Below are 219,763 nucleotides of genomic sequence, written 5' to 3'. Positions count from 1 at the left end.
GCAGCTTAATGATCAAAATCAATTCAGAAATTGTTCACTGGACATAAAATCATCCTTCCATGATGATTTCAGTCATCAAACATAAATCTTTGAAGACCAGGGTTAAAATTTATTAAACAGCGCCACCCAGTAACTATGAAGGGTGCTGGATAGAAAGAAAATATGCAAATTATGAAACTACTGCAATAAATAAACTAGTGCTAGTGTCTTTCTGTTTTGATTTATAGATCACAAATAATGAGTTATTGATCCACACGAATATTCATTTTAATAATTTGATTTAAAAAAAGTTGCCTCAGGTGGTAATTTGGCAATGAAGCAACTCTGCTGTAGTTTCTTGATAACTTTGTTTTCTTATCACCTAATAAAACGTTGTTTGCTGCAATAAACAAATGTTACTAAATAAATTACTGGCATAGAGTCTGAATCCATTGTACTTTGGTAAATAAGATTTTTTTTACCATTCTTGGCAATATGCATACTTTGCATGCTGATTTTGTAATGACCATAAATCTTCAATATATTTTTTTAACACTGTTAGCCTATGCGGTGTAGATATTATTGTGCTTAAAGCAGCACATTTCTAGGATCTTTACCACTCATTTGATTATTTTTTTGACTCCTCTGTCAGAAATCATGTTATTGGCATCCGTTCGAAGCCATTTAATGCTGAAGTTATCGTTTTTCTTCTTTTGGTTTGTAGTCCCAGTGCGGCTAACTTTAACAGTAAGAGGTTTAAAAATACATCTGTAGCGAATTGGTCTAAAAAAAACCACACTACTACTTCTAGTTTCACTTTTATGTGGTTTTTCTGCTACTGAAAAAACTTTTTGCTAGTTCTTTTCTCTAACCATCATTTAATACTAAACCAGTTTATATCAATTTGCACTGATTGGTTTGACTTTCTGTCAAAAATCTGATTCTTTTTTTTTTTTAGCTATTTTGCTTCTTTTTTCCCTGTGTCATCCCACTGTTTTTACACTCAACTGTATTTATGGCAAATTTTGTTTGTATTTCCTTTCATGTGTGGATTACTTGAGTCCAGTGTGGATTTCATGTCAACAGTCCGATTAGAAATCTATTTCCTGAGGAAAAACATTAATAGAAGTCATTCACGTTGCTCATCATTGAGAAATATTTTGTGTGGCGACTGTTTTGTTGCAGGACTGGATAGACTTGGACATGTGACTCTCATCTTGGATTCTTGGAACCACCAGCATGTTTTGAGAAAAAAATTAATGACTTAAGTACGTAACTTTAAACTTGATTACCATCTGGCTTTTCAGGAAGATGAAAATCCCGAGTAAATGTCAGAGAGTTCAAATGAAAAGGAGCAAAGGACTAGCAAACTGGAGAACCTGAATCTGACAATGAAGAACATTAATAAGCAGGATGTGTTTGGAAACAAGAATCATCACAATGGAATCCGAAAGGTAGGCTTTGGTTACAGGTTTATTTGTGCAATATTTAATATTTGAAAGGTCAGCATCAAACTTAAGACCAAATGTGATTGTTTACTAGCCAATAAGTCACTCGAGAAGTAGTTTTAAATAATTTCCTCCTATGTTCTGAATGAAAATCTACATATTTTAAACTTTTTTTTATTTTATGTATCTTTTAGACATTTTTTATTGACTTTAATTGTCTTTTGAATGTCTTTGATTTGTGCAACCCTTTTGATGCGTGAAGCAGATATTCTGGCCAGCAAATGCGATTTTGATCTCAATGAGATTTTAACTTGATTAAATAGAGGACGTCAAATAAACTGAATCAGATTAACGTTTATGTAAAACATTTTATATTCTGAGGAAGTATTTTTATTAGCAAAAATACAATTTCTGAAAAATTAAATATTGTGATTTGCTGTTTCTGGAAACATTTCCATCAATAATAGATTGAATGGCAAGTTTTTCTGTTGCTTTCTTTTTGTGGTTTTAATCACCTTAATATTAATCAACAGCGGTCCCCCCACTCTATTTATAAAGCAATAACAGACAGCAGTTTTCCTCAAGGGAGGAGTAGCTCATCTTGTCATCATGGAAACAATGACATCTTATTTTCAAAGTCATTAATAAAAAAAAAAAATCAAACGGCATCAGTTTTTAGAAACACCTACCGGATAAGTGCACATGAGATCCACAAAAGAGCTTGGTTTCCAATTAATGGCCAATAGACGGACCTATTGGTCAAACCACGCGGAGCCTGTGAGGGGCTATGCGGACACGGCTATGGAATTTCCCAGTGAGTTATGGGCATGTCTTAATCATTTATTTCCCTCTGTAGCAACACTGGCTTTGGTTGTTGGTCTTTTTTCTTGCTTTACGCACTGAGGGGGCTGCATTATGGGTTGATGTTTAATCTCTGTGTGTGGTACGTAAAAAAAAAGAAAAAGGCGCGTGCTCGCGTTATCACCGTCTCGTCTCCTCAGGGGAGGTAAATAAAAAGGTTTTCCCAAAGCTCCCCAGTGATGAAGTCTGCTAGGGGAATGCTCTGTGCAGCAGGACGGAGCTGCGTGACGCGGCTGCTCGCGTCTTGGACCTTTTGGACATTTGACCGGTGCCTCAGACGCTGCCTCCGGTGCACACGTCCAATGATCTCACAATGTGTTTGAAAGATGCCGCTGCTTGTCGCGAATGTTGCGGAAAACTTGTAGAGGTAAGAGCGAACGCGTCCAGCCGCGCAGATGGCCATGTGGGCATGACCGGTCTGCACCGCAGCTCTGCAAGTTCAGGCTATTTGATCGTACTTTAGTAGTCGGTGACGCATGAATGAAATGTGTGGATAGTAGTAACTAATTCTACTAACGACGTCGTTTCTAGATTTTCGTGTAATTTTTCATTCATATTTTCTCGGATAACTTTATATAGTTGAATGAAAAACCTATTTTTCTGAAAAGTTTATTTAAATATTGTTTGATAAACTTGGTGCTTAATGGGACCAAATGTCTCCGCAATAAACTTTTTTGTATTATACCTTTTTTTCTAAAAATGTTTTAGTCTGAGGGAATCAGAAAACACTAAGTTGACTAATTAGAGGGACTCGGTATTGTTTTAGTTGACTCATAAGTCTTGTCATGGTGTCTTCTGTTGTAACATAGAGGGAAATCTTGCTTTGTATGAAAAAAGCTTATAACTTGTGAGATATGTTGGTAAAATGTGAGAATGACAATGCAAAGTGAGCAGAGAGCTTTCTGTGATGGTAAAGATTCTGGTGTTCAATATTGCTGAATAATCCTTTGTCATTTCTGAAGAAGCATTGCTTGTAGTGTTAATGATGTGCAGTGGCATGAAGTTAAGTATTTCTAAATATTCTATATTTGACAGGAATTATGTATATGCATTGTGTGATTTGGCTTAATCATCTTTATATAAGACGTTTGACTGCTAATTAGAAAACTACATCCTTTTGGGTATGTGACCATTGCAGTACAGTATAATGCAATCAATAAATGACTCAGACAGTGTCTGTGCATCTTGGCACAGACACTGTCAAAATAATCTCATTCTGTAGTGTAGTCCTAGAATGAAATTAAATATTTGACAACAGGATCACATGATTCACAATGTGGTTTTAATCTTTGGCCACCGTATTTGCGACATCTGAACACGCTGCTCGTTGAATGGTGCACAGATAAACTGCAGAGGTTGGTTTTGGGGCTCTTGGAAAGAACTTCCTAAACAAAGTAAGTTCCTGATCAGTTGCACTGAGGTATGGCATCATCTTGGGATTAAAATAGGATTTTTATCATTTTTTTGAGAGATGAACTGTTGCATTTCCAAAATGGAAAGTCAAGGGAATGGATTATTCTGACCACTGGTATTGCTTCAATACTGCTATCAGAAAGAAACTTTGCATACAGTGCATGAAAGTGACTTTGTCTTCATGTGCTTTGTGTGATGAAACCTCCCCTTCTTGATCCAAGCAGTAAGGTTGGTTATCTGACTGATGCATTGATAAATGCTCATTGACCCCTTGTTTGTAGCTCAATGAGACATCAGAAAGATATCTCTTTACACCAAAGCTACAGGCAAGGGGATGGAAGGAAGATGCAAAAGGATTATTATAAAGATAATAGATAACATCATCATTATGTTAAGTAAAAGGAATGAGAATGAGAGACAAGAGCTGGGCAACATGAGGAGAGATTGACCACCCACTCGGATCTTCTTCATCTACGACTTGCAAGGATGCTGTGAAAACTTTGGTCATACTTCCATGCTTTAATCCTCCCAACACTAATTGCATCAAGATGATTCATCTTAAGAAAAATCTATTTGAAGACACTGATGTAAGCATTGTTGAAGCTCTGGACGAAATCGTTGCGACGTGCAAGTTTTAATTCCGACTTCAGCTGAAGATGTTTTATTTTCAGCTGCTTGAAGTTCCCGCGGATAGCCCTGCCTCCTGTAGAGACGTTGAGTATTGATGACCACTGTGTTAATCAGTTTCATTCCCGAGGGAAGTCACCTTAAAAGTCTGCTTCTCAAGCATGACCCAGCAGACGGAGAAAGAGGGCCACTCAATGCTAAAGCTGATTGTGCAGGTTTCAGCACATACTTCTGTCAGCAGTCGGGGCAAGAGGTTATCAGAAGCCGACTGTCGTAAAGGATTCCAGCAGAGCAGGAAATTCTAAACCCTATCATGTTAAAGACCTTCTATTCCACAAAAGACATGTATTGTAGTTATTCGCTTATGTGCCCTTTGCCTCTCTTAACTGCTTCTCCACCCGTCCTTTAAGCTGGATCGCGCTTAACAGGCATAAGTTAAAATAGCACATATCGGAAATGTAGTTGCACGTGTCCACATCCGTCTTTTCCAACACATGTGCAACATACCGTCAGGGAAGCTTTTCACCATCCAAAGTGCTACTACTTGAAGACTCATTGTGCTTATCTGAAAAAGGAACACTGTTTTCAGGCAGCTGATTTTGGCACTCTAAGCTGCTGGCTTGTAGTCTGGCCACCGTCCTGCAAATTCCACCACCTTGGCGAGAAAGTCTCGACAAAGTGTATGTGTGAATGCATCGATGCATTTGCACGTAGGCAGTGGTGTTGGTGGAAAGGTCACCGATAACCCTCGAGCTGAGTCACGCAACTTAGCACAGTCAGGACACGTGGAAAAGAGGCCATTCATTAGCCTGCAAAGACAATGCTTTGCACGTAGAAGTAGCAATAATTTCATTCTTGGATATTTAGTTAGCAAGAGAAGTAAAGATTGTTTTTATTACAATATAAAGAATACCGCTATTTTTTGGTTGCATGGTTGGTCAAAATTAAAAGCAGGACTGGTATGGAAAACTGTCAGTTGACAAATCTTTGGAACATTTAGCAAGTTTGTTTTTTATGTGATTGTTTTTTTCATACTTAGGTTGACGTTTAACAAACCACTTTGGTTAAAATAATGTAGCTACATGACACTGACAGGTCACCGAAATCTGCTTTATTCTGTAGCTTTGAAGTGATTCACTATCTCCAGACACACCTTCTAAAAAGATTCACTTTTATCTCGACAGTCCACAGAATATTTTTACAAACGGCCTGGGGATCAATACAGTGTTTTGGGATGTTTTTGTCAAATGTGGTTTTCACCTGGGAACCCTTCCATGTAGGCTATTTGTTCCTAATCACCTTCTAGTTGTTTAATTTTGGTGCTTTAAATGTTGTGAACTTTTTGTAACATCTTTTTTGAATCGCTGAAGCTCTCTTGCAGTAATTTTGGTCAACCAGCCACTACTGCGAATCTTCACTGCTGATATATTTTCTCTCACTGTGACGTGATTGCCTCAGAAACGGTTTTGTAATCCTTTCCAGACTGATAGATGTCAATGACTTTGTTTTTCATCTGTTTGGGAATTTCTTTAGATTGTTGCTTTATTTGTTCTTTTAGACTAATTCATAATTTCAGACAAGCTCTCTTCTTAGTGATTCTACAAAGCTGGCAGTAACCAGGATGTGGTGAATCACAGTTAATTCATAATTTGACAAGAAGACGATTACCTTTCCACATAAAGTCAGGTTAGTTTAGGGCAATGAAAACCTAATTTGAAAACTGCATTGTCAGGTTAAAATATTAAAATGTTCTTGATGGTGTGATTGGAAATGATGATTTGATTATCTGAAACACTTAGGTGCAACAAAAAAAAAGCAAAAACAGGAGAAATCTGAGTAGGTAAGCAGTTTTTCATAGCCCAATGTGTAACACAAATCTAACTTTAAAGTTCAGTTTTTTCCTGTCAGATGCTCAGCAGTCTGGGAACTTTTTTTTTTTTACTTGTTACGGCTTGGGAAAATAATCAGTTCTTTTTATCATGCTTTTTGCGTCACTAGTCCTTGCTCCTGTGACTGGGTTCATTCAGGATGTGGCACGGGGGACCAAGGCTGTGAGCCCACAGGACAGACTAAAATCTTTATCATAAATTCATCAAAATGTGGTCAGACATGAGTGGATGTTGCAATTTACTTTTATCTTTCGTTAGTTTGAAGGAGCATGTCAGTCTGACTAATGAGTCTGGAGGGAAATGAGACTCTTCCTCCAGTGTTTTTGTATTTATGTTTCTGTTCATAATCTAAGGCATCACATGTTTTCTTGAAAAAGAATTGCCATATCATGCTGAGTCATTCCTTCATGCTGACTTTACAGGTTGCCGCCTTAGAAATTCCCTTCTGGTATGCAGTATTTTCATTTCTGGGGGAAATTCTGACACCTACAAAATTCCTTTTGCTTCTGTTTGCGAAAGCCTGCTCCTTCAGCAGCTCTACCAGTATTGGTAAAAATATATATATTACTTTAAATAAGTCTAAGTGATATGTGTAGTAGTTCATGTATAGTCAATTCCTTCTTTGAGCACTCAGCAGTCACAGTGATCTCTGTTTTGGGGGATTCTCATTGGGGAGTCAAGCTAATAAAAGTAGGGTAACAGCATAAAATAATTTATTTGAACTAGATTATACAAGGGCAGGAAATATTGTCAAGAGAGGTGGACATCTTGATGCAGGGCAATGCAAACAGCTTTGCAGGACAAGTGATCAATTAAAGTAGTGACATCTGCAAGTATCTCTTGCAAAAGTTACAAGTCATAAACAAAGACTCATGGAAAACTTAATGGGTCAACTTTGTCATACTTTGGTACATAAAGATTCCAGCTATTAGTTTACAAGTTACATAATTTGTAAAGTACGGGCACCAGAGGCTAAACATGTTAGCCTCATGAGCTAGCGTCTGTGCCAGCTATAGCTATAGCTGGCACAGATTTTATGGTATTCTTTAATGGCTATCAGTTACCGTAACTAATAACATAATCAATTCGTCACTTTCCCTTTCTGCTTGGTCAGTTTCACTTTCAAGCTCAGGTCTTTGCAGCTTGACAGCTTCAGACAATATCTTAGCTGTTCCTTGGACTGTCTTCTGATGGACCAAAGTCTTGAAAACTTTCCTCAAATACTTTATTTCATTTGAGTCCTTGGCATTTTTAAAGTTTCCTGGGGTCCGTCTTTTTGATGTTATCATCTCTTGTCTACATCTTCTGCCTTCTTGTCGATTTGTTGACTCTGTCAATTGCAATGACGTTCTGTTGCTTTGTCACTTTGGATGCAGAAGTCTTACATGATCATAGGTCATAGATCTTTGTCTCTCAGACTAGATAGGCCTCCAACTTATGTTGTGGGACTTCACTGTAAAGTTTTGTGGACTTTGCACTTTGAGTTGACTTGCTGGATTGTCACTTGGTCATCTTTCCACACCCTACATCCTGGGTCTTTCCTGATGTGAACTGGACTTTTATGAGTCTGTACTTGTGCTGCCTTAATTAGTACCTATATAGCAACAATCTCGGCTGCACAGTGGCGCAGTTGGTAGAGCTGTTGCCTTGCAGCAAGAAGGTTCTGGGTTCGACTCCCGGCCCCAGTCTTTCTGCATGGAGTTTGCATGTTCTCCCTGTGCATGGTGGGTTTTCTCCAGGTACTCCGGTTTCCTCCCACAGTCCAAAAACATGACTGTCAGGTTAATTGGCCTCTCCAAATTACCCCTAGTTGTGAGTGTGTGTGTGCATGGTTGTGTGTCCTGTGTGTCTTTGTGTTGCCCTGCGACAGACTGGCGACCTGTCCAGGGTGACCCCGCCTCTTGCCCAGCACCCCTCCCGACCCCACTGAGGGACAAGGATGTAAGAAGATGGATGGATAGCAACAATCTCAAACTGCATTCCTAGAGGACTAGAATCCTACAACTATTAGATGTATTTGCTTGATGTATTCTGCCCTATAGCGCCTATTGGTCCAAATCTTTCTTGCTTTGTGTGATTTCTTGATGTGAGCCATCTTTTCCACTTCAACAATGATTTTCTGCTGTTCCTTTTCTTACTTAGGGTTTCTGATGCATGGGGCATTCTCTTTCGCCCAGTTGGCCATTGAACTTTAGTGTGCAGGACATGGAGCAGAGAGAAAATGTTTTATGAATGTGTCTCTTTCACATCACATGCTATGTTGGACGTATGTCTTATGTCGTTCAGAGGGGACCTAAATCATCTTTGATGTTTGCATGAGATGGTTAGTTTTGAAAGCTTCATGGCTGCTTGCCTGTTTGTATGCAGGACTGTTCGCCTTGCTGCTATTAGTGTTGGAGTGGACCCGTCCAGGCCTACCGTCCCCACTAAGGCCAATCTGTGACCTGAGGGTCCTGAACCATTTCATTCAGGAAGCACGAGACGCAGAAGTTGCTATGGTGAGAGAAAAATGTATGAATGCAGTAAGACGCAAATTCTATGAAAGAGAACTGGTGCACAGCTACTGTGTTCATGGCATAAGCTCAGTTTGGACACAGTTAAGTAAGATGGCTCTAAAAGAGATGTTTATTTTCTCTTTTTTTAGAAATCATGCAGAGAAGAATGCGGTCTAACAGAGGCTGCCTCTGTTCCCCAAACTACTGTCAACTTTGAGGACTGGGAAAAGAAAAATGTAAGTAACCATTGAGATTAGATAAAGAAAAATCTGTCATAAAAGACTGCAGTAGTGTTTATTATACATACAGTAATTCTTCCTAGAGGTCATTTTATTGCTTGAGTGTCTTTTTTCCTATCGGTTGGGAAGACCCGCGACTCCAGTTAATTACTTACGGCAGAGCTGATTACTTCCTACATCCTACGATCTTTATCGCCTCCGATAGACAACTCTAACTCCTTGGCTCTGTTTGTTTTTCGGGAAGGCAATGGAGCAAGCTCAGGAAGTGCAGACCGGATTGTGGCTTTTACAACAGGCCCTCAGCTTACTACAGACATCGATGACGAACTCAGAACTCAACAGCCACATAGACAACGTCATCAGAAACCTACAGAGCATCACCGCTGTACTACGAAGCCTCAACTTTCAAGTGAGTCATTAAGCGGTTGAAACTTTTAACAGAAATGTATACTACATTTCTTTAAATCTTTTTTTAAACTGACAGAATAAAAATATGGGCTGCAGAGTGGTGCAGTTGGTACCTTCGCTTCACAGCCCAACTACGGTCTTTCTTTTGAGGAGTTTGCATCTTTAACGGATAAAGCCATGGATGCATAGCTGTTTGTCCTCTCGGATTTGAACTTCCAAATTGTAAAAACCTTTCCAGTTGGTAAACACATCAATAGATTAATAATTCATAGAGTTATCAATGTTCTTTTCATATTACATCCAAAGGGCTATCCTTAAATTAAAAAAATAGTGACCTTAACCATCTTTACCATGTATTCAGAATGAGTCTGCAGTGGCCCTTGCTGGGCTGACATAATAATTATCAGTGGAAAGACATTAAAAAGCAAAACCGCCTCAATTCCCCTGCAACTGTCTCATAAAATAACACCTTTTGAAAGAAAATAAACAGATAAAGTCCCTATTTAAGAACTGAGATACTCTTGCTTACTTTTTGCTTGAAGGGGAGTTGAGATAGAAAGGAAATATTTTTATTAAAGAAAACAGACCAAGATTCAGTAGTAAGGTGGATCTTTGTCACTCAAGATTTAATGAGTTAGAAAATGCACAGGTCCCAGCAAAGCACTTCTGTCGATTTGAGAATTTGAACTTTGACTGGACCATTGCAACACCTTGATTCTTTTCATTTTTAGCCATTCTGTTGTAGATTTGCTGCCGTGTTTGAGATCATTGTCCTGTTGACACAGTTTGGTCCAAACTGGCTATCGGACAGATGGGCTCATATTTGATGTTAAAATACTTTAGTACATGATCGAGCTGTTTGTTGACTCACTGCCTGCAAGGTGTGCAAGTCATGTAGCTGGAAAGTGAGTCACAGTCATCCACCTCCAGTAACATGCACTGTTTGGTTTTCACCAAATCTGATGCCATACATCATGTCCAAACATTTGTACTTTGTTGTCATTTTTCCAAATGAAGGTGAACAGAGTAGAAGTCTGCTACTAGCTGACAGAGAGTGGTATAGCTCTTATATAGGCTTCAGTATATCACGCCTTATGGTTCTTAACATTGATCATGAGAAAACGTCAAAACATCAGCAGTCTGTGAGACTGTGCACCTCACATTTATGTCCTTGACAGTTATATGGGATGCCAGTTCCTTTCAGAGACAAACGTAGAGTTTCTGTATTTTATACAGGGGAACAAAAGTTAGGCTAAACCGTTGGGGAAGTTGTTAGTGCTGTTGCCTTTCATCAAAAAGGTCTTGGGTTTGAATCTCTGCATGGAGATTGCATGTTCTTCCCGCGCATGCATGGGTTTTCTCCACTACCATAGTTTCAAAGTGTGTGTTAGGTAAACTGGTCTTTCTGTGTTGTGGTTAAGGGTGTGTGTGCATGGTGGTTTGTCCTGACTGTCTCTGTGCCACAGTTTTTTCTTTTTCTTGTAGAACACAGTATGCATGCTCTACCATGACCTATTATTTTCATTTATATAATTAGTACATTTTTGTCAAAAGCCAAATAATCTAACTGATAACTTGAAGGATGTCATGAGACAACATTTTAAACTGTGCGCCTTTTAAAAAGATGACGTATTAAGCTCTGGCAGCAAGTTTTTAGATTGCTGCAGAAACAATACTGCCTTTGACTAATGCCTGAGCTGACTGTATTTGGGTCGCATCATGTTTCCTTGTATTTGTATTCCAGGATTATACCCCACCTGCCAGTACCGTGGGACTGGAGGGAACATGGCGGGTTTCCACAGCAGCAGAACTGCTTCAGGTTCACCTCAACTTCCTGCGAGGCAAAGTACGCCTTCTTCTTGTGGATGCACAGGCTTGTCAGCAAGAGGCCAGCTGATCAGGAGACAGGCTCACTCCACTACAAAAGTACTTTGTGCTTCCAAAGGCAAGTGGAGGAACTTGACTGTTACCCTGCGCGATGGCAGCTGGATGCAGCATGGGACGGGTCCTCAACTATAAGGAGGAAAAGCTGGAGGGAAAGGACTGTCCCAGCAAGGCTTTGGACGGACTGGAGACGACTGCGCCATGGAATGTAAATGTGTCTCGTGGACGTGTTGAAGCAAACCTTTACCAAAAAGACGCCTTTGGGAAGCACTGCTCCAATCGCTGTTCTACAGGCACGCTCTTGCACTTTTTTAGTGGATGTTAATGACGGAGACTTTTCGGTATGTTTGTCTGTTCATACTGGAAAAATAGAGTGAAACACCCTGGAAATATTGATAGGACTGTTAGGTTGCAAAGAAGCGACACTGGGACTTCACCAACATGCCTTCAACTGTTATTTAACTATGCCTCAGAGATATATTAGTCTTGTCTGTTGGAACTGGTCAGTAAATATTTTTATTGTGTAGAAACTATTTATACAGATTTTCTATTTTTAGGCTACTGTCTTTATGTAACAGGTCCTTACAGGTTTAAACAAGCGCGTTGTCATGCTCACTTTTTGTACACTGGAAATTTTGCACACATGCAAAGACTTACTTTTGATTTGCCAATTAAGCTGCTCTTCCTTTTTTTTTTAAGTTTGTATCTGAACGTCTGTGTTACACTGCAGGTTTTTCTCGCACAGGCCTGTTGGAGGTATGCAAAGCTGATAGTTGCAGCGTGAGAGCCAGAGGTCACTGCGGTGGGTTACATGGGAACTGTGGACCGTTATCTGTGTTTCAGTTTCTGTCTACCCCCAACACTCATCCTGGCTCCATGTGCTGATAGCCAGACTGCCTGGAAAATTTTACAATTAACATCCTGTAGAGCCGTATTTGCAAACATTTTTCCAGAAACTGACGCTAACACTTGTTTTTTCCCCCTTTCTCTGTCGTATGTCCTCAAACATGCAATCTTTTTACCCTGGGAATTGTAGGTTTCTCTCTTACAGGGACGCTCAGCTGTTTCACAATAATTAAGTATTCTTCCTTGTTTATTTTCCTGTATTTTTATATGTTGCTGCGCAAATGGAAGATGTTTTTGAGGATGCATGTCTATTTCCTTTCCTGTTTTTTTGTATTGTTTTGTCCCATCGCTGCAAAATCCACTATTTAAATGCAAAATATTGTTCTTGGATAAAGAGAGGGCAGATGAAAATACGACAACAGGAAGTCTGTTCATTTATCTGTTAGTAGGAGGCCTGCTGTTAAAATCTAAACACCTTACACCTAACACACCGACTTAATGACGCTTCTGCACTGAATCGGTCATGTTACATATATCCTGTGTTTTTTTTTTTCTGCCAATGATGTAGAAACAGAATTTGAAGAAGTTTCAAGCAACTTTTATTTTATTAAACCAAATACAGAATCTTAAGTGGATCACGGAAACAACAGGCATCTGTTTTAATGGACTTTTATTTTATTAAACCAAATACAGAATCTTAAGTGGATCAGTTTTGATCACGGAAACAACAGGCATCTGTTTTAATGGAGAAGCAACAAATAAATTCAGTTCAAGTCTCGCTGACCCTTCGCTGAACTCTAATGTAAACAATGATCATTTTGCCAATTAGATTCATTGAAGTTTAGCTGCTGAAGGACTCACTGGAGCTGAACACTGACATCTAGTGGACATTAACAGTAACAGCACTCTAACAACTGGAAGATTAATTTTCAGAAATACACCAGTAGTTGTACATGTTTACATGCGTTTCCTCTGCTTCTCATCGGGCAAATATAATACATTAAACAAGTAAAAAAAAAAAAAAAGGATTTTAATATGATTCACTTGTAAACACACACATGCTCTCCTGCTCTTCAAACCATGAGTCCAAACAAAAAAATGTCCAACAAGACCACAAGAGAAATACAACAGGTAGTACCTTCAGGTCACTGGGGATCAGGGTAGAAAACTTTGATATGAATGGCTGAGTTATTGCGTGTACGTGTCATGGGCTCCCCCGCCTCGTCGGGATCTTCGGGCTCCAGGTCGTCGATGAGCTCCACTGTGGAGGTGTTGGCCGCCAGCTGCAGAGCGCCCTGACTGCTGGCCTGCAGCTGCAGGGCGATGTTGATGGCTCTGTTGATGGCGAGGCCCAACCCGTGGACGCAGATCTCCCTGTGACCGCCACCGTCCAGCAGCTTCTGACAGCGCGCCAGCTGGGCCCGGAAGTCGGTCTTCATGTTAACGTAGACGTCGTTCCGCCTCTTGGGAAGTTTCCGGGGCAGACGCTTCCTCAGGGTGTACTCCACTGGATCCATCTCTACGGCTTGGGAGCTGGACTCCGTGTGGGACGGGTTGCTCTGGGGGACGGAGGACATCCCGGGGTTGCGTGGTTCAGTCATGTTTCTGAACGAACAGTGACGATCCAGAAGAAGGCTAATGGAAAGAACATGTGGCAAACTTATTAAAACATTAACCAATTATAGGTGAACAAGTAATTGTACAATACATTTCATTTATTTCATCTCAGGAGTTAAAGAAATTAGATAAAAAACTTCTTTGACGAGTGGGTATCATTTAAAATAGAAAAATAAACCTTGAGTAAGAAAGAAACTAGTAAGAATTGCAAAACTATAGTAGCTGCTACACTTTCACATCTGTTGTAAGGACACAAAACTGTGGTTAGTATTTAAAATTTTGCAGTAAGACTACTTATCGATAAAATTTGGAGGCAACTATTTTAAGATAAAGTATAAAATTAAAGCAACTGAAAGACCAGCAAGCTTGCTATTGTCCTTTCATTGTCCTTACACATAAAAATGTAACAGAAAATACTGAAAAATGCCAGGCCAGGAGATGATGATCAAACTCTTTCCTGACAGGAAAATGTATCGCTTTTAATCTAACATGATAGGAGGGAAGTCTAATCTTTCCATAACTATTGATGACAAAAAAGTGAATACTGAATATAAAACACAAAAACGTCATTAATCAAATTTAAATGATCCGATTTTCCTGCAGATCAGGATGTCAAATACTAAAAAGAAAAATCTGTTTTTGTTTTCCAACTTTTTATTAAATGTATAAACTATGAAAGGGGAACAGATGAGAGGAATAAACACAGTTACATATCAGCTGGGAGATTCATTTGTTCCCATGTTATGGAGGGGGAACATATTGTCTCAAGCGGCTGAAATATTTGGTTCCCTCCACCTAACTTTGGCAAATAAAAAGCAAATGTTTCCAAATCTACAGAATATGTTGTCCTTGATGAGAAGCATAAACACAGTTAAAGACTTGCTGGTAACTTAATTTGTTCCCGTGTTATGAAGGTGGAACAGATTATTTCAAACAGCTAGAATAATTTGACCGGATGGAAATAGTGCGTACCCACTTTACCGGTGCGAGAAGTGAAGCATCAAAAAAGCGTGCTGCGTTTCGCTTGTTTTTCACCCGTCTGATAGTTGCATGTTCAATTAATGGAGGTCTTATATGATGTCGTTAACTGTATAATTTCTGTTCAGAAAGAAACCAGCGTCCAACTGAAAATACAAAACGTCTCAATCGAGATGAAGTAACGGCTCAAATTAAATTAAACCACATTGACGCACTACCTAAGCGTTTTAGTTTCTTGTTTCATTCCGATAAATACTCAATAGTAAGAGCATAATTACCTTCAGAGAACAGAATCAAGATAAAACGTTGCTTTACGTGGCCGCCATCATATTTTTCCTGTACACAACAGGAAGTGTTCCGTCCTAACCCGGAAGTTAAACTGTTTGGACCGGTGAGTGGATTTTTTTCCCTTCTCTTTCGACCATATTTTCTTTTACATTGGACTCAGAGACAAAATAAATGGCGTCTGACGAAAATATAGACTGGGGTGCCTGTGGAAAAGAGATTTGTCAGAAGGTCGAGACTTTATTAAAGAATGTACACACTGGGCTCCCTGATCCACAAACGGACCCTGCGAAATGCTCCCTGGTTAAAGGAGACTATCTGTACTACCATTATGGCTGTGATGGACAGGATGACAGAGGCTGGGGCTGTGGATACCGAACCACTCAAACCATGGCTTCGTGGATTCACCTGAACAGGTCCACAGTTCAAAACCAGACCAGAATTGCTCCAAGCCTCCCACAGATCCAGCAAGCCTTGGTGACAATGGGGGACAAGCCAGGCTCCTTCTCAGGCTCCAGGGAGTGGATAGGGACATTTGAAGCCTCACTGGTGCTGGACTACTTCTGTGATGTTCCCTGTAAGGTGGTGCATGTTAGAGGTGGAGGAGCAGAGCTGGAGCAGGTTGCAGTGGAGGAGCTCCATCAACATTTTGAAAAGCAGGGTTCTCCTGTCATGATGGGAGGAGACAGGGACAATTCCTCTAAGGGTATATTAGGAGTTTGTACTGGGGACAAAGGGAGCTATTTGCTTGTTGTTGATCCTCACTACTATGGGAGACAACTGGAGAAGACAGAGCTGCAGGAGAGAGGGTGGGTGGCTTGGAAACGAGTCTCATCTCTGGATCAGTCCTCGTTTTATAACCTCTGTTTGCCTCAGACTGCTAAGAAAGGAAAATAAGACCTCAAGTGCAAAGAAAGGACTGGTAGAAATAAACTGATATTGTTTCAATCAGCAGAATGTTGTAACATGAGTGCCATCTACTGGTTGAAGTCTGAAAGTGTCAGATAAGTGTGTACCAATAAATTCCTGTCACACACCCACTTCAGACAAATATTTAAGAAGTTAATTTCTTTCTTCAAGATCAAAACCGTCTGTATCATGTGAATTAATTTACATTATACATTGTAATCATAGGCCAAATAATAATCTCCAACATTTTGGGTAGACATCGGATCTTTATTATAATTGAAATAAATATTGTTGAATTAAAAGTATGACAATTACTTGTTTTTATGCTGTTCATATTCAAAGACTTGTCTTTGACCATGTTGTACTTTTACATATTTCTATCATTTATTTAATCAAAGAATTGGAATAAACAGAATGTATATTACTAAATAAAACAACAGGGCAAAACATCAAATTAAAATGGGGGAGAGTTTCTCAAACCATTAAATCAATCTCTGACTTATTCTTAAAATTAACTCCTAAATTAATAACACACTTAAAAGCTACTATTACATCAATTAGTTATCTGGCACACAGTCGTTATAGAATATCTGGAAGTTCTTGTCCACATCCATCCTCCCTTTGAGGAACTTCTCCAGGTTCTTCAGAGGAACCTCCACCATCTGGTTGTTGACGCGGTCGTTCAGCCCGTATGCCGCAAACACGGGGAACTTGTAGCGCACAAAGTACGGCGCATTCTGGTCGAACTCCGTGCAGCAGTAGGCCGACCACATGTACTCCGGCACGGCCACCCGGTCCATGTTGTTGCGGCGGATCGTGTGTCCGGACGTGGTGACCCCGGTGATGACATAGGCCTTTCCTCTGCAGTAGTTATTGAGTCGTTTGCGGACGATGTCCTGGTGTTCGGCCCATGGGCCCAGGTTGAACTCCCTTATCTGAGGAACCACGTTTGTCAAGCTGTAGGTAGAGGCTTTATCCAGAGGGTCTGCTTGGTGCTCGTCGGGGTTTAGTTGACCGCGTTCGTACTGAACGACGTCGGCGTAATCTTCGAGGACGGCCTGGGTGTCCTCGAAGTTCATGTGCATGCTTGTCGACTGGGGGAAAGGCTCCATGTTGCTGCTGCTCTTCTCTGATGCCAACTGTTGATACAAGAAAAATGAAACCACAAACTCAGAAAGATAGATTTGTATATGTGGCATTTGTGACACTATCTCGTTTGGACTTATCCTGTACTCAGCAAGGTAGCTTATCTCAAGTTGACCTAAGTAATAGTTCTTCATGTCCATTAAGTGTCTACAAAATGCAAACAATACCCAGCTAAAGGATCTACATCGACATTTAAACTAAAAGCTATCTCAAATGTAAGTACCAAAACAGCATTTTGTTGTAGAATGAACTGAAACTCACCTGAGGCTCAAACATCCAGGGGAAGTCCACCTTCTTCTCCCCGTCTGACTTCTTGAACGTGTACGCAGAGAAGATGGGGATGTGTCTGCGGGGGTCATACACTGTGGCGTAGCGAGGTTTATCCTCGTACCTCTGGCAGATCTTCTTAAAGGCGTTGCTGAGATAACCTCTCGGTGGGGTTCCCATATAAAGGGAGTCCTTGCAGCGCTCTGCATGGTTGAAGTCACTTACTACTCCTGCTTGGACTCCCTGCAGTGCCACAGAGGTCAGCACCATCACAACAGCTGTCAGGGAAACGGCACGGTTTGCAGATGTCGCTCTCATCTCCGCAGCTTGTTTTTCTCTGCTCCTGTAGATCTTTGTGATTCTCCTTGTGAATAAGGCTGCGAGTCGTCTACGTCTAAAAGGCACAGCCTCGGTTTCAGCTCTATCAAACTCAACATTTCCCTTCCTGGCTCATCTGTGTGTCCAACTGATCTCCCATTGTGAGGTCTTTCCATATATTCAAATTGCCACAAGTGTAGCTGTATTAGTTTAAAGGCAGTGAATGTTATCAGACACTGAGAGCATTTTATCGTGCCTCTTTTCCACATTGCTGACATGACATAGTAGCATTCACAGAGGTGTACTAATAATGGCTTCAGTCCTGCAATTTGCATTTGAGTTAAATTTCACTAGAAACCTAAATGGAATTAAAGTGTGATCGATCTTCACGTGAGCAATGGAAAAACATCCTCAGAGAAAATTAATACAAACTGAAAAAGAAATGCAATCTGTGCACAAAAATATGTATCCCTTTTGAATAGTTTTTATAGATGAAGACCTGTTTAAAAGAAGAAAGGCTGTAAAACTACTGCTCAAAATTGATCTTTCTTGTTATACCACATGATTAGCAAGACTTCACCTAAATGGACAGACTTCTTCTCTCATTTTATGCTGGAAATGAACAGCTGGAAATTCTGATAATGCTTTTGCAAATTATAGGTTTAATATACTTCTGACTTCACTCTACAGCAACTTGATGACTTTCACTCTCTGATCTGTATTAACTCATTTTAAAGACCTTTACTCAAATTCTTCCACTCAATAAAAAGGTTAAGCTAAAATCAATAGTCAGATAAAAACAGCAACAAAACTAAGTAACAATGTTGATCAAAGGATACCTGTGTTTAGAGTAGATATCTTTTTTAAGTTTAAGTGTATTGAATTTCCAACATTTCAGAGGTTTAATCTCATGTCTATAGTTGTAATCTTTTTGATAAGACCTTATTACGCGATATTTCTAGTCTTACAACATGAACATTGTGATGTGTAGAAGATTAATTATTCTGTATTGATGATGAATTGATGATCTAAATGGCATAACAGGAACTTTATTTAGAAACATATTCACATTTGTAAATAAAATTAAAATTTTTCAAAATTCTGAAAAAAAACATGTTTATACCTAGGTCTGAGTTTAATTTAACTTTAAAATAATGGTTGAAAAACTTTAACATTCATGAGAGATTTAATTAGCACTGAGAAAACAAAATGTTTCTCAGCTTCTAGCTGTTTTTCTATTTAATTAGTTTATTTGGTTTATTGTTTATATGCCTCATTGTAGAGCTGGATACTGCTCTGAGTTCAATGGAGCGACTTTGAACAATGTTTGTCTGCAGCTGAAAACATTATTTGCTGATCCAATATTTCAGTATTTCCAATATTTCAGCATGAAAAAGATCAATAAATCAGAACTCCTTGAGCTTTCACAGCCAAACTGGTGACTTTTGCTCTTGAAAGGTAGAAAAGGTTTATTGGCTTTTATCAAACTGGTTTTCAAAAGCAGTTGTGCTTTTGAAAACCTTCTGTTGTAATGGAAAAGTGTTTTTCCAATACAAGCCACGGACATCTATTCACACAAATGTTAGCACATCAGTTCTCTTAATGGGAACATGGTGTTCAGGGTCCAATCTGAAATTACTTCTTCATCCAGTAGAGATAGCTGACAGTGTTTTATTAACTTCACGTTTGAAAAGAAAGCCTCCAAAGACAGTTTGATTGAATTGTTTATTAATATATAACGTACCGATGCAGTTACAGAGCGGTTGTTAATCAGATAAAATCACACTAAAACTCTGTTCAGAGTTCTGAACATGTCAAGAAATAACCTTTGAAAACAGGTAGACATTTAAACAGGTGAAACAGATGCATTAGGAACGTTTTCTTTGTAGGTCAGAGAGGTTTGCTCTTCTTTTATGACGCTTGCTTAAATATCTCCTTCTACTATCCTTCTCTGGTTGTTGTCCTTTTGCTGACTAATGAGCTGTGGATGTGCAAAAGTAGAAAAGCAAACCTCATACTTCACTTTTATGCTCTGTTTTTATTAAGTGAGAATGTTGGGGAACTTTATTTGTGAGTGGTGGTTTGATCTAGTCCATGAACGTAACTCCTAACGTGTCTTGTCAGTCATTTTCTTCCTTGATTTTTCTTGAGGAACTTTAATTAGGAAAAGAAAGTTCTGCAACCACTTTCACATATTATGCCAACATTTAATATGCGTGTGTAGAACAAACACAAATAAGCTATATATATAGTTCATGATTCAATTCTGTTTATTTGCATATATTTTAGTGTAGTAAGCTGTACACTATGTGTTTTGGATATAGTGGAACTTTATTTATTCTTCAAATTTACAATCTAGCTACCTCATTTCAAAATACTTTTCCTAATCACTTTTCATGGAGGATTGGGGATTGCAGTCTCCTACAAAAATCTGAAAGTTCTGGTTCACAAACGTCTTTTTGAGAAACTCCCTGAGCTTCGGGACGGAGGTCTCTACCACCTCGTTGTTCTCGTCCCCGTTGAGGGCGTAGTGAGCAAAAGACGGGAACTTGTATCGCTCCGTGTAAGGCGTGTTGTGGTCATAGTCCACGCAGCAGTAAGCCGACCACAGGTAGTCGGGGACTGCGATGCGGTTCATGTTTTCTCTGCGGATCATCGTCCCTGACTTGGTGATCCCGGTCACTACGTAGGCCGTCCCGCGGCAGTAGTTGTTAAGCCGTTTGCGGACGATGTGCTCCTGTTTGTTCCAGATCCTGTCGTTGAAGTCGGGCACCATGGGGACGACGTTGGTGAGGGTGTAAGTGGAGGCCTTGTCGTCAGGTTCGTTCTGATGCTCGTCCGGGTTCAGCGTCCCTCGCTCGTAGTGTATGGCGTTGGTGTAGTCGTCCAGAATCGCTTGGGCGTCTTCAAAGTTCATGTGCATGTAACCGCGTGGAAACGGCTGCATCTCGCCCGTGTCAAAAGAAGTGGACAACTGTGCAAAAAAAGTAAGCAAACAAGACAGACAGTAAGCTTAAAATTCATACATGTCAACTGGTATGGTGCTTCTTGATTCAGGGTTTTAGTTTTCCTTACCTGTGGCTCATACATCCAGGGAACATCCACACACTTCTCCCCGTCCGAGCGCTTGAAGGTGTAGGCGGAGTAGATCGGAACGTGATCCTCGGTGCTGTACAGAGTCACGTAGCGCGGCTTCTTGTTGTAAAACTGACAGATGTACTTGACGGAGGGAAGCTCCAGGCCTTTCGGTGGGGTTCCCATGTAGAGGAATTCCCTGCACTCTGGAGACAGCTCTTTCTCCACTCGCCCTCTCACCGCTGAAGATGTGAGGCTGGCGATCAGGAAACCCATCTGTAGCCAAAACGCCATCATCCAAATGTGATCTGAAGTCTCTAATCCAAGTCCACAAGCCGCTGAATGTTCAGTGTTTCAGTCAATAACTGAATGTGTGTCAGTGTGTCCGGTGGTGTTCAATGGAAAAGCTAACGCAGGGTTTCACACCTGTCTTCTGTGTAATCTGGAGACAGTATGCAAAGCAATGCTGTTCTTGCAGTGCTGCAGTTCCACCCACTAGAGTCAAACATTCAACAGCCAGTGGGAAAAGGTTCATGAACAGGTTTATCTCCTACTGGTGGGAAAAGACGATGGAAAGACCCTCAGTCTATCTAGAGATGCAGTAAAGCTTTCTTTTAAAGAAACAAACCTAATCAGCAGCTTGAAATTTTAAGCAATAGGCTGCAGTTATACGCAATCTGCTAACATATAAAATAATAGGATGTTTTGGGAGAAAACATGGGTAGAAAATAATTGTCAAATTGCTAAAATCCTAGCCCACCTTAACTCACCAAAGAATAGAGAAGTAGGATATAATCTTCCATTTTAATGCACAGAAGTGTCCTAATGTCAGTTGTATGTTGCATCAGCTAAACAGAAATTAACAGTAATGTTGCATCTAAAGCATTGGAATCAGGCAGTAATTATATCATAGGACCTGGTGAATTCTGTGTGAAAAGTGGAAAAACAATTGTTACTTTAAGCTTTGTTAAACTGCAGGGAATGACAATAAAAGTTGCAGAATCCATCATTTTAACATTGATTTTATTGTTTATTCTTTTCCAACTTGTTTGTTTTGTAAAGGGTAATTACATACAAAACTCAAGACATCAACAGGCAGTACTTTATACAGACACAATCTAAATATAGCCTCTAAAGTTGGGAGATAATTTATTTTTTAAACAGTCTTCTTTTTCAAACATTGATAAAAACATCATTTTAATCAAAGTTCGTTCGCCTTATATTTCAACACTGTTCTGGTTCAAGTATATGTGAAACATTCCCAGTTATTCGGGTTGCAGGTCAACCCTCTGCAGGTCTCTTCGCTTCTTTTCCATGGTGTTTTCTGACGCACAGCTCTTGTAGAAAATACTCAGGTCTTTTTCAAAGTCTGTTTGGCTCTTCAGGAAAGTCTCCAGTTTCTTCAGTGGCACCTCCACCACACTGTTGCCCGCCTGTTCATTCAGGGCGTAGCCGCCGTAACTAGGGAACATGAACCTCACCTCATACGGTGAGTTACGGTCAAACTTTGGGCAGCAGTATCCCATCCACACGTGTTTTGGTATTGAAAGACGGTCCCTGTTGTCGCGCTTGACGGTGGCCCCTGAAAAAGTTACTCCAGTCACGATGTAAGATTTACCATGGCAGAAGTTGTTCAGGCGTCGGCGGACCGTGTCCAGGTAAGAACTCCAGGAGGTTTCCAGGAAGTCAGTGACCAGAGGAACGACGTTGGTGAGGGTGTAGGTGGAGGATTTGTCGTCTGGGTCTGCTTGGTGCTGGTCGGGGTTCAGCGTGCCTCGTCTGTACTCTACAGCGTCTATGTAGTCCTCCAAAACGGTCTGGCTCTCCTCGATGAGAGGAGAAACGTCTTCCGTCAGAGGGAGCACCTTCATGTTGCTGCTCTCCGATTCAGACACCAGCTGCAAGTTAGAGAGAGAAAACATCATTAAAACATAACATTTTTCTCAATTTTAATGCGGTTTATTATTTTTGGAGTGCATAAATACTATGCTGCTGTTTCTTAATGCAACATAAACACCATACTTGTCGATTTTCAGTCACAATCAGGGTCTTTTCCCCAACTTTAGAAAGCTCTGATTTAGACAATTTTATCTAAAATAATTTATTACCTCTTATTTTCAAGAATCAGATTCAATTTTGATCAACTAGTTACTGTCATTGGTCAAATAAGTAATCATTCAGGTACAGGAATTGTGTAGGTCAAGGTTACATGTGTCATCATTGCTACTATTTTATTCGTTTGATCTTATGCAATAAAAACTTTGAATAATCTTTACAACAATTTACACCAATAACAAAAACACGATGGTGGGAGTAGTCATTTTTCTGACTTAAGAGATTTCATGAAATTTTTCAAATGAATCCCACATTGTTCTGCTTTCTCTACCTGAGGCTCGTACATCCACGGCGTGTCTGCCCTCCTCTTCCCATCAGACTTCTTAAAAATGTAAGCTGAGTACAGAGGGAGACGCCGGCTGCTGTCGTACAATGTGGCGTAGCGCAGTTTGTCGGCGAACTTCTGGCAGATCTTCTTCTGGCTGCTTGTCCCTTGGATCCCTGCTGGAGGCGTTTGCATGTAGAAAAAATGGCTGCAGTCCCTGAAGCTGTTGGACACGGCAGAGCTCACCACCGAAACAGAGCAGGACAGGATGTAGGCACAAAACAAACGCATCCTCACAGAAACTGAAGCAAACTGGGCTTGGATTGTCTTCCATTAATAAATTCCAGCATGACCGCCGCTCAGTTTAATGCTTTTTCCTGCGTTTAGTGCTGCTCTCAGTCTACAGGAATGTAATGGAAGTTGGATGCAGACAAAGTATGCAAATCACCAGTTTTAGAGCGGCTTTATTGGCTGGTTGGAACTTATCTGGTCCAACAATTACAGTGGAGCCAAGCATCACTGAGCTCACTGTAAGGAGATAAAACTCATCCTTTATGCAACTTTATATTTTAAACTTAGCTTTCACTGTAGAAGTATTTTTTGGTGTTTTTTTGTGATTAACAATTCAGTTCAACCACCTGCCTTCAGAAGTCTCCTCTGAGCAGAAACTGCTAATAAACATTTGCAATTATTGTATTTCTTAATTTTTTTTTTTTTTACAGGGCTGTTTAACTTATTTTTAGGTCCTTCTGATTTTGTTATTTGCATCATGTGACGGCTGTTTTGTTGGCAGCACTTTGGTCTTGTGGGTGTTCATGAATGAATCTGCTGTGCTTTGACAAGAAGTTGAACAAAAACCCGAGCTGATCACACCTTCAGCATGCACTATTTAAAATCTAACCAGGCAGTTTCTGTGTGATTCCTGAGCTCCATAATGTTCTCCCCCCTGGCTTTCTTCCGACAGGCAAACTGAGATCAAACGTCTGCGCTGCTGAATGCTTTCTCTCTGTTCTCGTCCAGTCAGACACTAAAAGACTTCCTCTTCCTCTTTATCAGGCTGAGAAATTGTTTGCTGTGATAAGGAGTTGTGCAAAAGCCTGAGCTGATCACACCTTCAGCATGAACCGATTAAAACCTAACCAGACAGTTCCTGTGTTGTGATGCCTGAGCTCCGTAATGTTCTCCTCATTTGGTTTCTTCTTACAGAGAAACTGATAACAGAGTTCCTCTGCTGAAGATGCTGGTTTGTGTCAAACCAGATACTGAAAAACTTACTGTTTGAGCAAAACACGTGGTGTGTATATAGTTGGCACGTGAGGGAAAGATAAAAAAAACAGAAATAATACCATATTAGGAGAATATTATAATTTCTCTGTCCTCTTTGATGCCCATCAGAGGGACTTTATGTGCAGATATAAACACTTGTCTTCCAGTCGACTCATAACGAAGCTCAGAGTAAAGACAGTCATGTCAGGGTAAGCTACTGAATCAAACAAATTCTGCAAAAACAAATGTTTTTAATTCAATTTTTACAACTCATGTTGTGAACATTTATATATTTTTATACCAGTACTTGGTTGATCTTGCTGTAACTTGATTTATTTTGCTTTTGAAATATTAAATCGTTTTTTTTGTTTGTTTGTTTGTTTCTCAAAAACTACATGTTTGTATTAAGCCAAAGTTACATGTGGGATTATTGTCACTGACTGTAATGTAAATCTTGACAAAAAAGACAGAAAAAACTGATTATGTAATAAAATTAACGTAAATAAGCAATTTAAAATTAATTAGGCCTGACTGGTGAAAGGTGAATCATCACATTTTTTCTATGTGAAAGAAAACCATACAGCTGTAATTGTCTTTCTTCCAGCAACAGTTAAATTCTTTTTTTTTTTTTTTTGCACGTATGATCTTTTTTTGTAGCAAATTGTTCACATATTTTGGCGTCCTTCTGTTTTACCAAAGCAACTTCTTTTAACAAGGTAAATTCTTCTTTGGACATGCAATACGTTTTGATTTTCTGCTTTGCTATGTTAAAATATTGCATTTCAAATTTATTGTCAACCAGCTAAAAAAAAGAAAACAAAGTGTGACCTTCAGGACTTTTGACCTGCTGGATTTGACCCGTGGCTCAAAACATTTGGACATCACTGGCATACCAGAGAGTTCAATGTCAAAAATGTCTAACATTTGGTAAATTTTCACAAAAACAAAATGTACACATTTTTTTGCCGATGAAAAATGACCAAAATGAGCACCAAAAGTGGCATAAGATTCAACTAAAAATAAATAAAAAACAATAATAATGATGCAATACTGAATCCTATCTTTGAATCAACTTGATAAATCTGCATAATTTTCGCATTAGTTCTAATATTTAATCTAATCTCTGCTTCGTTTATCTCCAGCCTCTCAGTCTCAGCTGTTTCCCTCCTGCCTCCCACTCAGCTGATCTCCCCAGTCCAAGCTGACCAGTGCAAAGCTGCACAAACAGCCCCTGTGACCATGCTAGCAGGACATGACTTCGATGTGGTCTCCCTGCAGAGAAAGATGGCGTATGTCATCGACGTGAACACCTGGCAGAGGCCAAACAGCTCCTGCACTCTGTGCAAAATCACCCTCATGAGGGGGAGTCTGCAGAGGCTGCCAGCAGCTGTGGAAAACTGGAGTTGTCACGTTATCTGCAAGCCTCCATGAATCCAGCAGCGCCTTCATCCTGGAAGACCTTACTGATGTGGCGCCCAGCTGGAAGCAGGGCTCAGACCTGAACGACACCAGGCTGAGAACGGGAGGGACGCAGCCTGAAGCTGCCATCAGAGGTCAGTCCAACCAGGATACGTTCAGCTTTATTAAGCAAGAACTGCGGCGATCCTGGTGAGAAACAAAAACTCAGTAAATATGATACGCTTTAGAACTGAGTAGTAACTGAAATGTCTTATCCAACTTTGACACTATATATATTGTTACCTTGGTTGGTGAAAAATAAAGACAAACTAGATTAAATCAATTGTGTAACTTACTCAACTGGTGATCTTACCTGAATTACATTTCCTTTGAGTTTTAAATCTGTTTTTCATCCAATTAATTGTTTCCGGTCTACATCTGTTTGATATTTTCTGTTGGAAACCCTTTTGACCTAAAGATACTCCAAACAACAACAGGCTAAAGTTTTTTAAATGACTCATTCAAAACATTGTTGCATGGCTTGTTCAGTGTCCAACTGCAAAAAAAAAAATCACTAGTTTTGGGTGTTGAGTTTTGTCAGGGACCCGAGGCGGGTTGGAACCAAAGTAAACTGCTGTGAAAAACAAGCAGCAGATTTGAAAATTGTTTGAAATTTCTTTTAATGTAAGTTTAAAGTATATATAAATGCCTTTTCAACTTTAAGTTGTACTGCAACAGGGTTAAACTTAATATTAAGGGTAAAAATAATCCAAAACTAAATGTTCTATCTTGAGTTATTTTTTTTTATTCTAAGAAAGTTTTGCACAATAAATCTTAAATTTACATGCTTTAAGAAAAATTTAAAATTTATTCACAGTGTAAAACTAGCCAATATCTTAACATAACATACATTGTACATAATAGCACATTTAATGATTTATCTAATAAACTGTTTTCTTTCCACTTCAGTTTCAATGTGAGAAAAAACCCTCCACTCAACCCAAAGTCTGTCTGGTCCGTTATGAGCCTAACAACACAGTTCAACTGTGAGCTGAGCTACATGAGGTTTCTGGCTTCATCTGCACTACATGCACAAAGTTGTTCTGGGAGGCAAAGTGGCAAGCATCACTTCTGTGCAAACCTACAAAGCAACATTAGAGGGTTTTACTGAAATGGAGGAGAGAAACTGTCTGAATGTCGAGGCGGCTGCAGCAGTAGCTGTCAACAGCTACTTTTTCTGGAAAACCAGACGTCCCAGACCTCAGTCGTCTCCAACGACGACAGCCCACAGTGGAACGACGAGGAGTTCCAGTCGGGAACAGTGGAGCTGCTGCAGCGGTTTGGTACGAAGACGATCACTGGTCGGACCGACAGAATGACCTCCTGGGGTCCTGCGGCACCACAGTCCAGGCGGGGTCCATGTGCGAGATGAATCATGGCAACTTTTACTTTGCAGCTGAGTGCGCCCCAGGGTCGAGAGGAACACCATGTTCCAAGCACAGTCGCTTGTAAGGAATGAATGGAAGTGATTCTTCATGAATCAGAGAGGAAGGGAGATCCAGTCAACAAGTCAATTAAAATACGGCACAAAGACGTAAAAGTGTTTTTAACTGGAAATAAAACTCTGTGTCTAAAGGGGTAGTTGAACATTTTAGACGTGTGTTTATGCTAGAAGGTTAAACCTTGGTGACCTTATTTAGCAGTAGTCAAGATTAGCTGGGCAAAGAGGATAAAAATAATGTAATATTTTAAAGCGATGTTAAAAACCTCATGGCGGTTGAGGCAAACTCTATTTCAGGTCGTCAGCCAGTTTGTACTGAGTGGTCACCCAGAAGTCAATAGTAGTTTGCACAGAAAAAGGAGATTAGTAGCCATGTGCCACCAGTGATCTTAACATGTGAGAGATGTACTACAAAGCAAGAACATCAAAGTGTTTCTGATCAGAGTTACAGCCTAGATGAAGAGTAAAACTGTGCAGAAATCAGTAAATTATAACTTTTACCATTTTATTGAGATATTTAATTTTCATGTAGACATTTCCAGCAGATGGGAGAAACAACATGCGAGACCAAAATGGCTGAATGACTTTAGACCCAAACTGATCTGTTGAAACATTTATGACATTTTGTTTCTCTTTTTCTCTTTGCATTGACCACGAAAATGAGTATCATGTTGTAAGCGATTTAAACAACATAGGGCTGAAAGAAGTTTAGCGAGAAACCTCTTCAAGATTAAAATGTTTCAATTTAGCACGCAATGTTTTAAGGAATGAATGACATGATTAGCTATTTTTTTCTTTATAAAGTTCACCTTTTAAGTTGTTATGCATGCATCAACCTGTTATTCTGTTCAGCTTCATTTAAATAAATTGCTCTAATAAAACTGTCAGAGGAGTTTTGTGAGTTTGTCTCGGTAAACAGTTTTAAGATTGTTCCTGTATCTCTGATTCATACTCAATCATAGACAAACATGTTCTGTACCATTTTAAACCATTTCTGGATGTATTTTTTCTTGTATTTAGGTAAATTTAGAATGGAATAGACGTAACCTCAAGTTGAAGCATGTAGATTTACACATTATTAAAAATATTAAAAACTGAAGAAAAAAAAATTCAGTAAAGATGAATTTACAATACAAGAAAAATAATGGGGAGTTATCCAAAGAAATTACAAAATGTCCATGTGTCGACCTGAATTTTTTTATTTATTTTTTGCAAACAACAGGGATCCGCAAATGCACATTTCTGAAGAAGGCCTCACGACAGTAGACTTGCATACTTATCACCTCAAGTGGGGTCCCGACCACAACTTTGGGAATTACTTGAGTAATTCATTGGGATGCACCTGTATGTCGATGGTTTACGATCTATTTATGTTCCTCTTAAATGTTTAATGGCGCCCTCTAGTGTTCAGTCTACACACATGCAGTCACTCTAACTTACAATAGTACTAATAGCCAAAATATTCCTACAAGTATCCCTGTAAGTAATTATTATGACATGATAATTTAGCCTTTTCTTTAAGGGAACATCTTTGTTTTCCTCTCGTGCTGAAACACATTTCTACCTCGCGAACCGGACGTTCATCGCCTCGTTTTCATGTGCAACCCGCATAAACTGGACTCTCTGCAAGCTTTTCTGGCTAATTAATCAAATCCCGTTAGAAAATAAAAAAAAAGAAAGCCGTTTAGAGACGTCCACACCAGTTAGTGGCCAGGCTGGTAAACAGGGGTGTGTTTGCGCTGCGCCGACATTGGCTCTCCGCTTGTCAATGTGCAGTCACGTGGTGTCACACGGACGGCCATGTTTTCTGAAACACAAACAACAAGAGAAAAGCAGCAGCAGCAGCAGCAGCAGCGACTCGGAGCCAGCAGACACACACACTGAGCGACCGTTGGAGGAGAGGGAAAGGAAAAAACCCAACAACAGATTAATAAAATAAAAACACGGAGCACGATTTTTTTTTTCTCAGAGTACTATTCTATCGAATGAATACGTTTACAGTGTTTAAAAAGACCAATGCATACGATATATTGGCTATAGAAGCGCCGTGCAGAGCAGCAGTCTGAAGGTAAGCAGCCGCTTGTTCGTTCCTCTTTGCAGCTAACAGGAGCTAACCCCCCCCTCTCTGCTCGGTGCCTCTGCCATGAGGCCTGCATTTTCACTACGCCGTTTTTACAGCTTTAAACTTGTAGCATTGCTTATTTTTTGGTTCGCAATGCATTACTGCAAAAAATTAACAGCGACGTGCCAGCGGAAGGTGGTGTTTCGGCAGCTCGGCGGAGCAGGCCTGGGAGTCAGATTCCCAACAGTCCGCCCCCTCCGCCATCATATCTGGTGTCATTTGAACCGACACGCCAAGGCCTTTACGATCCACCGCATACCTTAGCTAGTTTAGGTAGCCAGTTGAATCTTGTGTGCAGCCGAAATTGGATATTTTCTGACATTTATTGCTCGAAACCATTAATTTTACTGTCGCTGTGTTTGAATCCACCGTAATTGGCTTACTATAGGTTGAATGTAAACGTTAACTTAGCTCGGTAGCTAATGTCAACATGAGTTATTTCAACGCTAGCCGTCGTTGGGACGCGTTTTATGGCACTGTTTTGTTTTTAAGCCGTCTTCATTGAGTCATATTTGTTACTAAGATTTATACAGTCAGTTATCAGAGTATATAGTGGACATTCAAATCATATTCTACCAGTAACGCCTCTGGCTCAGTGACCTTGCTTTAGCTTTATTATTAAAAAAAAACTTTTATCGCTGTAGATACGAGCTAACCTCACTGTAGTCACAAATATAATTGTTTTATACTTTTTTTTGCTTAGTTTTATATAGTAATAAAAGAAGTGACATTGTTTAAAAATAGTGTTGCTTGGGCTTCATGTGATAATGAAGTTATTCAACATTTAAATAAACGGTACCACTTAAAAGAGCAATGATGCCTGCTTCATTTAAATGGCACAAAAACAAAGTTATGCAGGATTTAGCACACTTTTTTATATCAATGCAAACTGTTCAATTTGTGAACAATTTTTGGAACTGTTTTTGATTGGCAGTGGCTTTTTTGTACATAAAATTAAGTTTTGTGAGTTTCTAATTGAAAACACAACAAGAATGTCCCTCGGGTCAGAGATCTCCAATGCCCCGTTTCCAAGCGGTGAGGTTCACCATGTTATTTTATCATCCAGTGTATTCAGGAGAGACCGCCAGATGGACTGTCAATGGGCAGGTGGGATTAAACCCACCTAATGTTGTGTCATGCTAGTGTGACAACAAATGTGATGCTCTTGTGTGTGTCGCAGGCAGTGGACTGTAGTGTGGCACCAGTATCTCCAGCCTAACCCTACCATTGTCCTATGAAGGAATGGTGCGGTATGGCTCAGTTATGTGGGCCATATTTATAGCGAAAACTGAAAAAATAGTGTTTTGAATTGCACTGACCCATATTGTTCCGCCTGGTGGAAACTGCTACACATGTTAAACGCTGTGAGAGTTGGTGGTATATAGCATAAATATACATTATGAGCAAAATTCCAAGTGTTTACTATATTAAGTTTTCTTGCATTTTCCTAAATTCTCCTGTTTTGTTTCGTAATGTTTTGCTCTGCTGCTTTTTATTGGCTGCTGCAGTATTTTCAAGGAAACTCTGAATGAAAAGACCTGTCTGTGATTTACTGATGGTGTTGTTCATTCACACAAACTTTGTCAAGTTGCAGTGCAGTCACAAGCGCATGCTGGAACACGTTTTGAGCTATCGTATGTGAAACGTAAACGCACTCGCCACACATTATTCTTTGTTCACAAAGATAGATACACAAACCTCTGAAAGTGTCTGTAACTCGGGTTTGTAGTTGTGCTTTTAGAGGTTTGCGTTGATCGCCGGTGAGCCGAGCAAGCGGTGAGACTATGGAACTGCTCTTAACCCATCTTTGCTGTCCCCATTACTGGTGCATCATAAACCTATTTAAAGTAAATAAATAATGCTTAACCTTGCAGGGGGGACAGGTGAAGCCTGGCGAGCTGCTGTGTTTATAATACTCTGGAGGGGAAACCCTGGTAGTTAGCACTGCAACAACAAGCAAATCCCACCGGTTTTTCAACCTGCAACTTGGACCCAGCATAAATCCCACCCCTTACCTCTGAGTTTTGAGTCAACTATTACACACAGTTTCAAATTTCCATACATTTAGTGAAAGGTGATTTTGTGCTTTTACGTTTCTTTTGTTTAGCGTCTGACTTCCTCGGGTCCGGAACGTTTTGTTCCAATGTTGACGAGTTACTTTTTCTGCAGCTTATCTTTATTGTGCTGTTATGGAATTCGGTTATGTCTTAAAGTTGCTCAACTATATTTAAAATTTGAAGAGTGGTGATGATAGTCCATCATATTTGTATTGAGCCAACTAGTACAACTGGGGATTTAAATGCTACGGTCAAAGGTGAGGTTTTACCATTTTTATGATCATTTTTGTCCCAAATTCATCCAAAAATACCTACTAGCAGTGGAGAGCAACAACATTAACAAAAAACAGTTGATAGTTTCATACATTCTTTTTAAATATATAATGGGGACAAATGAAAGCAGAGATTGTTTGAATTGGAAAGGAGTAAACTGATCCAGAGCTAAGAGGCTTTTTAATCAGACACTTGGGAATAAAGTTATGTGATTCTTTCAGCCAGCTAAGATATCCTTATATTGATACAGTTCAGGCTGTTGAATTGCAAAAGAAATATAAAAAAAAAAATCATTGCCAACCTTACATCATTTCTGAATCTTTTCTTTCGGATCAGGTCAACAATGCGACTGAAGTCAGGTAGTCTAAAATCCAGCACAATGTGGTCAGGGAAATGGAATTATTTGGAATGAGACGTAAGTAAAACATCGAGGGAATTCTCCACAAAATCAATGTCTGGTGGTTTTACCTTCCGAGGTTCATATTGGCTTCCAAACATGCTGCCAGATTTTAGAAGTCGCTTTCTTCTAGCAGTGGGACAGGAAGAAGTCTGGATTTTTCAATAAAACAATGATTTTTATCCACGACGACGCTCCGTCACACACATCAAAGTAATATTTCACTTTAAAAATGGGAAACTTAAAACATGTCCCTCTTCCATGCCTGATCTGAACTCAAGTGAAAACTTGTGGGCAGTTTTTTTTTTTTTTTTTTTTTTTAGATGGGGAAAGTGTGTTTTTAATTTAGTTGCGCAATACTTTTTCACATTAATAGTTGCTCAATAATTGTGCATATTTTCCTTAGACACACAGCCTCACTTTTACTTTCCAAAACTTTCATGCCTGAGGTTTACTAATATGTTGGATTAACCGAGAGCACTGTAGTTGGAGATTAATAACAATAATTCTCAAAAGTAAGACTTGTCTAATAATTGTGCACACAGTGAGTGATGGATATGCACAGATTAGAATTATACCAGTTAATGGCCTATTTCATGTCTTTGTGGTCTGAGCCGCCGATTTAGGTTTGGACTGATTTCCATCTTCATTTTAAGGTTTATATCGCATGCAAACCCACATGTTTTAGACTTTGAGATGTAGTAAACATTCACTAGAAAATAAAACAAACTGCACTGCAGCTTTGAATCACAAGATTCCCTAATTTGTGCCAAATCAAATGTGAGAATCTGATATTTGTCGTCTGTATTTGACCTGCTGATGATCAGTCAGTTGCCCTGCGACAGACTGGCGACCTGTCCAGGGTGACCCCGCCTCTCGCCCGGAACGTTAGCTGGAGATGGGCACCAGCAACCCTCCTGACCCCACTGAGGGACAAGGGTGTAAAGAAAATGGATGGATGGATGATCAGTCAGAGCAGATCAAGGGAATATTGATCTGTTTTGATCACTGACAGTTTTATTGATGTATTAAAGTACCTGCTTGGTTCGCTTCTCAAGGGAAAAAAGTGCATTTTGCTGCCCAGTGGTTTGATTTTGAAGGTTGGTTTTCACCGTCTTTAAGCTCCAGCCTGTTTTTAATGAAGCCGTACATCTTGCCCATTGGTGACTTTACTAGTCACAGTAGAAACATGCATTTTCTCTGGCACTTATTGATCCAGTCTTTGTTTATAGTTATTGCTTTAGGCAAAACTTTTATTTACTCTCTGGAAACTTCTACTTGTACTTTTCTTGGGTGTATGTGGCACAAACACACTCATCCCATAATTTCCCCTTTCAGCCACTTTCCAAGTTAATGTTTTTTTGAGTTCAGACATCTGCTGAAATGTAATCTGAGGCCGTCCGTATCAACATTTTCCACCAAACACAGACTCAGATGTGTTTAGGTTCACCAAATTAGTTCTTTATGACTTACAAGGTTTGCTTAACCCACTTCTGCAATCATATTTTTCTGAACTTCCTGAAATAAGTGTTAGCCAACTATTCCTACAAGGCGCCTCAACATTGCACAAGACAGAAACAGCAGTAGATGGGGGTGGGGAGAGAAAAGGCACAAAATACTACCAGCATTAGTCACAGCAGCTTTTTACCTGATTCTTCTGTTTTTGCTTTATTTTACATCTCTTCAGAAGGGAAAACTTTAAATGTTTCTGGCTTTATGTAAGTTGACGCCACGTTATTGTTTAGGTGTGAGCAGCGTTAATAGTTTTAAAACATTTTTTATTGATTATTGATGGAATGATGGTGCTGTTTTCTCAGGGTTGCAGAAGGTCAGCTTTTAGTTATTAACCCAGATACCACATGTGGGTTGTTAATATATTTTTTCAGTGTTGCTTAAATATGGGTTGCTGTGCACTACAGTCCAAACCCCAAACTGCTGTCACAAGGTGGGTATTTTGTATCTAAAACACTAGAGTTTGGATTTAAAGATGGCGATCCACCAATCAGGGGTGAAGAAGCTGCTTCTGTTTCCTTCATGAGCTGAACTGTTGAGCAGCAGGTTAAATTTTCAGTGAAAAAAACACCATGAAATGAATCAAAACTGATGCAAAGCCTCGGTATTCTCACTTTGTGTTTGATGCATAAATGGGGAAAATCTTGGAATCTCTTATCTATTTGGTACAAAACCACCATCTCTATCAAGAAACGTGTTACCCAATTTATTACATTTTATTGTTATAGTTGTATGTTGGTTATGTTTTATTGAATCAACAATGTTTTTTAAACCAATGAGTTGAGATGTCGCAGCTTTTAGAAAAAGTCTGAATCACAAAAAAAACCCAGACCTTAAAGAAAAACTGTAAATTAGAAAAATCTCAATCAGTACTTTTTTTTTCTCCTAAAATTTTCTGACTGTTTTTCTCATTTTGTCTCAACCAACCTCTATTTCATATCACTAAACACCTGCATTCTAATTTAGATCATTTTAAAAGTGTTTAACTCTGACATACAAGTAAGCTTCATATTAGTTTTGTAATCACAGCTTGGCCCTGTCGATACTTGACATATGGATGATTCATAGTTGAAATAACCAAAATTGCGACAGAATGAAATGCAGAAGAGGCAAAATCACAAACTATTCATTAGCTGTTGCAGACCTGGAGAGCTCCTGCTGCATCCTCGCTGCAGAAAGGAGCGTCGGCACAGATCCTTCCTTCACTGCTCCCAACTAACTCTCAAGTGTTCACATTGTTGCTAGTATTTGCAGTCTTTAAGTTTCTGTTGCTGCTTTCTATGCACCAATATGTATATCTTAAAACAAAATCTAAAATTAAGTTTCACAAACTACCTTTGAAGAGTTGCATATTTTTTGAACTTGGTTGTGTAATTTGGTCTTCATTGATCGTCAGATATTATTTTCTGGTATTAAAGGCGGCAGACGCGCCAATTCAAGTGAATCCAAAAAAGTTATTTTTGTTGTTTTTCATAAGTTTAATGTTTTCTCTACTTCCATCGTCTCTTTGTACCACAAGAGTTGCTGACCACTCCTTCAGGAAAAGGCTCACATTTTTCTGAGCTTTGTAAGCAAAGAGAGGTTATCCAGAATCTCTGTTATTGAATTGTAGATCAGATGGCACATTTTTAAAGTGACACCATCAAATAAGGAAGTGTGTTGGTGTGTGTGATGCAGTAAATATACTGTCATCCTGACCACAATCACTGGGTTTTAGTGTTTCAAATTAAAAACAAAACAAAAGGTGTTAATAAAGTTCTACCTACGTTGGAAAGTTGGGCGCTGAAGCGTTAAAAAGCCGCAGCGCTGGCATCGCACCTGGCAACAGAAAATACCCAGACGCGTCCGCGTTTTCTTTCTTACAAGCCAGTAAAATTGGGGTACTAAAAAGTCAACCTGGAGTCCAGCTGAAAGTCCAAATATGTGTTTTGTTTGTTTCTCTGCTAAGTTGCCGCCGTTATCCTGAGCGTAAACTGGATTCGAGATGAAGGAAAGTAGAAGAAACCGAATGGCTTAAACAAGAGGATGTGATGCTCAGACCCAGTGGCCTGACTTATTGAAAATAAGTTGCCTAGATGTTGTTTTTGTTTCCATGACATTTCTCAGGAATTATCCCCCCGGCCAGCTGCCTGGCTTAAGCAGCAGCTGGCTCACGGCGCTACTGAAATAGGCCCTTCTGCATTTCGGGATGGAAAATCTCCCTTTGAACGTGGAAAAACGCAGCGCTGCGACCGAGCGGTTGACAAATGCGGTTTTTAATTTGTTCCATGGAAAAATGCCACGGTGCCTTCCTCTCTGCTCCGCTCGCCGTCGCTGATGGATCGCGCTACGTCGGCGCTTCCGAGCGTCCTGGCCGCGCCAGTAATGATAGCATATCGAGGCCTTTTTGTCTTGGAAGAAAATAAAAATAGCAGTTTTCGTCTCATCTGGTGTAAATACATCCAAGTGTGCGTTTTTATATCCTGGGATTTCTTTTTAAATTTCTCCGATCCCGTCTCTGAATCTCTGCTTTTTTCTTTTTTCTTTCCAGGCGTGCAAAGGGAGGGGGACAGGAAATTAAGGAGCTACCTCGAAGGTCTCCGCCAATCCACATTTCAGCTGGAGCGAGAGGAGAGAAGGCGCAGAGGAGGAGAGAAGGCCGACGAGGAGCGCGAGTCGTGCCTGCTTTTGGCAGCTGTTCCAGCAGCCGCTTGTGTTGTTTTTCGGCTGTTTGTTTTTTTTTTCCTCTCTCTCTCTCTTTTTTTTTTTTTCCTCCACCTTGCATTTCCTTCGTTTTTTTTGATGAACCGGTTCATATTTTTAACTTCAATGTGAGATGCAACTGCTGTAAAAACGAAAGAACGGAAACATTATTATATCTTCAAGAGTTTTATTTTTGTTCCACTGTCGATTTCCAAGGTTCTTTTTGTTTTTTTTATTTTGTTTTTTTATTTTAATTTTTTTAGGTTTTACAACTGTTTTCAGCTGTGAGTAGCAGGAGCTTCCATTCTCCAAACGATCATCAAAAGCCCTTCCTTCCTTAGTTAGGACCTGATAACCTGGTATTCCTCAAGCACCTGAAACTGGCAGCTATTCTCTTGGTCTTTGTGTGTTTGGGGAGTTGTTCTGTGACCACAGCTTAAGCACCACTCAGCCTTCTAGTCACCTAAGCCTAACTAAATCCAGCCAGCTCTAGCCTGGTCCAGCCCAGTCCAGCCTGCTCCGATTATTTGGACAGGGTAAGGAAACTGAAACGACCCATCATTTTCCTGTTTTTATTTGTCCTAGATGCGTTAGAATGTATATTTTTTTCCTCATCAGATACTCAGTTCTGTGTGGACGTGAGGAATATGACTGCTGAGACTCTAAACTTCGGCCCAGAATGGTAACTACTGGTTTTTACACAAACATGCTCCAGTTCTGTTGATAGGCGTCCATGTTCTCGCATCGTTACTGTATGTTTCTCCTCTTTTTCTTTATTTTAAGCTTTTGAAGTGAAATATTTTTGCTCGACACAAACAGAACATTCAGAGAGCGAGTTTACTTCAGGACTTGATTTTTAAAATGTTTTTACTCAATTTATTAACATTTCAAAGCACAACAGCTTAAACATCTTGACTGAAAAGGTTGAGGCAGAAGCAATTAGGTTTATATTCATGATAATTCTACACATGAAAGTGCACTAAACTTCCCCTCATAATCATTTAAACATATAAAAATAGCATTTTGTTATATAAACCACTAAGCCAAAACATTGAAAAAGGAAAAACATTTAAAAACACAAAAGACACAATAACAATTTAGTTATTTACAGAATGTAAAGTAATGTAAAAAGCTTCCTTCATTTTCTTCTTCTTTTGTCTTTCCTGGCTTCATCTTTTTATTCTGCATCCCTCTCTCTGGTCCTCCTTTCCTCATCCTGTGTCCTTTCTTGCATTCTCCTTCCCATCCTCCCTTCTTTCCTCCTTCCACCCTTTCATCATTTCTTTCTTTCCTCCCCTCTTACTACTACTCCTTTCTTGTTTTTTTTCCTGACTCCATATTTACATAATTTTTATCCCTCTTTAATGAGTGAAAAACCCATACTGGTCCCTGAATTAACTTGAAACTAAGAAAAATTTTACTCAAAATGAATCGTTGAAAATCAGACATTGGTTTTGAAACGTAGTTCAACAGAATTATTTTAAACGACAAACTAAAGTGTGTAGAAACCTTTCTCTGCAGCAGTAAACGGGTCAGTTTTTAGTTAAAGTCTTGCATATTTAAGTTAAAACAGAGGTAGGTCTTTGTGCCGCTGCTCTTTCCCCCTCTGGCTGTGTGTGCAGCCGTTCTGAGCGGGTCGGTGGGGGTTTGGGTGGGGGTTATCCCTCCGTCTCTGTCGCTCTGGGACGTCTGTGTGCGTTCCTGACTCTCCGCCAGCCTCGCAGGATATTCCCCTCCTCGCACATCTGCAGCAGCTCTCCTCGTTTTAATCCGGCGTCGGAGCCGGATCAGCGCGCGGCGCTCGCCGCTAACAGCTGCCCGACCCGAATGTTTACAAGGCTTTTTATCGTCTGAGGCTGTGCTGCCTGGCAGCGGGTCGGGCGACATGTCGGTCACTGCGGCTGAACTCAAAGTGAAAACGATCCGCCTGCCAGGATTTAAGGTTTGCCGGAACAACTATTACGCAGAAGATGATGTTTAGATTAAAATGTGTGGGAAGCGTTCCAGTCGTTTCCCTTTCATTAGAGTAAACGCAAGTGGAGAGCCTGAAGTCACCTGGAAGGGTTTGGAACCGCTCCAGGATTCCCATGCAGCCTGGAAAAGTCTGGAATTTAGTTTACTTCCAAACAGAAGAGTAGAGAAAGATATTGGTACCTTCTGGCTTTTCTTTTCCTTTCTTCTTTCCTTCCATCTCCTTCTGTCTTCTTTCCATCCTTTTTTTCTTCTTTCATTTTTATTTTCTCTTCTTTCTTTCCTTCTTCCTTTCACTTCTTTCTTCCTCCTTTGTTCCTTTCTTTAATGTTTTCCCTTTCTAGAATTCCTTTCTTTCATTTCCTTCCTTCCTTCCATCTTGTCTGTCTTCATTCCACCTTTTTGTGTCAGTCCTTCATTTTGTCCTTTCTCCTTGTGCCCTTCGTCCTTCCTTTTCTTCCTCCTCTTGTTGCGTCCTTCCCTCTTTCCTCGTAATAAACCTGAACAGCTGCAGATAAATCTGGATTTTCCCAATAATGTGTAGGAATGCTGCCTCTCCCCTCATGATGCCGGTCGCCTCCGTCCAGCCTCTCCTGAAGCTCTCTTTACCTTTTCCATTCCTCTCCACCTCTGAGCCGCATCTGGTTCTGATATGAGTCCAGCTAATCAATGCCAGCCTCTGTGCCGGCTGTGAATGGAGCCATTGTTGAGCCCTTGGAAAGCGGCCCACTTGTAATGGCTTATTAAAATGAAATCTTTGGCTCGGAAAGCCGCTATGTCATCGGAGCTGAGCCGAGTGCGTCGCTAGAACCCGACAAATTAGCGCTGGATGGACGGGAAAATAAAGGCTAAAATAAACGACAAGAGGAATACAACTTGTTTTATATTTCTCATATTTTTATGAGAAAAATGATAGCGTGTGTGTTTTTCTTTCTCCAGGCTTCGTGCACTGTCCAGTGGGGGGAGTGTGACGTCTCCCCCTCCTTCCCCCGCCATGCCAAAGTACAAGCTGGCCGAGTATCGCTACGGCCGAGAGGAGATGTTAGCACTTTATATCAAAGACAACAAGGTCAGGACGTTGCACATCAGCTCTGCGTTTCCTTTGAAAAACTGTACAAGAAACCCAGAGACCTACAAACTGCTCCGCAGTGTAGAACTGCCGTTTCTATTTTTGTTTTTGTGTCTTTGTAGGTCCCAGAGGACATGCAGGATAAGGAGTTTGCTGCTATTTTGCAAGATGAGCCCATGCAGCCCCTGGCACTGGTGCCTCTCACCGAGGAGGAGCAGGTCTGCCTCCTCACACACACACACTCACTCTCTCTCACTGATAATATAATGTTGGCACGTTCCAAACCTTGTTTTATCCACTAGAGCTGCTAATCTAAAGAGAGAGCTCACATTTCTGACATTCTTTTGCCTTCCTACTTCCGCTCTGTCTGCAGAGGAACTTCTCCATGTCCGTGAACAGCGCGGCGGTGCTGAGGCTCATGGGAAAGGGAGTGGGAGGGCCGGCACCCGCGGGAGTCGTCCGTGGACGAGGGGCCGCTCGAGGTGGGCGAGGTGAGGTCAAACCTAAAGCCCTGCGAGGCCCAAAACTGAGACGTTTTGGGCCTCGCAGCTTTTCGTACTTTACCCAAACTGGGTCTGAACTTACTGAAGTCCAGACGTTTTCCAGGTTTTGTCCCATTGAAAGGGGCTGAGCTTTGGGTTGGGGTTATCCCCACTGGCAGTTTTCATAATGGACCAACATGAAAAGTAGGAGTAGAAAATGTTTTCCAGTTCAACAAATCATGTTTAGAAGTGACCTAATTAGTTAAACTGATTCGCTGCAAGTGAAATTTAATCTCTGCATAAATGCAGCTGTTCGGTGAAGGCCGTAGAGGCTTGTTAGAGGACAGTAGTGGACAGATGAAGGAACTCGGAGAAACTCATGGTGGGAAGCTGGTCAGAATTCATAAGAAAATTGATTCAACTAAATAAATGTGGAAGAAAACCTGCATCCATCTTTTATGAAAAAGCTTTTTTTTCTGTATTTTAAAATCTAAAAGCAGATTCTTTAAAAATAGTAAATTTTCTGAAGTAGAACTTTATATAAAAAAACATTTTTTATTTTTTAACAAAAAGATCTAACATTTGTGGCGTTAAACAAGTTTTATCTATGGCTCTTGTGACTGTAAAGGTTCTGTCGCATCTCAATAAAATATGTTTGTAGTTGGAAGAAAACGGAAAAAAGGAAGGGCTGTTTGATTTTTATATTTGTCAATTTTTTGCTTAAATCTTCTAAAACTTCTTTTCTCACAATGATCCAGTTTTGGCTGAAAGTGTTTTTTTTTTTTTATTTCTGCCGTGTTTCATTGTCTACATCTAAATCCAGTGTACATGAAACCTGATGTGTAATATTATTAAGCTTTCTGCATCCAGTATAAAGATACTAATCACGTGCAAGAGTTGATAAATATCCACACAGTAAGTTAGATATATTTATAAAATTGTTAGATTATCTTATTAAAGGTATTGTTTTGTAGTACATGTTGGTTTTAAGTATAAATAATTGTCTTAAATTAGTTTTAACGTTGCCGCGCTGAAACGCTCAGAAGCCCTGAACCAGATTAGGAATACAAACGAAGCAGCTTCGCTCCAGAGCACTCAGGATAAATCAGTCAAATCTTCCAACATCAACAGTGTGAAGCGCCTGGCTGAAACTACAATAGCCATTATTTAAGGCAGCTCCTCAAGTGTGCGTTTCCTCTTTCATCCGCCATCTTGAAGCTGCACGTTTCCTCTCTGCGTGTGTAAATAAACGTCCTTTGGTCCCGCCACACCTGCGTGAAACCTCTGACCTCCAGGAACTCACCTTCTCCACGCAGCGTAAACACTCGGCCTCCGCTCCGGCGGCGTGCGAGACGAGCTGCCGGTTAAACCGCTAACGGCCTTCTCAAAGCCAAAACTAATGTCAAATGTTTGGTTTGGCTCAGTTTGAGAGTTTATTTCATGCCAAAAGGCTTAAAATCTGTTGAGGGGGGAAAGAGCAACGATTGTTGGTAACTGCTTTCTCAGAGCGCCAATTATTTACGCTAACCAGACGAACCGAACTAAGTTTGTTTTATCCGATCCGAGGATTTGAAATAACAAAGTTTCTCTGTTTATATAAGGAAATATTTGTGGCTTTGCAGCGACAGACAAAGCTAAGTTCATTCTTAAAGGCTAAACGGTTCTGAGGAACTGGGAGGGAGAAATTCCATGTCATCTTCATTTTTGGGCAGAAAAATATCAAATAAACTCCCACATGTACTTAAGATGAGTTTTAAGTACAGAGATGAGTCATCTGTATGCGTTTTCTTTTTTTTTCTGTCAGCCTGAGAAATTCAAAAAAAAAGGAAAACCAAGCTATTTAAGATAAAAAAAAAAATAGATGCATAGTTTGTCAGATTAAAATGTCTTAAGTTGATTTACAAAATGTAAATTGCATTTAAATACTTTACTCAGATGTCTTAAATTTTATTGTGGCAGGATTGTTTAATCTCTTATGTAGTTTTTTTTTTTCTCATGGAAATTTTCCATCAGGTAAACTCTTGAGTCGCCTGCAAACAAAATCATTGTTCTGAGATTTGAGGTGGTTGTAGCTACTGCTAACTAGCTGCTGTTATACCCGCTATAGCTGGCTGGATTTTCCATTCAGTTTTAAATTATCTTTGGCTGGCTGACATTACTGCTGTGTAAAATATGCAGTTACCTTTTGTACATTTCTGTTGCTCTACAGGTCACAAACTTTCCTTGTTGATGGTCTTAAAAGATCTTAAAATGTCTTAAATTTGTGTTGTTGCAACCTGCAGAAACCCTCTGTGGTATTTCAATGTTGTCACAAGGAGCTGAACCACATTTTCATCCTTCTTGTGAGGAAGGCATCGTTTGCTTCCACAGCGAAATGCACGGCGCTCTGAATATCAAGCTATCAGCTTTTGATCCAAACAGCTTGTTTGCAGCCAGAGCTCTAATCTGAGCCAGAGTCACTTTGTTTTGTTCCAACGCCGGCTGTTTTTCATGGGTTCTGTTGTTTTTCTGTCCGGCCGTTAACAGTTCTGCTTGTTTGTCACAAAACGCAGGCCGAGGCCGTGGCGAAGGGGGATTCTACCAAAGAAGTATTGAGGACACCGAGGTGGGATTTGGTCGCAACGTCCGAGAGATTCACCGCAGCCAGAGCTGGGATGACCGGTAAGAGGAAAGCTAAACGGGAAACGGTTCAAATAAGGCTTTTTTTTTTTTTTGTCCTGTGTTGTTATCTCATATTCTCAGGGATAATTTCCCATCTACCTTTACTGAAATGATACATTTTCTCCGTTCACGAGTACAAAAGAATCAGGTTGCTGCTTTGATCCAAATTTTCTCCTCCGGCACGAAAAGCGAACGATGCTGTGGCCTTTGTCTCCTGTTTGTTCCGTAACCGGTGCAATTTCCCCCCCATTTCCCTCCTTTCTTCAGGGGCGAGCGGCGGTTCGAGAAGCCGCTGCGGCGGGAGGTGGGGCGGCCCAGTTTCGAAGAAAGCAGCGGTCCCGTGGGTCCCGCGAGGAAGGAGTACACAAGGGCTGACAGCGACAACTGGCGCACCCTCCGCGAGGAGCAGGAGGAGGATGAGGGCGAGCCGGGAACCAACTGGAGGCTGTGTGGACCCCGCAGGGACGGTGGGGAGACATTCAGTGAAACCTCAGCGCTTTATTAGGAGGGGGAAAAAACATTTAAATGGCAGTTTTTGCTTTCAGATACAAATGAAACGAGCTTTATTGACCAAAAACTTTAGATTATTGTGTTGCCACAGTAACTGATTTCACCTACAGTTAATTGATACAAAAACCTAGAAAGTGTAACCACTCATTTATTTATTTTAATGCATATATTTATTAGAATCGTCACATAATGCATAAATATTAGTAAATTCTTTAATGAGAACCGATGAGAGCAGGCTGATTAAACATGCTTTCACTTATTTACTGATAAGTGAACTTGATGTGCCTACAGTGAATATGTTTTGTTTGCTTTGCTGCGTGGCAGTCCTGCACATTAAGGAGTCTATACTGACACCTAGAGGTCGTCAAGAGATTTTCACAGGACGAGTTGAAAACCGTTACATTTCCTGCAAGTCTGGAAATTAAAATCAGTGTTTTCCAGGTCTGAATGAGCATCCAAAACAGTTTGGTACCAGGATGAAAAAATATGGATATACTGTTTTTTTTAAAAAGTATTTCCCAGATCTAGTTTTGTCAAGTATTGCCAACATGTAAGATTCTGTTCAGTTATTTTTAAAGATGTATATAAAAAAAGAAATTTTGCAAAAGTTGGGAGTTTTAAGCAGGAAATTGCTTGTCCAGCCACAGACAGTCATAGACATTTACTTGCATCATGTAGAGAGTTGCCATAGCGTCAGCTTTTTCTGCAGCTAACGTGTGAAGTGCTAAATTGAGCATTTTCAGGAAGTGGCACTTCTTTAGAACTGACACCTGCAGACGTTTCTAGGTTAAATTCATCTCAGAGACTCGTCTCAGATTTAAATTCTGAACTGAACTACCGTTTCTTATTACCGCATCAGATGGTGGTCCGCGCTCAGCGGGCTGGCGGGACCACAGCGGTCCAGGTGAAGGTCGGCGAAGGAAGTTTGATTTCGACTTCCGGGACTCGGAGGGTCACGGCGCTGGCCGCCGTCGCGCAGGAAGCGAGGGATTGGAGGATGACCGGGACGGCCTGCCGGAGTGGTGCACGGATGAGGAGGACGGAGAGATGGGGACGTTCGACTCCTCCGGAGCGTTCATGCCCTTAAAGGTACATGTGTGGGGAGGGAAAAAAAAAAGACTTTCTTGATCCAAATATTAAAATTTTTCAAACCTGGAAGTTTTTGTTCAGTGATGTTGAATCAATGCTTTGCTGGCCTTTACAAGGTGATTTGTAAAGGCCAGCAGTGCTGCTTTTAATGCCGCCCACTCGGGATGAAATTATGAAATGAGAATGAAAAACTCCTTGTGACATTTCATGGTCATTCAGAGAGTATCCTACTGGGACAGACCTTCAGATAGAAGTGTCTCTTCATTTAAAACAAACCTACTTCAGATCTGTAATAATACAGATCCTCTCCTAAAGTACTTTTGGGAGAAGGAGGTTTTGATTGATGTTGCTGTGCAAATGTTCCCCTAGTGAATCATGCGACTAGTTTCTGAAGACGGTTTAAAAAAAAATCACAGTCTGTTTTTATTTCCCTTGCAAAGCTACTATATTCTGTGCACATTTTTTTTTATTAATCTGGGTTTTCTCCTACACAATTTGTACTTTTTACAACGCTGATCTTCTGCCCGTATCACATGAAGTGTGCTGTGCCCAGACAGAGAGCAGCCAAAACACGAGTTGTTAAATTTTACGACGTTCAAATTATGGACCACCAATAATTACATCCTGGCCTGTCGATTCCGATTTTGGTTGATACCATTTTTTATTTTATTTTATTTTTGTCTGAAAGTTACCGAATTAGCAACAGAGGAGTGACCACTGTTAACTGTCGGAAAAACACAGCACAGCAGAGCAAAAGAGGACAGTAACTGATTTTGACTTTTGCAGAGGCGTATAAGATTGGCTTCACATTTAGTTATCAGTTGATCACTGATTTCCCAAAATTAAGAAAATCTGTGCCAATTTATTGTCGCACCCTGAGTTAAATTGAACCTTTTGAATTTTTGAAACAACTTTTTCTATAAGTTCTGTTTTCACAGACTGCAAATATGTAAGTATGAACAAGTTGTATCAACATGGAGAGTAAACATGCCAGCCTTAACCAGTCATAAAGGCAGCAGAACCAAGACACGAGTTTATTGGTGCTGTCCAGAAAACTGTAACATTTAAAAAGCTGTTTATATGAGTTCAGTGATTTTAATGCACTTTAACGCAGTTATACTGTTATTTTTACTGTACTGAAGTTGGAATATTTTGCAAAGTGTTTTTTCTTAAAGACCCTGATTGGGCCGTTGCCAATATTTAGATCTGTGAGCCTGAGGTTTCTTGTTGAAGTTTGTGACCTACTTGGTTTTTCTCTCTCTTTTGTTCCGTTAGAAGGGTGGTAAGGAGACAATCCTGGAGGAAGATTTGGACTTTAAGGGCATCGAGGAGGAGGACGAGGACGACGGCTTCCCTGATGCAGAGAGGAACAATGGAGACGTAGATAAAGACAAGGGTGAGCAAAACTAAAACGGAATGCCTCGTAACCCAGAGAGAAATAAGAGAAAACCCAGCGATCTTCATTCAAACTCTCTTTTCTGCTCGTTTAGAGAGTAAAGACTCCCTTCCTGCTGCAGGGGAAGAAAAGATGAAGCCAGCACCACCTTCCTCTTCCTCCTTCTCCTCCTCCCCCCCAACCCACTGTGCCCCGCCATCACTGGAGCTCCAACCAGGAAGTGCTGGTCAGGTGATGGAGAACTCTCAGATGAACAACAGCCACTCTGTCAAGGCTGGCAGCGCCTCTGCTGATGGTGGGTTTCTAAAGACAGAAGCTTCTGGATGTGTTTTTTTTTTTTTTTACATTATTCTTAGTTTGTTTAATCTGAAGTAACTTCTACTTTGATTTCATCTGAAAACAGGTGTTTTTATTTAGTTTCCAAACGAGGGACGGGTTCTGATTTGTGGCTCCTTTTTTGTCGTTGAGGATTCAGTTTGGTTTTGATTCGGTATATTTTTATCTCCGGTCATCTAACACTCTGTTTACTGTGTGTGCTGAACGGGCCCCAGAGCCGGCAGGCGGCTCTGCTGCTCCTCATCAGATGAGCTAAAAATAGCCACCATTGTTGAACTGCTTGTTTTTGTTTTTCCCTGTGTCAGACCTGGCCTCGGTGGGGGGCTCCAAGGCCCAACTCGGCCCCAGCGTCGCCGCCGGCAACGCCTCCACCTCCTCCTCCTCCTCCAGCCTACCTCCCCCACCCTGCTCCTCTGCTGCTCCGCTCCTCCCTCCTTCTTTAGGAGACCCCGAGGACGATGAAGGCCTGAAACACTTGCAACAGGTTTGGATACCAAAATAAATAGTTTGAGTATTTCCAGCGTTGACGTCGCAGCCAGCTAGACAGGTGCGTGCAGTTTGGCTGCGGGCGCCCAGAGCCGGGTTGTTTGTGTAAACAGGAGTCTCCGTGTTGCTGCTTCCAGCTTCAGGAGGAACACACAGTCCCAAACACATCGGCAGCGTCAGGAACGCAATTAAAACGAGTGAAATGAAAAACAACACGGCTCCATTCCCAGACCGTTTGGAAGCTGTTTTGGTTTAAGACCCCGGTCGTCTCACAGCTTCTAGAAATATGTAGTTCATCTGTTTAAAGTGAAAAGTAAAGAAAAGGCAAATAAGAAGATGGAAGATTGTTTGTCTGACTTCCTCTGTCATATACTTCCTCCAGTCATTCCTTTTTTTTTTGTCCTTTTCTATCCTGGGTTTGTTTTTCTTCAATTTTTTGTCCTTTTCTTCCTTTGTTCTTGTGTCCTTTCATGTCTTTTTTGTCTACCCTGTATTTGTATCCTTTCTTTTTTCCTCTTCCTTGTCTTATATTCCATTCTTCCTTGCATCTTTGCCATTTGTCCGTCTTTCCTTATTTCCTTTCTCTTTGCCCTTGTGTCCTTTTATTTATTTATTTTTTTGTTTACTCAAGCTTTGTCTTTACTACCTTGAGTAGTTAAGCCCTCCTTATGTCCTTCCACCTTTACACCCCACAGTAATGTTGTCATATTCAGGCCTGGCAGGTTGGTTTTCGGGTTGCGTGTTGGAAGCGAATGCTAAGTACTGACCCTGCTCTGACCTTTGCGCAGGAGGCAGAGAAGATGGTGGCATCGCTGCAGGACACGTCCATGGAGGAGGAATGCTTCACGCATTCTCTGCAGCAGCAGCAGGAGAGCCGGAACACGGCGGCCGCTCTGCCGCTGTCTCACGAAGCCGCCATGAAGTGGTTCTACAAAGACCCGCAGGGAGAGATCCAGGGTACGGTTTCATCACTGCGACCTGTGACCGTGGCTAACCTGACCTGCAGCCTAACCTGCGGGTCTCCTCTGCTCTGCAGGGCCGTTCACCACGGTGGAGATGTGCGAGTGGTTCCAGGCCGGCTACTTCACCATGACGCTGCTGGTGAAGCGGGGCTGCGACGAGGGCTTCCAGCCCCTGGGGGACGTCATCAAGATGTGGGGACGCGTGCCCTTTGCCCCCGGGCCCTCGCCGCCGCCGCTGCTGGTTAGGCAGCTCCCGCCGACGCAGCGCTCGCAGACCAGCCGGGGGTCCGCTGGGACGGTGGGTTCCACCCCAGACTGAGGGGTTTCTTTCCTCTTCAGCTCAGAAACAGAGCAGGATGTTTTTCTCACCAGCATCGTGTTTAACTGCAGTCGTCATCCTGATGCACGGCTGGGCTGTAAAAATGATTTTTACCCATTGAAATTTTGGTTTTTGAAGATTAAAGTTTTGGAAAATGTATATTTTTTCCCCCACCAATGCACTGTTTAGGTTTCCAAAGTTCAGAGTGATTACAGCACAATCAGGGCGGCCATCTTGTTTAACAAACTCGTTTTACAGCTTCCATTTATTTGGACTTTGAATTCAGGTCAACTCTACTGCAGAATACAAGCAACACGTTTTCTTATTTACTCATCAGGATGATGTTGTAGTTTTACCAGAATTAAGTTTCACTTTTACAAAAACTTCAACACAAAAAATGTACAAAACATAAAAATGAGAAATGTAAAGCATCTATACTGACGTATTAAAGCTAAGTATTTGTATTCAGTATTATCAGGAGCAGTAATTTGAACTGATTGTAAATGAGTGTCATGAAAAAAAAATACTTTAGCAAGAGTCTGGTGAGGAGAAAGAAGAAATTTATTAAAACGTTGCAAGGTGAGAGCAGAAATACAAAGTCCAGGGGTCTGTCAGTCTGCTCTGGCCAACAGTGGCTCTGACTTCCTTTTATAGGTTCTGGTCAGAGAAGAGAGACTTGATTGGACAATAGGTGTGAATCCCTGATTGTTATGTACCAACGGTTCTGTGGAGCCCAACACAGATAGTCTGGCCGTTTGTCTATTGTTAAGGAAAGGAGGTTGTTCTCTGATGCTAAAGAGGGCAGATCATTTCCACGATGGGGGGGTAAAACTTAGTCTCCGGGATCAAGGAGCTCCTGCTGTTATACGGCACTGTAGACGTCTATATGAGAGCAGCTTGACCAATCTCATGATCAGATCATGCAGAGGGGTGAGGGGCACATTATAAATGAGTCTGTTTTGAAGAAAGATCTACACAAACTGAGCTGGAAATGTCAGATGATGAGTAAATGTAGAAGGATTTTTCTCATCGCAATAACCATTCTTATAATTTCAAGATTTTTTTTTTTTCAAATTGCATCTTTTTTCTGCTAATATTGTGACTATTTTGGTAATTAAACAAAAATTCTCATGGTTGGGCCCTAAAACGCTGCCATCCAACTCCCAGAAGGGATGATTTGAATAAAAGCCACGTTTTGAAAATATTACATTTCTTGTTTTTAGAAAAGAAAGTCAAGAAAAAAAAAATCTCCCAGCCCTGCTATGGTGTTAAACTGAAGGATATTTTATGGTGATATTTGTTTCATTTTTTTTTTGTGTGATGAAGCTGAAGATGCGTCGTCATGACAGCAGAGTTTCCATGTTGCCTCTTTTAGGGGAACCTGGACCAGGAGCGGCTAAAGAAGCAGCAGGAGCTGGCGACGGCAGCTCTCTATCAGCAGCTCCAGCAGCAGCAGCTATTCCAGCTCATTAACAGGTTTCCTCTCGGTTTCCTTTTGGAATAAATCAAGTTTTATTGACTGAATTGAATGTTTAGTGACTTAGCTGCCTTCTCCTGAGCCATGTGGACCTGTATGTGTGTTGCAGGTGCAGTGAGCAGGGTATGATGCCTTCGATGAACCGGTCGATGTCAGTGCCAGATACAGGGCCCTTGTGGGACATGCATACCTCAGCTTCACAGTCGTCAGGTACAGTCAGGACCATTCACTTTACGGTGCAAACAAAACGTCTGATAAAATGGAAGCTAAATCGTTTTTATTCCCTCTCAGGCAGTGAAGCCAGTCTTTGGGACTTAACAATGAATCCTAATACTCAGGGTCCAACTCTTGAACAGCTTCAGAAGGTCAGTTCCACTCAAACTGTGCTGTGACTGTGTCGGTGTTGACATACAGAGAGTGGCCGTCGTCGTGTCGCCCAGCCGTAGTTTATGTTCAGACATGTTAAAACGTTTCCCCTTATTTCGACATCTTGCCCGTCAGCTCCAGGAGAGGCGAGACGCTGAACTCAGGGCGAAGCGCGAGGAGGAGGAGCAGCGCAAGAGGAGGGAGGAGAAGAGGAGGCAGCAGCAGGAGGAGCAGAAACGGAGGGAGGAGGAGGAGCTCTACAGGCGCAAGCAGGTGAGAAGGAGCAGCTTTAACGATCAGTTAGAAATCACAAAAGTGGCGAAATACTATATATATATATATATATATAGGAATGGGAATTTTAAATCCAAAACTTGAAATGGTTTTTTCTTGTTAAATGAAAGGCAGCCAGTTTGCTTGTTATTCCAGAAAACTGGAAAAAATATTTTGCAATTTATTAGCAATAAAAGCAGGATCTAGGTCAGTCTCCATTTGGAAACACTTGTTGTTTAGACAGCAATTAAAAATCTGCTTGAAAGCAGATGTGGGCGCACCAGGGTGCTCTTTAGAGTACAAATCAATGACTAGTTGCCATGACAACAGAAGGAAAACAGAAAGCTTGGAAAAGGATGATCACTTTGTGTTGCATCTAAAATTTTTGTTGGTAAATTTTAATTTAAAACTTGTAGTTTTGTCCTAATTTATTAAATTTTTGTAGTCAGTGCAGTCAGTGCAGATTTTGTAGTCACAAAATCAATCATGTGGTTTCAAATGGGACCCAATTCCTACTTTAATTAATTTAATTCCTTTAACATTGAGGCATTCCTCAGTTGTAATTCTTTATTAAAAATCCCACAGATTAACTTGCTAGAGCTTATCATTTATGTAGGTTATACATTTAGTTAATCTTTAAAAATCTTGAATGTATCTTGCAGTAACACTGATTAAATTAAACTGTATTTCTCAGTTTAAAAACATAATAAATGATCAGTTCTGCTGTTTTTAAACAGTAAATCATGATGTTTTGTGTGTTTGATGCCGGCAGCAGCGTCAGCAGCAGGAACTGCTCATGAAGCTGCTGCAGCAGCAGTCGCCCCAGCAGCAGGTACCTGCAGTGGGAGGCTCAGGGTGGAGCAGTTCACCCTCTTCTGGCCTCTCTAAGGCGGGGAAGTCTCTGACCATGCTGGAGATGCAGGAGGCCGAGCGCATCTTAAAGCAGCAGCAGCAGCGAGCGCAGCAGCAGAGAGTGAGTTCCTGTTTTTTTGGCACAAATGTGGGACGTTGTTGGAAACGGAACACACACCGACGCATCTTGTTTAATATTCGCCTCGCAGCATCCTGGGCTGTCCATGGGGAGCTCCTCCATGGGCGGGCAGTGGGCCGACGGTGTGGGCATGTGGGGCGGTCTGGAGGGGAAGGGAGGAAGCGGCAGCTCCTCCAGCAGCATGGGGATGTGGGACGAGGCGGTGAAGAACCAGGCCGGCCTGCGGGGGAACTCCAACAACAACCTGGGCCTGAAGAACAGCCGCAGCAGCCCCTCTCTGACGTACGCCACGCTAGACAGTCCACTCGGCACCAAATGAAACCCACTCACCCACTTCTTCATCACAGATCCTTTTGTTTCCTCTCGCAGCGATCAGTACATGATGCGCCGTAAGAGAACGGAGGATGAGGAGAAGCTGCTGAAGCTGCTGCAGGGCATGAAGCCTCAGGACGGCTTCACCACCTGGTGTGAACAGATGCTGCACGCTCTCAACACCTCTGCCAACAACTCCTCTTCCTCTCTGGATGGTAGGAGCGCCACCATTTTACCCATTAAGCTTTGCCAAGAGGCGGGGAGAGTTCAACCTAAATTTAGTTCAGCGCATTGAAGACTTGTCGCTATCATCTACCCCGTTGCTGCTGTTGATTGCAGCCCTGCAATCTCGCATTTCGGGTTATTTTCTTAGCCCGGCTCTGACATTTTGTGGCTGTAGAGTGGTCTGCGGAACATGAATGATGTCAACGTTTAAAAGTTTGAAAGAAACTGAGCTGAAGACAGAGAAAAGGGAAACTTTACATATGTATAGGGCTGCAACTAACGACTATTTTAGTAATCGATTAATTCCTCGATTATTCTGACAATCAGAAATGCATTAAAAGATGCAAATAAACATGTAGTCCAATTTATGTTTTTGAAACCATCACTGTCATTTTTGGCTAAAACAGATGAAGGTTTTTATCTTGGGGGCAAAATGTATGCAGTTTTTGTACAATTTTGCTTAATTACTGCTCTGAATATGTTGTTTTTTTTATCAACAAATGGGCTTTTTAAAAATCTGTAAACTCCACTTAACAATTAATAGATTACTAAATTAGTTGACAATCATTTCAGTAATTGATTTACCACAATACATAACTGAGACATTAGTGGACAACAGACCACCTGTAGGAAAGTCGTGATGGCAAAGTGTCAAACTCAGATTTCTTTCGTAAACAGGAGATTTATCTGGTGGTTTGTTCAGGTAGGAGGAAATCAAGACGCCTCCAGTCTGTAGCTTGGAGGCGTAACAGTCCGACACTCCACGCTGATTTATACCGTCAGAGCTGATGGCTATGAATGTCTAAAACGAAAACAGTTTGCAGTTGACTTTACAGTGGTCCTGCTGCCTCTGGTAACCATGGTAACCTTGTGTGTCCGTTCAGTCGCCACCATCGTGGCGTACCTGAAGGAGGTGGAGTCTCCCTATGCAGTGCTGGATTTCATCCGGTCCTACCTTGGGGACACAGTGGAAGCCAAAGAGTTCGCCAAACAGTTTCTGGAGCGACGTGCCAAACAGAAAGCCAACCAACAGAGACAGCAGCAACAGGTACGCCTCGCCTCGCCTCGGCCACGAACGATGCATTAGAAACGATGCGTTTCAGAAATATGACTCACAATAAGCTTGTTGAAGCTTATTGTGAGTAAGCTTCAATAAGTAAGCTTGTCCAACTACTTTATTTCTAGTAGCTGGACAGAGTACCACATATTTTCCTAATATCATCCAGTCTTGCAACAAAAATATGTTGTTGATTTACCTTAAGCATTCATTTTGATAATTGAATATTTTCACAAAGGTGTGAAGTCTCGATAGATGAAAGGATAAAATCTAGGTTAAAAAAAAATCTATTCTAATGATTCACTTGCATAAAGTCATTTATCATGTTGTATTGAATCTATTAAAGCTTGTAATTAAATGTTCAGAAACGCTTTATGTCCTTTTTGGTTGTTTTTCCAGCTATCAAAAGAAGTGGGTGGGTTGAACATGAACTTCCCTCTGCAGGTAAATTCACTTAAACCAGCTTTCTTTATTTCTACATGCTCACAGTAATGGACATTAATGACTCAGTGGTTTGGTTGGATCTTTTATGGCTGATTTTTCACAAGGCTCCTGCATATTTTAACTGATATCACTCATCAGCAAACAAAAACACAAAGGTCACATCAGATTCTTTAGATTTTAAAGCAACATCAGTAAACGAAGGCTTTTAGAAAGACAAAAATTTTATTTTAGAAATGTGTGTGTGTGTGTGTGTGTGTTTATATATATATATATATATATATATATATATATATATATATATATATATTCTATTTGATACAAATGAGTTCTAACTGATAGAAGTGAGGTCATGTGGGTAACTTCTGTTATTTTTGTTTGTTTCACTTTAAGGACTCAATGCGAGGTATGAATCCAAGCACTCTGCAGTCCATGTTTCAGGCCAACCACATGGGCAAAGCTGGTCTCTATGACAACCAGGGAGGAAAGATGAAGAAGAAACCACCCATGATGCTGCACTCTGATCCCAGCATCTTAGGTAAGCGACACCAGCCACTTTAATTTGATTCGCACTGAATTGGGCATGGGCTGTATTTTAACTGGACGAGAAATTTAAACAAAATGCGTCTCTGTTTCATTGTACTGCAGTGACAGTTTGAGATAAATTCAAACATTCTGTTTGCTTTCCATAAATGTAAAGTTAGAAAAAAGAATTATCGCTTTAATAAGAAATTACATAATGGTATGTTGATTTCAAAGCTGGTTCTTGCTCAAAAGGCTGCGCACAAGTGGGTTGCCTGGATTGTTTATTTTACACACCCACACACACTTGTGTTTTCTCTCCCTGCAACACCGGGAGGATTAACACAAAGACCAGCAGCAGCCTGTTACAAAACCCAAGCATATTTTTCTAACACATGTAAACAGAGGCTTGAAAATGTTGCACAAAGGGCAGCAATTTTTTTCTATTAATACTCGCTTCTCCCTTCTCTGTGCAGCAGGGCTGGAAGGTACATTTTAACTAATATATGTAATATTTCCATCTGCCTAGAGAGGTTTGTGGTTCTTTATGATGACCGCAGGAAATCCAGTTGATTTTTGCTGCCTTTAAAGATTAAAACAGAGAATTAAACAACAGATAAAAAGAGGATTACTCCAAGAAACGGTTATACATGTTGTTTTTGTTAATACATAAGCATATTAGCCTCATGAAGTCAAAAGATTTTTTTCCATTTCATTTTATGCTCTTTTTGCTGGATGGATGGCATCACTATAACATCACCGTTAAAACCTAATGAATTCAGTCTGTTTTTTGGATTTCTTACTACAATGGTTCCCTATCAGCCCATTTGTGTTTCAGTATTTGCAGATTTTTATGTAAAGCAACATCAGAGCTTGAAACATGTAGGCACGCTGCTTCTTGACACGCTATTGAGAAACAGCCAATCCAGGGGCACCATGTGTTTTCCTTGGCTGTGATTGGCTAAACCTGACTGGCGATGAGGAAGACTGTAGATGTTAGCTTCTGCTGTAAAAACACTGTCTATGCATTTTAGTGTATATTTGGTGTTAAACTAATAAAATAGGCAGTTATAAGCATTTTTAGAGGTCTGAAGTTTTTACAGAATTTAGTTAATAGCCAAATAAATACTGAAATAATTAGAAACTGAACATACAGTAACTTAAAGTTCTTCTTTAATGAAATTTGCACCTAATAAATTAACATCTGTTTAGAATTGTGCATATACAGTCTTGTTTTCATTGTGCACAAATATCATTATTTACTCATTACATTGTGACATTTTTGTCGGTTAAAGTCAGCAGGGAAGCTTGAACTTTAACTTCCTGGTTATGATGAGTAGAAAATGTCTGCAGTGCGTAATAAAATCAGTAAATGCCCAAATTCAATACAAAGAAGTGTAAAAATTAAGCAATATAGAACGACATGTGTCAGGTGTGCGTTCCTCTTGTAGACACTGTGATCTAAGCGTTGCGTTGTGTGTGTCCCCTGCAGGGTACTCATTCCACAACACGGGCGAATGTCTGAGCATGAATGAGCTGGAGATGGTGGAGGATTACTGATGTGACGCAGCGCAGCAGCAATAGCTACCTGAGGCCTTTTCTGTCTTTTAATCAGACAAACCTGATGACGAATGTGCACTGCTGGGGAACCGGGGGTTAGGGGATTGGGGGGGGAATCGGTTTGGGTCGGGTTCTGGAAGGGAAGGGAGCAAAGCATGAGAGACGGTGAAGGGTTAATCCCTTTATCTCCCTCTGGTTATTTAAAAAAAGAAAAAACAGGGCTCCCTGCTGCACCAGTTGATCACTAGAGCACGGGAGAGGGGGGCGGGTGAGCCGGGGGGAGGCGAGGAGGGGGTTTCCTCTGGCACTCAAAAGTTTTAAGCACCTTATTCTGAACTAATGCACTTTATTGAGATGGGATTTGACTAGTTGTTTAATTTTATGTGTACATTTGTGTTTTGAATCGATGCGCGCCCGACGACGCGTTTTTCACACACGTCGCCGGCGAGCGTCTGAACTGGAAGCGGGCGGGGGTAGGGGGGAAAGGAGGAGTCGGGAGTCGACGGGACGAAGTTAGGTTTAGAAAAGTCAGGGGGACCTTTTTTTTTTTTAGTTTGAACCGTATCAGAAAGCAAATCCTTTCTCAAAAGACAAACACTGTTGATATTTCTCTTGTTGAGCATTTTTTTTTACATTTATATGAAAAGTAAAGCTATTGAAAAAAATGGAGTATAAAAAACTTGAAGATTTGCACTTGCCTAAAAAAAGAAATGACAAAAAAAAACAACAAAAAAAATCCAACAAATGGGGTTAGTTTATAGCAGTGAATATTTTTGTGAATGTGTGCGAGCGAGTGTGATCCAGTCTGCACAATGTTCTTTTATTTTCCTGTTGCTTACCGAGATGTATGAAACATAAAAGAGGCCATTTTTTTTGTCTTATTTTGTTCAGTAATTTCTCCTCATGTTCAGAGTGTGAATGTGTGCACCCCCTTCTTTTTTCTTTTTTTTTTGTTGTTTTTTCCAAACGGGGGATTTTCATCTGTTTGTTCCGAGAGTGTGACTGAACCAGAGAGAGAGGGCAAACTGCACAAACATCCTTTCTCTCACCAGCTCTTCATCTTCAGATAGATTTAAAAACAAAAAAAAAAAAGAAAAGAAAAAAAGATGCATACATTTTGTAAATGTTAGCTTTGTTCTCATGACATGATGGCTCACCGCTGGTTTATTTCCCTCTGCCTCTCTGCGGCCCTTAAAGGGCCGGCGAACGCGGCGGATCATGAGGGGGGGAGTTGGCGCGTGTGTGCATCCGAGTGAGATTTTCTAAGTATGAACGAGAGCGTGTGTGTGTTTTCAGAGGATGTGTTCATTTACTGTTCATAGAAGTGAGTTAAGACTACAGGTACTCATTTTGTATGTGCTTTTTGTTTTCTACGTGTATGAATGCACATTTGTGCCTAAGAACTTTGATATAGGGTGCATGGCCATTGAGACATTAACTCTTTTCGAGAGCGGATGTGACGTGTGTCGGTGCTCAGCACATTGTATGTAAAGTTTGTAAGTTTATATCGTAAATATTTCTAGTTGTCTTTGGGGGGTGGGGTTGGGGTGTTTGGGTTTTTTTGGGGGGTGGTGATCCATCAGAAAGGTTAGTCCAGTTCGTTTTTTTTTGTTCTTTTTTTTTTTCCTGGGGTGTGATCACGTTGCCTTTTGTCAGCTCTCGATCTTGTGAATGAAAGGTGTCGAGTTTCTGACTCTGGAAAAAAAAAAAAATACAGCATCTTTTAATGTGCGACTGCACAGAAACGGTGCGAGAAATGTTAGCATATTGTGTTACTTACTCGTTGTTGCAATTTGATAATGACGAGTTGTTTTTTTTAAATAAAAATATATATGGAATATATACATTATATACAAAGTTTAAAAAGTATTTGGACTAAGATAATGAGCACTTGGGGCTGCTATTTTTGTTGTGTGTTAATTTTTTTTATTTCGTTTCCCTAATTTTTTTGTTTCCTCGCCATGTGAAGTGTGTATTATTTTTATTTTTTTTTCTTAAAACATTGAATGTATTCCAAAAAAAAAAATTACAAACCCGTGCTGATTTTGTTTTTCCTCAGAAGATTTCAAAAAAATGGAAACAAAACAGAAAAAAGAGCTTCTAAGAGGTTTTCATTTACACAGTGGAGAAGAAGAAGAAATGGAAAATAAAAACTCTGGACGGATACAGTTGAACACACTGCCTCTAACAATCCTGGTCGTAGTGACTCAGAATTAAAAAGAAAGGACTTATTTTCTATTCCATACTGGAGCTTTGGTTGTTTACAAGCCACATGGATAACTGTGGGTGCAGTTTTGTTTAATTTTTTAAAGTTTTTTGTTGTCTTAGTTTTTGTTCCCACATGAGACGGGTGGGGTTTGCAAGTGCGCTTCTGCCATATGGACAATGAGTGGTGTTGGGGGTTTTTTTCTTTGTTTTTTTTTTTATATTTTTTTTTTTTTTTTGCTTGAGGACGAGTGGCAGGAATCTGAACAGCATGGACAAACTCCTCTAAGTCGGCCTTGTTTATATATACATACATATATAAAAAAAGAAACCTCGAGGATGGACTTTGTTTTCTGGATTGCAGGGCTGAAAGAGCCTTGAGGGAACTGAGAGGCCAAAAAATGAGTAAAAGAGGAGGACGCCTGATTTGTGCGCTCGTCTTCACCTCAACCCTCCCACGCACTCGCACCCTGCCCTCACCGACTCACCTATGCACTTTTGTTCATTCAAGCTGTGAGGTACAATTCTGGGGATGGGAGCACAATTTACAACAGGAGGATTGCTACGACTTTTGATTTAAGAAAAAGAAAAGAAAAAAAAAGTCAGCGAAAACGATATTCCCAAAACTAAAAACGAGAGACTTCGAGAAGCCCCGTCTTCTCCCACCTCCTGTATATAAGCATATTTTTGTATTACCTTTCAAAGTAGAACGAGAGAGAGAGAAAAAAAATTGCAAATGGATGAAGGAAAAAAAAATTCATGAGACGTTGGACTGAATGTTCCTCATGGAAAAGAAACCAATAGTTTTCAATAGTTTTAATTGGACTCGCTGCGAGTTTCCCTTTATATGCCACTAACCTTGAAATAATTGGGGGATGGAAGGGAAACGAGCGCGGACTGAGGCGTTGGATATGCCTCCTGGTGGCAGCTTGTCAAAGCGGAGATTGGAGCGGCCACAAGAGTTTGATCAACTCTCACAGTCGAGAGCCGGACGCCGTTCTGAAGAGCCGTCGCCAAGGACGCTTCCACTTGGTTTCCCCAACCTGACGACTGCCTTCAGAGCGGTGGAGCTCCTGCAGGAGGAGAGCTGCGTGGTGAGTTCTTTTAAAATATCTCACTTCATCACGAAGCCAGTGTTTTATCTGTTGTTTTCAATTCATTGTCTACAAACGAAAGCAACAAGTTTTACCCAAAATCTTTAACTTTTTTTGACGTGTATCCTGTAGAGTTTGACTTCCAAACTGTTTGCTTTTGGCTCCTCTTCTGGTTTTTATTGTTCTCGACCTTTAGAGACGTCTTTTATCGTTACGTAGCGGGTGGTATTCAGTTGTACACCTCGGTTCATCCAAAATCTCTGAATTCGACTAGTGGATGGCAGTTCAGTTTACATCAATCAAGACAAACTCAAAAAATTTTCTTTACACCAAAAAAGCATGTCTAAGAAAAAGCAAACACTTTGGCATAACCTTTGACCCCAGTTTGACTTTGAATGCACGTGTCAAGTCTCTGGTTTGTTCCTGTATTCATCATCTGAGAAAATGCTGCTGTTTTACGTGCTGAACAGGAAATAATTATTTATGCTTTTGTTTCATCGACCAGTTCGCTGTATGTAAAACCTCCTCAGAACTTGAAACCGTTCAAAACCTGGGATCCAGGGTTTTTATATGCGAGTCCAATCGTAGCGGAACTACACTCGGTCTGATTTATTTTAGGGTGCAAGTTAAAATGTTCCTAAACATCCAAGCTAGTTTCCTTTCATTAGAGGGTGACCGTTGAGTTGTTCTCCCAAACTTTGCCAATTGGTGGCACGTCTGGTTAACATGAAAAAAATAAAAGAAGACCCAAGAGACATTCCCATTGTTCTTAGACTTTACCTGAGATTTTTAGGCTTTTCAGTTGTTCTGAGTATTTGTCCAATGAGAAATGTGCCACAGTCTAAAGTCAGTGGAGAAAAAAATCAACCCCCACCCTTCTAAAGTAAGAACCGAGAAGTACGGCCAGCCTTGGTCCAGTTTGTGACTTTAAGTTGTTTTCTCTTTTTCTGTGTTTCCTCTTCTCAGGTGATTGGCTTTGCTTTATTTGCTGCCCTCTGTGACGAGGATTTAATCTGCGGCCGACCCATGAATCAGCTCGCCTAAACCTGCTCCTTCGAACTTTTACCCCAAGACACTTGTCTCGTCCTTGGACTGGGCAGGCCATCGGCATTATCAGTCGGACAGTTCATCACCCATCGCGTTTGGCTCGGGGGTTTGATCAGACGCTCTCAGACAAGGATAAGGGCAAAAAAAAAAAAAAAAAAAGGGGAGGAGTGACGATGGTCTCAACCCACCTCAACCTGAGACCTTGGAGAAATGGTTCGTTGAATAACCGGCCCCATCCTGTCTTAAGAGGTCTCGGACAAGAAAACGCAGAAAGATGGCGGCTGTTTGAAATCCCTGCTGCCGTGGAACTGGATAGACTTGTACAAAACAACAGCAACAAAAAAAGACTCTAAAACACGACTAAACACACAAACACGTCGCAGAAAATTCTCAAGTCCAAAGGAGCGGCAAACATATACACTACATGCACATTTCCAGCGGAAGTTACACATAATAGGGATCCATAAATATCAACTCTCAGAGACACAAACACATCAGCGCTCATCAATTCAAATGGTGTGCTTTGTAAATAATGTAAAATTTGGTTTGAATGACTTTTTTTTTTTTGTTTGTTTCTCATAGTGGGGTTTTGCTTTATTTCTTTGTTCAACATGCCTTAAATTGTATAGCTGAGTCTTGGATGACTAACTGAAAATGTTCTCGATGATAAAACTTAGTTGGAAACCATCTTGTTAACTGTATTCAGGTTGAACAAAGTTTTCAACAGCGCTTTTTGTTCTGTTGGCTAACAGAATTGTTGTGTATAGACCTCCTTACGTATACATCCAATCACCTTTAAAAGTTACTAGCTAACTACAGAGTAGAGCGACGAGTCTTTAATATTCTATTTTTTTTTCTTTTCTAAATTTGCTGGTGGTTGGATTTTTGTTGCTCTTTTGTTTTCATGAAAACGCAGAGTGAATTTGTTCGGAGTTGATTCGTTTTGTTATTTTCTAAAGGTCTGTACTCTGGGGAGCTGAGCTGACCGGGTTGCGTTTCAATAACCGACCCCTCGCCGTGCTGCGTCAGAATGCAGTTTGGGTAAATTTAGTCATCCTTAAATTTCAGATACGAGTTAGTGCATTTGGACTCTTTTTACACTCCAGGAGAATTGTACGATTTTTAGAAGAAAAAAAAAAAATATATATATATATATATACTGTTGTGCAGATGTGAGAGAATCTCGGGCTTATTTACTCTTAAAGGAAGCTTTATAATTGGACATCCGTTGATCAAGGTTTTCATGACCAATTCTGATACCTGTGTTTTTAAGATCTGGAATCCTGATTCTGTCATCTTCTATTTTTTGTTTAATAAGTTTTATAGTAAAGAAAAAAAAAATCAAAGCAGATTACTTTATAGATATAATAATTTTGAACGGATGTGACAGAATTATAAGATGGTCGCCATTTATGAGTCAAAGCCAGTGGCAGTTCCCACATTTAACCAAATACAAATACTATTTTGGAAGCAAAACTCGGTAACACTTTTTATAACTTCTCAATAAGATCTAAAGTATTTATCGGTTTAATACCAATCTTAGGCTTCGCTGTTTGTCTTTTCATCCCAATCTCTGCCTGTAAGAATTTTGGATTTTAAAGTAGTAATCAAATGTCTGATTGTTTAAAAAAATACACTGCTCAAAAAAATAAAGGGAACACTTTAACATTTAAGTGAACACTGAAGTGTTCCCTTTATTTTTTTGAGCAGTATATATATATATATATAGCCCAATAATTTCATATTGAACTTGCAGCTGCAGATCAGAGACCAACTGTAGCATCGGTGATGAGATGCAGCGAGTTACTTTTTCTTTTTTTACAGTGGGAAACTCCAGGGGGCGCTACTCCTCATTGACTGAACATGCAATTACGCTATAAAAAGTTCCTTTAGATGCAACGATGCAGCTTTTTTTTTTTAAGCGCTGAGGTTACCTCCCAGTGCTCTCAGATGTAAAGAAATACCACTGATCAAAACATCTGAGTTTCAAACATTTCTCTGATTTTCATTAAACTACCGAAGTATGTGTTAGTTGATGTCGAAAATGGTGCGAGTTGTTATTTTTGCTGCACTTAGTGTGCAGGAATGGAAAGTATCCCTGATCTACCAATCAGAGCCGCTCAAAGGAAAAACTGGCCCGATTCTTTAGATGATTGATTTTGCGCGTCTTTGTTTCTATTTGAAGGTGAAGCTTCTTCGGTCCGGGGTGATCAACTCTGGTGCTCCAGATCTACCATCCTGCAACTTTTAGAAACTTTCCTTCTCCAACACGCCTGCATTTTCTCATAAACATGTCATTTAGCTCGATAGAGGCCTGGTCGGAAGCTATTTGTGTTGAAAAGAGATTCACCTAAAAGTTGCAGGATTGTAGTTTTCAAGGACTGGACTTGGCCACCCTCGATCTAAAAAGATTTGAAGCGTCGAGTGTTTTTAATCAGTTCATTTTTGTACCTTTGCTAACTACAGAATGTCATTTTTAATCCAAGCAGCTGATTATTATCGCCAACTACTGTTTAATTATCTTCCTTAGCTATCACTGAGAAGTTGCAGAAGACTCCATTAGGCTAGAATAGTTAAATTGCGACCAAATGTTTGAATTTAACGAGATATGCATTTGCGAAAAAAATTAAAAATTAAAAATCTACTTTAAGCAACTTTTGCAATTAATTTTTAAGATGACATTTGGTAGTTTTAGTGCACTCAAAAGGCTTTTAATATTATATAAACTTCAGAAATTTTGTCCAAAAGGAAAAAGGATGATTGGTTGCACACTTATTAAATTGATCATGTGATTCTGTTGCAGCAAATTTAAATCGGATTGTGATTTCACAGTAATTGTACCCCAGTCAGCTCAGCTCCCCTTTGGTTTGAGTCTTTCGAACGTTGTTAAAATGACAGCAAACTGTACATTTAATGAAACCGTTTCGGAAAAAGAACAAGTGAAAAAATGTGTAAATAGTTTGGCTCCTGTTTGAAGAACAAAAATAAATACTAAATAAATGGCATTTAGCTGTTCCTACTGTGTTTCTTTTATAAACTCATCTGAAAATACAATACAGTTGCATTTAATTTTGTTCAGTAATTTAAAACATAAATTTATTACAGTGCTACATTTTAGCATATATTTCTGTGAATTTTGATGACTGGTTACTGCATAACAAAAAAAACATACAATTTATTATTTATTTGAAAAGAGACTGGACCATTGAAGAGCAGTAAAATCTTTTTTTTTCTTAGTCCAGATAAGACACAATTATGGTTACTTTTAGTTTAGAATGGGCTTTACTTTACACCCTGTGAAAGTGTCAATCCATGATGTTTGTTTTTCCTTCCACTAAGTTTTTCTAAGATGTGATTGGATACTGGGCTGCTGTCAAATCAGCAGTCTAATTAATTTTGAGTAACTTAATGTTAGGTTTCCATTTAATGACGAGTAACTGAAATCCAACTAAATACATAAAATAACTGACATTTTTCTTTTCCCGAGATCCATCTGTATATATTCTATTCTAAACAAAATCCTTGAGCTCAGAGGAAACCTGACGCGGAAGTGGAGGGGAGCAAATCTCAAATCCGTTTAAACGAACTCTCGCGATAGTTCCAAACACATGGCTGCCTACTTGTGTTTACAACTTCTCGAGGAGCTGTAAGCGGCACAGAAGTTCCCTGCAAAGAAGACGTCGACTTGTATTTGGGGGCTTGTCTTCTTCGCTTGTGTGAAAACTTTTGAAGCCGCAAAGAGGGAAAAGGACACGAAGCTCAGCGTCAACGGTCAGAAGAGCTACAGCAGGTGCGTAGCTGCGTATTGTTGGCACAAGCTAGTGCTAACTGAAGCTAAACAGAGCTTGGTGGCTATTTCTTTGTTCCAGACACATAAAATTTGCTTTCTCCATCGTCATTATTAATGTGGAGTACAAAAAAGCAGCAGGGCTGGAGGGAAATTTATCTGTGGATATTTTATGTGGTTAATTTAAAATGACGACCCACCGTTTTGAAGTATCTGACCTGTCACGACTCGCCACAGGTGTTTGGAGGAGCATTTTGCAGCTTGCTAAAGCGCACAAATATAAACCTTGTCATAACACGAACGCTAAATGTTTCCGATTCAATTGTCGTTGTCAACTATTTCTTAAATCTACCCAGTATGTTGAAATTGTGCCTTTACTGCACAGTATTTTTATTCTGTTTTTATATTATGCGTATTTCTATCTTTGTGTAAATATATCTGTGACTTTCTATTCTAATTACTTGTCCAAAGGAACCTTTCAGTTCAGCGGTTCCACTTTAAATTTAATAAACGACCCTTGGCAGTAACGTTACATTAGATGGACATGCATACAGACAGGGACTCATTGTCATGATACAGATGTTTAAAAAAACTGAAATTGTATGCAATTCGGTAGCTTAGTTTTACTCTGGAAAAAATTATGGAAGGTCTACCTTTTGTTTTGATTTATTCAGCGGGATTAGTAAGTATTTATCAAAATTTTAGTTCCCTTGTTGGCTCTTGTCTGCTTATAGGACAACACCTAGTTTTCTTTTAGAACATTTGATAAGGTTGAAGAAGACAGAGGGATATTTGACTATTTCTTTTGGCACATATGATGATCAGTAGTGACAAACTATCAGACGGCATGAAGTTAATACTCCAGGTCAAGAATCATCATCATTATTATTATTATAAATGTCTGCTGTATGTGTTTGTTTTTGTTTTTTTTATTCACACAGACACTGCTGACTAAATCAAATTTGAAAATGCTAAGTAGTATTTTTGTTTCTTAAACTGTCCTCTCAAGAAATGACTGCAGAACAGTCATTTCTTGTTTTTCCATTTCTACGCAGTGCCAAAAGCAATAAAAATGAATTATGTATTTGTATGAGTGAAGGAGAGGTTTAGAAAGACATCAGCTTCACAACGAGGGAAAAAAAACTCTTTAATGCTTCCTGTTTTCTGTAGTTGGGTGATGTCCTCAAACCCCGACAGACTCAGCCGTCCACACTGCAGGAGGAAGCACTATCCCAGTAGCACTTACCTCACCCACGTCTGACAGCCACCCGCCGGACTGCAGGCCTCAAAACGCCGGGAGGAGGACCGATAAAGCCATGTCCGATTCAGCCGAAGGTGGAGAGAGCGGAGGCGTGGCGGCCGGTGGGCAGGACTCTGAAGCAGACGGCGAGCCCCCTCAACAGGTCCCGCCTCTACTCTGTCAGTCTGAGCTGGTGGAGCAGGAGACCCCAGAGGACGAGGTTCCACCATCAGCCAAGCGTTCCAGGATGAGAGAGGAGGAGCAGGAAGATGGAACACCAACAGAGTCTGGATCTGCACAGGAAGACACATCCACACAAAGTAAAACACTCGTCCTGATAATCGAGTGTGTTTAAAAACTGGAAGTGTGGCAGAAATACTGTACTCACAGATTTTTATTTAATTTTTTTTATAGCAACACATGAGTTACAGCAACCTGAGGGGGAAGATCAGAGAAACGAAGATGTAGCAGAATGCCACCAGAACGGAGATGGAGGACCAGATGCTGCAGAAGGAGAGGAGACGAGACGAGAGGAGGAGTGCGATGGCGACGGAGCAGCAGGACAGCAGTAAGTTAAAGAACTTTTGTTCAAGTTTTTGTTTTGCATTCTGACTTTAATTTAACACGTCTCACAGAAAAGACAGCAGACAGAAAATACAAAGCAAGAAGGTTTTTCACACAGTGGAGCTTCAAACTATTTTGATTGCTTCCAGGAAAGATATTAATCTCAGTTTGGTGGTTTTTAATTCGGTGTTACGATCTCCATGTGATTGTTGAGGCACACACTTCTTTTTTTTCTTGTTTAATCTTAAATTAAAGGACTCATGTGTTTTGTATACAGTTGTAGCGCCCCCATCAGGCCAAACACAAGATCTTCATTCTTTTGGCTTGTTTTTTCCAGTAAAAACTTAAAAAAATCTATCTATATGTTCAATTAACAATAGGTATTATAAATGGCTATTGCTATATATATATATATATAGAAAAATCTATATATAGATTTTTAATAATATATATAGGTATTATAAAAAATCCTCTAAGGACTTTGTGGTTATATTTGAGATTGCCTGCTGTGCCTGTTTGACCATTTTAATGAACTTCTTATCACCTTGAGATGCTAAAACTCAGGCAGAGATGGAGAAATGACTACAAAGAAAGAATGGAGAGAAAATGTGGGTCTCCATTAGTTATAATGACAGAAAGTTTAGGACAAAAACAGAAGAAATAACTTATTGAGTGGAATTTTATTTAATAAAGTAATTATTTATAGTAAAAGTTAAAAAAAATATGAATGTTTGTTGATTTTTAAGCGTTGTTATAATTCAGATATACAACATTTAAAAATATTTCATTTGAAAAATTGAATCTCTACAGTTGTTTTTTTCTTTTCCACAATCTTTCTTTATTTTCTGACCAACATGAACTTCAGTTGTTATGGGTGTGTGTCTCATGTGTCTCTTTCTTCCAGCCTCGACCTGGATTTTACCCAGAATCCCTCAATGCTGACCGGTTCCTGGACGGAGTACTCCAGCTTTCCAGAGAATTACCTGAAGGGCTGCAAATGGTAATCCTGATTTACAACAAACATGAACAAAACACACTGGAACAGGTGGTTTTCTGAGCCACTTGTGTATTTATCTATCTTTGGCCTCACCACTCATAAGTCATTTTGAGTTTAGTAAATGTCTTCCTTCCATTAAAATAAAAGGTGAAGGAAAATTTTCACTATATCAATCTAGGTATTGTGCAAATTATCTTTTATCAGAGACGATATTACTAATGACTTATTCCACATGAAACAAGTTGAGTTAATATTAAGCGAACTGTCTCCTCCACTTAGGGCCCCCGATGGTTCCTGCATCCTGACTAACAGCGCCGACAACGTCCTCCGCGTTTACAACCTCCCTCCAGAGATTTACAGCTACAGCTGGGACTCCATCCCTGAGATGGTGAGTTAGAAATCGGCAAATGTTTTTTTCTGTTTCGAAAATAACAGTTGGAAGCAACACTTTTGCGTATTTAAATATTTATTTGCAGCACCTGTTTGTGAATTTATTTTTACTTTCATGAAACTGTTGGGCCTTCTGAATTAGATGTAGGTATGGGTAATATGGATTTAGAATTTTATCATGAAACTGTTGCGATGATGATAAAAAAAGTTTGTACTATTCCTTTTTTAGGTAACCGTATGGCTGTGACTCCATGGCACAGCATTCATAGCGCCACAAACAGAAATATTCTTGAAAAACATTTCTATTTGAAATAAAGGTGTGATTTATATCACAACTGCACACAGTAACTACATTTAATAATATTTCAAAATTTCTTGATATTTATTGATGCTCTTGTGGAGAAAATAGTTAAAATAAGATTTTCAATAATAATTGCAGGTGTCTATTGACTTTGTTTTGTTTTTATCTTTTCCTAATTATTATACAGACTACTATTTTTTTGAATATTTGTGTCTATGCCGCCTTTTGAGGTTAAGAGAGTATAAATGTCTGTCACCAAACACATCCTTCTGCTCACTCAGCCAAACCCTGAGCCATTCATTCACCCAACTTTTTACCCAAACTAATCGTCCAAATATACCTGCCTGCTCACCCGTTCATACGTCCTCTCCGCCTGTCCAGCCGACCGGCTCCCTCTTCCTCAGGCGCACCAATCCATCCACCCACACTTTGAGTCGCACAAAATGTATTTCTGAGGATTTAACGGGTAGAGGAAAATGGCCGTCGTGTCTTTTTAAGATTTGAGAAAATATCGAGCGCGGAGCCAATCTTTCTTTTTCTATTATGGGGCTGGCAGATCGGGATCACTGAACAAAAATAATTGAAATGTAATCCATTTTCCTCCACAAAGATCTCCCAGCCTTTTTTCACGAGACGAGAAAATTGAGCTTGATTTCTTCATTTCTCAAAGGCAGCCGTCGGCCTTTGAATTTTACTGCGAGTTATAGCCTGTTTTATTGCCTCTGATCCCATACAGTGATACTTGCAAATTTATGAACGATTGAGATTTATTTATTTATCTTTTTTTTTACTTTTTAACAATTTTATTGTCTTGCAAAGAGGTGATGTAAAAGCATCAGATTTTCCAGCCCAACAAATGAGACAAAAACATCTCAGCTTGTGATTATATGAGCAGAAGCTGCAAGGCTCATTACTTCATAAAACCCACTTTAAAGCTCTGGAATGCTCTTAGCGTTTCCCATAAGCTCTGCACATCATTTCCATTATTATAAAAACTCAAATTTAGCTGTTTTTAAGCTTTAACTGTATTGGTGGAGCCATGAAGTGGTTTAATGCATTTCATATTTGAAATCACTTTTACATGAATTGGTTTTTGGAGCAACTTTTGTCTGTGGATGAAGGAATTTTTTAGTTGTTTTTTTTCCCCTCTAAATATTTACGAGTTGTGGCTTGATCAGAGAAACGTCACATAAAACCATCTTCACCGTTATTTTAAAGGGAGGTTTCTGGGAATTGTATTACTTGACTCAGCATTTCCTCTTGTAAAGCTGTTCTTAAACTTTCTTTCTCAAAGAGAAAAGGAGAAACCCACTTCATTGTTTACTGCACGTCCTCTTCCAGTTACTCCATGTTCTGGTAAATGTTCATCTGACGCTTTGTCCTCTTGTGTTCCCCGGTTCCTGCGGCTTACAGACAGTCCTCTCTTTGCAGGCCATTAAGCAGCCTTTTAAACTCAGAAGAGAAATTTATTGTAGCTCTTTTACTGAAGTCCTTGGAAATCTCATTTCATGCCTTGATACACTTTACTGGGAAGGAGCAGAATCTGATATGTTGCTGTTCGTCTCACACCTGACTGTCATTAATTTAACACTCCTGACTCTACATTTAACTTCAAATTAACCTTCTTTAATACAAGAGCATGTGCTATGTTAATCATGTCTTAGTTTGGATACTTTTCCGTAACTTAAAATACCAAAGTTTAAAGTTTGTAATGTTTTTTTAGATTGTTTGCTGAAATAGACGTCGTATATAAACGTTGAACCCAGATGTGCAGCATGGAGTGGCGTGCAGTCTGCTACACATGGATTCATCCTTACTTGTGTCCCGTTCTTCCTGATCCAGAGTCCTGTGCTCAGGATGGCTGAAGGAGACACCATCTACGACTACTGCTGGTTCCCGAAGATGAACTCGTTGGAGCCAGACACGTGTTTGTGAGTTGAAGCCGATATTTTCCTGCCTAACTTGAACTAGACCCTCCCAGCAGCTGGATGTAAAAGAAAAATGAACACATATTTAACATATTGACCACCTCCTTGTCACCTCTGTCCCTTGGTGTTCCTCAAGGTTGTGTGTTTGGTCCTCTATATTCTCCCTATCAGCCTCTATACCTTCTACCTGTCGACCAAATCCATAACGCCAATTTTTCTCCAACTTAACCAAAATAAAAGTGGCATATTAATGACTAACATGCCAGATTAAGGATCTAGAATAACATAAAAAGCAGTTAAGGTGGTTCAACAATGTAAAAAAGAGACTGGTTTGAAATGGCATCAATAATCAGCTCCATTGGCAAAATCACTGCTAATCTGAAAAAACTCAAAGTCCTGATACATGTCTGTCAAATATAATCAAAGTGGGGCTTAAGTCTGATTAAGATGCTGTGGCCTGATCTTGATCAGACCAGTGTAGCTGGATTGGAACATTTAATGAAATGTTGGATTAAAACAACTCATTCGTGGTTATCACAATGAGCTGCTGCCACCAGGCCAAGTTGATTTGGAGTATATAATCTTTTAAAACAGATTTTTGTGCTTACTCAAGTTATCTCTGACATTAAAATAGTTTTGTCGGAAACATTTAATAGTGAAAGAATCAAAAGGGAGAAACAGAAGCTGGCGTCTTGCAAATTGGGATTAACGTCGAGTGTGTTTCAGCGGTCTGCAGTTAAGCTAAACGACGGTTCGTTTTCTGAAAGATCCTCTTTGATCTTCGGGATGTTTGCGCTCGTTACGGGAGCCGCTTGTGATGTCGGGGAAATAAAAGCTGCGAAAGCGTTCTGCTGTCGCTCATTACCAGTAAAGTGTCGGCCCTCTTCCTGCCTCCTTTGAGGCCGGCGACGAGTTTTTTTAAACGCGGCTCGGCTGGTGAGGAAGCACTCCAGAGCCTGCACGACACCTTATGGCGAGATGAGGATCCCGCTTTTCATCTTCCTCTTCTCGTAATTGTGACATCACCCTGTGTAGGGTTCAGCGCCGGCAGCAACGCCTAGGCTTCCGCCTCGGAAACGGCGGCGGGACCTTCGGGGGCCCGAGCTAACGAGCCGGGGTCAAGCTCCTGGCAGCATTCCCCCTTGTCCCTCAGCTCAGCATCGCCTCCCAGTAACAAACCTCCACCCTGCGGCAGCTCCCTCTGATCACACCCGAGCTCTGACGCCGCTCCATGATGGCCGCCCTCACAGACAGAGGGGGAGACGCAGAGATGAGAAACGAGCAAACGGGAGGATGATGAACAAACTTCTCATGCGAGGCAGGGGAACCGCCAGAGAGCTTAGTGTGTTTCTGCCAGGACGGCGCAGGAAGCAGATCACCTCCACCTTCGCTTCAGATGAAATATTATTAAAGGAAAAACAAATGCAGTCGCTCCTTGAACCGAGCGCTGCGTGTTTCAGATCCCCCCCCCCCCTCCCCATCCTGCGTAGAGGGACCAAGGGTCGTCGTTACGGCGCTCGCTTCCAGGCATCGCTCCAAGCTAGCAGCGGTCTAGCATTATAATTGGGCATTTCCCAGCTCACGGGGGCCGTAACGGAGCAACGCAGCAGAGGCTGGGGCTAATTTCCTTTTGTCTGACCGAGCCGCTGCCACGACGTTTCAGCATTTGTTCAGGGCTCGATAATTAAACTTAAAAAGGCCGGGCTCGCACCGACTCCGGCCTGATTTGAATCGCCGCGACTCGTCTCCGTAATGAGGCTCGGCGCGGGCGCTGAGTGTTTGTTTCCAGGCACTGATTCGCTCAGGCAGGTGTGCAGCAGCTGATGTTGAGAACGACGGCAGGAATCAGTCAGAAAATCCTGTTTTGCAAACACGAAAAAGATTTCAAAGCACGCAGACATTCTGTTTGGTTTAATATTTTTACACATTAAGCATTTTTTTCCCCAAGAATGAAGGGATTCTTTTTTTCTCTCTCTGCTTGTTGGTATCGTTCCAGAAAAATGCCTCGAGCTGCAGTTAAGATTTATTATTAGGAGTCCTTGGTGTTTTAAATAATCTGTTTCTAATAAACTCTCTTCCTTTTATCTCAGTGCGGACACGGCCTACGGTTTTGGAAGTGACACAAATGTTGTGATTTATGGCTTCATTTTTATATCCCAAAGAAAAACGTTTTTGGAGTTTCAAGGGTTTTGTTAAATCAGAAAAATAGATCAGATTAATGCCGAGAGAATATTTCCAGTGTTGATCATTCTTCTTTCTAACTTCTCCACTTCTGTTTATACGCTGGATGTGAGTTTCTAGGACAAAATCCGGTTTGAGTTGATCTGTTGGATGTTAACTCGTAACTAAAACCAGAATCTTTAGTGAAATTTAAGGATATTTTATGTGGCAGACCAACACAAAGTAGCTCATTTTAAGGAGGTGGAAGGAAAACGGTGCATGGTTTTGGGAATAAAAATGTGGAGTGTGCAACGCATTAGCAATTAATTGCATTATACATTAAAATGAGCTTGATAATTTCCATTTCGATGATTATTAATTTTTTAAAGAGTAATTTTGTTTACAGATGTTTTATATTCAATGTTATTTGTGGTTTGTTTTTTATTTTATTTTTTAAGTAATTTGTTTTTGGTTGTTTTATTATTTATTTTTATTTGGGTATTTAAAATATTTAAATAAATACTTAAAATATCTTCCTGTGCCAATGAAAAGTGTTCTTTACAGAATGAAAGTTTATTGAACTTATGTCATTCTGCTGTTATTAATATATTGAAAATGTTAACTCACAACCGCTTATCGGAATAATTACAGGGACGATTTATCAAATAATTTGTCATTGTTATAGGCAGAGCCGACCATATTACACCTACTTTTGCCCATTTTTTGTGATAAAACAGCTCAAATTCGGTCGGCTCATATTTTTGTTTTGCATGTTTTCCCCCCCCCCCGACCTTGAATATCACCGTTTTGTTTCAGTCTGGCCAGCAGCAGCCGCGACAACCCGGTGCACGTTTGGGACGCGTTTTACGGCAAGGTGCGGGCCAGCTTCCGGCCCTACAACCACCTGGACGAGCTGACGGCGGCGCACTCGCTCTGCTTCTCGCCCGACGGAGAGCAGCTGTACTGCGGCTTCGAGAAGATGGTCCGAGTCTTCTGCACAGAGCGACCGGGCCGAGACTGCGAGGAGCGCCCCACTGTGGGTCAGTCTACTTCTCTTTCCACCTAAAACCAAACTAAATGTTATTTCACTTTTCACTGAGAATTTCTTGTAAATTCAACTGTTATTTATGTTTAAGCATTTCCCATAAGTTTCTTCTTATTATAATCATTGTATAGACAGATTGAAATGTCTTTAAAGAAAAATCGGCTGAAATCACACGGTAGCATTCATACCATTATTCCTAGACAATAAAATCCTTACAGAAGCTATAAGTGTTAGGATCTGGTCTGAAGTCGGTTGTCTGCTGTTTTCAATAAGTTTGACAGCTCACTGTCTGTCTGACTGAAGTCTCCTTGAACGGACCGACAAGCAGCTGTTATTATGTTCAAACAACGAAAGCGAGTGAGATGTTTACTGTGATGAATTCCTCATTTCTGTCGCTCCCTTCAAGCAGCATCTGTCCGTTGAAGGAGGTTTAGATGTGCTGACATTAACAACAGCCGGTGTCTGTGGACGGAGGCGTTTCTTTGTACTTCATGAAATGAAGGATCTGGACCAAAACAGCCACTTCTGAAAATGTCACAAAGGTTGCTTTTATTTCTCCCCTCAACTCGTTTCTTATCGTTTCTCACGTGAAGCGCCAGAATATACAGGAGGACGGGTGACTTTTATGTTTTAGCGGAAAGGAGATCGTGACACAATTTGTCAACTAGAGCCTGAGAAAATGCACCGTCCTTCAGTTTCAAGGTTTTAACTTATCAGGACTTAAAATCTTTACCTGATTCTAAAATGAGTTCAGTTTAATCTCAATACTTTCAGTTAAATAAAGAAGAAACAATTTTAAGTCCGTTATTTGTAAGTGGAGAAGGTTTAAGGCCAATGCGCGATATATCGGTATCGGCCGATATTAGTCATTTTTAATATCAGTATCGGTTCGATAAGTGAAACAGAGTTGATATTGATTTCCATCTTTTTGACATTTGTGTTTCTGGAGGGAAAAGAGACGGAGTTGGTCAGTTTCCTCTGCATTTCTCTACATAAGAAATGCAGAGAAAATGTCTAAATTTCACAGAATTTTGAAGAAATTATGAATCAGTTAAGCTCCTTCTCCTGCTGCCCACAACGTTTCGTAAAGTTCTCCCTGTCATTGCATTTGATTTGACTTGAAATGGTGAGCTCATCACTCTCATCTGCTTTTTTTGAACAGTCTACATCTCACCAGTTGAATAGCATCTTAACAGACAGCAGGAGGTTGACGCAGTCTGGGTCACCAGCAGAACTGTGATCCTAAACGCAGCAGCAGATTTAGAGCAGAAAGACTGAAAACATGGAAGAACCAAGGTGTCAGAGTGGCCTAGTCAAAATTCAGACTTAAACCTGAGTGAAATGCAGTGGTGGGAACTTAACTAGCTGTGCAGAAAGACTGATAAAGTGATGGCGTTATTGCTGCTTGGGCTCAGCTGTGTTTACCAAATAACGGTGAGGAATACTCCTGTGTATTTTTGTACAGTTCAGGTTGAATCCAAATGGTCACATTACTGTAAAACCTTAGAATTGAAGGTTTAACTCTCTCTCTCTCCAGCCTGACTCTGACGTGTCCCAGTTGAATGCATGTGAGCAGAACTCCTGTCGTAACGTGTGAGAGGTTAATCGCTCCGCTAAACGTCTCTCCCTCTCTCTCAGTGAAGAAACGAGGCCAGAGCGGCATCATCTCGTGCTTCGCCTTCAGCCCGTGTCAGTCGGTCTACGCCTGCGGCTCGTACTCCCGCTGCGCCGGCCTCTACTCCTGTCAGGACGGAGCCCTGCTGGCGCTGCTGCCCACCCGCCACCACGGAGGCCTCACCCATCTGCTCTTCTCCCCCGACGGCAACTACCTGTACACCGGCGGCCGCAAGGTCGGCGCGCGCACACACACCGACGTGTCGAAAAGAGGCAGTCGTGTTGTTTTTCGTAGAGCGTGATGATCCCAATTAGCAATTAGGCCATCGCTTTTGCTTCGCAGAGTGTCACGAAACCTTAAAGCTGCATAATGAATCTCTCGTTTCGGTTTTTGTTTTTGCTCTCGTTTTCGTCATCTTTGGGCCGAAAGCGGATAATTATTTCTCCAGATATGATAACTTGTCCTGGGTGTCTTGGATTCTGGCAGCTTTATCCACGCAGAAACCAAAATAACTGCATTCTCTGACAATGAGGTCACAATTAAAGTCCTTACACAAACATTTTGTTCAGAGGGGGGGAGAAAAAAAAAATCTGACTGGTGTGTGTTATGACATATTAGTAAACACCAAGATGGAGTCGGACAGTTAAGTGGGAAATTATGGCGAGTTTGTGCAAACATCTTGCAGTTTGTGGCATGTAGTGGAGGCTGAGGGGTTTTTAGTTGTTCTTTAACTTAGCGACGGGTTGTCAGGCGTCTTTTGAAAACTAAACGGTAAACAGAAAATAAAAACCAGCTGCTTTGTCACAATACAACCATAATAAACTTGTAATTTTACATGACAAAACGTCCATGTTTCTGAGTGTATTTGACACAATTTGGGCTCTAATTTGAGAAATATAAAGATGAGGTCAAAGTGTGGTTTAGGCTCTGGTCGTTATAGTAACCTCCAGTAAGTTGAAAACATTCAGTAAGGTTTCTTTAGATATAAACTGCTTGATAACTGAGACCAAATTGAAATATTTCTGTAAAGTTCCTTCAGACAACATTTATTGTGAATCGGCTCTGCGTGAATGAGCTGAATCGAGTTAAAAACATTCAGTAGATGTGCCTCCGTCATTCTAGGACCCAGAGATCTTGTGCTGGGACCTGAGGGACCCGGGGAAAGTCGTGTTTTCCCTGAAGAGGAACGTCGCCACTAACCAGCGCATCTACTTCGACCTGGACCAGTAAGTTGATCGGAACGCCGCAGAGCCGCGTGTCTTCGCTCACGACCCTGATGATTTATCCTTCCTCTGCGTCCAGATCAGGCAGACACCTGCTGAGCGGAGACACGGAGGGAGCCTTGTCCGTCTGGGACACTCAGACGGCGCCCCCCGATGGAAACGAAGAGCCGCTGCAGCCACAGATCCGCTTCCAGGCCCACTGGGACTGCACCAACGGCATCAGGTAAGAAACCTTTTGCAAAACTTCTGATTCAGACCGAGCCGACGGAACAGCCCACTTCCTCCCACAACTTTCTCTCGACCGCGATTCATTTAGTTTGTCCTAGTTACCGCAGAAAGAAAGATGAGCTTCAAATTTAAAATAAATAATTTAGGAGCTCAGATTTAAGCTTTTTGGTTTTAAAGCATGAAAGATTGAAACGCACTTCCACAAATTAACAGAACAAAAGCAATGATGATTAGAGGGAATAAAGGAATCTGTCAAACTTGGATAATTTACGTTCCTGTAGTGACTCTCTTGCTGCTCTAATGGCTGATTGTCCTGCTGTGTTTTACTGTTTGGCGCTCCCAATTATCTTTCACCAAAACAAAAGACAGAACGGGATCTAACAGTGAGATCAGCGTCTAATTTCACTGCAGGTTGCTGCTTAAGCATCACAGCCGCCCAGAAATATCGCTGTCGCTAGGCAGAAATTCATCCTCTAAGAGAGGAAGCTGATGATCATTAGCCTGTGAGAGAAATACAGTGACATTCTAGCGCAGAGGTCGCGACCTCTACATGGGTCAAAGAGGAGGTCGGCAGATATCTGGTAAATTAAACCTTTTTTTTTTTTAATTCAAAGTTATGTCTTAAAATACACAAGAACATGAATCGAGCTTGTAACAAATTGATGAGGCATAAAGTAAAGTATTTTATAAATGCACACAGTCAGGGAGCAAAAATCTGTTCATTATGTTCAACTTTCTTCATCTTGTGCAAAATAAAAACTCGGTGAGTTTTACAGTCACATTCAAACTTATGTTTAGAATAAATGGTGTTTTTGTGTTGAATGCACAGTAATAAGAAATGTTTTGTGCAGCTTATTTATTAAAACTGCTAGATGTGAACAATTATAAAGATATTTGAATGTGCATTAAGCTACAGTTTTTCAGTATCAAACAAATATCAGGTTTAGTAAAAGAAAAGCACCGGCTGCAAATATCTGAACAAATTCACAATCCTGTTTTTGGAAAAGCTTTGACTCACCAGTTTTTTGTTTTATTTCTTGAAATTGTAATTTCGCACCCTTTTTTTTTTAATGTTGTATTGTTTTTATCTCTAAAACAATACAAGTTTGGTTCTGAAAAAGTTTGAAACTTACGTTGAAAGTGCTGAACCTGCTGGTCAGTCTATTTAGTGTCCCTAATATTGTGGCCGGTGTGACTCTTAATGTTTAACCTGTTGTCAGTAACGCCCCGCCTCCTCTCTGCAGCGTTCACCCCTTCATGCCGATTCTGGCCACCTCCAGCGGGCAGCGGCAGTTCCCCTGGCCCACCGACAGCGAGGGTGAGGGCGACTCTGACACCGAGGGGGGAGGAGGAGGAGGAGGAGGAGGAGGAGCAACGCTGCAGCAGGAGGTCCGGCAAGACAACGCACTGACGCTGTGGTGGGCCGGACCGCTGAGTCCACCCGCTGAGGAGAGTCAAGACCAGAACGCTGCAGCTGCGGAGACCTCAAGTGTCCCGTTAGCTTGACCAGACAGAGCACACAGACGGTGCTACACCTTTGATATCTTTAGTTTTCTTAAACTTTAATATCATTTGATTCAGTGTTTCGGTTTTGCTCTTGAGCACAAATAATCAGTCCTGTGTTTTCATTTCAACTGTGTTTGCACACGCCAAGTCCAAATCAGTGAAGAACCACGACTCCTATACATTTTTATTAATGGATGGATGGTTTTCCAGACTTTAAATTACTTATAAATTCCTAACCTTTCCAGATTTGTGTGGAACCCTGAATCCAACATATCAAACCTGATAACTCTGCAGTCTTTGTAGTTCAAGTTTCATCAGGTTGGACCAAAATCCAGCTCAGTTCAGATATAATCCAGGTTTTAATAAAAACCAGTTGGCGTTTTTCTTGTCATTTTAATCCAGACGTCTGCTGCTGGAACCGCTTGAGTCCTCAGTGACGGCTTGTGTCTGTTTCGGTGTGTGTTTCCTCTGACCGGACGGTGCTGTAACCGTGGGAGTGTTTGTTTGTGTGTGTTTGGCTCCAGCGCTGCCCTTGGAGATTGCCTCTCTGCCACAGTAACAATAAGTGCCATTTGTTTCCCCGACCTTTGCTTTTATAAACCCAGAGTCTGCTGTTTTTTCTTACCGTGTCCTTTGTGAGGCGGCCGGCGTACCGAGCCGTGTCGCGCCTCATGCCCACAGATGTATATTTTTGTAACGCTGTGCTGATTCTCTGAATGTCCCGTCTTTGAGCGGCCAGCTTAACTCTCGCTACGCTCTGTGAAAGTCTTTAATAAGTGGGTGCAGCTGCTAAACGAGTGTGTTATTTTTTCTACTGTTTGAATGCGTGTGTGTGTGTGTGTGTGTGTGTGTGTGGGGCAACTGAGAAACACAAAACTGGTTTGAAGGAGTGATTTCTCTCCATTTCTGTCGCCGGTGTGAGGGTTCGTGTTGCTGCAGGGCTCCTGTGCTATCTATCCAACATATGCCTTTTTATTATCACACACTTAGAAATTAATCAGTTTTTAACGCCTCCGCACTTCTTTAAACTCGTACCTGTTGCCAAGCATTATTATTTCCACTCAGTGATAATACTACACCAATTGATTCCCTACCAAGGATCATTCAGAACCATGCGGGGCTTGACGATGCCAAACAAGTCTCTGGGTAGATGTCTCTGATGCTTTAATCCAAGCTGGAGTGAATTAAACTCGTATCGCCTCACACTTGATTCACTGACTCGTTTTTTCCCCCGTCAGATCTCCTTCAGAGATCTTATGAATACAAGACGATGCTCTGAGCCTGAAGGGAGCCTGGTTTATGAGCCGCCCCTCCTCTCCGACGGACACACACTCGTGCATCTGATCATCTGGAGCAGCGGGGACTCGCCGAGCAGAAGCTGCAGGCCGGGTGTTGTTGTGTTGTGCAGGTTGCTTAGCGATCGTCTCTCCGCCTCGGGAAAGAGAGACGAAACGAGATGGAGAAATATTGGGGAGGGGGGCGCAGGAGAAGAGGGGGGGAGGAAGTGAAATGATTGAAAGTCGTTCCTCAAAAATGTAATAACTGGCTGCTCAGGAAGTGTGGAAGAAAGTTCTGTAATGAAGGTTTAGTAGCAAGATTTAGGTGTTTAAATCTGCCGTCCCTGTCTGGTTTCTTCACAGCATAAACAAGCTGTAATAATCTAAAGAGGGACGTGTGTTAGCAAAATGATTTACTGTATTTATAGAGGCTCTTACATTTATATCTGATTATTATTTCTTTAAGGACATTCCACAAAAGTACAATGTTGAAAAAATGTTTCTTAAATTAGTTTCTGTTCAGACAAACATCGCTTTAGATTCTCAGCATAAAAAAATAAGCACTTTTCAGATCTCTCCATTTTTAGTCTTTTGTCCGATGTGCGACACCTGGACGTTAGAGAAAATGGGCAGGAGTTCTGCTGCCCCAAAGCCAGAACTGTGGTCCCAAAGCCAAAAGCAATAAAACAAGATATCATTCATCAGTATCACGAGTGTCGATGTTTTTAGATTTTGAGTTGGAGATCCAGTGTTTCCTTGATTCTATGGCTGCTTGATGTTATTCTCACTTTCTCATCTGTTCTTCCACTCTGTCACCGTTAGCATTTTGAACAATGTCTGTTTTGTCCAGTGTGGTCGTCTGCTGCCAAGAGAATCTGTCCAGCTGGCTAAACATTGCATTAAAATGGAACTTAACAACTCATAGAAAATATAATGTATTGCAGTTATTGCATTCCAAACAGTCCTTTGTGATATGAATGCCACACACTGATATTCTGGTGGTGATGTATGAAAATATTTGTGCATCCTAACTTAGATTCCTAAAAAAAAAAAACATAAAAATGCCTCAATTCTGAAGCTGCACAATGAATGGCAACTAGCTAACCAAAAGCAGCCAATCCAGGAGCGTCTTTCATTTTCCTTGGCACTGATTGGTTGTACCAGAGGTAGGCTTCTACTGTACTGTGCCGCTGACGTTAAATCACTATACCAACACAATATCTCGCAGAAGCTAAAGTGCTAACTTCAAATCAAATGTTATCTGTCCTTTAAAGACTGCATTCATCCGGCACAAACCCATTTTGACTTCATAGCTTCTATGTTCTGTAATTCTCTCAGATATTTATGTTCTCTTCTGTCCACGTTTTATTTTCTGAACACAAGGGGTCTCCAATATAAACAGTTTTTGGAGACCAGATCACATATTATTCATGTGTTAGAATGGCCCAGTCAAAGTCCAGACCTGCAAACCTCAACAGCACGATGCAGCCACCATAGTGATACAACACGTGTTCTTGGTGTGAACAGTTGGATTGACATATACTCAGCTGACCTCTGAGGTCAGGGTGTTGCACTTGATTTTATTTAGGTGGATGGAATATAAACACGTATCATAGCTTTGCATCTTTTCTTTTCACCTCAGAAATATGCAGACATCTATGTTAAAACATCCACCAGAATGCATCGCGGATTGTGGCTCCCAACATGACACAATGTGAAAATGCAAGGAACCGCTTCCACTTTCCGTTTCGGCTCATTTCGTTCCCTTCTCGTCCTGCTCCTGAATTCCTGTCTATGTTAGGAGCCCAGCAGCCCAACGCAGCTGGCAATATATTTACCACGTCATGTTTATAAGGTCACGTTCTCGCCGGGTTTACTGCCTGTACACTGATTAAGTGAAACATTTCGACACACGGAGGGGGAGGGCTGTGGATAAATAACAGCAGTGAATGCACAAGTAAAAATCAATAGGGTGTTCCTTGTAAACGAGCCGGATTAAAAATCTGAGTCTTTCACTGAGCCCGAGCTGCACAGCTGTAACGGAGGCACTTGCCATATTTATGACCAGCTATAAACCTGATTAATGTTCTTATTTTTCTATTTCTCGTCGAGTTTTCTCCCGACATTTACACATTATGCTCCTCGGTGTCCTCTCAACCTCTCAGCTGATTTCCATCCTCAACCAAACATTCAATAAACGGACTGCTGTTGAATGCTCATCTGTTTTCTTCTCTTCGGGGCCAAATCCACCAGCTGCATGAGTGAAATTCTGATTATAACATTAAACGCAGTTTACGGTAATTAAGCTTCATCACTAAACCGACTCTATGAAGCTCGGCCATGTAAAGTGAGAATAAAATGCTCAAGAAAACCCCGAAGTGTGCTCGTCTTATAATTAAAATCTGAGTCCACGTTTGGAAAAAAAATCCATCTCTCCAGCCGAAGTTTGCAGAGTCTGCCATCTTCCTCCCGAGGTGCCTGCGGTCGGTTCTTCCCACTTGTGCGGCTAATGAGCCAATCCGCGTCAAGTGTTTTCTGTGTTCCTGCGCTGCCATTTCCATGCGCGCGCATGAAGCGTCTTCCATTAGGACGTGCTTCGGCTCCCTCCGCCCGGGGGGACGCCGCAGAATAGAGAGTAATGGGATCTTGATATCAAGGAAGACATTTGAAAACAATTATTTAAATGTCTGGCCGCCTGTTGAATCTCCTGATCCCACAGCGAAGCACTCAAGCAAACACTCGGGAGCGTGACCTCCTCCTCCTCCTCCTGCTGCAGCTGAATTAACAGGGAGGACATGAAGACTGGCTCTGAGGCCTGAAAATGTTCACAATGCTCTCCGGTTCGTCGCTGTTCGCGCCTGCCTTTGAGGGGGGGGGGAGTTTAAAAAAAAAAGCTCTTTAGAACATGAAACGCGGGGAACAGACTTCGTGTAGCTTTTAGAGCTTGTCAAACATGGCATTTCTCAAAATGTCAAAGAGGAGGCGCCTTTAGCTCTGCCAGACTTTGAATGGCTTTGGCAGGCGCTTAGCGCGAGGCTTCGCTCCCCGACCCGGCTCTGACACGCCAGACGAGCCGGGTTGTTACATCCACTTTTCCTCAGAGTTAATAGATAATGTGCAGCACATCCCGGGCTGCCACTCTGTGCGCTGCGCGGCTCAGTCTGCGGCTCAGGCATCCGAGGAAGAGTGAGGCGTTCAGAAGCGCGTCGGCACTTTGAGCTGTGGAGGATGCAGAGTGAACGCATCACCGGAGACATCTGGGTGATTCAGGGGGTTAATACCTGCAAACTCAGAGCTACTCACTGCATGTTTATGTCGTTTTGCATTCAATTTGTGGGCTTTATTGGCTTATTGTGTAATAGACAGAAGCAGGGCCGTATTTACAAGGATTTGGGCCCCGGGGCTGGAAACCTTTTTGGTGTCCTGACCACAAAAGAACATTTCTTTCACAAATGTAATAAGTAGTACTGCATATAAACTATGAACTGATGATGTAGGGTTTAATATGTTCACTGGCCAGTAGCGTCACGTTGTCCTCTCCCCCCACAGTAGAAAATATATCCATTCCTCTCTAGAAATCTTATTTTTCTTTATTTTTTAGAACCTAAAGGTAAATCTAAAATGGTGGTTCTAGAAAAACAAGAACTTTCCCATTTATCAAGAATTTTAAGTCGTGTTTTGCTGAACATTTGTGAGGTGGATTGTAGACGCAGTCAACCCCTCATTTAGATCAAAGCTTATCCATGTGTTAAAATGGCCTAGTCAAAGCTGGAGTACCCAGAGAGAACCAACACTTGCATGGGAAGGACAGAAAGACCCCAGGGCGGGATCTGAACCCGAGACCTTCTGGCTGCAAGGCAACAGTGAAAGTGCAGCCCTCCTTTAAGTCATTATAAACCTCATTTTAAGGGTGTAATAAGAAGTCAGTCATTATTTCACGTAGCCCAATTTTTGCATTAACGTCCTGCTTTGACAGTGACGCAGTGTGCAGAGCTCCAAAATCTTTCCTGTGGTGGAATGGAGCTCTATTAATCTTCCCTGGATTTCCTGCTTTGACATGTGAAAATATCTGCTGCGAAAAAGATCTATAGGCGATCCGACACAATCTCCAGGGGCTTACCTCACTTATCTAATTTGTTTCTCCCCTCTCCTCAGTCCCCCTGCCTCTGACCTGAAAAATCTGTCTCAACAAGACGTTTTGAAGGATGTCTCAATTGCTAAACTGCAGCCAGAGGACAGAGCCCGCTCGCCGGGGAGGGCTATGAGCAATTCTTATCGACATCTGCAAAGTCTGAGCGGGGCTGACATGTTAATCCCTCTGTGCAACTGAAGCGAGGCTGAATATATAGAGAAAGAAACGAGCATATCCACTAACAGGCGCGGTGAAACACAGAGGGAGAACGCAATAAAGCAGCGGGGTTGTGTCACGATTAAGTAATGTTGGTTATAAACGGCTGTATGCGTGAAACAAAGTCTCACTTCCTCTGTCATCTTTATGCCTTCACCTTGCGCCTCTGAACGGATGGATTTTACTCCCAGCAGAAAAATGTGAGACAAACTGGTAAAGTTAAAGACTTGGCTCGTCACTAATGTTGAGTTTTCGGGGAGCATAGCCTCTTATTTCAGCAGCAGCAAGGACTGTTATTATCACTATTATTTTTAATTAGATAAGCTAATTGGGTCATAGCCTGCATTCATCAATTGAGGATTTTTTTTTCAGTCCTATTGTGTTACATTTAGGGCATCTACAGCTAAAAGGCTGAAAATGTCACCTATTTATAACGAGGGCTGCAAAATTTATGTTACACATAAACTAATAGAAAATACCTACTAATTAACCTACTAATATCTATAAATTACCTACTAATACCTATATTAGTAGGTAATAGTAGGTTACCTACTACTACCTACTAATTAACCGTGCATTATGTCAGTAAATTGCTCATATCACTGCATTAATTACTAAATAACTTATGACACATTTAGTAGGTAACCTTTATCACACATGCTAATTAACAATAACCAGTGATGAATTCCTTACATTTTTCTCCATGAATATGACTTTAATAAGGTCTTCTGTTGATCTTTTGTACATATGGAGCAAGTGTGCAACAGTTTTATGTTTGACTATTAATCACCATATGTCACTGTTAAAAACTAATATTTTTGATCAAGCTAAACTGTAATTATTTCCCAATTAAGCGTTATTTAATGCTGTATTACTCATATTTGTTGCAGATAAGCTCATTATTAATTTGTGTCCTCTTACATATGATGTCAATTAACAATTTATTAATTACCCAATACTTACTGATACCTTGTTCATGTTTTGTTATGTAAGCAATGATTAACTAACGGTTAGTTAGTGAAGTCAGTAGGCAGCAATTTGCAAAAAGGATTATCAAATACTAAATATCAGTTAGCATGGACACCAAATAGTTCTTTATGAATATAAAAGCCTAAACTCCTGCTTTTCAAACTTCTTGCAGCAGGAATCTGTGCTACATTAGCCTTTAATCCCTGCTTGAGTAAAAACGACTCTCGTTTTAAGTCACTGTGCTGCGGCTTCCTGACTTTTCTGTGCAAATTAACCCGAGTTTAGGTCTCGTAGCTGCAAATGTTGGCAATTTATGTTAAAGACTGTGAGAACCTTTGTGAAATAAGTCGGCATCCTAATGTTTTGTCGATTTGTCTTTGATAAATTGCTCCTGTAATTACGACGACAGCTTTGTGTGTCCTGACTCGTTGCATGGCTCCTTTCTAAAGTTGCCAACATACTGGTGATCAATGACTTCTTCTGTTGGGGAGAGAAGCTTAATCTAAAAATAATAAATGCCTTTACGAGCACCAACTCCAAACCTGAAACACCTCATTGTTCGCAGTCTGTAACAGAATATCATGTTCACCTCCCTGTTTCTGCTCATTACAGATTGGACCAATCCGCAGTTCAAATAGCTTGAGGTTTCGCTTTTTAGGGCCCCCCGAAATCTGCGGGGATATTATTTGTTATAAGTCCCCACCAACTTATTTTTTCATCGGCCGCCAAAAAAAAAAAAAAATCTGCGTTCCTATGAATTCATCCGCATTTCCATTCCAAAAGGCTGCAGCTGTGATTGACGCGTCCTTGTTCTCTGGTTTACATTAGATGTGAAAATAATTGGCACCTGCACTCCCGCACATGCTCTGAAGCCAGGAAAAAGCACAGCAGCTGAGGTTTTCATTTCACCCCGGAGTCTGATCTCCCTCTATTCAATCCAGATGTGAAGGCGCACTCATGGATATCCGTCTGAAATAGCTCGGGGAGATTAATGCAGACTGGAGATGTGTCACATCATCGAACTCTTCGGCTGCAGACAAGTACAGACGAGTGGCTCCGCATTGATATTTCCCTCACGCATAAACAAGCCCTCATGCATACAGAGCATCAACTTGAGTGTGTGCGCCTCTGTGTCCCCTTGCCTTCACCTCATCCTCTTCTTATCTTCTCATCCTCCCTCAATATCCTCTTCCTGCTCTACACACTTTCCCTCTGGCGATCTCTGCAGCTAGTTATCCTCAGAGAGAGCCTTTTCAAGTACATTAAGAAGCCAGTCTCCCAGCCGGCCTCGGCAGATTGGATGTGATCTTGACGGTTTTAGAGGATGTTCGGCGCCCAGGGAGAGTAATTGCGTGTGTAATTGCACACTGGGGAAAGGTAGAGCGGTATAAGGTCTGAATTCATCCCTTTTCCTGCCCTTGGGCTGCATGGACAAGTCTCATCCCAGCATGGATCCTTTCTAAAAAAAAAAAAAAACCCACTGGCCTCCTCTCGTTTCCGTCTCTGCTGCGGCCAGGGTTTTTTTTTTTTAGGAGTGAGCCGTGAAGAGGGCTGAAGAGGGGGGACAGGTTGAGCGGTGGGTTAGGCCAGATGAGCTCTGCGAAGGTGCTGAGGAGACAGATGGAGTGGGAGATTAGGAAGTGTCCTGCTGACAACCTGAGAAAAGGAGGGAGAGCAAATTTTAAGTGAGGAAATATGTGGCGCTTTGTTTTTTTCTTCCTACAACTGAAGTCTCAAAAAGATCTTCAGAAATGGCTTCTGCAGCTGAGGTTTGGGATGGAAATGGGAAACGTTTCCTTTGTTTTGTCACATTTTGCAGAGTTTTACTTATAAATTTGCTGTTAGTAACATACAAGACTGGCTTTTCATAAAACTAGAGGACATCTACCACGGTGGCTATAGATTGCCGACATTAAACCCACTGAGAAGTCTGCACTCAGTCACTACAGTAATTATCTGTGAAAATTGTTGCCACATGTTGGGGTCCCTTCAGTTGTAAAGTAATGGTTTAAGGTAGTTTTCAGCTGCTATTTTTCTAGCTTCCTGTGGCAGATATCTGTGCAACAGTCCAAAAGGAGATTCACTGATTTTATTTTACTCTTAAATAACAAAAAAGAAATAAAAAGACTGTGAAATATCACGTGGCTTTTGAATCAGTAACAAATGCTTGTTTTAAAACAAAACAAGTGTAGATTTATTTTAAATGCTCTATTGTCCTGTAGCAGCTTGCTGCGCTACGGTACACTGTTGATTTCGCTGACTAAAACCATAGCAGACATGTAGTTTGTATCAGGAGCAACAAGTGAAGAATCAGTTTTATCTGTTTTGTGTTCAGTTATTGCACCTCCTCTGGGGGAAAAGAAAAAGAGCCAAATTTAAAACCAATATAAACACACGCAATTAAATATCAGCAAATACACAGTTAAAGCAAGAGTACAAAACAGATTTTAATTGCTGCTTTAATGACTTCCAGAAGCAGCTGGTTATGTTGCAGCTGTTGCTTGCTTATGCTTTTTATATAAAGAAAACAAATAAAAAGCATAACTACCAACCTTCAAAGCAACTCTTTAAACAGTAATATCCTTAAATGATATTCCTGTTTAAAGAGTAACATCACTATTACTCTTTACACAGTTAGGACGCTAGTTGCGTTAGCAGCCTGACGCCAGCATGTACATGAACTGGAACGAAAAGTAGAAATTCAGTTATAGTTATGCCGTGTTTCCTTTCTCTCTCCCACTGATGAAAAACAAAATCATTTAAAGATTGAACAACAATCTAAGCAAAGACTTGTTCTTGAGTTTCATATGCAGGCTAGCTGTGCTGCTAATGCCAGCTAATGCAGGAAAAACAAGTAGATATTAGCTACAGCTTTTATTTTTCTTACTGTCCTTTATCAGAGCAAAATAAATAATGGATTATAGGTAAGATCTTTTAGTGGCCAGTTGGGCCAACATTCAACTGCTGGTTTGTATGTAAATAGATAAAAGTGGAGATTCAGTTTCAGCAGCGCATGTTTTGTTTTAGTCGTTAAAAAACGGAGAAGAATCAAAAGCAAACAAAAAGAAAATGTAATTTTTTTTTTCTTTTCTAGCTTCCTGTTAAACCTAGCCGGACTGCAGTGCTAATGCTAGCTTGTACGGAAACAGTTAAGATTCAGTTTTAGCTGTTATTTTTAACAGCTAGAGCTCCTCATGCTCTGACCACACACTTTGGTGACATCTCTGCTAAAAATTGTATATATTTTTTTAAATTAGCTCAATAACAATCCGTGAATAGTTTTATGTAAGTCTGTCACTGTTATTAATAGGTTACACCCTGAAAAAACTGGCTGTTTATTCTGCTCTTAAGTAACAGCGCAGAGACATTTTTTATCCAGACAGCACCTTATGACAGGTGAATTAATAATAATGAAGATTTGTCATCTTTTCCAAACTTGATTAAGAGTCTAATGTCGTTAAAACAAATAACACCCAAGTAGACTTTTTCTTTTGCCTAATCCAAGTAAAGCCATGACTCATAGCTGTGGAAAAGGGAGTGTGACTCTGAGCATTCTTCTAACAAGTCAAAACAGGCATCCACCTCCACATAACTCCAGCGCTGGGGAGTGAAAGTGTCTAACTATGTGCAGAACGGATATGACTTAATTTTACCTCACTGAAAGGGAGCCCTAGAGGCAAAACTTTCACTTATCTCCGAAGGTGGCCTGCACTTCCCGTCAAGTTTTTATAGAGTATCGTGAAATGACCAAACCAGACCAAACTTATAAAGGATTCAGACAGGAAATAAAAGTTGTTTAAAGTCAGGGAACTCATCTGCAGCTGTATGAAAGCGGTCAAATAATTTCCCCGAGCCCCTGCAAATCATCTTAATCAGAAGTGAATTGTGCAAATACATTCACAGTCGATGTTCTTCTGCGTGAAGGACGTTAAAACTAAGACAAGGAGCGGCGTGCCGGGACGGAGGGGCCGTGTGGCTCACCAGTGTTTTTGAAAGAGTAATATAAAATCTCAGGAAACTACTGTGCCACGCTTGAGCAACGTTACCGCGCGCTAAAACAAACACAGTGGAATCCCAGAAAACACAACCTGAGATGCAATAACCTTAAAACAGCTGATATGTCTCAGATAAAACAGACCCACCTGGGCTCAGATTGTATCGCTCTCTCTGTATGGATCTGTGCGGCTAAAGGTTTGTTATATGGAGCATGAAATGGAGCATGAAATGGTCCATAGCTCCATTACAGGAGCTATGGACTGAAATGAATAAGTAAATCTGCCATTAGCATTATTATGTACACGCTGAAACTTCTGTGATGAGAATAACAAAACGAAGGAATGCCGTTCAATACTTTAAATACCTGTCTAACACATCTTTTAAAATCGTAACCTTGCTTTTGCATCTGTACAGCCACCTTTTACCGGAAAATGTGAGAGAGAAGACAGAGTGCCTTTAGATGAGATTCAAATGATTTTTTTAATATGTCACTCAAGATGGCCGCCGCACATATTAAAGAAATAAAAGGTGAACGTGTTTGTTTCAGGCGTGACAACATTCCCAGATCGGATCTTTAATTTTCAAGACAAATCAAATGCAGACGTATATCCTACCATATTTATGCTTAACGTACAAGCGGACCCCTGGGATTTGCCCTCTAAAAACGCCTAAAACTGCCTGTTTCAATAGTTGAAACACCAAATGCATCTTAATGTGCATTAATATGCAGCGTAGAGAAGTGTTGATCAAGAGCGTTTTAACAGATTACGGCGGAGTCCAGCTGTTTGGAAGCAGGATGCCGAAGATTTAATGATGATTCAGAACAGCGGTGTCCAAACTTTTCACCACATGGGCCAAGATGAAAGTAATTTAGGGCCACAAAATGTAGATTTAAAAAAAATATATTTTAATTGAAAATGCAGTATTTAAATTTTTATCTGCAAAATGTTTCCCTTTCACCAGCGAGCAAAACACAATATCCTAATAAAATAAAAAAGTTAGATTTTTGTAGAAAGAGGAGCTGCAAATCCTTGCACATCGGAAACGCAAATCTGCAAAAAGCCCTGAATACAGATTGTTTTCAACTGTTTGTGTAAGTGCAACGTCAGCAAGAGAAACAGGATATCGGTCGTAAATTTCTTTTACTTACCAAATTGATCAAATAGGTGAATCAAAACTTTGTTTATTAAGTTGAATTCAGGTGAAAAAGATGGTTGGTAAGAGATGAGTACTTTGTGTTGTGTCTTCCACTTTGAGATTTCAAATTGTCTGTATCTATTCTTTAAAATACATTGAAACTGTATTTGTAAGATTATTTTCTTTTATAAGTTTTTTAAAGCTCCAATTTTGAGCTGGAAAACCAAGTTTGTGCAATTATTATTATTTTTTGTGTTATTGAGAAGGACCGCACAAAATCACTTCAAGAGCCACAAATGGACCCCAGACCACACTTTGGACACCCTTGGTCTCGGGCTTTTTCACCGTATTATCGATGCTTTTTTTCCCCTCTACAGACATCCAACACCTTTTTGTTAGAACAAGCCATTCTCAAATGAGAAAAGCAGCTTCTGGATCATGTCCACTTCACAGAGGGCTGCAGGGTGACCAGCTAAATTGCCCAGAGATGACAGGTTTGTTGTTGCATTGCTGTAGCTTCTATCAACTTTTAGCAAAGTGCACAAATTCCCCAAAACAAACCCCATTTCTGTGCTGTCAGAGCCTTTCAGCTTTACGTTTTGACTGCAGCCCCTGTGGTTAGGACTGATCAGGCATCAGAGAGATGTGAAATTTGTTATCACCTGGCTGCAGCACAGACTTCAGGCCCTGCGATAACATGCGCGCATGTTCAGGGGCGGTCTCCGGTGTCCAATGAGAACGGGCGCTTTTATTCCCGGCCAGCCATCCAGGAGCTCCAGCCTGTCGCTGAGGGACGTCAGGCTGAGATTTAAGAGCTGTCACTCCCCATCAGCCTTCACTCACACAGCCAGAGCAGAGAGGCTTTATCTGTCCAGCATCCCTGCGACGCCTAGTTTAGTCTTTAATGTTGTGAGTCACAAAACAAGTACTGTACACAGGGAGGAGTTAACCCTCTAAAGCCCGGTCCATACAACAATCAGAAATTCTTTACTTTTATATTTAAAGCTTTTGTTTTTGACAGAAACTTGATCTGAAGATGAATGTTGTTATATCTTAGCATCGGTTAATTGTACATTTGTCAAAACACCAGTGGCGCCTGATGTAGGTCCTTCAGAACCGGAAACATCGAAATCACATTTTCCTCCACATATTTGTCACTTTCTGGATATATTATCTTTTTTTTGGACTATTTTCTATGAACTGCAGTAATATTTCTGCATGAAATCCCAGTAGATCAACAGTTAAAGTGCTCAAACCGGCCGGTCAGGCGTTAGCAACCGCAGCGTCTTTAACTGACCTCCCATTCATTTCCTTAAGCTCAGTTTTAACTTCAGCTGGTCAATTTCTCCACATCTAGAAGCAATAAGAAGCTACCATTTGATTACCTGTTTCACTTTTTGTGTGGATGAGCAATTAAATATGTGCAGCTGATTATACCAAGTATGAATGAATATATATCAGTTATATTTTGATTCACGAAATAAATTCTTACGTTTTCGCCACAGTTTTTATTTAAAAGATTTTATGAGTTGTAGTTTTAGGATATTATTTGCTGTGTTACACAAAGACTTTTTTTCCCTACATTTTACTTTCTATTAACTTTTACAATACAGAACTTTTTCACTCTGAGAAAGATTTGCTTCTTAGACTGCAGACACAGCCCTGATATGTTTTATAATAAACCCTTAAGGACTTGCGTGTTCGTCAGAATCCGTTTGACAGACACAGCTCTACGAATCTGAAAATGATCAGAAAGTTCATTTGTGTCAGTAATTTAAATTAAAAAGTGACATATTGCAAGCATTTGTTTAGTTCGTTTTGATAATTGTGGCTTAACACCAATGAAATCCCATCTTTTGCTGTTACATCTTTTTCTTTCTTCCACTCAATTTTTCTTTAGTTTGCTTGGATAAAGCCTTCAATAAAGACCCAGCCTCTTTAGCAATGAACTACTGTGTCTTGTCCAGTTATTCACCCCTGTTACAGCAAATGACCGGACAAATATTCCTACGTTATTTTGAGAAACAATAAAAATTTGACGATACTCTCAATTATTGAGATAAATGAACTGAAACAGCAGCTTTTCAAAAGCAGGTAGTGGTCTCAGAAAATATGAACATCAAAAACGACACATTAAGTATGCAAACAAACAAAAATGTGTGAGCGAGGTAAAAAAAAAAAAAAAAAAAAAGGAATGTTTACTGACACAGGATGTGTGATCCACTCAGCGTGTTTCGTCTGTGTGATCTGCACATCACATGTTGAACAGCCCCCCCCTCCCCGGCCTTATTTAATCCCCCTGCTGCCCCCGTCGCTCTGTGTCACAGGAAAGCACCAGGAGGTGTGTGTGTGTTCAGGCAGCAGAGGAGTGTTTTAATGCTGCGGTTACAGTGTGTGTGTGTGTTTGAGAGCGAAGGAAAAGGAGGAAGCTCACAAGGATCGACAGATGCTGAAGGATAAAGACTTGCAGCTGAGATCTATCAGCTGCGAGGGGAGCGGGGGGGTTGAGGGGGGGGCTTGTCATGCCCCGACAACGACCCACATCCGCACGCAGAAACCTGCACCAGCCACCCTCGGTGTGAATTTCATTCCCACCAGGGTGCATGTTTTCCTGTCTCGGGGCTTTGTGTCGGTCGGGATGTGTTTGTGTGCACGCCTTTAACCTTAATTCTTACAATGCCTGCTTCATATCAGCCGTGCACTTACTGTAATTGGTTTTAAGCTACACATGCTGGTTGTGTAAACGGGTTTATGTGTGTGTGTGTGTGTGTGTGTGTGTGGTGAAGCCTGGCAGCTGGAGCAACTGCAGCCAGAGTCACCAGGGACGAGGGGAGAGAGAGAAAGAGAGCAGGGATGCGGTTATGAAAAAGAGTTGAAGGTCAGTGCAGTGAATGAGGTCGGCCTGAATAAATGAGCACTAATAAACCGGCCGGCGTACCAGCAGTGTGTGTGTGTGTGCGTGAGTGTGTGTGTGTGTGTGTGAGTGTGTGTGAGTGTGTGAGCAACGTCTTCCTCTCACACGTCAGCCCGTTCAGGTACAACCAGCAAGGCGGCAAGACGCACGGGGTCAGCCGGTTTTCCCACACAGTCAGATTCCCAGACAGAGCGGGAGGTTTGTTTTTCATGCCAGCTCCACCTCTGAACTGCTGTTGTTGTCTCTAAACCGGTCTATCTTCCTCTGCTACATTTAGCTCTGTCAGCAGCCCTGCCAAGGTTTTCCAGAGGGCAGCTGAACACCAACAGCAACACGTCTGCTCTATTTTCTCCCCCCGCGTTTCTCTGCTTTCTGAAACTTCCTCGCCGTGTTTGCTTCTTGTTTCTCTAAGCAAGCAATTACATTCTGTTCTGCTGTCTGCAGTGATCCTCCAGCCTGCAGTCTCCGTTTTGCGATCATTCATTTGCAGCTATACCCTTGAGCACGACATCTCCTGCTGTACCTTTCTTTTATTCACAACTCTCCAGTAATTCTGCACTTTTCGTCTCCCGGGCTGTGCAGGAGCAGCAGGAGGTGTTGATGGTGAGACGAGCTCGTCCCCCCTTTTCAGCTAATGCAAAGGGAATCATTTTAAGTGACAAATATGGAGAGGCTTTTCCTCTGCTTGTTTCCCCTCGCTCTGTGGGTAGCTGGAGTTGTGTTGCGCTGAGCTGTAGCTCGGGGATCCCGTGGCTCGCCCAACAAACGGAGTACCTGCAGGAGTGGGAATCAGGCTTTCCAAGAATCAAATTCAAGAACTTTTCAAGCACTTTTTTATAATGTCATTGTAACTAAATGTTATAAGAAATTATAGGTTAAGATTTAATCAAACAGTCAAGATTTCAATGCATAAAATCATCTGTTTTGCTTTCAAGCGGTGGTTTGTCAAAGGTCAGCTCCCACTTGCTAAATCTTAGACGAGCCCCCAAATTGTTACATTTCCTGATGTTGTCATGGCAATGAAGTGGTGTAAATCAAGTATCAGTCTAGCTTTTCTGCCACATTGATGTACACTGATGAGTGATTGTAGCATCACAAAATGTGAAAAGGTTTAATGACAGGCGATTCTCATTTGTAGGATCTCAAAATCCCGGTTTCTAACTCTATTACATTTTTTGTCTTGGAGATGAAGGGATATAAAATATCTATCAGTTTTGCTTTGGTCAGTCTGGTAAAGCCTTATGTTTTGCAGTGAGCAGTGTTTGGCAAAGGGAAGGTCAAATTGCATTAGTTTATGGATATGATTTTTGTTTTAGGGTGTGAGATGTCTGAGTATCAAATCCCGGACCAACCCCCAAAAATGTTACACACCTTGACATCCTGGAGATAAAGGGACATAAAGGCAGGAAATATGTGATTTTTAAAAAAGTGTTAAATCAAAGAAAAATCTGAAAAAACATTGGGGTTATAATATTAGATGCTTTTAAACTAGGCGAAGGTCCCAAATCCCGGATAAGCCCCCAAATAGTTACATTTCTTCCTTCAAAAACTGGTTGGTTTCAAAATCCAGGATGAGTTCCCAAATTGTTACAATCCCAAATTGGAGATGAAGATGCAGGAAAAATATAGTGTGAAAATAAACGGTTTCAAATGAAAGTCTGAAAGTCAATGTACAGTTTGTACAACAACTTTAGGTTGCTTTGTTACTTAAAATCCAAATAAATTACACGGAGTTGTGTGGTTTTAATGCGACAAACTGGAAAAAAGTAAAACCAAATGATGCATGGATAGTTTTATTTCAAGGTTTTAGCACATAAAATCAAGGGATTTGCTTCAAAGTAGTGGTTGGTAAAGCCACAACTTTACCAACCGCGTTCTGGGTTCAAATCCCTGACAAGCCCTCAAATTACTACATTCTCTGATGCTGCATGGAGGATTCAGTGATGTAAGAACTGAGGATAAATATATATAAAAAATGAAGATATGATCATATAAAATTAGGTCTTTTTTATTAAAAATTAGGTCTTTTTTATTAAAAAGTTTTTAATGATAGTTCAACTAACAAAACGAATAAGGTAGCGATTTAACAGGCAGTAATGTAATGTTGCCCAGAGCCACAAAACGATACTACTGCTCTATTTCAAAGAGATGTTTTGTGAAAACATGAAAATAAATAAGAAATTAAAGGCAAATTCTGAAAAGTTACCAACATAAAACTATCAGCACTCATATAAAAGTGATTTTATGCCAGAAATCAGCAAGTCAGTGAACTGCAGCTTCCGCGTATTTCACATTTTATTTCACAAATTTAAACAAAAAATGCTGAAATCAATCCTATAGACGCGTGAAGCATTCATCAAATGAAACACCTCTGTTCATGCGCACTAACTACCACATGGGGGCAGTGCAGCCACAGCTTTGAGTCCTCCCGTGTCTCCAGTGGGTTAGTGTGTGAAATGGTATTAGCGGTGAGACAGGGGGGCTCTGAGTAAACAGAGGTGTGTGTGTGTGTGTGTGTTGGCATGTGCGTGTGTGGTCCTCGGCAGATCCTGTCACCCAGCTCATCACCTTGCTGCTGCTGCAGGATGGAGAGGCTCCTCTGCATCCTGAAACATGCAGACTCTCCCTTGTTTAGACCAGGCTACACCTGGATTTTCCCCATCGTGATGCATTTTTTTCTCCCTCCTGAAATTAATTGAAACCCAATTAAAAGTAGCGCCATCGCTCTCCAGTAACTGCTCCACTTGGGGATGCTGTTCTCTGAAACACATTTAGAGCTCGTACAGAATGTCAGGTGGGCATGGTTCTGAAACTGCATCTGGGTTCATCTGTCCCAGTGAAACCCTCCGTGTGATGCGCTGCAAGTGCGCTGAGGGCGCTCTTACTCTTCAGTCAGGTTGCTCAGCAGATTGGTGAGCCTCTAAAAGCGGTGTGTGTGTGTGTGCGTGTGTGTGTGCGTGTGCGTACTACGGGGGGGGAGTTCTTTAGTGTCTGAAGGCAGAATACAGCGCCTGGGAGTCCAGAGGTCCAAGTCTGGGGGGCCCCCCTCCTGAAACTAAAAAGGAGGAGGAGAATAGGAGGTCCGCTCTCCTCCCCTCTCCGCGGAGAGCCTGGAAGAATTGCGCTCCGTCCGTGCGCCCTGCCTTGCTTGCCAGTCGGAGGATGGGGATTTTTTTCCATTCATCCACGTCCCCTTTTCCCCTCCTCCTCCTCCGCCTCCTCTCAAACAAGCCAGTCGCTCTGTCAGTGCGCTGCGAGCATTAGGGCGAGTCAAACCGGTGGGATTTTGAGGCGCACAGACGGATGAGATAACTGCACGGAGCGCGCTCCTCGGGCCGTTTCGTTCCTGCGCTCCGTCGGAAAGACGTCCGTTTCCAGGCGGGACCGATGCCCACTGAGTCGCATCTTTATTTTCTTCACCACTTCACAAGTTTCACGCCGGCCTGCGTGTGGCATCGTTAGGAGGTTCTCGCTTTTCTAAGAGCTCTTTGGTTTGTTCGTGTCAGTTTTTTTTTGTCCTCTGAATTTGCTCTCGGATTAATTTTCGAGCTGGATCTTGGTTTCCTTTCCCCCCCCCCCTCTAGAAACGAACATATTTTGTGGATTTACTGCATTTTCTGGCAAAAAAAAGAGAGAGAAAGGATTGTACTTGACTCCCTGAGCATCAACACGTCTCTTTTTTTGATGAGGATGGAGCTGTGGATACAAGTGGCATCTTTCTCATTTTAAACACATTCCCAGCTGTTTTTTTTTTTAAATTTTTTATTCCTCTTTTGTCTTCGTCTCCTAAACAAAGTGACCATATTTAAATCCAGCTGAGCCAGATATGCTCGGACGTGACAGAACAAGGTAATGGGAGAGAAATCAGACAGAGAGAGCCAAAGAGAACAAGGGAACGTTGTTCAGCGAGGAAAACAGACAATTAGGGCGCACAGAAAAGGCTTCAGAATCCGCTTTCTGGAGGCGATAATCTGTTAAAAATATCCAATTCAGTGGAGATCTGCTTGAGCCCTAGTGTTCTGGGTTCCCTTCATATATTTAAAGAAACTTGTTTCTGACGAGAAATGAATGTGGAAGTCGTGGGAACGGCTCTGAACTAGTGCGCAGAAGAACCTGTCGATTTGGAGATCAGGACGCACGGATTGAACAAGTTTCTCCTCCAGCATTCAGCGTTTCGGATCCATGTGGTTTTGCGTGGCTGGCTTTTTAATCCCACTTTAACTCTTTATGCCTTTCATCCTGATCGGTTGATCCATTGTTTTAAAGCGGCTAGCTGCAAAAAAGAAAGAAAGAAAGAAAAAAAAAAGGCAGCTCTGCCAGCCCCTCCGGGCGATTATTGTTGCTTTCTTCTGTTCGATGGGGCCCCACATGCTGGGTGTCAGGGTTGAGATGGCGTGTCGAAGGAGCGGGAATGGATTGTGGGTCCTGCTGGTGTTCCTACTGGATTTACTGGGAACCACCGCCAGCAACATGGAGCCCATCTACTGGAACTCCATGAACGAAAGGTAAGACCGAACAGCAGGTCTGAGCTCAAAGTTTGAAATCATAAAGAAAAGTTCACTCCTTTCAGAAAGCGGGCTTGGATTGAACGGAACTAAGAAAACTCCCGAGGAGGAGAGCGATGCAGCATGACATGCAAGATGAAGTCAGAGAGCAGGCCTTCCTCAGAGCACAGCCTCCTGTTACTAACCTGAGCGGTCATCTCGTTATCAGGGAAAGCTTTAAAAGCGGTTTGTGTTTTTGTTCTAAGCTTTAAACGCCAGTCTGCTCTTCACAGCCAATCTGATGCGGGTTGTTTCTCCTGGAAAGCAGAGGCGGCTCTAGAAAGTTGTTAACTGGGGAGGGGATGGGGGGATGGGGGTGGAGGGGGGGGGGACAACACAGTTTTATTTCGAACAGAAAACGATCAGATATTCATACTCTATTTATTTCCTCTAATGTTATAAGATTTCTTTTTCTAATGCAAAGGGCACAGCAACAATTTAGATCAAACTCCCGTTAAATGAAGTCGGCGTTTGGATGCTTTCTTTTTGCAGAATGTTTAATACTGAGCGCATTTTTACCGTTTTGCTCTTCATGGTGTGTTCTCTGTAATCTGAAGTCAGATTTTCCAAGTTGCCAGGTGAAAATATGATAATAACTTTCCTTCGAGTTGTAATTCTGACTGGAAATGTCGATTCCTTCCGAGTTCAATACTCAGTATCTCTGTCAGACACACAAAATGTAGTGAAGGTTGTAGGTGTATGTAGTTTATGAGCACTTTGAATGGCTTGTATTTACCCAGTGTCACACATAGTTCCATGCAAGCTCTATTGCAAAGTGTTTGAGTCTGTCAGACGGAGAGAAATATTATTGTCGGGTTGCGCTGCTACCAGTAAATCACACTGGTGTAATTATTTGCGGCTAAAATCTAATGAAATTGGGTGAAACTTCCGAGACAAGTGCATGATTATAGAGTGAAACGAGTAGAACAAGCTGAGATTAGCTTGTTAATTAGACAAGCTATCTGCTCCGACGGCTAGCCTGCGGTCTGCTGCTTTACAGACACTCTGCTTGTTCTTAGTCTAGTAGTTATGCGCAAAGTGTAATTTTTACTGGTGTAAACTTTTCTGAGCGGCCAAATTTGTCCATTTTTGAGCAAGGAAAAGTTTTAGTACCCCCCTTTTTCAGTCATCTGACCTGTAGCAACAGGTGGGGGAGGGTTGGATTTTATTTTTTTTATTTTTTATTTTTTTGCTCTGTGTCTGAAGGAGACTCTGGTCACTTTGACTCTTTCTGGATTTTAAACCTGAAGAATGCCTTAATGACAAAAAAAAAATGTCTTCATGACCTTTATGGTAATTAAAGCAAAAATAAGCAACAACATTCTCCACAAAAAGGGGAGAGGAGTGAAAAAACATATGCCAAAACACATATGCACATAAAAGTGTTTGATATCTGGAGGGTTGGGTTCTCTCCCTCTTAGTCGGTGGCACCAGTGTTGGAAAAATCCCTGGGAACTGCAGCTATAAAGACTCTTATTTAACGCTGTAATTGCTGCTGCTGGCTGACCTTGATTAGAGCTCAGGTTGATCGCCGGTGCGGCTCTAAATCACCATACGTTGCCCACTTGGCCACTCGTGTTTGCGTCCCTCATTTGCGTCCCCCCCCCCTCCCCCCTCCCTCCCTCCATGCCCTCTGGTGGAGGTGTTGGGCATTATAGACTGAGGAAATGCCATTTTAAACACCTCTCCTCTGTCCACCCTTAACGGCCGACACCACTTTACCTCGCAGCTCTGCCAATTTGTCTGAGTGGTGGCTGGGCCTGGAAGGAGGTGGAGGAGGAGGATGTGGTGGTGGTGGTGGTGGCTGCTTGTGTGGAGGTGAAATTGGGAATAAATTAGAGTACAGATATTTTCCAGCTTGATGAAAAACTGCCAGCATGGAACGCTGGTCTTGAATAGCTCGTGTTCCTGCTGAATGTGCCGACATTACACAGCTCATTGTGGAAAGACAGCGATGGCAACCCCCCAAAACCATCCTCGGCTCACACCCATGCCAGAGGCGCTCTCTGTTTTCTTTTTCTTTTTTTTTTGTTTCGGGGGGGACTAACAGGTTTTCACATGCTGTAGGCCACGGCCTGCCCCGAGCAGCTCCACCACCACCACCACCACCACCTCTCCTCACAGAGGCGACCGTGCGTGGGCCCCCGCTGTGGAGTGAGGCACGGAGCCCTTAATGAGGGCTTTTTGTCAGCAGTGGGTGGATTCGCCCAACGGGGGAGTGTAAGAGCCGGACACGGGAGGGTAATTTCCAGCGAGGAAGCAAAAGAGCTTTGGCTTTTTTTGAGGCCTTACAGGTGATTCCACGCCATTGTCTCCTAATGGAGTTTTAGCGTTGGGTGGATGTCAGGGCTCAGCGGACGGGGCCCGGCTGGCAATTAGACGCCAGACTCTGCAGTCATTCCTGCAGATTTACTCACTCATATATTCAAAGTACAAAGCCCATTGTATACTACGGGGCTTATTCATGGAGCTTACTATTCATAGTTAATCAGCTTAGTCATTCTGTGAGTTTATTTTCTTGGTGCTTTTACATACTTTCATGTGCTTGTTTCTTCCTTGCTGCCTACTTGACAAGAGCTGTACTTTAGTTTCGGCTAACCCCGGGGCGAAATAGCTTTTTGCTCAGGGCTGAAATATGTTGAGAGCCGCTGCTTGTTTAAATAGTGTGCATCTTCCAGCGAGAAGCTCCCGGAGCCCACACACACACTCACACACACACACACACACACACACACACACACACATCTGTGTTTTTCTTCTTTAGCCCTGAAATGAGGCGAAGAGCAAGCAGGAGCAGTAGCCTGTATCAATCAGGTGGCGGAGCGAGTTCGCGTTTGGGTCACATGTTGCCTTGCGAAGCAAATGGACTGTCGCATTGTTAACCTCTGGACCTTTTCTCAATACGCAGCTTTGAAGTGCGGACCGTCCACCTGCAGCCTGCCCTCCACCTCATCTTCCATCTTTTTTTTTTTTTTTCCCCCCCACCTCAAACCGCCTCTCTCCACGCTTCCCCATCTCTACGTTCTCCCTCCTTCTGTCGGTTTCCGTCTGTCCTTTCTTCGCTCTGTCATTCCCTCCCTTCGGTGCAATGACCAGACGTAGCAAATTGGAAACATGTGTCACATCCAGCTACTAATTACGGCGCTGCAGCCGTCAATGATGCAAACAAAAAAATGTGTTGGGGACGAGAGAGGTGACGCAGGAAAGAGAGCCATCTGTGGCTGTAATACCGTCACACTGCAGTGTATGATGAATAAATCCTCATGTTAGTAATTAAAACGGCTCCTGGTCGCGTTGCCATTTCTTCCCGGCCTACTTCTATTTAATGCCTGCACACTTAAACACTGCCTATATGTTTGTTACTATTCTTACTTAGATATTTTGGTTTTAGAGACAAAATATTGTAAAAATAGTGAAAAATGAACCAATAAAAAGGCTGAAAGTAGGAATATTCTGGTGCATTTGTCTCATCTTGAAGGAGATATGATGTCATTGCGCTCTACTCTTTGAGTAACTCCTCAACTGTAGGCACTATAGAAAAATAATGATACTTCTACACAGCAGTAATGACACCATAAGACTTGGGGAGAAAAGCAGATCGTTTTCTATACGTGCAAAACAATTTTTGCTTTATTTAGTTTGGAGTAGTTTTTGAATTTTTAGTTAATTTATGCAAAAACAACTTTTTTGATGTTGCAGTTGCTGTTTACAAGACAAAGGAAAATGAAAATCACTATAATTTTGTGTGTTTATTTGCATTCTTCATGACATTTTGAAAAAAAAAGAAGCACCTTTTGTGTTTCACGTACTTGTACAAAAGAACCTATTCTCATTTAATACATTATTGCCACATTATTGGTAACAAGTTATACAGCGGAAACACGAAGTTTTAGCAACATTTTCGATAAACGTAGCCTATTGTAGAAATACATTCAAAACCTGCTTGACATCTTAGCATTTCAGGTTTTCTACCCAACTTTAGAAAATTGAAAACAACAAGAAAACATGTTGGAAATGTGCAAAGCCAACGACGTAAAAGCATCTGTTGATTTCTAAACATGTGCTAACCAAGTTTGACTTTCATTGTCTTTGTTTGGCTTAAATAAATACCTACTGGAAACGTCTAAATATCAACATCTTTTTTTAAAACAGATGAGACAATGACTGGAAATAGCCATAAAAAAGAAAGATGCTCATGGACATCCATGATAATGGCTGGCCATGCAGTGAACACTCTGACATCAGCGTTAGCGCACGACATCATCCGCCAGGTCGATAGCGTCAGCTGTAAACTTTAGATTAGGGTCATAGAGTGCTGCATCCACCCTTTTATTGACCCCCCACTGAAATTACTGCAGCCTGACTGAAAGGGAAAGAGACAGAGGTGTTCAGGGAGAACCATAAACAGAGAAAAGGGAAAACAGAAGAGGGAGCAGAGAGGAGGCAGAGATAGTCCTAACCCTAAGTAAATCAATAGCAGTTAAGTCTCAAGTGCCAATACAGTTTCTGCTGGAGGAAGAGGGAACTGAACCGGAACGATCACCTTGGGAAGAACCCTCCGCCCCCCCCCTGGCCTCCCCCGGCTCTCCAACACCCGGGCCTCGGACATACATTATCCTTATCTCAGCATCTCCCATTATTGGTCTTACACGGCCACCCTAATGAAAGATCGAATCTTACATTACAGCTCGGGACTTTGGGCAGGGTGTAGTGGCGGTGTAATGATGGAGCGGTCGCCGGGGTGGAAGGTGACCCCCCCACAAACCCAGAGCTGAGAATACGAGCAAGGTCCAAGAAGATTTTGGCTTTCTCTGATCACGGCATATGGAGTTCTGACGTTTCCTTGGCCTTTTTTGCCAGTTTAATTTCAGCATCTGCTTTCTCTTTTCGTTTTTTTTCCCCCTTCTCTCTCTTTCCATACTTTAGTAAACGGCTGTGGATTATTGTAAACGCTTGCTGAGGGGCGGGGGCGTCTCCTCGCTCGGTGCTTGCGGTGGCTTGTAGTACAACTATTCCCCTTAAGATCCACATTAAATTTTAAACTCCCCCCCCCTCATCCACTCACATGCTTCTTAATAATTCATTAATCAGCAACTAATTGGCGCCGTATAAAAGGCCAGCTATAACTAGGCTAAGTGTTCCAACAAAAAAGAGAAATATAATAAGGAGATAAAAGGAAGCAGGAAGTATCTCGGCGGTGAGGTGAGGGCATTTCGGCTGCCAGTGGAGGACGTATTAGCGGGTCAAACAGGATGTCATGTCTGTGGTGTGTCTTTCTCACACCCGAAACTCCACGCCCGCTCTCACCCGCATGGAATCCACCCATCTCATGTATTCATCCACACTGTAACTAAGAAGAAGTGCCTGCAGCTAATCTCCTTAGGCGATTTAATTAGACAACGTCTAGTTGTTGTGTTTTTTTTTTTTTTTTTTAAAGTGTGAGAGTGGGAGAAAGAAAGGGGCTAAAATAATAAGAACCACATTGCACAAGCTGCCTGTTAACCCAGACTCCGTCTCCCACTACCTTTTTTTTTTTTTCCCCTTTTGGTGAAAAAGAGGAGTGTGCGTGAGTTTACGAGCTGAGAGCAACAGGAGCTGTGAAAAGAAGTTTCAGCTGATGTGGCAGGATAGAAAGGCCAGGGGAAGAAGGAGGAAAACGAGAGCAGCCAAGTCCAGCCAGAGGCTGAAATCTCTTTTTTCCTCTTGTTTCTTCTTTTCTTTGGGTGTTGCGGGGCAGGCAGGACGGACAGGTATGCGACTTGTCGGGTGAAAGTACATGCGAAACTTTCGCATGTATTGCAAAAGTACGCCATGAGGGGAACGTTCTGTCGCATTAAAGCTGCAAACTTTAATGCGTTTTATTTGGCTTTTATGTGACAGACTAATAAAAAAGTGGTGGGTGTAAAATTGCGCATTCTTCTTTGCAAAACAGTTGGAGCTCAGTCAAACTGAAGGGAAATGACCTGTGAACACCGCTTTTCAGATTCTTAATTGGATTTAGGTCTGGACTTTGACTGGGCCACCCGACACACAATATGCTTTGATTTTTAAAACTCGATTCGATTCGGTTTGCTTATTTGTAGTAGTACCAATTCACAACAAACGCGGGTCTAAGAAATACATTTCCAATAGATTCCAGTTGTCAAACAGTAAAGAAAGCTCAGGTCATTATTTAATTCTCAGAATTCTGACTTTAATCTTCCGAGAAAAGTCAAGAAGTTGACTGGACAAAATGTTATTTTGGGTTGTCAGATTATGCATGCACTCCACACATATTATAGTTCTCCCACTTCCTAATTATGCATCACTTTGTGTTTGTTTTTCACATAAAAGCCCCATAAGATACACTGATCTCTTCGAGAGGCTCAAGCTCTGCTCCCGTCTCTGTTGGACACATGTAGAAAGTGTGTGGTCCTTTTAGTTGCAGGCACAAGTGTGCCTGCAACTAAATGCACTTGGGAAAGATGCTAAACAAGGTACAGCAGATGTGAACACACACACACACACACACACACACACACACACCCACACACACACACACACACACACACACACACACACACACCCACACACCTACACACACACAGAGGAGAGGTGAGGTTATTGGCACCCGTCACGGATTGTTGTTCCAGGAGGAATTCATTCATTATTTTATCGCTCGATTATAAGTTTATTTGGCCGGGGCGGCGCACATTCATCAACATCATAACAGCCATAAAGCGCTCTTGTAAATATGCTGGGGTTAGCTCAAGAACTAATTTACTCCCCTGCCTCCCCCCCGCCCCCCACCACCCTCCGTGAGCTTCAGAAATGACTTTGGGATTTTTGTAATTGTTAAAAGTGCTGATGTTTAGGATGAAGCAGATTAAAAGTGCACGGCTGGCTGAGCTCGTTCAAAAATGTTGAACCCCGTACAGGAACAAGCAGCTTGTTTTTCTCTCCCCCCTTCCCTGGAAACGTGGCTCAGAGACGCGCAGGCTCTTCGCAGGGTGGCGGTGGTAACAGTAATCCAGGCCATAGGTCTGACGGGGTCACATGTGTCCCAGCATCACCGGGCAGACTGCCCTGTGTGTCTGAACTCGGAGCCCCTCGTACACACAGGCCTCTCATTAGCTTGCTTCACAGCACGCTCTGCCTAAGCAGGATCATCCAATCCTCCTGGCAGCGTTCGGACTGGGCCAGGTCAATCCTCGTCCCCTCCGGGGGGCACAAAGAATCCGACTATATGTACAGGACAAGGGGGCCAACCAGCCTCCGTCACATTGTTCGTTTCCTCCTCCTCTCATAATCGCTTTAACCTCCACCTCCATCCATGTACTCCCTCCCTATTTGAACCTCGGCTCAGTTTGTTCCCTCGCACATCTTCCCCCTGTGCTGAATCTGGCTCACGTTGCAGCAGTGACTCTGGCGTCGCTCCAGATAAACAGCATCTCGGCGGAAGGACGTTTATTGTTAATTAGTGCTTCTGGATTCTCATGTGCCGGCAGGTGCGTGTTTGCACGAGAAACACTAACCCGGGTGTTAAGATTTTACAAGCTGCAAGATGTTTCGAGTGCGACACACGCAAATCTTCTTATCTGGTAGTTTACACTGTTATTAAGTGCTGGAGTCTTGTTTTGATTGCGTAGGAAGATCAGTTCAACCTGCATTCAGCTCGTTTCCAGAAGCGTCTAACAACAGACGTGTGCAAAGGTCTTGTTTTGCTCCGTTTTATGCTCACAGCAGCTAACTTAGCACAGAACTAATTTCAATCTGGATCCTTAGGTGCTGGAACAATTTGTTCCGTCTGCTTGAGTTGGATCTATTAAGAAAACCAGACACCACCCTTTGACGCACAGAAAGTGACAATAAAGAGCCATTTATTGAAAGCTTGGGATCTACTGGATGATCAAGTAAAGGACGATGACTCTCTTGGGTTTCATGCCAAGTCTGAACATTTTCCTTCTTATTAAAAAGGGGCCTGGTGTGTTATGGGCAGGTGCAAGAAATGAACTACTCAGGGAAAGATAAAGGCATTAGGAGTGGTTTACATAGTCGCACAGTTGCATTACAGCAAGATCTTCATTGGTATAGTTTTTGCTTTTTTATGCCTGGGTTCTGCAAGTCTGAGCCCATAGTTTCCACCTGGAGGCTGAAGCAGAAGAGACCAAGTATAACAGAGAATATATTGGTGCCCCTTCTTCTGTTATGCAAGCATTGCTCTGGTCCGTTGCGGTGAAAAGTCGGGCTCTTGATTTTTGGGTCTGTATCCAGTCAAACCTTCATATTCGGTCATAAGATCTTAAACTTGACCAAAAAGAAGGGACTCTTGATACAAAAGACTGAAATGATCTGCCTCCTTAAGGTGACAGGACTCAACTGTGAGAAGCCCTGTCAGAAAAAGAAGCTACTCTTCCACATTTAGACACATTTAGACACGTTTAGACATGTGGCGCCTCATTTTGTATGTATTTCCTGGTGAAGAAACCCCAATGCAGACCCAGAAAGCATTAGAGGATCTACATTACCCTTCGGACCTACAGGAACACCCAGGTCAGATACTGCAGTCTGATACCGTTAGACAGGTGGAAAACGGTTGATGGTTTCTCTCCATGCTCTCAGGGACACTCCTATGGCTCTGGGGCATACTTTGCATGATTGCCTTTGTCTCATTGTTGTTTTGTGATGTCCTGGTGACCACCACTCTGGATGAAGTGGATACAGAAGACTGACAGATGGTGCGGTTGAAATGCTTTGCACACTACTTTCTGCAGTAACCTCCACGCATTCAACACCTACTGGTAAATTATTGAAAAATATGTTGACAACAAGTTGAGGCACTCCTATGGTAATAACACCGTGCACCATTGTAATCCCTGAATTGACTCATTAAAACAATACCTTTAAAAGTGGTTTTGCACCTGTTTCCCCCTCAGGCAACACGGCTCTTGAATCCTGATTTGCATGGCCCGGCATCCAGTTATGTGTAAATTGTAAAATGCAAAGCAAGACACTAATGTTTTGTGTTCTTATCTAGCAGTTGGTTCGTTGTTCCTGCCAGAACTCATCCCTATTGTCGGTCTTTACATCCCGTCACTTTCTTCAGCAGCAGAACTCCATCAGTCCCTTCTCTCCGTCTGCCAATGGACGTCAACGCAGAGCGGCGATTGGACGCGGGCCCGAAATGGTTCTCCTAGCTGAATGTTAAGGAGGGAGCATGTGTGTGTGTGTGTGCGTCTACACAAGAGAGACGAATGAGTCGGTTTACTGGTGGACAGCTGTGCCGTGTCACAGTTGAAGCTTTGGCAAACATCTTAGACCAATATGAGCAGAAGGGCAAAAATGGAAGGAGCGGGGGGTTGTCAGGACGGGATGAGGCAACGATAGAAGATAGCAAGACAGCTGACAGGCACAGAAAAGCAGGACTGAAGTGCAAGAGAGGGTTGACTGAGGAGAGAGATTGATGGTTTGGGAGGCCATCCGGGTTTGACAAAGCTACTGGCTCAGACAGGGAGAGTGACTGATGATCGGTAGGTCACCACCATGACTAGCTGCTTCCTGCTCAAATACAGCCGAGTTCACCCCTCATTCCTCATTACTGACAACTTCCATAATATTTAGCCCCTGGTAAGGTCCAGCATGAAACCTAGTAAGCTTTTAAGGACTTTATTGACATTTAGGGCAGAAAGAGCTCTTTGATCAACTTATCAAAGAGCAATTGAGTGGTTAGCCTTTTTCCCCCCGATCTATATTTTATTGAATTCATATGATATGACGATACGCTACAAACACATACTGGGCTTTTACAGCAGTCAGGAGACAGTTGTATAACTTAGGGTGGCCGAAATGATGGCAGCTGAACAATGTGTTGATAGACTTCATTAGCCTAAAGCCAAATCAATCCCTTCCACAGGAAAGCTGCTCTTCCGCTCTTTAATCAATTTTCGGAGTTCACTTCGGTTCAGGATGAAGCCTTGTAATTTGCATTCCATCCTGTTTTTCTCCAGTTTGCCGACAGATGCATTGCGAGGATTACAGAAAGACCAAAAACGAGAAAGCAGTCCCAACGTTCTCTTGATTGTTGTAGAGTCTGAAAGCGCTTTGGTATTCTCTGCTCTGACACGGCGAGTTTACGAGAATATTTTCCCGTTTTTCATAGCTCAAATGGAACGCAGACTTATAAAGTAATTCCAGGGATGGCAAAAAACAAAAAAAAAAAATCAGAAAGTCAAACAAACACAAGCAGATAGCTGCATTTGGATGTGATGGAGTGGTTGCAGGTGGGCCCTGCTTTAAATAACCTGATTTGAATTGATATTTTTGGCATGAGAGGCTGTTATCCTGAGATTCGCAGAAACACAAAGAGCCACAAAAGTAAGCATACATGAATCACCCGGCCTGCAAGCAGTGTGTTAACAAAGCAGAACAACTTCTCACTGCTCGGCTACAAAACACTACTCAGATTGCATGTCTGCGTGTGTGTGTGTGTGTGTGTGTGCGTGTGTGTGTGTGTGTTCATGGGGTCCTTTGGCTGTATAGCTGTCTGGTCTCTTGTGAGAGACCTCTTACTCCCAGGACTCCCAAGCATCTTAGCTTTAACGTAATCTTTACCATTGACTCACAATAGGTCAGAGATGATCCTCATGCTAAGAGGCTTTGGTGGGAAATGCTGTCTTGGTCTGGCGTTCCCCACGTTAATAACAACCAGTCATATTGAAACCTGGCTTTCCAGTAAAGGAACACGTTTATTAGCCCCTACATGCAAAAGCTTAGGTCTCCACCTCAGATCTTTTGCAATATTCTCCACGCCGTTCCCCCAGCAGTCTGATTATTTTTCCAGGCTTCACACTTTCTTTTCCTTAGTTGCTTGATTGTGCACACGTATGCGTAGTTCTAATTAGGAGTTAAAAGACCGTAGAGCGAGCGTAAAGCATCTGGCTTCGGCATTAGCCCATCATTGTTATAGTCTTTGGAGAGGCTGACCTTGGCATGTGTTAAGGGGGAAAATTCATGCCTCGTTTACTGGTTTCTGTGTAGGGCCTAATTTAAGTGGTTCGGACATAAAAATGCGAGTTTGTGATGAAAGTTTAAGATTGGGTTAACTCTTGTTTTCGATAGCGATTCTGCCGTTTCGTTTTAAGGACTTTCAGCCACCGCTGAGAGTTGTTTATGTCTCTTAAGCTTGAAGAAATTCTATACAGAGATTTGGGAAAGCTTCACCGTGCCACATGTTTATCCGAACAAAAAACGTATTGCCTTTTTCAAAGTTATCGAGAAGAAAATATTTTAAAATGTGGTGAAAGTTAAGAACCACGGCGATCCTCATTGTGGCTGTGCAAGGTAAACCAGTCATTGTCCTCTAGAAATGTGACTCTTTTTGTCAATATCCTGATTTTAAGTTAAGCTTTAACAAAGAAGTGGAAAATTGCAGTAGTTTTCCAAATACATAAAAAAAGTACACATTTCCTGTGTAATGTTTTTCTCCAGAGCAAGACCAATAGTTTGTCGGTTTTTAATGACGTTTACACATTTTTTTTAAATGTCATTTTTATAATAAAAAAAAAGTCAGGCTTTGCTCACAGTTATGGTTTTATGCATTGACATTGACTGCTGCAAGTAGTTTGTAACTTTAGCTTAGCATCAAATGTAGAAACTAGACCAAATGAAACTTGGCTCAGATTCCAACAAAAAAAACCCCAAAAACTAGCAAGTAGCAAACAGCAAGAAATGTTTAGTTTGCTTCTAGTTAGGATTTTGCTATGACAGCTCCAGACTATAATAATTTCCAAATGTAATAATATCCTGATAAAATCAGTATGAATTTGTAAATGTTGCTGGTTTAAACACATCAAAGCACTGGCCTTCAAATATTGGCTTGTTTAACACTAACTTACTGAATCAAAGATAAGAAATTATGAACAAATGCTACGGCTAACGTAGGGTTAGCTGAAAAGCTGGTTTAGTCACAGTTAAGATACAAGATACTGAAATCAGTACCTTCAGCTTGAACATTTTACAACATGTAAACTTATGAATGAGTTTTTTATAATTATTATAAAAGTGCTGTCTTGGATTCCATAAAGAAGCCAAACAGTATCTAGGAAATGCTAAAACTAGAAGTGACGTAAGCCAAATCAAGACTGGTTAAATGAGGTTTAAGGTATTTTTCTTTTTCTAGTCGTGGTTTGTTGGTCTGGCTAAAAGCTACGTAAAGCAGTCAAGTGAGAAGCAGAGGGAATTGATCAACTTCTTTTTCTGGTTAAATAAGATAGCAACTGAATCCCCTTGTATATTGGATTGTTTATTCAGCTTTTGGGTTTGTGCGATGGAACAAAACAGAAAAAAACATTCCTTTGTTTTCCTTAAAGTTAAACAGTCCTGAAAGCCTTGTTGTTTTTCTTAGACTCAGAAAGTTATGCTCAGTCGTGGCTTCCAGACTCGCTGTGGATAATCTCAAGAATGCGCAGTTGTCACACTAAAACAACTAAAACAAAATGGTTGTCGAGCTAAAACAACTTCCCACTGCCTGAACGGCGGACATTTTCCAGCTACATGTGAGTGTCTCCAGCTGAAAGAATGATTTAAGAACCAAACTAAAGTAAACGACCCAACTGCCTCCAAACGGCAGCGTTTTCCAGTGTGAGGCCTCCGCTTTTGCGCCGTGTCGTCGTGAACAAGTGACTCTAATATGATCCGTCTTGCACAGAGAGCCGCGGTAGAATGGATTGTTGCTGATGTTTCCACGTCCCGTCGTCTGATACCCCGGCTCTTGAAATGACGGAGCAGCTTTCAGGCGGTCCTGGTCTCCTCCGCTCTGTCTCTCTTTCGCCTTTTTGTCCTCCGGTCTCCCGGCGAACGCTGACACACACCAGCGTTGGTGTATGAGCTGCGCTGAACTCACAGGCAGTGCGTGCGCACAGCGGCGGGCCCTGAATATTCACACACATTCTCATGCATGCACAGATGAAAAAATGTTATTGCTTCCAGTGCTGGAGAAAGTCCAAGTGGAGGGTTTGAATTTCCTCTGAGGTGCACTCCTCCTCCTCCTCCTCTTCCTCCTTCTCTCTCTTTTCATCAGCAGCATACCCCTCAATCCCTTCTTCCTCTCCTCCATCTCTGCTCTCTCTCTCTCTCTCTGTTGCTCCCCATGAACAAAAGAGCTCCCTTCCTCGAGCTTCCACTGAAAGCCCTCACACACACTCGACTCTCTGGCTTCACACTCTCCCACACGCACTCTTATTCCTCTCGTCGTCTGCAAAACCCAGTCCACTTCTCTACGCTAATCTCCCTTTCAATTCCTTTGTCTTTTCGTTTGCCGTTCTCTCTCTCCCTTTCTCTCTCTCTCGTTGCCTGACTCACCAGTCTAAGTTTCCTTCTCCACATATCCAAGCCGTTATCATGTTACAGCTGGTTGGCAGACAGTAAAATTTATTCCTTCTCTCTCTTTTTTTAATAAATTGCTCTCATCTCCTCCTCCTTTTCTGTTTCCTTTTTTTTTTTTTCCCCCCACCCAACAGCTTCTTTTGTTACGCTCCTTCTTTGTGGGTGGTTCTTGATCTGGAGTCTCTGTTTCTCCTCATTTGCTCATCACTGTCCAGCAGTAAATGGGACCTCAGGAGAGAAGGCGGAATGAATGATCGTGATTGCTTATCACTGCGGCGTCAAAGTAATTTGGGAGTAACTGTCGGCACACACGCAAAGCGGCCTTTCTTTGGAATATTCTGCAAACCCAGGAAGCCTCTTCCCTCATTAGCTGACCTCCCTTCCTCAAAGTTTTCCTCCTCTGCATCGCTTTTGCTCTCTTTTATGGCGCAGCTGCATCGCAGGTTCCTAACCGCAGGAGGGAGGAGAAAACAGATGGAGCGCACTCTTTTCTTCCTATTATTCTCTCCCCACCACACAGAGAGAGATAATGCAGAGAAGTGTTGATGTTAAAAAAATAAAATAAATAAAAAAGTTCATACTTGGGACTGAAGTTTTGCGTTGAGCATCTGTGGATGTTAGAGACAGGTTTTTGTGGCATCAAAAGTGAAACTGTAATAAATATTTGCATTTGTTTGGGCCTGTTTTTACAAGTGAAATGCAAAAATTAAGCAAATCAGTTTGGGGGAAGAAAATGTCGCGGGGTCGTGCTGTGGGATTATTTTTCTTAAAGCGACCTTTTAAACAAAATCTGAACAGTTTGAATAACAGGCAGTTTGCCTTTAAACCCGTCGTGTGTCTGGACTTCACTTTTATTATTTCAGCATATGTCTATAAAAACAAGAAAGGTTTGGCAATCTACCATAGATAAATAAAGATGTGTAATGCTTCTGACTTGTTCATGTGTATTTTTCCACTAAAAGTTTAGATTTTCAGTCGAACGGTGCAGCATAAACACCCTGACTGTTGGTGGAAAAAGCATCGTAATTACCTGCGGGCATCATTTATTTACATCACAAACGCCGTCTGATCAGGGCCGTGAACACTGGAGCCACACTTTGTGTTTGCATCCTCATATGTTTGAGATGCTTATCTCCGAAAATAACCCTTCGTCTGTCTGAGTCGCTGCTCTGGAACCATGTGTGTTTGTGTTTGCTGTGCCCACTTTGCATGCTTCTGTAAAGCCACTGGTCCCGGTTGGGCCCGGGCCCATCTGGAGGCCGAATGGCTGGGTGGCCGCTGCATGTATGCACGCGCTTCTCGGTTTGTGTACACAGCTGAACGCCGCAGCGCGTCCAGCCTCCGAGGTGTGTTCTGGCACACTATCAGATTTTTCGAAGCTTTAATGCAGCTGCTGTATAGCAGCCAAAAATCAACAACAACAACATAAAAAAAAGCAACGACTGCTATCGTGTCTAAGTGCTGCAATTCAACTGCGTTTTAATCAACACTTTAGCTTTCTCTTTACGTTTTAACTTAAATTTAATCGTATGTTTTTGTGTGCGACCCCGTTACGACTTTACTCGTAGAACAAAAGAATTACACTCAAGGACTTGTTTAAGTGCCTGTGCAGCTTGGTGGTGAATAGATGCAGCTTAATGCGCCTGCTTGTGAGCTGCTGTGTGGATGTCAGGCATGCGTCATGCGTGGGCGCGTGCGCCTGTGTACATGCCCTGCGTAGGATTGTGTACACCCCTCCCCTGCTGCTAACCTACACCCCCCCCGCCCCCCCCTCAGCATCGCCGCATTGAAACAACACAATCATGCAGGACAAAGAGGGATTTTTTTTTTTTTTTTTTTTTAAAGGGAGAGTGGAAACAACAAAAAAAACCTGCTCTGTTGTACCACTTGACCCTGTTGAGAGGGAGGTGATGAGGTGGTGATGATTGGGTGGTGGTGGTGGTGGGTGGGGGGTGTAAACTGCGGGAGAGATAATCCTTCCAGTCATGGTGGCCCCCCCCTCCCTCTCCCCCTTGGCCCCGTCCCCATGTGCCCTGGCTCTAACGTGGCGCACTCGGCCATCAATCACTCAACAAAGCTGTCTGTAAGGGGATTATGAGCCCCGCGGACTCTCCCTCCTCTTCCTCACCCATCTTTTTTTTCCCTCCCCTCCCTCGCCCATTACCACAGTTCATGTCCTGCCCCTGTTTTCTGCCTTTAAACTTGTCCGCCCTCGTCCACTGTCCTCTCTCTCTCGAGGAACTGTGTCTGGCGCTGATTTTTCCTCCTCGGTTTATCTCGGGCTTTCCATCCGTCCCCTCTGTGTCCGCGCTTTCTAAAGCCCTACCTGCTCTTTCTTTATCTCTTCCTCTCACCTGGGCATTATTACTCACCTTGACAAGTGACAGGTGTTTGTTTAGCAGGTGACAGCTGTCACATGGGTGTGACTGCAGAACGGAGGCATGCAACGCCACTTTCAAGCACAAACAATTGGAAGAATTTGCACATTTTCAGATGTAAATCGGCATAAATGTGCTTGAACACAACTGCACGTTAAAAACTGCAGGGATAAAATGACTCCATTTAGGTTATTTTTCCCACCCGCTCCTGGTTCAGATCTGGACCAATCCATTCCTGGGTTAACGTAACCCAGCAGGGTTTGTTAGAGTCTCCAAATTGTGATTAAGTGACAATGATTGGACAAGATATTTCTGCCAAATGATTGCATTCATTATTATATTTATAGTCTGGACAAAGTGTCAGTCAGACCTAAAAGACGGGATCTGTGGGGCAAAATCTCACAACAACTAGTTCAACTAATAGGAACTAGCAAGAACCAGCTAGTTTTACCCTCGGCTAGCTAGTATTAGCTGCTATGTTCAAGTGTGTAAACTTGTTCTCTATACACAAAAACTAACAAAAAACAACTCCTGGCCTATTTCTTAGATCAAAATGTAGGATTTATGCTGTTGGGACATAAATTAGATAGTTTTCACTAAGCACTGGGTATCTGGATCTGAACATTTTATTAAATAAGACATGAATATGATGCCGTATAATAATGTAAACATCTCATTATCAACACAGACAGTAAAGATATTTACCAAAATGTGCTTTGTGAATAACTTAAGTTCACACAAGAAGTCATGGTTATTTACCTGAGACATTTGTTTTCACCTGCTAAGTAGCAAGTGGAAGCTAATGCTAGCTAACCAGTGAAATGCTGGAAGTGTCAGCAGGCTCTATTTTTTTAAATGTTCTTCAAATTCAGTTGCTTTGCTAGGTTTTTGGGTGTTTTTTTTTACTCCAACTAGTTTTAAAATCAAGATAAAATAAAATAAAAGGTATCCAATTAAATCCAAATATTACATTCTCAGTCGTATTTTTAACCCTCGCTAGATTTGAGACGGTCATTTCAGATCATTTATTGAGTAAAAGAAATGACTCATTATGCTGGGCGAAACATGCAAACCAATTCGAGACAAGTGAGCAAGAAAATCCATGTTGCTATTCCCTTTGTCATTCTTTGGAAGTGGTTCATTTTTAGCAGATTGTTGTCTAGTTGAAAAGTGAAAACTGGGCCAGAGGTTTTGCCTCGTTGGTTTGGTTTATTCTGACCTACCTCTGGACCAGTGCTATAAAGAAAGCAACAAACGAGACCGAGGTTAAAGTCATGTAAAATACTCAGCGTCTACACCGATGCAAAAATATGACCTAAAATCATACATCACTCACACTTGCACAAGCTTTTTGTCCTTCCCGTGGCCTTTGCACCGCTACAGAGCAGACATGTCAACCCGTCGCCTGGCTAAATGTCACCTTTCCTATAAATGTGATGAATAGCTCGCAGTCCTATCTTATCGCGCCGTCTTTAACCGTACCGTTTAAAAGCCGAGCACTGCCTCCCCGGGCTCCTGCAGGTGGTGACAGAAGCCTCTCCTCCCGCAGTCACCCTCGATTAATTCACAGCTCCTCCACACTGACTATCTCTCCATCGATGTGTCTGTTAAATGTCTGTTTGGTTTAAGCCTCTGTCAGCGCTCGATCGAGCTTTCAGTCTTCGCCCCCTTTTACCGGTAGGCCCACCTTTTAGTCCTGTTTTATCACCTGCTGTCTGTCTGCTTGTGTTTTTTAAAACTGACTTTCTATTCCGGCTGCTCGTTCTCCCAGTGCCTCCATACCTAATCGGTCCAGTTTGCTGAGGGACTATTAACCGGTTAATCTGCCTCAATCCCATCGCGGTACAGGAGAGGCGACGGTTTGTTTGTCTTAGCTGCGAAAAGGTGATTGAAAGGTCAAGGCTTGTTTAATTAAAGGCGACTTGTTTTAATTCAAGCCTCTTAAATTTTAAAATTGTCTCTCCGAGGGAAGGGGGGGAACAAAAAAATTTAATACTCCCTGTCTTTGCGATCCTAACTCTGGAGTTTTGACTTTTTTTTTTTTTTTTTTGTAGCTTCTGATTCATTGTGCCATAATCTTAAATCTCATTTCAATTCATCCAATTGAAATGGCCAGATTCAGACTTCTTGTTAACAATAATCACCCCCAAGGAGACTATGATGCAAAGCGCCTTCAATTTAACAAAAAAAAAAAAAAAACTGATGAAGAGATGGAAAGATTTAACAACCATTCATTTCGCCATTAAGCGAGCGAGATTAGACAGCGGCGAAGAGCAAAGACGTGCCGAGGAGAGAGAATGAAAAACGCGGGGAGCAAGAGGGAGAGACTTAATGTGGGTGACAGGGTTGTTATCAAGCAGGCAGCTGACGCTTTTAACAGCTGCGTTATCTTGCGCATCTCGTATTGGATTTAACTTCATTCTCTTACATGTGTTGTTCTCTGATTGACGCCCTGATTAAAGACATCCTCTGGCAGAGAGACGCCGAAACAAAGCGGGGGAGACAAAGAAGGGAGAGGAAGTGCAGGAAAGGAGGCCGAGGAGCTGATCCAGAAGACTGGCACAAAGGATAATGACTTATTAGTCAATACTGCTCATTTTTAATCTAGTTGCATGTTTCCACATCGCATCACGGCAGCGCAAAAACACTCTTTAATTTGCTACTCAGACCGCAAAACAGTTATCTGCTAGTAGGTTCACATTTAAGGCGCTGATCAAACATTCAATACATTTTGCGACTTTGTTTTTCTTTTACGATTATCTTCCCCAGTTTTTACTCGGGTTTTCTAAAAGCTCTTCCAAGATTTTCCTTGGACTTTGGCTGCTTTCTTTACTCGTTTCACTTTAGTTCTTGTGCCAGACCACAGCGTCTTACTCACCAATGTGGGTTTTCAACCGAGGGAAGGCCAAGACAGAAGAAAAAGGCTGCAAGTTATTTGGAAAACACAACATTTTTATGTTTTGGTTGAATATTGATAATAATGACAACATTTCTCACTTTTCCGTCATTCAAATGTCTCCACTAGATTTATCTCAGGTTTGAACGTAAACTACAACCAACACGTTCAAACAAACCTTTGTAATTATAGCATCAGACTTATTCACTCGCGGTAATGATTGCAGTTTGACGTATTGAATGTCGTCTAAAAGACAGAAAGTTTGCGCAGAAATGCATCAGCCTTTAGCTCCTCACTTTGTGCCAGGTTTTCATCTGACAGGCTTCCGGGAATCACCTTGTTTTCCGTTTCTGGAACTGAGCTATGTTTGGTGTTTTTGTTAAATCACACTAACTATATTTAAACAAATTTCCTCTCTGTCCCTGCTGAAATTAAAATCACCCCTAAGTGATTAGATCTCTGTCATCACTGTAGCTGCTCAACTGGGTGATCAGCAGGACATCAACTGGGTCTGTTGATGTTTTATGGGTAAAACATCTTTAATAACTTATCTGCCAGTGGAAGTAATATTTTTTTATCACTATTAAGAAATTATTTACTTAAAATAGGCTCCTAAATCTTGCTGAAAATGACTTTTAAGCTAGTTTTGTCTTATTTCAAGTGTACTGAGATGTTTGCTCTGGAAACTAGACCAAAAGTACTTGATAAGATTTTTTTTTTGTATTGCTGTGATTATGGACAGGTAATGGACTGAAAATAAGTGAAAAAACAATTCAAGACAACTTGAAAAGATTATGTGAAAATCCTGAAATAGCTAAAAAAAATGACCAGACATTTGTGCAGCAGTGAGGTATGTAACAGAATAATAAAAACACATAGGATCATCAACCTGTTTGAACCGATCTCCACTCTGACCAGATAAAAATCATACATTCCTGGTGTGATACTCACGACTTCAAAAGGCGTTATCTCCATAGATTACCTCATGAACATCGGCATTCAGAAGATAAAACTATTTCCTTTGTGATGCGCGAGTCGTCTAAACCTTTACACTCTGATCCGGCCCTCAGAGCTCGTCTCGGATCCGAGCCGAGTTTTAACAAACGGAACGCCGATCGACGCGGCTCTTAGCCTGATTTCAGTCTGAAGAAGTTCTGACTGTGACCTTGTATAAATACAAAGCAGCAGCAGCAGCAGCACCCTGCCTGTTCGCTCCTGCTGCTTCGCTGTAGGTTAACGCCGAACGCCGAGCCGCGGCGGGTCGGCCCGCCTCGGCGGCGGCACAAAGCCGCTCTGATGTCGGTGAAGAGAAATCAGAAAAACATATAATTTAAGGCTGATCTGAAAGAATGAGTGAAGGGAAGAAGCTCGACGCGTATTCGTGGAGAAACTGTTCGAGTAGACGCAGCTGAACAGGCTATATTTATATATGGGAGAAGTTAATATTAAAGTTTATTATCATTATTATTAAAAACAACCTGCGGTTCGACTGTTCTCACCCACAGTTCTGGTAAAAAGTTTACCTACGTCCAAATATACACACCTTCTAATATCTGGCCTGGCGTTCCTTATTCGATATCCCTTTTCGGCTTACGCACAAATCTGGCTTTTAATTATAGATCAGAAAATGTCCAATAGGGTTTGGGCTCATGGCAGACACTGTTAGTGTTGGTGTTAGCTTGTTTGGGGTCATTATCCTGGTTCAACCCTGCAGAGTTCAATGAAAGCGAAACCTTTTGGTGGTAGTCTTCGTCTTTTTTCTATTGCTCCTCCATTTTAACAACACACCGTCAGAAAATAACCCCACAACATGATGCATCCACCACCATGCTGTACACCTGCAAAGCCTCACCATTGCCCCAAACACATTTCTTCATATTATCTCTAAATACAGCAGACGTCTGGTGTTCACCTGGTTTTGGACCACACATGCTCTCAAAGAGCTGAAATCTGCAAACACTTTAGATTTCAAATTAAACTTCTTATTTAAATACACCTGAATATGGATTAAAACACGGAGCAGAAACCGTCTCAGAGCTACCAGAAGCTACCAGAAGCTAACATCTACAGTCTTTCTTATTTCCACTCCTGGAGGTACAGCCAATCGACGCTAAATAAAATAAACGGTCCTCCTGGATTGGCTGCTTTACAAATGGCAGCCATGATTAGGTGAAATCTCGAATCAGCTGTTTCTCTTCATGGTGATGTAACAAACTCACTTCAATTGTTGCAGCGTTTTCACATTTTTTGATCAGCGTGTTTTTTTTTTGTTTGTTTTTCATAAATACCCGTCTTACGTCATCCAGTGGTGAAATTTCTCTTCAGATGGTTGAAAGTTTGAAGCAATTGGAGATTCCAGTAGCATAATAATAATCCAAAACACTCGTTAAGCTCATTAAAGCTGCTTTTGGAAGATTTATTTAGAGTTTTTGGAAACTCTCCCCAAAGCTTTGGCTTCAAGCTCCATTGAAAGTTTGTGGACAATTTTTAAAAGTCAGAGTTTTGGCAGAAAACAGCCCAACAAGTTTAGCAAAAAGTGGTCAAATGTTCAGCCAGAATAATAATAACTGGTTCTTGTTGAGGTGCGTTGTTAGTAAAGCACCTTTATCCAAACATTTGTTGGGATTTATGATCAAATTCATGCATCTAATCCCAGTATGGAAAAAAAAAACCACATTATCAAAACATGACATCCATGCCAACTCTGAGTAAACTTCTGACAGAAAACGTGTAGGAGCTTAAAAATGAAAGGATGGAGGCTTAGATTTCCTTTAATTGCTCCAAAATCCATAAAGCTTTCCGCGCCGAGGCCGGCGGATAATTTGTGCGCGCGAGGCAGCTTTCGTATTTTGTATTATTGATAAACACTCTTAAATTCAATTATTAATTCTCTGCGCGATTAGTCCCGCCTAACGTCTTCTGCATATGCGAAGCCGACGCTCGGAGTCGCCGCGTTTCTTTCCCCCCCCCACCCCTGTTTCCCAGCAGAAGGGGATACGGTGATAGATGAGAAGGTGTCACGGCTCTTATTAGAAACTGTGACTCTGATCTATTTGGTCTCATCTCACACCTTCGTCTGCGCACGTTGCTTTCTCCCCACCGCCCCGTTTTTCTCCCACCACTTCTCGCTCTGTCTCATCCTCAGTCTGTCACCACCACCACCACCACCACCAGCGAGCGGCAGAAGAAGAAAGAGGAAACTTCTCGACTAAACCGGCGTCTCCAACCGGTGTGCAGCTCCAACGCACGACCGAGGGAATAATAAAATAAGGGAGTAGTTTGAGATAAAGCGGAGATGCGGGAGGGCAAATGGAGGGATAAAGGAGCCTGAGAGGGATAGAGAGCTTCATATTATTAATTTAGCAGGAGAAAAAGAGGGAATTTGGTTGAATCCCCCCCACCGCTGCTTCCATAGAGCTCTATAGGGGCGCACAATGGAGAGATTGCGATTGGAGTATAGAAGAGGAGGGGAGGGGGGACAAAGGTAGAGATAATCCATCCTGCTGTATGAACCGACCGCGGGTTTAACTCTTTCACGGCAGCAGCAGGCCTCTGCATCCAATTTTCACTCCAACTCCAATCTTTTTCTCCTCCTTCTTCCTCCACCTATCTCCATCTACCTCTTTGTGGGCTCCCTCCCTAATCCTCCCAACATTTCTTCCAGACCTACGGACAAGAATAAACCTTCGGCACACACACACACACACACACACACACACACGCACACCCAGCAGCAGCCCTTTGTGTCCCTGTGTGCGCATGTGACATGCCAGCGTATGATTTGGGTGTGTGGTAGAGAGTGTATGTTCACAGTTGGCAGCCCCGCTTGCCCATTGAAGTTGGCAGGATATCTCCTCATCTGGCACAGGAAAAAGGGAGAGCATCCTGTAGCGAAGGATTACTCTGACTTAGACACAAACACACACACACACACACACACGCACACACGCACGCACACGCGCAGACACACGCAGAGACTGAGTTTTTGGCACATATTCTGCATATTGGGAAATACAAAACCACACACTGGCTCGCTTGTTGAGAAAATCAGTTTCTTGCTAATTTATTTGCAGGTAGAATCTGGTGTGAGTGCTGCGAAACGCCACAAAGGGAAGGGCTACAGGTGAAGACTTTAGGCTAAAACGTTGACACCGATTCCACTTCAGTGGTCGCCACAGGCTCCTCTGACTTAAAAAGATGCTACATCAGGAGGCTGAAATATGCAAACTATCTGAAGCTTCTTACTCAGGATGAGGGATTGCTGCAAAAATGGAAATTAATGTGCAATTGACTGGACCTCCTCTGATAGAAAAGCTTTTAATTACATTTCATGTTTTGTTTCATGACTCTTGTTTTAAATAGTTATGAAGAAGTTATTGGCCTCTCAAACTTTGGATTAGTTTGAATTGAATATTTGGAGCAAATTTAAACGTTAACTGGATCTTTTGACTCGTAAATTTCCTCCAAATGTCTTTCTTTTGTCATCAGTCGACACCGAGTGAACAAACTGAGCTGAGCTGAACTGAAGTAAATTAAATTAAATGGACTGGATTGAAATACATTACATTTAATTGATTGGGTATGATTGGATTGAAATGGACTGGTCTGGGGTTGGATTAATTGGAATGAATCAGTTTAGGTTAGACTGGATTAGATTAGATTGGTCTGGACTGGATTTGATAGGATGTATCAGCCTGGCTTCAGCCTAAGTTGCTTTTTTAAAATGATTTCTTTCTTTATTTGCTCGTTTCAGAAGATCAGCCACAACACAAGGAGTAAAATGTCAGCGTGCGTTCAGCAAAACCTCACAGCAGTTCTGCTATATTTTTTTTAAGAGAAAACACAATTCTTTGTCAGCTACTTCTTAGCATGTGAGTTTAACCACAAGCATCCTAATGAGATAATCGAACCACAGTTCCCATGAAAGCATCGGTATGTGGAATGTTTCAATTGCAAAAACTGCCGTATTTGGTCGGCTCACACATTTCACGCGTTAATAACTTGTAATCCCAGTAACGTATTTGCATAGATTCTCATTGGCTTTGATTCACCTGCCGCAGGTTTTAGTCTCTGAGATGCTGACGTGGATCACGACGGAAAAGAAAGAAACCAAAATGTCGCCCTTGGAAAAAAGTTGATTTGAAGAAGCAGATGGTTCCTCCTCTCAGGCTCTTCCCAACGTCCCCAAAACAGTTTGGATGAAGTCGGTTTTGTAGCCTGACCTTCATCTATTAAAGCCAACATGTATCTGTTCCTCCATGCAGAGCAAACTCGTCGCTCCTCTCTGCGCCTTTAAACTAATGTCTCTGCAGAAGTCGTGCGGTTTGATGCAGCTTTCAGGCCTCTCTGCTATACAAGACGCGAAATGCCAAAGGAATGCATTTCAGTAATGGGCCTGCTGACAGCGCTGCAGAAATATTCTCCAGGAGCCCGGTTCTGTAAAGTGTTTCTTTGTCTCGGCAGAAAAGATGTCGGCAGCGGGAGCGAGGCGTAGGGGGCAGCAGACTCGGGTTCTTTGTACGAACCTGATTGATAGATGTGTCTGACCTTTAGCACCACTTGAGAAATCCAGAAAGTCATTTTCTCACCTTATATTTAGTCCCTCCTGTTCCCTCGTGCACACACACACACACACGTGCGCACACACACACCTTCAGACAGACTCTGGATGGAAACCTAATTCTGTTCTTTCTTTTTCTCCTTTTCAAAAACCTCCCAATTACAGCCACTCCATTTTCCACCTTACCCTGCTCCTCCTCCTCCTCCCCTTCTCCCCCCGTCTCCCTTTTCTTAACGAGCAATCTCGTTAATGTCAGGGCGCCTCTTTCTCTTGCTCGTCCTTCCTCTCATTCAGACTCCTGGCCCATAGAAAAGGGACAGAGATATGAAGAAGAGGAGATAAAGAAATCAGAGCTCAGCCAAAAGGGCGGGTTGTGCGCCAGAGAGGTCGAAGGCAGAGGGGGGGGAAGAGTCCAATAAGTGTCCGAGATTACCGCTCTGGTTTCAGAGGGGACGTAATTACATGCTGCACCGCCTGTCAGGAAGAGTGAGATGAGGGGACTGTGTTTAGTGATGCACCAGTGAGAGGCTGGTGAGGCGAGGGCGATGACAAAATCTGCACCCCGACCAACTGCAGACCTGCCTGCATGTGTGTGTGTGTGTGTGTGTGTGTGTGTGTGTGTGTGTGTGCAGGATGAGTAATGTTAAGCCATTCAAAGCTGTAAATTATTCAGAGCCTTCATGCATGGAAACATTATAATTCTATGTCTCAGTGTGAATTACCCTCCATTTTACCCCCAGGCACATATCCCACTCCAGCCCAAGGCCTCATGGGAGATTAAAGGGGGGTAAATAGTGCGGGGGCCGGACCCGCATATATAACCACATGCGGCGGCCACATCTCCCAGCAGCACGCGGCGTTACGTATCCCTTCTTTTTATCTGATCTGCTCTCATTTGGGCTTAATGCTCGAAATGAAACCAAAAGTACTCCGAAATTAAGATGAATTAAGATTAGATGCTTATCAACGTGAGGTTACTCAAACCGTGAACTTCCTGCAGCTTCTGCTCACTGCATCGCATGAAGCTCTTCGGTCTGCCGACTTTAAAATGGGACTAGACTTTGTGAAAGTTTGAGGATGATGATAGACGCTGGAAGAATTTCAACTCTACAGTTGAAATATGTAAATTTTGTGTAGATTATGTATGATGTTTGAAAAATGATTTACATATCCACAAATGTTTTCTACATGTGGCTGCCTAAAATGTGCAGGCAGAGATACAAGTGTACCCTGACATATCAATACAGGCTTCTCTGATTTAGACATATCGGTCAAAGTAATTTTTTTTTGTGCTTTTAAAGGTGGAAGTGAAGAAAAGCATAAACTGTATGAAGAAAGATAAAAAAAAACAAAGAATCCTCTTTTGTATATCTTTTTTTTATTTTTTATAAATTAACCAGAACTTGGGGGGACTAACTGCTAGTTGAATCCCTGTAGACGTTAATACATTAAAAAAAGCCTTTTAGATTAATGTCATTATATGTCTCAACCTCTGCCTCCAAAAATATTTGTGAAGGTAGTATTTTCTAGTACTGTTGAAAAGTTTTATCATCTTAGATTCTGATGATCGAATGTAGCGTGAAGCAAGATTTCTTTAAAAAAAAGAGTGAAATAGCCCTTTACTTGTGTGCCTGATATGAAATGTCAATAAAAATACTTCACGTTGGAGTGCAGTTGATATCCCTACTGTCAGTTTTTGTCGTGTTCTTGCCACCCCATGACTGGTTTGCTCCCGGGGTGGAGAGCCACTGCAGTGTGCTTTTCCCATTTGTAAAAAAATGAAAGCCAAATGAAAGCCTGGTTCTGATTATGAGATTTTCTTACAGAATGACATATTGTAAAAAAACACATTCCTGTTCTTGACTTATTGCTCTCCAGTCTGTTGGCTAAAAATCAAGTAACTGCCAAAACACATGAGAAACTCCACTTCCTGTTAATTATTTGTATTTGTAATATTTGCTCACCAGTTTGACTCATTTCTGTCTAGAGATGTTGTTTTCTCCTGTATTTTAGATCACGCCACTGTTCCACCAGCAATTTGTAATAATCATAATATTCATAGTGAAAGACTTAGCTTCAAAAACATCCTGATGAAGGGTGAGCTGCTGCTAAAGCCGTGGAAACGGTCGCATCAGTTCATAACTCTGTTAATAATGTGTTTTACATGGCTGAGTAAACATCAGCAGCCCGGCCTTCATGCTGCTCCTTTTGTATTAGCATCATTATGTGGAATAAACAGCAGAGAAACGACAGTTTGGCTTGAAAATATAACGATTTTTGATTCAATGATGAGTTTTGAGACAGTCTCAGGCGAAGGAGGCGCAGCTGACTCCGAAGCCGCAGGTTGCAAACCACAGCCCTGAGACAACATCCTGTGTGTGTGTGTGTGTGTGTGTGTGTGCGTGTGTGTGTGTGGGTTGTGTGTAGCTCTGGTTAAACATATAAAAGTCTCAAAGAATCTCTTTTTTTTCCCCCCAAGGAGGCAGGATCAGTCTCACCAGTGCAACAAGGTCTTTTATTTCAGCCTGTTTCCATTTCGCAACATGGAAACTGTTAGCACAGATGCTAGCTATAAACAAAGCTGATCTAAACTGCGAAACAGCCCTTTAATGCGCCGCCGAGCTTTAAATTTGTGAACTTATGGCTAAATTATGAATGTTCTGCTCTCAAAACTTCAGGACATTTTTAAAAAGTGAGAAAAGGACAAATTTGAATCTCGAAAGAAGATTTCTAGGAAGCATTAACGCAGAAATTGTAAAACAATTTCTTAACATTTCAACATAAATCACTTAAACCAGTTATGAAACATTTCTAAAATCGTTGGCTCTTCCCTGAGTGCCTTGAAGACGATCCGCTGGTACTGTTCTGCTTCTGGAGACCATTGGTCCAGATTCCCTTTCACTCGAGCCAAGCCGGTTTGTTTTGTTTGTTCTGACCTCTAAACCCGGTCTGTAACACCGCCTTCTAGATGCCACAGTGCAGCCTTGTTTGTTTGCTCCAAACCAGCTAATGGAAATGTGCCTCATTTGCATTTTCTGTGTTTTTTTTTTTTTCTTTTAGGGTAAGGGGGGGTGGAGTAAAAAAAAAACAGCTATTGGAAGGATGTAAATGAGTGTTGTAATGCTAAATATCCTCTTCAAAGAACATAGCTCAACAGCAGAGTCATTTAAAAAACAAAACACTGATCATGCAAAAATAACCCTCGTCTGTTTGAAGACACCTTGGGCCTTTTAGTTCAGTTTGCACAGGCTGAAATCTGCGCTCTGCCTGCTGGGGCTTGTCAAATAAACCGGGGGAAACGGAGGTTAGCATGGCGCTAAAACAACACCAGTGAGCGCAGCTCGAGGACGATGCAAATCCCAACTGAAGACATCCAGCATTTCCGGGCTGCCGCCAGAAATGTTTCCTCTCACAAGTCAGTCTCACCCTCACAGCTGACGGAAAGTAAAGTTTCAGGGTGTGTGTGTGTGTGTGTGTGTGTGTGTGTGTGTGTGTGTGTGTGTGTGTGGGTTGGGTAAAGCTGGGTGTGAGTGGGAGGTGAACTAGCATGCAGCATTAGTTCTGCTTGAGCTGATGTGTTAATTAGCCAGCCGGGCGCATAGATAATTAATGAGAATCATGATTAATGACTGTACAGTGTGCGCGGCTAAGGCGGAACGCGGCTCGCTGATAAGGCGGAAGGAGGAGGAAGATCACCGGCTAGTCACCCTCCGATGATCGCCCGCCGGGCCCCGTGTGCGTGCGCGCGAGTGTTGCTGCACGTGCGCGGGTTGCGTTCTTGAGTGATTTGCGGCTGTTGCCAGGCGTGGGCACCGACCGGTGCCAGCGTGAGCTAGCGGTGCTGGCAGCCTGGAGGGCCTAATAACAGACTGCAGCGGGTCAGGGGGGCATTTAACACTTCTAAACACGCTGGCAGCGCTGCCCACTGACGCCAGATCAGAGGCAGGACCTCACACTCAGATCCACGGCTCCAGTAAAGGACACTGGGATTGATCTGCCGTTGTTTTGCATTCTTCTTCCCTGGGCTGAGTGTGTTTCGTAAACATGTTTCTCTCGGTCGGCGCTGTGTTTTGTAGAAATCCACCGGCTCAGCAAGAGCATTTCAAGCTGTTTCCGATATTAATTAGCTTGTTTCAATTAATTCTGAGTCGAATCATTTTCTTCTTGGCTCGTCGGAGCAGCAGTCTATTGACCACCTCATGGAAATTTTGTTATTGGAAACAGTTTGACTTGGTTTCCAGTGGTGTGGCATTTGTGGCTCCCTAATGTACTGTAGTTAGAAACTCTTCCCCCCCCCCCCCCTCTCTAAATGTTGGCTGTAAACAAAGCTTTTCTTTATTCGTCATCATTCTGAAACAATAAAACAGGACCAAAATAATAGAAGCCATCTTGGAACAAACCAGAAATAGATATTTGCACATCTGCGAGTTCAGTCAGTTCAGTTCATGGCGTTCCGATAGTCCCAAAGTCGGAGGCGGCCCAAAGCAAACCCAGCTGTATTTCCATGAAAGATCGGTTTTAACGTCGTCAAATTCCCCCAGAAATCAAGTGGAAAGAGAACCGCGTTCAACAAATCTGTTTCTGCAGTTACAGAAATGTCTTAACTTGCAAAACAAAACTATCGATTCCCTCCCCGAATAGCAACAATCGTAGATTTCTCCAAGCATGAGGGAATCAGATTACGCGGCTGGATTAAAATGATTAAAACGTCGCTCGGATAACGAGGAAGGAACACGAAGCATCGCCACCGTCCACAATTCACCAGTAACCAGCACAAATGGCTGCAGAATCAGGTTTTAACCAGCTTTTCTAACAGCAAAACGTTTTATGGTTCTTATACATACAGAAGCAGCAAAGTATTTAAATTCTTCTTATGCCAGGCCACTACAAAATGAATATTGTAAAAACAAAACAAAACAAAACAAAAAAACTTTTTCTGCCATTATTTTTATACACACAGCCCTTTTTGGAAAAACAAAAATCCGCAGTAGTTAAATTATTAAATGTTAAGCCAGTAATACAACAGCTGCGTGATTTTCCTCCCCTTGTGAAAACCACTAAACGTTTAATCATTGAGCAGAAATCATGATGAAACAATGAAAACTTTAAGGCTCGACGAACAACTCTTAAAAATACTTTAAGTGTTGCTAATTCTGAATTTATCACCGTCTGCTGGATTACAGCTGTTGTTTCGGCTTATCTTACATTTTTTTGCTCAATTACAAAAAACAACAACAGCAAATGAGTCAAGAAAATTCACCTCAGCCACAGAAGATCCCTCCCCTCAGTGACACTCGCCTCATTCTGGTGGATCTGAAAACGTTCCCAGACCAGAAGGGAATCACAGGCCCTCCAGCCGGTTTCCAGTGCATCCCGGGTTCTTCTGCCAGTGACACACGTCAGGAATATCTAAAAAAAAAAAAAAAAAAAACCTGCACTATTTTGAATGAAGAGGCGCGGCAACTCATCCCAGATGACGGATCTCCTCACCTCATCCCTGTCCTGAACTCATTTCATCTGCTTTCCTCTTTGTTTTGCCTCATCTGTCACATCTTAAAGATACTCGATCTCCTCTGCTCGAAGCCTAAACCGACTCCCAAACTGCAGAGACGAGGAAAGACCAGCGAAGTTTGAACTCTGACTAAAGCTGCGTTCAGACAGCAGGCGACTGCGACACAAAATCCGCTTTTTTTTTTTTTTTTGCCCATTTGCGACTTACATCTGACTTTTTCACAGCAGTGTGAACGGCTGAACTCTGATCTTTTTACCCTCCCCAAAAAAAAAAAAAAAAAAAAATCTGATCGGTGTCACTTTCACACGTGATAAAAATCTGGATGCAACCCGAATGTTATCCAAGGTCTGCAGTCTGGACGGTCGTGTTGCACCTTATCTAACTGTTATGTCATTGATGTGAGACATTAGTCATTTTCTGCACCATAAAAAGCCAGACGCAGTAAATCCGGACATAAGCAAAAGCTGAAAGCTATAATCATGAAATTATGAAAGAAGTGTGTGTCACTGTTGCTCGTCACAGTCGCACCACTCTTGGCTGTGACTACACATCCAGGCTTCTCCACAAAGGTTTGTAGGTTTCTTTTTCTTGTCTTTTTTTCGTGTTGCTGCTGTTTTGTGACGATATTCTCCTATTGCTGAATAAACTTTAAAATCGATCAGCTCCATCCGTTGTTAGACCCGTAGACAATGCACTGCTGCGTGATGTCAGTGTTCTTCTTCTGTGCATCCAACGTAAAACGTTCACACAGAAGTCTGATTCCGGTTTAATTTCATTATTAATATGAGCAGCCGCACAAAAAATCAGATTTCAAGAAAATATTGGCATTTTGCATCAAGACCTTCCATGTGAACGTAGCCTAAGTCTCAACTCCAAAATGGCTGCCTTGAATATGAAGCATAGTAAATGTTCTTATAAACCATTTTTTACTTTTAATCACATTAAATCGATAGTATGTTGCGTAACACCAACGTGCGAACATTCAGAGATATACCTAATTACCAACAGTAACGGAGGAAGTGTCAATTAAAAGATTTGTGTAAATGGTTCATCGTGACTTTAAATGTGGATTATTGAATAAATGTGTGCTTAGCACACAGAAAACATCATTTTGAAAACCGTAAACATTTTACGCCGCGATAAGGATCAAAGTCAGGGAGCGAACACAAACCCTGCTCCCTGTTAATCTGCAATTTGTGGACTTTGAATACTAACCAAGCAGCGGCCTTGGCGAGAGTTGGTTTGACCGCTGACCACAAGCACAATCAGGGGAGGAGCAGGGGGGGTGGGGGGGATTGACCTCTGATTGGCCCAAACGGCAACATATGATAGCATCTCACCCAATGAGACGTTAGACCCCGAATCAAGCTGCGAGGGAGGAGAGGGGGAGACCCGACATACCTCTACACTCTCTCTCTCTCTCTCTCTCTCTCTCTCTGTGTTAATCTGCTTTGTCTGGCTGGATGCACCATCAGCACTCAAGCGTGACCCTTAACCTCCAACCTCATATAATAAGGGGGTTGTGGGAGGCGGCGCTCCCCTGCACCCACTCAGAGCTGACAGGGCTGAGGCACGGAGATGTTTAAAGGGTGTTTTTAGATGGATGAGGAGGTTAGAAGAGCGGAATGAGGACAGCGATAAGAAGGGAGAGACATGAAGAACAGTGTGTTCCCTCCTTTCTTCTCCCTGATGATGAGACAAACAGCTATTGTCATCTAGGAGATGCCGGCGAAAAGCGGATCCCTTTGTCTTGAGGCGCTGTGCTCGAGAAGAGACGACAAAGGCCATTTTCACGCTCCGCGTCTATCTCCGTCGCCTCCCTCTCCTCCTTTCTCCTCTCACTTTTTCAAACTCCTGTCCTCCGGGCGGCCCTCCTCGCCCCTTTCCCCTCACGCTGAGCCTGCCGTCTCTTTAGTCATGCCTTTCCTCGACAATGTCGCAGCGTCATTGCCTCCCACCCTTCATCTGCTGCGCCACCCATCCATCTTTCCTTCCCGTTCATTTCTCTTTTCCTTTGCTCCGTTTGTCCTTTTCACCTGCCACCGTCCTCAGCTGGAGGTCGGCCTAATTACCCCCTCACTCGTGTCTCTCCCTCCCACCGCTCACACCTGTAGCTCAGCGTGTGGCTCGCAGTCTTTTATCCGTCTCCTCATCAGTCTCTGCTCCCCTCATTTCGGTGAACATTTTTTACCTGTTTTTTTTCCCCACGCAGACTTACTTGGGTGTTGTTTTCCGATTCCTACTTTTCTCTCTTTCCCTAATTTTTTTCTTTTTCCACCCCTCCTCTGTCTGCATCTTGGATGCTGCACCTGTTTATGCACCATCTTCACCTGTCAATCAACCTGTCAACAAAGAGGTTACCCTTATCTTCAGTTTTTTCTCCTTTTTTCCCCCCCTACCAGGAACCTTGACATTTCTGTACTTTTTATACTTTGAAAAAAACAACATTAAGTTTGGAAGACCAGCTCAAAGCAAAGAGTAAAAATATAACAAATGGGGTGTGAATTTGTATTCAACCCCCTTTAATCTGATACCTTTAAATAAAATCCTCTAAATCGAGTCCACCTATTTGTTTCTGTAACTTTTCCACTAAAAGCTCCAGAGCTAGAGAAGGATTTTAAAGTTGTTCAGCAATGGGAGGTGACAACAAGATGAAGGAATCTTAAGAAAAAGAAAGGAGAACTGATAGCTATTTGTTTTTGTGGCGAACTGATTGAAACTTGTATGGGGAAGTCTGGATGTGTGGTCAGGAGCAGAAATGCTTTGGCGGCACAAACGTCTTCGTCAGTTTTGGTGGTGAAAAGATCTGAAGTTAGCTGCTCAAATGGTCACGAAAAAGTTGGACAGGGTTCACATATTGACAAAAAAAAAAGAATTTGGGTCGTATTTACCTGCTGTGTAACAACAGCCTTAGTTGTTTAATCCAAAAATCTTGCTTTTATGAAATAATTAAAAGAACGCCATAACATGTGATAAACTGCTTTTATGCTCAGATGAGACCAACAGAGAAACAAAACACCCTGTGCGTCTGAGCCGTTAGCGTATGTAAGCTAGCGGCAACATGCACTAGCTTCACATGTTGTTTCATCTTCCTGATATGATGCATTTTACTTTTGCAGTTTTACTCTCGCCAGTGGTGAGTTCAGCAAGGCTCAGTAGTTACAACTTCATGTTTCCTCATTGGGGAGAGTCATCAATCTGTCCAGCAACCAGAGCGAGGGCAGAACGCCTTGTGTTATCATCTTCCTTTCGTTCTTCACAGAAAATCCTGATAAATACATAGAAGTTTGTGGTTTTACTCAGCACGGGATGAAATAGACGGTTTATAAATGCATTCAGAATAAAACCAGCTGCATCCAGTCGTAGTTCCTTCTTTGCAAACTCGAGGCGCTTGCGGCTTGCGAAGAGTTTTTAATAGAAAAAGCAGAACTATCTTTACATTTCTTCCTTTCCGTATCAGTAGTTTTTGTTCATCAGCAGCCTGCGGTCTCTCTGGAGTTCCCTGAAACGAAGGTTGGAATAAAAAAAAAAAAGTATTTTTAAACTCTTTCATTTTTGATTACCATAATGACTCGGGCTTTGTTGAATCCTTTGATTTCTATTTGACTCTGTGTGTGTTGGTGTGTGTATGTGTGTGTTCAACAGGGTGTTTCTCTTGCTGCACTGCTGCTCTCCTCACTCAGGAGGTTAGGAGAAAAAAAAAACACACACAAACACACACACACACATCAGTCCCACTCATCCCTCAGCAGCGTCTCCTGTCTATTTATTCCTCGATTCATCCAATTCTTTATTTATTTTACACTCTGCTTCCTAATGCAAATAGGTTCTGCTGCTCCCCGCCGAACTGTGGGAGCAGCATGGGACCCGGAGTGTGTGTGTGTGAGAGACTATATACGTGTGAGGAAATGTTTGCATGTGTGTGTGGGCGTGTGTGTGTGTGTGTGTTGGACCCAGTGAGTAATAGAGCCAAAGTCCTTATCTGTCACCAGAGAGCTGCCTGGCTCTCTCTCAGCTGTCAATCATCCAGCCCCGGAGACAAACACTCGGCTTCAAACGCTACGAGAGAGGCAGAGATGGAGAGAGCGAGGATGAGGGACAGATGAGGGTAAAAAAAAAAAAAAAATGAAAGCAGGAGGGATGAGTGGAAATAAGAGATGAAAAGCAGGAGAAGGAGTGAGAGCAGCGAAGGGGAGGCAGGTGTGGAGGGACAAAGTGAAGGACAAAACGGATAGAAGTCGGGATAAAAGTGGAGGAGAAGGAAGAGGGAGCGCAGTCCCTGCAGGTAAACGAGGAATGCAACTTTAAAACACTTCACCTGCATGGATTAGACAGCACCTCCCTCCCTCTTTCTCTCTCTGCAATATACCCCGGCGACTTTTGAAAAAGCCTCTCTTTAGAAAATAAAGAGGAGGAGAAGTGGTGAGGTGCACACGGGCGTGCTCAAGCACACGCCCACACAGAGCCATCACACACACACACACACACAATCTGGCAAAGCTATCATCTCTGGAATATTGGCATGACGCTCCTCAATATCCTGACGGGAGCCTTTTTTTTTTTTTTTGATGACCCTGAGGGGTTTGTGTGCAGCCATGATGATGTGGAAGGTGTGCAATTGCTGGCCTCCCTCTCTGTCATGTCAGAGACCGCTTCACTTTATGTTGGCGGCGCGGGGGAAGTGGTGCAGGGCGCTCTGTAAACCCCCCGGAGTTGCGCTGGGAATGTCTCCCCAGCACTTTGTAACCCCCAAAAGCCCTAAATCTTCCCTCAGACGAGAGTAAGAGGACACGTTGGAGTGGCACGGAGTCGAAGCGAGAGAGAGAGAGAGAGAAAGAAGGAAAAGAGAAGCAGCAGAAGAGGGTTTGAACCTCAAATAGCTTCAAGATGCGTTGCAGTGCAGTCGGAGGAGTCGGGTAGCACTGCTGGGAGCCTGTGGGGAAACCGAATGGAAGCCAGGCTCCCATTTCCAATGGTGGATTAAGAGCTGCTGCAGATGCACAAGACCCAAACATATCCTTGGACGGGTTTCGCATCTAAATCTCTTCGCACAAACTCTTTTTTTTTTCTTTTTCTCTGATGTCTTAAAAACAAATTATGTTTACATTTATGTTCTGCACTGAGAAAAGAGTCCTTAACCAACCTTAATTTCTCTGCACTTTGTACCCAAGCAGCCAGATTTTTGTCTTTGATCACCAATGTTTCTTTTTCCTTACACTTATTTTTGGTCTTTGTACCAAAGTCTCAAAGTTCATGTTTGTATTTTAGTGAATTTGTCGTCTTAAACATGCGGTGCAAAGAGCATCACATTGTTGAGCTGCATTATATCAAGGATGCTCTCATGAATAGTTTTTCAGTGCGTCATGGAAACAGTTTGTTTTCTATTGTTTTACAGCAGTATTGTGTCTTAGACCAACTCTAACCCTGTTTAAAGTTTTTGTCCGTCTGGAGGTTGAACCGCCGCCGTAGTCTCAAACCCTCTTGCTGCCGCTGGCAGGTTTTTGACCAAGGTTGCTCTGTTTTCAGCTGCATCCATTTTCCTGTAAGAAGAAATGAAGAAAAGAAATCCCGCAGCATGATGCGACCGCAACCGTGTTGTGGTTTTAAGTTTGGTTTCCACGCAGACGAACAAGTTTAACTTTGATCTTAGTTGACGAAGACGTTTCTTCAGAATTTGTGAAGATTTTGAGAATATTTCTTACGGCTTTGGCCAAAACCTGCTTGCTTTCACTCTTATTCCTGTGGTAACAACTTCCACATTGAAGAGTGTTGTTTTCGCAAACCCTACAAACCCCTTGACGATTACTTTGTGCAGCTCTGAACAAACCTTTCAAAGACTGAAAGATAACTGGCTGCTTGGAAAGGGATAACCTGAGACACTGTTCAGTGTTTTTACTTGCACTTAGCTGCTAAAGAGAGAATTTGCTCTCAGACACCAGAACATGACATATTTTAGGGTATGCAGTAGCTGAAAAATGTGTTTCCTCACAAATAGGCGTTCAAAGATTAATTTCATACTCCTGCTTTCTCGGCAACAGAGAAAAAAGAAAAATCTCAGGAACCCTGCATTCTTGGTGGCCCCCAGGGGCCCCTATGGATTACATTGTACTCCTGACACCGTGGCCTGACTGAGCTTAAGCTGAGTCGCCTTTAGCTAAAGTTTCAGACTCCTTGCACCCTGTGGCCTCTGTGGAGCAAAGTTGAACCTCCACACATGCATACACACACCCCTCTCAGGTCGCGCATGGGGAGGGCAGACCCCTGGAGAGAGCTCCTACATGCATGAACGCATGTGGATGCCCTCCGAAGCACGCACACACACACACACGCACACGCACACACACACACACACACACACACTGCTGATGCAGGGAGCGCACTGAAAATGTAGGTGACCCACACTGGGGCGGGTCAGCGTCTCACCTCTCTCCTTCCCTCCCAGTGGGATGAATAGTAGATGTTTCTCTTTCTGTGTGAGAGTGAAGCTCGGAGAACAGGACCGAGAGCCGCCGCATGCATTTTAACCTCTATTCCTCCGGAGCCCGGGGTGACCTAATTAAATTAGTGAGGTGGTTGGAGTGAATGAGTTAAAGGCTGAAAGGCCTTTCTCACGTCAGGGGGAAACACCAGCTGCTACTATCCATGCATGTATGTGTATTTTTTATGATCTATGTCATGGTAAGCTGTAAAAGTTAAACTTACTGAGAAGCTCAGTGGGAGCTGCACAGGGTCTCTGGCCTGAATGTGGCTGAGCTACGTTCAACGGGAAAGCAAACTGGAATTACAAAAATAGACTCGCTTAGTGGAAACACGGCAATTTCGAGAAAAAATAAACATACAAGTGTTTTTTTTTTTTTTGTCTGTATCGAAACTAGTGTATTTTGCAAAACTGCAACCGAAACACTTTTTTCGCATCACACAGGTCATGTGATCAACAACCAATGTTACTACTGGAAGAAATGACAAAGAAGATGGCAGGAAGTGGTTGGAGGAATGTGTTTTTTAATGACTTACCACGTAAACAAACGTTTTCACACGTGATTTTAATTGCGTTTCTTACTTAATGAATTGTATTTTTCGATATCGACAAATTTTTGCTCACATTTGTCATGGAAACGCAGTTTGTGTGGTTCTGGCGGGTCTCCTTCATCGTCGTTTCACATGGTGTCTGTTTGTGAGCAGCAGGGGTCTTCTCTTTCTCTTCCTCTCTCTCATGCTTACATACTTGTGCACTCACGGGAACACACACAGAGCTGTCAGGGTCTGCAGTTGCTCTGTCACCTCACACCTCTGCAAGACAACCTTAATGGGACCAATTCAGCCTGCCGCAAATCATCCAGAGTGCACGCTGGAAACGGGCAGGGCTAAAGAGGCACTAGAGCAGATTTAAGAGTCAAGATTAAGTAAAAAAGAAAGATTTGGAATGCTCTATATGTGAGATAGGAAGTCAGGGGTATGATTTAGGTTTATATGATCACCCAGAGGGATGGTTAGATTTCCCCACTTAGAAACAAATCAAAACACGGCTTTGGACAGAAAACGTCTCTGTGGCTTTTTGGTTCCTGGTCAGTCATCGAGTTCGTTTTTAGACACCTGTGTAATGCTGCCAACCTCAGCTGACACCGTTAGAAAAACACTCAAGGATGAAAACTATACCTTTCTTTATGAGTCGAGAAAAGGCGCCAACTTCTTAAACTAACTCATTACGACCTCAAGATTTATTACCACAAAGCTGAGAATCAAAGGTTTTCTTCTGGTCAGGGTTTGGATAGGATTATTTTTTCATTGGGCAGACACTGAATTCATTTTATTAGATATGCTTGAGATATTACACATAACACAAAAGTGTATTAAAATTTACAAAAAAAAAAGAAGAGAGATTTGTGGTATGCTATTAGCTTACACGTTTTTACTTTTCTGCTCCAATAGAATCCAGATGGTCGCCTCCCTAAAAGCAACCAGGTTCCACATGGTCAGCCGAAGTGAGATCAGACTCGCTTCATCATGATCTATTGCCTTTGCAAAATCCTAAATTAAAAAAAAATAGATCCAAAGAAAAGTCATGCACAAACACAGTCCATTTTCGCAACAATTTTCACATTCAGTTCTGGCACGTTCAGCCAACGTTTGTGGCTGTAGCTGGCAAGATAGCATTAGCACTAGCTAGCATTAGCTTGTCGCTAGCCAGCTGGGCTTCTTTTCAAATCCAAAAGTCTGTGTGAAATATGTTTAAGAGACAAGAAAAGTTTCTTTAAAACTGGTCATTAACAGCTGCCATGATAAGAAGCCAAAGCAATATAATCAAACTACTGTCCACTTGTATTTATTTTGCTTCTAGTGCTGGATTTGCCCACAGCGCTGCCTGGAAAAAAAGTGAATTTGAGCGAATATATTGATGTGTAGGTGGCCATTAATTTAAGTTCACGGATATCTGAAAATCAATCAAAACTTATAAGAACCTTAGGGCAGATCAATAATGTAAACATATGAAAATCATTTCTTTAACTGGTTGATAATTATCTAATAAGTCTTGTTTTTAGGATTTAGTGTGCTTCCTTCTTGCAGAGATATTTTAGGAATGCGTCGAGCGACTGAACCAACGCGTTGTTGGAGGAAAAAAGGTAGAGTAATGAAGAAAGGTATGGAGCTATGCAGATGTTAGAAAAAGAGCAAGGCAGAGGTTCACTGAGACACAAGAGGCTGTATATAGATTACTTTCTAGAGCGAACATTTGTAGGAGTCAAAAGAACCGGCGGAGAAAAAGTTCTGAGCCGGTGATGCAGGAGCAGAAACATAAAAAAAGGAAAAAAAAAAAAAAAACAGGAACAAGGATGCAAATGAGAAAGAGATGAGCAAGAAAAGAAAGTGGGGGGGGGGGATGTTTGCTTGAGAAAAGTTTGTGTCTGACCTGAATATGGCTGCGTTGTTCAGCTTTGTTCAAAGAGCAGACGAAGTATCTCTGCTCGGTTTTTCTTTTTTCCAGTTAGCTCCAGTTTCCCTTCATGATGCAGCTACAAGTTTCAGCTTAATGCGATACGCTCGTCCGCCGCATTGCATCGTATTGTATGGAAGATGGTGAACGCAGCGGGAGCAGAGCAACACGGCAGATGAGGGGTGTGTTTTTGATGGCGCAGACAAACGCAGTGTGTGTTGCAGTTTGTGTGTGTGTGTGTGTGTGTGTGTGTGTGTGTGTGTGTGTGTGTGTGTGTGTGTGTGTGGACGTGCTCTTTTCAAATGCCAAAGCATCCAGCGTGCCTCCATCCCGTGTCTCTGCGGTTATCCAGAGTGTGATATGTACTGGATGTGACATGGACGCTGCAGCGTTCTGGACCGCCTCCGGACAGCAGGATGAGCTTGTGTGTGTGTGTGTGTGTGCGTGGGCGTGTGTGTGTGCAATGACAAGGACACAGTTACCTTCAAAGTCCCATGATGCCAACTAACTATTCAAACAGGGCTTTGCGTCCCCCCTCCTGCTGACCGCCTCCTCCCGTCTCCCTGCTGCTGTAAGCCTTATCGTTCTCGCTTTACCTTCCTCTCTTCCTCTCCTCCCCTCATCCCTCGTTCTCCCGCGCCATATGGAAACCATTACAGCCGTTGTCGTTTCTCACCACCTACATTCCTGGGGGCTTTCTCGATGCTCGCTGACTTTACATCAACCTCGTGCTCCCGTCTCCTTGTTCACGCCGCCCCTCATAGCAGGCTTATCTGTTGTTCTTTCACCTGCCTGTTTCCATTTCCCCCCGAAACATCAATTTTACCCCCCCTCACCCCCATCCTCCTTTGTTTTGCTGCATGAAGCTGTAAATCTTGCTTGTAAATTGCTTTGGTGGATGGATTTTGTCCTGAATGACGCCGCTGCGTCTTCTGTTTCTCCATAATCAGCCATTTTAGAAATGATTTTACATACAATTAGCTTTTGCATTGAAAGATTTCCTCCATTATTTGAGCTTTATTTTGGGCTTCGCCCACTCCGTAGAGACGTATCTGTCTCTTTATCCTCCAGACGTCCTACTATTAGCGGGTTTCATCAAGCATTTTTTGAAGACACTAACAAGGTCAGTGGAGACGAGTGTTTTTGTCTATATGTGGCTGCACCAGGTGGTTTTCGCCTTGCTTTAGATGAGTGTCCTGTTCTTAATAGACCACAGAAATACTGTCGTTGGAAATACGGCATTTACAGATGATGTAGGTTTTGTTTTTTCTCACTTTTAAGAAACTTTTTTTTTTATAGACTTAAAAGTATGCAGAAAGTCAAGGTCAGTGAAGTATTAATTAAAGATTAAGACACCAGGTGCGTAATCCTTACTTCACCCAGAGATTTTAGATGGTTGTGATTGCAGAAGCTTCGAATACAAGAATCGATTTTAGCAACAAACAAGCATCCAAAACCTTATTGCCTCTGTTAGAAAACGTGTGTGAAGGACAGAACAAAAGAAAAATGAACAATTAACAGATGGGTGCATAGATCGGTGGAAGGATGGTTGGATAAACGAATGGATGGATGACAAGGGCAAATAGATGATGGATAAAGTAGAATCAGGAATAAAGACTTGATAAATAAACACTTTCCCAGACTTTTCTCCTGTTCTATGTTTATCCAGATCCTACGAACGATGAAATCTAATTCCATTTTGTTTCCAGACCAAGCAGGAATCGTTCAGTTTTTAAATAATAATCAAACCTTGTATTTTCCTCGTGACGTTTTATATATAAGCTGGCAGGAATGTTATCAGAATGGTTTAAATTATCTACCGCATCCACCCCCCATCCCCCCCCGGAAACAGCAACTCTCCAAAAGCACGTTTGAAACGTTCCCTTTCTTTCCTATAAAGTCCTGATTAAAGCTGCATTCATTGCTACAAATCCAAGCCCCAAAAGCACTGATTTATAGGGAAAACTCACCATATTGTGTTTCTTAGTGGCCTCATTCTGATTTCATCCCGACACAGTATCTGGAGTCTTTTTTGGAGGCCGTTCTGAGAGAGCTTTGATCAAGTAACCTCAGCCAGTTTGTATTGAAACGAAGTAAATCTTCCTCTTCTACGTCCACACGCCAACCCAGCAAACGTCATTAAAAACAAAAGTTCCTGGACGGAAAGCTTTCCGTCCTTTCCCCGCTCTCCGTTCACATCCATTCTCATCCATAATAAAGAATGTTGGGAGGTATCTGGGCCACTGCTTTTGGAGAGAAACTCTCATCAATTTACATTATAGCTCTCTGTTCCCTCCTCTGTGTCTCTTTCCTAACCATTCTCCGTCTCCCTCCATCTCATACAAATGGGCCTCCATCTCTCTACAGCTGCATACACACAGTCAAAGACCACTTTCTGCAGCTCCACTCCAGGGTATATGGTTCTTTAATGAAGACAGTAATGATGATTATGGATATTTTAAAACCATCTGACGGGCCCCGTGCACTTATGAAGGCAGAAGCCTCAGAGTCTGGGATCAAAAGGACCCGTCCGACGAGAGGGGATCTTCGAAAAACAAACGCAGGACGTGCCTGATGGACGGTTAAAAAGCAGACAACAGACCGAGTCGAAGCTGATTTCCGGCATGCGTGTGGCAGACATTTCCACGCACCTGCTCGTGGTCGTATGATGTTTTGATGCAGGGGTCCTCGGGTTCAGCCGGCAGCACAGGCGTTTCGTTTCAGACGGCGTCTGCGCTGATCAAAGATGAGGTCAGGATAAAAGAGCAACAACATGAGTAAAATTTAAAAGCTCCTGAATCTTTTATTGCGAACCCGGCCGAGCCGTGTAGAACATAACCGGTCGGAAGCGCTGGGAAACGGAGATTTGTTGTTTTTTTTTTTCTCCCCCTTTTACAAAGTCCGCTCTCAAGAGACAAATCGGTTCAGTTCGTGATTTCTATACACCCAGGCAGATGTTTCACGTTATATTATTGTTGGTGTTTCTTCCAGGACCCCTGATTGCTCCAACAGGAGGCTGGAAATGGATAGGCCCCTCTCTGTGTGGGTGCCCAGAAATAAAAAAATTTTAAAAAGTTGATTTAGTCCAGCGCTGAGGCTTGAAACAATATTTTTCTTCAAAAAAAAAAAAAAAGAGAAAAAAGTTAAAGCTGCCTGTGAGGAGAAGTGGATAACTTTACATCTGCAGATTGTCTCAATTACTGTGACTCGAAAACCTGTCGCTTCTTCTCTTGGTCGATTGGAGCCTCATTAAAGATAATTTGAGAAAAAAAGAAACAGCAGATTTGAGTCCAACATTTAAATGTGATCTATTGTCCGTCCTTGAAGAGGTTAGAATGGGTTTATGGTCTATACAAAACATGTTACATTTTCTTTTAGGGCGTCTTGTCACTTTAAATCCAAGTAAGGAGCTGGCCACATCCCCCCAATTCAACATTTACACTCGCACATAAAAATGGCTGCAAACAGATGAGCCGCACAGCCGTACGGCTCTGAAAAGCAGAAGTAGAGCCTCCAGCACAATCAACAAGAGAGCAGCAAGTAGTTTCTGTCAAGAACAAAACCCTTGTCTCTTCCAGCAGCCATTGTACACTGCATACAGCGTTAAAACCAGCTGACCAAACGTGCTGAAATGCGCAGCGCAACTTAACAATTGAGAGTTTAGTGAAACGGCTCCTTTTCCAGACACCAAAAAAACATTAAGTTATTGCCAAAAAATGTCTGGGTGGTTCCTTTTAAGCACTTTGGCTGTTTTTAGAGGCAGTTGAGATCCAAATGGAAGAGTAAAAACATGCAAAAAGTGAATTTTGCGCAGTAGGTCCCCTTTACGGTTCAGGAAATCAAATTGATGAAAATGGACGTAGATTGTGGGGGCGGGGGGAGCGCCTCTCTGGAAAATGAGACCCTGAGGATTTTCCTTGAGCAGCAGCCACTTGGAAGACGTGCAGGTGTTGTGGCTCAGCAGGAGTCCTGCCGTGGCCAATCGGTTTGCTGCTCCTCTGAGCATGGACGCCATAACTCCCCTTCCTCCTTCCGTGCGTTTGACAGCGTGTGTCCATACATTACAAACGAGGGGGAGGCAAGGCGAGGTCATTCGGGACCCTCGGTGTGTGATTATGCTGCGTATACCATGAGATTAGAGCAGACAGCTTTATGCACCGGAGGCCCCGCCATAAATCCCCCCCACCCCCCAACCCACCCGGCTATGCTGTCATTGTTTGCTTTGCTGTCTTATAGACGAAGACGCGGCTGTCAGTCCCTGGCTGCACTCAAACCCCCAGCAGACAGCGCAGGAAGCCGAAGTTCACAAAATTCAAACACTCGTCTTGGTCGTTGGCCTTTGATGCTTTATCGCTTTTCTCTCTCTTCGCCATCGTGGCTCTTTGTTCGTTCCCGAGGGTTTTCTCGGCGCTCCGGCTCACCTGCCCCCCCGTCCCACACACTCAGACGCATTTTGCTGCCTTCCCGCCCCTCTCCACCTGGCTGCACCTGCGTGCCCGGCTTTGGTGCCGAACGTGGCTCGGGTTGCTGCTTTGGAATCTGGGAAATGTTCGAGCTGCCTGATATGCAAAGCCAAGCAGGGGAGGCAACGCACAGATGCACAAGAGTAGAGAAGTACAGGGCTAACTTTGATCTATTTTTATGGGGTTTTATGTAAGAAAGTGATGCATTTTTGTGAAATTACACTAAAAAAATTATAAAAATCTCTGCATTCTGGGGTATCTCTCTTACATTTTTATTCATTCTTGTTTGTAGAATTACTCAGGCTCAGTCAGACTGGATGGAGCATGTTTTGCCAAAAATTCTCAGCAAATTTTAGGTCTGAACTTTGACTGGGCCTTTTTGAGAACACGGGTATACTTTTATCTAAACGACTCGATCGTAGTTCAGGCTGTGTAATGAGGGCTGTTGTTCTGCTGGAAGGTGAATCGCGTGTTTCGCAGCCTGTAACTGGTTTCTGTCTTGTATTTGTGCTGCGTTCCAGTTACCTGGGAAGTGGGAACTCCAAACTAGATTTGACATCAGACCTGAGGTAACGGCGTTCTAGTTAAGAAGTTGGAATTTCAACATAGCGACAGCCATAAACAGTGTTTGCAATAGTTCTGACAAGCATCATTTTAAGCTTTACTTTCCATAAGCAAACGACACTTTTAATTAGTTCAAGCTTGGAGTTGCAGCATTGATTTTAAACTCACTTTTCCTTGTGCGTATTAAAGTAATCATGTTTCCACCACAGCTTATTCCGGTTGATGTCAGGAGCGGCCATTTTGAAACACAAAGTCGTAACTCGGAGTTGCTCCCAGTTTCCCAGTGGGAAATCCGACTTCAGAGGTTGTTCCAGTTGAGTTTTCCGACTGGGAAGTTGGAACTTCCCAGTTCACAGCACGACTGGAATGCAGCGTTAGTTTCATCCAGCTCCCATTGACCGCTCCGTGGAAGAAGTGATGCTGCCGACACCAAGTTTAGCGGTGTGAATGGTGCAATCTGGGTAATTTTAAGCATTGCTGCTACATAAAAACGTGTTAACTTTCAGCCACACCTCGGGTTTTATAGGTGAAAACTTTCATCCGAAGTCAGTTTATAGCCTCCTCTCTGCGTAAACAGGGCTGAATATGGGCAGGCAAACTTTCCAGATTTGTATTCGCAAAAATCACTTCCCTTCCACTTCACAGTCATGCTCCACTTTTGTGCTGCGACTTTGTTGCAAAGTGACTAAACGCTGGTTTTCAGGGAGCCGTGTGCACTCAGGAAGATGCACGAAAGCAGGCGCAGCTGGTGAACCACGAAATGGGGGTGAATTTTATTAGAAATGAAGCAGGTTGTGCAAAATTTAAGAAGTTTTAAAGCTGAAAGCGCAGAATGATAGATGAGGGATGGCAAGCAGGAGGTGTAAAAGGTCGTGCGGGCGGGTGGAGGGGTGGAGGGGAGGGGGGTGGCGGTGACACTTGAGTGTTCTCGGCTCCGCTCGAGGGTCGCGGCGGGGGGATGCTAGGGTTGAGAAAATGATGTTTCTGCCCTCATGAAAGAGCCGAGAAGAGAAAAGGTTTGAAAGCCCACCCTCTCCATCCCCTTCCCCACCCATCGCTCACCCCACCTCTCCGTGTCACCTCTGGCCCCCTCCAGCCTCCCATGCCATGTTTCAAAGTGTGGCCACATGAATGGCTCTATTGTTGAAGGCTGAGAAAAAGGGAAGGGGAGACACGAAGCGAGGCAGAGTGGACAGAGGCAGAGATGAGAGGGAGTGAGGGGAATAATGAAGAAAGAAAGAAAGAAAAAAAAACGAGTAGTGAAAGACTCAGAGAGAGAAATGTGTCCGAAAAGAAAAAGAGAAAAGGGAAAATGTAGTGTTGCTCTGGGCTGCTTCTGAATTGGATGATTTATTTAGATCTGGTCATGGAGGAACTCTATAAAGCAGTTTATAGGCTCACCTCACTTCACGTCTTTTGCTCTCAGATTCATCCTCCTTGTTCTTCTTCCTTTTTACAGTTTGTGAATTTTACAGCCATCTCTCAAACTGACCTCCGTTTTTTTCCCCCCCTGTTTATCTTAAAAGTGGATTTAGAGCATCCACACAAACTTTACTGGCGCTATACCCGGATGCTGCGCTGCAATCCGGGAGCCGGAAAAGTGTGAATTCTGGGATAAATCCACGCCGTCTTCCTTTTTCTGCACCGCTTGATTAGATTGGGACGAGGTCTCCGAACCTCATCCTGTTTGCCGTGCGCTCAGGTGCTATCACACACAAACACACGTCAGCTGGGTTAACCTGGGGTTAACGCAGTAAAGCCGACACTTTGAACACGGATCATGAAATTGAGTTTTGCGCCGTGATTCTCTTCAGAATCCACTTTTTTTTTTTTTTACTCCCCCCTCCACCACATTTCCACTGACTCCTGCTTATTTTTCTTTTCCGTCTTCTGCCTGGAAGCTGCCCAGTAGCTCCTCCACCTCTCAACACTTGAGCATGCGAGCGAGCGCGTGTTTGCTCTGCCATTCTGCGGCGCAGCTCGGCTGTGACTCAGGATACCATCAGATAAAGCTTACACAATGTGTCATGCAGGAAGCAGAAAAGGTGCTTGTTTTCACAAGAGTGGGTGCCAGTTGATTTCATTGTTCATGTTTGGAGAAAACCAAACCTGTGTGTGAATGTGGGTGGATAAGCCTGGACAGACCTTTTGTGTTCAGCACAAGGGGTATGTGTGTGTGTGTGTGTGTCTGTGTGTGTGTGTGTGTGTGTGTGTGTGTGTAGACTACCAGTTAAACTGATTTTTTTTTTCATGGCTGCAGAAGCTTCAGGATCTACCACCATGTTTACATTTCAGACTCTATAAATGGTGCGAATGCCAGTCTGAAGCCGACAGGAAGGAGAGATATGTCTGTGTTTATAAGTGCTGAGTGAAGCCGAGCGCCTCGCCTCTCCAGTCCAAGTATGGCCAGATAACCCCCGGTGACCTGCGTAATGAGAAGTGGAACAGTGGTTTTCCCAGCAGGCCCCGGGGGCCCCGTCCGAGCCGACGCTCGCGCCGCGCTCTCAGCGCCCGCCTCGAGCCAAACACACCTGCTGATAAAGGCTCCATCTCATTTTGGAGCAGCAGGCCTGTTGACTCTTAGCACCGGGAGGTAACTGCAGCCTTGATGGATGTGGTTGGAAGTACGGGGGCGCAGCGGAAGATTAAAGGGGGTTTTCTGTTTACCTCGGATCTTGGAACGACGCTTGCCGCCGTTTCATGGTGTTCCAGCTGCAAAACCTGAAAAGTGGTGGAGTTTGCTTGACGTCTAAAGGGACATGTCCACTCAGAAAGAAGTTGTCCAGTTTGGTGTGCAGCTGATCGACGGCGCTCCCGGATTGGCTGCTTGGCTAACGACAGCTGATAAGCAGCATTGCACCTGAGTATTTCAACTTCCTAAACTGCTTTTTTTTAAAAAATATTTTAGATACCTGGAAAAAAAATCTGCAAATTTTCTCTACATATGGAGTCCCATTGTTTTTTCTTTTTGTAAACAGTTCGTTTCTCTCTCTTTTTTTAACCTAAAATTAGAAACAAAAGGATTTTCCCCTGTTCCTCCTTCTCAACTGATCCTTTTTCAAAAGGTGATGTAACTCTAAACTCTAAACTAGTTTTATTTAGCTGGACTCAGGTCAAAGTTTCCTCTTTGAATTGTAAAACTTGCAGACCCCTGACCTAAACGTTTGCATATCATTTTATTTGCATTTTTGGTAAATTAATTAAGTAAAGGAAAAAAGCTCAATTCTCATGAAACTGAAAATGTATTAAACATTTTCCCCATTCGTTGCGGCTCTGATCCCTGTTTCAGCCAGTTGACTCCCCCTAATTAGTGCTGCATAATATTAGGAAAACATGCGATCATGCTGGATATGCAGCAGTGATATAACTTGAAACAATTAAACAAATTCTTAACACAGGTAAAATCTTTATGCTTTTGGTTTATTGTAAACACATAAAACATTTTTCTTAATAACTGTTATCTTCCAGGACTTGTTACATTAATAAAATAGGAGAAAAAAGTCCGGTTTTATCAAGAGTGGATGTTATAAGGACTAAAAACCCGAGCACATTTTGTCTCTTTTTTTTTTTTTTTTTGCAGCTGCGGTTCTTAAAAACAGCAGCAGACCAGTTTATCTAGGAGCAAAATTAAATTAGTGAGTTATGCCTGCAGTCTGTACAGCTGAAACTAATGAGAGAGGCACTGCCTGTGAAAAACTTCTTGCTTTTCTATCTAATTCTATTACCAAAAATCAAATTGTCTCATTTTCGGTGCCTCGTAATGTTCTTAATCGTGAACTTCTATGATTATTTTCGGCTTCCAAAGAAAGTTATGAAAGTTTTCTTTAAGAAAAAAAAAAGAAAAAAAAAAAAGGTTGTAAGCTGTAACCTAGTTTTATTAGCTTGTTTTAACAGTTTTTGGTCAATATCTCACAAAAATCCTGGACTTTTAATCTTCGTCCAGATTCAGAAAATTCCAATTAAAGCAAACTATTATACGTTGCTGTTTACAATATTCTCCTCCTCACACCCAGCGCTAAAGTCTTTGAAATAAACAGATGGCTTCATAAAGCTATTACATAAAGGGGGACGGGAAGTGGTGGCATAAATGAACCATTTCTGTTATCTGCCTCCACTTGTTGTTTTACGGGTGAATGGAAACAATGCCTCGGATTATGCTAAATGGCTTTAGCAAGACTAAATGACTGCAATCCTGAAATTACTAAATAATTGTGACAGGTCAGGCTAAAAGGTGAGCTTGTTTTTTTTTTGTTTTTTTTTTCTTTCTCCATCGATTCAACAAATAAAACTGTCACTTCCCGCTTTATTTGACACAGGCGCAATTTGCCGTTTCTGACAGCGCGGTTACGCAACATCCCTTCATTGTCTTTGTGCGCTTTGTGATCTTGCATTGTTTACTTTTAATACTCAAATGGTTGTCTGACAGCAGAACAGAGAGAATAATTAAGCGGGGATGTTTTTTTGTTTTTTTTCTTCGTGTTTCTGTGATTCCCAAGTGTTCATGTGGATTTGTTGAAAACAGAAGCAGCATCTCCTGCAGAGGTAAAACAAAGTAAAATAAGCTAGTTTAACATTCGATCACTTCCTCCCACTTCCATATCGTCGTGTCACTTAATATTTGGCGGGAGTGGAAAGTCTGCCCTCCCCTCCCGTTCTGAGTCGTTCCTGCTGCAAACTGTTTTGTCTGCTCCCTTCAGCTGTAACATTCATTTAAACTGAGAAAGTGTCACAACACGTGCGCCTGCGCCGCTTTCTGCTCCTCTGCTGTCTGCTGCGTCTGCTAACCCGCTGAATTAGAGTGGCTGTCGGCCTCTGGAGCTCTGTTCATAACTCAGTATTTGGCCTTATCAGGACGAGATGGCCTTGTGCTGTGAGTCGGGATGACACGGCCTGAGTCATTGCTCCAGTTCCTGGCCTTTTTCTTTCAGCTCAGGTTAGAGCTGCACACGCTCAACAAGAAACCAGCAGCTTCTGGCGTTGGGATGTTAAAAGCCGAGCTTTTTAGTGCATCGAGGTGAAATTAATTTAATTTGAAATCAAAAACCAATCGGTGGGAGAACGTTTTCCAGTCCAGATGATTGAATCAGCATCACTTTGTGGATTCGGATGACAGGCTGTTGGATCGCCACGCAAACACACTTCAACCAGGAGCGGATGACACGAAGATCGACACCAAGACTGCTTATTTCCAAACTAATTAACTGTACATACCTGAGATCTGGCTCTGACGGCGTTGTTCTTTGTTCTGCGGCTCTGCTCAGGTGGTTGTCTGCCTGTGTTTCTACCTCCACGGACATGCCTCAGTTCTCACTTCTAAATATAAACACAGCAGAAACTGGAAAAAAAAAAAAAAAGAAAATGAAAATGAGCTCAGAGAGAAGATGTTCTTCCAAAAGGAGAAAACTTTTTTATAAAACGCTTTGAACTGCTGTTTTGATCTTTACTTTATGCATACGTTCATATTTGGAGAAGTGAAGTCTTTATTGTAAAGTGTCTCCACACTTTTTTTGAGACCTTAAAAGTAAAATAAATGAATAAAGACGACCTACATGTGTGATATTTGCATTGCCATGGGGGTAAAGGTATTGTTACTCCATTACAATACCTACATTAGAGACATTAAGCAGCAAATGGTGGTTCAGCACAATTTGATCTGCAGGGGGAGCATATTGCACATCTGCAGTTCAGTATTTGTGGATTTTTCTCTTGAACGCAACTCAAAATTACTCACTACAAATTCACATATTTGCTTATTTTTCCATAGAGCGCATCTGAAATATTTAGAGGAAAATGCAACTTGGAAAAATGAAAAAATTTGTCAATGTTTCTTTTGTGAAGCACTCTGAATTGTTTGCGTGCTGAGGTGAAGCTCAACAGATTTACTTTCACAGGTGGAGCGTTATGGCTTTCACTGTAATGCACTGCACCAGACTGGTGGCGAGGTCCGGAAGGGTTTATTTTGGCACAGTGGTTGCAGTTCTTCTCACAGACAGCAGGAATAGCTCGTGGAGAGAATGAGTCATTTTCCATCTTTTAAAAATATTTCAAGATTTTAAACAAAACCTGTATCTGATCATGTCTGCTCTACTATTGCTGTAATTAATCTTCACGCCACTAAGCTGACATGCGGTATATTTAAAATAAAAAGCAAAGTTGTCTCAAACATCCAACAAAAATGTACAATCTAATGGATAAAAGTATAAAAACGTGCCAATCATAAAGTTGGAATTTTAATGGTTTTGTGACTCTCTGTGTTTAAAAATACAGCATCAATACGTCATAGATGAAAGTGAGAAAATGCCTTGACCTCCTTTGTTTCCTGTGGTGATTATTTCCAGTGTTTGTCCTGTTTTCTGCACAGCTCCTCCATCCTATAGACACCTGTTTTCTAAGAAGTGAGAAAAATGAAAACATAGTGGAACTAAGAGAGCTAAAAGACCCATCTGTTGCTCATTCAGCGGCAAAGACAGGTGGTGTATAAAGACTTTAATTAACCACCCCCGCCTGCTGACTCTCCTCTCTCGTGTCTCCCTGCTCCTCCTCCTCCTCCTCCAGGTTCAGGGACGACAAGGGCTACGTTCTCTACCCTCAGATCGGGGACCGGCTGGACCTCATCTGCCCCCCGCTGGACACGGCCCGCTCCACGCCAGAGTACGAGTTCTACAAGCTCTACCTCGTGTCGACGCGGGAGCAGGCGGACCGCTGCGAGGTGATGGGCGCGCCCAACATCGTGCTGACGTGCGACGAGCCCACGCGGGAGCGCCGCTTCACCATCAAGTTCCAGGAGTTCTCGCCGAACCTCTGGGGCCACGAGTTCAAGAGCCTGCACGACTACTACATCATCGGTGAGCGGAGCGGTTGTGCGTTGAGCCGCCGTCCTGCGGCGTGTGGGTGGTGCTTGGTTGGAGGGGAGTGGATGGGGGGGGGTTGTTATGATTGCATGGTTGATTTCTGATTGTGCCTGAGTGTGTTTGTTTATTCCCCCGTGATGAAGACGCAGATTGGGCGGGTGTGTTTATGGTAATTATGTCAGAGATCTGTGTTTAATCTGGTCTGCAGGCGGGAACAAAACTGCAGGACGCTCCTCATAAAATAAAAATTCACCAGATGACCGTACGGATTCCAGCAGTAAAATTCCTCCCAATAAACTCTTGTTGTTGCTGAGGGAAACTTTTTCCCACCTTATTCTTTTGACTTCTCGCTCTGTCAAAAGAAAGTAATGATATTTCTCGACCTCGTTCACATTTGGCTGCGCTACAACCACGAGCCTCCTCGTATTTTATTGGAAAGTTATGTTCTACCCCAAAAGCAGCTCACAGCTGTAATGAAAAATGTTTCTTCCATCAGCTCCAGTGAGTTCAGACTCTGTGAGACTCTCATTTGCTCCATTTACTGACTGGAAGTCTGTTGGGTCGTGTCATTCCCAGCTTGGTCCGCTGCGGCATCTCCGAACATCAGTTTGCAGCTCTTAGATTGTTAGTTGGATTAAGTTTTGTGCTTTGACAAGGCCGTTCAAGCATGTTTAGGGTCTGTTGATGCAGATACTTCGTCCAGGACTGAGCAGCTTCTTGTTTTCTCTCCCCTCTCTTTCTAAAGCCACGCTGGGTTCTGAATGCGGACACAAAAGTTACATTTTTGTCTCATCTGACCGCGTTAACTGAGTATTTTCCGTTTTTGATCGGTGCTTTAAAATGATAACAGAAAAAAATCTCAAGGTCTTCTGTGATTTTGACTGATTACAGTTTGCACACATGACCACTGTGTGCGTAAAGCTGGACAAAACGAAACAAAACATAATCTCTGAGCTCTCTTCTAACAGTGCTACTCCTGCTAAATGCTAGTAGCCTTCATGTTGACATCTGGTTGTACTTCCTCTTAGAGTTTTTTTGCATAAAATCTCAGTGAAATACCTCAAAGTTGATGGTTCTAATGTGGCAGAGGGAGAAATTACAGGGGAACAAAAACTCTTTAAGTCACCGTATCCTCTTTTGTGTGGGATTTTCGCGAACACCAGTCGATCCTCTGCGCTTTGTCCTGCGACTTGGCGCCTGTTTGTCGTCACTGCCAGCTTTGCAGCGACCGTGAACGGAGAGGCCGAATTTTGTTTTGGCTTCCTCAGAAATTGTTTGTTTGGAGTTGGGCTGCGCACATTCGATGAGGTCATCGGACCGAGACCGGCCGAGCGTCTCGGCATCGGACGGAACAATCTGGGAGGAAAAGGCCGCGTCACACGACACCTGGGGGTCGTTTCTAAACACATGCCCGGAGTCGAGCGGGTGTAGCGCTTCGCAGCCGAGAAACACAAAGCGGCACATGCTTGCATACGAGAAGCACTCCCACCGCCCACAAGTTTCCAACACAAACACGGGCCCTGTAAAAACACCTCAGGAGCGAGAGATTGAGCAGGATAGACAAAGAGAGAGACCCTGTTTGAATCCCACAGCTCTCCGCCCACGCACCTGCGAGCTCCTTTCACTCAGGTGTGTGCAAATGCTCTTTTCAGTGCTTTCCGTCTGCTGTTGCTGGAGAGGAGGGAGAAAAAAACAACTGAAAATGAAGGAACAGGAAGGTGGGACATGCAGGGAGAAAGAGAGAGAGAGATGGAAATAAACAAAGAGAATAAGGAATCTTCCAAAGTCAGTCAAGTCCCTCTTGCCTCTTTGTGTTCTATATTTGTTCGGCGTTTCTTTTCTTGCTCTTGGTTTTCACTGTCAGTTCTCGTAGCCGGCACGTTTTGTGAGGAGAGGTGAGGCACTGGGCATGTTTCCCCTCCACGCTGCCTCGGCTGCAGCATACTAATGGGTCTGCTCAGCTTTACTCAGTTCATTCTCAACAAAAGTCGTCTCAGTTGCATGGAAAAAGCAAACGGGTCCCTATTTTCATTTAAATATTTGCTCTAATTCAGTTGTCAGACTCTGTGTGAATGACTTTATGGGAAGTCTCCCTTCATCTCCTGTTTTTATTGTTACTTGAAGGGAAATAATGTACCGATCACATTTAGCAAATGCTACAAGCGCAATGGGAATAAAGAACATTCAATGCCTTGCAGGAGTATTTATACCTTTTGAATTTGATGACATTTTGTGACCAACAAATTTCAATGTGTTTTTTTAAAGATTTTTCCATCGTAGATCATAACGATGTTGAGCTTAATCTGGAGAGGAAGAAAAATGAAACGTGGTTTACCTTTAAGTTTATTTTACAAATGAAAATCAGTATTTATATTCAGCCCCCGTGAGTGGAAACTAGCCTACCATGGATCCTTAACTGGCTTTGACTAGGCCGTTCTAACATCCTCCACTGCCATTCTCTCATCTTTTGCAGCCTCTAGCAGTTTTCACTTCCGTACTTACAGCTCCATCCATCTTCCCATCAACCAGCTTCCAGGCTTGTATCAAACTTTTACTGGAGTTTTTCCATAATAGACGTCAGACAGACACGTCCAAATTCACAGAGGAACCTTTTGGTGACTAGAAATCTGAAAGGTATCAACTCGTCTCAACTGATTTATGCATGAGTTTAATAATGGAATAAATGTTGGAACACTGCAGGAACTGTTAATAATGATAAGCCTGGGTGGTAAGCTCAAAAGCGACTCCCGGATCTTTAGTAGCCATAAAAATCGTCCTTTGAGAAACTGAAACTTGGAGGGAACATAAAACATAAACTCAGACAACCAAATTTAACCACTGCTTTAAAGTCGCTGGGTGTATAATTCATCTTCATCTTTCAAAATGTAACTTACAATCAGGACTTGTGCAATATTACATAACATTGAGGCAGCGATCTGAAAGTCGTATCCTCACATTTGAGTTAGAAATATCTTCTTCTCTTAAGTAGCAACCTGGTTTACAAACCATGTGAGGAATCTGACGCTGCAGTTTATTCCAACATGGAAGCTTTGAAAGAGGCGTCGGTTTAAACGGGGGGTAAAAAGCACGAACGGAGCAGCAGCTGGCGAGTAGCGATGAAAGAGTAAACCTCCATGCCGGTTTTTTTTGGGTATTACTTTTAGAAAAAGGACCTTCCTCAGTGTGGGGAATGAAAACAGGACAAGGATCCTCACTGAAGTGTTGATTCTGCAGAGTTTAATCTAGTGGTGGCCAAACCGTTTGTCAAATGGGTCACAATCGTCCAGCCAGATGTACTTGAGCCAAAAAAATGAATAAAAATGGGAAAAAAAAAAAATCTTTATTTCCCCTTAAATCAATAAACTGAGCATTCAATAGTGTAACAAAATTAAATAAAGTAGCCAAATTGTTTACAGGAAAAGATGTTTTGGATTTTGCGTGTTTTCCTTATTAAAAGAAAGGCCCTTATTTTGAAAATTACTGCTGAAAAAGTACAGACTTTTCTCAGGAATAAAAACAGGGATTTAGACGTGATTTCTGTGAAAACATTTGCTGTATTTAGACAAGTTTCATTATTATTTGAAGCAGATATAAAAGCACCAAAACCTGCTTTGGGATAAAAGTCACCAGAAATGACTGCAATTAAAGAGACGGCAAAAAGACAAACACTTTATGTTTTACCCATTTTCCAGAGTAAGATTTTAATTTGCAATACTTTAGTTCTAATTATAAAGAAAACATCTGCAGTGAAACTAGCTGTTCTACAATCAGGCAAATGTAGAGATTATTTAGATTTTCTTTTTAAAAGAAACCTGCATAGAAGTGGTTCCAACATAGAAACATGTTTCTTAGATACGCATCGTTAAGGCTGGTCTCAGCATCTACCAGTTTTTGGTTTTCTTTAAGGCATTCACCTGCTAATTTTAAGGACTTTAACACATACAAAAAAAAACAGGATTTGTGGAAATTGTTAGTAGCAATTCACCAATTAAATTTAACAGCCACGTTAGAAATGCGCTGCAGGTTCTTTGATAGAGGTCTGAGTGAAATCCATCAGAAAATGAAGGATTTACAAGATTGTTCCCTTTCATGCATCAAAGGAGACATCACTAACCTCTTGCTGCGTCAAAGAGCTCACTGTTTGATGTTGCATTACGAATATTAGTGGAGTTTTTCTTTTTTGAACCATTTAATGAACAGAACAAAAATCTTGTTTTTCCATTGACCTGTCGATCACAAGTCAGAGACATTTAAGGGAAAATTGGCTTTGATCACTGCCTGTTTGGATCACTAGTTTCCTTTATTTTGTGTTTGAAGACGGAATGGACCTGAATAACCCCGGTTAGAAATGCCACTTTACACAGACATTTAAGGTGTTTTCACACCTGACTCAGTTTGATTGGGGACCAAAATTGCAACATTTGTTAGATTTTCAGCTGGTGTGAGTCGCTTTCACACTGCACCGTGTCAAACGAACCAAACACTTTGAAAAGTCTGTTCCCCTCCTCACCTGCGGTGGCGCCGCATCAAGAGCAACTGAAGGAAACGACACAAAAACCTCTGAAGGAGACGCTGAGCGCATCTTCCTTCTTCACAAATGTAAATAAAAATGGAGTAACATCAGATTTTAGCTTTTGTAGGATTTCTCTTTAAAGACTAGAGGCCATTTCTGGATTTTTGGGTTTGTTTTGGTTGTTTTTACCCAGAATGCCCTGAGTTTTTAAACGGTCTCCATTTGGCATTCACACATGCACATGTGCATTCAAACTGAGGTAAAACCTAGGCTTGTAGGTGGACTAGAGTCTGGTTTGTTGGTCCAGATCTGAGTTTGGCATCAAGCTATTCAGAGCAGGGTACTTGGTGCACTTTATTTACTTTACAAATGCAAGTAAGCTACAGTTTGTACTGTTTCAATTAAAAGAAACATGTTTTCTCACCACTTTGATTCATTTTGTCCAGCTGTCGACTTTAAGTCTGTGTCCATGTCCAACCAGAGCCAGGTGTTGTGTAGTTGGTGCATTTAATCAGTTTCAGTTAAATTAATTCAATCCAACTCTATAACAGTCACAAAATGTCACCAAAATCACTCTGTCCCTCTAAAATCTTTCAGAAAATAGCAAGTGTACTGAATTGTATCGTTTGCTGAATATCGCAATCAGTGGCGCAAAAAGTGGGTATGCAGGGTATGCAACGCATAGGGGCGCAGCACCAGAGGGGGCGCCAAAACCCCGTCTGGAGGGGGCGGCGCGCCGATGATTGTTTTCCCATACACTTCGGCGCGTGTAACGCTCCTTCACCTCGCGCACATAACGAGGTAAATGTAGCGAGTTTTACCCTTCACGTATCGTCGCCTCGGGGGGGGGGAGCGTCGCTCCTTCACCCTGACGATCCTTCCCTCGGGAGGTTGGGTGGTGGGGGGCGCCGATCTATGTTTTCGCATCCACCTGAATAATGTGTAGTTGCGCCACTGATCGCAATATATATATATTGTATCGTGACCAGAATATCGTGTATTGTATCGTGAGATTATTGTATCACTACAACCCTAGTTCAATCATACATCCACACCTCCTTAAACGAGCCAGACTTTATAGGGAAATAAATTAGATTACTGCTGACTAAACAGGTGTGAATGCACCCGGAAACAAAAATGTACAAAACATTTCAAAAGCAGCGATTATTTGTTACACTGTGCTTTGATTATTATCTTCCACATGTATTTAAGGTTGTAAACATAGATTTAAACAGAGAGGAGTGAACACTCAGTCGTAGTAGTTAATACATTTTAGCCATTATGCTTTTAATAGTACAAAACAAACGTAGGTGCTCAATTAGTCAGATTATCTGTACAGTTAGCCAGCTGTGGATTGGTGGCAGGACGTCTTTCAGTTTTCTGTCTGAAAATATTTCCAAAAACCTGAATTTGTCTCTGTTCTAATCAAAGGAAACATGTGGGTTGCTAAGGCCAGCTGACTGGCAGTGCTCAGTAAAATCCGCCATGTCATTTTGTAATAGGTTCACACGCCACCGTCAGAGATCTTAAGCTCTACAGGAGCTGACTTTATTTTCTGCTCAGAATCCAAACGTTATCTTCAACCCACAGATGTTGGATAAAAGCAACAGCGCACAAATCCACACCTTCCCAACAATCTCTCGCGTTCGTCTCCCTCTTCTGGACTCTCACCTGACAAATCGGGTCTTCTTGAGACACGAACGCCTTTATCTGCTCTCACGCAGGCCAGACCGATCGATCGACAGCCTCCAGTCCGGTCGATCTCTGGCCGCAACACAAGGTCACGCGCGCTCCATCACCTTCATATACGCTCCAAATTTTTACAAATGGAGGGGGTGAATCGGCGAGGTAAGGAGATAACCGAGTACAGAACTGCGGCGTGCCTGTGATTGCTTGTCACTAATGAAGAATTGCATTCAGTCTCTCGTGAGATAATTAATTACAGTTTATCCAGCTGTGAATTTACAGCCGCGTATCTGCTAACCGGCCATGTCAGTGGAAATTACACAGAACACGCCGTGGACTGCGTTTAGTGGATGAGTTTAGTTGGGAGCGAGCATGTTTGTGCATGCACGTAAAGGCACCGATGTATGCAGAAGCCTCGGGGTTATCTTATTTTAATTAAGAAATATAACGTACCGTAATTTCATTTGCACACTGCAGAGTGGGCACACATGAAAAATGTTTGAACGGCGGAGGAAGCAGGTCGGTGGAAGTTAATTTCAAAGTCAAACCCATTACAGGGTACCTGTAACTCGGTTAAAGCCCACCGGCTGAACAGTTTCCTGCGCAATTTGTCACCATAATAAACACATAAAGTCATAATGAAACTATATGTTCTGATTTCTGCTCCAAAATTATCAGCGAGTAATGCAATTGGTCCTCTTTAAAGAAAACTTGGTGATTTACCAGTGAATCTGAACTCTCCTCGGCTTCAAGAGCCTCTAATTCATCGCAGATGCCGCTGTTTTGTAATCAGATTACTTGAATCTCATTAAATGTAATTCTTTTCTTCCGTATCCCGGGGAGAGGAGAGAAAGAGCGAGGGAAATTGATTTGTCATACTTATTGATTGATGTTTTCATTCCTAACACGAGGTCAGAGTTTATGTAAGCCTATTTCTGTCACTCTCTCACTCCCCGTCTCTCACTGTCTGATTTTTCTCCCTCCCTCTCAGCGTCTCCACCCATGTGTCTTTCACCATTCAGATCCTGCAACACACTCACACATCAACAAAAACCACAAATCATGCCTTTCGCTGCATTTAAAGAATGCTTTGAGAACAGCTGGGCTTGTGGAAGACACAGAATCCTGCATGAACGCACATGTATCCTATAATTGTTTAAGGTTGGTTAATTTACTTTGCACTTTCCCAAAGAAAGTCAGCAACGTCTACGAAACGCTAGCGACACTTTTTTTTTTTTTTTTTTTGTTGCAATTATTTCTGGGAGAAAGCAGGCATCGGAACGCTACATTTCAGGGACAGAGTGAAGCTTTTGTGTGACATTTGTCTACAGCAAAGCATTGTGGGTCATTGTGACACCAAAAAACATGTTTAGAGGGGTGATCAGGGTGCACTTAAGCATTCAACCCTAATGTCATGCTAAGCTACGCAGGTGCTATGTCGGTAAATTTACCTAGATATTTTTTATGTAGATGTTTTTTATGCGACCACATGTTGGTGGTGTAAACGCCGTAAAGCGTTTGCCAAGCAAGAGTGTTAAGTTAACATTAACCACAAGAAAAACATTTAGAAGAGGAATATCCAGGCTAATTTTTGTTATTTTGACTGCATGTCATTTTCTCTAAATAAAATGGAATATAGGAGAAATAGGGTTAATTCTTATTAGAATTTAAAAAAAAAAACATTTTATTAAGATAAATCAGAAAAGCCCCAAAACTTTGGATCTTCTGTAAGTTCTGATTACATGATCTGATAATTATGCGACACTCAGACTATTTACTTTAAGCCCACGACATAATCATATAGAGAAAGAACAAAAACAGGAAATGATGTCATGCTGGAAGCAAGCTCAACAAGCTAAGCTTTACACCCTTCATGCCGACATACGGGCCACGAAAGTGAACGGAGATGCATTTACTGTGCATCTCCATGCACAGTAAATGACGCGACGGCTTCGTGTATACACTTAAAAGACTCAATGTTTTAGAAAATCCACCGTATTTCTTCACATCTGTACCCGCATTTTAAATCATCCGACGTATTCGGCAAGATAAGAAGCAGCTCTATATGCAGCGGCCTGTTTAGTCCCAGGTGGTTCTAATCCCAATCTGGGCCAGCTGGCTCTCATAACAAGAGAAAGGTTCTGATCCCAGATCAGACCAAAGTAACTTTAGCAATCTCTTTCTTTTTTTTTTTTTTTTTTGAGATTTTATTTCTTGGAGTGGCGTAACTGTATTCAGTTCTGGTAAATGCTGTATCGAACCAGGAGAAGATTAAAAGTAGATTAGTTTAAACCGCTGACAGTGGAAGTGACCCGTGACAGATGGCTACTTTAGAGACGAAGAGACAAAATCTGCAAATGTCCTCAGTGGGGGAAGTAGAAGTAAGCAGCAGCAGCAGCAGGAGGCCAAACTGAATCACAACATGACAAATTGTTTTAAAACCAAACTGGTTATAAACAGCCAGAAGATTCGGACCAGAGTTAACATCCCCACTGATCCTGTTCTTCAGGACTAACCTGCATCACAGCATTGACCTGGGTGTTAATTTGCCATTTTGCCACATATACAAGTCATCTTCTATCTCAATGGATATCTTGGATCGCATCTTCCTAAGCAGCCTTGAACAGGAAAAACAGCAAAAACAACACAACAAAAAAAGTTGCTCAACTTGGTTTCGTGTCCACCAGTCAGCTGGGGGAAATAAATGGTATTCGTGGCCTCAGTTTTACAGTTCATAAATATATTTCTGCAAACAGCCAAGTCGCAGACTCTTCAAAGCGTGGAACAACCGCTGATCGGTGTGTATCCACAGAGTCCCAAGCCAAACGAGGAACAGGTGTGGTAATAGGCAAACTGAAACCGCGGTGAAAGACAAATGACGGCGAAAATGCGACGCAATGAACAACGGAGAAACTGTTTGAAAGCAAAGCGAAGGCAAGGGGAGGCCGAAACTAGAACAAAGAAGAGAAGCATAACAAAACCACAGACCATGACAAAAACTGGCTGCGCCATCGCATGAGCTGCTGGCAGCCATAACCAGAACCAGTCGCTCTGGGGCGAAGGAACTGGAAAGATGCAGACAGACGGTTTTTTTTTTTTTTGGTTTGGGCTCGCATGCGTGGAGAGGCCGAAAGAAAAGGAAAATAGGGGATGACAACACACGGAGGCGGGTTATGCAGTCATGCGCCTTGCTGCTGATGCACTGCCTCCGCTGCGTCTCATCTGCAGGGTGACACTGAAACAACGTGGCCACTTTCAATCACTGCCGCGGCTGTCAGGGGAGCGGAGCGCGCGCACAGTGAATGATTGCAGCCTCAGTCAACTTACATATGACCTCAAATGTGACGGATGTCTCTCTCTTTCTCTCTCTTTCTCTCTCTCACGCACACACACACACACACACACACACACACACACACACACACACACACACACACACACACACACACACACACAACCCCCCAGATGTCGGTAATCATCTTTGGCGCTAACATATGCATGCTCACATCTCCATGCACCTCTCTCATCAGTGTATGCACTCACACACTCGGCACAAACGCGGTCGTAAAACACGCAAAAATCCACCCCAAAAATAGCTCGCGCGCGCACACGCCTCGCGTACGCTCACGTGCACACCGAGTTTTGGTCAGAGCGGGTCAGTCGTTGCGGGACTGCAGTGCTGTTGTTGTTGCACACTGTGACAGATGGTGGCTTGTGTGTGTGTGTGTGTGTGTGTGTGTTTGTGTGCGTATTTAGAGCAGAGGCAGGTATTTTCCTGGGATGTGTGTGTGTGTGTGTGTGTGTGTGTGTGTGTGTGTGTGTGTGTGTGTGTGTGTGTGTGTGTGTGCTGCGCGACTTTGTCATCAGCAGGTGCAACCTGTACGGCTGCGCTCGTGAAGGTGCTTTTCTGTGTTGCACGCACGGCTCCCGGTGGCGTGTTTATGGATCGCGGCCCCCTGGGGTCCTTGCAGACGAACAACGGCGGGGATAAACAACCCTACCTCGCCAAAATGAATTATAGAAGAGCCGAGGAGCTAAAAATGTGAGATCTCGTGCACGTGAGCGCCGTCGTGGTGGAAGTCTGCGACTTTTAGTGGGGAAAGTGTGTTTGGGATATTACTCTTTGTGACGTCGCCGCTCTCATGCCTGTGTTTGCTCCTGGTGTGTTTCCTGCAGGATTGTGCTGCTGCTCAATAATGCAGAGGTATTCTCTGGTTTATTTAACTGGGTTAACTGAAGTAAGTGATTCGGAGCTCTATCCGTCTTCCCATCAACTCAGACCAGCTTGTCCTGCTCCTTGTTTTACAGGTGCATTAATGAAATATTGGTTTGTTTTGCCACATATAGCTTTTAGAGGAAGGCTGGGCCTCATTTTACTAAAGCCCCTTCTGCCACATCCTTAGCATGTCCCTGTTACAAATGAAACTTCTGCGGCATATCAAGTTGCAGTATCAGTGCGAACAGTATTTCAGTTTCAGAGGCCTTTCTTGGACTTAATACTTAATAGGACACTTAAAGTTCAAGCATCTGAATAATATTTGGTCAATTGGATGAACTAACTCCGTTATCTTTAACGGCTGAGATGTGAAAGCTCGCAAACAGAGGTAAAGGCCAAGAAAGATCAGTGTCAGGATTATATGGGTTAATCATTATTGATACGTGTTCATTGAAGGCTTTCTTCCAGCCACTAAAGCTGCCCTGTTGACTTTTTGGTGGAATTTATGCAGCGTTGTCAGAGTTTAAGAAGGGAAGAGTGCAGCATGATGCTGCCACCATCTTGTTTCTCTGGGAACATGGAGTGTTCAGTTTGATGCAAACTGTTCATTTCGGTTCACGCAGCATTTTTCATGTAAATCCCAAATTTGTTTGGATGTTGTTTTATTTCACCTAGTTGTATGTTGAGCTTCTCTAAAACTTTCTGGCTGACCTGCCTGCTGTTCCTCGTTCTCTTTAATTCGTTAAATAACAACCGTGTGAGGCCTTCGCAAAACAGCTGCACTCTGCTCACTAATTAGCTATTTTTATTGCAAAATGCACATCACACTTTTTCGACGTAATTCTCCTTGAACTTCACAGTTTTTCGCTATTTTGTGTTGGTCTATCGCGCAATATCCCAACGAAATAGCTCCAAGTTTGTGGTTTGCGACGTGACGAAATCACACTGCTATTCTGCTTGCAGACCTGCATTGGAGTGTGTGTGTGGATGCGGCCTAATTGCTGGACATGGCGGGGCAGGCGGCCAGCAATGTCACCGTGCTCAATAATGCAGAGGAACTCACTGGTTTATTTATCGGGGCTAAGCTGGAATAAACGACACACGGTTCAAGGTGGGAGGGGAGAGAACGAACGGAGACGGATGAAGAGAGAAATGATGGGCAACAACATCGAAATAAGGGGAGAGAAGAAGAGACGATGAGAGAAGAGAAACTCTGCACTGCAGGCTGAATGAGCTGCCTTCTGATTCCCCGTGTGCATACGAGCGTGTGTGTGTGTGCGCGCGTGTGTGTGTGTATACATTCACACAAGTTTGTTTGCGACTGAAGTGAGAGGAGCAACAGTGGACGAGTCAAAGAAGGGATGGGGAGGATGAAAAGCAGCTGAGTGGAAAAGGCGGCGGATCGAGGCACTCTTGGAAATCTATATCTGCTGAATATTTGATCATGTTTAAGCCGTCTGATTTAAACCTCCTGCCAGGCTCTAAAGCGAGCAGCGACACAAGGGAGAACGGAGGAGAAGCTGCTGAAAGGAGTGAAAGGGGAGGAGGAAGGAAACACGAGCATGTCTGGGTTTTTTTTCCCCCTCATCTGTCCGGTGGCATCTCACTGGGTAAAAACCTGAAGTTTTGTAAAGGTCATGTGAAGTTAAAGTGGTGTTACTCTGGTTGTTGTCCAGTTAAAGAAAAACAAAATCACCACAAATTGCTTTGGAAACTTACATACAATTAGGAATATTAGTCTTTTACTAGAATTCTGATGAAATGAACGTCAGATTGATGCCAAAGTCGTTAAAGAGCTCCAAATCCTTCAGAAAGTTGACATTTAAAATTGATTTAAAAAAAATGTTTCGAGTATTGAGATAACGGGATGCTACGTGGTTTGATCCGATATATTGACATCCAGATTTATATCTCCAGAAAACTTTTTTTTTTTAAACATTTGGATCTTCAGCCTTCACAGTGTGTCAGCAGATCTATTTTAGGTAACAGTGCAAAATACCTACTTTGAAAACATACAGTAGATGCTATCTGATTGTATGGCTAATTTTAGATGTAAAAAAAAAAGAACGCTTCCACATAACTCAACAGGTTATTATGCATCCCGAATGACCAGGATACTGTTTGATACAACTAAAAATAAAACAATATAATGTGACAGAATAACTCACTATACAGTTCAGCACAATAAAATACGGCAGTGAGATCCTTAAAATAGTACAGTGACATAGACAATACAATGAAAACACAATACAAATATGAAATATGATACAGTAAGGTGAGATTTAAACTCTGTTCTCGTTCTCACATCATTAACAATATATTAGAACTTTTTTTTTTTCATTCAGGCAGCTTTAATCTTTACTCGTCACACCTTTTTAAATGTTTTTTTTTTTTTCAGCTCCTATTTCCATGTGTTTTATTATTTAGGTTTGAAAAGGTGCCGTCCTCCTCAAGGACTACTACAGGAATCACTTTAAACTTTTGCTCCCCTGTCAGGTTTTGTACTTTGAACAAAAAGAACATTTTGTCGCACTTGACAAGGAGTGAAAAAGGCACTTTGAGTACTTTTTACTCTACTTACAGTAAAGTTTATCATTGCTGGGAAAAAAAAAAAAAAAAAAACACCACCAGAAGTTCTCCATGGAAACGTTTGAAAAGAGCTCGAATTTGACATTGGTGAAGGTGCAAGAAACCCGACTCCTTGACTCATGAAAGGAAGTCCCTCATTCAGACCACCCTGGATCAAATTGTGCTAAACTGCGATACATTTTTCAACTTCAAGCGTGTTTGTGTTTGCGGCCCCCGGGGGGGACGCGCCTGCAGTTTGCTTCTGGCCGGGGCCCCTGCAGCGGCAGCTCTTCTGAAAGGTGGACCTGAGGACTGATTTTTTATTTTTTTTTGCAAGCCCGCAACACATTTTTCACACTCCACCAAACACGTCGAATACTCGGGGCAAACTGCCTCAGTCAAACTCTCATGTGTGAAAATAGCCTCGAATAAAGTGCATAAGTGGAAAATGGAATAGAGGAGAGGGCCGGCAGGGGTTTTCACACACAGGATCCAGCTAATTTCCCCCCCTAGAGATAAAGTTTATCTGCATCTCTCTGTGGATAAGAGGGAAAGGATAGTGGAAAGGATGGCTTAATTTAAAATAATAGTAGTCAACTCAAGTGTTAAACAATTATGCCTTGTTCTTCCTTCAGGCTGCCTGCATGTATCTTCATTATAAGCAAGGCAATGTGTGTACGAGACAACGGTAGGCGTGCGGCGCTATACGCCTGTATCCATATCGCCTTTATTAGTGCTACAAATAAGGCTTTTTCTGGTAGAAAAAAAACATAATAGAAGAGAAAAAGAGAGAAAGAGACAAGAGACGGGTATGAGCTGATTTGAAGTGACACAGGAAGAGAGAGAGCGAGGGATATTTGTGCAGGAAGAAAAAAGAAAAGAAAGGGGAGGAAAAAGACGAAAAAAAAGATGTGTGCTGAGTGTGAGTAAGAGAAAGTGACAGATCGCCTGGCCGATTTAGGTCAGCAATCAGAGCGCCGCTACTGTCTGTGAGATTTGCTGTGTGTGTGTGTGTGTGTGTGTGTGTGTGTGTGTGGATGCGTTTTGTAGGTGTTTGTGTGCCGCTTGCGTGACTGTCATGTTTGCGCGGCGGCGTGTTTGTGCCGACGTTGTTTGCGAGAGTTGGGCCGGGGTGGCAGCGGGGTTGGGGTTGATTGCATGAGTGAGTGTGAATACTTCTCTCCTGCTAAAGGTCAGACAAGAAGAATACCTCCCTAATTGGATTGGGCCCGGTTAACAATGTATGATTCATTTAACCTTCCTGCACCGTCTTATGCGTCCGCACTGGCACGGTTACGCCAACCGCTCTCGTTCGGCTGTCACGGCTCCACAAAAAAACTAAACAAAGTCGGCATTGTGCTGCGGCCGCCCGCGTCTTCCGGGACGGCGTTAGCGCCGATGATCAGGCAGAGAGAGGGGGGGGTGTTTAAATCGAGCGCACCTTTAGGCTGACCTCTGCCATCAGCGGAGCACATTACCCTGCTAATATAACCTTGATTTAGTGCTCAAGGTTCATGCAAACATGACCCCTGATCAACATAATGAGCATGTTCACGCAGACAGATGTTTGGACCCTGCACACAGACACGCAGACACGAGGTGTGTGTTTGCTTTCACACGCTGATGAACTTAATGATGAAAGTTTTCTCGGTAAGCCATCTGTTCGCCATTTTGGGAAATTATATATATATCCTGCCTTTGTAAGATGGAGGGGGGGGGGAAACGCCTCGAGTCAAGGGAAGTTAGCCGAGCGTAAAGACTGGGAACAGAAGTTAGCATTTGCTCTCTGTGAAATTCAAATTGTTACTTAAAAATTCGGATCCCGGGGTGCTACCAACCAAGAACTGCGGTTTTCATTTGACTCTTTGGAGTCAAAGTGGCAGAAAAAGCGTTTGAGCCCATTTCTTCTGTCTTTACTCCTTTTTTCATAGTTACATTTTTCAGATTTTCTAAAGATGTTTACATAAAACGGCATAAAACCTGAGTAAATTATTCAAGTAATGATGATTTCAAATAAGGGGAGAAGCTACCCAAACCAACCCAGCCCATCCGGAGAAAGTCAACATAATAACTGCCATAAAACATTTGGTATAATTGGAAACGAGTTTTTTCATCGCCGCAGAGAAAATCTTTCCCATTTTTCTCTGCTGGTTTTTGTAAATTTTGATCATAAAAGGTCATTGCAGCGCAGGATCTATAAATAATTGCAGCATGGATGGCAGGTCGACTTTTTAGGTTTGTTAATGCAACATGGTTGGCGGTTCATCGCAGTGTGTACAGCAATAAAGTTGATTTGAAATCACAGACGCAAAACCGTGACTTGGCTTGAATGAAGTTTATTTAGCGAAGAACAAAAGCACGACATGAGCAGGATGATGAACACTGAACTAAACCTGAACTGACATTAAACAGGACACCTGGAAACTCTGAAGAACTGACTGCTGTAAACAAAGCGCCAATGATTTGCCTGAATTGAGGGTCTGCAGATAAACTGATTACATCAGAAGGTTTCTTACACTTTTGGACATAAGCGGCAGCAATACTTTTGTTTAGTTTGTGGAGTTTAATCAAAGCTCAGCTGTTGCTAGAAGATCCAAAATGTGGCAAAATGTAACACGAACCATTTAAACGTTTCGATACGAGAACAAGAACATCGTAGGCGAGCCGTTTTTAGGGCTGCATCTTGTGTGAAAAATATCAACAAAGTGAGCATTTGTTTGAAAAGCTGTCATCATTAGCATGTTCAGTGTTCAGACTTAACAACGGGGTTACGAGTTCAGTTTCAGCAAGTTCTCTAACCGCCACCAAATCCTCTGAATCAGCCTGACAGATCTGAGGATTTGTTGTTTTATTTGGGAAGATTTCTACATGAAAACAATCTGCTGCTTATGTTAGCGTTATCGTGCTAATGCTAGCATCATCCAATGCTGCAGAACTCAGATACAAGAATGGTAAAAGCTTATTTAGCAAAGAACATAAAGAACTATAGTTCCAACTATAGAGCATAAATATATGATGTCCCAACATTTTGTTTGGCAATTATTCAATCAGATAAAAACTGTCAGACGTATCAGTAAAAATGTATTTGTTCAGCTGCGCTGCCGCCATTTTGAATCTGAGCCTTGCAAAACAAAGCTTATTCTTATTCATTTTTCTGACCTGAAACTCTGAACACACTCTCAAAATTTGATTTACCAGACAATGGCATTGAGTCAATTTTCCCCTTTGCCAATTTGTACACAAAAATTAGGATTTTGTCCCTTTTTTCTTCCAATTGATACCCCTAAGAGCAACCAATCTTAAACTGGGGAATCCGTTTTTTTATTCTTTGTAGTATTTTGCTGAGTTGTGAAGATAAATAGCAACACAAATGCCTACATATGATGTATATTTCAACCTAATTCCATAACAATCCCTGAGGATTTTATATTAGCCTACACTCTATTTCCATTGATTGTGGGTCTGAGCCACATGTGCTTTAGTTGACACTGATGAAATGACATATTGTGCCCATCAAACCAAAATAGCCCCAAGCAAACAACCTCCCACAAGCATATATTATTTACTGGAATCATAGAACCACATTTCCTTACAGTAAACTACGAGCGGATTATGGAAAATTACTTTAAATTAGTGGCTGTCAAAGCTGGTACAGAACATCCAGCTGGAGAATAGAAGCAAAATGTCCATCATCCCCTGGACAGCTCATCCTGAGCTAAAGCTGCAAGAAACCTCAAGTAAAAAAAAACATGAAAAAGTTAAAGATAATTACAAAATTATCGCCTTATATCTTCATTTAAAACTAAAGTAGTGCGTAATTTGTCGAACTGTAGCTGAACTAAAGTCTCTGTTTACGTCTCTCGAAACTGAGCTGTTCCTTTAAGAGGAGGAAAGGTACACAGTCCTGCTGTTTTTTATTTTATTTTATTTTTAACCCAGAAGCAGGCATGATCTTTGGCATGTGTGAGACAGATTACGGTGTTCTCGCCACACAATTGGAGCCAGCAGCTGTTCGGCAGCAGAAGATGGGGAAGGGAGAGTACCGGCAAGAGAAAGAAGAGCGAGCCGAGAGTGTGAACCTTAGGGGAAGCTGACAAGCTCGAATAATTTGAACACGCAAGAAAAAGAAGACCGAGAAGAAACGAGCGAGGCGGGATGGGGGGGGAGGCTCGATTGTTGGATGGGATGAAAAAGAAAAGTTGTTTTGTTTTTTTTCCTTCGCTCGCTGCAAGGAGACAGTATGGGAGACAGTGTTGACACTCAGCGGAGCAAGAGGGCCCACAGCTCAAAGACACAAGGACAAACAATCAGCTGCAAATCCTTTTCACCCACCATTTAGGCAGCCCTAATTACCCCAAAAACGCCACAAAGAACGTCATTATCGCTCTTTGCTCTGTGTGTGTGTGTGTGTTTCTGTGCTCCACTTGTTTATTGAAGAGTGATTCATTAGCGGGCCTCGCTGTTTGCTTGTTCTCGACTAATCGCCTTTGTTGGGAGATACTTTAGGTGCGTTTCACAAATACAACAAGGCTTTTTCTGCAGTTTTGCGAAACATTCGTCGCCCCGCTCTCACACCTTTTCATTTTATTCACACTCCCTCCGTCGGTCATTCCTCGATAACCACTGGACAGCTTGAGAAGTAGAAATGCCAAAGTATTATGATGTCATGCTTTCAGCCAGCTGACCGTCAGCATGCAGCAACAGCTGGATAAGATTGAAGAGTGGGTCTTTGAAAACTCACCCTCTAAACTATAGGAACCTTCTGACAGAAACTTTTAGCCGTTTTAAAACAATAACTTTTGAAAAACTTGTACGTTTTTCCAACTCTCTCTCTCTCTGTTAGAGTTCAGATCGGACCCGTCCTGAGCCTCATACCGAATATGTCCGAGCCTGATCCGACTCGACTAATTAACTTTAATTATAGGCCCAAGCCTGAAGTAAACCTGACATTATTTAATTACAACTTTACTGCTTTCGTTTTTGGTCCGTAATTTAAGTAAACAGTGTAAGTTCTCCCGTTTTTAGCTCGTGCTTGACGTCGTCCAGCTCCACTTTGTCGCTTGTTGTGACCGCAGGGTGAGTCGAGCGCAAATGATCCGGGACGTGTGATTGATAGGACGGCGTCTCCGCTGCAGCAGGGTCGCAGTCTGATTAACTTCTGCACCGTGCTTACTTTTTTATTTCCTCAACAAGTTCAGCTACCCTCGTTTAGACTGTAATGGGAAGATTTACACAACTTTATATCATGCATTCATGACTTTATTTTCTCTGTGCTGTATCTCAGGCTTATTAAACGAGCCACAAACGACCATCTGGCGAATAACTCTGGCCCGACCCGGCCTAAGTTTCGGGACCAAGCTCAGGCCATAAATCTAAACTATGTGTCTGTGTTTTGTTGCAAAACAAAAATATTTCCAAGCATTCAAATTAGTCCATGTTGTCAATAAGGAAGTAAAGCAGTAACCTCTCCCAGCAGACTGGGAGAGTGTGGCAACAAGTTGGGGAGGGGCAACTTTGAGTTACTATATGCTTTAAATACCTGGAAAAAAAAGTCCTGGTCACTCTGGCTCTACCAAAACTGAAGTATAGTAGTTTCTAAAGCTCAAAGCTTTGGTGGGTCAGTGAAGCAGTTGGTCCGGATGTTGTTTGGGTCCATGTAGGTCTGTGATGTCTCATTGGACCAGACTCTGGGCTTCCTGGATGCTGCATGAAGTAGAACTGTGAGCGACTGATGCAGCGCCGGGTTTCAGATGAAGACGACTTCAAGTCGAAGCTTTAATATTAATCCTCTGCTCTCCCTCCGGAGTTCGAGTGGAGGGGTGGGGAGGAAGGGGGGATTCGTCGTCCATATTGGTACCACACATCTGCTGCTGCAGCATGTGCTGATTATATATTGATGAGGGAGGCGGTTCGGATAATTGAACGCCCTCATCAGGGCTTCTGGTCTCCTTATTCCACTTCAAACCATCTGAAGATGGTGTGTGTGTGTGTGTGGATGTGTGTGTGTGAGCATGGATTCATGTTTGTGTGTAATGGCCTTTTGTCCGCCCGTGTCCGCCCCCTCCTGCGCCCCCCAGCTCCAGCTTTAAATCCAGGTCCCAACCACGGCTCCAGCCCCACTAACCACTGGTTTAATATATGCAATTAAGAAGCTAATTAGAGTAATTAATTCAGCCGGGGCCGAGGCCCAGCCTGGCCCCTATTCACGGCGTCGGAGCTGCCATAATCCTTCCCCTCTCTGCTCACACACACCAGCCACACAAAGAATAACACACACTCAGGCACCGCCATGCCCTCATTATGAGCGGACTCTTTGTTGGCTCTTTCTGTGTGTGTGTGTGTGTGTGCGTGTGTGGTGCCAGAGAAGTCGAAGATGAAGAAAAGGTTGTAAATAAAGACAGAGAAAAAAGTGAGGCAGTCATTTCGGCATAATGAGTGCAAACAGTGAACTAATTCATGGGCACCTCCCTCCCTCGCTCCCTCGCTCGCTCGCCCCGCTGCTCTCTTGGTGGCGCTGCGAAAGAAGAGGGCCCTGTTGTGGCAAATGGCTTCTTACCTCATCTGCAGCAACAGTTCTGCTCCGGAGGCCAGCCGTCTGGGAGGAAAGCGAAAGTTTAATGGAGAGTTCTCACTCCTTTTTTTTTTATTGGCTTAACCTTCTTTCTTTTTTCTTTAATCCAGGTTTGTCCTTTTTGAAGATTTAGGAACTGCTTTTACACTCCTGACCTCGGCTGGAGAGCTCCTCTACATTACTGCATCTCCACGCTAAATCACGAGGAGGTTTAATTAAAACCCGAGCGTTCATATTTTAGTTTTATTTCGGCGCAACAAGGCAAACGGCGCGGTTTCATGAGTCCTCCGTGATTCATGCTTGCACCGTAAAACCTTTTGATTGCATTTGGCTTGTCTTGTGTGTGTCTTTTTTTCTTTTTTTTTTCAGAGAAGGAAGAGACTTAAGCAGTTCCAGGTTTGTTATTTCTGGAGTGTGATTAGGAAACGTGTGATGAATCCAAGATTAGAGCAGCGGGACAGATTTACAGTATTTGGAGCGAGCGAGGTTTAAAGGGATTACCAATAAAAGTAATCGAAGAAGTTTTGGCTGTGCCTCCAAGAAAGACATTTAAAAAAAGAAAAAAGAAAAAAAGGGGGTCGCCAGGGTGACACAGAGGGTCGCCTTAGTCACTGCTTATTTAAAGGTTTGTATGAGCTGCGACATGATGATTCGACCCGTTTTCAGGGATTTTTTATTTTATTTTAGCCTCGTTCTCCTGTGGAGACGGTATTTTTAGCTGAGTACACCTCGGAGAAAACACGCAGGGGCCACTCACTTTGCTCGGCGAGAGTAAACAATGCATCTAACTTGTTGGGGGTGTTTATTTCACTGCATGAGCACGTCTTGTTTTGTGAGATTTTCCCAGTCAGTTTGATAGTGGAGATATCAGCCATCTGCCAGTTTTCTGGCAACAAAATAAGAAGGACGGCTTTAAAGAGCTTCTGGAAGTCCTTAGAGGTACAACTAGTTGGCTAGTGATCCTGCAGGAACTACAAAGCATCGCATTTCCACCGCCACTGACGAACGTGGCTTTTTACAGCAAAATTGCTCATTTGACCCAGTTAAAAGTTTGACTTTTAGGGTGGGAGAATCTCTTTGCTCTTCGCTTTTCCACGTCTGCCGCCACCCTCTCTCTCTCTGCACTCCTCACTCTTTACGTTGCTCTCTCACCTTCTCTTTTCGTTCCTCGGCGACTGTCCAAAGGAGCAGGAGGAGGTAAGAACACATCTGCTCTCCTTGCTGCAGGTAAACAGGAAATGCGACGGCAGGATTCACAAGCCGGAGTAAAATCAGTTAACGGAGAGTTTTCTGAAGGTTTCCATGTTTCAGCGTCCTTCTGGTAACAATGAGCACAAAGCATTCTGACCAATTTAGATTCTTTTCACTCACACAGAAAAATGTAGAACCACAGTATAACCTTTAGAGTACGTTTATTCAGTGGAGGAAAATTGTATAAAGGATATAACTATAACATAATTCTCCGAGTGTCTAATTCCTGCTATGCTTTTTTAAAGTTTCGAGTAACTTTTTATTTAGTAAAAACTAAATAAATGTTACTAGAAATGGGAAACATAAGAGATTGTAACATTAAATACGTGTTGAGCTTCATAAGTTATGACATAACGGCTTTTTGACCTCCATCACAACAATGTTACCAAATAATCTAAAATATAAATGCCTTATCATCAGTGAACTAGTGAAACTTCAAGCTGAACAGTTTATTAAAAAAAAAAACCTCATAAAATAAAATGGGCAGTTTTAATTATTGATTCCAATTAATTATTTGTTCACAGCAGCACAATCTCCCTCTGAAGAATTATGAAAAGTTCAACCTTTGATGTGAGGAACAAAAAGCAGGGGAAAAATATCCTACACTTACTTTTTTCAAAGTCACCCGAACCATTTTTTGTCATTTAAACTTCAATATGAATTCCTAACTTGCTATTCACAGCTTTCCGTTTCTCTAGTGTGTAAATAACATGTGACACTGAGGGCCCACGTCTTTTGGGCTCGTCGTAAAAATGCGTGACACTAGGAAACGCGCCGTTCGAGTCAGGGAGACGTGCGATCGATAGAAATCAGTAAATGTCTACAAGGAAGCGGCTAAACTTCCTCATATCTGCCGTCAAAGCAGCCGTTAAAATATTCAAACCAGCAGAAACTTTTAACAACGAGGCAAAGTTCATCCTTCCTGCCAGTTAAGATACTTCAGTTGTTTTTAAAAGTGCTTGTTTCTATTTTAAGGAGCAACATGAAACCACGAGATGTTTATAATTGAAGCTAATACCCACTGAATAGAAACAGAACCGCTTTTTTCTCACTTTTTATTCACTAAATACCAGAATAAATAACTAGTAGCAATGATAACAAGGTAAATATTTAAAAATAATTTAGAATTTAACATTGTTGCAATGCAGAAATGTTATTATATGTTATTATATTGATAAAATAGTTCCATGTTTTAAGCATATAGTCTGATGGGAGCGCCTTGTTTAATGGAAGCTGTTCGATTCCAGACCTCAGGATTGCTGCTGCATGCCTTTCACTCCTTCCCTCTCGTTTCCTGTCTGATTAATGCCTATAAAATCCAACGCTGTGGAAAGTAAAGCACGGCATTTCTTGATGATTTTCTCCTGTTTCAGGCTTCAAGGAGTTAGGCCACTGTTTACAATCAGTTATTATCTTTTAAACATAGCTGTGGCATGCAATAATGCTCCGCCGTTTCGTATTTGTTACACTGGCTGCACCGGTTTACCCTAGCCTCTCGTTTTTCATCCGCCTCGTCAGACTCGGCTCGTGTTTTTTTCGCGCCGTGAGAATGATCTTATCGGCCCGATAAAGTTTGCTGAACTCGAGGTGACACAAAGAGACAGTTATCTTTCAGCAGTCAGGCGAAATAAACTCCACATCAAACAGGCGGGAATGCAAACAAACGCTAATGAGAGCAGGTTTTTCCAGTCCCGCGTTAAACCAGACATCAGTGGATGATTTAACTTAAGCAAACGGGACTGGAGGGAGATTAAACACTAAAAAAAAAAAAAAAAAAAGAAACACACATGCACGCACACACGCACGCACACGCGTTTAAGAGAGGAGATGCCGACAGACTGCAACGCAGATGTTATTCCCATGCATTTACCTCGAGATATGCTTCTGAGGTGCAAATGAGATTAAAAGGCACAACTGTAAACACGCTTATGCTAAAGGTAGAGCTGGATGTACGGAGTGCAAACACGCCCACATGTCTGCACACACCCGACCGAGGCAGAGGCAGACCGGCAAACAGCGGAGCACGTAGTTTTAGGCAGGCTGCTTTAATCACAGAAGAGCTAAACAAACACCACCATCATCAATCTCCACGCACGCACACACACGCACACACACAAGAAGTGTACATTACCAACACATGCACCAACGGTATATAACTGCCCCCAATGCTTTCCCCTGTCCATCATCTTCCCCTTCATACTCAGCCTCTCTTCTTTCCACTTACTCTCTTCCTGATCTCTCCCTCGAGCAGTACGCAGGCACAGATGTCAAGATGTATTATTTCGCCTGGCTGGCTCCCATGTTTTGTGTATATATATATGTGTGTGTGTGTATGTGTGTTTCTCCTGCTTTCCTCTTTTGGAAGCAAGAATAATATTGCGGAGGGGAGCAGGGATGTAGGTGAGGAGGGTGAGAAAGAGAGACTGGGCTGGTAAAGATTAGTGAAACATTTCAGAACCTGTATTACATTACAAAGGGCACCACACAAGCATACACACACACACACACACGCACGCACGCACGCACACACACGCACACACACACGCACACACATCGTTTGCTGGTATTACTGCCTCGGATCAAGGACATTTAAGGAAAACACATCACATACACACAGTGGCATGTTGTGTTGAATCTGTGGCGATCCATTAGAAGGACCTCCGTGCTCGGCAGCTCGGTCTTGCCTGATACATTTAAACATTTAAAAGCGTGTGTGTGCATGTGTGTGTGTGTGTGTGTGTGTGTGGATGGATGACATAACAGCTGGTTGACAGAGTGGTGTTCAACAAAAGAAGAAACCTCAAGGGAGGATGAGAAGAGACGTTTCTCTTTGTTCCCCCTGCTGCTTTATTCACTTAAAAGTGATTCTCAGTAAATCAGAAGGACATGAAAAAGTTTATTTTGTTTTTTAATTCAAAAAGTAAAACTTGCGTGTTATTTAAAGTGATTACAGGCAGTGATGTAGTTTTAAAGATTTATGAAAATTGAACGGTTACATAAAACTAGTACAAGAGGATTTTAAAAGTAGAAATGTTGACCCAGGAATTGTTTTTATCCCTAATGTTTTTATACCCTTCCCTCCCATAGGGTTTCCTTCCACTTAACTTTCCACCTACATGCCTGCGTACACCATTCTAAACATTTGAGATTTTTTTTTTGCATGAGACTAGCTAAACTACCTATAAAAAAGTTATAAAGCACAATGCCACTCTGTGGAGAATCTGCACTCAATAAAAATGAGGATAAAAGAAACGTTGAATGCGCTTTGCTCCACTTTCATCTCCACTCTGCTCTCACCTGCTGCTTATGCACCAATTTCTGCCACACACTTTAACTTTCCACTAATGTGGCTGGATGCAGCTGCACTCTGTGAGAATTTGAGGGCAATAATAACAACACACATGTTGCGCCACGGCCACGTTTCGATCTTCATGGTCATGAGAAGGACTGCACTGACCTGCAGATCATCGTTATTAAATCCACCAACGAGGAGGGGAATCCATAAAAGGTCATTGGTAACGAAGATGGTTTGCTTTCATGATGCTTTGCTCATGTTTATCAATGGAAAATTGAAGGGAAGGAAAAACTGTGGGTGAAACGTGTGCACTAGTAACTAGTAAGATTAAATATGCTGGACAGTACTTGACCATGTACATGAACAGGAAAACATACTTTCTTTTTGTTTTTATGTTGTATTCAACCCCACTTCTTGCCCTTTGACCCCTGGAAACAGGCACCGCCTCCCTGTCACCCTGCAAGAACAATGGATGGAAGAATACATAAATTATTGACGTTTTTCAAGAAACAGAATTTCAAGTTTTCATCATCTTTAACTCACAATCATCAAAGTTAACATTAAAATTAAGCTATAACACATATAACTTTTGACTTTTTTTTTTGCATTAAATTAATTAGAATCTGCATTTTAATGCTATTCTGATTTATTGAGTCTATTTCAGATCCTTCACACATTCACGTCCTGAAACAAACTGCAGCCTCTGACACAGGCAACAATGAAACTAAAGCAATCAGAATCTGCAGCAAAGACCCAAGTATGTCGCTAAAACCACACAAAAAAGTTGCACAACTACAACAATGCTGTGCTACAGAAAAAGCTTTGATCGAGATTGCTTTAATAAAAAAGAAAAAAAAAAGAAAAAAAAGAAAGTAGCTTAACACGCCGATGCCACAGTTGACCCGGTGGCCAGGGATTAATGCATCAATCATGAACCACAGAACCCGTGTTCTGGCTCAGAAACCTGTTATTTTATCCTCATCTAACCTCGTTTCTCCTGCGTGCATCCGCTGTGCACCATCTAATACCAGCCTGAAATCCTCCTTCAACAGCCGTGCTTCACAAATGGCCCTTTTCATCTCCGACTAACGACAACGGAGCCCAGGGTCTTGAAAAGTCTGGTAAAGAATTTAATTTAATCATGTGGGGGGGAGAAAAGAATTGTGGGAAAAAGTTTAATTTTCCAAACTTTGATCTGTGTCTCGTTTTATTTATTTATAGGCACACTTTACCTCTGATTTACAGACACAGATTTCTGGTCTTAAACTCTGCCTTTGATACTTTTTTGCAAATTTTGCACATTTTTGTAACCAAATAAATACAAAACATCTCACACTCTTTGGAGTCTTCAATGTAGGAAAATGCATTACTGTCATTTTTTCAATAAATAATATATAATAACAATATTTTGCACATCTTTACCAAGGACACTCAGTACTGTTTCTGAGGTTTTTTTCAAATAAACTGTTAGTCACACGGTTTAAGATAGTCAAGTAAGCACAGCTAAAGTCTCTGCTTAGACTTCGTAGGTTTTGCTCATAAAATGTCATCGACTGGTTAAAGTAAAAAACTGATCAGTGCGTCTCCACTTGTATCAGCTTGTTGTATTGGAGCTGGTACATATCTTGAAGTTTCACCAGAAATACGCCTGAACGTCGCTGAAAAACAAATAAAACTGCCTCGAAAAACTGTGCAAAGCCTCTCAGCCAGTCCAGCGTTTGCCCACCCACAAGTAAACTAAGTTTTGCAATTTTTTTTTTTTTGCTCCATATCTCCTCTCAGATCCAGACCCAAAACATTTTTTCGGCCCATTTTCTCAGCACCAGCCCAGTCGGCAGGAGAAGGCAGCCAAGAGTCTCGGCAGCCGGGCTTAATGATGAATTGTGCAGATAAAACCTCTGTTGTGGAGCATTTAAGCTAAATCTTAAATAAACTTTTCCCTTAATGGCGAATCCAATCGTCTCAAAGGTCTTCGGCGCGGGTCGGGTCACGCCTCTGCAGCGGGCGGAACTGGAACACTTTATCACCGCGCAAAGTGACGGGAATAATTAGTTTTCTGCGTGTGCGTGTTTTCGTGTAAGTCTGCTGCGGCGGCGGGGAACGGGCGACCCTCAAAGGTACACATGTTTATTAGATGGTGGACCTCAAAGCTGCGTTTAGCCTCATTAAAGTGTTTGATTGTGCTGCACGTTCTTCCTTGAGCGCGTCGTTCATCACACGAGCAAACAAACACGCTTGTGTTCCAGCGGCTGGCAGGTTTTTGTCCCGTCTTAGCTCTCTCAGTGTTCATTAAAAGCTTTAATTAGACTGATGGGTGAGTGTAATTACAGTCTTTAAGATGTAGGGCTCCTCTGCAGGCCCACTTCCTCGCCGCCTGCTTCCAGAAGTCACTGGGAAATCATACAAGGCTTTGTGCGTATTTAGAAACATTAACCTCCCGTAAGTTCCGTCTTTGACATTTGCCATTAATATCACCCGGAAAGGAGTGACATTTATGAGGCCTGTAACGTTTGCAGCCTTTGCCGCTCTTGGATTTTTCTTTCTCTTCTTTTTTTTTTTTTCCAGTCTTGCTCTTCCTCCTCCTTCACACACTGGCTTCTGCTTTCCTTTCTCTTAATTTAGAAACCTGTCCCTTGTCTAAGCCGCCATCTTCTCCCGCCCGCTCCGGCTCACTCTCTCTCTCCCCGCTACGTGTTGCAGATCGCTGTCACGTTCCTCCCTTCAGACCGCTGACCCACTTCCCTCCTTTTCCGCATCGTTTCCAGATTCCCGTTTCGCCAGACGATTGTCCTTCACCCATGCCACACTCGTCCTCCTCCCGGTGCCCTCTTTTCCATATTTCTGTTACCTGAAAAGTCCTATGAATCTCTCACAGTGTTGGGATTAAGGCTGCTTCAGACATTATGCTCCTCGCAAAAGACTTCACACCCCTTAATTAGGACTTTGCAATGTTACGACTGAAAAAAATATTTACCTTGTTAGGGGAAAAAAACTGAAAAGTGTGGCATGATTTCGATTCCTTCCCCCTGAGTCAAGAAAGTGTCTGGGGTAAATTTTTACCAGTTTTGCTCAATCTGATATTTTTGCTCAAACTTCCTTGCAAAAATCTCTCCGTTTTCAGTCAGATGTGACCTTGAGCCTCTGTGAACAGCAAGGTTTCAAGTTTTGGCAAAGATTCAAAGGTCTGGACTTTGACTGGACCATCCTAACAAGGTATAATCCTTTGGTCTTAGCCTTTGTGTACTTATAGTAGTTTTCCTGTTGGAAGTTGAACATCCACCCCAAGACTTTTAACAGGATTGTCCTGTTTTTAGGTCTGACCTTCTGTACGCTAAGCATGATATTGCTGCCACTGCTCCACATAATGTTTTTCATGCAGCCAAAATCAGTCCTATTTAGGTCAGCACACCTTTACTGGACTGTTTGCTATGTTCCCCCGAACTGTTAAACGGGATTTCTGCTCCTTTGTTAGCTAAAGCTGCTCCGAAGGAATGCTAACTGTTGTGCTTTGTTTTGATTTTAAAACACATGACACAAAACAGTGTCACCGAAATGTCTGCCAGTTGCTGAACCCTAAATAGCCTTTTCCGGCCTTTAGCAACCATTGAGTCAAGTCGCATTCCCAGCATTCCTTAATCGGCTTCGCACCAGTCCGCTTGTGGAAGTCAACTTCGGCTGCAAGGTTGAGTCAAAGTCAGTCACAATAAGAAAATCTCCGTGTGTTGTACAGACGTTTTGGCTTCAGATGCACGCGGCGTTTCATGGTTTGTGTTTGTTGTCGTCGGCTGGTTTTGCAGAGAACTCGTGCGCCGTGAGGGTCGCCTCCTCCGTGTCTTCGACATGTTTCGCGGCGAGGCGCCAGCGCCGAAATCCTGCAATGACAAACAATGTCACAGTCAGGTTGTGCTTGTGAGGAAGCCCCCACTAAGAGTGGGAAACATTAGGGTAGTAATTGAAAGGAGAGGAGCTTCGGGAGAATAAAGTGATTGCTGCAGCAGACGCCTTTTTGTGTCTTTTCTTCTTCTTTTTCTTCTTCTTCTTCTCTTACGGCGTGATGAAAGGATGATGGGGTGACAGGAGACAAGGAGATGCGAGTTAAGGTGGAGTTGTCTCTTGTTTTCCTCCTCGCTGCACTGAATTCACGCTTAAATTGAGCCAGTAAATCAGAATAATGTGAGCCAGTGGGGTTTTTATGTAGCGATCTTGTGCTCACACAGGTGTGTAAGTTTCCCTTCCTTTCCTGAATTTGTGAATGTGGGAGCGTGAGGCGTTTGGAGGACGACACAGTGGCCCAAAAACCATAGCAGGGTGACTAATGAACGTATTAATCAAAGATGGATGCACATTTGAGTGTGTGTGAACACAAGGATGTTAACATTTGGTTTGTACATTTCAGATGACATTTGTGTGCATATTAGTGACAGTTATCAATATTATCACATATTTGTAAAGTTGCATTAAAAAGAAACTAAAATTTTGGCTTCGTCAGACCGTAATTGATTCTCCAACAGGGTTGTAAAAGATTTCAGCCAGAACTGGATGTGTTCTTTGAAAAGACTTTAGTTTTGTAGCCCAGACAAATAGAGAAGATAAGAGATCGCATGTTAGACGGAGGACTGAATTTTGCTGTAAGCTTCTCTGATCGGTTTTCTTGTCATTTCACTCCTTTTGAAGAAACTTCCAGCTTCCATCATGTCACTAGTCCCATAATTTGTCTAATTACTGATGATTCTTCTTGCACTACCACTATATGCTCTGGAATTGTTTGTACCCTTCCCCTGATTAATACTTTTATACAATTAGGTCATTTTACAGATTCTCTGTAAACTATTGCTTCAACTAAAGAAATAATCTTAAAATAACCCCACTGAAACAGCTGAGCTTTATTTCCAATTAATCAAATTCAACGACGTATGAAGCTGTACTTTAATCAAAAGGTACTTTAACAAAGTATCAGTTTAAGGGTGCATGTGTTTAGCAACAGGTTAATACATGTTTTTTCTTTTTTTGTTTACATTTCTTCACCTAATAGATTTTATTTTTCTGTTTAATTGAGCAAGACCATTAGTCTTTGCTTCACAAAAACCTTGTATTTGAACAGAAATCCATCGTAATTTAGTGGAGATGTACTTAATTTCAAAGTTAGAAAATGCAGTTAACTGAAAAGTTTGGTAGAAACTGATAAATACGCAGCGTCGTCTCACCTCAGCACCTGTTGGAAAGTCCAGCCTTATGTTGAGTTTATGTTTGTGCAGATAATTTGGTTATCACTAATAACTGTAATCATACAATGGCTATGTGAAAGTACAACCGCCTTAATGGAAGCCCTGAATGAGTCCTGTTGAGCTTTGAGGCTCGCTTGATCCTCAACTTTACTTTTATGAGCAAGAATGTTGACTTTTCTACATCGTTGCCCCCAACGTTCATGGGTTGCAGAGCCAGTTGTACCACACAAGAACTTTATTTTAGAAACACACGTCAGTGGTGTATGGTAGCTTGTAGCTGCGTTTCCATTACCAATGTGCGTAAAACTTTGTAGCTACTCCACTAAAGTCGGAAAAACACTCATTTGCAATTGCGTTGTTTCCATTAAATAAGAAGCGCAAATCAAACCACACGTGAAAAAGGCAAGGAGTCATTTAAAAAACAATCCGTGCCATGATTCTCCCACCACTTCCTGTTGTTTTCGTTGTCTTTTATGCCAGTAGTAACATCAGGTTGATGATCACGTGACTTGTGTGATTCTTTCCGTTCTGTAACCAACGGTGACATGTCAAGGTCGTGTCGCTCCACTCTCTTCCTGCCCCACTTCCCTCTTAACCCTACCAGCTCAGACGGAGAACCCGCAGTGACACTGAGAGAAAAAAAAAAACTCAAATCGGGAAGACGGGAGCAGTGACGGACTTTGCGAGTTTAACCCACATCCAGGTGGCCGCGGGAGGAGCAGACAACCAGAGGTGTTTCGTTTTTATTCTGGGCCCGACCTGGGAATAAAAGAGGCGGCGAAAAATAAAATAACTCGAGCAAAGAGCAGGGAGAGACAGCGAGGAGGAAGCTACGACGCCGGCGCTGACCCATTTCTCCAGGCCTCAAGTGTTGTTCCTGATATAATGGAGAACGGCTAACTCGCTCGCGCGCTCGCTCGCACGCGCGTGCGCCAGAGCCGAAGACGAACGGGCGCCGCCAGCGGACACCAGCGGATGAAGATGCGTATAGACATGCACTGCGAAGGTCTGCGGACAGATAGAGTCCATGTGAGCGCTTCGAGCCGTCCCTCTGATTCCGTGTGACTGCTGCAAATCTAGCATCACCTCCGCCAGCGCCGGAAAACATCCCACCGAGAGACGCTCGGGCTCGACCGTGAACCCGTTGGCCCGCTCCACAGGGTTCCGCCAGCTCAACTCCGGCTAATCTTCCCCTCAGCGGCGACGAGGGGAAGTCTCAAAAGACTAATATGCCTTTAAAAAAAAAAAAAAACTAAAAATCACTTCTCTAGAAGTCACTCTGGGATTCACTGATAAGTATTCATTAAGTATTGATAAGTAGTCATTGAAGTATTCATTCAGTATGCATGCAGGTTCACACAGAAGTGCACTTGGCTGAGAGTTTCTAGTGGGTTTTTCGGGGGGAGTTAACAGATAGCCACTGCACACACACTCATAGACACACACATAGAGAACGCCCTTGCTGCCCCGGGACGGGAGCATTGACCCAGTTGTAAGGAACATTGGTCATGACTGTCCTACATGGCCGGCACTTTACCAACGTTACACAAGGCTTATCCACCCAGTCACAGGGCCTCCTTTTAACGGCCGGCTCCCTCTTTTCTTTTGCATTAGCACTTTTAGTTTTTTTTTTTTCTTCTTCTTCTTCTCTCTCTGCTGCCTTTGTCCCTGCCGGTCTTTTCTTTTTGCTTCATTATGCACGTCTTTGCTCTGGCAGCCACATTAAGCCGGCATGCATTAAATTCCCAAAACGGCCCGTCAGACTTATTGCATTGATGTGGCCACGATTTGTTTTCTCGTCATTTCATTAAGCCAAGAATAGGCGAAAGTAAATCAGCCTCTGTGCTCACGCCTGCTGATCACCTTCTTTACTCCGTCTTCCCGTTCAGTGCGTGTCCGTGTATATAAATGCACATGCATGCATATTTATCTTTTGAAGGCGGTAAGCAGATTTAAAGACGCAGCGCAGAGATTGTTTGTAAATGTAGGGGCCCGCATGCATTCATCACGCATACATCAGGCCGTAGTGCTGCTGCAAACCCGATTATGAACCAGTGGATTTGTTGCTCCGACAAATACGCCGTGACAGTCGTAAACATATCTGACCTCTGCCCGCATGGAACAGGTTAGCCACACATGCAGCAGGATAATTCCCAGATGGATTATCGGCATGGCAGATGCGGGGCTGTGTGCGCTTATGCAAACCGCAGCACAACAACATGCTTCGCTAGTCGGAGCTAAGTCACAAGCAACCAGGCTATCGGTTCCAGCACCATGTGTGCAAGTGTGTCAGATGTGATGATCTGGAGCGTTTCCCACTCCTGTTTACACACAGACCTATGTGACAGCTTTGGGCCAAAACAGAGATAAAAACCTGGAACGTCACAGTGGCGCAGTTGGTAACGCTTTTGCTTTGTAGCAAGAAGGTCCCAGCTTTGAACTGGGACCTTCCCCCCCCACTCACCCACTGAACCCTGGACATAGGCGCCTCCACCCCCCATGACCCTGCATGGATAAGCAGGTACTGATGATGGATGGATGGACAGCATTTAGATGTTTTATTCTGAAAAACAAAAGCAACTAAATCTCTACTACTGCCACAGAAACACAGAAAATGAATTATCTGACCGATGTTTGAGGTAAACATTATGGTCATTTATTATTTATTTATTATCATGCTATTTTTTATTTTTAATAAATTAATTATTATTAATATTTATGTTTATAATTTTATTATGTATTGTTAAGTACTTTATTACTATTTACTATTTTCTTTTTGTATCTTTTTTTTTTTTAAATAATCTGGTTATTTTCAAGTGCAGATCTTAATAAAATAGCTGGCTGGTTAATTAGTCAGGCTGTCTGCTAAAGTAGCAAAACTGCTGCTTGTAGCTCATTAACAATAGTAGTTTTGAACCTTAAGACATTTTAATAAGACTATAATAATGTTGGTGTTTCTGTAGTTTCCACACAATTTGCAATCACATCTTTTTTTTCCCCTCCAAAACAAAGGAAAAAAAGTAGTAGCCTTTTTATCAGCCAGCTGACCGGCAGTGTAGACGATAGGTTAGAGGAGCAGTAGCGCTGCGTTCAGGGTTCCCGCTCAGTCTGGAAAAATATAGCATTTGATTTAAGTGTTTTTCCAGGTCTGGGTAAGTATGGAAAAAGAAAATAAAGTTTGAAATGAAACGTTTGCATTTCAGGACAATTTGAAGCCACCCATCCGCCCGTTCCTCCATCCATCACTGCATCTGTCTATTAATCAAGCCACCATCTATCCATCCATCCATCCGCACGACCACACATCCATCTGTTTACCCTCGTTTCCATCCATCCATCTTTTCTGTCCTCCCTTCCTTCCTCTTCTTCCTCAGCTTGTAGTTTTCTTTAGGTTCCAAACCCAAAAGCCTCAGCAATGTGAAACTATCCCAAAAATACATCCAGAAGAAAAGGGCAGAGAACTCTGGAAGCCTGAATCTAAAAACACGGACATGAACCCAGCAGCTCCCTCTGTCAGGGTGTCTGCAGGTTTCAGTCAGACCTTTTTAAGACTTAAATAAAAGTCATCTAAGTTAAATAGATGATTTGTGCGACCATGTTAATAACTGAAGAAAGATAGCATATCTTTGTCAGGTGTTTTCATTTAAATGCCTTCCTGCAGTGTGAAAGCTGCCCCATAGTGGTTACTAAAAGGTCCTTAAGTGCCTCTTTTAAAGCAAAACCTCAGTAGGAAAAAAAAAATGCATTTTTTTGGTTTTAGCAGGTAGGTCTTTACTTTAATTGCCTGAAAAATAGAAGACGCAGTAAAGCTGAATATCCCCGGACAAACTCCTTGCAAATTGGGGTGTTTGCAGCCCTGCGTCCGGAGGGTTAGCAGTTTTGTCTCAGTATAAAAACACCCACATTCCTGAGCCAGATTGACACGTCGCCGAATAAAAAGAAGCCAAATAGCTCCCTTCTGCAAACCAAAGCCAAGAAATGATTTGAAAATGTTGATGAAAGAAGCAAAGAATGAACAAACGTCCACAATTCAGATGCAACCGAATGCAATTTAAGAGCTATTATGGAAAACATGGGCCTAGTTAAAGCCTTTCTGTGGTGCTTGCATCCAGAGTATATCCAACACTTTCTTTCCCACATAATTAAAGTGACTTTAGGATCCAGGGCGTTTTGCGGTTCTGAATCCTTAGTTTGCTTCTGTAGCCGTGACTGACTGATATGGAGGCCCGCGATTCATGTTTGTTACTTTGAAGGGGGGAATGCGGAAGTTTTCCGGAGATTGATACGAAGTGATTGGGAGTCGGCCGCTCCTCGGGCTCACAGGAGACGCAGAAGGAGGAGGGAGTGGGCAGACAATGGGGTGGGTGCGGGTGGGTTTGGATAGGTGGACAGTGGGTGGATGATTCTAATAGAACAGGATGGATGGAAGGAGAATAACTGCTGAGAATTAAAATGTCATCGAGCACAGAGGGAAAGATCAGCCGCACGCAAGCAAAGACACTGAGATCATTACCCCAGCTGTGTGTGTGTGTGTGGGTGTGTGTGTGTGGGGCGGGGGGTCATATGAGCATGTACAAGGGTCTACATGTAGGACCCTCCGCCCACGGTTCGAGGAAACTACGTCTCCATCAGAGGAAAGGAAAAAAAACAATACAGTGCCTTGCGTGATTTAGATTTTTTTCCTCTGAATCGTTGCGTGTGCGTCTCCTGGGTCAGCTTGTGACAGATCATGTGAGTTTAGCCTGTGCCTCCAACACTGGCCCTGTCAGGCCCCGTCGCCTCCGGCGCGCCGCTCATGTGCAGGAGGTCGAGAGACGCAGCTTCAAAACCAAAGGACTGAACTGGAAGTGATGAGCCGCAATATATCACGTCCATCAAATTGTTGTTGCTCTGCTGAATCCATCAGGACAGAAAAACATATTTTAATTTCTATTGTTTTGTGTTTTTACCTTTCCAGTCAGCATGTTGTGTTTTAATTTTAGTGCGTTATTCAGCCTTAACAGGTCTTTGTCCAGGGTGTGCTGATCACTAAAATGCTTTTAAAGTTTCTAATCCTGATATTTACGTTTTTTGAAAGAAGTTCAGGAATGTCTTAATCGACGCTCCAGCTGGTAGATTTAGTCTGCACTCATTGGATTTAAAAATACTCTGGAACAATGGAGAAGGTCCAAGAAACTCATTAAAGTTTAGGAAGATTACAAACTACGGGAAACTCCTGGACCACCAGTAATTATTAAAAAAATGAGAACCATGTTCCAAAACGGACATCTTCAAGTTCCACAGGGACACGTTCCTCTGGAGAAAAAGCTTTTAATATTTGGATGAGATAAAGGGCGTTTTCACGCTTGATAGACTCGCTTCGATTGGGGATCAAAATTGCAACATTTGTTAAATTTTCAGCTGGTGCGGATCACTTTCACCATTTCTCACGCTAGCGCTAGACTTGCTCATCTGTTTAGGTTGTATTTACCCAGAATGCCTTGCACTATAGTTCTCTTCCTGCTTTTTGGAGCGGTCTCCAGTCCGCTTGCGTCCACAAACCGCACAAGAGTTCACTTGAGCCAAACCGAGACTCCAGGTGAGGTTTAGACGCGGACCAGAGCCGCTCTGTTTCGGTTCAAATCAAAATTCGATTCTGCTTTCACGCCTCACGTCTGAACTTTCTAGGCAAATGAACTTAGTTTGATTAAAGTGGACTAGACAAGGCTGGTGTGAATGAACCCAAAGTTTCAACCCTGAGAAATTCTGAAACACATGTTTGGACACGGCGGTGGCAGCGTCATGACGTTGGACTGCGTTCTCTTTAAGTAGAAAAGATATTTCCCTTTTTGAACACCATTTTTGTTTTGTTTTATACATTATATAGTTGGAAATATACATTTTTATTGTTTTGTTGAAAGATTTAAAAGAAAGAAAATAAAGAAGGAGGAGTGCTACGTTAATATTAAATCAGGTTTTCTAACAGGACCGTCATCCCAGCCTCAGTGGGATTACATAAGGAATCCATTTTCTTTCTAATATGATTTTCCTAACTCTCAGAGCTAAGTGTTATTTAAAGTTTTTGAATACTAGCATGTTGTGCCAGAAGTTTCTGGGTGGCTTCAAAATGTTCGCGTTCATTTTACTAATTTAACCAAGTAATTTTGACCCTGTACATATTTGAGAACAAAACAAAAAAGGAGTAAACTCAGACTTCTCAAAATTTTATGGTCAATATCTTAATACTCTGGAAAGAGTGCAGCTCAAATAAACCTTTAAAAGCTACAAATTAAACCAGCTTTGATGTCCAAGACGAGTTTATATAAACTTCTGACCCAGAAATGTATTTTCTTAAACTCCACCAAAATATCTCTGGGTGCTATATCAGGCTGCTTGGCTGTTAGCGAGCAAATATTTCTGCGGTTCAGGTTTTTATCTGCACAAATCTCTTAGGTCATGCACATAATAAACGTATTCTGCTCTCAGACCTCTGGCATACCGTTACCTCACCGTGCAACACAGGCGCCAATCGCTCAGACGTCTTTGTTCTAGGAACGTACTTGTTTGTAGCCGGTCCGATCTACGGACCAAAACCACCACAACACAGCCAGACAGGGAGCCTTTTGTCTGCAACAATAGAACAGGAAAGCTTGCTGCCCCGTTCGCAGCAAAAAGAACGAAAAACAAAAGAAAATCAAAAACGTCACGCTATATTGGAAGTAACGGGGCGTTTGGTGTATAATTGAATGTGGAATGCAAGTAAAAAAAATAGACGACAACAATATACTGGGCTTGTGAGTCTGTGTGCTGGTTTATAAGGGGCAGCTAAAATAATGCCTGTTCTGTTCCAGCACACAACTTCATGTCTTTTGCCACCGTGGCGAGGTAATGGCCTGCGATAGCTTCGTTAGTGCGTCACAGCCAGGTTATAAAAGTGTCATAGGAGATTTATGAAGACGGTTTTAGTTACAGGAAATTTCGACGGCAAGATCCGTGCTGTTTTTTAAAAATTTTTAATAGAGTAAGAAGGGGACACAGCGAGAAGGAGAGAGCGAGATTGTGTCCTTAAGCGTCGCCTCGGGGGAGAGATCAGGTTTTTTATGCTCTTCATCATCTAGCCTTTAACGGGAAGGATTCAGCAAAGCCCACCTTTGAGAACCTTCTGCAGACACTCACACACACGCACACACACACACACCCCCACACACACATGCCCACACAAAAAAGTCCCCACCAATTTTCCAGCCCACCCACGTGGCGAGGCTTAATGTTGTTGTTGTTGTTTAGGAAAAATCGGCACAAAAGCTAAACAACTGGAACCCCAAAGAAAATCAGGATTTTAAAGACAAAGCTACACATTTTGGTTTTTATGTTGATTTGCACAAACACACGCCGGCCTAACTAACCTCAGGATGCAGTCATGTGACCCCCCCCCACTCCCCCACCAGCTCATAAAAAAAGGTGCTTTTACATTTGATCTCTTCCTTTTAGTTCCTCTGTTAACCTGACACATGCGTGACGCAGATTTCCTCCAGTCACTCGTTCTCGTCGGAGACGCGCTGGACTCGCTCTGTCCAGGCAGGACGCGGCACAGAGCGGCAACACGAGCGTCCTGGCTGCAGCTCGGCTGTTTATTCATTCTGTTTGTTATGTAATCTGCCTATTTGATGCGGGTCAATTTTGCTCGCTTTAATCTTACTGCCATTAGAATAAAAAAAACAACAAAAAACCCCCACCCCGAAGCCTTTAAACTCAAAGCATGTGTGGAAAGTGAACGGGAGGAACGGCCGTCTGTTTGGGAAGGCATTCGGCAATTAAACTCCATCGCATAAAGCTCCTCCTTTGTGCCTCCAATTAGGAGAAATAAAAGTATAAAAAGCGACGCTGATGACACTAATTTATTTTAATTTAGCAGGGACACATTTCTGTTGTGGTAAGCAGGTTTAAAACCAGAGCTGACACTGCAAAGGGAGGCACATTACCTCCGTTTAAAGCCTCACGTTTCACTTTGCCAGGACGGTTTGTACTATAAAGCAACAATCGTTCCGATAAAACCCGGGCAGTCAGTGATGTTCTTCATTACTTTGTTGCAGCGTGCAGATATTTCTTTATTCCATGTTTTTGTTTCCAGGTTCTTAATCAAGGAATTAAAATAAAGTGTTAGAGATGCACCTGTCAGGAATTTCTTTTCTGGGTGATAATGATTTTTTATTTATTTTCTTTCACGTTCCAGTTTTCCCCCCTTTAGACTACAACATATTTGGGTCCCTTGATAGAGTTTGATGTCATGAATCCAACAGTAAGATGTAGGGATTAAAATATTATCCCCATTTATGCATCGATGCCCCCAACCTTGATCTGATTCTTACTGAAGTCAAATCAAAGTTACACGTTGTCTGTCGATGCTTTTAGAGTTGGGGAAAAGTGAAGTGAGTTCTTAAGTTTAAAAATAAATGGGATTCAGCTAGGCGAGGGTAAAATTATTTATTCAAGGAATATTCAGTGGGAGGAATGAATATTTAAGAGTTTAATCAATCTATAATATGTATCAGTTGTAGATTACTTACTCGGTCAATCATACGAGCTTCAGTCGGAGGCAACTGGATGTTTTCTCTTGTTGCTTGAAGACGTTTCGCCTTTTCATCCTGAAGGTTTCTGAACACGATTACAACTAACAGGCTTAAATACTAAACACTCAACACCGAGTCCAACTCCCTTGCTTCAAGCTTTCAGCATGTACAGGTGAGTGAATTTCCAGTGGTGCAGACGGAGAGTCTGCATAGCATCAAATGAGGTTAAGTGTAGTTTTGACGAGGTCTTTGCTAGACTTGTATTGCAGTTTGGCCGAGAAGACGACAAATAGTTTCTCACTGCAGTTACCCACAACAAAGTTGGTTTGGTTTCTTCACAAAAAGCAGCGCATCAGCACATCACCTCCATGAAATCAATGACAGAACTGGTGAAGATAGTAAATGATGATAACCAACAACAAGGCGTTGCTGCTGTCATGTCAAAGGTCTGAACGTTGGAACGCTCACGCTGTGGAATGGTGATCAGATTATGAATGCTACATTATCAGTATCTTTACGCATCATTGAAGCACAACGTCGCAGCACAACGGCGTGACCAGTGTGTGACATCAAAGGTTCTTTGAGATTCATGTTTAAATCAGAGTTAATTTTGCTTTTAAATGTGTATTTTTTTTTTTAGCATATCAATCACAATAAGGGTTACAAAGTGAGAGAATATCCCAAAGCTGAATCGTACTTCTACGAGAAGCACGCTAGCAATAAAAAGAGCACTTCTCCTAACTTTAGAACAGAGCAAAAATACCCCAAACTTCTCAGAAGCACATGACAGAAATGATAACATCAGCAAATCTATAAATCATGTGGGAAGAAATGTTGTTTTGTCTTGACTCTAACTTACCATCTGTACGACTCAGAATGTACAGACAGAGAGAGGAGGTCAGCCGAACGGCCAGCGTTGCCAAACATTCGGTTCAGAAGCTCGTCTTAAATCAAACGACATAAAATGTCGACCGTCTCAGCAGCGAGTGGCGATCGTTAAAAGACTGAGCACACGTCACATTTGGGATTTACGTCCCTGAATGAGTAAAGAATGTACTTCAAATGTCTGGGGTTTTTTTTTTTTCCCTTCCTTATAAGAATTGCCAAGCCGGTGCTGTGACAGTGGAGGTGAGGAGGAAGCTCGGCCCAAACTGACCTTGGTAATAACAACAGTCTGAGAGAGATTCCCCTCCGCTGTGTACACACAGCCACGCCTCTGCCTGCCTGCCTGCCTGCCTGCCCGGCTGCTGATTCCTCGTCTGATTGGGGTTGACTGCAGTATTATTTCATTAATTAAGTTTTTCCACTCTCCCTGCCTCTCCCGCCTGTCTTCTTGTCGGGCGAGGGCGGCGGAGCGACGCCCTTCCTCTCCCCCGTCCTCCGCTGCTTCTCATCTCCCCCATCACTGCTGATCATTGTCTCAATTACTCATCCCTGCTCTCCCTTCCTGCCTCTCTCTCTCCCTTGCTTTTTTCCCTTCCCTTCCTCCTCCTTATCTAATCCCAGATTGCTGTATTCACTCCTTCCCCACTCCATTTTTTTTTATCCCGTCCTCCCAGAATAAGGTGGGAAAGATTGGAAGCAACCCCTCCGCCTCCCCTCCCATCCCTGCCTCTCATCAGGATTTCACAGATGCGCGGTGATTATTTCTGCCTTGATTCGGCGATATCTTCACCCCCTCGAGTGGGAGAAAATTTGAAACATTTGTGCTCATCAGCTCAGATATTTTTGGGAGGAGCCGCTCTTTTGATCCAAGGGCAAAGCAGCTGGGATCTCTGCGTTCGCTTTGTTCCCGTGAAACCCAGATTTGCGGAAATGGTGACACCTCTAATGGCTCTGAGAGGATGATGCGTCACCCTTTAACAAAAGAAAAAAAAAAGACCTTTGTGATATTTTCAACCTGATTAGGATGTTTGAAAGACAAAAAATAGCTTACATTTGCAAAATTTGTGGAGGCTCTTTTGGTCCAATTTGCCTCTCTGGAGTCCGTCCCGCTCCTTTGTATCCATTACCACCCCACTTTTCCATAATGGACACATTAAAGTATTTTACCTCCCTACTTTCTATCATGTCATTTAAACTCTTTCCTTCCTTTCTTTTTTTAAACTTTCCAACTTTTCCTCTGTCCTCCTCCTCCTCCTCCCCTGGCTCTCTGTCCCCCCGTGGTCCCACATCGTCTCCTGTGTCCATCATATCACCAACAGCTTGTCGCAGGCAATCAGTCTCTGTGCCTCACTTCGCTGCACGGCCTCCTCCACCTCCTCCTTTCTTCTCCCTCGTCTCCCACACCTCCCTCGTCTCCCGTCACCTTGTTGTCCTCCTTCATGTGTCAGTGGTTATTACTCTCAGAAATCTTCAGTGCACTTATTCCTCTTTTTTTTTTAAGTCCTGTTATTTCTCCCGGTGGCACCTCTGTGCTCGGGTTAAACCGGAGGGTGAGATCCTGTAATCACTCTCACGGCGGCTCCTTATTGAAGGTTTCCAGATTCGGTCTGTTTTCCAGAGTTTGGTGTTTTGAAAATGAAAAAAAAAAAAAAAAGGGAAAACATGAGAAGTGCTAAAAATGTACTTTGTTTCCAGAAATGACATTTTACGCTGATGATGTGCAATTATTTTTGCGAGTTGATTTTCCAAATACTGCTTATGTACTATCGATATCTATTTTCAAATTGACATGTTTAGTAGTCGACTTTTCTTTTAAATATCTTTTACCTCACTATTTGAACATCAGTGAATCTAAATACTGTTTATGTAATTAGTGATGCAGAGAATCTGATGGTTTAAATACATTCTCACTGACTGACATTACATATTTGAAAGAGTATACTTTTTTCTTTTTTAAATAAAGTCACAAAAATCTAAAATTTTGAAGTAGTCAAGTATCAGAAAGGTTTTGGTATCCATTACAATGTAATTTGTTTTAGTATTTACTATGTGTAGTTATTTCAGTTACAATTTTCAATTGTGGAGTTTTAGTTTCTACTCTGTCTTTATGCATTCAGATGTTTCAAAAGGCTTCAATAAAGTATCTGTCTCTAATTATTTACACTAAAATTTACATTTAAACCCAAAAATATTCACAACCACTGGCAGGTTTAGATTTAACGTTACTTCCGAGTTTATTTCTGACAGTAAATGAGACGAGCGGATCTTAAAACAACAGAAAATAAGGATCGATTACGGAGAGCAAAAACCAGGTTTTGTTCACATTTCACTTAGAAATGTTGTCAAAAAAACGTCTCAAATGTTCAAGAAAAAATCGGAGTCCTAAATGTCGCTTCCTGTTTTCTTTGAAAAATTCATTCTGAGTAAAATTGTCATGAATGGAAAATAAAGAAACAAAATGAATTGCTGCTGGAATGACTGGAAAACCTTCTTCTGTATTTTAAACCGCCTTTTTTTAAAAAAAATATATCCGTTTCCTAGCCACCTCACAGATCAATCTACCTGAAAAAGTAAATAAGATCAAAACAATCACAATTTTTTTTCTTCAGAAAATCTTGTTCCTCAAATTTAACTTTCTAACACTGAGACAGTGCGTAGTCCAAGTAAAGCATCCATTTCATCAGTCATTACGTGAACATCAGAATATTACAAAGAGATAAAACATGTTTGTTTTACATGTGAGCCGTTACTTTGTTAATCCCATTCATCCGTTTTATCGTCTATGCTGCAGTGTGGATCCGTTGGTCTGTACCTTCCTCCCACAATAAAAAGAAGAAGAAGAAAAAGCATGTATTTTATCTTGCTTAGTGACCCTGAATGACTCTTTATTTTTTCTGCATTGGTGGCTTTTGAAGAACAAAGTTTTCTACAGCTCTTGCATGTGAGCATCTATTGCAGGATTATGTGTTTGGCAATTTAAGTATTTGTGGTTACAGTAAAATTGCTTAAGTTAATTTCTATGTTTGATATAATTTGTTCTTAATGCCAGGACTCATCTATCTCTCCTTTTGCCTGTTTGTGTCCTTTGTTTGTTTTGAGGTTGAGGGGATGACAACAGACAAATAGTTTCAAACATGTCTTCAGTTTTTAAAAATACTTCTTAATAAACTGAATGTTCTCCTGTTTGCAGAGTTTAACAGTTTGCCCTGCAGACATCCAGACAATAGCTGGGCTGGAGCTTTATTAGTTTTTTTTAATTTCCAAATTAAAATCCTAAAAAAAAATCAAAACAATTAGCTTCTTAAATTCCTTTTTTCACTTCTCACACACATCTAAATACCCCTTATTTTTTATATATTTTTTTATGATTTCCCGCTGCTGAGTTTACGATCAAATCTGCACAGTTGGACCTGGTTGGTTTGCCTGAGCCGCATCACGCTCACCTTGAGGCTGATTCTTCCTCTTTCTCGTTATTTTTTATTTTTTTGGCAGAAAACAGGCGAAATCAAACGGATAGTTTCTGAAATTGATTTTCTAAACCGTCTCCTAATAAACCGAATGTTCCTCGAGTTTGGCAGCTTATTGTTGGTTCAAGGCGGATCTGATTAGAAGCACAGTTTGGGTCAACCATTCAGACTTCATTCTTCAGATTTATTTCTCCTGATGCGCTTCATTTCTGAATGTGCCGAATGGGTTTCCTGTTGCCCGAAAAAACACGTAAACATTGGATGTCAGGCCAATTACAGACATGAAATTGCCCTCACTCATGAGTGTGCAGAATAATTTTTTGGCGCTGTGACGGACTGCTGGCTGCACCTTGGCTGTTAAATGCTGGGATGGATAAATTATATTTTATCGGAGCACAAACAAGTTGGTTAGCTTGGAAATAAACATCCCCACAGTGTGTGGTGAAAGCAGAGGGCCTCTCTTCTCGCGTCTCTGTGCACAAAACAAATAATCAAAGAAAGAGGTTCTAAAAATTAACGAGTGATCCTTGCGAATGAACTAGACAGTGAAAAAGTTGGGAGTAGCAGAAAACTAGATCGTTAAACCTCCACAGAATGAGTCTGCATCATTTTCTCAATGAAGTTTTTCAGTATTTATTTGTTCATTTTAATAATATCGTGTTTAGATTTTACTGCTGCTACGGAAACCTGACATGTGAGCTAAGGTACCTGGAAAAATGGTCTAATTCTCAGCAGCAGCCCTGATTAACAACCTTCATTCTCGGCTCCTTTTGATTCAGTTCAACTTCATTTGAATGAAGAAGTGTTGTCCTTGTAGTAAAGAGAGATATTCCACAGGTCTTTGACAGATTTTGTGCTTCAACAAACAGTGCTAAGAGATGGAGAACGTGCAAACTTTTTAAGACAAATTATTCGATATATTTTTGGTGTTTCTTTTTTTTTTTTTTTTTTTTTTTCGGCTTTTCCGCCACACTGATGTTTGCTTTGACCTCGGCCCGCTTCGCTCCTTCGCTCGTTTTCACACGTTGCTTCCTGCAAGGATGGAGAAGAAAGGTGTCAGAAGTAAAGCTGCCTCTTTTTCACACCTCCGCTCCTCTGGCTCCCGAACGCCGTCTTCCATTTGCCATTTCTCTCCTGCTCCTCGGCTTCAGAGAGGCTAATTTATATTTAAGAGAGAAAACAAGGATATAAGGGTGGCGTGTGCAGCCGCGCTGGAGGGAGAAAGGCTATGATTACCGTACGGTTTATGAGCCGCTGCAGCTTCGCATTAGACTGTCTGTCAGCACAGACCTTAAAGACAATTATAGAAGTTTCTGCCCGGTATTTGGACTGGTGATTGAAACCAAAACCGGGCAGGGCGAGGAGATGCTTCTCAAGTATTGAAACCAGCTGCGCAAGCTAGCAGAGCTGCGTCGACCGAAAGAGGTGTGATTATGGGGATAAGTGCCTCTCGTCTCCTTACTTCTCACTCTTCTCTCTTTTTGCGTTCTCTCTCTTTCTCTGCGTCATCAAAAGCTTGTCCTTCAGAGCAGCATTTCCTCCCATCCTGAGTCTCCTCTTTTCCCCTCCGGAAGGTCGCTGAGCTTTTATGGACCCGCTGACACGCCGTATGCGACACTAAATCAGGGGTCTTCATCAGCTGCAGGCCTCCAGGGCCGAGCTCCTTATATGTGTCCTAACACACCTGAAGCAAATTTATTTTATTGTCAACTTCATCGTTATCACAATACGTCCACTAAATGTTGTGATTGAAATTCTAAGTTCACCCATAATTTGTGTCCCGCCCGTCCATCTTCTAGGAACAAAAAGGAACAAAGTTTTCCAACATGGCCGCCGGGTAGATTATCTTTGTTCAACTAATTTGATTGCAGCTACACCTCTATATCTATGTTGTCTTTTCAATATAAATTGAATAGTGGTGCAGTAAAATTTTTTGTGTTATTTTTCCAAGGATGGCATGATGTTTTTTGAGGCGTGAGGCCCAAAGGTGTCCTCCAGATCTCGGACTGCTTTTCATGGAGTATTAAACACGATTTTCTGTTTTTATGCTGACGATTCTGTGGACTGTCGCATCATCTCCTTATGAGCTACAACCATAGAGAATGGGGAGTCTTACTTTAATCCGTTCCAAAAGGTTTCAACACAAACAGGCTTTTAGAATCCACAATACCTTTAATTTAAAACATTAGCCTTCAATTCACTTAATAATTCCAGCATGAGCAGTGGAGGTAAAGGGGTGTTTCCTGTCGCTGCTTTCACTCATCTGTCAGAGTCTGAAGTCGAATAAATCACGTCGGGTTTTTCTCAAATCAAGCAGTGATTTACGTCTTAGGGGTTCCATTTTATCTCCCTCTATCAGACGGTCTTTGCGTCTCCAGATTAAAAACCTCCTCCTCCTCCTCAGCCATGCTGCAGCCATTCCTGCAGCCCAGGCAGCAATTGTAGTTGATTGCAAGGCGGTTGAGTCCATACAGTGCAGAGTGTGTGTGTGTGTATGTGTGTGTGTGTGTGGTGCAAATTAATTCCAGCAGTCTGGTAAATGAGGACTTATTAAAGTGCTGCTGCCTTGTAGTTTGGCATTTTCAGAGCTTCTGGTGGAGTTTTAAATCACTTCCTGTGCAAATGTCACTCCGGCGGTGCTGACTCTATGAGAAGGAATCTGTTGTTTACTTCTTCTGTGGACCCACAGTGCAGGTTTAAAAGAAAAACAACCTTGTGTTTTTTTGGAGTTTTTTGTTTTTCTCCCTCCATTCTAATTGTCCATCTTTTTGTTCCTCTCGCTGCAGCCACGTCGGACGGGACGCGCCAAGGCCTGGACAGCATGAGAGGGGGCGTGTGCGCTACGAAAGGCATGAAGGTGGTCCTGAAAGTGGGACAGAGTAAGTCTTCCTCACACGACTCGCATCCAGTGAACTGGCTGAATACGCATTTTTTTCATTATTTATTTTTGTCCACTTCACATAATCAAATCACTTAACGACTCAGCGTGATCAGCACACAATGTCACAGATCAGAGATGAGGTTCATTAGCGCACCTCCTCGTCTCTCCTGCTTTTTAAACCGTGCCTCTAATCTTGCGGCGTCGGCGACCCGTCTTTCTTTCCCCCCGTTGCCATGTGCGTGCCCTCGCCGAGCATATGAGGCCTCGCTAAGTGGCGAGAACAGCGCAGAAGTGTAGGATCAGTCAGCTCTAACGAGCCCTGTTGACTCCCTTCTCACTCTGCCTTTTAACTGCTACTGACTCATTCTGGACGCAGAGGTGTCCGGGCGGGCGGGCGGGCGTCCGAACAAACACACACGTCTCGCCGCGCCGCCGAGAGAGCGCGATAACAAAATGATTCCATTTGGTGTTAAAGCGCGCAGTCAGTGATTTTTAATGACTCGTGGCAGTGCACACCTCTAATTTGTTTGGAAAATATTCGCGGGTAATGATCCCTCGCATGCTGGTTTTTCAAGAAAGCAGCACATAAAGAAAGGAAAAAGTAGGGGAGGTGGGAGGGGTGGTGGAAAAGAAAAACAGCCAATTTAAGCATTTTCACTGACCCGCACGTTCCGGCACATAATAGGCACCTGTCCTTCACATGACCGCCCATACACACACTGGCTGGTACACAAATACAAGCTGCCTATTTCTATTTCTTTGATCTGTGCTGTGTTATCGGACCCAGTGTATTGGAGGTTCTCTTCAGCAAAGAGCCAAGTGGCGCTGTTATGGCTCTATCAGCCTGTAACATCAGCACAGTCAGCTCAGCTCAATAGAAATACCACACACTTTATTTCCCCTGGCTCACATAGGCAATGGAAAAAGCAACCTTCTCTCACTTTTTCTTCATCCTCTCCTTCTCTTCTTCATCTAAGTTGCTCTCTTCCCTCTCCAATCCCCTTTTTCCCCTCCCCCCCCCGTTTCTCTTTGCGTGGCGTCCGCCTCTCCTCACACCTCCTTTTTGTTGTCACTTTTTTCTCCCCCTGTCTCTCCGTCTTATCTGTCATGTGGCTGAAAGGTCACGTCTGTGTTGTTTGTCGTCTAAATAAGCCGCATGCCGCCTCGCGCTGATCTCCGATGCGAAGCGCGGAATACACACACAGACACACACACATCGACCTGTCTGCTCTCATTTTTTTTTTTTGCTCTCTCTCTCTCTGGATCTGCCACATAAATGCACGCACTTTCTCCTGCGCCCACCCCCCACATCCTCCACTTGCCCCCGCTGACCACACAGCAGTTCCTATTGATCACCGCCTCCAACTTCTGCTTGGTTTACTGTCAAAAGGGAGCCGCTGGCCAATAGGCCTACACTTTTCTAAATGTCAGTACATATACTTGCACCACTGTGCACAGAAACCTTAACTCACCCCTTGTTTCTTTATAATTTACCTCCAAGCAGCCAGACCTTTAAAGTAGTCTTGGCTAAACGTTCCCAAAGCTTTTATAATGTCTTTTTCTTTAACTTCTTTGGACTTTGGCGACTTTTTTCTATTTCTTTCAGATGAGCGTTTTGTGGATTTGCAAGGAATCTTACGATCCAATGCAACATTTCTTGCAAAAGTCTGCAGAGCCCTTGTACTTTTCACACTTTGCCACAAAGACAAACTTTAATGCATTTTGTAGACATAAACCTGTCAGGTTAGGAAATAATCAGAGACAACAGCTCCTCTAAAAATGAATTCAACTACCTATTTTAATACTTCAAACACTAAATATACATTAATATGTATCAATAAGAGCAGTGGAAACTGTCTAAGCTCTACCACAGATATCATTCCTTATCTCCATTGGTTCAACCAATCAGCACCGAGAAATGTTAATAGTACTCCTGGATTGGCTGCTGTCAGCCAGTAGGGTGTCCCAAACTGCATTTTTTAAAAATGATTTTATATTCTTTCTACTAAAAAATCCCACAAATAATTAGGAGTCATGTTCCACAGAAAAATCAGTGAATACTGAACCGCTAAGAGGTGACGGGCAATGGAAAAGTTCAAAGGGCTTCAATAGGCAGTTAGTATTCAGGCGACCAGCATGGTGCCACGTTATTATTCATCTAAAAAAATATAGATTATAAAGCAGTTTAACTGCTGAAAGTGTCTGTTTTATTCTCTCATACCTGCTGATACTTTACTCAGAACTGATAAACATGCTTCACCATGCCAGCTGACACGTCTGCGGCCTCACAGTTCAAATCTTCCAAACTCATGAAAGACTTTCAGGAACCCTTGACAACTGTTGAGTACGACCACTTGAAGAAAGTCTGAACGCCAGATGAACTCACTCTGCTTTTGTACTGCATCATTATCAGCATTTCAGCCTCTCTTGTTGCTGCAATAACCTGCAACCAGCTTGTTTACGTAAAATACTGCATGAAGTGAAAGGAGCGTAGAATAACACCCGGCTTACTGCTGGACAAACGGCTAAGAAAGGGAACAAAAATGAGTATTTTCTTTACCATCTAATTCAGCTTTTGATAAGAAGCCCTTAACACAACATGAGTGTGTGCGTGTGTGTGTGTTTGACATGTAAATGCTCTTTAATGCCATCAGGATCACAGAGGGCCTGCTAGACAGATGGCCTGATTTAGAGACTACAGATTACAAGCCGTTATGGTCTTGTGAAAAATCACTCGCTCCAAAAACAACCCAATGGCCTCTTTCTGGTTTCCCGTTTGAACAAACACACGGAGCTCTGTCAATATGTGCTCGGCTATAAGAGGAGGTGAAGGGAGGGAGGTGTTTATTAAAGCTCTGCAGAGATTGTTTTCCACGCCGGGAGGGGCCCGACGTCGGTTCTGATAGAGGAGATCAGGGTCTGGATGCAGCATGGAAACGATTGGAGACAGAAAGGAAGGCAGAAGAGTGCATCTCCAGACCCGTCTGTCCATCTGTCTATCCATCCATCCATCTATCTGTCCGTCCATCCAACCATTCATCCATCCATCAGTAGATCTCTATCCGTACTTCCATTAGTCCATCCATCCATCCATCTATCCAAAGATCCATCCTTTGATATTCATCCATCTGTTCATCAGTTCATCCTACTTCTGGTCCCAAAGAAGGACCAAAAGGACTGTCCATCCATCCATCTGTCCATGGACGGATCCATCCATCCATCCATCCATCCATCCATCCATCCATCCATCCATCCATCCATCCATCCATCCATCCGATGAATGGATGGATGGTCTTCCTGGTCCTACTTCTGATCCCAAAGAAGGACCAAAAGGACGGTACATTTGTTGATTTGTCCATTCGTCCATATACAGTCTGTCCACCATCCATCTATCCATCCATCCATTCATCAGCTGACCTATGTATCCATCCATCCATCTATCCATCCATCCATGCACTAACCATGTGTCTTAAAAGACAGAAAGGCGAAATCAATAAACGGTTTACTTTATAAATATAAGCCAAGACTCCTGGTCTGGAACAAGCTTATAACTTTGGAAATTTCAGTTTGGAAAATTTTGAATTTTTGGGAAGAAAATGACCACTTTTTTTTAGAAGAATATTCCACCTCTTATCCACCCCTTCATTTTTCTTCATGCAGGCCAGTACGGACTGCCCCCGAAGAAGGACCAGCCAGCGGGACGCACGACCAGCAGAATCCCAGGTAAGCAGAAGATAATCCCACCAGCAGACCCGTCCACAAAACGGATAGATGGAATGAGCGAAGATATAAAGAAAAGCAACAGAGGGGAGAGGGAGGGAGAGAAAGGAGGAAGGAAGGGAGGGAGGCGACAGATGGAGAATGTGCAGTGGTGACATCTGCAGATCTCTCTGTTTAATTCCATATTTCTATCCCTCTCCTCCTTCTAGCTAAGTGCTGCCGGCGAGAGAGGGATGGCTAATAGCTACCCTGGGAGAAGGACAAGAAAAATAGAGGGAGGGCAGAACGAAGTGGGAGGAGAAAGAAAGAAAAGGGCAAGGAGTCATTGTGGCCTGGATTCTGTAGTTCTGTCGGGGGACGTAAACGATTGAAATAAAAGACGGAAAGATGAGAGGAGAAGATGCACGGAGGGAGTGATGGGACAGAGTGAGAGGAGAGGTCAAACACAGCAGCAACAAGCAGATTCTCGCTCCAAGTCAAAGTCATTCACTGAAGGGGAAAAGACATGATTCACACTCAGCTGCGTCTGCTCCCGTTTTGCCTTTTTTTTATGACTGTAAATTTCTTTTCCGTAGAGAACGTGTAAATGGATGCGTTCACACTTTCCCACATCACTTGTGCATAAATCCTATATGTGACGAGTGAAAGAAGCAACAATAGTGTGCAACTTTGCCCGCATGAAATGCTTAATCTCACACACACACCCACACCCACACACACACACACGCACGCACACCCCCCCACACACACACATTTAAAAACAGACCTCACACTTTTTGGATTTTTAAATGATGATGATTCGATTTACTCTTTACCACACATATGTGTTTTTAAAATTATTTTTATCTCCTTATCATTTTTGATCGTCAGATTAAAATCATTTCCATCCATCGAATCCCAGTGCAATATCGAAACAGACAGAGGAGGGTTTTGGGGGGTTATTTTAGCAATTTACTTTCTGTGTCATCTAATTTATACCAACCTCCACTCATCCGGATCAGAACACGCTGATAATTATTCACTCAGCACTAACCCACTCTTTACAGTCCACTGAGAGTGAACATCCGTGGGTTTGCTTCATATCAGAGAATCAGGCGCTCCTGATGATTGTTGTGTCTTGTGTCTGAGGCGTAAAGGCGCCGCCTTTCATTATGCAGATGGAGTCATGGACGTTAACCACAAAGCTTTGGACTCTTTTAGATTTAATATGCAAACTGTTTTTTTTTGTTTTTTTGTTAGTTATTGTTATAGCTTCGTCACAATCAGCTTTAATTAAATAATCCTCCAACAAAGCTTTTATGTACACCTGGTGTTGCAGTGCACACTCTTTGATTACAACCAAACCAGGCTGCCTCATATAAAAAAACTGATCAGAAATCCCATTTCTACGCACACATATGCACAAACGCTGCAAAATTTTAACTTAAATGCTGCATAGCCGCAGCATAATATTACCCAATCTCATGCTGTGCCATGCAGACACTCTGTCTGCCCCGGTGAAGATTTTCTCATCCCGGTCAGAGGTGAGGTTGTAGGTTTTCCGTCTACAGGGCTCAGTCTGTGTAAGCATTTAGCCAACCACAAGTAAAAATCTGTTTGGTGTAACTTTTGTTTTTCTTTGGTTGAACATGGTGTGCCACAAGACTTCACATGTTCTGCTCGGGGTTTTAATAGTGGGATCTGTTTATGGCTGCTTGTGTTTGTAGGGTTGCCGGGGAGCTGGTACCCAACTCCAGCGGTCATCGAGTGAGACATATGCAATTCATTTATTTATTCATTTTCTTTAATAGTGTCACCACACTCTGTCCATGTTCAAGTGTCAAAATAACAAAAAATGGCTGGAGTTTCTACTTGTATGACGTAACACCACACCCCTTCCCCACCCATCGCTGTGCACTGCCGGAAAGCTGACTAAAAAAGGCCACAACCTAGCATTTTCACAAGGAAAAGTAATTAGGCTGTCGAGAAATTATTTCCACATATACACTTTTGCTGTGGAAACTATGGGAGTTTTACAACCAAAGTTGCCTGTTAAGCAGCCGACTGTTTGTTGAGCAGATTGCCTTTCTAATTAACCAAATAATATCACATTGTAGTGCTTGTGGTGTTACTCTATAAAAGGTACGGTGATAAAATGTAGAATAATCTACACAATATGCTCTTGAAAACTGTTATTAAACATTAGTGTGACTCTAATGGCCAACATGTTCAATTATTTTAGCAGCAGGAGATGTAATTGTTGCTTTTTTGCTTTTAAATAATAATAAAATAAACTAAATCATGCTATAAATGGTTTTATGTGTAGTTCCACAAAAAAGCCAAGAGTGCAACACAAAGGAGTATCACTTCAACTCGTACTGCAATGCTTTTTCTCTACATTTCCTATCATTCTTTTTATATTAATAACCAGCACAGACTTGCTAGAGTCTGTGTGTGATCATTTAATGCGCGTAGCTGTCATTCTGTCAGAGAAATGATAAAAATGTGACCTTTAAAAATGTGCTTTTGTGGAAGTAGAAATAGCTGGGAAAAGTTTAAGTGCAAAACCTTTTTATAGCAGTTGCACCAGTGCAACCAGTGAAAACATGACTGGAGACTCAATTTCAGCTTGTTGCAGCAGTTTATGACATAGACATCTTAATTCTTAAGATGCCTTAAATACACCCAGGTCCCAAATTATAATTAGTTATTTCCTAAATTAGGATTTTTGTCAATAAGGAATTCAATCAGCAATCCCTGCTAATCCAAAAAACGTCTTTAGATAATTGAACGTTTTAACCAATACTTCACCATCCTGGTCCTCAGATCCTTCTGTTCTGCAGGCTTTAGGTGTTTTCCTGTTACCAGACACCAGACTTAAACGATTAAAAACGCTGCAGTGTTTCATGACATGCTTGGGAGGTAATTTGGAGCATAGAAACAGCTAAAACATGAAGCATGGCGATCCACCGGTTCAAGCAGTTCAAATGTAAGCGTTCTTGGCATCTTATACCCCATCGTTTTAGCAGCTGGCTAAAATGTGGCATCGAGTTGCGTTTTTAAAGCGTTGAAGTAAAGTAGTCTAGATTCTTATGTGAAATGACAGAGTTGAGGAAAACACCTTTAAAAACGCTTCTGAGTTGACAAAGGTGGTTCCGGCGTCGCGCTCCGTCATGGTCCATGTCTCATGGCTCAGGGTCAGAGCTCTGAAGAGCTTCTACTTCTTTTCTCCAACACATCTGAGTCCAATGAGTTCATGTCTCTCAGCTCTGCAGAGGCCTGGTATTGAGGGAATCATTCGATTTTGGTGTGTTAGCGAAGGGATGCAGGACAGCAGCTCTCCAGCTCTCCAGCCCAGGAGTTGGACGCTCTTTTTGTAGAGATTTATTTTATAGCTCAGATCTTTCTGAGCCACCGCAGCGGCCGTATTCCTGAAAACCAGGCCTCCGCCCGTCCGTCCGTCTCCGTCCTGCACCAAAGATACTTCAACTCCTCTGCTAGGGGGAGCATTGAAAATCATAACGTAGGCTTAGAGGAGCTTGGCACTTTATCGAGCTTAGGTTTTCAGTTGAATTAATAAAAGTCTTAAAAAGTAAATATTCCGAGGAAACCTTCAGAAACTCTTGAAACATTCCCAATAATTTGGCGCGGCTGTAAATGTGAAGTGGAAGAGCACGGACAGCTGGCGGTGCTGCTTTTTTATTTCTTTCTTGTTGCGTGTTTGTCTCTAAGGTGAATTCATTATTGATATAAAATGGTTAATGGAAGCAAATGGAGAATAAAGCCTCAGAGTCTAAACTCTGGTGATAAAAACAGGAAGGGGAGTTGGAAAATGGAAGGGGGGGCAGGGAGGGAGAGAAGAATGGTAAAAGAGAAGAGGATATAATAAAGAGACTTGGTGAAAAGCGGCGACCATAATGGAGACGGATAGCGAGGGATGTTGGGTTAATGGAGGGAGGAAGAGAGCGGGAGTAGGGAGCATAATCGACGTCCGGCATTAGGGTTTTGCTCCCGGTCGGTCCAGCGCGACGGGGCGCCGAGAGCGGAGGGGGAGGGGGAAGAGGGGGGGGTCGGTGAGGCAAGCCGGCGTGTATCCGCACATATGACTGTGTGTATGTGCGTGTCAGTATCTGAGTGTACCAGTGTGTCTTTGTTGCCAGGCACTGAGCTCAGAGCAAGGTAGGTCATTACGGCTACAATAACCCAAAGACAGCGAGGACCACGGAGCGAGGAGGGAGGGGAGGAGGAAACGGAGGGAGACGCAGGAGCGAGGCAGAAAGGGATGTGTGCCAAGAATAATGATGGACCAATCCAAGCGACTCTATCTCAGCCTTAACCAGTTCGAAACTCCTGCTCACACGCTCCCTGGCTCTGTACACACACACACACAGATAGAGAAGCAGCACAAACCCACCCCAAGAACATCATTCACCTGCTGAGTTCTGACCCGACCTCCTGCGGGGACAGCCGCCAACTCGGAGGCTGTGAAAATCTCAACTTTCAGGCAAACGAAGACTCACAAAACAGAAAGACAGAGTGAGGACAGATAAAGAGAAAGACGTTCAGGAAGAAAGGCGAGCGGGCCAGTGTGTGGTCCGGCGGTGGGAGCAGACCCGGGAGGCGTCCTTCATGTGGCCGCCTGTAATGCTAAGCAAATACCATCTTTAGGGCTGGGGAAATGCCGTTTCCTTACCTTGATATACACTGCGGCTGAGCCTGGCTCTCCACAAAAGCATATACTGTGCGGAGCGCCTCTCGCTCACTGCGGACATTCCTCGCTGTTTTATATGCGCTGCTGTCCACTTCATCACATCAATAAAGAGACCACAAATAAGCTTCTGTGAGATCTGCTGCATACTTGCTGCATTCCGCTGGGCCGGAGCCGACGCAGCCTCCGCTTACTGAGCTAAACCATCACCATTACTCATGGTGTTGTGGTGCAGGGCCATAAAAGAGCTGCATGTTTTCTCCAAAGCATCATGAAAGCAGGAGTTGTGAAAGCATGCAGTGTTATTGTTTTGGTGGGTTTAATGTAGAAGCACTGAGAAGCTTCTCTGGGTTTCAGTGGTGCCTTCAGAAAGCTTTCAAAGGGCCGGGCAGATAGGGTGTTTACTCAGAGTCTATGGGCAGTGCAACAAAAACTACAACTAGAGATTCATCCATATGTGATCGGTGACCAATTTTGGTGTCAAGCTTTGATCTGCCTGCATCAGTTTTACATTTCTCTTCAAGAATTATGCAGTTATGCAATAAATTCAGAGATGTGGCTTGCATGGCGCTGCAGTTGTTAGCATTGTTGCTTTGCAGCAAGAAAGCTTGAGTTTGAATCGCAGGCCTTTCTGCGTGGAGTCTTCATTTCCTCTTCTGTGCATGTGTGGGTTCCCTCTGGGTGCTTTGGCTTCCTCCAACAGTCCCAACACATGCATGCTGGGTTAACTGGCCTCTCAAAAACTACATTATGATGTCATTATGTTGTTTGTGCTATGTCTGGCTTACCCAGTGGCTACTGGAGAAACGCACCAGCTCACCTGTGATCCTCCAAACTACCTTTTGGCAAACTGTCCAGGGTTCCTGTCTCCCATTGATAATAGTAGGCACTACTATTCATATATTACCAGATATAGATTATGAATGGTTTCAAATGCCAAAAGATGTAGCAGTGCTCCATGATTAAAATTATATTTTACTGATATCACCAGTTTTCTTGGATTGTACATATCATCGGCCCTTACCTTCCTTGTTTCTGCACACTGCTGGAAACTCCAACACATTTTCCTTGCTTACAAGAAAGGTCAGGTTGGAAAGTCATGATGCCGAAGTGGATGCACTGCTTCCCATCACTCTATTTTTAACCCTTGTGTGTGTGAGGACTGAGGCAAACGAAGAGGACTATGGCAAATGATACAAGTTTTACGTGTGTGGGGTCAATTGGACCCCATTTCTACATACAAGGGTTAAGATTACATTGTTTAGAAACTGCTGCTGTTAAGTCATGTGCTTTAGCAGTTAGCCTGGCTATCCAGCTAACTTTAACTTGTTACCCTCCCAATATTACTCTGTTGATAACAGAATGGTAATAGCCACAAAATACAAATTATTCTTCTTTAGTTGTCTAGTAGACGTGTCCACGTTTATCTGTTTTAGTCGAGATTGAAAACCATAAAAGAGGACTTGAAAAGTTTATTTGAGTTATCAGCTCTACAGCATATGAGTGGTATAAATCCATCCCCTATCTGCCTCTGAAATATTCTCTTTTCTCTGTGTTGTGATGAAAGAGGCGTTGCCGCTATTCCAGTCTCATACAGCTGAACTCAGTTTGGGGGCTGAAAATCTCAAAGAAATGACGTCTTACTGTTTTCAGGTGGAAACGCCACCCAGCCTCGAGGGCCCTTTGGAGATGGAGGCAACGGTGAAAACGGACCCCTCGAGTCAACCAACATCGCCTTCATCGCTGGCGTCGCAGGAGGCTCCGCCTTCCTCCTGCTGGTCACCGCCGTGATCTGCGTCGTGTGCTACCGCCGGAGGCACGCCAAGCACTCCGACACGCACCACCCTCCGCTATCGCTCTCGTCCCTCACCAGCCCCAAGCGCGGCGGCGGCGGCGGCATCACCAGCTCCAACAACAACGGCTCAGAGCCCAGCGACATCATCATCCCCCTGCGGACGTCGGACTCGGCCTACTGCCCGCACTACGAGAAGGTGAGCGGGGACTACGGGCACCCCGTCTACATCGTCCAGGAGATGCCGCCTCAGAGCCCGGCCAACATTTACTACAAAGTATGAGACAGCCGTCTGGACACGCCCGCCTTCCTTCAACCACGACCAGCCAATCACACCCAACATCTCCCAAATGAAGCCACTACAGAATCTGCCATCATAGCTCCAAACTGGATCGCCTCAGTAGTACCAGTATTGTCCTTTGGAACCCCCCCCCACTTGCCCTGGCCACTGTTGTGTTTCTAGCTGAATAACCCCCCTCCTCCCTTCCATAACCCTATTTCACACAACTGGGCCATTAAGTGTGAGTAAGGGGTTATGTTGTAACCACACATAACCCTTCCTAACAAGGCCCTCATGATTGGGCAAGAGGCTCTGAATTCCTTCGTCTTGTTATCTCAGAGCTAAATGAGCCCCCCACCCTTTAACGCGCCACACACTTTTTTTTTTAAGAGTGTGAACCTGGTGTTGGGATGTTTTAAAAGAAAAAAGAAGACTGAAAGGACTTTAAAAAGAGGACTACGCTCCTGGACCCACTTGGCACCAACGAACTCTGATTCTCAGAGAGCCACACCCGCCTTGCCCACCACCCCATCCCCCTTTTAGATCTCTATCATCCAATCAGAGACGAGCCCCTCGCCGCTAACTCGACAATAGCCTCCTAGTTTGTTCGTGTTTGTTTCGATCGAGAAAACAGGCTTGGGGGGGGCGGCCTCGGACTCACACCCTGAGCCAACACCGGATCCCCGGACGAGGCCTAACCAATCGGTGACTCTCAGAATCGTGTATATTTTAATAAAGCGTGTGTTTGTGTGACTGTGCGCGAGCCTGCAAAACAGTTGGGTAATAATTATGGCGATGCTGCTGCTGCTCCACATTAGAGTGCAGTTAGTGTGCTTCAGCAAGTTTGCATACATGTGAGTGTGTGTGTGTGTGTGCTTTTCTGCGTGTGTGAGTGTGTGTGTTCTTTAGACTTGTCTTAAATACCAAAACACAAAATAGTGAGCGAATATCAAAAAAGTGAGATTTTTTATGGCTATCAACACTTATAGATTATATATATGAATATCCAGTAAATAATTTCTAGATGTTTTTTATTGGTTTATTATTTTTACCCACTCTGTTAAACTACACTTCTGTTTCTAAATGTTTTCATTTGCTTTTTATTTTGTGCTTATTTCCTGCCCTTTTGCCTTTATACTTTGCAGTGCCTTGCAAAAGTGTTCATACCTCCCAAATGTTTTCACGGTTTGTCACGTCACAACCACCGACTTCAATGTTTGTCTTAGGTTTTTATGAAAATAGACAAACACACAGGGCTGCATAATTGAGAAGAGGAAGAAAAATGAAGCGATGTGACGATTCGGACATTTGTCTGTATCCAGCCTCAATTACTCTTATTGCTTAAAATGCAGAACAACCCATTTTAAGCCCCAAACAGATTTTCCTCCTGTATCGCTCTGTATTCGTCCCCATCCCAGTGTCTGATGGTTTCACTCCTCCATAGAAACCAGACGTAGAAACCAGTAGTTAAATGAGGATCAATAGTGCAGTAAAGTTTTGTAGCCATTAACATAAACTTTGTGCCTCTAATGTTAGTCACATAACCAATGTTCTCTTTAGAAATTTATGCACCTTCCATTATGTGATCTATCTACCAGGAGCATTGATTTAATTAAATCGTATTCGCATATCTAGGCAATCAATAAATATGACTGTGCCATTGCCTACATCTATTTCTGGCCATCAAGCAGCACAAAACCTGCAAAACCAGACAACTGCACAAAAAAAACGGCAAAAAATGTACAAGAAACGCACACCTTTATACGTATCATTGCATGTACCAGCAGCAGGTATTACAGTTTGCAATTCTTAAATCTATGTAAATAAACCGTATAGAGGGCATGACTGTCCGTTTGTGGTTCAGTATCCACACATTACGGTATATTTGGTGCACAAAGAAGCTCACACACATAAACCTATTAAAATAGGCAGTTATAAGCGTCTCCAGAAGGAGGTTTCAGAAATTTTAGCTATTTGTGGGCAGCAGCGTTTGGCTGTAATAACTTTATTGGCACAATGTTATATTGACGGCTCATAAACTGCATTACACTACTGGCAAGTTATTGTCTTAATGGCCAAAATGATAATGTTATCGATCAGTATTATGTCGCTGGTAAGCGAATTGAGCAGCGCGTCCTGGTCGGTTCTGTAAAACGAGTTAAAGAGGAAAACTGCACAGTTTCCTCTTTAAACTGTGGGTTCACAATCATGCGGTACTTTGTGCTGGTCTATCAAGTGAAACCCCAATAAAATGTGTGGAAATTTGGGGCTGTGTCGTGACAAAACGTGGAAAAAGTTCAAGCGGCATGGAAACGTTTGCAGGACGCTGTACTTTAACTAAACCCCTTGTTCTTTGAAGTTGTTTCTCCGTTTTCATTCTCTCCCTCCTCCTCCCGCCCGAGGTCAACTCTGTGTATATTTTTATAGCTCATCGTACTATGCTGTAGTTTTGAGGTCTAGACCTCATTTTCGTGGAAGTGTTGAGGTAGAACCATCGATGAAAGTTTTTCCTGTTATTTTTTTTTTCTTTCATTTTAAAAGGCAGACGTAAAAGAAGCCGGGGTAGGGGTGGGAAGGGGGGTGGTGGCGATGGAGAAGGGGGAAGGGGAAAGGTAAAGAGGGAGAGAGAGAGAGGACGAAATGAAAAAAGAAGAACAAAGAAGAGAGAGAGCGCCGTCTCGGGAGGAGGAATAAAGCGGCGTTTGAATGCAGAACTTTAAGGAAAAGGAAAAAAAAAAAACGAGCGGGAGGGAGATGAGGGAAGACGAGACTGTGAAGCAAACAGGAAAAAATAGGAGCAGCAGGAGTAGTAGATGAAGGATCCAGTGGAAGGAAGGATGGACGGACGGACGGACGGAGCACATGAAAGAGTGGCTGGCGAAGAGGAGAAACCTCTGAGGTGCTGGACTGTCAGCCACAAAAAAAAAGAAGAGAAATCCCGCAAAAAAAACGGATTTTTGGAGGAGCTGAACTCTACACGCACGCAAAAACATCCACACACGCACATCCACTGTGACTCCGGCACGTTTCGGATGCGTTCCTCTCTTTCTCCCGCCAAAATTTTGTGTTGAAACACACACACACGCACACACACACGCTCTCTCTCTCAGATCTCACACTGTTTTTTAACGACTGTCGAGCGACATCCCGCAAACACGCTCACCCACACTCAACATAAAATTTTTTTTAAAAATGTTGCTTTCGTCTGATCTGTGTTCCCGTGAATCACCTGACGGACGGGGAAAGGATTTTTAAAAAAAAAGAAGAAAAAAAAAAGATTGATTGTGCTGTGTTTTCCTCCCTCCTTCACACACACAAGTACACACATAAACACACACACCAGTGCCCTGCACCTCAACCTCAGAGCAGCAGCCCGTCGCTGTGTGGGGAGGTGCTTTATGTTCACCTTGTGCATACTAATAAAGCTGTTTTTGTGTTGCTCAGACATGTTTTTTGGCTTATGTGTAAAACCGCGGAGAGCTTATGCTTTTTCTTTTTTTTTGTTTTTTCGACTTTGTGCAGACAACACGAAGACTCCAGTGTTATTGCCATGTTTCCTGTGTGAAGCCAGTGTTAAAAATCTGAAACCTTTCCACATTTCTCAGCCGTGTTTTTGTATCGGTATCATATAATCTTTCATACCCAAGTGTCGCATTCGTCTAAAATGACTTTGTTCCACACATGACGATGTTTCTTTCTTTCTTTTTTTTTTTTTTAATACCACGGAGGACTTTGGATTGTACTTTGACTGTATTAAAATTGATTTTGGAAAAACAAAAGACAGAGAGAGAGGGGGGGAAAGCACCTCAAATTCTCCTTTTTTTTGTACAACTACCAATAATTTGTGTTTCCTTTTTTTTAAAAATGTATAATGTTTATTTAAGTACTTAAAAAAAATCCTCCAAGCCAAATGAAGTGTCTGTTATTCTCTGGAAGTCAAAAATGTGACTAAGAAAGGGGGGAATGGTTCAAATTTCTGAACTCAAATGAAACAAAAAAAGTTCACTTTCTGGTCTATTTCCTTCCTTTTTGTTCCTCTCAGCAGAATGTCGGCTGCAGTCTGATCAGAAGTTTACATTCGTCTTTCATCGGCATTCATGTGATGATTAGTGATTGCGGTTTGAACTTTTCCTCTTTGGGCTGGAACGACGATACGACATGCAACTTCAATTGATATAAAGGTTATCTACATGCAGTCTTCACCTTGTCAATCTTTGTCCTTTCTGACAAATAATATTTCTCCACAAAGACTTTGGTGTGTCCCTCGTGAGCAGCTGTACATTTAAGTTGAACTTAGAGGTGTTGGTTTCAACAACCCAATTTCCAAGCGTCATTATGAAACCAAATTTCCTTTAAGTCATATCTGACAACGTTATAAAAACTGAAGGTAAAATTGTCATTTGATTATGCTATAAAATGGCACTATGTGGCTGGAGGACACCTTTTACATTAACTCTATAAGAGGAAATGTCAAATATCCAGCAAAGATTATGCAAGAGGTTGTGATTGAGGTAGAATTTGCTGAGGGAAATTTAACCAAACATTAGTGGATCTTAATGTATATATTAAAGTCTGAACAACCACACAAATCCACATTTTTGCACCCGTTCCTCGTTTCAAATAATAATCATTCCAAGTTGAAAAAAGAGGAAAGTTCAGCTGCACCATTAAAAGTGAGCAGATTTGCTTTTAAATTGAACCCCGATGACGACTTGACGTAAACCTTTGAGCAGAGCTGTACCTTCTGGACTCGGTTCTTCTTCTCCTTTCTCTTCACGTAGATGTTATATTTCAAAGTTGTGTCTCTAGCTCTCACTGTTTCTCCAGTTTTCTAAGAAAAGAAGAAAAAAAAAAAGAAGAAAAACCTCGGACCCAGCCCACGTTTTTTTTGTTTTTGTTTTTTTGTTTGAAAAAGAGAAAGAAAGTGCTGTTTCTGTGGTACAGAGGAGACAGAGAGAGAGAGACAAAAAGAAAACCGCTGCCTCACCTCCCCGTTGGTTAAAACTGTGTGTATGTGCATAAAACGTGCGTGAGCTTCTTTGTGCCAATAGCCGGCGAGCGGAGGCCGCCGGTCGACGCGGCGCTCCTATGTGACGTGTTGCAACTTTGTATTTTGGGGACACCTCTGTGTGAAAAGGGTTGTTTTTTTTTTCTTCCTGTTTGTCCTCTCCTCTCTTCCTTCCTCTCCTTCCCCCGCTCATCGCCACATCCCCTTCCCCATCTCCCTTTCTTTACTCCTCCACCCGCCCCCCCTTCCCCTTCCAACACACCTCTAACGAGAGGAAAAATTAGTACATTCCTGGTTTGGAAAAAAAAAAAAAAAAAAAAAAGATTGAATAAAAAAACAAACAAAAATGTTTAAGCACCACACTTTGGGTTCTTCTGTGTGATTCATTATGAAGCCAGCTCTTTTGTTCCGCCTGCAGACGCAGAGAGAAGGTTGTTGAGGCCCACTAGCCCTGCCTCTAAAAGCAGGTCTCTGCCCTTATCTCTCCTTTGGGTTGGTCTCAGCAGGGGCTCTTTCACTGCCTCTGCTAATAACAAGTCCATGTCAGACAGACACACACACACACACTTTCAAACTCTCCCACCAGTGTTATCAACAAGTTATCAAACCCGGCTTCGTTAGTGTTGAGCGTTGCCTGGCGACATTTTGTCAGAGCGCCGTCTCGACGCCCCTTTTCTTCCTCCGTTTCCCCCCCCCGTCAGCTTTGTGGCACATTTCCATGGCAACTGTTGGCGTCCGTTCCAAAATGCGCTCCATCCGGTTGTAGATCTATATGTTGGTGTGTGTTTTTACGGGGCGCCTTTGGAAGCAGGCCGTGCCATCAGGGTGGCCGAGGGTAAAATGACCAGGCGGCTGCCTTTGCCCTTTGATCTGTGATGCATGAGAGCAGATTACTAGCTGTCACACACACACACACACACACACACACACACACACACACACACACACACACACACGGTGGTCCCACCCACACAAACACAACCACATGTGTCGACACAATCTTCTGGAATACCCCACCGTTGCCGATGGTCCCAGAGGATGCTCGTCGTTGCCACCGCCATGACAACCAATCACTTTTTTTTGTTTGTTTTTGTTTTCTACCAAACTGGTTCCACTGCTAAACCAGTTGTTTTCTGTTTCCACTCTTAAAGCCCGGCATTGAGAAAATTAAGCCAATGCAAAACTTCCTCCTGGGCCAGAGCTAAGAACCTCTTTCCTCAGCTGCTGATGAAAGTCGTGCTGAAATGTTTCAAGTGCCATGTTGAGATCTTCAAGTGGACTGTTTGTTTAGCTTAGGAGAAAAAATAAATAAAGAAAAACAGAATGTCAAGAATAAAAACTGAGATTATCTGCTAAGTTATATATGTGAGATAGCTTTCACCTACTGCTGGACTTGTAGAATCAAGAAATCACTGGATTAAAACCTGTCTGACGACATGAAGGGGGCTGAAAAATCTAGATGACAACACATCAGACCCTGGTAGAAAGAAATGAGAACCAACAGTGGGCATCGCCAGCTAAGAAGTTAATTCCCTAAAGCAGACATCGTAAACATTAGTTTCACTACTGCTGAAGCCCTAACATGCTACACGGTAGAAGCTAATGCTAAGGAGCCAACTTCAATTCAAACTATATCTGCTTCAATAATTTTGACATTAATAATTTACATGCTCTATAATGCCCTTCGATTTTGTATTCATGTTTATATCTCTTTCTCCGTTGTCTGTTTTATTTTTGTCTTGTACGATTCTTGCTTAAAATAAAAGTATTGGGGGTAAAAAGAGAGAGAACATGAGGAGAGGATACAGAACGATTTCCACCCGCTTCAATACGAGAACATGAATACAGACGTCTAACTACCTGAAGGAATCTTAGTAGCTGATAACCAAAACTTCAACACAGATGTTGAACTTTGTTCAGCTGAACGTTTGCAAAGCAGCCAAGTAAATTTTCGCTTTAGAATTTGTCTAGAGACAAAAATTTAGGGGAAGCTAAAAATGTTCAAAACGAGCAAAAGCACAAAGCAAAAAACTAGGTCTACACACACGGACCTGTTGAGAATCAAAGTCACTCGCTCCAAAAGCATTTTTCTGAGGTTTTGGTACGTTAGAGACTAAATCTGTTCGGCTTCAGGGCTCAGTCTTTCTGAGTTATAACAAATCTGATGAGGATTAAATAATTTCAGCCGTCCTTGTAGGAACTTGTTGACACTTATTTGAATTCTTTCAGTTAAAAGCCCTAACTTGCAGTTCCAACAGCATTCTCTGCAGTCATCAACAAGTAGAGACAACAGGCGCTTCACAAAGAGTGGATGTTTCTTCAAAACTGATGAAAAGACGAGATGGAAACAGTTCAAGGAGGCTGCAAAGAGGCGGACAGCGTCTCTGAAGGAGCTGCAGGCTCTTCTTATAGAAACCGGCGATGCTCTATGTGTGACAACAGTCTCCTGTATTATAAATGTGTTCGTACTAAGAAGTTGGAGAATCAAATAAAAGCTTTTCCTTCCCAAGAAAACACCCAAGCATGACTAAAATCACACCAAACTAGAGACTTTTGTTCCTGAACAAAAAACCAACAGTATTCATCACCAAAACAATCACATCAACAGTGCAACACGCTGCGCGCTTGTTTTCTTCAAATGGACCAACGGGGTTTAAAAAAAATATGAGCCGAACAATTCAAAACTCAAACTTTCTCGACAAAAAATCTTCCGAAACAAAGTGAGAGGGAGGCGTCCTCACGATTGGACCGATCTGGACGTCTTTTCAACGGTAGCGTGGGTAAGTAGTATTATCGAGATATTACGTGAGATTCTAACTCCAACCAAAAAGAAAAAAAAAAAAAAGGTTGAATAGAAACTAAATGGTGCTTCAACAAAATGAACCTGAAGGGCGTGAGCGCAAAATTTCAACCAGGTAATTGCACCTTTGCTGCATTTTACATTTCCGCACCTTGTGAGTTTGTTTGCTCTTCAGATCAACTGTGTACAGAATATATAAAGACAGGATACACAACGACCAAACAGTTTTTGTTGGGATCTACCACGGGGATGGCTGAGTCAGAAACCTAATGCTTTTTTTCCCCACCTCGTGTCATTGTTTCCTTGGGCAAGGCACTAAACCCCAAGTCAACAAGCAAACTACCGATGAGCATGTTGAGAAAAAAGTCCTTATGTGGTAAGAAAAGAGCAACAAAAATGTAATCCATCATGATCCTGTTATATAACAGCCCTTTGACGGATGCACATTTTTAAATGTGTTGCATTTAAAGTTCTCATACATTCCAGAAATTTTAAATAAACATTCAAACGTTCAAAAGCTACAGGAACGTCAGTGAGACGTTTCCAGCTGCCGGATAATGATGCCTGTTGACTCCATTTGGATCCTACACGCCATTTTCTACAACATTTCTAAACACTTTGGAGTATTTTTTTTTTTTCATATAAATTTTGCTTGAAATAATGTCTGTAACTCCTTCTCTGATCAAAGATCAGAAATGCCATTAGGTCTGGGAAAGAGCGTCAGAAACACCGACTGTTGTTCCAAACTTCATTTATAAATCAGAGTAATGATGTAAGGCGATCTGCTTATGGGTTTATGTGAAAATATGAAACAAATACAACATCTACAGTACGAGCCAAGACACGATGACGTCTGGGACGACTGTGTGAAAACCAAACCCTTCACTTATAAACCAGTAAACTGGCTCCAGCTCCAGGCCAGATTTAGTGCTGGTGCAAAAAGGAAAAGCTGCTCTGAGGGCCGAACACAATGAATGTTGGAAAACACTGAGCATCTTTCCACCAGCAACCTGCTGAGGCTGCTAATCTACCAAACACCTTCCCTGTGGAGCAGTTTTCCCATTTTCATCTGCTTTCCTTCCATTTGTACGTTCAGTCCGGGAGGAAGAATTCAGCTCTAATCTTATAAACCACAATCACAAACAGCTTGTAAAGCAAAAAGCCTATTTTTCTCTGTTGACTAAGAACTGTGAACTGGATTCTAATTAAAACTGGCTCAGCAGTCTTCTTATCTCAAGTGATTTCTCATATCAAATACCTTCTTTTTTTTTTTTTTTTTTCCATTTGCAGAACAGACATTTTAAAATTAAAACCATTTCAGCATGACGGTGACTAAACAAGCGCCGGGAATAATCCAGAAATTGTTTACTTGCTAAACATTTCAAACGTTTTTGGATTTTAGAAATATATACATGTATATGTGTCAACTTTTATAAAACCTCAAATTTCACGAATAGAAGAAGAAGAAGAAGGAGAAGAGGATGAGGAGGATGCCTCACCTGTCTGGTGTTCTGCAATACCAGCAGTAAATTCAGGTGGGATAATTATTTTGTCGCCTTTGCAGCTGAATCATTTCCAGACGGATTGTTATCCAAAGATCTGCAAATATTCACGTGATGCAGCAGGCAGTGAAACAAATGTGCTCAAATATTTAGCATGCCCTGTTTCGTTTGAAATCGCACCACTGCATCAACATTTACAGACCAGGTGTGGAGGTTCACAGTGTTCGGTGCGACAGCAGGTGGAGCAGTAAGAGTTATAATCTCCAAATGGAAAAGGTGATGATTGCTGCTTTTATGTGAAATTGAATTTCATGCTAGCTGTGCAAAAACTATCCAGCGTCTTTACCACCAACTTCAGTTTGAACGCATCTGATTAAACATCAGATGGTTGAACCATCATCCGAGGCGTTTAACACTTTTTCACATTCTTATTAGGTTTTCAGACTGATTATTCGGGTTGAATGAAATGCATCGTGTAGCAAAAGCATCGACACGCCTTGACCTTTTGCACCCTTTGTCGCGCTACAGCCACTTCTTTAGCATTGAACTTTTATGATTAACCAACACAACAGAGAGCGTCACTGTGAAGTGGATGCAAAAACATCCAAATACAAATCTGAAGTGTGGCGTCCATCTGTATTCTGCTCACCTGTTGTTGTAACTACACCCATAATCTCTCGCTGCATGTTGCACATAAATCATTCTTTCCAAACCAGCTGGAGCTCAGTCAGATTAGAAGGAGTGTGTGAGGCAGATTCTTAATCAGATTACAGGGCCTGAACTTTGACTGGGCCGTTCTAGAACATTAATATGCTTTGATTTGATCTACAATTAGCAAGCTAGCACACTGTGTACTCCCCATTTCCAGCCAATCAGCACCAAGGAAGGTGAACGCTGCTTCCGGATTGGCTGCTGTGCATATGCCAGTCAATTATTAAATGACGTTTCAGCTGCTTTTTTCTTATAATATTTTAATCACGAAAAAACTGGGTAACTCTTTATTTGAAGGGGTGTGCATAAGACTGACATAACATCTGTCATAAACATGACATAATACCTATGATAAACATGAAGGAGTCTTTATGAATGTTTATGACAGTTGTCATGAAGTGTCATTCAGTAAATAATGACACTTTTAATGCAAAGTTGCTCTAAAAGTTGCATTGAAAGTCCCAACTTTGCATTAAATTGTAATTATTTACAAAATTATGCAAAGTTGGCACTTTTAATGGACTTTCAATGCAACTTTTAGAGCAACTTTGCATTAAAAGTGTCATTATTTATCGAATGACACTTCATGACAACTGTCATAAACATTCATAAAGACTTGTTCATGTTCATGGCAGTGTCATGTCATGTTTATGACAGTGTCATGTCTGTCTTGTGCACACCCCTTCAAATAAAGTGTTACCAAAAACGGCATGTAAACATGTTTTCCTCGAACAATTTGGATTTAAATTCCATAGAAAATGTGCGGATGCTGAACTGCGAGCAGGCGGAGGTCCGCCGCGCTCCGCTCCACTCCACTTTTCCTCGGACGTTCAGGAGGCCCTGAAGACGAGCGCCGTCGCTTTTCAACCTTCAGCTGCAAGACTGCTGCCAACTGTTCTGCACCAACAGTAAATTCCAGACAGGAAGCGTCATTCTTCAGCTCTTCTTCATAAACAAGGAACAAAGGTCCTGTAAAGAGGTCAAAGAGGAGGGGGCGATGATCGCCTGGTTAGAACCGTGGGAGTGGGGTTTTGCTTTTTCTCTTTTATTTTGACTTCCTTCACTCTGAGTCTAATTTGCCAAGCATTTTTAAAGGTCGACAGCAACACAGCAACGAAACAAGATGCTACGATGTAATTTATGTAGTAGGTGGCAAAAAATTCAACACCTGAATTTAACTAGGCGAATAGGTTTGAGCTTCCTATTGGATAATTACTGTGCGGACAAGAAGTCATGTAACCCCAACTGATGCAATGAGCAGCTTCTCATTTCTTAAACAAGCATGGTAAAAAACACATCCTACAGCTGTTAGTCTGTTCAAAAAGGATCAAATCATTGACAACACACAAATAAAGCATCTAAGGAGACAGCAGAAACTACCAGCATTGGCTTAAGAGCTGCTCAATGGAAGAACCCTTTAATAATCTATGATCACTTAAACATTTGGTAGAAATCAAATCAAGAAAAACGGGAGTAGAACTCAATGTTCGCGTTCTTTAACGGTGAAAGTACGGATAAGTTCAGACAAGATGAACATTTATTTTTTTTTCTTCCTCCTCATTTTTACGAACCACTACAAATAAACGCCAATAAAATGCCTTAAATAAAGGAGTTTAAAACTTGTCCAAGGCACCACTTGGTCTTTCCCGCAAGTCCCAGCGTCATTAAAACCAAACCTCTAACAGCGTTGGCTCCTATTAATAAAAGAAGAAGCCGGGCTACACCTCAGATATCTTTGAATTCAAATAGGATTCACTTTCTTTTTCCTACAATCTCTACGATTCCGTGAAAGAAAAAAAACACTCAGTGGATTTTCGAGCGAGCGCGTCACGAGGAGGGAGTGTGAGCAAGCGGGAGGATACTGGGAGTGAATCCACTTAGGGGAGCCAATAACTCTTTTCCACTTTAATAAATGATATTCAGAGACGGAGAAGAAGCAGCTAATATCCTGTGGTGTCTGGCGCCTCGTCGCAGAGCTCAGCTCGGCATTCGCTCTGTTTTTGTCATGTGATGTCAAATCCCGAAAAACATGCCAGCAGCTGTAGTGGTTGATTAGCTCTATTAAGACAAGTCTAACAATAAAGAAGATGGAAGCTGACAACAGATCGCTAACTCCAACAGCAAACCAGTGGCGATAATGTTCTGTGAGCGGCTCTCCACAGCTGCAGATTCATGGAAACCAGCAGCAATATTCCCTTCAAAGAGGAACTAATGCTCATCTAATGGCTGTTAAGCATTAATGAGTCCGCTTGCTTCTTTCCAGTTGGGTTTAAAGGAGGCCTGTTCAGACTGTCGGGACTGCCGCGGTCCCCTTATCATTACATGCTCATCATTACTCCTGCTAATCTGTTCTGCTCACTGCTCATACAGATGAATATTAATGCCACGGAGGATGATAGTCGTGCACGTGTGCCGCTCGAACACACACAGACAGATGCAGATAGGCGGAGGGGAAGAAAAAAAAAAAATAGAAACGGAGAGAAAAAGTTGGACGCGCAAAGGCGAACACGCTTCCTGTGTGTCGCCAAGTGAAACGGCGGAGCCGGGGAAGAGCACGTGCCGTCTTTATCACGGCAGCTGAAGGAAGGATGGGGAAAAGAATTGGTTTTAAGTGAAATCAATAGAGATAATCCCCTAAATTAGATTTTGAAAAGCTTTGCTGGCGAAGCACAACTTGAGACCAAAGCAGAGGCCTACTTGACTCACCGACGAGTAAGGAGCGTTTATCCGAGGGGGGGGTACGAGCGAAGGTCAAGGATGAGAGGAAGAGCTGAGGAGAGAGAGAGAGAGAGAGAGAGAGAGATGCTGGAAATCAAAGCCGAATCCCCAGGAATGAGCTACTGGATCAGGCTAACGTAGCCGTGATTACCGCGCGGCCCACCGCCTTCACACCCGGAGGAGGGAGGCCCGGCAGGGTTCAGGGACGGCCTGCACCTGACAGACCTGAAATGTCACGTCACGACCGGGGGAAGAAGAGTGAAGGGTTAAAAGGTCAAGCTGCCTGATTGTGTGCAGAAAGCTTTATCTGTATAGGAGCACAGACAGCTCCGAGGGAGAGTAATTAAACCTCAGCGGATCAGGAATTATCAGACGAAAATCCACGATTTCATGAGATTGATGCTGGCAGCTATGTCTGCGAGTCTCCAGATTCCTTCCTCTGCTATTCCCAGCTCTGTGTAGCGGAAACAGTTTGAGACAGAGAAGGAAAAAAAACACAAATTGGGACATTTTGTCTTTGGTTTTACTACAACATGAAAATCATTAACCCCTTAGCTGTCATGAAGACGCAAAACAATAGTTGGTTACGCAATACATTTTATGATAAAGGTTAGAATCATAAAAAGGGTGGATGGATGACAAGTGGAAGGACGGATGAATTTGTGAACTCCAAGAAAAATGTGAAAAACATCCAGAACTGAATTTTGAAAGGCATCATAAGTTGTTTTTTTTTGTCATGTTTAACCAGGTGTGAACTTGTAGTACCTACCTGAGGTGTTTTTCTCTCCCTGACCAGTCAGTCCAGTATGAGTATTTTTCCAACTAAAAGTCATGAATTCACCAGAAACATGCACCGGTTTGCAGAGCGGAACAACATCTGGCAGGACGAACCTGGAATCAAACCCACAACTCACAGCACCCAGTTTCACCACTGCACCCAGTGGTTCTCTTCGCACCTAGAAATACGAAAACTATACAACAAACATCTGGATTTTTAAAAAAATTTTTTAGGGTGAAAAAGTTTGGAGCTTATAGCGACGGAAAATGTGCTCCTCCGTCTTTAACGCCTGTTTTTTATTTTTCTTTTTTCCCCCACTCCTCCTCTCCCCACCAAATCCCTCACTTTCTCTCTACCCCGAGTGAGAAACTGTTAATAAAAGAGCCGATGACAAGCGCCGCAGTGATCTGCTAAAGCAGAGCTGACAGTGAGCCGGAGCGGGGAGCGGGACGGTTAGGAGCCGGTTCTGCTGCGCGGTGGGAGTGTGGTTGGAGGGGGACGCGGCAGCAGGTTGGAGCTGCTCTGTTTGTTTAGCCGGAGGATACAGGAGCGTTCATTTCACACGATTAACTTGTAAAATGTTCTCGAGTGGATTCAAGTCGCCGCAGCCAAAGTTTTGTCACGCAAAACGCTCCCCTGACACCACCCACCTTCTCCTGCACCATGTGCATCGGAACAACTGGAGCCCTGCAGGAAAACTCAAAGCAGGCTGTGTTCCGTTAATGAGGCTTCTGAACCCCAGCAGCTAGAAGGAGATGTCCCATCACTTTTAGCTCATTACCTGTCCTCGTAAACGGCCCACACTGTAGAGACAAGCGCAATGTTTGGCTGCAGAATGCGCTGGCATCGGCCTGACAGTTTGGTAAATTCCTTGCATGAGCAGTAATTGTCCAATCATAATTTACAGTAACCAGGCATGGCAGGCTTGTCAAGCTTCGGATTTCTCTGGTGTGCATGGAGGCGTGCGGAGAAAACAACTCAATCAAAAAAAATAATCAATTGTGCCTTTTCTTTTCATTCGTCCGTCTTCGAGACGTCAGAGGAAATAATGGCATTTTGATTTGATATAACTTGCACAACTTCGCCACACACTGTTCAATGTTTCACAATATTAAGAGCTCCGGCATTCTTTCCCGTTCATGGGAATACTATGATTGCTGTTTCTATGGCAGCTCTTATATCAAAAGCTGCGAAACTTCACACTAAATATTGTCAATGTTCAGGATCACTGCTACTTTCAGGGCTAAATGTTCTTTTCAGAGCCATTTTTAAACCCCTTTACGCGCACAGTGACCTTGGAGATTTCCTCCACAGTGACCTTGGAGATTTCCTCCATTTTTGATTTCTTGTTGCATTTGAATGTTTCGAACCACCAAACTAATTTTAAAATCAGACAAAAATGATCAGTAGAAGCACATTTAAAACAATCAGACCTATTCCTTTTACATTCTGCAGCCGTGTGAGTTTTGCCCTCGTCACTCAAAGACGAAACAAAAAGAAGAAGAAGAAGAAAAAAAAAGGACGATATTTAGAAACCTTCTAATCCAGCCTGTGAGTGCGCTGGGCTCATCGTGTTTGAGCACGCTTTCCCAATGACGAGCTCAACGTACAAAAACGGGATTAAGCCAGAACAGAATATCCAGTCTGGTTGGTATTTTTCCTGACTTTCTCAGTTATAACAGAAAATGCGACTGCTAATTATTTCCACATCTTCAGTGTGAATCACCAGCTCGGAACAACGAGCGTCTGACTCAAGGGTGTCACTACGTTGCACATTCAAGAGGTTTTTTTTTGTGTGTGTGTGTTGCATCTTTTCTGCAGTTTAGGTTTTACCAGCGGTAGGATTAGAGATGTGCAGTGTCTTGCAAAAGCAGTCATACCCCATAAACTTTTCTGCATTCTGTCGCTTGGCAGCCGCAAAGTTTACTGTATTGTCGTTGTGTTTCGTGTAATTAACGGCCACACAAGTAGAACTTAATTATGAAGTGATAAATGGGTGTGTCCAAATTCAGCGACTGCGTCCTTCAAAGGACCCGGCCTACGTCAAACGACCACAAAGACCAGATGTGAGCACCTATTAAATTGGACCGACTAGCCTTCAAATATTTTCCCACCCTTGCATCATGCGTCTTGTCGCCTAGCAACCGGGGTGGCAGCGCTACCACAAAGTGGTAAAAATGGAACTTGAAATCTTTTTTATCTTTTTAATCAATTTATTTAATCTGTTATATAAATACTTTTCTTACAAAACTGATATTAAAAACAAGACGTATCACAAAAGGCAAACAACACTACTGGCTTTGAGTTTTTAGATTATTTGTACCACATTGTAATATACTTATATTTAAATTTCCGCTCTTCTCACAGATGAATATTAATGTTTTCTGCTTCGTCCGCCGTTGTTACCAGGGCAAAAATCTCCCGTTGGGCCTGCAGTGAATCTTGGGTTGGGACGGGTTGTAAAGTACAAACCAGATCTTCAAATCTGGAGAAAATGAGGACGCATTTGAGGGGCGCAATTTGGAGGTCTTTAAATTTTTACGCCTTTGACGTGGAAGACGTCTGAAGAAAACTGCGCTCGCTCGCCGTGCTTAGTGGGCACACTGGCCAGGTAGGAACAGAAACTCCTGATTAATCTGATAGCGAGATTTTGAGATCAAAATCTGGACTTGGCCTAACAGAAGAAGAAGCAGAAAAAGAGCGGAGGAGGATGAAGAAGAGTAGAAATGAAAGAAAAAAACCATGGAAATATCGTACAACTCCCCCGCCTTCTCGTCCTCTTCTTCTGTGCTTTGAGTCCACGTCACGTCCCTCACTCGATTAATAAATGCGTTGTTGTGATAGCTCAATAAGCTGCTCAGGAATTTTTGGCACAATTGTGATGCCGTAGTTCTGTAAAAACGCTTACTGAGTGGAGCAAATACAAATAAACACCACACTTTTTCAAATGTTTGTATGTTAAAAAAACTTAAACTTCACACTGACCCACTACTTTGTGTTGGTCTGTCACCAAAAAAATACAGATAAGAGACAAAATGTGAAACGATCTGAAGAGGAATGATAAGTCTAGAGTTCAAAACAAAAACCATCTGATCTGGTTTCAGCTCATCAAAATCACATCGCGGCTTTTCGTTCTTTTTGATTTACCACTGTTATATGAATGTTCTCCTTAAGGTGTCATTAAAACGCTCCTATACACACACAGGCTCACTCAAGACCAATAAACAGCTGCATCATGACAACATAAAGTACACACACACACGCACACACACAGAGAGAGACACTCGGGACTCATAAACAAACCCGATCAGACGTTAAATAAACCGCGCTCTCACAGAAAATTCCAGCCCAACCCACAAAAACAAATCTGCCCCAGTGCGCACCGGTTTGTCATGATTAAAAAGTTTATTTCCAAAACACCCCATCCATTGTTTTCATGTGCCCGTTCATCAGGAGGCTCGTTTATGTGCTTGAATTTCAAGTTCATTGTTGAGGCGAAAGAATGCCCTCGCCCCGACAAAAGGAGCGGCTTTCACGGCGGTCGGGGTGGTCTTGTGGTTTGGGGAAGGATTTCAGCCCCTTTGTTCCCCAAGCGCCTTCTCTGTTGAAGTTTCCTCGAGCAAGACACTGGAGCCCCGGAGGGCCGCGAACGGAGAATGCGGCGTCGTCAGCGCGAGAGTTGAAGGTTCGGTTCTTTCAAAGTGTTGCGCGACTATTGCAGCGACGTGTGAGAGGTTCACTCTCTTAAGAGGAGGAGGAAATTCGTATGGAGGGACGTGTTGCCCCACAGGCACTGTCAGTCATGATGTGATGAAACAATCGCTGTAGAATGAGCACAGTAAAAGATTTAATGGATCAAAATCAACATTTGTTTTACCAGGAGCTCATTACCATAAACAGGCTAATGAAAAAAATCAGTCTAGTAAAAGAAAAGAAAATAAAAATGCCTGTAAAGGCGACATTAATCTGACCGACATGCAGCTGTAGCTGTTTCTCAGCTGCCCCTCGTTAGTTTTATTGATAAAAGCATTAGCTAATCAATTAAATAAGACGCTAAATCGTAACAATATGAGCAGGATGAATGCGATTTTTAGTTATTTGCTTCACGCCGCTTCTATGTTTCTCCCCTAAACGGCAACTCTAATCACAAAGAGCGGCTCTTATCGGCGTTAAAACCTCCATCAGCGACAGCCGGGTAGCGGGAGGAAAAATATTTTTTTCCACTGCAGAATCTCAAATCAGATCAGGAAAAAGCTGCAGTTACGAAAAAGTCTTTAGGGTGTATACGGGTGCCAGACTCGCAGGATTAATCTTAACAGCTAAAACACACAGTTTGGTTTTACAGTTGGCGATGGAGGCGAGGAAGGCTGGGGGTTTCTGGATGAGCAGAGTTTGTCTTGTTTCTGATCCTTCAAAATTGTCCACATTTTGTCACCTGACCACAAACTTCAACGTATTTTGGTGACGTTTAAAGACCCGACGTAAAGTGACACCCAGCAAATAAAACACAAGTTTTGCACGTGTTTGTAGTCAGTGCCTTTGAGTGAACACTTTTCAGAGACATCTTTCCCTTCAGCTACAGCTGAAAGTCATTTAGTCTCCACCAGCTTTGACCATCCACACACTGAGTTTTGTGTCCATTTTTTATTTATTTATTTATTTTTTTGCACAATAGCTCAAGCTCAGGCAGATGGGATTCTCATTTGAGGTTAGGTCTCAACTTTGACTAAACCGTTTGTAACTGGTGAATACGTTTTGATGAAAACCATTCCATTGTAGTCCTGGTTGAATGTTTGGGGTGGTTGACCTGACGGAGAGTCCGACCCAGTCTCACGTCTCTTCAGGATACG

At 42.3% G+C, this 219,763-nt stretch overlaps 9 protein-coding genes across 13 annotated transcripts; 5 read left to right on the top strand and 4 right to left on the bottom strand.

The window, feature by feature from the left end:
• The first annotated feature begins 1,845 nt into the window (after positions 1-1,845).
• epoa (erythropoietin a) lies at positions 1,846-12,508 on the top strand. Its single transcript, XM_017310543.2, has 5 exons — positions 1,846-2,655; positions 8,585-8,715; positions 8,862-8,948; positions 9,196-9,360; positions 11,104-12,508. Exons 1-5 carry the CDS (start codon positions 2,634-2,636, stop codon positions 11,254-11,256), a joined length of 558 nt encoding a protein of 185 aa, XP_017166032.1. The 5' UTR covers positions 1,846-2,633; the 3' UTR covers positions 11,257-12,508.
• Positions 12,509-12,671: 163 nt separating this feature from the next.
• Positions 12,672-15,069, bottom strand: pop7 (POP7 homolog, ribonuclease P/MRP subunit). Its single transcript, XM_008435572.3, has 2 exons — positions 14,963-15,069; positions 12,672-13,724 (listed from the first exon to the last, which is right to left on the bottom strand). Exon 2 carries the CDS (start codon positions 13,688-13,690, stop codon positions 13,235-13,237), a length of 456 nt encoding a protein of 151 aa, XP_008433794.1. The 5' UTR covers positions 13,691-13,724; positions 14,963-15,069; the 3' UTR covers positions 12,672-13,234.
• ufsp1 (UFM1-specific peptidase 1) lies at positions 15,028-16,009 on the top strand. Its single transcript, XM_008435571.3, has one exon. The coding sequence runs from the start codon at positions 15,144-15,146 to the stop codon at positions 15,864-15,866; it is 723 nt and encodes a 240-aa protein (XP_008433793.2). The 5' UTR covers positions 15,028-15,143; the 3' UTR covers positions 15,867-16,009.
• A 126-nt stretch (positions 16,010-16,135) lies between these two features.
• LOC103480570 (endonuclease domain-containing 1 protein-like) lies at positions 16,136-18,408 on the bottom strand. Its single transcript, XM_008435570.3, has 2 exons — positions 17,286-18,408; positions 16,136-17,017 (listed from the first exon to the last, which is right to left on the bottom strand). The coding sequence occupies exons 1-2, from the start codon at positions 17,607-17,609 to the stop codon at positions 16,436-16,438; spliced, it is 906 nt and encodes a 301-aa protein (XP_008433792.1). The 5' UTR covers positions 17,610-18,408; the 3' UTR covers positions 16,136-16,435.
• A 740-nt stretch (positions 18,409-19,148) lies between these two features.
• Positions 19,149-21,566, bottom strand: LOC103480627 (endonuclease domain-containing 1 protein-like). The gene is made up of 2 exons (XM_008435651.3): positions 20,685-21,566; positions 19,149-20,583 (listed from the first exon to the last, which is right to left on the bottom strand). Exons 1-2 carry the CDS (start codon positions 20,979-20,981, stop codon positions 19,993-19,995), a joined length of 888 nt encoding a protein of 295 aa, XP_008433873.2. The 5' UTR covers positions 20,982-21,566; the 3' UTR covers positions 19,149-19,992.
• A 163-nt stretch (positions 21,567-21,729) lies between these two features.
• Positions 21,730-27,633, bottom strand: LOC103480569 (endonuclease domain-containing 1 protein-like). The gene is made up of 2 exons (XM_008435569.3): positions 23,071-27,633; positions 21,730-22,582 (listed from the first exon to the last, which is right to left on the bottom strand). Exons 1-2 carry the CDS (start codon positions 23,353-23,355, stop codon positions 21,950-21,952), a joined length of 918 nt encoding a protein of 305 aa, XP_008433791.3. The 5' UTR covers positions 23,356-27,633; the 3' UTR covers positions 21,730-21,949.
• Positions 27,634-29,019: 1,386 nt separating this feature from the next.
• On the top strand, positions 29,020-62,128 carry gigyf1a (GRB10 interacting GYF protein 1a). 4 transcript variants are annotated; one of them, XM_008435568.3, is made up of 26 exons: positions 29,020-29,297; positions 36,121-36,808; positions 36,891-36,954; positions 39,183-39,312; positions 39,435-39,530; positions 39,686-39,803; positions 42,347-42,455; positions 42,723-42,922; positions 43,825-44,054; positions 45,330-45,450; positions 45,545-45,745; positions 46,092-46,270; positions 47,061-47,229; positions 47,309-47,532; positions 48,929-49,029; positions 49,140-49,240; positions 49,322-49,395; positions 49,532-49,669; positions 50,445-50,642; positions 50,731-50,942; positions 51,030-51,187; positions 52,082-52,245; positions 52,654-52,698; positions 53,089-53,233; positions 54,710-58,076; positions 59,043-62,128. In XM_008435568.3, the coding sequence occupies exons 3-25, from the start codon at positions 36,920-36,922 to the stop codon at positions 54,775-54,777; spliced, it is 3,216 nt and encodes a 1,071-aa protein (XP_008433790.1). In that variant the 5' UTR covers positions 29,020-29,297; positions 36,121-36,808; positions 36,891-36,919; the 3' UTR covers positions 54,778-58,076; positions 59,043-62,128. The 4 variants fall into 4 exon arrangements, with proteins under 4 accessions (XP_008433790.1, XP_008433789.1, XP_017166059.1 ...); XM_008435567.3 differs by having other exon boundaries at positions 49,529-49,669; XM_017310570.2 differs by having other exon boundaries at positions 49,529-49,669; positions 50,442-50,642.
• Positions 62,129-62,669: 541 nt separating this feature from the next.
• Positions 62,670-77,310, top strand: wrap53 (WD repeat containing, antisense to TP53). The gene is made up of 11 exons (XM_008435565.3): positions 62,670-62,913; positions 64,081-64,470; positions 64,565-64,718; positions 65,619-65,714; positions 65,991-66,099; positions 68,245-68,333; positions 71,307-71,530; positions 73,174-73,385; positions 74,273-74,376; positions 74,453-74,596; positions 75,846-77,310. Exons 2-11 carry the CDS (start codon positions 64,227-64,229, stop codon positions 76,105-76,107), a joined length of 1,638 nt encoding a protein of 545 aa, XP_008433787.1. The 5' UTR covers positions 62,670-62,913; positions 64,081-64,226; the 3' UTR covers positions 76,108-77,310.
• Positions 77,311-93,550: 16,240 nt separating this feature from the next.
• On the top strand, positions 93,551-206,766 carry efnb3b (ephrin-B3b). Of its 2 annotated transcripts, XM_008435562.3 has the most exons (5): positions 93,557-95,253; positions 145,515-145,804; positions 190,823-190,915; positions 194,578-194,640; positions 200,978-206,766. In XM_008435562.3, exons 1-5 carry the CDS (start codon positions 95,105-95,107, stop codon positions 201,397-201,399), a joined length of 1,017 nt encoding a protein of 338 aa, XP_008433784.1. In that variant the 5' UTR covers positions 93,557-95,104; the 3' UTR covers positions 201,400-206,766. The 2 variants fall into 2 exon arrangements, with proteins under 2 accessions (XP_008433785.1, XP_008433784.1); XM_008435563.3 differs by lacking the exon at positions 194,578-194,640 and having other exon boundaries at positions 93,551-95,253.
• Positions 206,767-219,763: the final 12,997 nt, after the last annotated feature.

This window comes from Poecilia reticulata, chromosome 18, assembly GCF_904066995.2.
Source record: "Poecilia reticulata chromosome 18, P_reticulata-male-v2, whole genome shotgun sequence".
In the NCBI taxonomy this organism is placed as follows: Eukaryota; Metazoa; Chordata; class Actinopteri; order Cyprinodontiformes; family Poeciliidae; genus Poecilia; species Poecilia reticulata.
Note: the sequence above shows the minus strand (reverse complement) of the source record. Positions and strands in the feature narration are given on the sequence as shown.

Bases quoted from the DNA above. Each gene is read 5' to 3' on its own strand.
- epoa (XM_017310543.2), top strand. From the start codon at position 2,634: ATGTTGCGGAAAACTTGTAGAG. The intron at 2,656-8,584 runs GTAAGAGCGAAC...GTTTGTATGCAG, and splicing joins GTTGCGGAAAACTTGTAGAG to GACTGTTCGCCTTGCTGCTA. The intron at 9,361-11,103 runs GTGAGTCATTAA...TTTGTATTCCAG, and splicing joins TACGAAGCCTCAACTTTCAA to GATTATACCCCACCTGCCAG.
- pop7 (XM_008435572.3), bottom strand. From the start codon at position 13,690: ATGACTGAACCACGCAACCCCGGGATGTCCTCCGTCCCCCAGAGCAAC.
- ufsp1 (XM_008435571.3), top strand. From the start codon at position 15,144: ATGGCGTCTGACGAAAATATAGACTGGGGTGCCTGTGGAAAAGAGATT.
- LOC103480570 (XM_008435570.3), bottom strand. From the start codon at position 17,609: ATGAGAGCGACATCTGCAAACCGTGCCGTTTCCCTGACAGCTGTTGTG. The intron at 17,018-17,285 runs GTGAGTTTCAGT...TTGTATCAACAG, and splicing joins CCTGGATGTTTGAGCCTCAG to TTGGCATCAGAGAAGAGCAG.
- LOC103480627 (XM_008435651.3), bottom strand. From the start codon at position 20,981: ATGATGGCGTTTTGGCTACAGATGGGTTTCCTGATCGCCAGCCTCACA. The intron at 20,584-20,684 runs GTAAGGAAAACT...TTTTTTGCACAG, and splicing joins CCTGGATGTATGAGCCACAG to TTGTCCACTTCTTTTGACAC.
- LOC103480569 (XM_008435569.3), bottom strand. From the start codon at position 23,355: ATGCGTTTGTTTTGTGCCTACATCCTGTCCTGCTCTGTTTCGGTGGTG. The intron at 22,583-23,070 runs GTAGAGAAAGCA...TCTAACTTGCAG, and splicing joins CGTGGATGTACGAGCCTCAG to CTGGTGTCTGAATCGGAGAG.
- gigyf1a (XM_017310570.2), top strand. From the start codon at position 36,920: ATGACTGCTGAGACTCTAAACTTCGGCCCAGAATG. The intron at 47,230-47,308 runs GTACGGTTTCAT...TCTGCTCTGCAG, and splicing joins CCCGCAGGGAGAGATCCAGG to GGCCGTTCACCACGGTGGAG. The intron at 53,234-54,709 runs GTAAGCGACACC...TGTCCCCTGCAG, and splicing joins CTCTGATCCCAGCATCTTAG to GGTACTCATTCCACAACACG.
- wrap53 (XM_008435565.3), top strand. From the start codon at position 64,227: ATGTCCGATTCAGCCGAAGGTGGAGAGAGCGGAGGCGTGGCGGCCGGT. The intron at 73,386-74,272 runs GTCGGCGCGCGC...CCGTCATTCTAG, and splicing joins TGTACACCGGCGGCCGCAAG to GACCCAGAGATCTTGTGCTG. The intron at 74,377-74,452 runs GTAAGTTGATCG...CTCTGCGTCCAG, and splicing joins ATCTACTTCGACCTGGACCA to ATCAGGCAGACACCTGCTGA.
- efnb3b (XM_008435562.3), top strand. From the start codon at position 95,105: ATGGGGCCCCACATGCTGGGTGTCAGGGTTGAGATGGCGTGTCGAAGG. The intron at 190,916-194,577 runs GTAAGTCTTCCT...TTCTTCATGCAG, and splicing joins GGTCCTGAAAGTGGGACAGA to GCCAGTACGGACTGCCCCCG. The intron at 194,641-200,977 runs GTAAGCAGAAGA...TACTGTTTTCAG, and splicing joins CACGACCAGCAGAATCCCAG to GTGGAAACGCCACCCAGCCT.